Here is a 268,646-nt window from a genome sequence, read left to right on the forward strand (position 1 = left end):
AATAAGGTAAAACTTCAACTTCTATTTTACTTTGGTCACCTCAAAGGGGTCCTGAGATCAAATGGATCTAAGTGATACATGGAGTGGCAACCCAAGGTAAGTGAAGAGGTGGGTACCTGGATATCATGGATAAGTTTAAGATTCCAGAATCAAAACCAGAATCCTGAGGAAGCTTGCAGATACTTGTAATTCAGTAATCTTTGAGAAATCATGGAAGACATCTATGGTGCTAGAGGAGTCTAGTCAAAAGGATATTTTTATACTCCTTTTTGTGAGCATTTAGAAAATAATGTATTGCTTGGCAGGAACCTTAATGGGCTACCAAAAATAAGTCATGCCAGACCAGGGTATTAGAATGGGAATTACTGTTTTGCTTTCCTCAATGTCTCACCTGGGAGCAATACAATTGTCCTATTACTGCAGGCACACAGAATTAAGAAAGAAAAAACAGCTGGCAAGGGCACATAATTTAAGGGATGATTACATAGAAGCACTTGAAAAGCAGTGGCATTCTTCTTTTACTTTGGTGTTGGAGAAGGCTCCTGAGAATACCATGGACGGCCAAGAAAACAAACCAACAGATCATTGAACAAATCAACCCAGAGTTCTCATTTGAGGGACAAATGACCAGGCTCAAATTATCCTACTTCGGACATATTACGTGAGGATGTATCTCTCTAGAGAAGGTTGTGATGCTGGGAAAGGTGATAGGAAAGAATAGAAGAGGATGAACAGCAGCAAGGTGCATGGACCCTTACAATGGTAATGGGTGCACCGTTGGAAAACCTGAAAGACCAGGTGAGGGACATTATCATCATCAACAAAATCTATGTGGTTGCTAAGAGTCAAAACTGACTTGATGGGATATAGTCAGTCAATCAATGATAGAATTTGGTAAACCATGATTTACAAATCACAATAGGTAAGCCAAAATCAAATCCCAAAGACCTAAACTACTCAAAATCTAGCCAGCATGGCCATTGCTGAGAATTTCGGAAACAAGCTACACATTTGAAGAGCACTGGAAAAGGCTGGTTTGGCTGAAACAGGATTAATATGAGCAAGTATAAAATTATATATATTAGGGCAGCAATTCTAAATTTTTTGGGCTAGCAGGCAGGCACATTTGGAATTTTGAGAACATACAAGTGCTCTTACAAAATCAGTCCTAGCAGCTTGCCCATTCATTCACAAAATGGTAGTCATGGGAGATGCAACAAATTAGGAAGCACAAATGTACCAGAGTGCTACCTGTCACCTGATTTTACTGTTGCTTATATTTTTCATTATTCCAGGCACATATCCAAATCCACTGGGCTGCAGCCATTGATTATTTATATTTTTAAAGGATTATTGAACCTACAGTGGGGCAAAAAAGTATTTAGTCAGCCACCAATTGTGGAAGTTCTCCCACTTAAAAAGATGAGAGAGGCCTGTAATTTTCATCGTAGGTATACCTCAACTATGAGAGACAAAATGGGGGGGGAAATCCAGAAAATCACATTGTCTGATTTTTAAAGAATTTATTTGCAAATCATGGTGGAAAATAAGTATTTGGTCAATATCAAAAGTTCATCTCAATACTTTGTTATATATCCTTTGTTGGCAATGACAGAGGTCAAACGTTTTCTGTAAGTCTTCACAAGGTTTTCACACACTGTTGTTGGTATTTTGGCCCATTCCTCCATGCAGATCTCCTCTAGAGCAGTGATGTCTTGGGGCTGTCGCTGGGCAACACGGACTTTCAACTCCCTCCAAAGGTTTTCCATGGGGTTGAGATCTGGAGACTGGCTAGGCCACTCCAGGACCTTGAAATGCTTCTTACGAAGCCACTCCTTCGTTGCCCGGGCAGTGTGTTTGGGATCATTGTCATGCTGAAAGACCCAGCCACGTTTCATCTTCAATGCCCTTGCTGATGGAAGGAGGTGTTCACTCAAAATCTCACGATACATGGCCCCATTCATTCTTTCCTTTACACGGATCAGTCGTCCTGGTCCCTTTGCAGAAAAACAGCCTCAAAGCACAATGTTTCCATCCCCATGCTTCACAGTAGGTATGGTGTTCTTTGGATGCAACTCAGCATTCTCAAACACGACGAGTTGAATTTAGACCAAAACGTTCTACTTTGGTTTCATCTGACCATATGACATTCTCCCAATCCTCTTCTGGATCATCCAAATGCTCTCTAGCAAACTTCAGACGGGCCCAGACATGTACTGGCTTAAGCAGGGGGACACGCCTGGTACTGCAGGATTTGAGTCCCTGGCGGCATAGTGTGTTACTGATGGTAGCCTTTGTTACTTTGGTCCCAGCTCTCTGCAGGTCATTCACTAGGTCCCCCCGTGTGGTTCTGGGATTTTTGCTCACCGCTCTTGTGATCATTTTGACCCCACGGGGTGAGATCTTGCGTGGAGCCCCAGATCGAGGGAGATTATCAGTGGTCTTGTATGTATTCCATTGTCTAATTATTGCTCCCACAGTTGATGTCTTCACACCAAGCTGCTTGCCTATTGCAGATTCAGTCTTCCCAGCCTGGTGCAGGTCTACAATTTTGTTTCTGGTGTCCTTCGACAGCTCTTTGGTCTTGGCCATAGTGGAGTTTGGAGTGTGAATGTTTGAGGTTGTGGACAGGGGTCTTTTATACTGATAACAAGGTCAAACAGGTGCCATTACTACAGGTAACGAGTGGAGGACAGAGGAGCCTCTTAAAGAAGTAGTTACAGGTCTGTGAGAGCCAGACATCTTGCTTGTTTGTAGGTGACCAAATACTTATTTTCCACCATGATTTGCAAATAAATTCTTTAAAAATCAGACAATGTGATTTTCTGGATTTCCCCCCCCGCCCCATTTTGTCTCTCATAGTTGAGGTATACCTATGATGAAAATTACAGGCCTCTCTCATCTTTTTAAGTGGGAGAACTTGCACAATTGGTGGCTGACTAAATACTTTTTTGCCCCACTATGTGAGATGCAGAGCATTCTTAGAAATAAACATTTCTAGATAAAATGCCAGTGTTGTCTTTTTTTAAAAAAACTTTTAAATAAAAACTAGCTGGGTCTAAGAGCCTGTGAGTTCAAAGGGAGAGTCCTGTAGGCACATTATCAAGCAGCATATAATCCTGAGGCTAAATTTATTTTTTTTATTTATTTATTTATTTATTTATTTATTTATTTTCAAATTTGTATGCCGCCATCTTTGATCATTGTGTACTCTCATTTTAATTAACCTGTAATAATTGAATAAAGGGGAAAAAGACAAAAGAAAACAGAAAACCATGATATAAAACTGAGTTTGCACATACTGCATAGGAAACAAGTTTATTATAAAACATTAAACAATTAAAACTAGGTTGTGTCTGATACTAAACAGAAACAGTGAAGTATTCATTTCAAATAAGGGATGATAATATTTTATATTTCTTAATCATCCATTTGGCATAACAGTGCAACTCCTCTCAATATCCAGTGGCTGGGAGTTACCAGACTTGGCAGATTAACTACAGTTATAAAATTTGTAGATGCACCCGTAGACGACAGCATTCCTGATCTTTGAGATGTCTTGTATAATGGACATTCATATAAGAGCAGGCGTTCTTCTTCATAAGAGTGACTTGGGCAAAAGGTAATCTAATAAATAATTATATTAAGTTAATTAAAACATTAATAACTGCAATTTCTACAGGTTAAATAAGTTGTATGCCTAAGGACCAGTAAAGAACAACTTAGGAAGCAATTTACAGTGGTCATCTGGGACCAGCATGCCTTGTTATAATAAAACAAAGGAACAATTTAAGTATATATTGCTCATTGAGAGGTGGGGCTCAAAACATCAAGTCTTTGCAAGAGCTTTTTTCTGGAATGTCGTCAAGCATCTGTAAATTAGTTGATTCTCCATCACAAATATTACATTAAAAAAAAGCAGATGCAGTGCCAAGTAAATTCTTCCAAAACATAGAACAATAGTATGAAACATCACAGTTATGGCTGATACTATGCCCAATGCAGCATGGCATCAAATAGTCATTCACACCTTAGTCATCTCACAAATGGATCATTGTAATGTACTCTACATGGGGCTGTCCTTAAGACCACTCAGAAGCTACAGCTGGTCCAGAATGCCTATGTGACCCCACTCTTCCATGAGATGCAATGGTTATCTGTCAGCTTCTGGGTACAATTCAAAGTGCTGGTTATCATCTATAAAGCTCTTCATGGCATAGCGCCTGTCTCCAGCTGTTTCTTCCATCTGGTGAGAGCTGGCAGAGTAGGGATGTTTCAGGTCCCAATAATGAAGTAATGTAATCTAACAGGGCCCAGGAACTATGCCTTCTCTACCGCAGTGCCTGACCTCAGGAATGATGTCCCCAAGAGATCCAGAAGCTATTGAAGACCTGGATATTCTCCTAGACTGGGATAGGCTGCAGATGAGTTTCTTTGTTTATGTCTGCCTTCAGGCTGCTTATGATTTTTTTTTTCTTCTTTGGCATTGTTCTCACTGGAAGAGGCGCTTCTCTCCTGTGGGCCTGGAAAGCTCTAGATAGCTTTCCTTCTTAGTCAAAGCTGAATTTACTTTTTGGTGTCCCTGAATAAATCTTACACAAACCCAGTACTTTGGAAAAAAAACCCCTGCTTTTGTAAAATTGCTTCAGTAAATTAGGGATCAGGCTCTTCTTGTGCTGATGTTTCAAGCTGAGCCATTTTTACATAGCCATATTATGCTGACCATGCAAAAGAGGAAGAGAGCAACAGCTGAGGTAACCCCCAGTTCAAGTTAACTTGTATTTTATGTGCTTGGGGCTAGTTGAACAGAGATAACAGTGGAAAACTGAAGGCACAGCAGAGCTAATGTGTGATGGGAATATCCACATATTCATGATGAGAATATTAGTGAATGAAATATAGGAAATCTTCAAGAAAAAAGAAGTGGTCAGTGAAATGAAAGGCAGGAAGAAACCAAGAGCTAATCTGACAGAAGGCAACCTACATTCGTTTTATTGGTGCTGTCACAGCAGTCAAAGCCAAGATTATGAAAGGCCAAAAATGTAAGATATTAGAGTCATAAATTCCTTGAGTGATTCTTAATTAGAAAATGTTGGGATCATGACAGATAAATTGTAAAAGATTACACTACACCGATATTCCAGATATTGGTAATAGGCATTTACCCCAGGAATTGAAGATGCTTGACGAAGATGCTTGATACCAGAATATTTTACAATTTAGGAAAGAAGATAGGGTTATCTTTAAGTTATCTGCTCAAAAATAGCTGTCATAAAATATTTATTAAATATTAGATTAGAAAAAGCATAAAAGAAAAACTGATGCTGAGGCTACTTCAGCTTCTGAATCAGACATCTTGGTTGCTTCTGATTTCTGTGCAGTTACTTTATAGAAATGTCTTAGTGACTGGACTATGTGACCACTATGCTATCCTAAACTAATGTTGCAATTTTTTGATATCATTCTAGCCTACATGTAACATATATAAGATCTAGTGAAAGGCACAAAAATTATTTGCCTCAAAGAATGATGTAAAGATACTGTGTCTAAGACCCAAAAGTCAGGTCTCTCAGGGTGTTTGAAGGCATATTTCAAAGACTCCAAAAGTGTCAGGTAAACTATTTGGTAACTGTTGCCTGATTTTGAATATATAGCAGTAGTTTCCAAGTTTCTACCATCAAAAATGATGAAGACAATGGAAATAAGATTATAACAAGGCAGAGGATAGTCTAACACAAAATTGCTCTCTAGAACCTGTATTTTAGGGGTTTTTTTCAGAGCAACTGATTGCTTCAATATTGTGGAGATATATTTAAATAAAGATATATTTAAATAAATTAATAAGGTATTTTAAGATTATAAGACAAAAAAAAGGGAAGAAAAAAAGAAAAGAAAGGTAAAGGTGAGGACTTTGTAATAGCCATAAGCATTTGAAGAACCTGTACTCCAGGTTAGAAAAAAAGAATAAAATAGTAAGCACTATGGAAACCTGGAAGAACCTCTACCTTGCCTGCATATCCCATAATCACATAGTCACCTTTATCTTTCCATGCCAGAATTCAAATGTACATAATATATTTGTGTTGCTGAACAAAGATAACTGTGACATCCTTGGGTGCTGACAGAAATCACTTCTGTACAAAATGTCATTTTTAAATTAAAACAAAAGGGGCAAAATTCCAAAACAGCTGAAAGGAGCATAATTAGCGGTGGCATCATTTGAGCATCTATGGGTAAAGAAAACAGGATGGAGGAAAGAAATGGTAATGAAATATTTTAGAAGAGAAAGTAGCTGGCTGAATATTATTCCAAACAACAACATTCCAGGTTGGTTAATGTGCTGCTCGTTTGAAAATGATAATTTACATCCAAGTATATGCTACATTATAACAATGTAGTGACTTGTAACATTTACTTAAACCTAAATAATCAACATGGGAAAATGTCATACCAAGATAGTGAAACAATACCATAAAAATCTGAACTTCTCATGTCAGATTTTAAATGAAGATTATATATTCATTTAGAGAATTAGCATAATTTGCATTATTATCTACTCTGTACTCCTATAATGTGTTATATTAAAAATCACCTTTTGTGGTAAAAATTGGATGTCTGGTAATGGATAAAATCTTCTGTGAAGTTCAGTTTCATCCAAAGCCTGTGTACTGGGATTCCAGCATGCTCCATCTATGTATAAGCCATACACTTTAATTCCAGGTCCACACCAAGAACTTTCCTAAAAAGATAGATGGTATTTCCACTCAGTATTGTTGTGGATTGCTCCATACATGAGTGGAAGATTTAACAGGAAAATTAAAAACTGGTCTTCTGTCAGAGAGCTAAAAGTGAAGATGGCTGATATAAGTGTCCCCCATCATTTAAGCTCATTATACTGGACCTACAAATCAGAGGCACCTGTAGTTGATGATAGAGGGTGCAAAAAAGTGAAAATGGTGGTCACAGATGCTATATTAACATTTTGCATCCCCCTCCCCCCCGCCACTGCATGGATACCTTTGGTACAGATTTTTTGTTTCTTATTGAATAGCTGAAGACCGCTTGCCCAAGGGTGTTAAAGGTGCTGTATTAGCACAGGCCATACATTGGATTCTGGAAATACGAGGGCAAGCCTGACTAATAGGTCAAAGGTGATGTCAGAAAAATCAGGATAGACACTTTCCCCTTCCTCTGAAGGAAGGGCACAGACATATTAACTCTAGGTGCTTTTTGTGCTTCCACAGAAGTGGAAGATACTCATTGCTTGAGGACTGTCCCTCCCTTTCGTGTAGAAAAATACTTGCAGTTTTGTTTGCTTATTTATTCACTCACTCACTCACTTTATATGGCTGCTATAATTCATCAAAATGACTCTGGGCAGCTAAAATAAAAATAATTAACAATAAAAGAAATAAAACAAAATATATGTTCTGCCCATCAAACACATTGCACAACCTCCTGAGTTGGGCAGTCTAACATCTCTGATCCAAACCCCCAAAGGAAAAAAACAGGTTTTTAGTAAGCTAGCAGAATTGGGGCCAATCAAATCTTGGATGTGGCGGGGGGGGGGGGACACACACTTCCTAGGTCAGGACAGATGACATTGATGCAAAGAGGGGACCTGCAGCATGGCCAGCCTGGAAAAACATAAATCTATTGAGGATTTACTCAATGCAGCTGTTGCATGCCACCCTGCATTGTGTGTTAAGTAGGTGGTCATATAAATTTCAGTAATAAATAAATAAGTACATAAAGTCCATATAGCCCATGTAAGAAGCTTCATACTTTAAGAGACTTGCTTTGCTAGAACAATTCACCTGTTTGCCAGGACAGAACCAGCTGGGGAAGGTTTTCTCTCTGCTCCACTCTCAATACTTAATTTTATCCTTTGCTTACTTCTTTGCTAATTTTTGCTACTGGCTCTTCAAAAATACTAGATATTGTTTGAAACTGACTCCCTAGAAATTAAGAAGCAAAGCCTTGCTTCATAATGTAAGAATTAGCTACTTCCTTCCCAGCTTCAAAAGAAGACTAAATATTCTCTATGCAAGAGAACAGTCAATAAACCACTTCGCTTCATAAGAAGATGATTCACTTTAGAGAAGGGGCATGCTAAATTCATTTCCTATCTGAATTTACCTACCTCTCATTTTTCCCTTGCAATATATCTTCAGCTGATTTCTTCCCACATAGTTACACAAATATATTCCTGATGTTTTTCAATTGTAGCATTTATATACACTTTTGATATGTAGCTGAAATACAGGCATACATGCAACTACCATACATGATAGTTGTATGTACTGTATATCTGAATTTCAGCTACCTATGAAAAGACATTCCATATCTTCAAGCAGCTAAACCAGAACAAAGGTCATGAACAGGCAAAATTGGGAAGTGTGGACTTTGCTCTTTCAAAATGTGAACCTCCTTCACGGGCAAAGGAAAAGCATGAGTTTAGTCATCTGTCAAAAGCTGGTTCCCAAGTAGAGGAGGAGGAAATTTAAATGTTAATCCCCGCATCTCCAGACAAAGCGAGAATATCTGTTTAGCCATCTGATAAACCTCTGTCATCCTGCAAAGGGGGAATGAGTTATGACATATGGATAAAATCATCCAGATGGCCCTACTTTCCAAGACTTTTAACAAACCATCTGGGATGCCTGGACAAGAGTACAAAATCATGATAATCCCAGTCAAACCACAACCTATGGTAAGCTTATGGAAGACCATATATCCCAGTGTAGAGAATAGAAAATGTAAGAGGAAGATGAAGCTAAGGGGAAAAAAAAACCCCCAAACCCCCAAAGTCCTAATAAAGCTGAAGCTGGTTTTAGTCCCATTCTTACCATAAAAGCTTTGTTTAATACGCTTTCCTTTCTACTGCAGCTTAAATCTTTATCTTGAATTAATGGAAGCACTTCATGGGTAAAAGTAAGCGAATCCACTGGTATTTTATTCAGCCGAGCATAATTCTGACACACAGCAATAAGAAATCCTACAAGAAAAAAATATACACATTATAGCCGCTAGCATATGATAGCACATTGGAGGCCACATGTTATATCTGGTTTTGGTCTCAGAACAGTTGCAACATCATCTAAAAGTTGGGGACATGTCCTCTTGTCATAGCTGGATCAATTCCTAATTATTTTGGAGTTGGCTGGTGCCACAGACCTCCACAGGGAGGATGGACCTATGTGATCCATCTGCCCCAGGCGTCTAAAGGAATTGCTCAGCTTCCAGAGGGTGCTTGGGAAGTTTCTGGAGTTGATGGTGACAATTGAGCTGAGTAATTAGCTGCCTGCTATAATAGGGAGGTGGTAACACCCTTGGATTAAATTGTACCTGAATGGCCTCTCCTGGCTTGTCAGTAGGGCTCCTTCATTTACCAATGAACTCTAGGAATGAAATAAATCAAGAGATGCCTACAGCACTGCTGGCATAAAATGAAGAGTGAATCAATCTGAGCATGGGTAAAAGCCCATATCTGGACCCACACTGTGGCCATCAGAGTGGTGATATATCAGTCTCAGTATTTCTTGCATTCATGGATCACCATCTAGCAGCCCTCTTTAAGGTGATCCAGACCATATTCAGGGAAGATGGGCAGAATGAACATTTGCAGGGCAATTATGAAAAATCTTCTAAGCATCCAGAGGATAAAATCCTTCAAATCTGCAGAGAGATTAATACTAGCTGACAAATCTAGAGAGGATGAATGAAACTTTGCCTTGCAAGGTTATCTGGGATGAGGGTTTTTTTTCCCCTTTGAGTCCTGAGGAAGTAGAATTCTCTGCAGCATACACCATTTGTACTCTGTAGACTGGACATAGAACCTCCAAGGAAGTTATGGTGGGGGTTGGGCCATGACGGTTGTAGGTGCATTCTTGAGGGAGTGGATGTTGCCACTTTCCTTGAAGGAGATGGTAATGCACTCCCTCCTCAAGAATTCATAATAACCTGGTTATGCTGGACATTTATCAACTTGCCTTCAACCTGCCCTTTTGGGGAAGACCGTCCTGCACACTGCACCAATTCTGGTACTGATGGATCCAGGAGGAGATGTAAATGAAAATTTAACCAAGGAACAATGGGAGACGAATGTGTTTAAGAACCAGCTCTAGGATGCTATGAAGTTGAATATATCCTCTATGGCTGATATTTGCTGGTAAGCATTGCACTCTGTGGCTCTGTTTATTAGGGATACCCAATTCAAGAGACTCAATAACAAAGCATGTAAGGGAAGGATCGCTTGGCCATACTATACATCCAAGGCAGCACCTGTAAACTGCCAGTTTTGAATTAGGATAAGCAATGAATTTTTGAAGGTTACAGAAAGACTGAGCCAGAAGATATAATATACTATGGTGTATATGCACTAAAAGCTGCTGCTTGTGATAATGTGAGCAGTAGGTATAGTAAGAACCAGATGAATGATGACAGCCCATATCTGGAGTATCTCAACATGAAGATGGGGAGAAATATGAGGGATTAGAATTGTGCAACAGACCCCTTGGATGTTAGCAGCATGCACTGACTACAGATCTCTTCCATTTTTTACCCTCAGATATACCTTTATTGATGGCTTCTTCACTAGATAGGTACAAAAAACATAGGAAATTTCAATTTTGGAACAGATGTTCTTGTACTAGTTATGGTCTTATAAGGATCTCAAAAGCGTGGCCTTTTAAGGTAGTTTAAGCAGATATCAAGCAATTGTGCTCTGTACAAGTTTTAGACCATTTCTCATCTCTTTTGTTCTGATGTTCTGATGTATGGTGTTTAGATTCTTTCTCTGTATATATAGATGGGTTGTGTGCGATTTATGTGAGTTATGTTGTGATAGTGAGAATACAGTACTGTCAATTTTGAGATCAAAGAAATGAATGGTAGCGTCTTTTCTTCAATGCACTTTTGGAACTACTTCCCATAAGCACTGAAACCAGAAGTTCTTGCTTTCACAACACAGAAACGCTAGATGTTTTGTTCCAATTGACTTTTTTTAGAAAAGCCTCCAGCAATGAGAGTAAGAGCTCATTAGAAACAGTGATTATTCATCCAACAAGGTAATTTATGAAAAAAAAAATGCTTTTAAGGCCCTAAGCATGCATCCAACAAGGTATGTTGTTGGTCTGAAGCCTACCAACAATTTGAAATGTTGATGATAGTTGATAACAAAGAAATTAAGAAAATAACAAAACGCAACTCAAAATCACACAAGAATCCTTCAAAGAGAACCTACTTGATTCACAGAGACCATAATGCAGGACAGGAATTGTAGGATAAGAAAGGGGTAAACCCCAATTTTCAAGTGCAGTTTACTTGTTACCACTTTTAAGAATTTAATTAAATTCACTCTTTAATTATGTGCAGATCATTTTATTATTTGCAAAGACTGAATGAGTTCGTTATCTGATATCATTTCTTATTAAGTTAGTCATCAATTTATTAGCACAATGAATCACAAAATGATATGACTTCTCTCATCTTTAATGACAGCCTTCCCCACCTCAGAACAAAGCTGCAGGAACTACGTGGAAAAGCAAACTTGAAGTGGCAGTGAGGGAGAGTAAAAAAAACATGGAAAAAGGAAGCAGTAATATCAACATTATCTGGATATCAGGTTGGGAGAGTGTCAGAGGCAAACCCTAGCCCTACATTGACCAGTTTAGTTGGGACATTCCATATATCTGTCATAGGACATAATCTATGGACTTCTAAGCACACTTAGTACACTTGAAAACAATGTATTTAAACTGGCAAATCTTCTGTGAATTCTCTAGACATTCTTTAGTATTTAATGAAATACAGGTAGTCTTCAGTTAACAATCGTAATTGGGACTGACAACTCCGTTGTTAAGTGAAAAAAGCAAAAAGCAAAAAATCATGTGACTGTGTTATGATGGCAGTTCCAGCAGTTCTGGTTGCAGTTGTTAAGCGTGACATCATGTGATCATGACTTGCGACTTCCTGACAGCTTCCCCATTGACTTTGTTGGAAGCCACCAATGAAGGTTGCAAATAGTGATCACATGACTCTGGAATGCTGCAACCATCATAACTGCACACCCGTTGCCAAGCACCCAAATCGCAATCACATGACTGCGGGGGTGCTACAACAGTTGCAACTTCAAGGACTGGTCATAAGTCTCCTTGTTCAGTACCGTAGTAAGTTTGAACAGTCACTGAATGAGTGGTCGTTAAGCAAGGGCTACCTGTAATAGAAAAGGTACAGCACTATGAACTATTTCAAGCATGTGAAGCACAAAGTAAGGAAAATTAAAATAGATAATGGATAAATGTCTATGAAATTATATACCATGTGGAAAAAAGAAACCTGGAAGCCAAAAGAAACTAGGATGTCCCTGATAACTGTCATGAAAGTCAGGATTTTCACCAATCTGAAATGGTATTTTGCTTTGCCTCTGAAGTATCATTAAATCATTAAACCTGTTGAAAAACATGAATAACTTTAAAAATATTACATTTTTCAGAAGCTAACTGAAATAAGTGTACTACTGTATGTTTCTAAGTAGCTAACTCAAATAATCCATTATTTTGATACAATTCAACAGTATAATTTCTTCTAGCAATTTTTGGCTCTCTAGGGAGACAGTGGAGTTCCCAATCTTACAGAAAGTGACCCTCTCATTTAACTAGGAGGCAACATCAATATGCTAACTAATTCCTATATTACAAAGAGGCTCATAATCTCAAAACCTGGATTGGAAGGATCTTTGATTTCACAGAGAAGATTGCAGGTTGCACATCCTTCCTCTCATTGTGATGGATGAAGGGATGAGGCTGGGGTGTGTGTATGAGAGAGAGAGAGAGAAAGAGAGAAAGAGAATGAATCCCAGGTATGGAGAAGGTAAAGATCCAAGTGACAACCTGCCTATCCATTGAAATCCTCAATACAATCTTCCCAATCCATGCTCCTATTATATGTGTGTATACATTTATTTAGTTCTACTAAATAAATGGAAACCAATTATAAAATTAAATGCAAAATTAATATAATCAATTTAAAAGCATATACAGTAAATTATGTCTACCCATGGATTTTAACATCCAGTATGCTGAGCTGGTCACTAGAGAAAAAGGAATGTTTAAAATGGCAGAACTTGCAACCATCCTATTCCTAGAATATTCTAACACACATGAACAGAAAATTCATTCTGCAAACGCCAATCTTTATTTATTTCACTGTCAGCTTTCTGATGTCATCAACACAGAGCTTCCAACTCTAACTGAAACCATTCCTGGAGACTTTCTCCCCAATAAATGTGTGCATGGGCCATATATATTATGGATATGTGTATATATACTGGCCAGAATCACATTCTAATAAAAGGTAGGTTCAGAAAAAAATCAAATTAATAACTACTGATTAAAATTAATTATCTGTAGAACAGGCCATTCCATGTGTGCAATTCATTGTTCCCTCATTCTATATATATACACACAAACCATCTTCTCTTACACAAAAGCATATAAACTCCCTTTCCCTTCTTCCAGCAAAAAAAGAAAAAGAGTAGGAAAAACTAGGTTGGTGATGGTGCGCCGCACTGAGAAGGGAAGCAGAGAGGGAAAAGAGCAATGATGAGGTCAGGGAATGAAGTGACTGGAAAGGAAAGGAAGTTACTACACATTTTGCTGTTTTTGAAAGATAGCTTCCACTTGAAAGGTATGATGCTCTTCCAGTATGAGGAAAACAAAGGATAACCTTCTCCATTATTGAAAATCAGGCAAGATATTTTCTCAAGGGGAGGAGGGATATACGTGAATGTACGCAAAAAACCTTTGGTGGGTTCTATGGCCTTCTTTTAGTATTTTCACCCCTCCCCAAAACCTGTAAAGTTGCTGACTTTGCCTGAGGGCAAGGATCATAGAAGTAGTCAATAAATACTACCTTATGCTGATTTTAACCTAAATAGGAAAGTCCAAAAGACAGGGTACATTATACTGTCACCTGTCTCATTTGTTGCCATGTTGGCTGGTAACTTTACACAGTGGTAAAGCGTGGATAGAAAGGATATATAAAATAAGAAGAATCATATTTGTGGAAAGAATTCTGCAGACTGCTACTTGCATGAAAGAAAAAAAAAATCTTTATTTAGGATGTGAATGTGTTCAAGTAGATGTCTGGGATGCTTTAATTTGGTTTCCTGCACTGAGTGGGGTTTGGGCTTGAATGGTCTAAATGGCCCCCTCACAATTCTGATTCTGTGCAATTGTTTTTTAGTTAAACTCTTTCCCAAATGGTCAGCATTTGTCCATACAGTCATCAAGGGTTAAACCTGACTCCATGGCACCTAAGAAGCTAATGCTCCTGCGTGTGTGTAAATAAGCACACTTTGCAGATAGGGAAAGGACAATAGCCCCCAATGTTAGAAGGGGAGTAACTGCAATGAGGCAGTAGAGGAGGAGGAGATGTTTCTGTTTCACTTGGAGTAAGGATTCGAGTTTATGGAAAATGAGATTCTGCATCCATGGACTCCCTGAATTTTCTTGGCCCCTCATTGTCACTGTGGAGAAGCTGAAATTTCTCCTTTTCAATAGCCAGTAGATTCTTCTCCCTTTCAGCAATTCTTTGTGTCTATTTGTGTAAGACCATCCCACCCACTTCAAGGTAATAGTTTTGGGGAGAAAAAAATATCTGCATTTTAAGTAAACATAATGCATTGGCACTGATACCCAAAGCTGAGTTTATATGTTGTTTATATTACCTTGATTGCATAAAGGTGATAATTCGATCAGCCCACACAGCAAAGAAATTCACTTGTATAATGAGATCATCAATCCAGGATCCTAAAGATTTATTTGTCTTAAAAGAATGTTTCTGTTATGTAATGAAAGATAAAGTGTAATTACATTTTTAAAAAATACATTAAAATGCAAACATGAAATAGACCAGTAATAGTAAATTGTTCTACTTCAATAAAAAAAAAAGCTTTTAACTGGAATCAGATGACATTGTTAATTTATGGATGATACTCCTGTTAAACTGAGCACAGGAAAACTCTATGGGTTAGAAAAAAATTAGGAAAATGAATTTATTTCATTTGTTTTATTAAATTCATATGGCCGCCCATCTCACCATGTGACTCTTGGCAGCTAACAGCAGTTTAAAAACACAACCAGCAACAGAAATAAAATATACAAATGGCAGCCAAGTTAAAACAACCAACTGAACTGCAATTAAAATAACCATCTCATGAGCTCTAACTGACAATCTGACTGCCAAGGCTGGGAAATTAGCCATGTTTTCAGGGGCTTATGAAAAGCCAACAGGATCAGAGCCAATCTGATCTCCAGGGAAATGATGTTCCACAGGGCAGGCAAAACAACAGAAAAGGCTGTCTTCCTGGGCCCCACCAGACTATATTCCTTAATTGATGGATACTGTATTTTGAACCAGCTGCAGCTTCCAAATGCTTTTCAAGATCAGACCCATGTAGAGCCCATTACAATAGTCTACTTGGAAGGTGAATAAGGCATGTGTGATTGTGAACAGAGCCTCTTGGTCTAGGAAAGGACACAATTGTTCCATAACAAGAAGCTGTGCAAAAGCCCTCATAGCCATTGCTGCCACCTGTTCCTCAAACAGGAGCCACAAGTACAGGAGGACCCCCACATTGCGCACCAGTTCTCTTTGGGGTAATGTCAGCCCATCCAGAACAAGAGATGAAAAGTCTAGAGCCCTAAAACCCAGAGCCACTCAATCTTGCTAGGGGTTGAGCTGAGACCTGTTCTTCCTCATCCAAACCCCCACAGCCTCCAGACACCAAGACAGAACCTCCACAGGATCACTTGGTCAGCCCAGGGCGAATATGTAAACCTGGGTTTCATTAGCATACTGAAAATACCTCATCCTATGCCACTGGATGTCCTGACCCAGCAGCTTCACATAGATGTTTAACAGGGGTGGGAAAGGTTTTGAGCCCTGAGGCACCCTGCAAAGCAGGAGTTGTGGGCTAGACCTCTCCTTCCCATCAACATCACCTGGAACCAGGAAGGAAGTGAACCAGTGCAACATAATGCTGCCCACTCCCAATCCTCAAAGCCAGCCCAGAAGGATACCATGATCAATGGCATCAAAAGCCACTGATAGATCAAGGAGAGGAAAAAGAATGCTCCACTCCTGCAAGTGAAATCAATGCTGTTTCAGTCCTGTCCCCAGGTCTGAAATCCAACTGAAAATGTTCTAGATAATCTGCTTCCTCCAGAATTATCTGAAGCTGCCATGTGACCACCTTCTCAACAACCTTCTCTAAAAATGGAAGGTTGGAAACTGGACAAAAATTGTCCAGTACTGTTGCGTCTAGTGATGACTTCTTGAAGAGGGGCACACTATCCCCTCTCTCAAGGAAGAATTCACCGCTGTTAGAACCCAACTGCATGTCACCTCCCAGAAAGCCTTCATCAGCCAGGAGGGACATGGATCTATTATTTATTTATTTATTTATTTATTTAGTCCCTGCCCATCTTCCCCCAATGGGGGACTCTGGGCAGCTCACAATTCATTAAAAACAATAAATAAATATACAATGAAAAGCCTATATACACAGTTATAAAAGATGAAGGAAAAAGTCCAGGAGGCTGATGGTTCAGGGCAGCAATGCCAGGCCTCTAAGGGGCTAGCCAACCCCACACTTGATGACTTCCCTCCCCACCCGAGGCCAGATGGCAGAGCCAGGTCTTCAGATCCCTCCAAAAGGCCAGGAGTGAGGGAGCCAATCTCACCTCCAGGGGCAAGATATTCCAAAGGGTGGGGGCTACAGCAGAGAAGGCCTGCCTTCTGGACCCTGCTAATCAGAGTTCTTTTGCCGAGGGGGTCCAGAGGATGCCTCTCTGTGTGATTGGGTGGGATGGGTTGAAGTCGTGGGGAAGAGACGGTCCCTCAAGTAACCTGGTCCCATGCCATGTAGGGCTTTAAAGGCAATAATCGACACCTTGAATTGGACCCAGAAGCAAGCCGGTACCCAATGCAGCTCAAGGAGCAACAGTGTTATGTGGGTCCTTCTTTGGGCCGCAAAAATAGCTCGTGTGGCTGCATTCTGGACCAGCTAAAGCTTCCGGATACTCTTCAAGGGTAGCCCCATGTAGAGCACATTGCAGTAGTCTCTCTGGGAGATAACAAGGGCATGAGTGACCAATTGAAGGGCATTCTGATCCAGGAAAGGGCGTAACTGGTGCACAACCCGAAGTTGTGCAAAGGCCCTCCTGGCCATGGCTGCCACCTGCTCTTTGAGCAGGAGCCATGAATCCAGGAGGACCTCCAGATAATGCACTGGGTCTGTCTGGGGCAGTGCTACCCCATCCAGCACCAAAGATGACAAAGTCCCAGATACAGAGGAACCATCAACCCACAGCCACTCTGTCTTACCAGGGTTCAACTGAAGCTCGTTGTTCCCCGTCCAGATCCCTACAACCTCCAGGCACCGTGAGAGGGTGGTCAAGGCATCACTTACTGTGGCCAAGGTAACAGACCGGCCACTTCATTAGAAATAACAAGTTCAAACTCCTTCCAGATAACTAAAGCTAGACTGGGCCTCAGTCACCTCCATGGGACCTGCCTCAAGGCTTGAGTCCAACTTGGAGTGACTCCAAGCAACTTTATTCAACAGATGCCTAGCATATTCCTCACAATGACCCTGCAAGTGAACCTCTGGAGCAGCCCTCCCCAGAAGGTCCATGTTACCTTGAACAAGGCTGCTGCATGGCTATCCACAGACATAAAGCAGGCCTTAACAATGTTCGTAACTTGTGCTTGGTTGGGTCTACTCCATGGTGTTCTCCAGTGGTGCTCTAGGTGACTCTTTTCCTGTTTCAGCTCCTTCAGCTCATCTATAAACAAAGGGGAGCTCTGGGAACCCCAAAAAGAGAGAGGCTGCAAAGGCTCCTGCTGAGCCTTCATTCCAGGCAGTAACCAAAACTTCAATCAGGCTATGCACCAAACCTTCAGGAACAACCCCAAGCTCCCTCTGAAACCCAGTGGAGTTCATTAGTCACCTGGGGCAGACCAATCAAATAGGTTCAGTCTCCCTGTGGTGGGGAGCAGCCCCAGAGAATTCTAGGACAACCAGAGAATGATCTGACTATGACAAGGGAGTGATGGTAGTCTCTCACAACTCAGCCTAAATAAGAGATATTCCACTTTGATTGATGACCTGTGGCAGAGTTGGGATGGTGGTGGTACATCCATCCTTGTGTTCTTTGATTTCTTGGTGACTTTCACTACCATTGACCATGGTATCCTCCTGAGCTGGCTCTATGGGTTGGGGATTGGGGGCACCATCTTACGGTGGCTCTCTTCCTTTCTTCAAGACCAGTTCCAGTTGGAGTTGGTTGGCGGGGAGAGATTGTCCCCTAGGCCTCTCACATGTGGGGTGCTGCAGGATGTCAGAATTCTTGGAAATATTTAATCACGCTAATTGCTGGCTTTTTGCTTGCTTTGGTTCTGCCATTAAAAAGACATGGGGAGTTAGGTTTTGGATTTTGCATCTGCGGATTGAGATGGACCCGGCCAAGGTGAGGGACATCATTGGCTGGGCGGTGCCCAAGACGCAGTGGCAGCTTCAAAGTTTCCTAGGCTTCGCTAATTTTTACCAGCAGTTCATTCCAAACTCCGTACAGGTGGCACTCCCGCTCACAGACTTATTAAAAACTAAGGGCAAGGATAAAGCAAAAGCCTCAAAACCTGGGGCTCCGCTAGCCTGGTTGAGGCATTAAAGCACTTGTTCACGGCCAACACCCCGACCTGGATAAGCCATTTGTCATTCAGCCAGATGCTTCCGATATGGCAGTGGGGGCTGTCCTGTTGCAGAAAGTGGAATCAGGGGAGCTATATCCGTGTGCCTACATTTCGCGGAAGTTCTCAGAGATGGAGAGGCGCTAGCTGGTGTGGGAGAAAGAGGTGTTTGCAGTATGCTGGGCATTAGTTTGCTGGAGGCACCTGTTGGAGGGATTGCCCCACCCATTCGAAATCTGGGCTGATCACAAAAACGTAGAAGACTTGACTGCCCCAAGGAAATTGTCCCCAAAGCAAATGAGGTGGGCTCAGTATTTCCACCAGTTTAACTTCTCCCTAAAGTACATTCCTGGGGAAAGAACTTTCTGGAAGATGCTCTGTCCAGATTGCCCCAACACAACAGCAAATGGGAGGAAGTGATCATGCCTGTCATTCCATGCATCCAACTGGGCTTGAGGGTCGTTACCAGAGTGCAGAGTAGGAAGGCTGGAGAACTACCAGAGGGGGAATTGTTGGGGAAACTGAACAGCCAAATATCAGAGGATGACTGGTTTAAAAAGAATAAAAGCTTTTTGGTGAATAAGCAAGGGGCATGGTGGTGGCAAGACAAACTGCACATACCTGCTGAAGCACGTCAGTGGGTCCTACAAAGAGGCCATGACAGCAAAACAGCTAGGCATTTTGGATTTGTGAAAACTCTGCATTTACTGAGGCACCAGTTTTGGTGGCCAACAATGAGGAAAGATGTGGGGGACTATGTTGCTACCTGCCCCATGTGTGCCATGGCAAAAAAGAGGGAAGGAAAGCCGATGGAGCTTCTGCAGCCGGTGGCAACCCCAGACAGACCTTGGAAGCAAATTGCCATGGACTTTATTGTGGACTTGCCTGAAAGTAACAAAAAGACAGTTATCTTGGTAGTCACCGACCTATTCTCCAAGCAGGCTCATTTTGTGGCCTGCCCCTCCATTCCATCAGCCACTAAACTGGCTAAGTTGTTTATACAGCATGTCTACTGAGCTCATGGGGCCCCAGAAAGAGTGATCAGCGATCGCGGGGTCCAGTTCACTGCAAAGTTTTGGAGAGCATTCCTAAAGCTGATTGGTGCATCCCAGGCACTGAGTTCGAGTCACCACCCCCAGACAGACGGGACTTTGGAACGATTGAACTCTGTGTTAGAACAGTATTTGAGAAGTTTATCAACTACTAACAAGACAATTGGGCTGATCTCTTGCCCTTTGCAGAGGTCGCTCACAGTAACGCAATGCATCAAAGTACTGGGCTTACTCCTTTTAAAATAGCTACGGGGCAAGACTTTGTGCCAATCCCAGAGCTACCTCAGGAGACCATTCAGGTCAGTTCAGCTGATGAGTGGATCCAACAAATGACTCAAGTGTGGCCTAATATTACTGCAGCACTGGAGGAGGCGAGAGCAAAGTACAAGAAATTTGCAGACTGCAAAAGAACTCTGGAAAAGGACTGGAAAGTTGGTGACAAAGTCCTTTTGTCTACCAGGCATTTAAAATCCTTACAACCTTCGAAAAAACTAGGGCCAAAATTTTTTGGGCCATTTGTGATCGAAAAGGTGATCAACCCTGTTTCTGTCTAGTTGCAGATGCCTCCCACGTTCAAAAGGACTCATCCCATTTTCCACTGCGATTTGCTAAAACCCTGCAAAGAATCTTCTCAATGGCACCCCACACAACTGACACCCAAACCCATTATGGTTGAGGAAGAGCAACATTTCGAAGTGAAAGAAATTTTGAACAGTTGGAAACATGGGGGGGGGGGTTGCAGTTCTTAGTTCAATGGAAGCATTTTCCTAGATCTCTAGCGGAGTGGGTGAACAAGAAACATGTGAAGGCTCCAGACTTAATCAAAAAGTTTTACCATGCTTACCCAAACAAGCCTAAGTAACATTGGATTATAACTTTGTATCTATATGGTTTTCTCTTTTTCTTTTTCAGACTGAAGATTACACCGCATCTGAATGAATCTTTTTTCTGAAGGGGCAGCATGTCAGAATCCTCGCAAATATTTAATCACGCGAATTGCTGGCTTTTTGCTTGCTTTGGTTCTGCCATTAAAAAGACATGGGGCGGGGGGGGCTGGAAGGTTATGGAAAGATGGATGGAGGAACTGACCGTCAGAGGCAGATGGGCTCTTATCAGAGACGGTGGAATGCTCAAGGTTGTACCAACGGGAGAATGTGAGAAGAATGGGGAGTTAGGGGGGTGAAGGGGAGGAGAAGGGGGGAAAAAAAGGTAAAAGCAATTTTTGGTGCATGTGGGCTCAGTCTTAGCAATGCTTTGGAACTGTACACTTATTTTTAATAAATGAACTTTCTTCTGAACCATGACTGGTTGCAAGGAGAGTTACTGGAATTGGGAGATGTGAGTGTCAGGTTGTTACAAGGATTCTATTCTCTCTCCCCTCCTTTTCAACTTCTACATGAAACTGCTGGGTGAGGCCATCTAGCCAGTTTTGGGTTTGGTATCATCAGTATACTGATGATACCCATTTATATCTTTTGACTCTGGGCCAGCCAAGTGAGGCTGTCAAGGTTCTGTCCCAGTGCCTGGAGGCTGTGTGGGTTTGGATGGGGAGGAACCATCTCCGACTCAATCCTACAAGATCAGGTGGTTGTGGGTGTTTGGACTGCTCAGATCTGGAGATATTCCAACTTTGACTTGGATGGAATTGCACTTCCCCTTTCAAGGATGGTGCGCAATTTGAGGGTCTTCCTGAACTCACAGTTCCTGCTCAATGAACAGGTGATAGCTGTGGCTAGGGAGGCTTTTGCCCAGCTTCATCTAGTGCACCAATTGTGCCCTTTCCTAGTTCAGGGGGCTCTTCAGACAGTCACTCATGCCCTGGTCACCTCATGGCTTGACTACTGCAATGTGCTCTACATGGGGCTGCTCTTGAAGACCACCTGGAAGCTTCAGCTGGTCCACAATGCAGTGGTGCAGGCAGTGATGGGCATGCCTGAGTATGCCCACATAATACCTCTGCTTTGCAAGCTGCACTGGTTGCCAGTTTGCTTCTGGGTGCAATTCAAGGTGCTGGTTGCTACCTATAAAGCCCTACATCGCATAGGACCTGGTCACTTGAGGTACTGCCTGTCTCCCATAGTATCTGCGTGACTGGTTTGATCTTGCAGGGTTGGTGTGCTCTGGGTTCCATTAATTAAACAATGGAACCTATTTGGACCCTGGTAGTGCATCTTCTCTATAGCAGCTCCTGCCCTCTGGAATGAGACTCCCCCCTGAAATTCGAACGGCTTCCACCCTAGTGGTATTTTGAAGGGCCTTAAAGACTTGCCTCTTCACCCAGGCCTTTGGAGGGGACAATAGATGCTCCTTTCTTCCTTTCTGTTCCCCTCTGGGTTTGTTTGTTTATTTGCCATAATTGTTATTTTGTCTTGTGCTGTTTTTGTGTTTTTTTATATTGTTCATTGTCTTTAAATGTTTTAACAATTGTAAACCGCCCAGAGTCACTGGGAGTTGGGCAGCATCTACATTTAATAAATTATTTTATCCTTTGCTGAGCTGTATCTAAAAGTTGAATTTTTAAGGAAACTTAACATCTTCTGTGAATAACGCAAAACTAGTAGGTGACCGGATGATCATATTTGTGTTGTTTTTTAGCAGCAAAACAAAAGCCACTTGCTGTTATTTTCTTCCAGGATGTTTTTTATCAATTTAGCAATCTAGCTCATGGTCTTGAGTTTTCCTAGTGGTCTCTCATCCATGTTCCAACTAGATCTAATTCTGCTTATGCATTTTGAGATAAGAGTCAGTTAGACACTCCCCATCTTCCCCAAAAGCGTACAAATTTCCTACATTAAATACATTAGAATTCAGATATCTACATGAATATTTCAACATATACATTATTCTTTTGATCTGCAATAATATATCCATAGTAATTATATATAATTTACTAGATCTCATGTATATTTTTGGAGGCGTTTTCTTAAAATTCTTGTTATCTACTGTTATAGAAAACATATTCTACAGAATCTATTTCACATAAACAGAAAGTAAGAAGTCTAGCCAAAAACAATGAAATATATACAGTAATTTGAAGTATAAATTCAAATCCATTCACTCCAAAAAAACAGATAAACATAAAAATATTTTGTATTTGTAATTTTGTAATTCCTTTTTTGTATTTCTATGCTTCATCGTGCTTGCTATCTTTTACCTTTATCCTTTATCCTTTATATTTTATTGATTTTATTGTAATTCCTTTGTTTGACTGTTGTGAGCTGCCCAGAGTCATTGAGAATCAGGCGACATACAAGTTTAATAAACTATTATTATTATTATTATTATTATTATTATTATTATTATCATTATTATTATTCCAAAGTAAAATAAGAGACTGTTCACATACCTCCCACAGATCAGCTACTTTCCCTTTCAATATTGAATTATAAAGCTCTTCTAATCTTGAAGTGAAGATAATCTCTCCTTTGAGTCCTTGTTGAAGTTCATGTAATGACTTAATTATTATATACAGTAAATTATTACATTGGTCAATCTCCTGGCGCAAGACAGCTAGCAAAGGTGAACTGGTAAAAGAATAAAAACCTATGGCGAAAGAAAAAGAGAGAAAGAGAGAGAGAGAGAGAGAACTGGTTATTAGCAAGGCTAAGTTCACAGTGTAGGAATCCCAGCAAACATGCTACTTTCAGATAAAACATCTGTAGACAGGCAATCTATGGCAGCAAAATTACCCATTTTCTCCTGCCTTTCCAATGTAGAGGAGGCTTGCTTCATGGGTGGATGCAGGGCAGTCTATATCTGGTCATTGTTTTAGTAATTGCTCTTCCTTTTATCAATAGGAGAAATAACTCTTGTGCCTTTAAATCTTTACATCATGACAGACCCTCCTGTTAAGTAGAGCAAGGGGTTGTATAAAGCTGAAATTTGGGACACTACAGGTAGTCCTCAGTTAACTATGGTAATTGGGGCTGGAATTTCTGTTGCTAAGTGATGCGGTCGTAAAGCGCAACATCATGTGACCGCATCAGTTAGTGACGACAATCCCAGCAGTCCCCATTGCTGTCGTTAAGTGAGGATCATGGGTTGTTAAGCAAGGACCTCCTTGTGACTTCCTGCTGGCTTCCAACAAGCAAAGTCAATGGGGAAGCCGGCAGGAAGTTGCAAGTCCCGGATGGCTTGCAAGGAGGCCGGCGGGCAGGTAAGTGACTGCTGTGGTGCAGTGCAAGTATGGCTGGGCTGGGGTTAGCTGCTGCCAGGGTAGGAGGGCGCACAAGCATGGAGAACTTAGGGTCTCCAGATATAGCTGAATTACAAATCCAAACAGTCCGAGCAATTTGGGGAAAGGTGAAGGATGCTGGACGTTGTAGATCAGCAATATCCAGAGAATTATAAGTTCGCCACTGTAGGCATAGTGTTTCAACAAACATTATATTTTAATTACTATTTATTGATGCTATTTGTTGTTTTATTCCTCATTATTGTAATAATTGTTAATAGGATACAAGGACACAAATGTGCAAATACACACACATGGACATATATGTATATTTACTATTATTAGCTACCGAAAACAATCCACTGTAAAATGAAGGCCTCGTTGTTGTGGACCTTAATCTATATGCTGGTCCAGTGTGGGTATCTATCTAACAACCTGCATTGTGGCTGGACCTGCAAGGTAGATTATGATCTATAACCTTCAATAAAGAAGCCTTCATTCTGCAGTGGATTGATTTGGGCTGGTAATTATACATACACATGCATGCATGAACACAAAGTGTGTGTCTGTCTGTCTCTCTCTGTGTAAATGTATAATTATTATATAAGTATATATACACAGCAAGCTATCATTTTCTCTCTATCTAGACAAATGATGACATGATATGAAAATTATATGAAATGCAGTTCTGACCTTCTGTAGCTTTCACAAGTGCAGCCCAAACTGGTCCAGACATGAAGCTTCTAAGTGTCACCTTTTCTCTAGACTCATATGTATTTGCAGATGCCTCTTCCATAGTCTCTACAGTCAATGGTAGTGTTATTAGAATATCGGATGCTATTTCCAGTACTATTTCATCCTGACTCTTTCTACCACTAAAAGAATGGGGAAACCAAAAGTAGATTTAAAATTATCTATGGGAAGTAACCAAGTTAATATCCCACTATTTATATATCCTCATTGTTTTTTCTGTTAAAGAGACATTGTTAGACTACCTTCGTGGATTTGTTTACTTGGTATATATGTCACAGCACATATCCACAATTTGAGTAATATAACATTCTGAATGCAGACAAACCCAACTGAATTTTATGAATGAAAATACAATCTTTCCTACTTTGATGTACATAATCAAATGCAAACAATCACATTTAACTGATGGCCAACATGTGGACATTCTATCTCCCCTCCATCTCTCTTTCATGCACACACACTTATCTACAAACACCCAAACATGACCCTTAAGTTTTACATTTGATGGGATCATACCTACAAAATCTCCATACTCATGCATTATACTTATTCCCCAAAAGGTCATTGGGAGAAAGGAAACTTTTCACCCTTTCTTTTCTAGGATTCTGTTGCAGATCATGGGGTGTGCAGCTACTGGTTCTGTCTGCTTTTCCCCATTACCAGAAATTGTTTTCCTTCCTGCCAGCAAACTTATTTAATGTGGTAGTTTCCCACTGCTGTTAGCAGTTGGAAAACAAACATTTATTCCCCACAGTACTGTAAAGCAGATGGTTCCCGTTGCTCTGAAGGTCCAAAAATGTTCAACAACAGTTTTTGTATGTCCTATGACACATATGTAGATATATATGGATACCTTAGGCTTTAAGCAACTATTAATTGTTCCAGACTGTGGGTGTATTCTAGAAGGAGGAGGAGGAGGAGGAGGAAGAAGAAAACTTCAAATAATAACCTGATAGTGTCTGTGCAGTATGCTGGCTGGGTACTGACAATTGAATCAATAAATAATTGTGCCTGAGCTTTTAAATATACTCTTTCAGCACAATGATGCATTCCAAAAGGTTCTGGTGAATCCATTTCTGGAAGAGATCGTAGATAGGCTCTGCAGTCTTTTAAACTATCTAATTCAGATATCGGTCCATACACCTGAAAAATTATTGTTGAATGCTTTATTTTCTTTGGTCATTCAAATACAACATATACTCAACATATATTTTTCCTCTATAAGTTGCTTAGATTATTTTAATAGTGCAATCCTCTTTCCACTTATTCACTTCAAATTAATATTGAAAAGTGATCAGATATACAGTGGTACCTCTAGTTACGAACGCCCCTCTTTACGAATTTTTCGAGATACGACCAGCTCCGGCCCCAAAAATTTACCTCGTGTTGCGAACCACCTCGAGTTACGAACTGGATCCGCGGTCATTTTTTTGCCCGTGCCACGTGGTCCGCGGCCATTTTCCACCCATTCCACGTGGTCTGCGGCCGTTTTTCCGCTCTGCCGCGTGGTCCGCGGCCATTTTTCCGCCCCTGCCGCATGGTCCGCGGCCGTTTTCCCCCCCTGCCGCATGGTCCGCGGCCGTTTTTCCGCCCTGCCGCGTGGTCCGCGGCTGTTTTTCCGCCCTGATGCGTGGTCCGCAGCTGTTTTTCCGCCCCTGACGCATGGTCCGCGGACGCTGGAATGGATTAATGGTAATTACATTTAACCTTATGGGAAAATTTGCCTCGTGTTGCAACCAATTCGAGTTGCAACCAGAGTCACGGAACGGATTAAATTCGTAACTCGAGGTTCCATTGTATTCAAGAATGCAAATCTGCTCATAGCTAACGAATAGGCTCATAATTTAAGGTCAGGTATTTTTCTGAATGCTACTTTTGATATTCCATAGTCCTCAGGAGATTTGAATTTTAGAAGGCAAAGGATTCTAGAAGAAATAGTAGTTTTTATTATCAGCTTCAACTACATTGACCAGGTTTTTCTAATAGTCAGCCCATTTGTGATGGAATGGAATTATGAAGGCCATGGTCAGGGAGATAAGCGTTTTCTTAGTTCACCAAAAGAGCGTGGGAACTACAAGAGGATGAGGCTGGCACCTCCCTGAGGAATTCACAGTGTTGTGGCTGGCTGGCTTGGGAGCTGGGGTTTCAGTCTGGGAAGATTCTTGCTAGAGGTTGTAGCTAATATACATAGCTGAACTGATTTTGCATTGTCTCTTGGAGTTCCTTGGGCTAAACCTGACACCATTGGCCTAATCCAAAATTGGCTCTTCCTATAAATCCCTCCTCCCCACTTTTTGCTATCCACATCTTTCCACTTATCTTTCCCTTTTGAGGTAGAAAGATGTCACATGAGTAAAGCTTCAGCAATAGTTACATTTCAACAAACCTCATTCTTTCCTATTAAGAAAGCAAGACAAGGCATTGTCAAAATAGAGCAGAAGCTAATCCAATAGGCGTAGGCTCTTGCAAGACTAGCTCAGCATCAACAGTATCTGGCCTTCCTTTCTAAGTGAGAAAGGCAGGATATGAATTTGTTCACTGAAGAGCAATCCCATGCTTATATAAGGAAGAGAGTGGATTCTTCCTGCTTGTCTTCCTGAACTGGATGCTGTAAGAGGGCAGAACTCTCAGACCCTCTGAGATTACCTCTGGTACACTCCGGTTTCCTTTGATTAAACAATGGCAGCTATTGGGACCCCAGAAACATGCCTTCTCTGTTACAGCACCTTCCCTCTGGTATGCGGTTCCCCCAGAGATCTGGGTGGCCTCACCCTGCTGGTGTTTTGGAGGATCTTGAAGGTCTGCTCTTTGCCCAGGTATTTGGCTAGGATGGGTGAAACCCCTTTTGAGGAGTGAGTGATGCTGGGTTGGGTTTTTTTGGCCATCTTTTGGTCCTTTTTATGTATTTTTTTTCCTGTATTTTTACTTGCAAACTACCCAGAGTTGTTGGGAGTCAGTGTACAAATTAAATAAATAAATAAATAAATAAATCCTTCAAGCCTAGAGATTAGAGAAATGAGAGTAGATTACACATTACTGATCATATTTGGTCTTCAGTATTGCTGTAGGCAGAGCATGCTCAGAAAATGAGAACATACAATCCATCAGAGAAAATAATAATTGTATCTCTGGCTTGCTTGTTTAAAACAACATTTGCAGAGTATTCATTAGAAGCTTGGCTGAGGGTTCAGAGGAAATGATGTCAATATAGTTTTGAAATGTTTCCTTTGGATATTTGAGGCAGTGTGGTTTCAGATTGGTAAGACCTCTCACTTCATCTCCTGCTTTGTGGTTCCTGGGATTTCCCTTCTATCAGTGAATTGGTTGAGAGAAAGAGAAAGACTGAGAAAGTGGTGGTTAGATGGAGCTGATGAGATGAGATATTTGAAGAACAAAAGGCAATGTATGAATTGGCATATGGATGTGGTGGAAGCAAGACCAGTTTACAAAGCTAGAAAAGTATGCAGAGGTATAGTGAATTGAATTGGCATAAACTATATTTAGTTATATTTACTCTCCTTTCCTCATATTTCTTGCCTTTCTTTTGCTTACTTTTACTTTCTGTACTTTGCATAATATTGCTTACCCTGAAAGAGAATTGTGTGATAGGTATAGCTAAGAACATATGTATGTATACATGTATGTGAAAGCAACTGCACTGAGGAAATGGGAATGGGAATGGGGTGCTGGCTGGAGTGTCAATTTTTTTACACACTGAGTCTTTCATTCTTCTTTCTTTCTCATCCAGCAGAACTGTACCAAGCAGCAATGAGGATATGCACATGACAGTGTGAGACTGCAGCCCAGGGTAAGAAGATGAGCTGGGTGGCTGAGTGGAAGTATCAAGCATCACTTAACTGCAGAGGAAGTAGAACAAGTTACAAAGGCTGTGGGTTTCTGATGGCAAACAGCAGCAATTGCAAGATCAGTTGCAATATTTTTAAATTCAAGTTTTCTACCTGCAAGTTTTTGATACTTCATTCCTGTGCGACTGCTATAGTTAAAAGAAAATTTTGGGGAAGAAAAGTTTTTCTTACTGTGCCTTTGCCAGGTCATCAGTTTTCGAGTCAGTTTTACAATCCAATTATATTGAAGAACCCAATCTATTCTACAGCACAATCTCTTAATCTGTTTATAGTGCCTGTAGAAAATTTATCAGACTGAACTTTCTTGCTTACATAACTAGCATGCTTCTTCAACTGCTAACATGACACCCTTAAAATACACAAATGCCATGATTTCCCCAAAGATCAAAGCAGTCAGGATAAAAGCACTCAGAGGGAAAAAAATAAAGAGCATTAGTAGGATGGCTGGAGTATGTGTCATACGTTTTGTGAGTAAAGTATATGTAGATCTACTTAGAGGTCTCCAAAATCATAGGAAAAACTGCTGGGACCAAATATCTGAGATGTATATAATACTGTTGCTAGTTTGGAGTCCTTGGGGTTCTCTGAGCTTGGTTCTTTTCTTGCAAACATTTCATTACCCAGCTAGGTAACATCTTCAGTGCTAAAATGGGATGGGGTTTGCTCTCTATTTATATACTGTGGCATGCCTTGCCAGTGCTGGTGGGGTTGGGGGTTTTGTTTTGCTCCTCTGATAGTTCCTTGATTAGCATATGTTTACTGCTTGAGTGTGATGATTGCTGGTGAGGTGACAGGCAGAAGACTGGCAGAGTGCATCCACGAGCACCAACTAGCAGTCAGAAGACATGATGAAAACTCCTTAATCTCACAACACATGGACAGACTGAACCATAGTTTTAACTGGGAAACTGTCAGCATTTTAGACCAAGCTAAATCCAAAAATGGAAGAGAATTCTTGGAAGCTTGGTATTCAGACAAGGCAGCAATTAACAGACATATAAACAGCATCTACACACTATTCAAAAGAGACAAAAGACCAGAAGATCGCCTCACCAGCAATCATCACCCAGATAAGCAAAGGTTACCACCAGGCACACAATCAAGCAGTAAACATATGCTAATCAAGGAACTACCAGAGGAGCAAAACAAAACCCCCACCCTTACCAGCACTGGCAAGGCAGGCCACAGCACATAAATAGAGAGCAAACCCCAGCCCATTTTAGCACTGAAGATGTTACCTAGCCGGGTAATGAAAAGTTTGCAAGAAAAGAACCAAGCTAAGAGAACCCCAAGAACTCCACAGTTCAACCCTGAGCTACACATATTCGCCTCTATTGGTACTGTTGCTAGTACTGTACCATTATTTCTAACAGAGGCATCCACAAAGGAGGGGAAAAAAAAATTCAAGATGGTGGGTGCAATTGCACAATTGAAGCCCCACTCCTTTTTAACATGTGTGTGATATGTATGATTCATATTCAAAAGGGGCAGGGCTTCAGTCATGTTGAGCTCACCATCTTGTCTTTTTTTACCCTTCCTGCAGATGCCCTGCTTTTTAACAGTGAGTTGTGGATGAGTTTAAAAGCAGAAGGTAATAAAGTAGGAAGAGATAAAGCGTGGGCTTAGAAAGCACATGTTGCTTATCTACAACTTTATTCTTTGAATGGTCATCTTTTCATTCACAAATACAACTTTCCCTCACCTGCACAGACTTTCCCTGAATACTGTAGAATTGAGCTGCATGTTGGCAACTCCAGATGATGCTCCTTCCACTGCGCCCATCCCAAGGATTTACTATTATTTACCTCCATTAAAACTAGTATAAGCCTCTATGTGAGGGTTTACATGATTCTGACTCTGTGTTTGTGGGTGTGTTAAGTCATAGATGACTACTTAAAAAACAGAGTTACAAATAAATATGATCTTTTTCACTATGTGAAAACAATCTGGGGTTGGGTGGGAGATGATGAAATCAGCATCACACCACTGTAACGCAAGCTCTGCACCTTTTTACACGTGTTGCTTAGAATCATGGGTTACTGATATGGCCAGACTAAAACTATAGATGGAATCACTGAACTCAAAAATGCTTTGGAGATTTTTATTCCAAGCCAATATTCAGGGAAGCTGCAAATTCAGCCTCTTTTTAATTTTATTCAAAGAGCCCTCCTCTCCTGAAACACAATATTCCACTGTTGAAAAATTCAGACTTCCGGGAGGTTTCTTATGATGTTTAGCTGAAAATTGTATCTTCCCAATGTCTACTTTTGATTTGTCCTCTGCACAGCTACTCTACAAACAAGAGTCCGTTTGATGTAGTAGCTAAGACACTGGACCAGGAGACTGTAAGTTCTAGTTCTTCCTTAGGCATGAAAGTCAGCTGGGTTACTTTGGGCCAGTCACTCTCTTAGCTCAACCCACCTCACAAGGTTATGTTTGTGGAAAAATAGGAGGTGGGGGCATTTTACACTGCCCTGAGTTGACAAAAAATAAATGCAGGATAAATCAAATAAATAATACAAATTTTTGAAGATTACTTTCACGACTCTCTTTAACCTTTTCTCCTTCAGAGTAAACCCACCCTTGTAAATTCTGTAAACCCAGAGTTTTAAATTCTGGTTATTAAAACAGCAAAATAATGAAAAATAGTTCTCATACCTCATCAGCAGTATAAACAAAATGTTCTTGCAATACAGAAGGATTATAAAAATTATCCAAAATAGTAAGCAAACATCGATGATCCCAATTATCAGTTACATGGCCTCCATATGTTACTTCTCCAGTCAAATAATGCAATGCTGTCCAAGGAATCTTTTGGTGCTTCTCAAGAAGCATCTCCAGTATTTTGATAGAAATCTGGAAAATAAAATGTTACCATTAGAAAAGATCATTTTTTAAAACCTGGAGGCAAGGTTTGGAATTCAAAGAATCTATAATTTGTTGAATAAGTTGAATAGGGCTTTGGATTTATGGCTCTTGCACAAAACTTTCTTGGATGCTCTGAGAAATCATTTTTGAAACTTAGTAATGCTTCCAAAGCAATTAATAAGTAAAAATGAGAGTGTGATATTTAAACAGGGAAAAAAAATCAAAGTGTATTAAGTATGACTAGACTTGCCCTTCCAAAAAGAAGAGCAGATTATCGGGCAGCATATCTCAAGCACTTAGATAAGAATTCATTAATTAAAAGGAGCCATTTGTTATACTGAACAAATCATGCCAGACTAACTTGATCTTACTTTATGATAGTGTTACTAACCTGGTTGATTGGGGAAATGCTGTAGACATGGTATATCTTGACTTCAGGAAGGCTTTTGACAAAGCCTCCCATAGTATCCTTATTAACAAAATGATCAAATATGGGTTTGACTACTCAACAGTTAGGTGGATCCACACTTGGCTCAAGGATTGTACTTAATGGGTATTTGTGGTATTAAATCTACCTGGAGAGACATCTTCAATGGGGGTGCCACAGGGCTCTGTCCTGGGCCCAGTGCTGTTCAACATTTTTGTAAATGATATGGATGAGGGAATTGAGGAAATGCTTACCAAATCTGCAGATGATATCAAGGTAGGAGGGGCAGCTAATACTTGGGAAGAGAGGGGAAAAAATGCAAAAAGGCTAGAATAGTGGGCAAAAACAAATACATTGAAATTTAACAGGGAGAAATGTAAAGTCATGCATCTAGGTAAGAAAAATGAAAGAAACATGTACAGAATGGGAAAATCTAGCTGAAGAGCAGCACAGAGTGCTCACAAGAGTGAGAAGGACTTGCGTGTACTAGTGGATCACAAGCTGAACATGTCCCAACAGTATAATGCAGCCACAAAGAAGGCCAACAGAATCCTAAAGAGCATCTAAAGGAGCACAGAGTTGAGATCACAGGAAGTAATTGTCTCACTGTACTCTGCTTTGGTCAGGCCTCACTTGCAGCATTGCACTCAGTTTTGCACACCCCCATTTAAAAAAGAGCAAGTCCAGAGAATGGCTATCAAGATGGTGAAAAGACTGGAAACCAAGTCCTACGAGGTATAATTAAAAGAGTTAGGTATGTTTAGCTTGCAGAAGAGAAGGTTGAGAGGGGATGTGATAGCTGTCTTCAAATATCTGAAGGGCTGTCACATTGTAGGGGGTTCAGACTTATTCTAACTTGCTCCAGAGGGTAAGACTAGAACTATGGAATGAAACTTCAAGATTGTAGATACAGATTAGACATGAGGAAAAACTTCTTGACAGTAAGAACTGTCAATCAATGGAATAGGTTACTGCATGGAGTGGCTTCCTCCCTTTCACAGCCTTTTCAAACATAGGCTGGATAGTCACCTATCAGGGATGGGGTAGTGAACCTGCAATGTGCAGGGGATGGACTAGATGACTCTGTGATTCTGTTTTATGTATAACTTGCTGTACTCACAATTCCTGTTATATCTGCATATTAGAAATATTTTCACTTTGTGGGGGGCTGGCTCTCGGAAGGATTCAATCAAATTCAATCACACCAGCCTATAATTAAGTTTTACCCAAAAGTCAGCTTTAGATATTTTGACTCATCACCATAATCTTCCTTTTAAGCTTAATTCATAACTTTTCTTATCAACTTCACATTTGAATCCATTTACACATGTGAGCATGCACACCCAAATGAGTATACTCCTTGGAAAAAATGGAGCCGGGGGTTGAACTAGACCCAGATATAAGTCCATCCCCTATAAATCCATGGGAGGTCACTGGGTGACTTTGGGTAGTCATTTGTTCTCAGTCCCACTACTTCATAGAGTTGCTGTTATTGGGGGAAAAAATGCTGGATATAAATGCCAGGATATAAATCTATCAAATAAATGTAAAAAAAAGTGTGTGTGCGGGGCTACATCTGTGTCAGAGAAGATAACCTATGTATCACACATATCTAGAATGTGATTTCCATATCTATGGCATTGTGGCGGGTAGTGACAGCCTTGTAATCATTGTTACAATTATTTTTATAATTCTATATAATTCTCCTAATTACAAAACTAAAAATAACAAAGATCCTGCCTCCAACCTCATGATTCAAAGTTAAATACAAGGTATATTAAATAGGAAAAGAAAAGTTAATCAGGATAAGCTAATGTGAATTCATTAGAAAAAAACATTTGAATATAGTAACAGGAGAGTCAGTTGAAAGAGCATCAGTCGTAACATAGATTCAGCAAAAATACATTTTAACTTGCAAATATAATTTTATGTGACATTTTCTCTTGCCTCTAGATCTGAAGAGTTAAATTCATATGGAATGTTCCAGCCCAAAACTCCATATTTCTTTCTTTCATGAATGACAGCATTGAAGAAACATAGGCTAAATAACAGTGTTTTCCATGATGGCCCACAGTTGGTCTTATTAAATATAGCTTCTGTTACTATACCAGTGTCACCTAATCCAAAAGTTTGAAGCAGTGTTCCTTTTAGGCCTTGTGGAGTCTCTATTACTATCTTGGGGAAATAAGTAAACAGTTAATGAATAAAAATTCTGCAGGGAATTTATCAGTAAAACAAACAAACACATAGCAATATATATATATGAATCATAGTGTAATCATAAACATATATCACATATATCAGTGTAAGAAAGTGGCAGCCCCACTTGGTAGACCATATCAGGAAATCAACTCTACAGGAAGGCTAAAAGAACTTTTATTGAGATGGGCTATAATAGCAGAATCTTGTTGATTGTCCTCCTTCTTATAGTTCAGTGAATTAGGGAGAGAGCTGCTTCTGAATGCTCTCTCATCTGGACTTTAAAAATGCTTTAGCTCCCTTAGCTTTGGCAACAGTTCCTGCATATCTCTGACTAGGTCACCTTCTTTACTCTCTACACTAAGTTTGCTAAAATCAATTAATTTTCCTCCATGTGGATGCAATTTTGGGTCAGGCACAGACACCCAATTCCACTTAAAGCAACAAGTGTTTGGTTACTTATTTGTCTTTACATTATCAGTTAACTTAGTTACAGTTGCCCAGCTCATAGTAGCTGCTTTTCTTTTGCCTTGGAAAAAGAATGCTCTGAATTAGTAATTATAAAAAGTACTGAATAATTTCTCGGATTATTTGAAATAATCTTACCTTTAGCCCTCTTCTCAAGATAGGTATGGGTAAAGAAGTATCTGGTGTTGAACTTAACCATAGTCTAAACCCTGGGTTTATATTTATGTCAGGTAGCATAAAGCTATGGAAAGAATAATTTTTATAACAATTTTACTACTTGAAACAGGATACAACATTACAGTACCCAATTGTCAATTCTATTTTGCTAAAAATATTAATACTAATGCTGTCTCACAATCATATTTTAGGCATAGATATTTTATTGTCTCTTCATAGTTATTATTTAAGGATATAAAAAGATTTTGTCACAGATCCTGCTGGGTTCAGATGTAGGCTTCTTCTGCCAATGTAACTATGGCAGGATGGAAGGTAGCGGGGACGAAACCCTGTTTGCTCTTACCCAGAAGGAAATCTGATCTCATTTCTGAAAATGAGCAAGAAAGCCACCGCTTTTGCTTTTTTATTTCTTTCCATTTCACAACAAAATGTCTTGTGTACTCATCACAGAGTGTGAAGCACAGTAGAGGGCATGGTCTACTTGCAGCACATTCTGAGGTGCATGGTCATTCTATTAGGAGGAGTCTGGTAGCATCGTTTCTGACAAACTTTTCCCATTTGCCCTACCTAGAATCCAGAGGGGCCTATGCAACAAACAACAGGACAATGATGCTAATATGGAAACCAGACCCTGTAACAAACCCAGGCTTCTACTTGGTCCCCATATCTATACCAATAGCACCATCACAGGCCCCAACAAATACACACACAAGATCAGAGGTGCCTTCACATGCTCTTCCTCTGATGTGATGTATGCCATCATTTACCAGCAATGGCCCTTTGGATTCTATGTAAGACAAATGGGACAAACTTTGCACAAAAGAATTAATGGACACAAATTTAACATCAGAACTCAAAATAAGGATAAAGTAGTAGCAGAGCATTTCAGTCTTTCAGGACACTGCGTAGCAGACCTCAAAACAACTATTTTGGAAAAATGGAACTTTAACTCCATAACAGAGAGAGGCGTTGAACTCGCCTACATCAAAAGGTTCCAGGCAATCTCAGAGAATCTCAACAAACATAGTTTTTAAACATTACAATTGTTAATTGATAAGGTACTGCTAATCTGTTTCACATGTAGCCTGCATCTACATAAGCAATCTGTCTTCCCCTCGCTTCCTCCCCCTGCCCCATCTCACCCCAGTTTAAATCCTACATCAGTCTAGCCACTCTATGCATCTGATGAAGTGAACTGCAGGTCATGAAAGTTTAGAACTTTGAATAAAATGTCCTCAGGCTCTTTCTGATTTTGCCAATGTAGACTAACATGGCTCTCTTTCTACATGGTCATTTTAGAAACTGCTGCAAGGTAGGGGCAGTCTTTCCAGAGTTTACAAGCACACAGGAGATTGTTTAAAAAAAAAAAAAAAGGGGGGGGGGAAGGCATTTTGTACATTTGCAAAGGTAAATCTAACTACAATTGCCTCTAAGCTGATAAGCAAATTTATGTCCAGATACTTTATTTAAAATTTGGAGAGCAGAAATTTTCATGGGTGAAGCTCACAGCAAAATGGATTGGTTTTTCACAAATGCACATGTCTCTGCTACTTAACTCCAAGTCAGTACAGGTGGATTTCATAGTCAGTGGTGTAATACTTAAACTTGGTCTCTTGGGGAGAATTCTCAAAAGCAAATGGCATTAGTTTTCTTAACATAATCATATGGTCAGGTAATAAACTGCCTGGAGAAACTATTATGCAACAGTAATGTTGGTGTCTGTGGCCCCAGCTGCAAAATTATTTCTATATTGGCCAGTGTAAAGTATTAGAATGAGTGCTAATGAGAGTTAGAAGACATTGGAATGTGACAACTACTGGCAGAATATAGCATCCCATGAAAGATGTTATAAAAAGAAATGTCTAAAATATGAGATCTCTCAGTGTCAGCCACTTGAATATTCCCACTCCTTGTTTAGCGACCACAATCCTTTCCCTAGATCAGAAGCGAAATGACTGCTAAGTGAACACGTGACTGAGAAAGAGAGAGAGAAACGCTGCAAAGATCACTGGTTGCTGCTGTCTCATTCAGATAAAGTTCTCTTGTGCAGCAACACCAGGCTTACTCTTACTCTGGTGTGCATTGTTTTTGGGCACACAAAATTTGGTTGTAATTGCACACATTGGTCAGAAAATGATTTTTTAAAATTACTGTCGTATTTGCAAACAGTCACTAAATGAGGTTGCCTCTAAACGAGGAGTGGATGTAATGCTGTTATTTCTTCCCACTATATTCCTTTCTGGAATCCAAGTAGAGAAATTTTTCAGCACATTGTTCTCTGATAATTAAGTGGTTATCAAAATATCCTTTACCACTGATTTAATTTTGTGCAGGTCAACTCAAAAGAATTGGAGGCCAACTATAGAAAACTAGAGACCTTCAAACCTAATAGACGCACAGCAATGACTGTTGAATACAGCTCACTAAAATAGTTACTTTAAACACAGAATAGTTGGATCTCTTTTCATGAAACAGAATGTCTGTGAGGTTTTAGCAAGATTCACCTAACATTTTATTCTCACAGAAAATAATGTGCATTAAGATTACAACAGAAGAGAATACATGTAGCTCAGGGTTGAACTGTTGGGTTCTTGGTGCTCTCTGAGCTTGGTTGTTTTCTTGCAGATGTTTCATTACCAGGCTAAGTAACATCATTGGTCTTTTAGTTTGCTAAGATGTTTTGGAAGGATTTTGTTGTTGTCTTCTAGTTGTAATAGTCTGTTGGTTGTTTCAGAGACTTTTTTATGTACAGGAGCATTATGCTTTCTGCAGATTGTACTGGCAACAACACATTATTCTTCCTAGATATCTTCATCAGTAGAGGAAATGATGGCAAAGGATAATCTCTCCAAAACACCATAAGGAAACCAAAAGACCCAGGAGGAGGAGGAGGAATCATCTATAACATACAACGTAAGGACTGTAACCACCTATATGTTGGATAGACAGAAGACTGGCAAACCACTTCCACGAACATCAACTGGCAGTCAGAAGAGATGACAAAAACTTAACCTTGCAAGACACGGACAGGCTCAGCCCCAATTTCAACTGGGAAGTTGTATCTCCACCAAAACTGGCTGGGCAAGCTACTATATATAAACAGTCAGCGAACCCCACTCTCTCTCACACTGATTATGTTACTTAGTCCGATAATGAAACATCTGCAGAAAGACAACCAAGCTCAGAGAGTGCCAAGAACCCAACAGTACACTAAAATTAGCCTGCTCAGGTTCCTCATCATCTGATAATAAATCACACATACAAATAAATTAAAACAGTGCTTACGAATCAACAATTTTGCACAATCTGGGCATAAAGGAAGCTGCAAGATGACAATTCTGAAGGAACGCCCACTGTTCACTCAGTATTTGTGCTTTATATATCAATTCTTCAGCTTTGCTGCCTTGGCCACGTCCCAGAGATATCATTGTCACATGTTTTGTACTACTTTTTATTTCCTGGGCAAAGCGTAGGACAACTGCTGCAATGTCTATCCCTACATAATATATAAAAGAATACTGATTTATTATTTCATCCAAAAATGCATTTATTTAGAACGTTATTCTGATATACTGTGCCAGTGAAATGATTTATGTATGTGTTATAACGGAATGAGAAAAGGGGTAACATAGTATTCTATGTTAGAAGAGAATCATGTGGAAAGCGAACAGGTTTCCTGCACTTTCACAGTTTTGTGAAAGGAGGAATGTCAACAGGTACAGCGGTTTTCCACTATAGGTATGTCACACCATTCCTACAATACTCCAAAAATCTCTTGATTAAATGATTTTGAAAAGAAAGTAACTGCCATTCTTCTGTATTTATCCAAAAATAAAGGTGTACAGAATAAACTTATGCATAAACAAGTAATTTTAGAAATATTATTTAATCATTATTAAACATTTATTCCCTATAAAATAAAGGAAGATGTATGTATGTTTGTATGTATTTATTAGATTTCTATACCTACCCTATCAAAGTCTCTGGGTAGGGTACTATAATTGCTATTGAATACATTAAAATATACAACTAAATATTTTTAAAAGTCAAGTGGATAAAAATGTGCTTTACAATCTTCTGAAAGGCTACTGTGGATGGCAGTCCCCATATCCCATTGAGGAGTAAATTCCACATACGTCTGTACTAGACATTCCTCCAATGGTTATCTGTGCCTTTCCACAAATGAAGTTGTGTGCCTGTGCAGAGCATTTGGAATATTCTTTAGCTGAGTTTTCCATGGGCAAAAATCCCTTTCCTCCACACTACTGTGAATGATCAAAATTGTGCCTTGCACTACTTCCTCAGTTCTTGAACTCGTGGAGGTAAAAACATAGCCTAGGAAGGACAAGCTTTTGCACAGAAATGGGGGAAGGAGGTGAACGCAAGATGATCACTAAGACATTAAGGTTCATTAAGGTTAGGAAACTGTCCTACTTCTTTTTGTTTTCTGGGCATTATTCAAAAGACCGAGTAAGTAGCTGTATCTAAAGGGAATTTTATTTATTTGTTTTATTTATTTATTTAGCAAATTTATATAGCCACCCATCTCACAGAACATGACTCTGAATGGCATACAAACACAGCAACAATTAAAACAATTTAACAATCTTGAAACACTGAAACATGAATAAAAACATTAAAAAAACAAGTTTGTGGGAGAATAACAATCACCTAACGTTATACAACCACGTTGCAAGCTCCCCATTTTTCCCATGGTTGCTGGGGGAAAAAATGTTTTAGGGCTTTCAGGAAGGCTAACAGGGATGGGGTTAACCTCACCTCGGGGGGAATGATGCTTCAGAGAACAGTAGCCAGAGCAGAAAAGGCATGTCTTCTGGGTCTCGCCAGATGGAATTACTTAGCAGACAGGACCCACAGCATATACCTCCTGCTGGATCTGATGGGATGGGTAGATGTGATGGGGAAGAGGCAGTCCCTCAAATATTCCCCTCACCTGGGAATAGGGCAGTCAGTCTGTGCAGAATGGATAAGAGCACTGCCTGGTGATTTGGCTGCATTGGCTTGAGACCCTGTGTCCTTTCTGTAATGTTGGATGAATATGGAAAGCTGGTACCAAGTGCAATCCAAGGAATACCTGGTAGAGGTAGTCTTCATAAAAAATCTATAGAGGTTGTTAATCCATGGTTGGAATGTGAATGGAACACTTAGGAAAGAACAATCTAGCCAGTTCGTAAACAAGTTATAAAACGAATAAGCAATGCGCTCAGAAAAGATTGACCGTACTTGTTTATTATTTATTTAATACAATTTCTATGCTGCCCCAATCACAAAATTCTGTGCAATTTACACATATAAAACATAATAAAACAATAACAACAACAACAACAACAACAACAACAACAGGAGTTCTGGCCAAAAAGGATTTTCACTTCCTTTACTTTGGAGGAAGGTGTTCCAAAAGTCTAGGGCAGCTACAGAGAAAGCAAGTTTCCTAGTTTCCATCCTCTTAGCTTCATGTGGTAGGTGGGGATACACAGCCTGCCTTCCTGACTTCAATATGCGGGATGGGAAGATTCTGTGCTTCCAGTCAAGATGGAAACACATTGAGCTGCAGTTTGTTCTTCTCTCCCTCCATGAGCCATTGAGAACTACATCTGGACTGCTTGTTAAAAATAATTGGTAAGTCGAAAATTGTATGTTTTATTTTACCAAGCTTATGTGCTGTTTCAGTCATGATTGAATTGCATGCAATTCCAATACAGTAATATGATTAAAAAGTACACAGAAATACACAATCAAAATATACAGGCATTGATGACCAACTAAATCCTGCAAGAGGGTTCACAATCAAACACATCAGACCCTAAAGGGTCATTGAAAATCGCTTTTCAAAGTCTCAAGAAAGTTCGTAGCGATCTGATCTTTGGGGGAATGCTACTCCAGAGAAGGGAGGCGTTGACTGAATAGAGCCTATCCCATGATCTCTGCAGATGACACTCCCAAGTGATAGGGACTCAGAGGGAACTTTCTCTTTCAGAACTTAATGGATGGGCAGAAACCAATGACAGTAGGCATTTCCAGAGATATCCAGGATCTGATCTATGTAGGGCTTTCAAGGTGATAATCAGCATCTTGAATTGTATCCAGAAACAAAATGGAAACTAATGCAGTTCTCAAAGCAGTGATGTTATGAGTATAAACTGACTTGTATCCATACCTTCCTCAGCTGTTGAGATTGATTGAATGACTGGGTGATTGATTACGTGCTATCAAGTCAGTCCCAATTCTTAGTGACTCAGAGATAGATTTTTCTCCATGATGATCTGTCCCTAACTTGATCTTTCAGGTCTTTCAATGGTGCATCATCACCGCAGTAACCTTACTGTTGGTTGTCCTCTTCTTCTCCTCTTTCCTTCCACTTTTCTCAGCAATAGAGCCTTCTCCAGCTGCTGTACTTTCTACTAATTTTGGAATTTAGAGGAGTTAATACATCTTTTAAACATAAGCACAGGCTTCCCTGCCCCATCTATTTTGCCCACTGGAATGGCATTGACACAGAGACAGAAAAATCATTACCAATTGCTGATTATTTCTGTGCTTGAGACTTTAGCTCCATCAGAAGAGCCAATTGTTTTGGTTGACAGTTCAATCAAATACCAAATGGGAGATATGTAGTGGGCAATTTTAACACCTGAGCCACCATCTGGGAATGAGCCACTAATGTTGAGCTGCTTCTGATGATGCATTCTCTAAGAAGTATGACGTACCTGAAGGAAAATTTGATGTTATGCAGAAGGAAACTAATGGGCTTAGGGAAGTAATGCTTGAGTCTGCTGAGAAAAGAATCCAAACACTAAAACATAAGACAGAACCATGAGAAAAGAGTTGGCAGCCTGTCAAGGACAGCTGACACAGATTTAAGATCATATCTGCAGAAAACATTTAATGGTATTAAATCTTCTCTATGTAAAGGATAAGCAACTTCTCCTGGCTGTTATGGAGAAATGTTTCCAGCAGCTGTACAGTCTGAAGGATGTAGAAGATTTACTTAGCGCAGCATATAGAATCCTGTCAAGACTTTAATCTTAGCATGGCCCAAATCCAGTTGTGGTGGAGTTTCTTCAAAGATGGACACATCATAACATCTAGCAGCTTTTTGGGCAAGCTACTTCTTTGGAATATGTTGGGGTGGGAAGAAAGTAAGCTGCCATCTTGGGGTCATCTCCACTGGGAGCTCTTTTAAAAATAATTTGTTTATTATTTGTTCTGGCTATTGTTTTAATTTATTTTATTAAACTTCAAAAATGTTACAATTTATTTTAAAGCCCCTTAATAATTTGTGATATTATATATATAAAACTAAATAGCAATATAACAATATGACTATATTACTATTATTTAAACAACTTCATAGTTTTTAAAAAACAATCTGTTGTTTATAATAAACAAAACAAATCATTGTTGTGGTAATTATCTTGATCTGGGATCATATTGGATCTTTCCAATATAAAATTATATTACTTTAATTTTTCCATAATGTGGTCCTTATTTTTACCTTGGAATGTTAAATGCCTGGAAGATCCATCCAAGAGGATTTTTTGTACACTGAATATATCGAAGCCTGTAGGAGTTTTCCTATAAGAACCTATATTCTTCTGACAAAAAATGTTTACTTGTGAATAATTGGATAGACCAGATTCATATTAGTGGCAATTTGAAAATGTATTTATTTTAAAGTATGTGTATTTATTTGTTAGTTTTATATCCTGTCATTCAAACAGGAGCTCAAGGTGGCATACCCAGTGCTTCCTCTTCCTATTTTTCCCACAATAACCCTGTGAGGTATGTTGGGCTGAGAAAGAGTGATGGCCCAAAGTTTTTGTGACTGAGGGTGGAATAGAATCTGGATCTCATTAATTAAGAAGTCTTCAAATCTTTTATCTGAGGAAAACATTACAGACACTGAATGTTAGTACATAATTTTAGTTCTTATAAATGGTGATAGGCAGCTTTTATTAATATTTATGGTCCACCCACATATACAACAGACATTCTGTATGGTGTTGTTTTGCTAAATGTTTTAGTGAACAGGTAGACTACCTGAGGATTTTAAATTAGTATTGGACCCTTAGGCAACACTGCTTGGATCCACACATATACTACGCCGATACATTACAACATCTTAGGTTCTTGGGAAGAACTCGATGCAAATGAAGGCCAACACCAGCTGTAATTTCACATTGTTGTGTAAATCATCATCATCATCATCATCATCATCATCATCATCATCATCATCATCATCAACTCATATGCTGTCTGACTCTTAATGACTCTGGGTGGCTCACAACAAACAAAAAAATTACAATAAAATCAATAAAATATAAAAAATAAATATAAAAGATGACAAGCTCACTCTCTCTTGCCAAAGGAGATAAAGAAAGTTTGGGTTTACATTGCTAGCAGTACACAATTAGTCTTTTGAAAAAGAGGCTCTTCGTTTATCATTTTATAAGGCATCCGCAACAGCTATTTTGAAAACAGGAAAGGACTTTCACAAATTGTGTGAAATATTGCCTGATATTTTTGTTAAATGCAGATATATAGAACAATTTTGAGTGTAACTTTACTGCATAAGTCCTATCATGATTTGCACAATCTGGTTTTATGAAAATACTCAAAATTTCTGATCTGAATATTTTACTGGTGGATAATCTAACAATTCATTCTGACAATCCTCAAGCTGCTGTAGTAACTTTGTTGGATGCAGGTGGCAGAACATATATATGGATGTTCACTGGATATCCACTAACTTTAATAGATAGGATCCAGTCAATATATTTTACATATTCTATATTTCCCACTCATCTCTGAGGCTATGGTCTGAGGTGCGGGAGGATGGTGGCAAGACTGCCTTGGGTAGGATCCAAGCAATCATAACTCATGACAGTTATCAGGGATTGATTATCTAATTAAACATTATCAGGATAATAAAACTACAGGATTTATTTATTTATTTATTTAATCAATTTATATAGCAGTCATCTGAAGTACATGACTCTGGGTGGCTCACAACACTAAAATAAATAAAAAATATATACAAATACAAAATAAAATGAAAAATAAAACACAAAGCGACTGGAAAAGCATAAAAAGCCCTAAGCAAAGCCAGGGGACAGGCTTCATCACATACCCAGGGCCCTAGGCACACACAGAACCAGGTCTTCAAGGTCTTGTGAAAGACCAGCAGGGTTGGGGCCAACCTAATCTCAGGTGCCACAGCAGAAACGACTCTCTTACAGGGCCCCACCAGCAGATACTCCTTGGCCAATGGTACCTGCAGCATGTCTCTCCTACTAGATTGGATAGGATGGGTGGAAACAATCAGGATGTGCTGATCTTGATTACAAATTAGTAATAAGTAGTTTTAGTTGGATGATCATGTATTGTTAGCACTTATATCAATATAGAGAATAATTTACAAATCAATACATACATACATACATATATATATATATACACACATACACACAGAGGAACACATACACTCTGTAAAATGCTCACCATGGGTATGGATGAGAATTAGTGGAGTTGTAGAATCAGATTCTTCATATATTCTTTTTAAATTAATTCCTCCAGTCTGAAGATACCTAGCCCCTAATTTCTCAGATATAAAGCCTTGTACAGCACTGTTTAACATTTCTGAACGGAGAACTTTTATCTATCAAAAATAAAAATGATAATGATAACCTATTCATGCTTTTTAAAAAGAATCCATCAGATTTTCCCTGGTGTTGTGATGTTTAGTTCTGGGTCTTGCCTAGTGGAGAAATACAAATACGTAATTTTTGCCCCTCCCTTAGCCCTCTTTTCAACCATGAAAACAACTAGCAAAACATCTGAAAAATTCATTTCTTTCCACACTTGAGTTGTGGCAAGTTCACTAACCATGCCCTCACAGCCCTCAGAGAGAGCAGGAGATGAAAGTGTAGACCCAGAGCAAAAATATTTGGCTGACCCAATGCAATACAGTTTCTGAATTTGGTATGCTGATATCATTAACTGCCAGATGTCTTCCAAATCAGCTAGAAGCATGGTCCTTCTAGATGCCAGAAACAGTTTTAACTAATGATACTTGATTACTTGCCAAGGTAAGTCTTTCAAATGGAGAAAGCTTTTCCCAAGGAAAAATTAAAGGTGTACTCTCCTTATCTTCACTTTCTCTTGCTACTTGTGGTTGTGAGTCTGCTAACAGATTAAAATAATTATTGAATAATTACTGAAATTCTGAAATAAGTTAAACAATTATACTATACAAACATTGTAACAAATTAGTACCTTTTCCAGTATTATAAACCTTGTTTAATGTAATTAAACTTCCCAGGTATACTGTGGGAGCAAATAAGATGCCCTTCTCCATTATTTCTAAAGGCCATGTACAAGAAAGCTAAGATAATAAATCAGTGTGCATTCCAGGATGTTCGAGGATAGCAAAGTGACCAATCAGTGTTTTAAAAGACTATATAGGGAACAAAAGGCCTTAGTAGGTGCAAAAATGTAAAGTTTAATTATATCAGGCAAAACCATACATTAAACTAATGAGAATGTTTATTATGCATGTTTGTAAGTTCTGTAACCATCCCATTTTGATATCTGCTCCTGCAGGACAATTGTTGCTGAATAAATTTTTCCCTTTAACTGTTGTTCTGTCACAGAATCATTGTTTCACATCCAATGCAACTTCTGTTTTGGAGCATTTGACATGCTTTATGTGGGAAAGTATATGGTAGTATTTCCTGCCTAAGATTTGGGCCTTTGCCTCAGTACTGCCCTGTAGCAATTCAGCTGACCTCCAGTTTGTCTCATACATTGTTCCAAGTTTATAAGTAAGATATTATAGAGATTCCTTCAAATTTTATTACTTCCTCACCCAAAGCAAACTAAACCCAATAAATACTTCCCACCCTTTTGGCAAGTGGATTGCATATTTTTAATAAGATATAGTTAAAAATAAGTAATCCAAAGAATATTCTTTTATTTTTATATTTTAGCAGTTACCTTGCTTTGCTGATAATGGTCTATAACTTGTACTAATCAAATTATATACATTCTCACTATCCAGAAAAGTTCTCCACTGTTGAGAATATGTTGACAGAGAATTGCACAATAGGCTGAATGCTGACATGTAAGTACTCATGTACTGGCATTCTTTCCACATCATTTCACTTATCCAGGGGAGTGGAGGAGTTTTCTTAAATACACCCAAACCTAAAAAAATATGAAACATTTAATTAGGACACATATTAGTGCTTTTGATTTTCATTCAAGAGATAAATATAACCAAATTCTTAATTTTGATCAAAAACTAAGAAAGTATTTTTTTAATTAGCTATTTGGATTTTATACTACAGGAGAATATTCCATTAATACTATTCCACTTTGATTTTTCTATTTTTCTTTTGTCCAAAAATGTTATCATGGAGAACAAAGACATATTCTATTCAGAATTCCAGTTGAAGGATTCCTTTGGAGGCTTTCAATTCACCATTATATAGGACTAAAGTCACCCTTAGCCATTTAAATATATTTATGGGTTTACAATCTTATATACATTTAGCAAGAATTAAACTCAGGAGTGTGCTGTAAATTTGTTAACAGGTGATTATTGGTAGTAGAGAGGCAAGGAAGGAAGGATATAAGAAAAATATTTATTTGGGGGTCCAGAAAAACAAAGACGTTTCATTTTTCTCACTTTCTCTTTCCTGCTGTTTCCTGAAAGTTCTATTCTAATTGAATTCTGTCCTAATTGTAAAAGTTAAACTGGTGACTACTGAAATGACAAGCACCTTATTTCATACAGAAAGCAATAATTTGTACATTCCCTATAGCTCTCTCTCCTTCCTTGTTACTTCACCTCATTCTTAAAATTAAGTCTGGCCAATCAACTGGGAACAAAGATGATGCCTTTCTGACAAGAGAGAGGAAAATCCTTCTACTTTTTGGCCACCAACACAGCATCTGGCCAGCAGGAGCACTCTACCTTGCCAAAATCTCAGCAACAAGATTGATTTTCCAGTCACAGACAGCAGGTGAGTTGGGGGGGAATTCTCTGCAAGTCAGACAGCCACATTTTTTCTTGGCCCTTGAGCTTATGTGAATCCAGGGCAGCTTGAGCTGCTCAAGGAGAATTTCACCCATGCCATCAGTGAATTATGGCAGCATCAGAGTCAGGGAGAGAAGGGCAGGAGATGCATAGTAGTGGAAAGATAGCCTGATGAGGCATCCAAAAGGGAAAACCTCATGCGGGTTGGAAAGAGACCTGCCAACTAACTTCTGCCTTCCTCCAGTCAGTGTGCCTGAGAGATACACATATTATACACAAAGTAGTTATGCATTTGTACCCCATTGCTTAGAGATGCTTTTTGTATGGATTATTGCTTTCCATTGCCTGATAATGGTACTAATTTCTACTAATTTCTTCAATAATATCATATATTAATGTTTTAACAATACTTATAACTTAATTTTTTTAAAGATATATTACACTTACACTTTGTAGTGTGTTCTGCATGCAGAATTGAGTTGTATCAGGACAACCCAGGAAAAGGGATGCTAATTTGTGACATTAGCACACAATGTTGTTTATCTTTACCAAGGCCAGAAGGGAAAAATCCAGCAAAGCAATTTTGCTCATGTATTCAAGATACCAATCCCTAGAAAATCCTACAAGGAATTAACATTATGATTCCAGTCATAATTTTTCCAGTCCATTCTACATTATTTGGTCAAAACCTCATCTTCAGAACTGCGGGCAGTTCTTGGTACTATACTTTAAGAAGGAGTCAAAGAAACCGGAATAAGTTCAGAAAAAGGCAATGGAGCAGGTAAGAAGAGTAGAAACTAAGTCTTGTGAAGAATGACTGTAGGAGCTGGATATGTTTAGCCTTAGAAAAGGTTACTGAGAGGAGATATGACAGCACTTGTCAAATATCAGAAAGGATGTCACATGGAAGAAGGTCAAGATAGTTCTTTCATTCCAAAGGATAGAACCTGGAATAATGGATTTAAGTTACTGGAAGGCAGATTCCAGTTAAATAGTAGAAAAACTTCCTAAAAGTAAGAACAATCTTACAGTGGAACAATTTACCCAGAGAGTTGTTTCCCTTCATCATTGTACTCAAGCAAAGACTAGTTAGCCACCTGTCTGATATGCGTTAATTAAGTGCCCAGAGTTGTTGGGAGTCAGGTGTTCTTTAAATAGAAAAAAAATAATTTGGATTCCAGCACCTAGCAAGGGGTGGGTCAATCTTGAAAGCCTACATGGCCTTTCCAATGCTATGATTCTATGACTCTGATCCAGAAGATGCCAGAGATCTAATTGAGAATAGACAGCATGTACGCCTGGTTATCTCCACCGTTATAAGAAATGAGAAAATAATAAAGCAACCAGAAGGAAAATAACAGAATTAAGAGGCAAGAGGAAAGGAATTTATATGAGGCCTGTTGGCTGGTGGAGTGGGTCTAGCCAGAAAAGCTAAACTGTTGACATATACCTGCTTATGCTTTGAAGAAACATCTGTAGGAATAGGTATCTGACCTGAGAAATATCACTTTTAGGAGAAGAGAGAAAAATATAAAAGTTTGTTAACCTTTTGCTTAATTATTTTTTGTTTCCCTTTTCCTCTTGTTTTGGATCATGTGACATAGTAGGCCTAAGGCTAGACAGACAGACACCATTTTAGTTTTAAGTCTTTTGTATTTCTAAAGAAAAGCAGGAGTTTATTCCTGAAAAGTAATTCCAACCTGCTCTATAGAACCCTTGTTTGTGTTTTTTCCCCCAAGAGCAGCATTGGGGGAAAATAAATAAATAAATAAACAAACACACACACACACCCTTAAATTTAGAAAATTATACTATTAATCAATACACACAAAATTAGAAAAAATGTATAAAAGTTTTGGAAAATGTTAATTTTTCTCAGTGTTTGCATTTCTTACTTTGATAACTTTAATCCCAATTTATAATAGTTTACAAAAATTCCAGGGACAGCACTATAATATCTAAAAAAAATTGCTTAGCTCAGCGGAAAGATTTTTTTTAAAAAGGGTATATTAGTAACTTAAAATGTTTTCTGTGGCCAATTCTAACTATAATTTATATGCATGATACTTATTTACTCAGGGATGATGAGCATACATCCCTGAGAACACCTTATTATCATTACACATTTATCTACTGAAAATAGGAATTTTTTGTTTACCAGTATAGTCAGATATTGATGATTGGCTGATATTTGCTATCATGCTAGAGTGCAGAAAGAATTTCCACTGGTTCTCTGATATAAATCCAAGCTTATCAGTAAATAAATTTTCACCACAATTATTTTTCATGATTGCTGTGCACAGTAGAAAAGCAAAGCATAGCTTATGTTTACTGAACAGAGCTGAAGAAACTGTCTGCAAAATAAATACATATATATATATATCCCATTAACATTTGCTATTCTTTGCAAATACATATATATACAAGCTCTATTAGCTGAAAATAATTTATGCATTATAATATTTAAGTACCTCGTAGACATGATGTGTTAGTGTCTCCATCATATCATTAATATATATTTTGAAGTGGTCTATATCGTTCTCATTTTCGGATGATGTTTCTCCATTTTGCTTCCTAAATCGACTTATTTTAGTTCTAGAAATAGAATCACTGAGAGAAATGTCACTTTTCTTTACATCATCGGTGGAGTCTACAAAGATCTTATGAAACCAATTCAGTGAAAACTGATACACATGGTTGATGTGTACAAGATCTGATATTACAAAGTAGAGCACAGCACCACGAGTTGCTATAGGAAGATAGGCTTTACGCAATCCTTCTATGGTGACTTCTGTTGCTGCTGAATCTGCAACACGCTGAAAAATCTCTGAGGAGGTAATTTTTGTTTGCTGCAAATTGTCAATGAGGTCTTGGTCATCTAAAAGGTGCCCTGTAATTTTAAAAAAGTTTATTTGAATTGTGGAATAGAATAAATTAAATAAGCATCTTCTAAATTAAATACTCATTTTACAAACCAGAAAGCAGTACAAAGAGGGGGCCTTGTTAGCAAAGTTATGAATCTAGTAAAATATGGGTTTTTTATGACATTACTAAAGGTATGTAGCTATTTGGATCTGAAAAAGTGCTGGGGGGAAAGGTGCTACTTGCTACAGCTGTTGGAACCACCTTAAAAAGGCTGCATCTTTTCCTGGGCTCATACTGGAGCTGCACGGTCCCAGGAAAATAAATATTTTTACTTATGGAGGTGCCAGTTGTTGGGGTTCTTGTAGCTGAGAGTTGCCAGGGGGAATACCCAGGGACAATGACAAACAAGGATTATTTAGAGTTCCAGGGAAAATATGAACACTGTCAGAGCTGAATGTTTCATTTCATGCTTGGGAGAGGGTCTTCTAGTAATGTTGATATATAAGGGGACAGCCTCAAGTGTAAGATAATGAGAGCCAGCCTCAGGAACTGCATATTTTTAAATACAGGATTCCAATTCAGCCTGTGTGTAAAGATATTTTTTTCTACATATGTACTGTATTGCCTATGGTGGATCAAGGTGAATAATAAAATGCAAACCATTTTTTTTTCATACTACACACCACAGGAGTAGATTAGTTGCAATCACATTTAATGTATATCAAATAAATTTCTTTCAAAAGAGTGTTATCCTATAATATTGAGAATGAGGATTAGATAATATAGAATAAAACTAGACAAATTGATTCTTAAATAGGATCTCTATGATCCTATAATATTTTGATAGCAGTTAAATCAATTTGATTCAAATATCCAACATTCTCTGTTTAATTTTATTTATATATTTAATTTGTATAAATTAAATCTCACATTTGTGATTCTGGGTGGCTCACTGTGATGGACTGGAATTGTGGGGGCCAGAATCGGGGAGTAAAGAATGCTCTTTCATCTCCTGAAGTGCGGGGAAGAGATTAGCAGATGAGGCTGGCACCTCCCTGAGGAATTCACTCTGTTTTGACTGGCTGACTTTGGGAACTGAGGTTTCAGTCTGGGAAGATTCTTGATAGAGGTTGCAGCTAATAAACCTTGTTGGATTGAACCTGCATGGTCTCCTGGAGTTCCCTGGGCTAAACCTGACACTCACATACTTAAAAACAACCAAATAACGCATCCAATAAGCAAAATACAGGAAAACAGTAAAAACACAATAACCCTTAAAACCAAATAAAAAACCTAATTAAAATCAACTTTAAAACCAATCAACCAACCAAACATAAAAAGCAGACAAGAGAAGTCATGGATCAATCAGTATAACCATCTAACAAGCTCCAAACCATAACCTGATCCCCAGGCCCATTGATACAACCACATATTTAGAGCCTTTTGAAAGGCAAGTAGGGTCAGGGCAAATCCAACCTCTTGGGGGGGATGATGTTCCAAAAGGTGTGTGCTGTGGCAGAAAAGGCTCTCTTCCTCAGTCCCATCAGATGACACTCCTTAATCAATGGGACCCATAACATGTCCTTTCTGCTAGACCTGATGGGGCAGATAGATGTATCTAGGGAGACGTGGTCCCTGAAATAACCTGGCCCCATGCCATGTAGAGCTTTGTAGATTATTTACAGATTATTAGTAGATTATTAGCAGACTGGCAACCAATGCAGCTTGTGGAACAGAGGTATAATGTGCACTGAATGAGGAGTGCACATAACTGCCTGCACAGCTGCATTCTGCACCAGCTGAGGCTTCCAGATGCTTTTCAGGGGCAGCCTCATGAAGACTGCATTACAGTAATCCATTTGGGAGGTGACCAGGGCATGAGTGACTGAGAGTAATTTCCCAATCCAGGGATGGCACACAACACAAAGCTGTACAAAGGCCCTCCTGGCCATAAATGCCATCTTCTCTTAGAGCTGGAGCCAGGAGTCCAGGAGAACCCCCAGTTTGCAAACCAGGTCTATTTGGGGCAGTGCCATCCAGAACCAAAGATGGTAAGTCCTTGGAACCAGCAGGCCCCAAAACTCGCTAGGGTTGAGCCAAAGCCTGTTGTTCCCCATCCAGACCTCTATAGCCTCCAGACACTGGGACAGGGCCTTAACAGCATCTCTTAATTCACCAGAGGCAGAGATATAAAGCTGGATATCATCAGCATACTGATGATATTTCGCCCCATGGCAATGAATGACCTCATCCAGCAGTTTCATGTAGATGTTAAACAGTAGCAGAGAGAGTACCGAACCCTGTGAGACCCTGCAAAAGAGGGGCTGAGGGCAGGACCTCTTGCTCCTGATCAACACCGACTGGAACTGGCCCTGGAGGAAGGAGGAGAACCAGCACAATACAGTGCCATCCACCCCCAATCCCTGTAGCTGGTCCAGAAGTTTACCATGGTTGATTGTATTGAAGGCTGCCAATACTTCAACAGCAATGATGGATGCACTACCTCCATCCCGCTCATGCCAGAGGGCATCCAAAAACATAACCAATGCTGTCTCCTTCCAACACTCAGGTCTGAAACCTCAGTGGAAGGGGTCCAGATAATCTGTTTAATCCAGGATCTTTGAAGCTGTTGCACAATGACCTTTTCTAAAAAGGGAACATTGAAGACTGGATGAAGATTCTCTAGAATGGTTGGTCTAGCAATGGCTTCTTGAGGAGGCAGCAAACCACCACCTCCTTAAGAGGTGGAGGGACAACTCCCTGTCTCAAGGAAGACACCGCTAACACCCAACCACATGTCACCCCCGGGAGGCCTTTGCCAAACAGGAGGGACATGGATCCAGTAAATCCTAACCCTGCGGCAGCCACCCCAAACCCCACTGTGCTTGTGTCACACTGGCCCCTCACACACCCTCCTGCACCCTGGGACTTGCAACTTCCTGCCGGCTTCCCCACTGACTTTGCTTGTTGGATGCAAGCAGGAAGTTGCAAGGAGGTCCTCGCTTAAAGACCTGCAATCTTCACTTAATGATGGCAATGGGCAGTGCTGGGGTTGCCATTGCTAACTGATGCAGTCACATGACATCATGCTTTACGACCACATCGCTTAGTGATTGAAATTCCAGTCCCAATTACTGTAGTTAATGGAGGATTACCTTTATATCAGAAAGTATGGAGAGTTATAGGAAAGGATTCGGGGATGATCATATAATATTGCAATGAGAATTACTGGAAGAATGTGGTCCTTCAATTATAATTGGAATGATACAGAATTATGTTAATAATAGTTATAGAACACATGAGCCAGCAGGTATTTGCTTTTATGCTGCCACTATCCAAACCAACGTTGTAAACACTTGTACACAGATAATTAAACATTATTTTCAGAAAATGTTGTGGCCTTTGTATCCTATTTAATAACAGAGGTCTGTAGGTTGTGCAAAACTGATGAATAAGATATATGGAGCATTTCAAAGTTTTATTTACCATTAGTTTTTTGTAAAAGTTTAAGTGATTTTTGTTCATATTCACGTAGTGCTGCCAGATCAATTGATATGCTTTCCATCAACTCACAATGCTGTTTTTCAAGCTCAGGTTTTTTCTTATTTACAACAGCAGATAAAAGCTGATCTTGTAAACCATGGAATGTTAAAATGAAGTTTATCACTGTAACAATATTGCATGTTGCTGGCAGAAAATTAGGATTGGCTTTCTGTGTTGTCAGGTATAATCTGAAAGAACCACAAATATCTATAAAGCTTTCCAATACAGCATATCAATCTGTGACATGTATTTTTAATTATAGCTCATATCCTTTAGGGGAAAAAACCCTCTGCACAATTCTAAGAAGCAAATATTACTTCTTAATATATTAATTGTAAATTAATACATGTTCAACCATTGTAATATGACAGAATTTGTATGCTGATTCCAGTACAGAAATAACTTCAATTACTGTATATAAGGCCCGAATGTCACTATGTTATTCAATAATTAGTAATTGTGTGAATGTTATTTTTAAACAAACAACACCCTCAGTGCTCTTCCAATCACAATCACATTTGTAATTTTGTAAATTACAAAAGAAAATCTAGTATCTCCTAACATCCTGAATGTTCTCTTCTAGAGCCAAGTTTTCATTTCTTTTCTTACTTGCATTTAATCTGAAATACTAGCCTATGAAGATCTCAATGTCTTAAAGCCTGGCTATCTACTATAAGAGACTACCACTATAACCCTGCATCGTTGTTAAGATTTGCAGAAGAGGACCTTTGGAAGACTGCCCCACCACCACCTGTCAGAGGACCTTTTTCTGGCATGTGGGAGAGGTCTGTTTGGCTCTTGCACGCTCAGTGTTTTGAAAATCTATAAATTTGCATTATGTTTGTGAGGCCTTTCATTGTAAATTAATTTTAATTTTGTTTATAATTTTTTCTTTTTTTAAAATTTTGAGTAGAACAATGGAATAATTCAATTTGCCAACTTTCCTTATTGAGTTGGAGTGACTAAATCGCTAAGGGCCAAACTAGAAATATTCATGAGAGGGCTGGTTTGAATGTATAGAATTGAAAGACTAAGTCTAACCCCTTCCTCAGTACACAAATCTAAATTAAAGCATCTCTAATAGATTGTATAACTTATGTCATTCAACAGTACGCAAAATAATTGCTATGCATTACAGAAAGGCAGATTCCAGGTGAAATTTAAGAAAAATGTTTTGTTAGAATCGCTTCTTGGCCTTTTGGCTAAGATCAAGTGTAGTGTAGATCATACTTTTTACCTTGTTAGATGTTCCTGAACTATTATTATTATATTATAATAATTATAATAATTATATAAATATCTATAAATATCTAAATATTTATAATTATATAACATAATAATAATATAAAATAATAATAGTTCAAGAACATCTAACAAGGTAAAAAGAATGATGAAACAAAATATTTTTCTTAAATTTCACCTGGAATCTGCCTTTCTGTAACTCATAGCAATTATTTTGCATGCTCTTGGATGACATAATTTGGCTGTATTCTGAGTAACACATCTTCAGGTACTTAAAGTGTGGTATCACCTCCCTTCCCCTGGTTTCTTCTTTCCATTCTATGCATTTTGTATCTCTCAGTCTCCTCACAGGATTTAGTGTCCAGTCCCATGATACTTCTTCCCCAGTGATTAATTATTTATTGTATTCATATGTCCTGCTATAAAACAGGACAGGATTAAAATATATACTTTTGAGTATATGAGACTTGGAAGCAATATCCATCTCTTTCTCTAAATTTCTTTTTCTCTAATGTCTGGAACAAGAGAGTTGACTACTCTGAATTGTGATGTGCAAGGAAAGGGCAGGCTTCTCTTCCACGCTGCAATCTTTTGTACAGTCTAAAAAACCGCCAAAGCCTTCCATTTTATAGGGAAAAAAGGACACATACATATGATAAACATGCCAACTTACGGCTTTGCCTTAAATTTAATGTTAAAGAAAAAAACCCCTGCTTTATATTACTCAAATATAAAAGGGAAGGCCAAGCACCAGAGCCAAGCATCCCAGATATGTGTGCTCAGAGGATTTTATGATATCCATCAACCAATATTTAGTCCTAGCACACAGCAGTATGAACCTAACTAGAGAAGCAATCAATGAGGGCTAGTGAGGTAGCTATCAGGATTGTACAGTGATTCAGACCTGAAGGGGGAAAATGCTTTGGAATGCACAGGAGTGCTCACAATAGCACCGCTTGGTAACCCCTTAAAATAGCTGCATCTTTTCCCAGGGGCATGTACAGTAGCTGCCTTCTGCAACTACTGCATAATCACAGGAAAATATGCATTTGGTTTAGAGAGTTGCTGGTGTCATGAATGCATGCACGTGTGCTCTGAGGCACCTTTTCTCCTAGAATCCAAGGTGCTAGACAGTTCTGGTAGCTCTATCGCTTGTGAATTGCACTAGATTTAATCGTGTATAACTCACTAAGGTATTTGGTATTTGGTGATGCACTGGGCTTTACAAACGTTGATATTGTTTCTTAGATAATTTCAGTCTAGCACTAGCCCATTTCCATATAACTTTCAGCAATACTATATCTACATCTGGTTATAGTAAAAACTGGTCATGGTATTTCTGGTCATGATAGTGCAAATATTTGTACAGTAATATAGTTTTGATCCAGTGGCCATTATATTCTCTTGCTGAGAATTTGCTTGCAAATAATCCACATGAATAAAATCTAACTAATTCTTAAATATATCCCATGACTTGGGAATATTTAGAAATCTTTATAATACTTTCAATTTCTTGTTAGGTTGAATATAAAGTGCAGGCTTAAAGTCATATAATTTATACAAGCAGTTACCGAAAGTCTGAATTGTACTGAATTTCAGAACCTCCTATTCTAATGAATTCTTGCCCTCCTTTTTTGTAGACCTCCTTCTTTAAGATTGGTTTTAAATTTGAATCCAATGTTTCAGGAAAATCCTAAAAAACATAAAAGTATAGTCAATATTACATATACAGTAGGTAATATTCTCCTGCTCTCTGAAAAAGGTACTTCCTACATTACTTTGTTCTTTTCTTGGTGATTGCTTCTGGTGAGGAATCCTTATGAATTGCTGTGGCTCAACAATGCACCAAACATTATAAGCTCATCCCATTCTAAGAAGCATGAATAAACAAGAATTCACATTTTGATTCTCACTATGTCTCTCCCATGTAATTCTTACATAATGTCTGTATGCATGTGTGTGTGTGTGCATGCACATGCAAATATATGCCTTTGAATCAGCCTCAACTTTTGGCAAATGCATAGACCATGTGGATTTCCTTCAAACATGATTTACCATTGCCTTTTTCTGAGGGTGAGAGTAACTGGCCCTAAGTTTCCCAGGTGGCTTTTGTGCCTAAGGCAGGACTAGAACTTGGATTTCCCCACTCCCAGTCCAGCACCTTAACCACTAGGCCAAATTGGTCCTCAACATAATGCTTAATAGTTGAAAATTAGTAGTGTTTTTATCATTCAACTATTGCATTGTTAGGCAGGTGGGCCTCCTTCTCTGTCATGCCTCCTTTATGGAATAGCCTCCCTCCAGAGACACAGATGGCCTTGATCCTATTAGCTTTCCGGAAAGCAGTGAAGACTTGGCTTTCCCCCCATGCACTGAGGCAAGATATTGGTGGAGCTGACATAGAATGGTTGATTTATGGATATGAGTTTTATCAGAACCTAACCTTCTCCCTCCCTCCCTCCCTCCCTCCCTCTCTCTCCCCTCTCTTCCTCCTCCTCCTCCTCCTCCTCTTCCTCCTTTTGCTTTAATTTTATTAAATAATTGTATTGTGTTTTTATTTTTGTTGCCACCTACAGTACCTTTTGGTAGATGGGCAGCCTTATAAATTTGTTAAACAAACACAGATATTCTTCACTGTAGAACCATGGAAAGAAAGGTCTTGACTATCGGATAAAACTACCTTCCCTCTCAGATTCATAACATTTCCATTTTGAAGTCTGGAATTTAATAGTTTTCAGCAGTCTTTTAATTAATATTAATTAGCAAAATCAGCCCTAAAACTTTAAAATTTTACTTTTCAATGAAATTAAATAGGACATTATTTCAAAAATTCCTATGTTATAATATAGAAGCTCATCTTTTGCACTGATTGCTTTATACTTTTCTCCATTTGTACATTGAATGACTAGCCTGTGTTGAAGTTGAGTTACCTGCAATAGGACTGATTCACCAAACTGCAGAGAATATTCAAGTATTTTTAAATAATTGACATCTGTAATGTGGATTTGTCGTAGTTTGCCACCTTCCATTTGACATATCCATTTGTAAGCCTGCCTTTCGGGATCAATTAATAAAGGCCACCGTCGTCCATGTTTAATAAGTATTGCATTTTCTGTGGAGTATTGATCAAGTGGCAAACCTGCATTTTGCCATCTGCGGACCTATAAAATAATGATTTTATAGATTTATAATCTTGCCTGTAATTCTCCCTTCTCCCACATACACACAAATGATAATAATAACGAACAATCCTATAAAATATGAAGTATATTTTCTCAAAGAAATTCTAATAAATAATACAACTATTTATTAACTATTTTAACTGATTAAAATGATAATACTCTGCTACAGAAAGTGTAACATGAGGAAGAAATGTTAATTTCCAGGAAAGTTTTTAGATAAAATTATAAATAAAACAATTTCTTATCTTTTTCTCTATGTACACTACCTCATTCTTGTCTGTCATGCAGTTTACCAATGAGTAATTTGGAGACACTAGAATATTGTTCTCATTGCAGAGTTTCAAACTGTCATTGACTAGCTGCTGACGATACCCCGCTGATAACATTCCACTATAGACAATACTAGCTGCTGATATAAGGGTATCACCTACAATTCCTTGCAATCTTTGATCAAGGTTATTAACAGATTCTTTCCAGCGTTCCTAAGGAAGAAACGTATATAGCTATGTATCATAAATTTGAATATTAGACATGCTAGCTTGCTTAACTTGTAAAGAATTCATAATTAATGAAAAAAAAAAGTCAAGGGAGTTGTGTTGTCAGCTTCTGAAAGGACCATAAATAGGTTCAGAGAGGTTCTGAGACAGTGCATTCTTACTTTATCTAATCAAGAAAACATTAACGGAAGGCAGAAACAAAGAATACCAGGCCATGCTATTAGCTTCTGAAGGGATATCCAATCAACCTAAAGGAATTCCATTCTATTATTTATAACATTGGCTTATTTTGGTTCATTCACCCAACTGTATGTCAAATGGTTGGAAACTTCACATGTCTCCACACAAATGAATAAAAACCATTTATTTAACATAGAAAAACTTGGGAGCCACTGAAATATGAACTAAATCCTAGTATCTGAGGCAGACAGGAGCAAATTTTATTCTTCCAGCTATATTAGGAACAAAGTAACAACTGCCAGCTTTGTAATATTGGATAAGGTCAAAGGCCCATCTCAACTAGGGTTACCAGATATTTGGCAAAAGGAAGACACATCCTCTTTTTCATCATCCTGTCCTCCATCTGGAAGGCACAGCCTTAAAATCAAATATGATTCAGCATTTTGAGTATCTTCTTGTTGTTTTTATTTTGCTTTCACAACAGTATTCATTCAAGCTTTTGTGTACTGTGACCTTGTAAATTGCTTCTTTTCCTCGTCCGTCAACAGACTCAACAGCTTAGATTTATTTTATTTACTTCCTGATTTCAGCAGTTGGCTTCAATCCACCCCCTTCAAATATATGTTCACTGTAGTTTGTAGATCACATGACTTGTCATAAATTTCTGTGGCAAAAATTGAAAAGCGCATTTTTGCTGTAATTTTTGTTGCAGCTGCCAAGAAAATAAAACAGGGTGTCCTCCTTTCCCCTCCATTTGTCCTCCTTTCCAATTGTCCATGTCCTCCTTTGCCTGTTCAGATATCTGGTAACACTAATCTTATCCACCATACAAGCCAAATGTCAACTGGAAGCTTACAAGAAGGCCAGCAACTAGATGTGAATAGAAAGCTCAGAAGCAGTATATCAATTATTTACTGGTGACTGGTATTTTTATCTTAGAGATAGTATGTAGCCATCATAACTAATAGCTACAGTATGTAATACTTTATTCCCCACGAGTGTGACCAAACTCTTTCAGAACTATCCAATTTGATGTCCATCATTACCTCTTGCAATAGCAAATTCTACAATGCTTCATTAAGCACTTTTTTTCTCTTAAATCTACAACATTGAATCATTGGATATTTCTGAGTTCTAGTACAATGAGTGAACATTTGCTACACCATGTATAGTTCTATACATCTCTATCAGGGGCCTCTGTTTAACTTTTTTCCAAACCAAAAATTGTAGCCTTTCTTCACAGGGGAGTGAAAAAGGAGCTTTATAAATCTGCTTATCGTTTTTTGCACATTTTCCAGCTCTACATCTTCTTTCTGAAGCACAATGACCACAGTACCATACAAATTATTCTAAGTATAGTAACACCAACTGTGATCATGAAGGCATTGTAATATTGGATTTTTTGAAAAACAGATGGCTTTCTTGTGTTTTTATTAAGCTATATGTCACTACCTCATGACTATTTGTCTGGTCAATTCCTACTAGCTCAGACAGTATCAGCATATATGTGAAACATCACTTAATGCTTGCTTACACTGAGAAGTCTGCAATAGTAATTAATAACATCATCCAGCTACCACAATGGTGCTGTATCATTAAATAAAGAGAGGTTTCATAGAATCACCCCAATGGCTGGATGGTGCTACTATATATATCATTAGTGAGGAAATGCTGACTGGACCACATTCATCTTTTGGAGAAATACTTTCTGAATTTCTTTGTGATCTCTTATGTCCATGCTAAACTTTTTCAGCAAAATTGGCCATATCAATATTCACTCACAATCAGTATTCATCCAGATTATATATTAATACAATCAAATTATTTAGTTCTAGTTCACTTTGCCTCAATGAAACTTTGATTGAAGTGCCCCTTAGAAGTGCTTCAATGAATGCTTCCAAATGCCAAAGAACAATGGCTGCATTTCTTTGCTTCAGTTAACAAGTGGGATTTCCACACATAGCAGAACTCCTATTTATTGAGTCAAGACAATTGATTAAAGCAGATTTGGTGAGACAGACCAACTTGACACCTCAAAATGAAGTATTCACCCAAATGCAATGGTGCTACTTCATAACCCTTATCAGTTTTTACATAGATCTATGGTCCACCTGCCATTCATATCTCCCCACTATTATAATATCTATTTACATCTACTTTCTGTTCCTTCACCGGTTACCAATTCCAATTCCTCTGTTTAATTAAAATGGAGTTTATCACATTACATATAAAATATGTATCACTGGATCTAATCTTTAGAGGAAAATGCCTCTTTTTTTCTCATTTTACTGGAATTTGATTTTGGAAGTCTAACAAAGACTAACAAGAAAAAAAACTGAGTACAAACTTACAAAGAATAAACTTGAACATGTATGGAAATTTTAACTTCCCTCAGCTGTGTTTGCTTTAAAATTGGACTCCTGACTGACTACTTCATATAGGATTGGGGCAGGTACCATCACATATTATTTGAGTCTGAGTATTGGTATAAAGCTTCTGAGATGACTCTATGTGGTTCCTCTCAATGTGGATTGAGTTGTATGAAATTGAAAAAATTACTTATGGCAGACAAGTTAGACAACTAATTCATTATAAGTAGAATCAGAGGGGACTGTCATGGACAAAACAACCTCGCTAATTTGGTTATGTGTACTATGTCCATAGTTACCTAGAATGGAAAAATGTGCACATTGATATAGCTTTCACCAATTTGTTAGCATTATCTCAAATAGCTGCCAACCAATATTTCAAAATACCTTAAACTTACCAAAAATGTACATTTTGAGTTATGCACAGACGAACACACAATGATGCCTCTGCACCCTAATTCAGAATGAATGTACTGGTATATTAAAAGGGGCTTCCCCATCACCTCCAAAACTTTAGGTATCATGGATTAATATAAGAAGACAGTGCCTCTCCAATAAGGCTAGCTATTATTCTAACTATGGTAGTTCTTTTGTCTATCATCAAACACATTTCTAACAAAAATTGTGGCATATATGATGCTATTGACATTACTTAAACCTTGTATTTATCCTATGCTATATTGCTGTGTTCTACATATAACCCCTTGGTGAACTGAGCATCTATAACCATCTATGTACTGAGAAGTAGAATTCAACCAGGTGGGAAAAAAACCAAGGCGAAACAAATGAGTGATAAAATTGTCTTCAGCACTTGATATTTTTTCCCCAGAGAGTGATTAAATTACTTCAAAACGTATTTACCTCTGAATTAGCATTACAATGGTCACATAGGAATCTCATGCCAAATTTCAGATATGAACAGTGAGGAAAATTGCAATTGTGTATAAAATATAACACAACACCAAAGTATATAATGTGGGAAAGATTCAAAGAGAAAAAGCAATCTAAAAAGTGAAGAATGAAGCTTTAACTTAAGCATTAGAGCTGATTAAAAAGGTAATACCATTTCATCCTTAAGAGCTATGCTTAATATAGATGCACTGTGTAAACGGCGAGTCGTCTGATTTTTTCGAGCTGCTAGTTTTTCCTGTTCAGCAATACTTTCATCATACAATGCTTCTAAATTTTGTTGATGTAGTTCAATCTGGAAAAATTAAAAAATGTTCTAATTCCTAATGAAAAATATCTATTTAAAAAGTCTACTAAGGCAGTATACTTGCTATATTTGCATGGATTTTTAAAGAAATTGTATAATACTTATTATGAGGCTACTACCCAGATTCTGAACAGAACTATGCCCACTTAAACATTATTATGCAAGAGTTTTATGAGAAGATTCAGCAGGTCTGTGTATAAAGACTGGTTGCTTAACTGTAGCTGTACTATTTTTAGTGATCAACTGTATAATTTGAATAGGGATCTAGCTCTAGACATAAGCTGAAGGACTTTTCTACTTCAGCTTTTTATTATCAGTTTCCCCCCCTTTTTAAATCAGTTTTCCCCTTTTTCACTCACTTAAAAGACAGTAAGAAACAATTTCAGCCATGCTTTATCAGAACAGTCAAGCAACTTCATTCTTCCAACTTCACCCTAATGAATTGTTCTGCGTTAATTTGCAAGCAGTTTCCCATTCTAATTGATAACCTAATGCAACCTGTTGCAAATGTACCAAATGAACATTTTTCTATGAACTCCAGCTTCTAGCTCAGAGCCATTTTAAACATGAATTACTTAGCAGGTTGCTACTGGAGCTTAATCTATGTGTGCACCTAGAATATATGTACTCCTCTATGATTCTAACTGTTGGAACTATAAGTAGAATTCAGAAACAGTTTATGCTTATGAAGATTGGTTAATATCTGGCAAAATTTACCTGATAATGAAAGATCCAACAAAAGGGGCAGCACCAGGTAACTACAAGCCAATTACCTGCTTTCCAACAACTTTCAAATTGCTAATTGGTGTGGTAGTTGATGCAGTCCAACAGCATCTAGTTGAAAACAAGCTCTTTCTGTCTGAGCAGAAAGGAAACCGCCCAAACAGCAGAGGGACAAAAATATCAGCTCCTAATTGACAAGATGATTTTGGAAAACTGTAAGAGAAGGAAGACCAACTTGCATGTAGCTTGGATTGATTACAAGAAGGCATTTGACTCCCTGCCACATGATTGGATAAGCAAGTGCTTAGAAATAACAGGAGTCAGTAGAAACATCAGAAGCTTTGTCCAAAGATCAATGGCACAATGGAAGACACAGTTGCTGGTCAACGGTGATAGACTGGGAGAGGTTAATATCAAGAAAAGAATCTTTCAAGGAGACTCACTATCACCACTACTGTTTGTCATTGCATTGGTTCCTCTGTCAACAATACTGAACAAGGCAGGCCGTGGCTATCAAACATCAAAAACATCTGCCAGGTTATCCCACCTCCTTTACATGGATGATCTGAAGCTGTATGGAAAAACACCATCTGTAATGGAATCACTGCTCAACACTGTCCAAATATACAGCCAAGATATTGCAGTGGACTTTGGACTGGACAAATGTGCCACCCTTACCATCAACAGGGGAAAAATAGTAAAACTGAAGGAATAAAGATGTCCAATAGAAATAACATCAAGAGTCTGGATGAAGAAGATCACTACAAATACCTTGGCATCCTTCAGTCTGACAACATCAAACACACTAAAGTCAAGAAGAAGGTTAATAGTGAATACATCAGAAGAGTGAAGAAGATCTTAAAGTCCAAACTCAGTGGCAGAAATACCATCAAGGCAATTAACACCAGGGCAATTCCAGTTATCAGATATGCAGCTGGAATAGTGGACTGGACTCAAACTGAACTAAAAGCCCTGGACAGGAAGACCAGAAAAATAATGACAATGAATCATGCCCTTCATCCACGAAGCAAAGTTGACTGACTCTACTTATCAAGGAGCATAGGTGAGCATGGAATGTTACAAGTACACCAGATAGTTGAAGAAGAAAAAAGGGCATTGGAAGAATATCTGAAGGACAGTGAAGAAGATCCACTGAAGTTAGTACACCATGAAAGGTTACTGAATACCAAAGAAACCAAACTGGCCTATAAGAAAGACCAGTTGAAGAACAGAAAAGAGACATGGCAAAGAAAAGCATTACATGGCCAGTATACAAAAAAACTAGCAGGCAAAGCAGATAACAACAAGACCTGGCAATGGCTAAGAGCAGGAAAGTTGAAGAAAGAGACAGAGGGGCTAATTCTGGCTGCAGAAGACCACGCCTTAAGAACAAATGCATATAAAGCCAGAATTGAGAAGACAGCAACAGACAGCAAATGCCGCCTCTGCAAAGAAGCTGAAGAAACAGTGGACCACCTAGTTAGCTGCAAGAAGATCACACAGACTGACTACAAGCAACAGCATGACAAAGTAGCAACAATGGTGCATTGGAATATCTGCAAGAAATACCATTTGCCCGCAAGCAAGAACTGGTAGGACCACAAATTAGACAGAGTAATAGAAAATGAAGAAGTTAAAGTGATCTGAGACTTTAGAATTCAAACAGACAAATACCTGCCACACAACACCCCAGAGTTAACAACTGTTGATAAGAAAGACAAGAAAGTCTGGATAGTGGACACTGCAACACCTGTAGAGAGCAGAAGAGAAGAGAAAGAACTGGAGAAAATCACAAAATATAAAGACCTGCAAATAGAAGTAGAATGAGTATGGCAAAAGAAAGCAAAGACAGTATCAATAGTAATAGGCACTTGGGTGCAATCCCAAAACATCTGGAGCACCACTTGAACACCATCAGCATTGACCAAATCACCATTAGTCAATTGCAAAAGGCAGCTTTACTTTGAACAGCTTACATCCTGCAATGATACCTTTAACACCATCAAACAATATCTGCCTATCCCAATAAAAGGACTCAATTAGGTGGATATAAATTCCAAATCCAGTCTAAACTTCTGTGCAACCATCAACAATAATAATACTTGCATGCTGTCCGATTCCCAATACCTCTGGGAGGCTCACAAGGATCAAACAAAGAAATTACTATAAAATCAATATAAGATAGCCTGGTAGAGAGTGAAAATAAAGAAATATTATAGTGTTTTATCAACAAAGTGGAGAATAACTTTAAGTGATACATTGGATTAAAAAAAAATCAGCTGAGTCACTTACTAAGGGATTGCTGGTAATAGCAGCACATTGCAGTTGGCTGAAAAATTTGGCATTATATACCATGAAATATCCTAGAACTATAAAAGCCAGTTTTGGGAGATCTATTTTGAAGAATTGATTCATAAACTTAAAAAAAAAGAACATGATATATAAGGAAGAAGCAGATACAAGTGGGGCTAGACTTGTTCATGGTCATAGGATTTGCTAAATATTACAATACATTTTGCACTCACTACCAGTCTCAAGCATAGGGCAGCAACTAAGAATAATATTAATGTGAAGATTCCCAAGGTGACTCTCAGAAACAGCAGGTTCTATGTTCCCTACTGGAATCTTTCGATTAGCATGATTCTAGTCCAAGGGATGCAAGGTTGCTAAACAACAGTGTATTCACTGGGAGAATAATAAGGCAGACTAGATTCTGCTGAATTTTGTCTCAGATTAGGATAAATGAAATCAACATTGCTGAAGGTGAAGAAGGTATGGAAAAATGGAGGTTCCTATGGCAACACTGTATTAAAATCACAGTTCAAGAGGAATCCAGACTCTTGGGACTGTTGGTGTTGAACAAGGAGAAGTAAGGGCCATGAATACAAGTAGAAATATCTCTAAAAAGATGACAGGATGCTCCAAGCAATTCTGCTGCTGTGGCAGCCAAAAGGAAATAGGAGGCACAGTAAAAACCATTCCTTTTGTGCATGTGCAAAGAGAAGGGATTGTCTCCCACCAAAAAGTTCAGCTCTACAGCATTTTCTGAATGAATCTCTATTCAGGTGCAGAATTCATTTAAGTGAAGCACAGAGACCATTGAAAAGAACTATTATAAACTATTCAGGATAGTTTAGAATTCTTAGATAATTCTAGAAACAAACTCTCCATTACTATTACTACACTCTCTCTACTCAGTCTGAACCAGTTTCAAGTACAACGGCGAGAGAAAATGCCATTTAGAGCTATGGTGAGATTAATAAGCAATAGCTATTGAGAGGTAATATTTTATTCTAGCTAATAAAGATGGCTTTATCTTCAACAAAGGATATCTTTATAGTAAAACAATATGTTTCATACTTAGATGGATATACATTTTATATTATTTAACAAATTATATAAATATGATGGCATATGGTAAACACAACTATTTTACCAGGGCTAAAGTTCTTTGTTTTTCAGCTAATTTATTAAGTGCACGATTCAATAATTCCTCTGCTTCTGCTACCTTTGCTTGTTTTGGATCTACAAACTAAAAAACAAGATATATTTACAATTCAATATGAATCTGATAGAATTAATACTTTGGAGAAAGACAGAATATATGTCACAAATAACTTGATATAGACACATTTATTATATATGAAAAAAATAACAAACATACTGATATTACTAACTGCACTTGAGGGATTTTACTGAAAGGGGCATCTCTGTAAGAACTTCTTTCCAGTCTTAACTTTAATTTTCTAACATACTTATTTATATTGTAACATCATTATACTTCATGTTCTCCTGTCCCGACCACTAGCCAGTGATGCATCCCAGAGAAATTCACAATCTGATGACATGACAACATGAGCAAATTGACTGAATAATCATAACTCTCTGTGTTTGCTCTTTATATTTCTCTGCAAATTTGTAATCAAATTATAATGGGTTAATACAGTTTCTGGCACAGGACTTCACTATCCATGAGTCTTAGTAAAAACACAGGTTCTGGTGTGGTTCTGAACAGCAAGATACCTTCAACTGTATTATTATATGTATTATAAACATATAATCTGTCATATAGTTGGTATCCTAATTGTTTTACATTGCTCAGAGCATAATGACTGTTTCTCATCTCAGAGTGGCAATATTCTGAATTAGGAGAAAGTGGGTGCTGTTGAAAACTTGCCTAATAATGAGGAATAATCATGTCAAAAGGATGTTTTTCTGTACAGTAAGCATGTAAATGCAAATAAATAAAGTGTATTTTCTACAATAAATACTTCTTAACCCTGTTCTTATGCTTTTTAGGACATAAATGTCAATAATTCATTTTACTATCTTTTATTCTGTCATGTATTTCACATTAATTAAACTTATGGAACTACACTGGGTGAAAAAATAAACTCTAGAATTTATCAGAAGTGTTACATGGACTATCCAGAATGTAGCTCTTTAATCAAAGTTTGTTTATTCAAGGTTGAGTGATCTATAAGCAATGCTAATTAACAGTGTTCCTTCTCCTTGATCACCAGAAAGGGTAATTACCTTCTTCAGTGAGAAAGCTGGGCTAAAATAACCTTTTTTTCTTTTTTTCTTTTTTTTGCAAAAAGGCTTTTTCACTTGAGCTCTATTTTTCTTTTTTCTTCCCTAGGAACAGGAGGTTACAGAAGGTCTGCCTTGATAGCTGTGCGGATGGCTCTGTAGTATGGCCATGTATGTAGCTTGAATACTGAGGAACTCAACTTGCTGTTGACAGGGATCTTTCACCACTTTTTGCTCATCTGCACAAAGCAGAGCATCCAGAGTGGTTTCATATGGCCAGTGCTCGGCTTTTCCTGTTGGACCTGGGAGCCAAGACTGAATCCAGAAAAGTTCACATCATCTCTGATTATGGAATATGGGGCCAGGAGTGAAGCTGTCCTATTTCATGTAGTCTACAGGGAGGAAACTTTCTCCCCTCTCACATAGGAAATCTGAAGCTGTGATCAGCCATTACTTCATCTACCAACTTGCCCCAGAGGAAGGACTCTGATCACCTTCTAGTGCTAGCCCTAGAAGGTAGACCAGACTAAGAAACAGACACTGTGTAGGCCTAAAGCTACTTTTATTAGAACAGCTATAGGAACAGAATCTTGCAAGTTTGAATGTGCTTCCCTTCCTCTTTTATCTTCATGTGAATTGGGGATGGGGGAGCTATCTGAAGTATTTTCATAAACCTCTTTCTTGGTCTGGGCTCAAGCCTCATTTATCTGATCGTTGCCTTGCTAATGAAACTTCCCTCTGTCCTTTAAAGTCATCTTCTATACTCTCTACACCTAGGTCTCAATGGGATAGGAAGGATAGCTCAGTTTTCCTCCCTTAAACTTAGGAGAGTTTAAACTTTTTTCAGGGTTTTTGAAATGACCTCTGGATGGCAAGCTGGTTAGCAGGTAGGTTTTATGGCTGAGTTTCAAAGAGGAAAGGATGGAGGTTTTCTTCTGAGGGAGAAATGAGCCCTTAGCCTTAGAAATCACCTCCTCCATAACCTTTCTTTCCATCCTCTTCCCCCTTGTCCTTCTCATCACAATCCTGCAGGGACCTGAGAGAAGCAAAGGGAAACTAAACATTGCTCTTATTGCAAGAATAGCAAACAAGCTGAGGAAGGCTGGGAATTTCCTCTCATCCCCTTATCTCTTATGAAGATACCTTACCTTCAGGGCATAACAATTGCTGCTGTCATGGGCTCAGCTTCTGTCTCTACCACTACAATGGCTTTTCCTTATTCCACAATCTTTGTTTGTCAGTAGATCATACCTTATGTGAGTCTGCTAGAGAAAATGCCCCAACCTCTGCAATGGAGAATACAGTCCTTTCATCTTTCTTGGGAAGCTCAGAGAACCATAGAGGATGCAAACAGATGCCAGCCTATTTGCTGGAAATTTACTTTTGGACCATTCAGGATACATGTTTTATGGGCTATCTTCCCCATCTCTTCCCTGTCAATTGGCCAGCATTAACAGCCATCCATCTATCCTTGACCACTCTCTCATTCCAAATCAAGAGGTGCCATGCTCTTGTTTATACAGACAATACCTACATCATGGGCTTCTTAAACACTGCAGTAAATTGGCTGAGCCACTGGATGACTCAGCAACACATTTCTTAGTGAGAGTTAATGGACTCTGGATCTGGATATTTTTCAACAGAATACCACAAAATAGGATCTTCCATTAGTCGTGGATATGAATGATATGTCTACTGCTCTTTTCTCCTATTTTCAGGATAACACAGCATTCAACATATTTATGCCCTCCTTCACAGCCACTCTATGAATTCCTTCTATTCCTGACTCTCTCAAAGGTGATTTGCAAGATAAAATTATTGAAAACCCAGGTTTTTTTTTCTATTGGTTCTACAAGCTGTGATTTTCTGACCTGGTACACTTGAACAGGCACTGTCCATATTACCTTCCAAGATGCCTATGTGTCCTGTCCTAATCCATCTAGACCTGGATTGGCTACATTTCTGAAATTGGAGATGAAACAGGAGCAATGTTTGAACAGAAGACTCTGCTATTGAAACAATTTTCTCAAGATACCTGATCTTTACAAAAAATAACAGCTCACCCAGCAAACCTTTCCAAAATGATGCAAAAAACAGTGAGTGATATGAGAAAATTTCTCTAAGGTTTGGGGCTCCTTCAATTCCAGTTGGACAGTTAGTATCCAATAGCCTATAAAGGCAAACAGCTGTATTAGACTTGGTCTTCTAGACAGTGATAGAACACCTCTTTCTAGTTACCCCATGTATGAATTTTCTTAGGATTTCTATTCTGCTTTTCCTAACGTACCACTGCTTCCCTACTTGGGACCTATATCTAACCCTTCAAGGAAAAATATCTGTATCCTCTTAATCTATCAGACAAGTCTCAGTTAAGATTTTGACATGGAAAAGTGTTTATCTAGTGTTGCTAAATTTCAGTAGGAGAGTGGAAGAACTAAGTTCAGGGGGGACTAATGTGTTTTCCACCATGACAGGGTGGTCTTTTGACCAGAACCCTGCTTCATTACTAAAGTGAAATTGACCTTTTATAAGTAACAAGATATAATGCTACTGAATTTCTGTACTGTTTCATCTTACCCCAAGAAACATACCTGGCACAAGCTGGATATTTAAAAGGTATTTGGGATATATTTTTAACATAGAATTCTCAAGTTAGGTAACCTGTTTGTCTCTTGCAAGCCATGGACTAGAGGATTCTTACTCCATTATTAGCTATTGGATTAAAGAACATATCACAATCTACCACTCCACTAACATCAAACAGTTTCCCAAAGAAATCATGGTCCATTTGGTAAAGGCTAGCTACCTTGGCAACTCTAGATGCAGATGTTTCCCCAGTAGATAGATATCTATAAGGCAGCTACATGAAGCAATGCCTCTATATTTATCAAACATTACAAAATATAAATTTATTCTTTTGATGCAAGTTTCAGCTATTCAGTTCTGCAGAGGCATTGTACAATAGTTCTTATTCACCCTAAGGGATACTGCTATAGTACATCTCTTTCCTACCACCTCCATGTCCCTGGTGATCTAGAATAGTAGTTGGATTTCCAACCTTGTGATCACTGAAGGACAACCCGACAGGCCCTCCTTGGCAATGTGGAGTGGAACTGTTGAAGGGAAATTGAGCCTAGTCAGTAGTGTAGATAGTCAGACCATCTTACTCTTTTCCTTCTCCTGTCTTCCCTTTTCATTCTTTTGATCTATGACTGATATTAACAATTAAACATTTTGAATAGTTGCAATGACATACAACTGAAAGCAGGTTTTGAGACTGACATGTCTGACTCTCTGGGAACAGGAAAAAAGTTGCTTTTAGTCCTATCTTCACAGTGAAGAGATAAGTTAACCCATTTCTTGTCTAAAGTAATCTTCTAGTTACTTTAAACTATCTTCTGGTGATCAGAAAGGGAGACTATGAGCAAAACAATTCACTTAGTTGCTTAATAAAATCTTTATTAAATTAGAGTTGTTGCATATTTCAGAAATTAAAGACATATCTGTTAATTCACAATAATGAGTTAAAAAAACTCCAAATTTCAAGGGCCTCTCTTCAGCATTTAACAAAATATTATGACTAAAATACAGTCTTTCTCCATTTCTAAGATCTAAGTACATGAATGCAGTCAAGCGTAATTTTTATACTAATAACTTCTCTGCTTCTAGTCCTGCATTTACTGAGCTGCCTGAATATAAGTACATTTCTACATTTGGTTATATGATAAAAAGTTAAAATAGCGGAAAAGTGAGTAGAAAAGAAGACAATGTGAGCTGTTTTATATCTCTGTCATAATTCTGGCTAAAATGCCTTTGCAGAAATTGGCGATGTTTTCCAGAATTATGTAGAATTTTTCTCCCTTATAAATACAGTCTGTCAATATGAGAGAACATTTTAAAAACATTTGGAAATAGCATATGTATATATACCTTTTTAACAATGTGATAGTGATCCAAAGCTAAAATCCACTGACATATAGAGCAACAGGCAATAGACACAAGTCCCACTTTCACTGGACTGAAATCAGGCGACCTCACATATTTTTTCAACTGCAGAAAAACCTAAAATGAATGCAAAATAATTAATTGTAATAAAATAGCATGTCTGATAAATGTAGGAGAATTCTTCCATATCTTCAAAGGATAACAAATATCTATCTGTTTTTTTAATAATTTCATTGCACTGAATTAATTAAGAGAAGAAAACTATAAATATGTACAACAGTATTACGAGAATAATATATCTTCAAACATCATCAAAAGAAGAATGGAAGGGAAGGAAAAAAAAAGACTATGAATAATATTTCAATAAATATTAAAATCACAAAAACAAACAATATTTGTTTTGGTATTTAATATTCTAATTAATCAATCAAAGTGAATTTTTAAAAATCAGTTTAAAAGCTATCAGGGGTAGTTCACTAGATACCTTCTTTCCAGATAAAATTCTACAACTGAGGGGCTGCACATAGAAGGCCTTTGTCTCAGACTCCCGCCAACTGAATCTCTACATGGTAATATGAAAAACAGGGCTGTCCTCTGACGAATATCGCAGCAAAAAGCAAGGTTAACAGAGGAGGAGCCAGTTTTTCAAAATATCATTAAGACTGTGAGAGGTCAGACCGAACTCTGTAGAAATGGAGAAAATCTGACTGTAATGTGTTATTCACATCTGTCACATTCAAAAGATCTCTTTACAGTCTGGTGAGGAAAAGATCGTTGGACCATGGTGGCAGTAAAATCCCAGGCCAGACCCCAGAAAATGTGTTTAATTTTTAAAACCTCTTATTTGAAGATTAGGTATAGAAAAGGAGAAAAACATTTAATCTACTTGCCAATGAACTCTTCCTTTACCTTTTCTGGTAAATTATCTATGTCAAGAGTAATCAATTTTTTAAGGAATCCTGGATCTGCAAGTAGTAATTTTGCCGTTGTCCAGTTTGGTTTCTTTTGAAGAAGAACACAAACTGCATTCATAACAGTTAATACAAGTGGAGGCGGATGAGTATATACTCTGAATTATATAGAAAAAGTGCACAAAATATGTTATATTCAAAACCACTTTATTTTTTGCCAGAGAAATCTTTAACAACCATATTAACATTCAGTGATTAAGATACAATAATTTTAGTGGTCAACATGAAAACACTGAACATGCTAGACTGCCCAATGAATGTAATGCATATTTCTAACCTACTAATAAGGAGGAGGTTGCAGTTTAATATAAAAAAGAGAAATAATATGAAACAATCTATGAGCAATCTTCTATTGAGAAGATCAGTTTTTAAGGGAATCTATTGCTTTGGTTATATCTTACTATTCCTGCTAATAATTTCTTATATTAGCAAGGATCAGGATACACCAATGTAAACTAAATATGACTAATGGATGTTACGTGCACTGAATTAATGTCTCTTGATGTGCAGGAAATCCTCAACTTAAAAAACCCTTGAAAATAAGCAACACACTTACCTAATTTCTGCAATGTGATTTTTGTCAAGTGCATCAAGAGCACTCAGGGCTTTCTCCAAAGATGGTAATACAGCATTGAGTTCTTCTGTTGCTTGCTACAGAAATGAAGAAAGGGTAGAGTTTCATTTTTTATTTATAAGATATACATGGACAAATACTATTTTTGTATACTGAAATGCTTTAATACAAACATACACCTTTTTTATATTGGGTTTGAGCAATGTATGTGATAATCTTTAATATTTTTGCTCCAGACCCTCTGCTACTAAAGCTTGTATCTCTAAGTATACCAAAACACTAACAGGGAAATGTAATGGTATGTGGGAATGATCTTGGGAGACAGGAGGAAGAGCCACACCCTAGACAACGGTCTGATAAACAAAATTTGAGTCTAAAGGAGGAAGGGTAGAGAAAGCACCTCAGAAGGGACCGTCCCTAGTTTTTGGGAGAATAAAAGTAAGGGACTGGAGGGTACTTTTTTTCCTGTTAATGTAACCTAACAATAAAGATAGAGCTAGTATTCATTGTTGTGCTTCTTGTCTGGACTATCTCAAAGGGCTAACATCAGTCTTGTACTTCTAAAAGTACCCCTCTCATCCTTTCCTTTTACTCTCCTGAAAACTAGGGAGGGTTCCTTCTGAGATGCTTTCTCACCCCTCCTCTTTTGGACTCAAATTTTGTTTATCAGACTGTTGTCTAAGCTGCAGCTCTTCTTCCTGTTTCCCAAGGTCATTCTCACATACCGTTACAGAAAAAGAAGATACTAACTGCTGAATCCACATCAGCCAATTTATATAAGATTTTTTTGTTGTTGTTCATCCTTGGGACAATACATCTGGCCTGCAAAAATGAAGAGGGAAAATATCAGCAAAGAGATGTAGCAAACTTTAGCCTCTTGCTGCCATCCGGGGTTCCTCCAGATTTTTGAAGCCAGATATGGTAGCCTTCGTTTCTTCTTTCTGGCAGGAAAATTATATTTGATTGGAATAGTTAGCATGCTTGTTATGATGCAATTAAAATGAAAGAAATATTGAAAACTGTGTACCTTAGCATATGCTTCCACAATTTTAGTTTCGACAGCCATAGTTTCTTCATCTTGTTTAACAATAGTTCGAACTTGCTCTACTATTAAAGTATCTTTGTGAAGTTTAGCTACAAGTTCTTCTATTTCCTGATGAGAAAATAATCAAATATTTTTATGGTAATCTCCGAAAAAATCATGAATCTAAAACTTTAGAAACATAAGTTCTGCAAAGTACCCTCCAAGTCCTTCTTTATAAAAATGCATATAAAAACATACGGATTTTCTTACAGATCAGATCAAAAGCCCTTTATTTCAGCCCAATGTTTTCAGCAATGGATAGTTACAAGATCATAGAAAATGTATAATCTTGGTGTAATTGAATAAGCTTTCTACTATCTATCCTTGGACCCTGTTTTATGTATATGTTGCCTATCATGATGAATAAAATAATGAATCTATCATCTACATTTTTAAATGTTATCAAATTAATCTCTATCAGTATATTTTGTGGCAATTATATTCTATGAATTATGCTTTGTATGGGAATCAATAGTTGTAAAGCTATTGCTAATTGGTGCTCTGCTCTACCAACAAACTGATACTGGTATTAATCCAGCATCAGCTTTCCATGTTTCAAACAGACCCTAGAACCTCTATAGTGTGGCAGTTGTGTGGCAGACACAACACAACACAACAACATCGCACTTGGAGCCTGGTACTCTGGCAGTTGGAACACATCTAATTTCACTCTCCATCTAGTAGCCTTAGCTGATTGCAAAAATGATACTATGTATTGTGGTTCATGTTTAATTTCAGAAGAAAAATTAGATACAAAATAATCATTATCTATATAGCTTTCAAAGTGGTCATTCTCAAAATAGACCTCATTTGGAGAAACAAGAAATAATAATATCCATAATTTCTGTCCATTTTGTTTATAATTATATTCTCTATGAGGAAACATTACAGTTGTAGATTTTTAACTAATGCACAATGCAGGGGATGAGGGTGGGGGCTTGATATGTATGAAAAAAGTGGTTCAATAGAAATGAAGCTAAGAGATTCAGGACAGATTAGAGGAAATACATCACACAATGCATAGATAACTGGTGAAATTCACTACCATATTCCACAATAATTGCTAGTAAACTGGGTAGTTCTAAAAGGGCCTGGACAAATTCATGGAGGATATAGCTCTCAGTGACAATGGTCATGATGGTTATTAGAGGTAGTATCAGGAGTAGTATGTCTCTTAACGCCAGTTGCTAGACAACAAATGGGAGGATACTCTTGTGCTTTCCACTGAGTTCTGACTGGCCACTGTAGGAACAAAATGCTGGACCAATAAGGCCTTTGGCCCAGTCTTGCATGGCTCTAAATGAAATCCAAGGCTTACTTAGCTCAAATTAAAAACTCAGAAGCAGGGCATGACAGTATAGTCCAGCCTTCACAACCACCGGATGTGTAGATTAATTCCAAAAATTACATCAATGCTGTCTGCAGGTTTTTTTTTTTTTTTTAAGTCAAGATGGGATTCCATGGTAGCTCCTTAAAGAGGGAATGGAACTTTCTATGGGGAGACTGTTGTCCTTGAATATTCTTAGACAACAGTCAAGAATCCAAGACAGAAAAAACAAATTGGGGGCACCTTAGAATGAGTGAACCTGATGGATTTATAAATCTTCAAGATTTACATCCCTGTCTGCAGATGACCATGGGAAGTGGATTGACATCAGACCACAAAAGGCCACCAAACGAAAACTTACGAGTTTTATTATATCTTATATCAAACTCTTATTACATTCTATTACATCTTCTTAGTAGCATTTAACTTCTTTTTATACTTCATGCCTTTTTCCCAACTTTGGGATTTAGTGGCTTAACATTTACAATTTATGATCTACAGCAGCTTTATTGGCTCTATAAATAGACTTTGTTTATCTTTTCCTCTCCGCTTATTTGACCTTTTACAGTTTAACTCTGTTTATAAAAGTCAACGGATACTTGGAGTGGAAACTATACTGTATATAGCTTGCATTCATGTGGGAGGCCCAAATGAGAAACTAAGACTGGCTAAAAAGAGATTGGACTAACTATTGTAGCTGTAATAATTTCGTTTTCCTGACCTGAGGTTATTTTATTGTGTCTTAGATTTACTCAGATTATATATTAATTATTGTATATGTAACTCCATTTTTTTAGTTGTATATGGATATTACTCATTCTAGATTGCTTTACAGGATCTAAGTTTCTGAACATATTATACTTGTTGCCACAGGAGGGAGCTCCTGTTCCAAAGATACTGCTTCATACAGAAACCAATTGGATTTCTATTGTAGATATATCTTACACATTTGGACTCATCTTAATTTTACTGACATTCTGCATTTTAATTTATTTTTATATATACTTGTCCCCCCTAATTTGTTTGTATTATCCCAAAAGATGACTCATTTTTATTCATTTTTAAGGTACAATTTATGTTCCAATTGATAACAAAACAAAATTGTATGAAAAAAAAATTCACTGTGAAATTGCAGAGTAAGACATCTTGATTCTTGGAAATATAAATGGTTTCTCCCTCCCTTCCCTCTCCAGTTTTGATAAATCTGGGTCATACAAAAGGAATTTCTGTTAACCTTCCCCAAAATGTCATTTTTCTTCCCTTCAGATGCATGGAGATATAAATAGTCTTCAAAGAAAGAATAAGCCTACTATTCTTCCATTCACACCACTAATTCAAGAATGTGTTGGTTGTCTAGCTATTGAATTTATAGACTTATTTACTGGAATTTATAGCATTTATTTATACAGATGATAATCCAATAATTTTAAGATTGCACAGAGGAACCACTAGCTCAAAAAGGTGGAGACTGAATGGATTATTACTATTGCAAAAAATATACTTAACAAAATACAATAAAAATTTATTAAAAAAAAGCTATTCACAGATTTCAAAAAATATAATGGCAGATATCTTAAGATGGAAAAACATAATTATCCTAGTTAGAAGCCAATCAATAGTAAAAATGAATATAATTCCAAGGATCAACTTTCTATTTCAGATTATTCGAATAAGAGTTGAACAAAAGATAATGAATAGCAAAGACAAATACTTAACTTCATTTGCTCAAATAAAAATTTGATTAAATTCAGAATTTTGCCATGTGAAAGAATAAGATGGACTGGTTGTAGCAAATCTCAAACTATATTATATAAGTCTAGACTTATTGCCCCTTATATAACTACTAAATATTTATTCTCATGAAGGCAAATGTACAAATACGTTGATCAGTGGAGAGATAATAATTCATATAGACTACAAGATTTAATGTTTAATACAACAAAGATGAAATCTTTTGAGACTCTCTCCTTGGAATATTCAGAAATGTTTCATTAATTCCAATATCTACAAACTGGTAGGGTAATTCAAAGGGAGTTACAAAATAGGGCGGAACCCTCAGAGAACTGAATAAATTTGAAAACGTACAACATGAAATTCAGAATATCTGCTGGGGCTTACTTGTAAGTTATTACTGAAATATGATTGATAAACTGAATAATTCAAAGATAGTAGAATTAAAGGTATGCGGTATTTAACAGAACTGATATGCAAAAATGAAAACACAAATGAAATATTAAATTTACTGTAAATACTACATTCAGAGAAAATTGGTAAAAATGTCTTTTCACTGGTATATTACTCCAATGTTGATTGCCAAAATAGATAATTCATATTCAAAAAATTACTCATTTTCTTCATTCTTGGTGGCAATGTATGCAATTCAGGAAAATGATTTATTATAGAATGAAACATATTTTAAATATTAACTTCTCTTTCCTGCCAGCTGTTTTTCTGTTATGCATCACTAAGCCTTATATTCCTACAAAATATATGGAATTGCCCTTGTGTATAATAACAGCTCTAAGATACTTTATCTTTTTTAGTGAAAATTACTCATGATTCTTTTTTTAGAATAATGACGAACTAAACTATCGGAGCATGCATCTACAGTATGTTAAAAATAATTTTGTATTTAAAAAATCTGATACCGAATTTAACTTGGAAACCATTTATGGACTATAGTCTACACATGGACTTGTACCACATCTGAAGTTTGAATTTATTCTAACATAAGGCTTTAAAATATTAGATCTTCCCTGATTTGTGATAATAAGGACAGGCTTTCTCAAACTAAATAGAAACTCCTATTAATTATTCATTCTGATTGATGAGTTTTATCTTATTGGCTGCCTCTAATTATTCAATACTGAACTGATTTTAGTAAGTTTTCAAGTTCAAAATTGATATATCATTTCATATACAGTATTAATCTAATATGACTTTGAAAATTCTTATTCATTCATACAGCTTGTAAATATCTTTTCTATTTCCTTTTTGTTCCTTAATTTCTTTTCCCTTTTTTTCATTGGTCGCACTTTAAATACTTGTTAAAATAAAAGGAAAAAAAGACAGCAATTTAACTGTGAAGACCTCTCTCCCTCTTTGAATGTGCATCGATACTGCATGCAAAGACAAGGGGGAAAGCTTCAATCACACAGGCACAACTTCCATCTTTTTGATCGTCTCTCAGTGAATGTCTCTGGGTAATTCCATTTGTGAAATGAAAATCTCACAGGATGCCCTTGTCAAAGAGTTGGTATCATGTAAATTCATTTAAAATCATGTTTTGCATGATTTATGCTGTTATAAATGTAGCCTACAAAAGCTGCCAGCTCAAACACACACAAACACATTCCCAGAGGTTCAGACATACAACCTACATCCTTGGAAAAGAGATACCCTCTGTTATGTACACACAGTCCAGAGTTTATTTCTTTATTTATCAAATTTATATGGCCACCCATTTCACAAGAAGTGATTCTGGGAGATCAGCAAAAAAATATAAAACAATAAACATGTCAAACACAGTCATATTAAGAAGTTTTTTAAAAAGTTAGATTACCTCCAACCCCTCCTCTTGTTAGTGAACTATGTGTGGTTTCAGTTTTTATGGACTATTCAGGCTAGGCATGGATATCTGCTTTATTATAATCTTGTAGTCTGAAATTGCAACATCTTCTGTCTCACAAAGAAAAACACACCATTTGTAGCAAACTCTCCTTTTGAGTTGCCAGCTATAAAACTGATATGAACAGCTTATTATGAATGTGAATCTTATCAGGGCCTCAACATTTTTAATTGTTTAATTTTTTTTTTTTTTTTAGTGTACTGTGTTGTTATTCTGTTCACGGCCCAGAATTCCTTCTGGTAGATGGGTGGCTATATACGTTTCATAAATAAATAGATAAGTAAAAAAATAAAATTTTGGTCTGTCTCCCAAGGAGGGGAGAAAGGGCTGAATCATTTAGTCACATGCTTCTACACTGAAAGCCAGGTGGTTGCACTATTAAAATCATTTTACTTCTTGTGTTTTTTGCATTTTTATCTTTTTAGCACCAGAAAGACAGCATAGATTGTGAGATCGCTATCTTTCTCAAACTATATGGCTAGGGAGAATTTGCCATGCAAGGCACTTCTTAAATGATAGGTGGTAGCTGTAGGATTAGTCAAGCTGATACCTCAGAGCAGGAGGCACAGCCAGCATGTGAAGGTGATGAAGCTGTCTGGGAGAAGACGTTTGGGATCTCCAGCCTTCCACACTATGGGATCAGCTCTTCCACTACATAGATTTATCATGAACGGATTCCAAATGTTCTTTTCTTTTACACCAACTTAGGTTCCTTCAGTCTTCTTTTTGTTCTTCCAATGTATCTGACCCTCCATAAATTGAATTCACATAGTAGTTATACTGTTGTAACTTTTATAAAACAGTTATATCTGTGTCATAAATTTTATAAACTCTAAAGTCTTACTTGAGACTTGATAGGAAACTATTAAGTATTTTGAGGGGGTGGGGAAAACACTTTTGAATTAAATATACCTTTGATTTTGACTCTATTTGAGGTCCAAGGACAAGTAACTCATTTTGCATATCTGTAATCTGTGAAGTTGCATCCAAGATTTTTGTCAGACCAGAATGATAGCATGCTCTAAAATGAAAAATAATTAAAATCTACTTATATCATAGACCTGAGAATCACATAGCATATTAATTAGTGTCAACTTCCTAAGCCAACTGCCTTTTACTAAATGCCAAGTACACATAGATGCCTTTTGGTAAAACTAAATATATGAGCTTCATAAAGTCTGTCATGAAAGAACTATGGTAAGCACTGCACCCAGAATTGTTTCTAATGTTAATTCTTTAGACGCTTGTAGAAAACATTCTATCAAATCTGCAAGTTTTCCATCCTTGCTTTGGTGTAAAATGCCCACACATCTTGACATATGATGCTACATGTATTCTCTAGAAGCTGAAAACAAAAAGAGTGGCCTTTTTAATTACTGTCAAAGCTGCGATATGAGCAATTTCAGATTTCCAGATCAGCTTTAGAAAAAATATCAGAAACAAATAATGTAACATAGGAAGGAAAGCTGAATATTAAAATTCCTATGGTATATTACATATCACATTATATACAGAAACCAAGCAGAAATAATAAAAAAAAACAGATACACGAGCTATCTAACTGTGGAGCTTTGACAGCTAATACAATTTTTATAATTAGCAGTGATTTTCAAGGTATCTTCCAACTGAGATCTTTTTACTGAATGCTAGGAATTGAATCTAAAACTTTACACATGTGAAGCATGAATGTACTTTTGAATTCCTCTTGTTATATAATTGCTGTTAACCTCTGATTGGATTTAAGCTTATCACTATCCACAATCCAAACTATTAGAACTACTTCTGCCAATAAATTAAAGAAACCTCACTTAGAAGTGAACAGCTTCTAAGTATTTGTATCCACATTAGAACTGTGCCTGTAATAGGGTGTATTTATGTGTGTGTTTTGGCTTTTGACAGGAATATCTGAGATAAGCTATAAAATTAGTTTATAAAATATTTTTTCATTGATATTAAGTCCATTGCTTACACGATATCTGACAGCTTAGTCACATTTAGGAGTCACCCTACTGAAATTAATGTGACTTCAATATGACACAGTTAAATTTAACTGATTCCAAATGCCTGGGCTGAGGACTGTGTGCATCTCACAAGGTTGGAGGTAGTTTAGTTTTCCTCTTCTCCCAACAGCCTTTTAGTCCTCCTCCACTTCTTTGAGAGTTGGGCAACCTTGCTAAACAGCATGCATTGTGATACAATGAACTGAGGATATGGGGATGATCTCTAAAATTGTGCACTTTCCAGGATTTGGCAAGTTAACTTACTGGTGTATTAATCTGACTCCAACCCAATGTGCAGATTTTGGAACCATACAAAAGTCATTGATTCAGGAATGGAACATCCTTGAGACCTTTAGAATGTTCTGTTTTCCTCCAGACAATGCCAGACCTCCTCTTGGAATATGCAGTTCTGGGGACAGCCTGGTGATTTCCAGAAATATAGTCTAGAAGGAGGTTTGGTGTGATCTGGAGGGAAATGGCGTGTCTAGTTGAGTTTAAGACTTAGTAAATACAACACAGTTTATTTTCTCATCCTTGCTGCACAGATACATATATATTTATCTCTCTTCCATGAAATCTAGTCTTATTTCACAATAAATGTATTCATCTTTAAGGTGCGAAACACTGCTTGTGCTAAAATGGACTAACATAAATACCTCTCTTGATATTTTTAAGATACAACTTACCTATTCAAATTTTAAAGGCAAATAAAAAAGCAAATGGCTGAGACCAAGATTCATTGGGCAGTCTGTTTCTGGATGATCCTACCAGTTCACTACAATCATTTTCCCTATTTTCCACAATTATTTAAATATTGAGTAACATAAAAATAAAATGACCCTTTCTATTACTTTGCTTCATATGAAAAGTTGAATAATTCTTTTCAAGAGTTGGAAGTGAATTTACTCTCTTCAAATCAGAGTTCTTTTTTATTACTATCAGCTGCTATTTTAAATTCAGAATGTTCCCCAATGAAGCATAATGTGATGATCTCAGTTTTATCATAAAATGTCTTGGAGTACTTTGTATAGTCTTGAAATGACACTGATGTCAATGAAAACTGCAAGTATTAATTGATTAATAGTCAGGTTCAGGGATGAGAAGACAAAATAGATCTGCTATCTTTAATTATCAGTTTGAGGGGCATATTTCTGATCCAGCACATTTTTGTATTGTTTCTTGTACCTTTATATAATTAAAAACCAATAGGAAACAAATGCCAGTCCAGATCTAGGAGCAAATAGCTTACTTCCTATAATGTGCCAACTATGTTGAGGGAGTCTCTTTCAGCTTTGTTTATAATGTGCTGGTTTTTTGAAGACTGACTTCTTGTCCTTTATCACTGCTACTTAGAATGTCAGGATGGTCATATAATATTGCAGCCATTTGGTAAGCCACCCAGAGTCCACTGGAGTGGGCAGCTATATTAAATCTAATAAATAATAATAATCCAAGGCAGTATGGGAAAGAAGATTGTAAAGAATCTAATGCAAAGATAGAATAATCCCTCAACAATAGTATACATTAACCACTGATTAATGTATAATGTATATATTAATCACAGGATGAATGGTAATTGAATTTTACTGTAGCTAATGTTCATCCTGCCATGAATCTGCTGGCAGTTAAATGCTCAGATTTGCTTGCAGAAGGATTCATGGCAAAATTCTCCACTTCCAGGAAAGAGTGCATTAACCCACCCAATGGCTGCAGCTAGCATTTAACAGGACTGCTGCTGTGCTTTGGGAGGTGTTTCTGGATCATGTTAATGACATAACTGAAATGTTAAATGTTTTAATCCACCTAATTGCAGAAATAAAAATATTTCTATAAAATCACATCCTTCCTGACAATTGCTTTGAAGTGCTGTTACCTTTACAAAGTTATGGTATATTACACAACCGAGAGATTACATGTATATTTTTTACCTCTCACTCAGAATTTTCTCTTTTGTGGTCTGCAATATTGTAGAAAAAGTATTTATAAATTGCAAGTAACTTTTGGGAGTGATGTAATAGTGCCTTTTAGTTTCCTTCAAGTACTTCTCAATTATCATAGATACATTCTTGTGAATATTAACAGTCATGTGGATAAGAACATTTCTTAAATTCTGAAAAGACACATGAAAAGACCATGTATTTAAACAATGTACACTTCAGTTTAAGAAGATTTGATTGTAACATTCTCAGTAGTTCTCTATATGATTGGAAGTGATGTGATAAGATACTACTTACTGCTGTTGTGTATGTAAGATCTCTGAATTGTCACTCCTGGGATTTGCACAAATCATGCACACTTTACCAATATGAGGATGCTTCCCCCCCAGCCCCAAAATTGATAAAGTTAAATTGCCCTGCTTCATTCACAGCAATTTAGATGGGTGAATGATTTTATCTTCCACTTGTAATTCTTCCATGTTTCTGCATTGCTTTTGCTATAAAATAATAATTTTAAAATGTGGGGTATAGCTAGATCTAGAAACTTGTATTATCAGGAAGCACCTTAAATATTTCAGTGCCATAACTGTAGGCAGTTCTGCCTCTCCTGCAGCTGATCCTATTCATGCAAGAATGTTTGCTCTTAATTGCTGCATAACTAAGTTAGGCTTTGCTAAACCTACACCGAGTTGTTTCAAGACCAGGCTTCTTTGAAGGGATTGGAAGAGTTCTATAGGCCTGAAGAGAGAAGTCCAGCAGCAGACTGTCCACTGTTTGCTTTCTTACTCTCATCAGTTTTTACTCTGCTGTCTCTCCCTTGTTCCTTTTCTTCCCTCCTTAAGAGCCCTCCTCTCACAGCTTTTAGGTTCATCAGGCCTGAGTCTGAAAATTCCCACTCCTTGGTGATGAGGTTTACTTGCAAGGATGCTGGTGTTTTCCTTTTACCATAGTGTGAACTCACATTTTAGAAATATGTTGGGATTGTCAGTTTTTTTGCATATTATCAACATTCATTCATGAAAAATCTAATCCAGTTTAACGTATCTGTCCTAAAAATAAGTATTGTTACAACTTACAGAAATACTCATAGCCTTATTTGGTGAGGTAAGGAATACTTTTCATCAGAGAAATGAAATTCCTATGGAAGAGGCTATTGCAAATTACCTGCTTACAGGTGTTAGCTGAATATTGAATGAACATTTTAAAAACCTATAGTTAATCACAGACTTTTGCTACTACCACTATCTTCCAGCCAGCCAAATCTAGACAAGTAGCAGCAGAGCCAAAATGTGTAGGTGAAAATGTGTACAAAGCTGAAATAATTTGTGTTTGCTGCAGAGCAAACTTTGATTTCCCCAACATCTTCTATGAGGCCTAGAGCCCCATCCAGATATGATAATTGAAACGTGTTGCAATGTTTTCCCTGAGTTTTTAAAATGGGTTATCATAATTCATGAACAATTTCAGTTGATCAGTCAGCTCATAAGTGAGAATAATAATAACATTATAGTTTCCATTTTGATAAAATATATTTATATCATACCTCATTCCGAAATGTCTCATTCTGGCTAAAGTAACTTTTTGCTACATGGCAAAGGGCCTCTTCAGGCCAATTTTCATACCAGTCTACTGTACAGCAGTTCAAAATGGCAGGATATGTCCGACAATGTTGATGGAAAACCACTCCTGTAGGACTTATTGTCAAAACTATATGAAGATTGTGGCGTACTCTCTGAAAAAAAAAAATTAATCCTGCGTGAAAACTATAGTAAAAGAAGTATTTCTTTGAAAATATGCATGCACTGATATTTAGATTATCATTTATTAGACTGTAATTGTACATACTTACAAGAATAATTTCCACTGAAATAAGAATTGCACTGCAAATTAGTCAGTGGTAGCAGTTATGTAAACGATAATAAGATAACATTTGCCCCAAAATTCAAAAGACAGGTTTTCCCATATGAGCTAATTTGTACAATTATAGATGTAAGTTCTATGACTACACAGAATATATTCTGAAATATTCTAGGGTTGAAAGATTATGTTGGGAGCCTCCACCACTTCCTCAAGGGACATGGTTCCTCTGCTTAGTTTCCAAGATTTACTGTAGCAACAGGAAATGAAAAGTTTTGTAGAAGCAAATAACACTTGCAATTGGAGGAAAGATGAACTGTATGGCTAACAGAGATCTATCTGAAGAAATGCAAATATAGAAAACCAGCTTTCATGATTTGACATACATGGAATCAGGAGTTGAAAATGGAATAAAATTCTTCCCTATAATATCAAACGTTTGTACTTTCTAGTCCACTGTACAGTTGAATTTTTAGTGAGATTCATTTTTGTCCACAACAGTAGAATCTGTGGTCCAATGATAGAAAAGAGAAAAACACCCTTCCTTATGAACCATGTAGAATTTTTCCAATGTCCATGATTAAGGAGATATAGAAGACTTTAATGTGAACTGCTTACAACTTAAGCAACAGAGCATAAGTGGGAGCAATAGGACAGATCTGGGAAATTCTAGATCAACTTTATTACAAAGGGAGAACAAACCTCCCATCCAGTTTTAAAAGTTCTGCTCTATTGCCAGAGAAATGAAATATGAATTGCTTCCGGTATATATGTTTTGACTGCATCCCATTATTCTCAAGTTGTTCATCTTATTTACATTGTTATAAGAAAGAACTCTGTTATTTTGTAAATGCTTTGGGGAGATCATTTGCTTGATTTCTAATATATGGATGCTGTAAATTTAGATCAAAAGCCCTCTCTCTCTCCTCTCCTCTCTCCAGCATTCCAAAAATCTTTAAGGAGGTTAACAATTAAAAATTAAAATAAGGTTACTCTAGGAAAATCTGTACTTGGCAAATCCTTGCTGATTTCTGGAAATTACTGCCTTGCTTTCAAGGTGCTTACAGACTGATCTCTTTATATTCTGCTCAAGAAACTTCCCAGGCATTGATATTAGACTGACCGGTCTGAAGATCCCTGGATCTTCCTCTCCCCTCTTTTTGAATAAAGAGAAAACATTTGCCATCCTCTGTTTTTCTAGCACTTTACCAGTTCTCCAGGGTTTCTCAAATATTATACATAAGGATTCAGCTATTTCCTTCATTACCCTAGGATATTATTAATCTGATTTTTAAGATTTAAACTCATTCAAAGTAAAGAGATTTTCCCCAATCACGTTTCTCTTAGTCTCAAGCATCAATCCTATCCTTTTTGACATGGACCTTTAAAAAGACAATTGTTTGAAATTGATCTTTTAGAATCTCCTTCTTTAAGAACTTCCACCTATCCGTTTCCCATGAGATCTCCTGCCAAGCAATCTTATCATTGCTCTTAATGTATTAAACATTATTTTCTGAAGTCCAAGGCATGCACTTGACCACACGCAGTTGTAGTTTCCCATAAAATCAAAAAGTGGCAGAAGAGACGATACAACTAAAAAGATCACTGGGAGTAAGGAAATTACTAGTATTGAGGTTGCTGGCAGAGCTGACTTTTCTGTCCATATGTATTTATACTTCTTTTGCAAGATAACTCTCATATAAATACAGGAGATATTGAGAAAATTCATTAATGAAGATCAATTTACTCCCATATTTGGTGACATGATGAAATGCATTGAGGCCATGGATTATGAGGCAATACTAAAGTAATGCTAAGATGTGAATCCAAAGAAGGGAAAAATAAAACAGTAACAAGAAAAATATTGCTACCACACTGAAAATCTAGAGAAAACATTAAAATTGTAAAACAAGAGTTTAAGGGAATGGAAGAGAATAACAAAGAAAGATCTCTCAGAATGTTGTTACAATAGCAGACAAAGTAGAACTGATTATGAACAGGGAGACTTGTGCTTCTTAAAGAAGTATAGAGGGATGATATGCTCCTGCCAAAATTTCTCAAATAGGGTTTTAAATTGTAACATATAGAAACATAGAGTTAATTAATTTGAGTACAGACCCAGTGAATAAGACTTTATATCCCATGCCACAATTGTAGAGTCTTTCATCTAGTATATGAATTTTTAGATGGAATTCTGTATTTGTAGTCTACCACCCAGCAATATACTTTCAGACTTTCCTCCCAAATTTTATCTATATATTAAACAAGATGAAAAAGAAGTCTGAACCCTCTATAATTCAATAATCAAAACAATGGTCCTTCTGAATATCTCATCCACTAAGACTAGTATTAGAAATCTTTTATAGCAAGTTCTCAGAACAGGAATGTGGAGAATGTAAACCACTAATAACTGAATGTAAGAAATGAAAGGCAATAATTCTTACATGGGGAGCCAGGAAAAGAAGGTCCCAGGAGGGACTATATGTTTTGTCTTACCTTCAACTTGTTCAATGACTGTCAATTAATAGTAGTGGCCTACATTCCTGAAATACCATACAGATTTAGTCCAAGCCTTAAAGTATTGTTGAAATCTCTGGGGAACTTCAGTCCATGTGAGGCTTGAGGACAACCAGATTCTCTACACCAGTATCACTAAATCTCCTTCTTATAAAATGTTTTAGGCAGTTACATGATTAATAATATCATAAACTTCTGAAAAGTCCAGCACAATCAACATGGATTCATGTGGTTCACCTGTTCAGCTTCCAACATAGATTAGAGAGATATCAGTTATTACCCATAAGGGTGGGATTTAATGATCACTTTTAACCTGAGCTTCTTTCAGACAGATAGTACAGAAACATCCTTGGTGGAGATAATAAAAACTTCCATCATTCATTAAATCAAACTTCTTATGACTGCCTTCTTAAGCCAGAATGGGCAAGGGTCAAACACACATGCATGCCTTCAAAGCTACAAATAACAGCTTGAATTATCTATTAACAACAGGACAATTAGATTTGGTGGGCACAACCTTGGATCCTGCTGTTAATGTGGAGCTCAAGCTGGAATCGATACAGCAATTTCACTGAGAGAGTATTAGCATATTGATCACAGTTAACTGGTACATACCTGTAAGAAGAAAGAATAGATATCATCTATTTTGTTGGAATGATTAGCCATTTCAGCAACTGATGTAAGTGATTCAACAATGTTATCCAACTCATCCTTTTCAAATAGGCTGGGGACTTGTCCTGATTTCAGAATACAACTTAGGTCTTCCAAAAATGACTCCTAAGAAAAATAATATTAATTATCTCCATTGCCTTGTGAAAGCCTAACAGGGTCAGAGCCATCCGGATTTTTGTCATTTTGACATCTGTTTTCTGCAGACACTCTCACTGGAGCTTCAGCTATAGTTAAAGTTACTTTTGTATCAACTATTTAATATTTCCTATTCTAGTAATTTATTAGAACTCTGGCAAAAATGCAAGCAAAGTCAGCTACCCATCATCTTCTAATCTCTGATAACCATCCAGATATATTAAGATTGGGAAAGAAGGGAGAAACAGAGATGGAAAATTCTAACACGTGTTTAATTATCATGATACATATTTAATATGTATACTAATTTATATTCTGGGAAGACTTACTTGAATTATGTCTGAGTTTGTAATGAGAAGAACAGTCCTCTTGCCTTCTGCTCCTGCTTGTTTATAGACATTTTTAATATCCTGTTGAAAATTTGCATAGCTGTAACTGTAGGTAGTAGATAACCTATAGATACTGCATTCAGATACATAACAGGCTAAGGATGCACAGGTTGCTTTTCCATTGCCTTCCAATCCAATCTGTCAATAAATATTTAAAACGTTAGGTAAACATGTAAGAAAAGTTTGATTTACTAAAGTAAAACTTCATTTATTAACATGTTAAAATAACTTCTAGAATGCAGGATAATAACAATTATGGCTTAGTGGCAGGTATTTTAATGACATTTTTAATTAAAATTTTACCTTGATTTAAGGTATGCTAATTTTAAACAAAGACATACCATTGACATCTTATATAAGACATCCAATTATAAGTAAACTTTCTTACCAGTGTCATGTGACCACCTTGTTGTCGAAAAATCCTTGCAGCTCTAGTTATATGCTGTATTGCTTCTTTGAAAAATACCATGGTGCTCTAAGGAAATAGGAAGCATAAATGTAGTGAACAGGGGGAAACCTCCTTCCAAAGGTTTGAGACACAAAAGATTAAAGGAAAAGTAAAATCTAACCCTTTGATCAATGTAGCTGGCACAAACACTCAGAGTCTGGGAAAACTAATGCTAAAGGGCCAATCAAAACAGAGAATATTCCTCTCTCAGGTAGGCTTTTCAAACATAGAACAGCCAGCTCCATTTTAACTGTTTGTTTTTTCTCTCATAGGAACAGCTGCAACATCTTCTGGGCTGGCTCTAAGCCAGGTAAGTAGTATCTCACATCCAAGAGATCTGTAATTGATGATCTAGAAAAGTTTTAGCTACACACAAATTGTGCAAGCTTGATGTGAGTTAGAATTTTGATATTATTTTATGCATGTGAGTTATTTGCCTTTGTCATCCTTGGTCCCATATTGTTCTTGTGTTTTTCTATTTGTGTGTCCCTGGGTGCAAAAGCATCCAGTGAGATAAACCTTGCAGACTCAATTGTTATTTTTTCTTACTTTCCTTTCTCTTTGGGACTTCTGACTCCTCTTTGGTTCTTTAACCTTAGCACACATACCAAAGCCTCCCATTTCTTATTGAATCAGCCCTCCCATTCTGACAAAGAATTGACCCTTTATTATACGCCCCAGCAAACTGATTAAGCAACAGAAAAGGGAAGTCAGAGGTAGGAGGTTTGCCTATTACTCCTTTCAAGTAAACCACAGCAAAACATATTTTTCTCTGGAAATAAGGTAGTTGGTGGCAGTATTTACTAACAAGGCTCTCCCCCAAGAGTTGTGGGAGGGCACAGGAAGATTGTGGTTGGAGGATCAAGAGACCCCATCATAGGACCCAGGAGACCCACTCCCTCTTTGTGCATATGTAAATATTTCAAATATTTTCTTAAACTTCCAAAACCTGTATGGTATTCCACATAAAATTATTGATGGGACAGTTTAATGAAAGGGGAAATAGTTGGAAAAGGACAGGAACTAGAAAAATTATAGGAGTAATGATCTATAAGCAAAAAGTTAATTGTGCTTCTTCCTCTATTTTCAACACTCAACGCCACAATAGGATGAAGAGGAATGGTGCTTGAAAAAGGAGCAATCATTAGTCTTTGTGAATGAGGAATCTCTCACTCAATGCAGAAGAAAAATCAGCAGTTAATCTTGTAGACAGAAATTTGAAATAGGACTTCATTGAAAACCATGTTATAAAAATCCCTGCAGTTATTTCTTTATTGACTTGTATACAGCTGACTGTCCCCAGAGTCAGAGAGCTTATAAGAGTAAAACCACACAGTAAGAAAATAGATGAGCATGAAACTGAGCAAACTCAGGGAGGCAGTGAAGGACAGGAAGGCCTGGCGCAATATGGTTCATGGGGTCACGAAGAGTCGGACACGACTTAACGACTAAACAACAACAAAAGAAAATAGAAATATCCACAATAGAACAATCATCCCACAACCAAAATAAACTAAATGTAGAAAAATAAATACAGATTGTGATTGTATCAATCAATGAAAGCTCTCCAGAAGAACTGTTTTAACCAGCTTTCCAGTTTCCAGACCAGGCCAATATCAAAGGGGCTAGTCTTACTTCCAGAGTAGGCTGTTCTGAAATGTTGGCACCATAACTAAAAAAGTATTTCCTGGCTCCTCACCTCATGAAAATGGGGCACCACCAATAGCTTTTCTGAAGAGGATTGCCTCAGATGGGTCAACCTTGGTTGGAACAGGTAGTTTGGTTGCTAAGCCAAATAGGGCTTTATAAGACAAAGCTGTCTTATAGCACTTTGAATTGCATGCAGAAAGTTACTGGTAGCCAGTGCAAGGCCCACAATATATGTACAATATGATTATGGTGATATTGCCAGTCAATGTGGGCCATCTCATTTTGAACTAACTGCAGTTTCTGGGTGGTCTTCAAATGTTCCTCATATTGAGTACATTGCAGAAGTGCAACCAAGTGATGATAAAGACATGAGCCATTGTAGCCAGGTCTTCCTGTTCCAGGTAGGGTGACAACTGAGATACCAGACCAACAAGAAAAAAATGCCCCAACACTGACAGGGCAAGCTACTGTATATAAACAGAGCAAACCCCACTCTCTTCTGGCACTGAAAATGTTACCTAGCCAGGTATTGAAATGTCTTCAAGAAAACAACTAAATTCAGAGAACCCCAAGGACTCCACAATACCAAACATAACAGAGCAAAAGTCCTTCTAGCCCCAGTCTTCACCTGCACTTCCAGCAATAGCTATGAGGCCCCTCAAGTCAAGTACGTGCTCCTTCAGGGACAGTGCCACCCCCCCCCCCCCGAGAGACAATACTGGAGCTGACAAAGAACTATAGTGAACAAACAACTCCATTTTGTCTGAGTTCAATTTTATTTATCTATCATTCAGGTATATATGACACTTCAATCATAAACTGATTCTAAGCAGCAACCAACCAAACTTTAAATTGCTTCATCACATCCAGAATCCTATAGCCTCCAGACACTGGGACAAGACTTCAACAGCATCTCGAGTTAAAGAATCAAGCTGAATGTCATCTGCATATTGATGATACTGAACCAACAGATGGAAGGAACTACTTACCGCTTATTCATTCTGAGTTATCCATTTTGATTTTCTTTGTTATCTCATCTTTCCTTAGCTTGGACTTGCAGTTTGAGAAGGAATTTATGAAAAATCCATGTGACATTTCTTATCCTACCCACTTAGCCATTCAGATTCACCTACCTATTTCCTGCTATACATAGGGGAAAATAAGAGGAAAGCAGGTTGTCCACTGTGATACGAATTTTCATGAGGGAAATCTAGCACCTAAGACACATGCATACACATCACACAGCAGTTATATAATACAGTAATGTTATACATAATTTCAAAAATTACCTCGGATTCTTTTGTTCGCATTCTCAAATAATATTCTTCTAGTGTCAAAAGAAGATGCTTCTGGCTAGTCACATTTCTATATACTCTCTTATCTAGAGGTGTGGTGGAATCTAGAAAATCTACAAATATAGGAGGCTCCTCCATCAATTTTGCTTTTGTCCAGGAAATCTACAGGAATAATTTTGTAATTTGAAATCTTTTTTAGGACAATGATATTTCTTAAACAAACTAAAAAATCCCAACATATCTGCATTTTGAGATCTATAGATCAGGAAATATGTTAGTACAAACGGGAAAGGGAAAAAACTGAAATAAGGGGTAGAGTCTTAAGATGAAATATAGGAGCAGTCTTTGAACAGGTAGTCCTCAACTTACAACCATTCATTCAGTGACCGTTCAAAGTTACAGCAGCACTGAACGAAGGGACTTATGACCTGTGCCTGAAGTTACAGACATTGCAGCACCCCCACGGTCATATGATTAAAATTTGTGTGCTTGGCAGCCTGCCCACACTTATGACTGCTTCAACTCCCCCCACTCACCTATCTCCTTCCTATCTATGCCCTTTAGGCCCCCTGCTGCCCAGCACTCCACCACCCCAGCTGACCTTCACCATCTTATATTGCTCCCGCTGCTGACAAGGCATTCCTGGCCTGGCTCCTGGGCTGGGCTGGGGCTGAGCTTTGTGCTATTGGGGGGGGGGAGCAAAAAGCAGCCCCAGAGCCATGGCACAAAGGGGCTTTTTGGTGGGCCACAGCCCAGGGGCTACTTTTACTTTTTTTTTTTTTTTGCAGCACGAAGCCCAGCCTGGCCCAGCAGCCAGGCTGGGCATGCCTTGTCAGCAGCAGGAGCAAGAAAATGGTGAAGGTCAGCTGGGGTGGCGGTGAAGCGCAAGGGTGAAGGGGTATTGGAGTGCAGGGTGGCAAGGGTGACTGCAGCTGGGATTGGGCTGGGGCAGCTGCAGCTTCCTGGGGCATGACAAGCAGTTCCAGAGCCACACAGTTCTGGGGCTGCTTGCTGGCCTGCAAGGCAGGATGGCCAAAAGGGCAGAGATGGAGGGGAGACAGGTGGGTGGGAGGAGATGGAGGCAGGTCCTTACCTTATTGAGTTTGCAGGGTGGAGGGGACCAAGCCCAGAATGGTTTGGATTAGGGTGGGTACTCGCTTAACAACCTGTGATTCTCAGTTAACAACAACCAAGACTGGGATTGCTATTGCTAAGCAATGCGATCACATGATGTCTTGCTTTATGACCACATTGCTTAGTGATGGAAATTCATGTCCCAATCATGGTCATAAGTCGAGCACTACCTGCAGTCCATAAAGGCTTTATGAGGAAGTATAAAATATTAATAAAGTTTTTTGGGGGTTGATGTTGCTGGAACAAGATTTAACTTCTATAATACACTTGAGCAGTCATGAAACTTCTTTGTGGCATTAATAAATACTGGTGATGTAGAAGGATTCAGTTCTTGAATTCAGTCTGAATAAGACTTGCAAGATCTCCATACTGATTCACTTTGTCAACTCAACTTGTTGAGTAGCTTTGGATCATTGAAAAAAATTGAGCCAATCAGACTGGGCAAACAAAAAAATTGCTGAATTGTACTCACTTCCTCAACTGACTTGACTTACAGATTTAATTCAGAAATCGAAACTGGATTAAGAATCTGAATTGTATTTTGGCTAGTTTGTATACCCCTCATACGTACAGACATTATTAGGCTAGTTAGCATTCATTCAGATAACTTACATAGCTGCAGATGCCCTCTGTAGTTGTACAATAAAGAATGGGCAAATTCCTGGAATATATAATCTTCCCTTTGGCAATTTCTAGCTTTGTACATCTAGAACCCTTAAAACGTTCCCCAGCCCATTTCCCAAAACATTCCCCAACCCAACTGCCTCAGTCTAATTCTGCTCCTTTACTAACGAACAACTATTATTTAAAAAAACAAAACACAAAAAACAAGAGCTCCTAATAATGGATCTCTCCCTTATGACATTTTTTCTGCTTTCAAATAAGTGCTATGAATGCTACAAAAAAATGAAATCATGTAACTATTTAGTGCCTATAGCTAAGATGACCATCACATACCTTATTCTATTTGATATATGCCATAAGGCATGTCTAACAGTTTACAACAGCTGAAATATACAAAATATTTGGCTAATATTTTAACTAGAAAATATTTCCTATTTATTTAATGCATAAATAATTTTTGAGGCTACAAGATGTGCTGAATTACTCTTGGGGTTAGGGTATATTGTGTATTTTTTTACTTTATACAAAAGTAAAAGCCATATTTTGTACTTTTGGGTGATTTTTAGACGTTTGGTTAACTGCCTAAAACTCTTATTTTAGACAGAAACTATTTGCAAGATGTAATAATGAAATGAATAACCCACATATTAATTTCATGTCACCCTAAAACAATGAGATTCAATCTCTGTCAATCCCCTACCCCCACCCCCACCCCTACCATACATGCAGAATTTCTATATGAATAGCTCATGCCACTACCCAAGCTTTGCTAATGTGTTGTAAAAGACAACTGAATTAATACTGTACTGGGATTTCTTTAACTTAGTTACTGTTCTGACATTGATAATGAATTTTCTGTCTGCTTCAGTGGATGTTTGTTGACAAATTGAACAGCCAGTGGCAAACATTACTGGTTTCCAAGCAGTTCAGTAAATAATTTTCCTTGTTACCTACCAACAGAATCCTTCTCCATCACACCTGAGTATTGGGGCGAGGGGTGTGTGTGAAGTTTGTGAAAGCCTTCCCCTACAAAGATATAAAAAGAACTTGCTGATAGTAGGCCTCTTGCACTGCCTATGGTCTAGCTGTTTGTCTACCATAATCATACAACACATGCACTTAGGTACCTAGCTGGGTTATTGAATGATAGCATCACTGAAGCAATGAGCATGAACTGAGCAAACTCAGGGAGGCAGTGAAGGACAGGAAGGCCTGGCGCGATATGGTTCATGGGGTCACGAAGAGTCAGACACGACTTAACAACTGAACAATAACAAAAGAATGTGGAGGGGGAGAAGGATATACAGTCAAATAAATATCTGAATTAATTAATTATTTGTTACAATTTCAGAGCAAAATCAACCTCCAAGTGGTTATGAATGTTCAGACACTGAATGACATTAGGAACTAGGCATGTTTTAGAGGATAAATTGGACCCACTACAGCATGGAAAGACAGAGGAAGAGTACACAAATATTGGGCTATATATCAGATCATGTTGACTTCACTGATAATTAGCAAATTTTGTGTACATGAAACATTCCATTTGTATGATAAAACAGTCCTCACAAAACATATATATGCATCACATCCGTAAGTGTACTTACTTTAAAATAATTGTTCAGCTCATCTGAAAGAAACTGATAAAATGTCTCTTTTTCTGTGTGATCAACCAGACGGTCATGAAAAACTCGAGTAGATTCATGTATAAAGAACAATGCTGTTGTTTCTTTTGAAACAATGATTGACTTATGGGCTTGAAGTAGTCCTTCAAGTACCTACAGCATTGATTTTAAGAGAGATTAACTTTTTGTACTGAAGCTATATTCACATTTCTATTGAAGTAACTAAAACTTTTAAACTATCTTCTGTATTGATTTAGTTTTACATCATACTATGCTGATCCATTGTTGCTTTAGGTATTTTACAATGGTGCTTAATAACCCTGAAAGGTGGGGTATCCATGTCAGAGGTAAATAAAAGAAACAATGATTTCCATTTTCAGATGACAGAATTATCTTTCAAAAGAAATTTCAATCCAGGAGTATTGACAATATAAATCTAAGCCACATCAATACATTCAGAATAAATCTTAGTGATACCAACACCTTAGTACAAGCAATAAAGTCCAATTATTTTGCCAATTACTATTCAGTGAAAACTATGTCCATTAATGTGTAGAGAGGCATTCCTTATACCTCTCACATAGATGGCACTAAGCCTGAACTTGATTCTCTGGGATAGACAGTATTTGAAATAATCTTAATTTGATAATACTTAGGATATTCCAAAAATAATATCTGTGCAAATGTTATCTGCTTCACTAATATGGATCATATTTTGAATAATTTACAAAATATTCAACAAGATGTTGAATCCAAACTAACCTCTAATCACCACCAACACTAGCTTCCAAAAATGTAAAAAAGACAAAGAAGCAGAATCATGAGCCAAATTTTACATATAACAATGTCCTTAATGAAGGATATATCTACAATAATTTAGAATTAAATCATTCAAAAGTTTGTTTTCCATTAGTCTGCTTATGGAAACAAATTATAAGAGCAACAAAAGGTATTTTCTCCACAGAAGGAAAATCAGTATTTTCCCCAGTTAGTGTACAGATAGTCCTCGACTTATGACCACAATAGGGACCAGAAAATTCATTGCTCAGCAGTGTGGTCATTAAGTGGGGCATCATATGACCACACCCAATTTATATTTTTTGTGGCAATCATTAAGCAAATCACCATGGTCATTAAGTGAATCATGTGGTCATTAAGCGAATCACACAGTCATTAAGTGAATCATGTGGTTTCCCCTTTGACTTTGCTTGTCAGAAGCTGGCTGGGAAGATCGCAAATGGCGATCGCGTGATCCCGGGACACTGCAAACATCATAAGAGTCGTTCAACAAGATAGGTGGTGACAAATTTGATAAATACATGCTGGTTGCCAAATGTCCAAATTTTGCTCATGTGACTGTGGGGATGCTGTGATGGTCATAAGTATGAGGACCAGTTGAAAAGTTACTTTTTTCAGTGCTGTCATAAGTTCGAATGGTCACTAAACGAATGGCCGTAAGTCAAGGACTACCTATAGTTAATAAATAACTACAGCAAAGTTAGCAACATTCAGGGCAAATAAATAAAATCCTACTAAAGCATCAGAATCAGCAGTGATCCCACAGAATTCCTATCTGTATCATGAAAGAGAGCTACATGTCATACAATTTTGCAACTATTTGCTACTTTCTTAGTATTCCCCCCTCAAAAAAAAGTTAAATGATGCAGGAACATTATGCATCAGAGTAAAAATAAGAACTATACAAATAAGTTAGAAGCAAAAAAGAAAATCTTAATACTTTTAAGCAATTCAAGAATCAGACAAACACTCTAATCATCAACCTAGCTGTGAAATATATTTCAGACAACTACAGTAGCTATTTTCCTCAGTTATCGCTCTTGGATAAGGACAGGACTAAAACTTTAGCCACACCATAGACTCAGTTTTCTCTGCTTGTATTGCAATCAATACATATTGGTGCATGTTGACAAATAATTAAGTATTTGTATTCATTCTGTGTTGATATAGTATTATTCATGTTTATTATTCATGCTTTACCGAGTATGGTTATAAACTAATTTTTGACACAGGGTTAATAGTAAGGAAAGTAAAGGGAATTAGAGACACAATAAAGAGAAAAGGAGTGTCTGGTTATTCAATAAAATGGCTGTGAAACAGTAAAATGCATCATCCTGGTTTAAAATCCTCCTCCCTTTATCATATTTTGATAGTTTTAATCATATCCCTTCTATTTATGTATTCATTTTTAAAAAACCTATTTAAAAAGCTTTCTGCTTTCCTATTCTCTAATTTGTGGAATACAGGTAGTCCTCATTTAGCAACCGTTCAGTTACAACAATGATGAAAAAGTAACTTTATGACCAATCCTCACATTTACGGCCTTCGCAGATCTGCAAAGCAAAGGAAACTGAAGTAAGATCAGAAGCACAGTCACAGTTTCACTTAGCGACCACTTTGCTTAATACTGAATTGCTGGTCCCAAAGTGAGGACTACCTGTACTTCACAGATTAACCGTTAACCAACTGAAAACAGACAAGAAATAAATACAAGACAGGTTTAAAATAAGATTCCAAATTTAAACATTTTAACAAACCTTAAAAAGATCTCGTAGGTTAAATGTGTAATGGCGCTTAGCAGGTGTTGGAAGCATTTTATGAAGCATTCTATAGTACAGTGCAATAGAGCAACATGTTAAATTATCCGTACACTTCTGAACTTCAACCAAGAATCTGTTGATGTAAAAGTATGTGCCCAGACGTACCTACACAAAATAAATATTTTACACATTTAAAATATGTATTTTAAAGATTTTTCACATAATATAATTTAATAAAGGTATGTTAAATTATGTATATTATTTTTTTAAACAATTGTATTAACGTAATTATATTAAACCACACTATTTTACATCTTTGCAGATTGAATTGCAAGCATTTTTATATACCAATAAAAACAGGCTCTGTGGAAATAAGCACTTTTTAACAGACTGTCTAAATGTACATTTAAAAAAGCACTCGAGAACATTCAAGCAATCATAACTACCAGTCTATACGCAGAATCAGTTTCTCTATAGGATTATATAGGGCTTCCCAGGGGACTAGCAGTTTAGCATGGCTGATCTCCTTTTCAGTGGGGAACAGTATTATGATAGCATGCTCAGTGCATTTTTTTTCCTGGAAATTTCCTCAGGGCCAAGGTATTATTAAAAACAAAATTAATATATACTTTGGCCCTGAAGAAATTTCCAGGAAAAAAAAAGATAGGTTAGTAACAGCCATAGGGAAACTGGACTTTAAGGAAGGAAGGTTAACCATTTCTTTCCTTATCAAACCCTAATTAATATTGTCTTCTTGAAGCTGTTATTAATTTGAACGGAAGTCTCCATTGGCACCAAATATTTAGTTTTATTAAGGTTCAACATTATTTCCGAAGTAGAATATAATATTGTAAATATAATAAAAGCAAGCATGACCTCAGGTGGCAGCACCAGTTTACAGTTTAATTACATAATAAACTGTTTGTGTAGATTTCTATTTTTTCCACAAGTCACTGGATTTTGTCCTTTATTCTTTATATAAAAATTCAGTGAACTATGTCTTTTCCATGAATTCTTTGAATGCTGATTAGCTGAATCATCCTTCTCTCTCTCTGTCATATAATGGACAAGAGTAAAAGCTCTTCTATGGGATGAGCAGAGAATGTTTGCTAAATGCATAGAATGGGAGTATACAGCCTCCACGCGTACACACATACACACCCAGAGACAAAAGCCAGTTCCATAGAGGAACAAGCTTTTGCTAAGGACATGCTGGATATTAGTGTTTGTCTCAGCTCAGACCAGCCTCTTTCAGGGCCAAGCAAAGTTAAATAATGGCTGATAACCATTAACCAAGGAGGAAGCCTGTCTTCCGGAGAGGACATAAAAGTGTCCCACAAAGTCAGTGAACTCAAAGTATTGCAAAAAAGGTAATGTAATGCAATTTCAAGCAGCAAATATTCTAGTCTTGTCTGTTACGTTTTGGCACCTTTGTTGTTAGAAGGACAATTCAACAATATTCCAGAACAAGAGAAACTTTGCTCTTGCTAGCTGCTAGAAGTAGAAACAGTCCCTCATGCACTTTTGCACTGTCTCTTTCTCTTCTAAATTTTGTGGTGAGCTGACTTAATAATGTCTTTTCTAACCCACTCTCCCACCTGCTCAAAGGAGGATAATTCTCCTCCTCTCAGCTGACAGTAACTGCATATCTTCAAAAAGGTTGCTAAATTGATTGCAAGTATCATCACTATCAGGTATTCTGGCATTCAGCAATTTTGCTAGCTTCAATAAGTTTTTATGTAAAAGTATCTCTATAATTTTCAGTTACATATAATTAGTTTTGTTTTCTGGTAGGTTTGTTTTGCTCTTTGTAAAATTAAATAAATAAAGGACTGTTACCTGGAAAATACGTTGCAAAGACTGTAAGGAAGTTGCAGGCAAAACTAAGATGCAAAAATTGGACAGAAGACGAGCACTAATTTCATTACTTCCTACACTTAGAGGTGTACAGCATGCAACCAAAGCAACATCCTGAACTTGCTGTTAGAAAAATACATAAGAGAGCAATTTAAAAAGACTTATATATCAGATTATTTAAAGTACTGTTTTACTGGCTCAGTATGCTGATGACATTCAGTTTTACATAGTACTGCTGATGCTTCTAAGTGTTGTCCCAATGCCTGGAGGCTGTGAGGATCTGGATGGGAGAGAACAGACTAAAACTGAGGTTCTTTGTCTGCTCCAGTGGTGTCTCTTGATGGGGAGCTATTAGCCCTTAACTAGTAACAGGTCTATAGTGACTCATAGGGCTACTAGCCCTTAACTAGTAACAGGTCTATAGTGACTCATGCCTTCATCATCACCCACTTGGGCTACTGCAACACACTTTACATGGGGCTACCTTCGTAAGTCCACTCAGAAGCTCTAGTGCAGTGTCCCATGTGTTAACTGGCACATCTATGCTGAAGGTTCTGCACTGGTTATTAATATATTCCCAAGTGCAATTTAAAGTGCTGATCTTGACAAAAAGCTCTTTATGGCTTGGCACCAAGTTACCTTTGGAAATGCATTGTCTCAGTAGAATTGGCCCAACCAATTTGATCTTCCCAGGGAAAGCAGCTTGTAATTTGCCACTTTTGGGAGGTGAAGGGGGCCAAGGTTGGAGATGCTGCTTCTCACTAGCATCACTGACCCTCTAGAATGGTGTCCCAGTAGAAATTAGGTTAACTGTCTCCTTAACTGACTTCTGGAAGCAGATGAAAACAGAGCTCTTCTGGAGGATATTTGTGGTTGTGTGGTGGGAGAAGGGTGACACCAAGATTGATGTTTATTTTATATGTTTCTTGTTTTGAATCAGCTGTGGATGTTTTTATTATTTTTATTATTTATTGTACTTCCTGAAAATTACCAAGAACCCTTCAGGAATGCAGCAAGATATAAATAAATAAATAAATTACAAAACTGAACATGTTTTTTTTTCAAGTTTTCTAAGACTCATATGGAAGTTTTAAGATGTTTTAAAAAGAGTTGCATCTTTTGCTATCCAGCCTAATGATCAATAAACAGATCCCTGCTGCAAGTCCATCTTGCTGATTTTAAAAGAATTGGCCCTTACTTGAGGGGGGTGCAGACAGCGGAAATAAGAACACTTTAGACATTTATGGAAATCTGCCATGAGCAAATTTATTAGAAATTTTTCTTCCCTGACTTTTACTCTGAAAACTGGTTAAGAATATCTTAACCACAATACAAACTATAATTCTTTTATTATAATCATTCTGATTGTAATCTGTATTATTATTTTGGAAGGGAATGAGGGAGGAGCTTCTTGCAAACTAGGAATACAGAAAGATTATGGGGGGAAAAAGTTTGAACTTACAAAAAACCTTCTTTAAAAATGATAAAAAATTCATTTCTCTCCTAAACCTATGTGAATAAGAATCTAGAGTACCCAATATGAGAATGTGTTATAACTGATCCAGAACACTATATTTACAAGACAAATTCTTAATGTAAAGGTCTCAGTTCAACAAAAATCAGAAACAAAGGAAACGTAACTCATATTAAGCAATACCTTCCATTCAAGCTGTTTAATGTCATAAAATCCTCTCAGCTCCACAAACTGACGGATGAGCTCTAATGGTGGCTTAGATCCATACTCTTCTGCAATTGGCATGTTCAGATCATCAATAAACAATACTGCCTTGAAATAAGTAGAATAAAAATCACACATGATTATCACATCTTAAGTATATTAACAAAAAACATTTGACACTTAATTTCTATCCATGGCAATTTCATTTTTACATATAATAGCTATGATCCATTGTGCTGAATATGCATATATTCTTGTACTTAGCCATTGAAAAGATGGCATGGAAAAGCCCCCTAAATACCCAGAGAATGAGTAATTGGCTCAAACAAAGAGTTTCTTAATAAATTATCTGAATTAGGATTGTTTGCATTTGATGGGACTACAGGTAGTCCCCCAGTTTAAGAATGAGTTCTGTTCCCTTCTGTCCTTAAGTCAAATTTGTATGTTAGCTGGAACAGTATTATTGTATAATACTGTATAAGTAGTATTGTGTAATTAACTCAAACCATTGTGTATTTACCTCGAATCATTGTGTATTTAATTTGAATTTTGCTACAATAGGCTCCATTTTTAACTACGGTTCATCTGTAAACTGGGCATTCTTAACCAGGGGACTATTTGTATTCTCTGTAATGATGAAAGTTTGTACAGGTAGTTCTTGCTTAATGACCATTTGGGTGTACCAAAGGAGACTTTCTGATGCTGTCAGTAAAGGGGGATGGCTGAAACCGCTGGTACTTTTTTGTGGCTTTCAGTGGCTTTATACATAATCCTTGTTGACTGACTACCTCATTTAGCAACCATTCACAGATATGACGGTGATGAAAAAGTCACTTTATGGCCAATCCTTGCATTTACAACCTTCACAGGTCTGTAAAGCAAAGGAAACTGAAGCAAGGTCATAAGCATAGTCGTGGTTTCACTTAGCAGCTCTTTCACTTAATGATTGAGTTGCTGATCCCAACTGTGGTTTCTAAACAAGGACTACCTGTATAGGGCCTTAAAAATGACAATGGGAGCAGTTCTCCTCCCAGAGGTCTCCCACTACAATTCTTACCAACATAGCCCCAAAAAAACAATTTTAAAAGGTGTCCAAATTGCATTGCTAAAATGTGGCCATTTTGCTACCAAATTCCAGTGGCACAATTTCAGCTGTTTGTGCTGTGATGGGAGATAAGGATGAGAATAGTTCACCTCCAAAAGACCTCAAACTCCCATTTCTTCAATTATTTTTGAAAAAAAAAGAGGGAATTGCACTACTCAAAAATGGCTATTTTATTGCTGAGCTTCAGCAGCATGATCTTAAAGTACCTTGAGAGTTGTTTTGCTGTGGGTTTTTGTCTGCTTTAAAAAAAGAAAAAAATATTTTTTTCATGTACCTTAGCTTCCAGCACATACAGAATATTGAAACTGAAAATTGGGGCAGGTAGAATTAGCTTGTTTTTTTTTCCTCTAAAGTTTTAGTGGCTCCTATGCTTAGCCATCAAACTGAGGGAATGAGAATGCTCATCATTAAAAGACTCCTCTTCTTCCTGTGCTCTATTCATGGAACGTTTAATACAAAGGAAAAGAAAAAGTCACTTTTACTCCAGATCTACTGAATAGTCACCAACGTCACTGGGGGTTAGATCCCAAACAGTGCACTTTAGATCAGCACCCTTTTGAGCAGTGAGCACTTAAAAATAGAATTAAATGAGTCAAGTTTTGTAAGATCATTAGATTTTGCAAGATGTCAGCTGAAATTTTCTGAGATTTGGCAATTTTTTGAAATGTTAAATTTTCCTGTAGAGGCTATAAGTATCTAATTTTACATTAGACTAAGCATTGATCAAGTCAGTTCTTTTTGAAATGCAGACCAAATGAACTGCTTGTCATATATATTTCAGGTAGATTCATTGATAAGCCTTCATTAGTTTCTTACTTGTTTAGATTGTGGAGCACCCATGGTATCTTTACTTTTCAGTATTAATTTCTGGATGATCAAAGCCTTTGTTTGGGCTGCAGTTGTATGAGCACCTAGTTGTAATTTACAAATGATAGGACTTTTTGTACTTTCTGAAGATGGTTCTTCTAGATCACCGTCTTCTCTTATTAGGCTGAGAGCTGAAACTTTAACAAATTGAATCGTCAGAATTTTACATAATTTTTAATCTTTATTAGGGGTATGCAAAATATTTTCTGTTCAAGATATTTCAAGCTAGAAACACCTCTGGTATGTTCAGATGTGACACAAATATTTCAATCTTGGAATGAACCATTTTGACCATGAAAGATTTTAAATTAAAATATTTTGCATATCTCTAATTATTTTACTATATTTATACATTTTAAAAAAATAACAAGGTAAGATCAGCTATAAAATAATTTATACCTGTTACTAAATAACAGCCACAGTAAGATCAGCATCAGGTAGAAAACAAGCATTCCCAGCCAGCAAACTTCACCTGCATTATTATTGTATTTAAGGCAATTTAAGTATTACTGGTATGATTCTCCTGGTTAAAAGTGCAGTGACTTTTGCTGATATAACTATATAGAATTCCTTGTTAGAATATCTCTTATTTATCTCTTGGGTATTATTTTTTCTAAAACCACAGAAGAAAAGCTAAGGAGTTCTTCAGGTTGAGCTCAACTCTTTGTAATGTTAAGAATGATTTAGACAGAAACATATGTATTCAGAACATGCATAGGAAACATATTGTTTCATATGATTATCAAATATCTACAATCTGAAGTGGTAGAAAGGATGGAAAGTGACCAGGCACTTCTGAACAAAGCTATAAAAATAAGTCCCTCTGAACAAAGCAACAGAATATAATCAGTTTAAAATATAATAGATAAATTTTCTCCAGGCCAGCCATAAATCTAGCTCAAGAAAACATTGAGAATCATACCTGGAAAACAGTCATTTTTGGTTCAGGCAGCTGTCTGGCATTACCTATTCTAAGGCAATACATCAACACTTTAAATGACTTGTAAGAAGTTGGTTTTCCCTACTGTATTACTATTATATTATTTTGTTATTATTCTTATAGTATTTATACCACTTAAAGCCTTATGGAGTGAAGCAGTTTATAAATCTTATAAATTAACTGGTACATTAGGCTGAAAGTGAAAGTTACTGATAAGTTCTCTACATGTACTGAAGAAACCCAGATAGATGTTGAGAAATGAAATAAAGTCAAAGGAATAAAATTCTTAACTATTTTATGGAACCATGGTTGACTTTTAATTTTTTTTTTAATTTGGCCACTCTTAATGAAAAAAGAACCCACTGAAGAGATTAAGATTATTTCAGTATTTAATGTTAGGCATTATTTGGACTTTAAAGAGCTTATTTCTATTTAAAAAGAAAATACCATAATTTAAAACAGAAAATCTAATCCTAAAACTTTTTCTTCACTTTTTAAAATCAATGACATACATAGTTCTTTGGTTGAAGAATGTGTCATTTTCCGAGAGCCACGAAATAGATCTGATTTCAACATACTGTAGTTCTTCATCAAGCTAGACAGTAAAACACATAGAATGAAAAAAAAGTATCATCAAACAAAACTTTGGCTGTTGTTATTTCTTTCTAGTATTTTCCAGTACTTTAAATAAATCTAAACCTATTATTATTTTACTACTGATCATTTATTTATATTGATAATTTTAAAGAAAATGCACTGTGTCACATCAGACAGGCATAGCCAACTATGAATTAGCTTTAAACAAGCTAACAGTGATTCCTCCCCCTCAGTGGAAAAGTCAAAAGTCAGAAAAGAAGAAGGAAAAAAACTGGAGACTCAGCCAAGGGTGATGTAGATATGAAGGATTCAAAACCCGTCCAGCCCTCTACCATGTCCCCAACCTGGATCGTATTAAAAAATGACACTGGGAAGAAAAGAGATGTTCTCACTTCTGCTCTGTCATTAAGGCACTGGTTATGCTGGAATCTCTAGGATCAATATACTTGAGAAAAAGTTTAGAATTGCCCTCTAAATTTCTAAGCAGTTACCTTGCTGTTTTATTTTGGTTGTAATGAAAGACCTCTCCTAATATAGTTTTCTTCCTTATATTTAATCCATCTTTTTGAAATCTTCCAAGCATATTATCTATCATAGCAGTCTTCCCACTGCCAGGGTCCCCTAAAAATTATAGAAGAGACTATCAGGCCTCGATAGTAATAATGAAGGAGGTAAAGAAATTAATCTATAAAATTTCTAATTTCAGTAAATAGAAAACATTTAGCTCCTGGTGAATTATCTGTAACTAAGAAAATAAATTTTAAACAAAAGAAACACAAAAATTATTTTAATTGGAAACTATTCTAACAAGAATTAGTAAGGGGAAATTAATACTGTACATACTATAGTTTCATTATATATTTTCAAGTGAACAAAAGATCAAAATATATGCACTAAAAGAATAGTTCAGAAGCAACATGAAGTGTTCAAGATTTCTAGATATTAATATTTGAAAAACAAAGTTGATTCATCTAAGCACTAATTTAATTTCTTGATTGCCAGTTAAAAACTTTTTCTCTATCCTTATTGTGTTCACCGATAACTGCCCAGTGGCCCTGTTAAAAGTGATTTGGGGAGTGGGGGGGCTGGGCCACAGGACGATATGCAGGGCTACAGCAAGGAATATTCATGCTATTTGGTGGATAAAGGTGCTTGGATTTGTTTGAAGCTGGACTCTGACTAGGCAGGTCCAAATAAGTTGCTTGGGGCACAGTCTTGTGAGATTATCTGGGGTGAGTTCAATTTCTCAAGGAAATGGACAAGATCCTCCAATCTGTCAACTCAGCTGTCTGTTTGTTGGATTCTAGCCCTTCCTGGGTTGTCAAGGTGGCCTCGGAGGTGACCAAGGGATGGGTCCATATAATGGTATCATCCTCTTTGAGGAGTGGTCCCTCTGGTTTTGAAGGAGGCAGTGGTACTCCCCCTTCTCAAGTGGCCATGGCTGGGCCTCTCAATTCTGGACAATTACTATCCAGGAAGTAATTCAGTTTCCAGTCTTCCCTTTGGAGGGAAGGTTGTGGAAAAAGTAGTCGGATGGCAGCTGCAGAGGATCTTGGAGGAAATGGATTATCTGGACCTGTTTCAGTCAGATTTCAGACAGGGGTATAGTAAGGAAACAGTGCTGATCATGCTTGAAAATGACCTTTGGCGGGGCCAGGATGGGAGTGGCGCATCCATCCTTGTACTCCTCAATCTTAGTGCCTTTTGATACCATCAACCACAATATCCTTCTGGACTGGCTAAACTAAAAAAGGAGGGGGGGAAGACAATTGGGTTTCTAACTTCCCCCTTTTTGTGCATCTGCTAATTTATAATGTTTATAAATATTTGGGCCAGACTGTAAATGATTACTGTATATTTTCCATGCTGCGTGATGTGTTGTACATATGGGAACCATTCTTGCTTAAATTTGGTTAAACTTCTATTGTGAATATATGCTGTTAATTTTGCCATTGCTACATATTCTCCAACTTTAAGTTCCCAATCAGTTGTCAGAATTATTTCTTTTTTCCAGTATTGGGCAAAATTTATTCTCACTGATGTCAGCATGTATCTCATTAAAATGTGATTTTTTTTCTTGATTTTTTTCTGTAATTACACCTATTAAGAAAAGTTGTGGTTTCATTTCAAATTTAAATTCCAAAATTTTCTGCATTGTATATGTATCTTTCCGATACTTTTGGAGGTTTTTTTTAACATGTGGAGGTTTTTACCACTACATGTGGTAAAACATTTATTACTGTATGATTTGTTTATCTTAGATACTATTGATGGAGTTGCATGCCATCTGTAGAACATATTGTACCAATTTTCTTTTAAGTTGCCTACTTGGCCTAGTTGCTTGAGGGATTGTCTGTCTCCCTTAGCATCTGCCCAGCCAATTTGATCCTGCAGGGTTGGCACACTCCAGGTTGCTTCGATTAAATAATGTCACCTATCAGGACCCCTGAAATGTGCATTCTGTGTAGCAGCATCTGCCCTCTGGAATGAGATTCCCCCCAAAATCTGGAAGGCTCCCACTCTGCTGTTGTTTAGAAGAGCTGTGAAGACCTGGCTGTTCACTCAGGCCTTTGGCAAGGGAGAGCGAGATCCCTCACTTCAGTGTACTTGCCATCTTTTATCTTTATCTTTTATTGATTTTATTGTATTTTTTTACATTGTTGTGAGCTGTCCAGAGTCATTGAGAGTCAGGTGGCATACAAGTTTAATAAACTATTATTGTTGGTCACACAGTCAACCAGAAGTTTAGACTGGAATTTGGCCTGGGAATAATAATAATAATAATAATAATAATAATAATAATAATAATAATAATAATAAGCTCCACCTCTCAAGATCTGGCCAACTTCATTCAGATGCAATACATCCTATCCCTTAGCATACAACATATCTATTTTCTTTCATTTCTTTAATTTAATTTATATTCGTTATCATTTATCCCTCTTATATCCCAAGTTCTTACATCTACCATATGCCATGTTTGTCCCTAAATGGGCCCATAGATGTTGATTTCCACAATCCATTATGGCTTTGGTCAATCAAAGCTTTTTACATAATGTTTTTTAGTAAAATAGAAATGATATAGATGGGGTAACCAATATTTGCACCTGTGCCTTACACAGCATTCCCAGCTAACAATAAGGACACTATTGGTCACCCCAGCAAATTTTGGTCAGTATGCCATGGGTAAAACTAAGTCCCAGTTTATTCTAAGCAAGCTAGGATCTGTAATCTAGAAACGATCTTGAAAGCCAATTTATTGTTGTCTGCAACCTATCATCTCTGAGGTTTATGCAGGATATACTACAGGGCATAGAAAAAGCAAAATGGCCTAATCTCCCAAATCATCTAAATATGATGAAGGATCAGAACAAAGCATCTTTTTTTTTTTTAACTGAAAGCCCAATATAATATATGACTGAGCTTAATGCAGGCAACCATGTATAAGGACTTTCTGGCATATTATAGAATAGTCAAATTTATAATCTGATACAGATTAGAGAGTATTATTTCTCATGTAATTTGGGAAGAACAATATGGGTCAGTGTTTAAAGCAGGTCATCTCAACTGTTAGCCTGATTGTTTACCAGTCTGGCCCTTTGTCACCTCCATTGAAAACAAACAAATTAAAAAAAACCTAAATAGGCAGCTGAAAAAGGGGGAAACAAATAGTGGTGTTTTGATTCTTCCTGAAGTATTTAAATTACACACAGCCCTTTTGCCCCAAAGATTGAGTAATGTAGATACTGGAAGACTAGGGACATATTATTACAGAACCAAAAGTAAGCAAATTGACCTTGCCAATTATTGCATTATTAGTTTGCTGAATTATTTATTTATTTATTTATTAAATTTGTATGCTGCCCATCTCCCCCAGCGGGTGACTCTGGGTGGCTCACAATGAAAGTAAAACCCACAAACAGTTAAAAAATACCCCCGTTAATTAATTAAAATTAATTAATTAATTAATTAAAAAGTCAAGCTACGAAAACAAGCCCTATACATAAAAACTAAAAACATTCAAGATGACAGGGGAGTATGGCAAGTAAACTTTATGCAAGGCACTCTTTAAGTAACTACTGGATTGGCTAGTACACAGAACATTTTGGCATAGGAACAAGCTTACTTTAGAGGTAGGAGTAGAATATACCTTGAATATCCCACAAAGGACATTGTGTGTAGTTATAAGTTTAAAACCAAAGTTAGGTTCTGTCCTTAAAAATAGGTTATGGAAACATTTGGGATAAGAGGCTGTTGCTAATAATTAAAATGTTACCCTTAATACCTCAATATAGATTAAATGCAATTACTTGGGCAGGTTATCAGTCATATTTCAAGCAAGGCTAGATATTGGTTCACCTTATGTTGATTTTTTACATAATACATGGTACATTATATTTCAAAAAAGAATTCCATCTCCCTAAATTACCTGATAACCATATTCTGCATGAGGATTATGTAACAATTCTCTTGACAACACCAATAGACCTAAGAAGAGTGATTCAAGTTCCTGTCATTGGGAAGAGGAAAGTTTCCCAAAAAATCTGGGAGGCACAAACATACAGTAGCTAGTAAATAAATGGAATTTAAATTGAGTGGATTACATCCCTTATAACTGTGTTTCATTCTTACAACTCTTGGATTGTACAGGTCAGATCTGTCACAGAAAACAAGCTAAGGAGGGTTGTGAGTTTGTTTGTTTTTTTGGCAACTTCCTATGCACTGAGAGTAGCAACTACATTCTAGCTACTCTCAAATAATTTAAAGTACCATGTTTTACAGTTCTTAGATTTGTTCTAAATTTTTCAGTAAATCAGTATGGGCATTTTAAATTACCAGTTCAACAGTTCTGTAGTTATGTTTATGACTTGGCTTTCAAATAATAGAATGAAAAGATTATACAAAGAGTAATCCAACATTAATTACAATTATTTTTCAGAAGATAGGGCCTATTTTGTTTTCTAATATTTAAATATGATCTTACCTATAATCAGTACTGGGTGCTTTGTCAATAAAAGAAGACTTGCTAGGAAGCTGTGACGAATTGTATCAATATTGGGAATAAATGCAGAGGGCTCTGTTTTCTTTTCTTGGTTTTCTGACAAGTTATTATCAGAATCTGAAATATCTGATGTCTCTGAAGTTTAAAAGATTAAAATAATTATTTTAAAATATCAAGCTTTAGCTTGCATACTTCGATGTGTTTTCCTAATGAGAGAAAATAAAAAGGAATTGTTGTTGCACTATGTCTTTCATCAAATCCTATGAACCCCTAGGAAGTCCATGCAATATGGTACAGATGATTGCAAGTACATGTAAATAGAAATGGATGGAGAAATTTTAAGGTAAACAAATCTTGGTAGAAAGGTACTAGTTAGAACTAGACAACCCGTGACCCGTTGGGTCATCATTTCAGAGATATTTCCTTATCTAAACAGAGAAACAGAATGACCAAGGGCAAAAAAGCAGCAAGAGTGTGAGCGACTTACAACTTGCTGCTGGCTTCCTCACTGATTTTGCTAGTGGGAAACTGTCAGAAATCTTCCTCCCTCTCTCCCTTCCTCTCTCCCTCCCTCCCCCTCCCTCCCTCCCTTCCTTCCTCCCCCTTCTCTCCCCCCCTTCCTTGCCACATATTATAGGCTTGCACCACTTGCCCTCCCCCCATGACCCTCAGGAGAGTCCCAGTGAAGCTGCCATTGCCTCCTCCACCCCCCCCTCAGCTGACCAGCAGAACTGCCTACCACTTTGCTGGGGGGAGGTGGAACAAAGGGAGCCATGGCCTGTAAGGAAAACTGCACCCCCACTCCCCATTCCGGCGTGTCCCTAAAGGGGACCACCCTTGAGGGAGGAAAAGGGCTCACCAATCAACCACTGGCACCCCCCAGCCAGCCCTATGTTGCTCCCTTCCCTCACAGCCAACTGCCATTAAGAGATTTCAAATTTCTGCCTCGTTTCCTTGCCACCAGACAATTGGGTACAGGGGACAGAGAGAGGCAGGAAAGAGGTCAGGAATATGCCTATGACAATCATGTGACCTGGGCTGATTGCTGCAGTGCAGTGCTGAAGCAGCCACAAATTTCCCAAATTTCAATCCCACAGGAATAATGGATCCTGAAATATGGACACATTCTGTAAGTTAGCCCATTTGATGTACCTTGTTTCAAAAATTCTTGCTCTATGAGTGCTCTACACCACTTCGCCCAGCTGAAAGTTATAGACACAAGAGTTTTAATAGTATATTGATTAGGTAGCGTTGAGCTATTGTGAGGAATGTATGTTTGTTGACATGATAATGGCTGTCTATGAATGGGAAAGACATATATCACAGGTTCTTTTTAGAGATGGTGACAATGACACTTTCAGCTCCTACTGGCAAAAGTGTGTTTTATTACACACACACACACACACACACACATACTTGGTGCTTACATAAACAAGAATGTCATTTCTTATTTTTAACACTCTTAAAGCTCACCTATATTTCTAGGAGTCTATTCTCAATCATATTATGCTTCAATTTATACAGTTAGGCTTCAGCTTCTAGCACTGAATTTATCTCTGGACTTATCAACATTGTTCTCTTCCCAAACACTGAGTGCTTCACTTCATCTCTGAGAAATATGTGTATTTTTGAAATGTTTTCCAGGACTGTTAAAATAATTTAGTAACATGAACAACTACAACTATACTCACCCTTCTGAATAAGAAATTGTGTGCTAGGAACTAAATGTCCCCATGGCTCAAATTCACCTGTTTGTAAATCCACAAAATAATCAAAAACTGTTTTATCTCCAGATGGAAACTGAATATCTGAAAGTTCAAAAAGAGAAAGATGTGTTTTATTACCATATACAGTCTAAAATTATAAAATTATAATTATATTTCTATAAAGGGTATAGCAGAAATGTTTCTGTCATATAACCCCACCCACCCAACCTCTGTTCAGGCATTGGCTTGAATGTGTTGAGAATTCAAAGCAGCGAGGAATGGGACCAAATAAATCTGGATCTTAGATCATGCTAATAGCTGTACTTAAGTCCAAGCAAGCTCAACTACAGCTCCCCTTCAGATTGTTGGAGGGGAACCATTCTCTGTGTGCATGTGAGCATTCCTGAGACCAGGAACCTGACCTGAGCAAGGACTAATAAAACTATTTAGAACATAATACAATTACACAGTGTTATAACAAAAAGGAGATTTATATTTAGGAAATACACAATTGGGATAGACAAAGCTGTTAGGATATTCTCATGGGAAGAAAAGCAAATCACTTATCTCCAAACATTGTTTTGGCTGCAGAAGTCATGCCATCTGCATTTGGTTTCTTAATTCGCACGTATACTATTTACTGCCACCTATTTGCGTCTGTATGCTAGTTACCTAAGGGGAGGTGCATAGTGTCAATAAATTGTGGGTGATTGTATGTCTCACTACTTAGTAGGATTTTAGTCATCATGTAATCAGTTTTATAGGTTATGTAGTAGTAACTAATAACTAAGTAATGTGCCTCTTCTTTGAGAGTTTTTGTTGGCTAGAGACTTTGTTAAACTTGTGTATTGGATAAGTCTTGGATGCCACATAAATGAGAAGTGATTTTTTTCTGTTTTGCATGAAACTTGTATTTTATGTAGTTTTATTTTTCTCAATAAACAGCCAGATGTTTTATACCTTCTGGCTGGATTTCTTTGGAGAACGAGATAAGGACATTACATTCTTTACATCTCTCTAACGCTGGTGTGTATTTTTGGCATGAAATGTGGTTATATCTACACTCTGCCTAACAAAAGCTTAGCATCTAGCTAGCTATATCCTAGCAGGAGAAGAATCTAAGAGCATGTGTGCTGTGCCTGTGGGCCTGGGAAGAAAGGCAGAAAGGAATGTCCTCAGCTTAGCATTCTTTTAGGCAAAAAGCATATAAAGAACAGTAAATTCATAACTCTACATTTGCAACCATGTTTCAAAAATATTCTTTTTTAAAAAAAATCTGATTACATTTATATTGATCAACAGTTCTGTCAGTAATTGGTAGACTTCTTATATGTCCATTCATAATTGTAGTAATACTGAATTAGCTAAATTAGTCTGGGCTGACCAGCAGCAAATTCCCAGGCCCCTCACATAAAGATTTTCCCCTGCTCTATTAATATCTTCATGTAAAAGGAAATTGAATCCCAGGTCCTCCCATATGAAACATCTGACTTTGCCATTGTTCTGCATTCCACCTCCTTCTCAGCTAGTTGATTCAATTGGAATGTCTCCTGTATTCAGAATCTACAATCATATAGATGCTACTTACATACATTCATACACATATTTAGATTTTTCAGATAGTTTTGGAAACAAAACTATATAGTTCAGCTTCATTGAAAATATAAAATTACATCTTTGGCTCTTTCCATTTCCACTAATTTGTTACTTAATATGAGTATTTATTGAGTTAACGCAATTAGAATGTATACAATAACTATCCTGTGAAAGCAGTAGAAGTTTAAAACTTACTAGCAGGTGGTTTTCTTTCAAATAAATCACGAACAAGGTAATTGAAGTCACGTGTTACACGTGCAAGTTCATCTTGGCTAGTGTTTATACCAATGAGAGTTTCACCTTCATGTTCTTCCTCTCGTTTTAAAATTCCTCCAATAGCCCAAGTAAATGCAAATATGAAAATTTTCCCTAATAATATGAACACTTTATTAGGCTCCTTTTCCCAAAACCATGTTGCATCACCCCTGAAATTAATGAGTAAAGAAGTTATTTTAATACAACTTTGTTGCTAAACCTCAAAAAGGATACTGCATTTTTATAATGTGAGTTATACATTTTTAAGGTCCTGAATATTTCATTATTTATGAATGACCTGGCTCTTCACCCAGGCCTTTGGCAAGGGAGATTGAGATCCCATACTTTATTGCACTTGCCATCTTTTATCTTTTATGGTTTACTGATTTTATTGTAATTTGTTTGATTGTTGTGAACTGCCCAGAGTGATTGAGAGTCAGACAGCATACAAGTTCAATAAATTATTGTTGTTGCTGTTATTATTTGGTCTGTTATGATAGTTTAGTATTTTATCGTGATTTTATTGAGGTTGTTCAGCTTAGTTAACTGGTGTCTTTTTGGCAGGAAATTAGCAGGATAGCACTATGTTTTAAAAAAGAATAAAACCTGAATGGGTACAAAAAAGGGAAAACCTCAAATAATTAAGCAAGAATATATAAGGGTAGGATTTAGGGGTTTTAGTTTGGAGAGGAAGCAGGGATGCCAGAAGATAATCGAAATACAGAAAGTCATGCATGGAATGATTTCCCCCTCTTTCATCATGCTAGAATATTGGGTGAGACATTAAAACTAGATGCAGAGAGATTTAGAACATTGGCCAACAAATTGGCCAACGACTGAGATAGTTTAAAAGAAAACTGGGCAAATTTGTGGAGGATCAGTGGGTCCTAGTCTTGATAGTTGGTTACTATCTTCTCAATCATGGGCAATGTTCTGTAAATATCAGATGCCAGATAGCAAATGTGGAAAAGGACCATTGTTCTCCCACCCATATTTGTGAGCTTCCTGAATGCATCTAGCTGATCACTGTGACACAGCATGCTAAACTAGAAGAGCCACTGACCTGATTCAACAGGAATATGTTTATGTGCTTCTGTTCTCACAGTTCACCTACCTTTTCTTCATTATTGATGGGACCCTTCCACTGAATGAACTGAATTCATTTAAAAATTGTGGAGAATCACTCATGGTGTTTGAGAAACTCACTGTGCTACTTTGTCGTCTTTTCTTACCTTTAATATAATGTCTGTAATTATACATTTGCAAGGTATAGCTGAATACATACTACAGTTCAATTATATTCCCCTATATAATTGATTTTATATTTTGATTACAGTAAATACGAACATTTTACTTTGATCCTAATCTGCTTCAAAGAGTAATCATTGTGAAACATCAAAGCTTTGCTGATAATTTAGAAATTAAGTCATGAATTGTAGATACATCTGCAGTATATTCTTTCAGTATTATTTGTATATACTACATATATTACTGTACTTGAACAGGATATCATTTTCCTAATACAGTATATCAGGATTTATACAGGATAGAAAAGACTTTACTATATGATTATTTTGTTCATATTTTTGGCACAATACATCTCCCATTACATATTCAGGAAAATGAAACATAAGACATACAACAGGTTTATTCAGCCCAAAGCAATTAGATATCTGGAAGAGATATTGATTGATGCTACCTGCTGAATAGTAGCGAAGTATGACTAACATTTCCTGCTTTTTGCAGTAGAATCTCATCTCTAAGTTACTTTAATCAAAACAAGGATACATAAGTAACAGCAAGTTCATTAAATTGGTTTCAGTCTTAAGGTGATAGGAGGGACATTCACAAAAGGAAAACTTCCTGTCTCCTCCTCTATTACTTTAGCTACTTGGGCTCCTTGAAAAGCTCTCTTTCCCAAATGAGAAAAATTCCCCCTTCCCTCACACCCAAATTATATTTAAAGAGAGCTAATGAATACATTTTAAAAGTGTGTGCATAAGTGTATGTATGTATTATTATCTATACTTATCTATTGTTATCTATGATTTTTTCTTCTTCCATGTAAATTAAGGGTTCTCAACCTTTTTTGCTCATGGCTTCCTTCTGAGCCTTCTGTGACTGCCCTCATAGTCACTGTTAGCTGGAAAAAAGATACTACTCTGGAATTTTCTATTGAACAATGCCATAGAAATTGATGATGGTTGAGATGTGAACCATTCCTTTACTAACGCATGTACGTTAGGTTATATTATCAAGTGTGGTCAGTGAATTTTCCTAATAGGATAACTATCCTTATTTAAATTACCAATTATGGTTTCTGATTCAATCTTCCCCTGCTTGGAGGACATTCTCCAGATGTGTGGACTTCAAGAATTTCCCAGCCACCATGTCCATTACTGAGAATTCTAGGAGTTCAAAATCAAACATATTCCAAGGTACTTAGCATATATAGAATTATGCCATAAACATTTTTAAAAGTTTACTTACTGCATTGTAATCCTTGACCTAGGTTCATTACATGAATAAATGAACCAATAATTCTGCAAATGTTCACAACTATTCCCATCTGATGTACAGGAAATGCTTGCATTTTCTTATGTTTATTTAGAAAAGCTAACCCTAGCTTTATACTTGAGTGAAACAAACTTTCAAGATATTCAATACTATTTTCTGGTATTATTTCAGAAATGGTTTCCAGCCATGTCTTGACATAAGGCTCCCATCCCAGATCAGTGGGATCCTGCAAATAAAGAAAATACATGAACAGATGTTCAGCAATATATCCATTTAAAGATTTTTTAATTATTATTTGTACCTGAAATGTAATATATACTGTATTTTCATATCTGACAGCTTGATACATATATTAGGAATACATGCACTGTACTTAATTCCTTACATTATATGCATCTGTCTCCTGCAAATACAAATCTCCTCATAGATAAATAATAATTAAAAGTATCCCAATTTGTCACTCACTGTACAGGCATTATTAAATTTATGCAATAAAAGTATATGATCATGTAAGAAATAACATCTGTAAAGCTAAAACCAACAGAAGAAGAATCATTAAAGATTCTAACCAAGCTATGCAAACAAATCTGGAGAATGACATAGTGGCCAACTGATTAGAAGAGATTTATCTATATTCCAATACCAAAACAAGGAAACTTAATAGTGTGTGCAAATTATCATACAATATCCTTAATTTCACATGCTAGCAAAATAATGCTTAGGATCATCCAATACAACTTAGAGCTCTACATGGAAAAGGAGATGCCAGATGTCAAATCTGCCTTTAGAAAAGGCAGAGGAATACAAGACATTATTGCTGATGCATGCTGAATAATTGAGAAAGCCAAAGAATACCATAAATAAATCATTACGTGCTTTATTGATTATTGAAAGGCCTTTGATTGTGTTGATTATGTCAAGCTGTGGAATGTGCTCAGAAAAATGGGAATCCCAGAACATCTCATTGTTCTCATGAGAAACTGCCACAATACAGGCAGAACATGCCAAAACAGACTGGCTCCAGGTTGGCAGAAGAGTGCGACAAAACTGTATACTCTCCCCTTATTTATTCAATCTATATGCTGAATATATATTAAGGAAAATTGAATTGGAAAAATATGAACGTGGTTTTAAAACTGAAGGAAGAAACAACAATAACTTATGCTATGCTAATTATACTACCTGATAGCCAAAAATGCAAAGGATCTGCAAGCCCTAGTACTAAAAGTCAAAGAGCGCAGTGAAAAAATGTGACTAAATTAAATATAAAGAAGACCAAACTAATGTCAACAGGTAGAACAACCAATTTTAGAACTGGCAGTGAAGATATGGAAGTGGTGGAGAGCTTCTGCCTTTTAGGATCAACTGCCAACAGTAAAGGAACACGCAGCCAAGAAATATTTCACAGACTAGCATTTGGTAGAGCAGCCATGAAGGCCTTGGAAAAGATATTCAAATGTCATGATGTCTGTAAACTTACAAAGATTAGAATTGTGCAAGCCGTGGTATTCCCTGTGACACACTATGGAAACAAATGTTGGACTTTGAAGAAGCAGGATAGGAAGAGTATTGATGCCTTTGAACTTTGGTGTTGGAGAAGACTCCTGAGAATACCATAGCCAAGAAAACAAACCAATGGATCATTGAACAAACCCAAAGTTCTCACTCAAGGCACAAATGGCCAGGTTCAAATTATGCAAAGACCTAGTTCTCTGGAAAAGGCTCTAATTCTGGGAAAGGTAGAAGAAAAGAGAAGAGGATGATCAGCTGCAAGGTGGATGGACTCAGTTACAGTGGCAATGAGTGCACCATTAGAAGACCTGAAAGACCAGGTTAGGGATAGACTGTCATGGAGAAAATCTAAGTGGTCATTAGGAGTTGAAAACAACATGATGGCACATAATCAATGAATCAAAGCTAAGAGACTGATATTTAGAAAGGACTTGCAGAGTTTTATCTTACTTTACCAATAGCAATTAGGTGAACATGAAGAGTATTAGACAGAATTGCTTCTTTTATCTTTATTATTCTATCTCTAATAATAAAATATAAGGCTACTTACATAAATTAGTGGTACCAAAATACTGAATTATACTTTAAAAATCAGTCCTCGCGTAACAATCGCAATTGGGACTGGAATCTCAATCATTGAGCAAAGCGGTCATTAAGCAAGACACCCATGTGACTGCTTCGCTCAATGACCATAGTCCGGGCACTCCCAGTTGTGGTCCTTAAGTGATCTCCCAGGTTGTTAAGCTGATAGAGCGAATGAGCTGCCTGCTGAAGGATTTCAGCTCTCAAACATTCCTGCAGCCTACCGAAGGGTTTCAGTCCCCTCCGTACCCGCTGCTTGCAACCTTCCCTGCCAGCTTCCCCATTGACTGGGGAAACTGGCAGAGGATATTGCAAATGGTGATCACATAATTGTGGGGCACTTGCTTTTTCTTTTTCTTTTTAATCTGCGCTCAGTCGTTACCGACTCTGCAGTGACTGCTTGGACGAGTCCTTGCAGTTTTCAAGGCAATTGTTTCAGAAGTGGTTTGCCAGAGCCTCCTTCCTAGGGCAGAGCCCAGCTGGCGAGCACAGGAGGCGGGGTTTCCGTTGCTTCGCGCCCTTTTTGGGCGCGTGCGGTTTTTTGCGCTTACCGGCAACTGCTCCTGACTCCTTTTTTTTTTTTGCAAGGCGCCGCCAGCATTTTTCCTCCCACCGGAGTGAGAGTCCCCATTTATCTACTCACGTGAGTTTTCGAACTGTTGGGTTTACAGGAACTGGGGAGGAAACAGGAGTTCACCCTGCTAACGCGAAGGCTGGACTCAAACCGCTGAAGCGTCGACCATTTCTGGCCGGCAACTTTCAGCGTCATTAAGCCGCTGCACCACCGCGCCCCCCGGGGCACTTGCTAACCAGTTGTAAATGCGAGCTGGTTGCCAAGTGCCCAAAATGGGGCCATGTGATTGTGGGGCGGGGGGCAGTGTGATGTTTTACAATAGTCAGAAGTGCTTTACGGGCCATAAAGCACCATTTCCAAGGCCATCGTAACTTCAAACCATCATTAATGAATGGTTGTTAAGCAAGGACTACCTGTAAAGGCTTCATTCTTCTTGGGATCTTGGTGGGGTGTGAACTCATTAATTTCTAGCTTCTTACACAGGTAGAACAATAAAAAAATCATACTGAAACTGAAATTATGAAATACTTATTATGGGATATATTTATCTAGTTATGTGCACACATTTTACATCTGAAATTCATTAAGTGGGCATTAAACCACCCTTCCCTTTGCAAATATAATTAAAGATTTGTTTACTTGTTTAAAGATGGTACTGTAAATGAAAAATATAGAATATTATGTGAAAGTGTACAATTACTTTTCTTAATGAAACTTACCACGTAAACCATGGCACATCTACTAATTGTGGCTGGGCTGGCTTGAGAGACACTGTCCACTTCAAATATCATTCTGATGCCTGGTGATAGATAAATTCTTTCACTGTTAGCAAGGCATAATGTTCTGCTGTCATCTAGAACAGAATTTAAGTTTTCTATCCAGACTGGATCTACTGGGCCATCCAGGATAATCCACTGCCAGTCAAGAATATTTTCACCTAAAAGAACTAAAAAAAGCTTTAACTTTAAATTTGCCAGTTTACATGCATGTGAAAATCTAAAATAGTTATTTTATAATTATAATGTTCTATTTCTTTTTAAATTATACATTACAATATATTAATTAGCAACAATGGAAAAATCTACTATGGGGTCATTGTGTCCTGGAACTGTCAGAAGAAATTAGTTTTACTATTAGGAGTTGTCATTTTTCTGTCATCATCTCTTTATCCAAGCTCAAGGGCCAGAAAAGTTTGAGACAGTTTATCTCCTGCTTAGGAAGCCATGTCAATAAAGTACTTCCTAAAAGTTATTTTAGGAAGAGAGCCATGTTAGTCTAAAACTTGTTAGTTAGAAAAAGTGCTACCAGATTCCTCCTGATTCCTAAAAGTCAATGTCAAAGCAAAAGTTAAGATGTCTTTTTATCTCTCCAATTTACCTTTGTACAATTCTGGGATTTTTGGTACCAGACTTTTAAAAAATTTCTTATAGAAGACCAGTTTATTCTAATTAAAAACTTACATAAGCAACTGAATTTCTCTAACTGAATAGGGGAAACTTTTTTTTTTTAAGAGATTTTTCCATTGATGGCCTAGTTTATAACAAGAGAAATTTAAAAAAAGAAAAGATCTTAAACTAAAATCTAAGAAGCACCATTCCTCGGTTCATTTCTCTGGACCTTTTTCAGGAGATGTCCAGCAGCTTCTCCTTGAACCTGCAAGTTTTACATAAACTAAGCCATCCTACTTGGTACCTTTAACAATGCAATAAAATCAAATCTTATATCCCACTGCCTTAACAAGCAAAAAAGATGCATACAATTGCACAAAAGTATTATATTTTGTCCCAAACTGCAGTACATGATCTTAAAACTCCTTTTACTCATACTTTTACACAAATTGCTTGAAGCCAACAATTTAAATATATGGGCTTGTATTATCAACAGAGCCATAATCAAAAGAATTTTTACTAGACTCTAATTCAAATCCGATAAAGGTATGCAAGGCTTTTCAGGAAAATTCCCAATGTTTCATTGCTGAGGCCACATTAGTAAGTGTCCAATTTTCTTCCAGAGAAATAGTTCTTTCAAATATTGCTAGACTCAATATATGGCGCAAACACTGGACTGTAAATACTGGTTCCTTACTGAATCTAGCCTTAATTCTTTTTTCCAGCTCTTTCTGTTTGAAGATGAAACTAGACAGATATCCTAGTAGAATTTAAGGACAAATGTAAACCTTCGAGCATCCGTGCACAAACATATATAAACATAAGACTTTCAAACAAACTTGGAATATTTTGTCCCCAAATAACAAAAAATAAAAAAAATAAAAAAAAAATCCCCCCCCCATTCTTCAGACAACAGAACTAGCAGAGTCTCCTGAAACAGAACCAGTAGGATAGCTACACTTTACAGCAGATGCCTTTTTGCTGGAATTCAGTGTCCATGCACTGGCCTTCAGTACCTATAAACCTATTGACCAGTAGAGGCAATAGATGTAAAGATTATGAAGGGATTATCCACTATTATCTCCTTTCTTTGTCTGAAAGATTTAATTCCGCATGCCTCTATGTAACAAACCTCCTATGACTTAGGCTGATATCCTCAAGATTTCCATCATTTTCTACCTCTTTAAGTTCACTTTTCTTTCTCAACTCCAACTCTGATATGTGCAGTTCAGGTTCTTATCTGACTCCTTCTTTCCATAATGGAGGAGAACGGAGGAGAACAAACTAATATTTATTCAATGGAATGTTAATATCCAGATGCATATGGAAAGAAACCCATGGGTGGGGGTTCATCAGGAAGTGGGAGGAGCAAAAGACTATCACATGATTTCTATTGCTGCCTCTTGTTCCTAGGTATGATGCTGAAACGAATTTCAAAAAACTGGCACATAATTACTTAAATATCAAAATGTTGCCTAAGTTGAATCCATAACTAAGAGATACATACAGTAATGATTTGTCATATTTGTTATTACAAGATTATACTAACGTTGAATATTCTCTGCTGATTGTACAGTTTCATCAGTCACAACTGCATCAGCTACATTCACTGTATTCAGCTAAAAAACAGAAATGAGAGTAATTATAAAATTAGATAAACATAATTATAACTTACAATAGATAAGAGCTTGGATTTTCTTAAAATAATCAGGTGGAAAGAAAGTCTGTTACAAAGCCATATACTAAATTAATTTTGTAAGGTATTTTGGGAAACTCCCAATCACAAGCAATCTCAACCTGAAGTCTCTTGAATGTTAGGTAAATAACATTAAAACATAATAAAATCACATTGTGAATTCCATTCCTAGCAAAATTTTATTAGACTGTCTCTCTTTTAAGACTGAAAAAAATTCTAAGACTTAGAGATTTCACTGCATTTTTAATGAAGTTAAAACATTTGACCCTTATTTTTACACTGAATTGTTTCATACTTTAGGTTTTATTATATTTTATTATTTGTAAAGGTGTTTTCCAGTTTATTCTATAAAGAAAAGTGGAGTATATAGCTAACATAAAGAAAAAAGAAGTAAAACATAAGCAGCCTAAGCATCTAATATCTGGTTTATAGGGTGTTAAACTAAAACATGCTTTAATTTTATCTGTGAAATTAAAAAGTTAATTGGGTTTCCAACCTGAATCAAAAATTCCTAAACCTAAAAGGCTATATTTAGGTCCTGCAGACCTCACTCAGTCAGAATGACATGCACAGCATCTGCAGACATCCAGTGCCAGCTCAAGGTAATATGGTACCCTGAGGCCACATTGACTAATGGCACCACCTCCTGCCAATGTGAAAATTTGCATTTTTAGTATTATTTGGAAGGAGGGGTGGTGCTGGTGCCCCCTAAGCTTTGGCACCCTATGCCAATGCCTACTCAGCCTTAGCCTAAAGCCAGCCCTGCATACATCTATTTTAAATTATATGAGATTTCCCTTCTTGAGCTATTTCATACATGAGAAATCTTTCATTCTCTGCACATACACTCCTGTGATAACACATATACATACAGGTAGTCCTCACCTAATGACCACAATTGGGACCAGAACTTCTGTTGCTAAGCAATGTGGTTGTTAGGTGAAATATCATGTGACCACATTGCTCAGCAACTGCAATCCTGGCAGTCCTGGTTGCTGTGGTTAAGTGAGTGCCCTGGTTATTAGGTGAGGCAACTTCCTCAGAACCGCTTGGAATTTCAGCCCCAGAGTGGAGAGGCTTCTGAAGCCTTTCCACTCTAGGGTTGAAAATCCTCCATGGCTGAAAATCCTGCTTGGATTTCAGCCTCTCCACTCTGGGGCTGAAAATCCTCCATGGCTGAAAATCCTGCTTAGATTTCAGCACAAAGCTTTTTCAGGCAGCCCCCAAAGCTGTGTGTGCTAAATGCTCCATGCAGGGGTGTTTAGCGTACGCAGCTTTGGGGGGTGGCTGAAAATGCCCCATGCCAAAATCCTGCTTGAATTTCAGCATAGAGCTTTTTCAGCCAGCCCTCAGAGATGAGAGGCAGTCCTCTTGGCAGACGACGGCAGCTTGTGACTTTTCCCGTTGGCTTCCTGACTGACTTTCTGGGGAAGCTGGCAGGGAAGATTACAAATGGCGATCACATGATTGTGGGGCACGTGGCAACTGGTCATAAGGGTGAACCAATTGCCAAGGGCCCAGACTGCCATAACTTTGGGTACGGTTCATAAGTCCTTTCATTCAGCACTGTCATAACTTTGAATAGTTGTTGAATGAATGGTCGTTAAGAAAGGACTACCTGTATACACTTTCTCTTTACAGATTAATTCACTGGAAGGAAAGGAAGTAAGGCTTCCTTCTTCATCCCAGCAAAGGTGGGGGAAACTGCCATGGTTTTGGTTCAATTAGCAGCAAAAGCAGCGTGATTTTAGGTCCTTTCACTGGAAGGAAAGTGTAAATGAAATGTGAAGGAAAGTCTTACAATGGCCAGCATGAGGTCTTTCTTCCCTTTGTTTTCTCCCCTGGAACCTTAAGAAGCTTGAAGAGCATTACACCACACCTGGCTTCTGATTATAAAAGGAAAATGCCAAAAGCACCAGCATGTATGGGAGAGCAGAAAGGAAGAATATGTAGACTAGGGAGTACAGCAGTTGTCAGCATTACAGACAACTGATGCTAAAGGAGGAACAGGCTTGGATTTCACCAAACCAGCAGCAGACAAACTGAAAGGAGAAGCAGAGCCTAGCAGCTTCACCACTCCACAGCAGCCATGCTGAGAAGCTACAGCCAGTCAGCAGCTGGTAAAGCATCTTCCTTTTCTCATCCCAGCAAAGACTGAGAAACTGCCAATCCAAAACTTCAACAGCAGTTTAGAACAGCAGCTGGCAGCAACAGAAGCCAATTTGAAGGTGGCTAAATGGTGGCTAAAGACTTTGGTGTATGCTCAAGCAACAAAGAATAGACTGGGTAGGAATAAGATATAGGCACAGATGTCAGTATAGGTATAGTTTAAGATAGCATAGGCTATCTTAGTAAATTTGTTATTTTTTTGTAATAAAACTCCCTGGGGAAGTATAAGGAAGATAAAAACATTTTATCTGTTGCTGGTCTGTCCCATTTCCCAAAAGAACCCGCTCATATTTAGTGTCAGTGGTGGGATGGTACAATATCTGAGCAAATCATATAAGAGCCTTGAATGAAAAGGAAAACAGAACCTGCACCCAGGAAAAAGGAGTTTGGCCATAGAGCTGTACAAGAGACTGCCCAATTCTGTCTCTAGACACATATCCAGAAACTATTGCTCACATAATAAGGAGGCTGGAAATGGAGAAAAAGGAGTAATTGGTAGGGACAAAGACAGACCCTAAAACCCAAGTACCAGTAGAAAATAAAGATATTTTCCCTGATGCCTGACTGATCTTCCTTTCTACTGGAAGTTAATAGAAAACAGAAGTCCTCAGAAGTAACTGGAGTCACCACAAGAGCTAAGGCTAAACAGGCAAAACAAGAAGGGAAGCTAGAAAAGGAAGTAGGTTGGAATACGCTTCCGACACATTCAGAACAAATAGGGGATCAGGGATGTCCAAAGAAAGAAAACTGTTCGTGTAACGCTGATAAAAGCAGAGGACACCCAATAGAGAAGTAAACTCTGCCCAGGGATATAAACATAGGAGAGGAGCAACAGAAAGATTCCTCACTAAAGACAGTTGGTAAACAGCAAAAGAAGGATTGGCACTTTTTATTCCCACTAGCCTCAAAAATTCAATTATATTTAACTCTTTTTTGCTGGGAGGAAAATGGAAAGATACAAAAAATGCTAAATTGGTCCTCAATAGGGAAATCACCTTTGAAGAAATTAGCACTATGTAAGAGACCAATATTGGTACAATGAATTTTGCCAAAATATCTGAACAAAGTTTTATTAAAAATGCAAGGTCTGCTCAGACAGTAAAGCTGCATTATATAGTTAACATAACTAGAATAGATGTACTTGCAGTTGTGATTCAAAGTTCACTAATATATTTTTTCAAACAAGCAAAGGAACACATGTAATATTTAATGGGCACAAAACATTAATTTGTAAAATGGAAGCACAGACACCATTTAAAATATCAGATCATCACATACTGTAGTTCCTGATAGGTTCTCAGCATAAAAGCTATTACAGTGTACCTCTGTCTATCCAATTGCTGTGGCAACATGCAGCCATGATTACAGCTATTGAGAAAATGGTGACTGCAAAAGGGTGACATGTTAACGTTTTGGCATCAGAGCTTGCATGAGACTTTAAAGTGTAACAGAGGAATTGTTTCTTTGCAGCTAGGAACCCTGCCCTCATAGGAACTACTCAACAGGATTTTGTAAGTGACCAAATACACACATGTTCAAAAAAAAAAATAGATGGGGAGGACACCAGCAATTATTTTATTTTCCGTTAGTGAGAAGTGGCGATGGAAGGTTAGAATTGTAGTTCCTGGATTTGCATTAATTCCTGGATCAGAGCATTAAGTGAACTTTTTGTTGTTGTTGTTGCACTCATATTGATCAGCTGGTAGGTGAAACCAGTTTATTTATAATGTTCCATGCTTGTTCTCAGCATTCTGAGGTCTTCAGAAGTGAAAAGTTACAAATCCATTTCAAGTTGCTTTGTAATAGATGGGGTTGGGGTGAAAATGATATGCTATGGTTATGCCCTCTGTTCTCTACAGAAATTTTGTGAGGTTATATGCCTATCAGATTCCCTAACTTCCAGTTGAATGGCTGAAATCTACTTCTTATTCTTAACTTAGAACGTTGAAACTTAAAACCCGGAGAATCATACATTTAAAATATTAATGGGTAACCATTTAAACTGAGGATTTTAAAAGCCAAGCACTGATAGATCTCAACCCAGCTAGGAAAATACATCATTTCATCAACCTTTAAATTTTTTTTCAATAAATCGTTTCCATCTTTTGGGGAAGAAACTCCATTTCAAAATATAATTATCTCAATATCTAAATACATTACTGTGTACTCACTGTATATAGGTCCGGCCCATCTGAATTTATACCAATGCTTGGATCTTTTTTTTTAGTTTTTTTAGTTCCAAGTTTGGCAAACCCTCGAACTGCTGATGATAATAGTCCATCTGACCATTCCATTGTACTAGGATTTGTCTGTCCAAAGAGTTCACCAACAGTAATACACTTTGGGTTTATAACAAAAGTATCTACTTTGCTTCTCTTTGAGATATTCTGCGGAAGAAAAAAATCCTTCTGAATGTGCAGTTATTACATTTATTTCCTGCTAATACAAACTTCCATGGAAAAGGGACTAATAAAATTATGCCTATTTTGTGTATTCTGTTACTGCCTGGATTCTAAGCATTAAAGGTAGAGGTATACCAAATACTGTATGACTCAGGAAATTCTCCAAACTTTTAGAAATATTTTGAGTAATTCTACAGCTACTTTTCATTTGATTGATTATGTACCACCAATTCCGTGTTGACTTTTAGAAACCACATACAGTACATAGACTTTTTCCTGGAAGATCTGTCCCCAACGTTCAGGTCTCCTAACAGTGCACCACTGCTGTTGTAATTGAGTCTTTCCACCTTGTTACTGGCCATCCCCTTCTTTTCTTTCCTTTCACCTTGCCCAGTATTATGAACTTCTCAAGATAGTTAGGTCTTCATATAATGTGTGCAAAATATGATAATTTGAGCCTGGTTATTTGTGCCTCATGTCCTTTAATTACTGTTCATTACTAAATACAGATAGTCCTCGCTTACTGGCAGTAATTGGGACCAGGAACTCATCACTAAGCTAAGTGATGCAGCTGTAAGGCACAACATCATGAGACCATGTTGACTTACAACAGCAGTTCCGGCAGCCCTGGTTGCTGTCGTTAGGCATTTGCGACCTCCTGCCAGCTTCCCCATTGACTTTGCTTGTCAAAATTCAGCAGTGAAAGTTGCAAATGGCGATCACATGATCAGGGGAAGCTGCAACATTGTAATTGAGAGTCAGTTGCAGAGCGCCCAAATTGTGATCACATGATTGTAGGGACACTGCGATGATAAGAACTTGTCGTAAGTCCCTGTCATTCAGTGCCATCGTAACTTTGAATGGTCGCTGAACAAGTGGACATTAAGTGAGAACCACCTGTAATACAGTACAGGTAGTCCCCAGGTTAAGAACACCCAGGTTAAAGATGACCCATAGTTAAGAACAGAGGCTTTTGTAGCAAAATTTAATTACACAATATTACTTATACAGTATTATACAATAATACTTTTCTAGCTTAATACAAATTCGGCTTAAGGACAGACCTTGGCAACGGAACTCGTTCTTAAACTGGGGACTACCTGTAGTAAAGTCTCCTTCAAATCAGGTATGATCTCTGGTGGTTTGATGAACACATATAAGTAGTCTTCTGAAAACAATATGGACATGTTTTGCCATTGCCTTCTTCCTGAGTGATTTCTCTATTTTCTGATCCAACATATTGTCCTGGAATTTCTTGGCAGGCTCCCATTCAAGTATTAACCAAACCAATGCCTGCTTGGCTTTCTGGGATTAGTGAAAGTTGACTGAGTACTCCCAACTACTGAGTTAACTGTTTAATAATGAGTAAATATTTAAAATTTCAAAATTCATATAGATTGCTGCTCTGGGAGGTTACAGGAAAAGAGATAAAGTATTAATGCATACCATATGAGTAATTAAAAAAAAAAATCCTTACCTGAAAAATATCAAGTTTTGTACTGCTTTCCATATCAACTAATGGAAGGATTATCAAGGCTTTTTCTAAAATTGTTCTAATGGTAGTCTTTCCTCCACCTGTGGGGCCAACAAGCATCACACCAACACGAGCCTGAAAATATATTTTAAAAGACCAAATCTGGAATGTTCATATTCCTTAAATGATTAATACTTAAATTTTAATAAATACACACTAAAGGACTTACAAAGTATATATTTATGAGCATTTACTGTTTTTTTTTTTTACATTTCAGTTGCTGCAACGTCAATATTTCTGCCATTTACTGAAATGTAATTCCTGTAATGTAAGATCTCACTGCAAAATTTTGAGGAGTATTTGTATAAATATATTTGTATCATATTTATCCTCCATTGCACATTTTACCTGATTAGTATCTCATTGCACTCACCATAATTTGGTTGTATAGTTGTATAACCTTCTCTATTTGATTTTCCCAAGGCTGCAAAGATAAATGCTGTATTGCAAGAGATATTGCACTCTAAAGGTTTTAAAAAGATAGATGGTTAGAAGTTTGATGAACCATCAATAATTTGACAATACATAAAATAACTAAAATTATTAAGAAAAAAATATAGCTATTGTCTCTGGCAACATTAGGAAAGAAATAAGTTAAAGGGACACAATCAGTTTCACTGTCTCTACATTCAGTAGACCTGAATATGCCCATCTTCCCTGAATATCTGTCAGTTTTTCAAGGTAGGCCAGGTCAAGAGACCAACATCACTGTGATTCCAGGAATGCTACTTTATTGTTGTAGGGTATATTAACAGGATCCTTCAAGTCTGTCTAAGTTTCTCTCTGTCCCATCTTATACTAAAAAAAAAATCAAGGCAGGGCTATTTTGAGTTTCTTTCCCACACTTCATCCTATCTCTGCCTTGTCATCTCTTGTCCAAGTCCCTCATTAACGGCTCACTCATACATTTCCCAAGATCAACTTTAAATTCCTTTACAAAATCATTGAAATACTCAGGCCTAATGGATAATAACATTAAAAAATCCTAAATGTCAAAAATATTTTTCTATGGATAATATTTGTGCCAAGAATAACTATGCTTATTTTTATTACCTCTAATCGTTTAGGATTTACTTTTGGAACTTCCATTCCTGTAAAGAGATCTGTGATAATATCTTCAAATATTGGAACATCCTCAGCAATTAACTTTGGTAAATTAACTTCCTTCAGTATGCCAATTGTGATTAGTGTTTCTTCCGTTGCAGAAAACCTTTTCTTTTTATAACTATATCAATTATAAAAGAAAACTAATAATTAGAATTTCATGAGTTATTCTAAGTTTTATAATGTTTTAATTAATCCATCATGCTGCACTTTTAAAAGAGATATTCTTAAATACATGGTTTTGATCATATATTGCTAAATGTGTGCATTTTTATTTTTGCTTTTTTTGCTATTCTTATTGGTCTGTTTCTAGTAAGTTTTAATTTATTAGCTGCTCAAAACTATTGTTGCAAGTTGGGCAGCTTTATAAATTTCTCAAATAAATAAATATGCTCAGATACCAGAGATATTCAGCAATCTATCATTGAATTTTCTTCATGTTCAAAGCAACATAAATTATAAATAAATAAATAACATTTTTGATCCCACAGTGAGAAAGCTAATTTGTGTGGTTTCTAAATAAGCATGGCAACAAGGACACAGAGAAAATAAATTTACCCAAAAATGTATGCAGAGGATTCCCACTAATAGGTATATCAATATGTCTACTCTGAACTAAAAATGGCTAACAAAGAATTATTTTATAAATCCATATATCACTCAATTTTTGCCCCATATGATATTTAACTGCACAATGGCTAATCAACTACCATCAATCAAAGCTCCTTCCTTCCGTCTGTCCATCACTAAATATTTTGTAGGCCTTACAAATTAAACACTATTCTACGGTATGAAAGAACTGTAGTCTGAATGCTGTAGTTTTCAGCAACAAAAACAACTGGTCAAGAAACTTAATTTAATGCACAGTCATCCATTTTTGCTGGTAATGTATGCAGATATTCCTATAGAAATATTTAGAATCTTGGTGATTTAGGTGGCAATTCTATGAGTCATGAAGTCCTTCTGAGTTCAAAAGACTACATTCTAAATAAGCATGCATAAATAAACCTACAGAACATAGTTTTCTTTAAAACAAATACAAATAGGATTCTAATGCATGTCTCTATTGACAGCAGCTATTTCCTCTCCTCAAACTTATCTTTAGATAAAATCTTTAGAACATCACAAATCAAGACATAATAATGTTATATCTATGTATTAATATAAACCACTTTTTAAAAAAGAAAACTTACTGTATTTTCAACTCCTGACGCTTTTGACCAACTCTTATTAACACAGTTTTGATAGCTCTCATACCAAAATCATAGTGATCCTAAAATATAAGATAAAAACATTATTTATTTTTGTGTGCACTGCAAATATCTTCTCTGCAATTACTAGACAGCATGTTTGTCAAAATTATTGTATATTTGATTGGTTTGATTTCCAGCTGAACTGTTCCAGAGCTAATGTGTAATGTGTCTCGAGGCACTGGTGACTGATCTAGAATTATAGTATGTTGTCATCAGTCCCTTGTCATGGACAAGATGTGCCCAGAGAGAACTGCTCCTGTCTGTGCTCCTGCACTCTGAAGATGCCGGTCACAGGTGCTGGCGAAACGTTAGGAAACAAAACTTCAAGAACACGGCCACACAGCCCAGAAGACCCACACCAGCCAAATAGAAGGAATGTTTATAAAATTTGCAGATGATACAGAATTGGGTGGATAGCTAATATAGAAATAAAATACAGTGGTACCTCGGGTTACGAACACCTCTGCTTACGAACTTTTCGGGTTGCGACCAGCTCCGGCCGCAAAAATTTACCTCGGTTTGTGAACTCTGCCTCGGGGTACAAACCGGATCCGCGGCCATTTTCCGCCCGTGCCACGTGGTCCGCGGCCATTTTCCGCCCGTGCCACGTGGTCTGTGGCCATTTTCTGCCCGTGCCACATGGTCCGCGGCCATTTTTCCGCCCTGCCGCGCGGTCCACGGCCGTTTTTCTGCCCGTGCCGCATGGTCCGTGGCCATTTTTCCGCCCTTGACGCGTGGTCCGCGGACGCCAGAACGGATTAACGGTAATTACATTGAACTTTATGGGAAAATTTGCTTCGGGTTGTGAACAAATCGGGTTGCGACCAGAGTCACGGAACAGATTAAATTCGTAACCCGAGGTACCACTGTAGCTTGGTGAAATGAGCATAAAGTAACAAAACTAAATGTAATAAGATAAGTACAACTTTTTTTATTTAGGAAATAAAAATCAAATGCCACAAATTGAGATGATCTATTCTGTTCTGCTTGCTTTCTAAAGTTTCTGGCAATATGGACAATGAGTATTCAACTTGATATCATATACTGAGGCACCCAGTATAACTGTCCATTGGGGAATTTGCTCCTACATCTCAAAAACTAGTGCAAGGGCGTCTGCCCAACCACAGCCCCAGTGTCTTTACAGGAAGACACAAACTCTCACTTACTTTCTGAAGCTTTCTTTTAAAAATAAGAATCCACAAATTAAAGATGATGACCAGAAAAGATAATCCTGACAAGAAATTGAGATTTTTTTCCCCAGTAACTGCTGAAAATAATCTCTCTCTTGTCTAAGGCAATCCACTTGCCAGTGACTTTGGGCAGCTGACACTGCTACAGCACTTGAAAAGAAATCAAGACGAAAGGTAGGAATTGGATTCAGGAGCACATTCACTGGAAGGTGCATTTCCTGTTGAAAAATTATATTTAGTCCTAGAAAATTCTGATGGGGTCTTCTACACAGGTGCATCTCCACTTTGTACAATACATAGAGACCACAAACAAAGCCAAAGCCCAGAAACAGTGTTGAGTCATAGAACATATTCTGTTTCTGAGAACACCTGAAGTACAGACCTGAAATAAATACAAAACTCACATTGTTTGGATTGAGATTTTACAGGTGAGAGTCAGAACAAAAACAATTGAGCAACTTAACAACAACATTAAGACACAGAGAAGATAATAATTTTGACATCCTCTGTATCTTCTGAGAGCAGTGTGACCCATCAATTTATCAGCCATACTTCCTACCCTTTATTTTACTTTCCTCTTAGCAACAATCTCAGATAGATGCTAATGTGTGAAGACACATTAGGTGTTAAAAGCTAAGAGTTGTGTGTGGCTTTTGGTCCATCTTGTACCTCCTCAATTAGTTTGCTGGCATTGTTTATGTATGTATTTTATTTATTTATTATTAAACTTATATGTCGCCCATCAACCCAGAGGATGACTCTGGGCAGCTAACAATTAAAAACCAAGATAGTAACAACAATAAAAATATAAATACCCCCAGATTAAAACACAAATAACAAATCTATAAAAGCAATATACAAATCAAGAAGATGGGGGAAGCAGTATCAATCATTCCATGAGCCAGTTCCAGCAATGCAAGCCCCCAGGCCATCTGGCATAGCCATGTATTATGAGCAGTAGGCCACACTGTTCCATTCAATTTCACAGTGGAGATTCTATACACTTATTTCGAGCTCCATTCCAGAAGAAAATTAGGATATAAAAAGGATAAAATAAAAATAAAAAGGTAGTCTTTATATTTTACCTGCTGTGATAGTCTTTTGCTAGAAAGTTGGTAAAGATTTACTATCTTCCCTGAGAGTAATTTTGCTGATTTGAAACCTTCTGAAAACAACATTATTTCAGTAATGAGTTCATAATCTGGTATCACCATTGACATAGGACGAAATAATGATTTTAAGTTGTCTGGAAGTTCTACACGTCCTTTGTATCTTAAAAGGAAAGGTAATATCATCACATTCATTAAAAACACTTCAATATGTTAGCACAGTACAAATACAAATTCCTTTCAACAAAGGTACAGTATTAGCCTAAAAAAAGTAGAGTTTACTATAGTTTAGAAAATAATTATATGATCATTATTATAATAGCAGATCTATGGTAAGGAAAATAAGTGATGTTTAAATGCAAGTGAAAAATTATCTAACTTTCTGAAAATGATTATTCAGGTAGATACAGAATAAAAAAATAGTGGTAATTTAAAACCACAACATTTGGAAAATGGGAATGCAATTCAGTGGCAGTGCATATTCCTTGCATTAAGAAGATCCCATGATCAATCCCTGGAATCAACAAGTTGGGCTAAGAAATATTATTTTCTGAAATCTTGAAATCTGCAAAGCTATGGACATTGTTGAGCTAATTGTATCAAAACTACCATTTCATACAACACAGCTTCATGTATTTATAAAAAAACCAACAAAAACTTTCCTGTTCTAATATTATGGAACAATGATAGCTACAGTTATCACTTACCCAGGATTCATGGTAATAAAAATTGCACATTGTTGTTTCAGACGGATTTCTTTTCCTTCCAGTATAAATCTGTGTTAAATGTTATATTACTTATTTTTGAAATATTTAAAATAAACAAAATTGCAGTTATTTTTGTATGCTATCCTAGTCCGTCTGTCTGTTCATTCATTCATTCATTCATTCATTCATTCATTCATTCATTCATTCATTCATTCATTCAGCTTCAGGCTTCCTACAGCCAAAGCTCTCAAAATGATAACCAAAATAATTCAGTTAAATATATGGAATGTTTACAAAGATACTTTTTAAACTTAAATTTAAAATATCAAAAGCAAAAAAATATTTTGAAATTCCCAGGAAAAAAAACAGCTCTAACATAACAGTTTTAAGATACAACTAGGCAATAAGTAGGACAACAAATTATGAAACCAGAGAGGATGATAAAAGGTTTTGCCTTGTACAAAAAACAGCAGGAGGTAAATACTGTGGCCCTAAGCTGCAAAGGAACTTACATAGCACCTCGAATTAAGCCTAGAAAGTTAGATACCAATGAAGATGGTACAATATTAGCATGTTGATAATTAATATTTATGTATGCATTCACACATAAGGGGTTTGCATGTGCATAGACCACTATTAGGAACTTTCCTCCACACGGCCTTGTAGGTAAACCACTGAGTCCCCCTTGCCAAGGAGGGCTTGGGTCACCTTAAACAGGGTCACCAGATGGCTATCCACAAATGCAATAAGTGCAGAGAAGTACTGACATTTCACTGCCCTAATCATTACAAGGTAGGTCTTTATAGCAGCTCTTACCTGTATTCAGTCAAGTTTGCTCTTCATCGACCTCCAGCAGCATTCTAGGCATCTTTTCACCCGCCTCAACTCCCTCAGCTCCTCCATAAACCAGGGGGAGCTGTGGGATCAGTAGGTGGAGAAAGGCTGCATAGGCATGATCTGATCCAAGGCAGCTGCTGCTGCCCTTACATTCCAAGTAGCAGTTAAGGGCTCAACTGGACTGTGGAGCAGACCATCAAGGATAACACCAATCTCCCTCTGGAAGCCCTTGGGATCCATTCGTCACCTGGGGTGGATCGATCAAATAGGTCCCACCTCCCTGCAGCAGGGGGTAGTGCCAGAGAATTCCATCATTAGCAGGGAGGGATCGGACCATGACAGAGGAGGGACTGAAACTCTCCCCAGTTCCAGATCACATTGCCACTGCTCTGACAGAAAAGCTAGATCACATGTACAACCCCTGTCCTGTGCCCTAGATGATTTTGGATAGGCCCAAATCTTCAACTGAAACAGCTCTTAAATATTCTTAGCATGATAAATGAAACACGTGTTCAATATACAGTATATAAATATTTCAAATTTGACTTTAAAAGTTTTAAAACACAACAGGTATTGTCTTAGACAATTCCTGGATTACACAAGCAGTACAAATGTCATTTGTGGTCTTGCCTTTTTAGTTCATCAGAAGACATCCATCCACCTCCAGGCAAGAATTCTAAAGATCAAATCTTCCACAACTCCTTTACATTAATGATACAACATGGAGCAAAGTTACACATGTCTTTGACTATAAAGTATTATTACTGACAAAATCTCACAGCAATTTCAAATAAATACCTGACACTGAAGCTATCTTTAGCTGCTTTGATTGCTTGAAGATGTGAAGCAATTGCAGAGAGGACTTCTATATCAATCCGATTGAATTCATCAAAACAACACCACACTCCAGACTGAACAAGCCCAAAGAACAACTTTCCCATCATCTTAAATAGAACGATTTATTAAGCATGACAAGTGGGGAATAAGGTCCCATGCAATTTATCACCTAGCCCATTACTCAAAAGTAAAACAGTCACATCTGCCTTTGTTTAGTTATTTAAGAGTAAAATAGTTACTCTACATGCACTTATGGAAGAGTTCTCTATAAGTTCTGTTTAAAAGCCTGCTTTGTTGTCCAGTATTGCTCATTCCACTGTCTCTAAGGTTGTGCTCAGAATCTGAGTAGCTTTTGGCCTGTTTCATATATCACTGGGCCTTTGGTTCTGTCCCAAATTGACATGATCTCTGCCAGCATCTAACCTTGCCTTGGTTAGCTGCTCTACAACTGTCCTCACCTGATGGTCTGTTGGGCCTTCTGTGGCTTGATTGCTTCAGCCTTGATGCTCAAGATATTAGTCCTCTCAACACCACTAAGCCATCTCTCACTGGCCTTTATGGGTAGGTTGCCAGGGTGAAGGAGGATGGGATTATTAAAAGGGAAAAAGCCAGAGACCATGCCAAGAAAGTGCCCGTGGCACATACGACAGCCATAGTGGTCATATTGGACTCAAATAGTAAATGAATGCTTTAGGCATTCTTAAAGAATTTAAACAGTGGGTGGCTACAGTCTGGTGCTTTGTTTGGAACTTCCTTCTACCATCTAAAAGATAAAGATAAAGATAAGCTAGTATGGTAGAAAGCATCTTGAAAAACTGAGGAGTGGAAGATAAACATCTCACTAGTTTGCTGTTGGAATAAAAGGATGCTTTGTGATGGGCCAAGCCCACGATGGCATCCAAAATGTGAGAATGTCTACAACATGCTCTAAAAATTCCAGATGTGCTAATCGTCCCAAAGGTTTGCCTACTCATGTTCTACATAATATCTTAAAATAAAACTGTTTTTCATACCTTATCATCCAAACCTTCAGAACAATTGTATGAAAGACAGAATTTTCCCAAAGCCTAGAGGTAAAAAAGTACAATATTGAGCAGAAGCAGTTTCATTTATTTAACTAAAAATTCTGATTAAGTATTAAATATTAAATAAGATCATATGCTTTCAGTTCAGATTTATCACACACATTTTATTATTTTACACCTTTCCTAGAGGGAGAGCTATGTTTTCAAACTTGAAAATGCAAATGTAATTTTGAAAAAAAAGAAAAGAAAGCTATTAAAGAAATAGGATATATGTATAAATGAAAGGGATGCCTTAACAAAGAAAAAGAATCTCTGGTAATTCAGAATGTCTGCTAGCATGAGCAAAGTATCTTTTCACCTTTAGATACACATGAGTTTTGTGGTATATTATAAATTTTTGGTACTTTGGTACATAAGCTTATGTCAAAAAGCTATTAAATTCTTTGGTAATGTTAATGTTACATATAGCTACTTTTCTAAGACAGTCACATTTAAATTGTTTGTATATTTTGAAGGTTCAAAAGAAATCACATTCTAAATGCAGGATTTAAAATAAACATTAGCCTGACTGCTTGAGGATCAGAGAAAGTACATTTAACTAACTTGCAATGAGACAATGAGGTCTGCCTGCCATCACTATAGTATTAACTGTGGATTCAAGCTAATCCCTAATCTAAACACAGTACATGACAGAACATCACATTTATTTTTCATAGCTTCATAATTCCTCCAAAGCAAAACAAGAAAGTATTATTCACTAGCAGTCAACAGTCAATGCACTGACAATATACAGTAAAGAATGAGAGCAATTTCATTTCATTTCCAAACAGGTGGATTCAGTTTAGCCTATGTAAACTGATATTAATATTGAACAGAAAAAGTTAAACTCCACTATCTTAGTGATTAACAAAGTAAAATTGCTGATCTCCTCAAACAGCTGTTTAAAAGTTAATTCTATTTGGCCCAAAGATGTAAAATTTATATTCAAGGTCACCTGTAATGAAAAGGTAGATATTATTTATTTAAATAAATTATTTATTTAAAGGTAGACATTATTTATTTAAATAAATTATTTATTTAAAGCAGTTTTACCTCATTCTTAAGCACTTCCTAAAGTGGCTTACAAAGTTTGATGTTCATCTTTAACATGTTAAGTATTGAGACTTAGGTATGTAATAAAAATAAGAATCTTTATGCCAAAAAAAAAAAAAGTTACAGCCAGCATCAATATAAGAAAAGAGAGCAAAGGCACCATTATTGAAAGTGAGAAAGGCACATCCATATTTTATCGGATACTTGACATATCAAGATGAAAGGGGGATAAGAAGTGTACACCAGATGAATGAGGGCTGGAGGGTTCTGGCAGTCCCTTAAGACCTGCCTCTGTTCCCTGGCTTGAGATTAGTGTGTCTGTAAAAGCCCTGTCGAGTCTTTTTTCTGAATGTTGAGAGTGCTATTTTAATCCAAGCAGTCATGTTGCTCTAGTTGTGTTTTTTTAACTTATGTATTGGATAATTAAAGAGAGGTTTTTGGGAGTTAAGTAGCCTTAACAAATCTAATAAATAAATAAATACCTAAGTGGCAGCTTGTAAATCAGGCTTGTGCAAGGCAACTTAGCACCCAACAGATTATAAAAGATCTGAAATAAAAGACCTCAGTGTAGCCTCCCTGAGCAGTTAGAGAATCCTCATGCTCTTGGACTAGATGCTTGGCAAGCTCTGGTTGCAAGAGTTAGGTGAGTGAATGGAAGAATGAATGTAAGAGTGAAAGTGAGGGCAGTGAGTATTCTATTTCAGTAAAGATTAGTAACACATGGAAGTTTGTGCTCATAACTCACTAAAAGATCCTAAGCTGCTTCTCTAATTAGCACTTAGGGAAACTAGGGAAAGGAATCCCACTGAGTGCTGTGTGTATGTTTTTTCTAAATAAATTCCCTTCCCCTCTTTAGATAGCTGTGCAAGATTCATTCCATCAAGAGGATCAATCACAGTCACTTGTGGACTGCTGATTAAAGCAAGGGAGAGGAGCTAGAGCACATGCTAAAAGAAGAGTGCCAGAACTGTGTTGTCCTGAAATACGTATTTGCTCTTAATTGTGTACAAAGCATACCATTACACCTTTTATAAAATGCATATTTTGAATAGAACACAGCACTTACTTTTGACAGATCTTTAACAGTCTCCGATTTTCCTGTACCAGCTGGACCAGCAAGACAACATCCTAGATTTAATTGTAGAGCTCCAGTAATGGATAACCAACATCGATCAGTAAGAGGAGTGATAACCAATCGTGGAGAGCAGCCTAAGTATTCATAACCATATTCAAAGGAAGCATAACCTTGAATAACTGTGCACAGGTTGTGTTCATGCCATTTGTAATGCAATTGCCTAAATGAAACATGTTTGTGTAGCAGTTAATGACTAGTAAAGATTATCAAATATTATAGCTATCAGATTATACAGGCATAAAAAGCCATAGTGTGGTAAGAAATTGAACTTTTCAGTATTACAAAAATCAAAAATCTATTAAGTACAAAGTTATGTTAAAAGGTTAGGAAAATGAGGTGTCTGAAAGCCAGTGTGGTATAGTGGTTAAAATACAAGACTAGGAATGGGGACTCCCAGGTTATAGTCCTTCCTCAGGCATGGAAGCTAGCTGGATGATCTTGGGCCACTCATTCCCTCTTACTCTTAAATAGTATCAGGCTTTGCAAACAGTGTCTGAAGAAGAAAATGTGTCACATCATGCACTGATGGTTTTGCCATATGAACTACATGAGCACAGTGGAAAACAAGTGAGGACAAACTCTAAGAAAAGTGGAAAATGAAGTATCTAAAATCAAGATTTTATTTTAGTGAGAGGAACATGAACAAGCTGTTCAAGCATGAACATACTGCATTGGCATGAGTTTCACCTCAAGATAAAAGGAAGCTTTTATGCATAATATACAACTCCAAATGTCTTATTTATGTGAAACATTTTTCTGAAATTCACATTCAAATGTCAAGATAAGCCAGATTTCTAAAAAAAGTCCTGGTTCATTGGAAAAAGCAGTGTAATTGTATGCTGCGCAATTGCTCTTTGCCTTTTCCAACCAGTGAAAGATACCACCCTTTCCTGCCAGTGGTTTATGGTAAGTTATAGTTATGCTAAACATAATAAGAAAATAACTGGTTCCTGTTCTTAGTACTTTCAGAGAAGGAGGAAAAAAGTCTTCATTTCCACTTGCTCCATACCAGATGCATCTGTTCCCAAGGACTGGAAAATAGCCAATGTGACCACAATTTTTTTAAAAGGATCAAAGAGCAATAAATGAAACTATAGGCTAGTTAGCTTGACATCAGATATGGAGAAAACATCTGAAAGCATCATTAAATATGCAAAAACATAGATCCCGCCTCACTGAAGAGAAATCAACACAGCTTCTACAAAGGTACTGTATTTGTCCGACTACTGTATAAGACGATACTTTTTTCTAAAATCCTTATGCTAAAAATTGAAGGGCATCTTATGCAAGGAAGTAAGCTGAGGAGAGAACTGCGTGGTTGCAAAACTGCCCATACTTTGTCTCTGCAAACAGGCTTCCTCCTATTGCTAGCCTCCAATCACGAGTGAAATAGCTTGTCTCTGCAAACAGGCTTCCTCCAATCACGAGCCTCCAATCACAAGTGAAACTGCCCATACTGTCTCTGCAAACAGACTTCCTCCAATCACGAGCCTTATGTAACTGACGTCAGCTGATGCTGAACAAACCAATTGGAGGAAGTCTGTTTGCAGAGACAAGCTAGCGGCAGTTTCACTCATGATTGAATGTAATCAGTTATGCAGAAGAGCATGGAAACAGAGCTGCAGAGAGACAGTTTGGACCTCGTCCCACCGAGTGTATCAGGTAAATGTTACCTAATTACTAAATAAAAATGTGTTCTACACTATCTTTAAAATATTGATTTCTTAATTTTGGGTTGGAAAAGTGGGGATCGTCTTGTACATGGGGGCGTCTTATTGATGGAAAAATACAGTAAATCTTGTCTAACTAAATTCTATACTTTTTAAAGGGTAAGATCCCAGCATGGAGAACAGAAATAGAAACAGCACACAATTGTACCTTCCGAGTGGTTTTCAAGAGTAGCTGCATGTAGAGAATGTTACAGTAATTCAGCCGAGAGGTGACTAAGGCACAAGTGATGGTGAGCAGGGCCTCCCAGTCCAGGAAAGGGCACAATTGGTGCACAAAATGAACCTGTGCAAAGACACCCCCAGCCACAGATGCCCAACTGCTCCTGAAGTAGGAGCTACAAATCCATGAGGATCTCCCAAATTGCGTACCAACTCTGGGGGAGTGCTACTCCATTAAGAGTCAAGAATGACAATTCACCAGACCCTGGAAGACCAAAACCTCAAAGCCACCGTCTTGCCAGAGCTGAGTCTAAGCCGGTTCCTCCCCATACAGGCCCTCCCAGAACATCCCACTGGCCTCATGAGAAACTTGTATATAGATCAGGAAGCCACAGTACAGACAGAACATGGTAAAACAGATTGGCTCCAGGTTGGCAAGGAGTGAGATACAGCCTCTCCCATATTTATTCAAGAGAAGCTGGATTTGAGGAAGATGAGCGTGGTTTTAAAACTGGAGGAATAAACATCAATAACCTGCGCTATACTGATGACAGTACCCTGATAGCCAAAAATGGAAAGGATTTGAAAGCTCTATTATAAAAGTTAAAGAGCAAAGGGAAAAAGTGAGACTAAAATTAAATATAAAGAGGACCAATCTAATGACAACAGGTAGAACAACCAGCCTTAGAACTGGCAGAGAAGATATGGAAGTGGTGGATAGTTTCTACTTTTTAGAATCAACCATCAACAGTAAAGGAACAAGCAGTCAAGAAATACACTGTAGACTAGCACTTGGTAGAGCAGCCATGAAGGCCTGGGAAAAGATATTCAAATGCTGTAAGGTCTTTACACCTACAAAGATCAGAATCATGCAAGCCATGATGTTCCCTGTGACACTTTATAGAAGCAAAAACTGGACTTTGAAGAAGCAGGATAGGAAGAGTATTGACACTTTTGAACTATGGTGTTGGAGAAGACTCCTGAGAATACCATGATAGCCAAGAAAACAAACAAGTGGATTATCATACAAATAAACCCAGAGTTCTCACTCAAAGCACAAATGACCAAGCTCAAATTGTCCTACTTTGGACACATTATGCAAAGACCTAGTTCTCTGGAAAAGGCTCTAATGCTGGGAAAGATGGAAGGAAAGAGAAGAGGACAACCAGCAGCAAGATGGATAGACACAGTTACAGTGGCAATGAGTGCACCATTGGAAGATCTGAAAGACCATGTTAGGGACAGATTGTCATCGAGAAAATCTATATAGTTACTAGGAGTCAAAAACAACTTGATAGTACATAATCAGTTGAAGCTTTCTTTACTTGGAGCAACAATATTGCTAATAATTTTCTGAAATTGAAGATTTATTCCTTGAATGTGTACAGCTGGAATGGGCAGACTTCTTGCCTGAAACTTCCTGAGGCAGAGTGAATTCTTCCCCTGAGTAACATGCACAAAGTCAATATATGAACATACATAAAGAAGGGAATAAGATTGCATCCAAAATTAAATAATATCTGTTTTGCATACTACATTCACATTTTAGTTTATTTAAAATACAGTAGAGTCTTGCTTATCTGACATAAACGGGCCGGCAGAACGTTGGATAAACAAAAATGTCGGATAACACACAGTAACAATTGAGTGCGGTAAAAAAAACAACCCCCCCCCCCATCTGCTGCGCCTGTTGCAATCGACTTTTGTGTTGTGGCGCCACCGTCAGAAGCAACAAGAAAGTACACTCATGCTCGCAAACAAGCGGCACACTTTTCTTGTCGCCAATTTATGCGTGTTGTTTTTTTTAGGGTTGTCGGATAAGACGGAATGTCGGATAAGCGAAGGTCGGTTAAACAAGACTCTACTGTACTTATTCTTAAATATATGTTAGCATTTAGGGTAATGTTTTAAACTATACCTTGTCCATTCAAAATCTTTAATGTCATTAATCTCTTGATCTATCAGTATAGATAATATATCTCTGTTATGGATGTACAAAGAAGCCAAAGCTTCTAATGTGCTTTGTTTGTGATAGGAAAGAACATCTGATGCTATCTCTGTAAGTTGCTCTAGAAGGTTGATCAGATCATCCCGGTCTTCTATCATCTCCTTTTTTGAATTAGAACTTGATAGGGCTGCTTCACATTTCTGAGTAAACTTTATGTGACTCTAAAAGTGAAAACACTATATTAGTAATGATAATAACATTTTAAATTATTTACTATACAATGTAATTCTTGAGACAGGAGTATATTCAAACATCCTTCAAAGAATCCCCATCAGACTAAGCCAAGTCACATTAAGATGAATTTCCCTTATTCCCCAAACCAGACTTGTGTAAGGGGAAAGAAATCAAATTTAAGCCAAAGAACAGAAGAAAGAAACAGAAAAATATTACAGATGTGGTACAACATAGGATAAGAAGAAACAAGTTGAATCCTAACAAGACAGAGGGACTGTCTGTCCCCAAAGCATCTGGTTCTTTGTCAGCTCCTATGCTTATTCTGGACAGGACTGTACTTCTCCTGAAACAGCAGGTCCACAACTTGGAGTTGTGGCTGGTGCACCAGTTGCAACCCTGTTTAAAATGGGAGGCCCTAGCAGCAGTAATTCATATCCTCATCATCTTGAATTTGGACTATGCAATACACTTTACATGGGCTGCCTATGTAGACTACTCAGGAACTTCAATTGGTGCAAACTGCAGTGGCTCACATCTATGTGGGTGACAGCCGCTACAACCATGCAATACCAGTTCAGTTGGGGCTGCACTGGCTACCAATAGGTTTCTGAGTACAAAGTGCTGGTTATAACTTATAAAGCCTCTCACGGCTTGGTTCTGAAGCATCTCCAGGACCACTTTCCTCAAACTGAATCTGCCTACATTGAAGATATGACAGTCTAAGGGATGCTTTAGTTCTCTGCTGTCTGAAAAGTTAGGGAGGAAGAGGCAGTTCTTTTCAATAGCAGCCCTCATTCTATGAAATATTCTTTACCCTGAAGTACTGATGACCCCCACCCTGCTGTCCTTTAGGAAAGAGGTAAAAACAGTACTGTTGTACAATTGGGTATTGATTTTCATCACCTTTATGAGAAAAGATTCATAGGTATTAGCTGTTTTTATTAAGGAATTGTGTTTTTATTGTTTTAGGTAATTATTGAAGGATTTTGTTTGTGATTTTACAGCTCTTATTTTGCAATTATATTTGATGGGTTACAGTATTTTGCAATGTCATGGGAGTGTTCTGGAATTTGGTGTCATACAAAAATTGTAATAAAATAAATACATCTAATATTTGCTGCAAATCTTTTGGAATCTTAGCCAACAAGATGGCATCAATTTCATATCCAGGTAGATTCATCTCCATAACCATCACAGTTCCAGTGTCACCATAAACTTTTCTTATATATTTATCCATAAACATTAAAGAATTAAGGGGACATCACATATCTGTTTTTCTCCCTGCTCAATATTGAACCATTTGCTAAGCTTTTCATTTATTCTCATGTGTATTTGACTTCCATCATCATCACCTCCTGTTGTATTTAGCAACCTATATTTGTGTGGGGGGGGTTGTTTTTGTTTTTTGTGCCTTCACGTCAGTGTTGACTCCTGGTGACTGCCTGGACAAGCCCTTGCAGTTGTATTTGTTGCATCATGTACTTTCTCTAAATCAACAAATATGGATAATCTTTCTCACATTCATACATTTCTCAATAACCTGCTAAAGAGCAAAAATCTGCTCTGCACACTCTGTACCCAACATAAAACCACACTGCCCTTCTGAAATATTGTGCACTGTCACCTTTCCAAGCACACTTAACAAACTAATCTGTTAGCAATTTTTGCATTCATTCTTGCTATTTCTCCCTTTGTATAGAGGAATAATATCAGCATTCTTCCAACTGTTAGGCACAGATGCAGTTTTCACTCACGTGTCAAACAAGTCATACAGCCACTCCCTAAGCAGTCCACATGCATATTTTATTATCTCTCCAGTTACAACATCTACACTTACAGCCTTAGTTTTCAAAATATTCTCACAGACTTTATAACTTCCTTTTCTTCCAATGTTTCATGGACATTGTTATGGTTTTCTCTAACTCCAAGCTGAGGCCCATAGTCCATCAAGTTGTCAGCCTCACAAGCCACAGACAATCAATTATTTGAGGCTGACCAGGCAGACAATCAGCAAGAGCAGGTGATGGTGGTTTCAGATGCTGAGGGGCTAGATCCTGGAAGACATCTAGACATTTGCTAAAATTGTCTAGTTTTAATCTATAGAAGAAGGTACTTGCTCTGAAATCTGGTCCTAAAGATGAATATCTATATAAGCATTTAGTCCATTTTCCCTTAGCACCCAATGCAATCCAACTGAAGGAAAAAATAATTAAGTATGTGTATAGTTAATATAGTTAAATAATATTATATTTTGCTTACCACAACTAATATCACCTGTCCTGGGTGGGTAAAAAACCATTCTTTAAATTCCATTTGATTCCATTCTTTAATTCCAACGTCTATAAACCTTAAAGTATATTATATAGAAAAACATGAAATCTTTGTAAAATTATCTTTTCCAAGTTACTAAGCTATCTCCCAGGTTACCTTAAAGGAAGGTTTCTGATAATAGAATTAGATTTTCAAGAGACACAGATATATTGCTCATAATATATAATTTCCCTTATAACAATATCAATATTTAGCATTCTACATGCTATACTAATGACAAAGAATTGCCACCAATAGCGCAAAGTGCAAAGATCCCATTAATATATTCTGGTCCCTGGTTCTTTTGTTTCTTTTCTCTTTTTCTTGTTTTCTGCACTTTAGATCTCTATTATTTCTTTTTTCTAATTTCTTCTTTTTTTCTCTTTTTTTCTCTTTTAATATTACTTCTTGTTAGTTTTTACTGTGTTTCTTTTAAAATTTAATAAAGTTATTATTATTTATATATAGTAATATAATCCCATCAATCTATTCTAGTCCCTGAGAGGGGACTTGGAAAATTATGCAGCCCTTCAGCTGGATTTGGTCCTTCATCTGAATGACCATGATTGCTCCCAATTGCCAATATGTATTTTAAAGATGTATTTGGTCTGAACAAACTGCATCTATTTACCCTTAAAAAAAAAAAAAAGGATGACTTGCTTTTTTGTAGTTAAAAAGTAAAAGATCAGCTGTGTTAGTCACTTTTCATATGATATAACATATACTTACTTTCTTACCATATTGTACATGGTACTCTCAACATTTCTAAGCCATTGTTCCACAGGACCTCTAATACGAATACCCCTATGAAACAGAATTTTAAAATTCATTTTTTAGGAATAAAGATGTATTTTAATGTCTATGTTTCATATTCATATAAATTAGTAAAAATATATCCTCCAACAGCAAGAATGGCCTATTTGAAAATAAAAATATAGTTTTGGAATACAACTTTATTTTCTCCAATAGAAGTGAATATGCATAGCTCAGGGTTGAACTGTGGAGTCCTTCTCTGAGCTTGGTTCTCTGAGCTTGGTTGTTTTCTTGCAAACGTTTCGTTACCCAGCTAGGTAACATCTTCAGTGCTAAAATTATTTTCTCCTGAAACCAAACCAACTTCTTAAGAACAATTAACAATTAACTACAGACCTGTGCCTGAGCCTGGGGAGTGTGGGACGGAGCCCATTTTTTAGCTATGTTGAGGGTTTTATATGATTCTCTAGCTGCTGTGTATTTATTTCTTGTTTTATTTTAATATCCGTATATATTTTATTTGTTTTTAATGTTGGGTTATGTACCTGAGATGGATGGCTATATTAATTAATTAATTAAATTTCATCCCGAGATTCCCCCCCCCTCCCCAGCTTTGTGGGGAGCACTATCTGCATGGCTGGAGATTCACCTTAAAGGTTAGCACATGCAGCATGTAAAAGCCAGCTTTTTTTCCCCCTCTTTCATCATGTGTCCTTCTCTCATTTCTCTTTGGATAGGTGGTCTGTTTCCTTTTTCTGCTGTTCTGGGTTGCTGCAGTACATTGCCGCAGTGCGTTTGCACTCATTTGAATAACCAATAACATTATTCAAACAAGTGCAAATGGACTGCAGCAACGCACTGCAGCAACCCAGAACAGCAGAAAAAGGAAACAGACCACCTATACAACATCTTCCAACAAAATGGATATCCATGCAACTTTATCAAAAAGTGCCTGTCCACTCAACCTACCACAACACAACCAACACAAGCCATGAAAAGTATAACAGAAATGTCTCAGAAACAACCAACAGGCTATTACACCACATGGCATCTCTGTAGCACACAAATCAACTAAAGCCCTCCAAAACATCCTAAGCAAACCAAAAGACCCAGTAGCCCAAGTAGAAAAAACAGGAGTCATCTACAACATACAGTGTAAGGACTGTAACAACCACTGTGTAGGACAGACAGGGAGAAGACTAGCAGAGCGCATCCATGAACACCGACTAGCAGTCAGAAGACACGAAGAGAACTCCTTAATCTCACTACACATGAACAGACTTAACCATAGTTTCAACTGGGAAACTGTCAGCATCTTAAACCAAGCTAAATCCAAAAATGTGAGGGAGTTCTTGGAAGCTTGGTATTCAGACAAGGCAGCCATCAACAGGCACACAGAGATAAACAACTTCTACACACTATTCAAAAGAGGCAATAAAAAGGAAACAAAAGACCAGAACATCTCCTCACCAGCAATCATCACCCAGATAAGCAGAGATTAACACCAAGATTATCACCAGACATATGATCAGCAGTAAACAATAACCTAATCAAGGAACTACCAGGGGGAAAAAATAAAACAAAACAAAACCCCCACCCCCACCAAAACTGTCAGGGCAAGCCACTGTATATAAACAGAGAGCAAACCCCATCCCATTCTAGCACTGAAGATGTTACCTAGCCAGGTAATGAAACGTTTGCAAGAAAACAACCAAGCTCAGAGAACCCCAAGGACTCCATAGTTCAATCCTGAGCTACACATATTCTCTTCTCTTGGTACATACACAGAAGCTTAAAAAGAGTTGTTACTTAACTGAATTATCTTACAGAGTTTCTTTCCATATCACCTATTTATAACACAATGTTAATAAAATGTCAACTAGGAATCTGTTCATTGATTTACAAATGAACTTGGAACCAAAAATATACTGTAGAACTGAAAAATGTTTGACTGTCTATGGAAACTGTTCCTTCCTGCATCTGATTTATATTTGATAAATTTAAAGTAACAGCATACTGTACTTTGGTACTAGAAGAATCTCTCCTTCAGCAGATCTAAACATTAAAACCACTGGAGGTCTCTGCGGTTGCGTCCGTATATATAATTTCTTCATATTTGAAAAACACTTCATAAGATGAGGCTGTATTACAGATATGAGGCAAATATTATTTATTTGATCGGTGAATTAAAAAGCAATGATAAAAATTATCTGTTTACTTTACAAACTAAAATATTACAAAAACAATAAAATGTAATAGTAATTAGCACAAGACATTAAAAAAGGTATGATTACATTAAAATGGTTAAACTGACAAAAGCTTAGCATTTACATGTACAAATTTGTAGATCTGATATTGAACATTACCTGCACAGCATCAGGATTTTTACTTTCAGCTACTATGTCAAGGAGTTCCACATTGCTGAGAAAATAAAATCTTGGGAAAATCATACGTTTAACTTCAAGATACTCCTGACAGAAAATTGGAAAGTAGACATTGTATTAAAAATAATAAAGTGAAATGAAATTATAAACTCTATAATGAGCTTGCTTTTCACTGGCTTCAGTTTTCTCAGAACCACCTAAGTGCAATCTTTAGCTCAAAAGACTGTGCAGCTAATGGGATCCATTTTTGTCTATAAGGTCAGTGGGACAAGATGTCACATACTCAGTAGTGTCCTGGCAAATGTTTAACAATCAGCTCTCCAGGTCCACTGCTGCCGCTGCCACGCCATACCACCAGTCATCAAAAAATGATCAGTGTGTCAGCCATTGTAGTTCAACTCTGCTCTCAAACAGTTCACAAAATTCCAGGAAGTGTAACAATCGACTCTCATGAGCCAATATGAACCAGCTCCAGCACACCACTGCATGTAATGCAGATACGTACATGTTTTATACATACCAGTATAAAACCTGTATCTGCAGTACATGACATCTTCACCCACTAACAATTCCTTGGTTAACAAAATGAAAAAGAACTTTTTGTATAAACTGTTGCTCATCTACTAGTTGTTACCTTTCTCATAGCAATGTAAAAAAAATGAATAGGATCATTATTTATTTTGGGAACAATGAAATGCTTTAAAAACCTAATATCTGTGAAATCCAGAATATAAAGCGGATTTGACCCATATCACCTTTATGAATGTGTGAAATAGAGCTTAATATTTCTTTGAATTTGACGGATGGCTGAATTTTATGCTATTCTTTCTATAAAGGTACTAAAATGCAACTTGGAATAAGCAATTTCAACATAAAATACAATCAAAAACTAATTTAGGTTAGAGTAAACAGATTAATTCTTCTCGCAGGCATTTAATATTTAATATGCTAACAATTATTTCAGTATTGTGTTTTTATTTGTGTTTTTTGCTTATATATTACTCTGAAAGCAATTGCCAACATAGAGAGACAGGCAGACAGATAAATGTGTTTGTGTATATGTGTGTGTGTGTGATAAATTTGTCTATGGGCATGACTTAAGGAAAAGAGGCCTCACTACATCTTAAAAGCTGCACTCCAGATCCTACTCATTTCTCCTACAACAACAACAAAATGCTATGTATAGGCAGTAGGTTGAGCATGAAACTGAGCAAACTGAGGGAGGCAGTGAAGGACAGGAAGGCCTGGCGCAATATGGTTCATGGGGTCACAAAGAGTCGGACACGACTTAATGACTAAACAACAACAAAAGGCAGTAGGTAGTCTATGTTTTCCTGCTCACAAAATTTTATTCATTGTGATTTAGGGAGTGCTGGTTCCTTAACAGTCATTCACCGTACTTTGACTTACCTCAAGAGCCTTCTGTATTTTTTCCAGTGATGCATTGTTGCTCTGCAGTATTTCAAAAATTCCACTAGTTGTAGTTGCCTTAAGAGCATTTGGAGTCTCTCCTACAAATTTCATGATTTCTTTCCATTTGTTATCAACTACAGAGAAGAGACTGGCTTCTTCTGGAAGCTGTCTGTTATTAAATCATATGTATATGTATATGATACCCATACATACATATATCATATCTATATATAATGTGTAAAGAACATCTAATCCTCCAAATTTAGATTTAGCAAATTCTTATGTATTAATATAATGTTAAGCCATGTGCTTAGATAAAGAAGCAAAATTTTTATGCTGGTTTTCCACAGCCAAAGATGACTTACAAAGAAAAAACATACAATATCACACCTGGAATTACAAGAATACAAAATAATCAAAGAATATATGGCATAGCTAATTACCCTAGAGCAGGATTTTCAAACTTTTCCAAGTCATTTAAAAAATAAATTTCCTGGAATTCCTGGTGTAAAGGTAAAGCCACTGGGGGAGATGGGCAGCATACAAATTAATTAATTAATTAATAAAGCTAAGCGATAGAAAACTGTCTGTGCTTTTTGCCCTTTTTTTGCCATTAGTCTTTCATGGAGCCGCATCAAGTTCTTGTGTTCTATGGAACACAGTTTTAAAAAACCTGCCCTATTTCTATTGTGGCAAATTCTATCCTTTGAGGAAATGAATTAGAAGTACTTGCCCTTAGTCTCGTTTGGAAAAGCATCAGAGAGACCAAGGGTACCAGCAGTATACTGTGGATCTCCATCATCAATGCTCTGAATTCCCTTGATTTTATCATGGTCCATATAGGGAGAACTAACACTTTTCCATGTATCCCAAAACATGTGCATACGCATTCCCCTCTTGCAAGAAGTAGCAGCAGCACAACACTCAGGTATAGTTCCTGAGCACCAGGGCCCAGTGGGATACCCCCTGGGAAAAGCTGCTACTGGAAGAGAGGGAAAGGGGGCTTTGATCCTTTCTTATTTGCCTTGGATGGTGCTCAAGAGCGGGCTTGTATTGTTGCAAGAACCTGTTGCCGTGAGTTAAAAGGGCATTGAAGGAGGGCTCGATACAGGTAGCTCAGCAAAAGCAGGAGTGAGGGTGATCCCACTTCCACAAATATACTCATGACCCACCGTTTATGATCTCTGGTATTATTTTTATATTTAAATGGTTTTAATGTTTTAAGTAACTCCATAACATCTCCAGAAAACTTTGGTTATTGGGCAGATTACAGATATAATAAATAAATGCTACTAGAGGTAGTTTATGTATAACAACATTGTTCATCTAAGTACTATTTAAATGTTTTAAAATTCAAAATCATTATTACTGAAATATGTATTGGTACATATTAATGATGTACAAACCATTTTGAATTCAAAGCAGCTGTTTCAAGGTCAAAATGGGCTATTCCAACTTTACCAGAAGGTCACTGAATTTGACACTACTCCAGTAAAGTCAAAATAGCCCATTGCAAACAAATCTGCTTTGAATTCAAAATGGTTTGTACATCTCTAGCACAGTAAACATCTTTTCATCTGTCAAGTACACAGGCTAATCTGTTCAACCTATTTCCAGGAGAGTTTTCAGAAACATGACCACTAGTGGTGCATATCAGAAAACATCATTTGACAAAAATGCAGATTAGCTTATGCCTTCTCTATGGTGTATGTGTGTGTGTGTGTGTGTGTGTATTTGTACATTGTTTTATAAACTGTATTATTATCCCTTCCATTTTAATCTTTGTGCATCATCTAGAATACGTTAGTGAGATGAGCAGCTATATAAATTATATTAAATAAATGAGGAAATACGTGTAATGCAACTTATTGTATTCCAAGCAGTGCCTACAGCACAACAATCTATAGCAGTGGTTTTCAAGCTTTTTAATCTCAGGGCACAGTGACATGATGCTAACTTGCAGAGTCACACATCTCATAGGGACTTCCATATCACGAAACCGGAAATCCTATGACATCACAGGTTACTAGGACTCAAGGGGAGAAATGGAGGCAACCCACCCCTGGTGATGCCACTGAAGCAGGGTTCTAGCTGCGTAGGTGTGCAGCACTTCCTGTCATTTACTTGTGGCTCACTGATGCGGCACACCTGCAGACCTTTCGCAGCACAGTTGAAAACTGCTGATCTATAGCATAAGATATAGCTAGTATGTAACATTTAGTTAATTTGTATTTTATTTTGGCTATAACATGCAAGTTTAATTACAGTTGGCAGTATTAAAGCACTTAAGCATACCTTTTTATTTCTGAAGCATGAAAGATTGGCTCAAGATATATCCAGTGCCTCTGACAAGTTAACCATTCCTCCAAAGTACAAGAAATGAGGTTTATCTTATGATCCCAAGCATAAACAAGATTCTATCAGAAAAAAGCAGAATAATTATCATCTGAGGCAGGCAGAAATCCTCTCTTTAGGTAGAAATGGGGACAGTTTTTTTTAATATTTTAAATTTGAACAATTTAAAATATTCACTAGCCACTATCATAGGCAAAGCAGGTCTGGAAAATTTAAACTCTACTGATTTAAAGAGCAAGGTCTTTCTGGTTTCTCTCAGACATTCCAAATCGGAACCAATCACTTGTAATGATTGAACATCTCAATATTCAAACTGTTTCAGAACATCCCCAAAGAAAGATTACCTTAATTGGCTCAACAAAACAAGAACTTTTAATGGTTGACATTGTCATCAGAGATTCTTCTAACAGAGTAATTATGTCTTCCACAGATGAAATAATACAAGTACTCGATGATTCAGTGTGATAGGGACATAAATGAAAATCAGTTTTATGCCAAAGAGCAATGATTTTTTTCAACATTTCTTCAAGAGTTGTTTCTCTGGTAGCTCTTATGGATATATCATTAATATCTTTTCCATACTGAAACATCTAGAGGAAGAAATTAGGAGATTTACTAATGTATGCTGGTAAACAAAAAATATATATAAATAATTAAGATGCACATTCAGCTAATGTGAATTTTAGGAATAATGTGAAAAAAACAACAACAAGGCCCCCCTCATATGTGACTTGATCACCGAGGAGGGGGCAGGCCTGGCATGCATTACTGAGACCTGGCTGGGGCCCGAGGGGGGGTGCCCCTCTCGGAAATGTGCCCAGTTGGGTTCTCGGTGTGGCACCAGCCAAGAGGCCAGGGCAGGGGAGGAGGGGTGGCTGTTGTGATCGGGGAATCTCTAGTGGCCTTCAGGGGCATTGCTCCACAAGTTTCTGGCTGTGAGACACTGTTTATTAGGTTGGGCGCCCGTGAACAGTTGGGAGTTCTGCTATTGTACCAGCCTTCCTGCTGCGTGGCAGCCTCCCTGCCTGAGCTGCTGGAGGCCATCTCGGGGCTGGTGGTGGAGTTCCCCAGGCTTATGGTTCTGGGGGACTTCAACCTACCATCCCTGGGGTGGTCCTCGGAGGCGCCTCGGGAGTTCATGGCTACCATGGCAGCCATGGGCCTGTCTCAAATTGTGCAGGACCCAACCTGAGACAGTGGCCACATGCCAGATTTGGTTTTCTTGTTGGAGCAATGGCAAAGTGATCTGAGGGGAGATCTACAGCTTTCCCCGTTGTCATGGTCAGATCACATCCTGGTGACCTTGAGTTTCTCCTATACCACCCCCCTCTGCAGGGAGGCCAGACCCATGCGATTGATCCACCCCTGGTGCCTGATGGACCCGTCAGGGTTTCAGAAGGAGCTGGGGGATATTCCCACGGATCTGCTGCACGGTCCAGCAGAGGCCTTGGCTGCTGCCTGGAATAGGGAAGTGGCCGGGGACTTGGACAGGATCGCGCCTATGCGACCTCTCTTGCCACATCGGCCCTAACACTCCCTGTGGTTCACAGAGGAGTTGAGGGTGCTGAAGAGGGTTAAGAGACATCTAGAGCACTGCTGGAGGAAAACAAAGACCGAATCGGACCGAACACAGGTTAGAGGTGCTATCAAGGCCTACCTTGTGGCAATAAGAGCAGCGAAGTGCCTCTACTTCTCCGCCCTTATCGCGTCCGCAGAATGCTGCCCGGCAGCCTTGTTTAGGATCACTAGGTCCCTCCTTGGTAAGGGGGATGTGTGGGTTCATTTGCAGGGCCGTGCAGAGGAATTTTCAGAGCATCTGCAGGACAAAGTCACTCGGATTCGTTCCAAGTTAGACTCTGAGCGTGGGGCAGGGTCTGGGGAGACACTGAGGGACTCTTCTTACCCAGTTATCTGGGAACGGTTTGATCCTGTTGCTCCTGAGGAAATGGACAGGATCCTGGGGACTGTGAAGGCCACCACTTGCCATCTTGACCCATGCCCCTCCTGGCTGGTGAAAGCAGCTCGGGAGGTGACATGTGGTTGGATCCAGGCGATGGGTACTACATCCTTGCAGGAGGGAGTGTTTCCAGCTGCTTTTAAGGAGGCATTGGTGCACCCCCTCCTCAAGAAATCCTCCCTGGATCCTACTGTGCTGGACAATTTTCATCCAGTCTCCCACCTCCCCTTTTTGGGGAAGGTGGTTGAGAAAGTGGTGGCTTCGCAGCTCCAAAGGGTTCTGGAGGAAACGGATTATCTGGATCCCTTCCAGTCAGGTTTCAGGCCCGGATATGGAAATGGCATTGGTCGCACTTATGGATGACCTCTGGCGGGAGCAGGATGGTGGAAGTGCAACCATCCTTGCTCTCCTTGATCTCTCAGCGGCTTTCAATACCGTCAATTGTATCCTGTTGGGACGGCTCAGGGAATTGGGGGTGGGCGGCACGGTCTTGTGCTGGTTCGCCTCCTTTCTCCAGGGCCAATCCCAATCGGTGGTGATAGGGAGTGAGAGGTCCCATCCTCGGCCCCTCCTTTGTGGGGTGCTGCAGGGTTCAGTTCTCTCTCCGCTCCTTTTCAACATCTACATGAAACCGCTGGGCGAGATCATCCGTCATCATGGGGTGAGGTATCATCAGTATGCTGATGATACGCAGCTATACGTCTCCATCCCTGGTGAAGTAAATGATGCCGTGGCCACCCTTTTGCGGTGCCTGGAGGCTGTAAGGGTCTGGATGGGGAACAACAGGCTTCAGCTGAACCCTGGTAAGACAGAGTGGCTGCGGGTTAATGGCTCCTCTGTATCCGGGATTTTGTCATCTTTGGTGCTGGATGGGGTGGCACTGCCCCAGAGAGACCCAGTGCATAATCTGGGGGTCCTCCTAGACTCACGGCTCCTGCTTGAAGAGCAGGTGGCAGCCATGGCAAGGAGGGCCTTTGCACAACTTTAGGTTGTGCATCAGTTACTCCCTTTCCTGGATCGGGATGCCCTTCGAACAGTCACTCACACCCTTGTTATCTCCCAGATAGACTACTGCAATACGCTCTACATGGGGCTACCCTTGAAGAGTATCTGGAAGCTACAGCTGGTCCAGAATGCAGCCGTGCGGGCTACTGTTGGAGCCCCAAGGAGGGCCCATGTAACGCCTCTGCTCCGTGAGCTGCATTGGGTGCCCGTTTGCTTCCGGGTCCAATTCAAGGTGTTGGTTATCACCTTTAAAGCCCTACATGGCATGGGACCAGGTTATCTAAGGGACCGCCTCTCCCCTATGACTTCACCTGTCCCATCTGATCACACAGAGGGCATGCTTCGGACCCCCTCAGTGAAAGAACTTCGACTGGCGGGGTCCAGAAGGCGGGCCTTCCCTGTGGTAACCCCTGCTCTTTGGAACATTCTGCCCCTGGAGGTGCGATTAGCCCCCACACTCCTGGCCTTCCGTAAGGCTTTGAAGACCTGGTTCTGCCACCTGGCCTGGGGTGGGGTGGGAATACCTCAAGCATGGGGATGGCTAGCCCCATAGAGGCCTTCTGCCTCCAGCCTCAGATTTTTCATCCTCTTGGTCTTTCCTTCTTTTTTTTAGTAATGTTTTTAATTAAGGTTTTATGTATTTATATATTTTATGTTTTTAATGTTTGTTGTGAATCGCCCAGAGTTCCCCCATTGGGGGGAGATGGGTGGTTGAAAAATTTAATAAATAAATAAATAAAAAATGCAAAACCAGCTATTGTATACATTAATCACATCTTGCAGAGAAGAAGCACACAATCACTACTTACTTTGCCATTGCTCTCTGTCATGCTCTTTAAAAGAACTGTGCACACTCTTAATTCAAAGGCAAAAAGGTGCCTTGAAATGCATGGAGGCACCAACATAGCAACTATCTGCAACTCAATGCAGCCACCTCTTTTGCAAGGGTCATGCAGCTAACCCTCCAGAACTGCCATTTGATCCCAGGAAAATACGTATTCATTTTCAGGAGTAGTAGATGCATGCTACATTTACACCTCTGTGCAATCCAAAGAACTTTTGCCTTCTGATCCAAGGCATTGCACAGCCTGACTCATGCAGATATTTTGTACAGGAATGTAAAAGATCAAAGGCCACACATTTCAGTGAGAGCAAATTTATAAATTTTATCAAAAGCATTTCTACCACAGCACAGAGAAAAGCACTGGAGGAAGCTTGCTAGTTTCCATTCTTCTCTGGTAACAGAAATCTATATGAAAATATTTGTGAGAGCAGTGTTTAAAAAGATGTCATAATCTTAAACTCTTTTTGAGGGGGGTAGGGACACTATCCTAAGAATATGGAAAAGGGAACCTGGAAATCCCCCAAGACCTAATTGAGATTATGCATAATATCCAAAAAAGCGTATAGAAGTCTGATAAGATATACATATTCCCCACATATAGGACAACATGCATGCCATTTTGGATAATGGCCAGAGTTCACTCAAAGCTCAAATTAAGATGAAAATTAATAAAACATGGGAAAAGTGCATTAAATGGAAAATCTAAGAAAATGTTCAGTTCAGATTACAAAACATAGGATGTGAGCCAAATAGCAAAAATAAGCAAATTATTTTTAAAGTGGTATTTCTAAATTATAAATAATAAAATTACATTGAGTTCCAGAATCTTCTCCAAAGTAAGTCTTTTATCCCAAGAAAGTGGTTGTCCAACAATATTCTGTATTGTTTCCCAATGCCTTCGTTGAAGACTAGGATTCCTTAAAGATATGATTATAGGCAAGGATTCCTTAAAATCCATCAATGATCTTTTCATAGCTGGTAAAATAGTATTTTCCGGCAAGCCTTCAAATAAGAAAAAGTTACATCATAACACTTTTCATAAAATGTTTGAAATCTATCTGAGCTTTTGTTGATCTTTCCTTACATTACGTTGTTCTGAGTTTTTGACATACTTAGACATATCCTTGAAATCATAGATTCACATAATGTCAGAGTGCAAAGAAACCTTGGAGATCAACTAGTCTAAGCCACTGCTCAGTGTGAGAATCCAGTAGTACAACACGCCCAACAAAAGGTCATCCAGATTCTGTTTATATATTTCCAGAGATGGAAAGCCCATCACCTCCTGAGATGGCCCTCATGTCCAACCAAATCTACTTGTAATTTAAACCCATTGTTTCTTGACCAGTCTTCTGGAAATTTCTTGTCAGTTCTGCCAATTTTCTACAAGACAGCCCTTTAGATGGTTGAAGAAAGGGATCGTGTCTCTTTACAGTCTCATTTTCTCCCAGCTAAATATACCTAACAACCGAAACCATTCTTGATACTGCTGTCTAGGTTACAGTTTGTTCCCCCTCCCCCTCCCCACCCCCAACACACACACATCATTCACTGTGCAATTGATTGATTCAAATTGTTTTTGTCTTCCTATTATTTTTAGTACTAAAAATATTATTATATTACTATAGATTACAGAAATTTCCTTTTATAGTGAGCTCCCTTAAAAAGCAGTCCTGAATATCTTTCCCACCCTTCCTTTGAGTGCCCTGATTCAGGGCTTTCGGTGTCATTGTTATTCCAATGATATTCAGGTCTATAAATCTTTTGTAGTCCTTGATGACACTGTGTGTTCAGTCATGAAGGAATGTTTGATTGCATTTTGTCTGGAGTTTCTCCCATCACATCAAGTTAATATGAGTAAGATTGAGATAGTTATTTTGGTTTGATCATTCTTCCTATCCTTGCAGTATGCCTTTGTTTATCTTCCAGAACTCATAGCTTATCTCCATTTCCTTTGTTCCAGCCTCAGGATTTTGACTGATGATCAACTGACTCTGTGCCCAGTTTCTGATCTTACAGCAATGGTCCCTAATTTTCATTTGATGAATTTTCATAGGATCCTTGGATTTATGACAGAAGAGACTGCAGCTTTATTGATATATGCCTTGGTTGTTTCACACCTGGATTACTGCAATAGTCTTCTGGCATGTGTTCCCTATTTCTATCTCCATCTCTTGATCCTAGTCTAGAACAGTACTGTTCAGGCTGTTCTGAGCTTTCCATACTATTCTCATGCTTCATTGCAGTGCATGGCTCTTCACTGGCTCCCTGTTCAAACCAGAGCCCACTGTTTTTCATATTTAGAGTACTCTGATCACAAACATCTCAGTATCTGCCTGCCCTTATTTCTTCCCACAATCTTGCTCATTCCTTACATTCTTTTGGGCAGGGCTTCCAGTCATGGCTTCCAGGTTCCAGGTTTCTGGGGACCTGACCTTGTGACTCTAGGAGTGATGTCAAGCTGAGCAAATTATAGTTACCTGAGCTCTCTTTTTTCCCCAGTTGCTCTTCTCTAATCCTCTGGCACTATCCCTGTTGTCCAGGATTTGTTTAAGATCACAGAAAATGATACCACTCCAAGATTATATCCATAGGCTCCTTCAAGATTCTTGGATGTAATTGGTTTGGTCCTGGTGACTTAAATATAATGGCCAGATACTCCCTGACAACCCCTTTACTTACCTTGGGTTGCCACTCCCTCCTTATATCGATCATACCGCTTTGGTCCATTTAAACACAATTCTCTCATGAAAGAAGACCGAAGCACAGTAAGACTTCTGCTTTTTCTCTCTCAATTACCTGTTACTATCCTATCATCTTTTTCAACCAGTGGGCCAATTCCTTCCTTTTTTCCCATTTACAACTCATGCAGCGAAAACCCTTTTTATCTATTTAGCTTCCTTTGTAAGCCTAACCTTTTTTTGTGTGTGATTTAGCCTTTCTGACTTCCTTTCTGCAGATATTGATCACTTGCTAGTATGCTTCTTTGGTGGTTACACATAGCTTCCATTTCTTATTAATGTCCCTTTTAATTCTTAGCCCAGTAAAAAGCTCTTATGCATCAACAAGTTTCCTAAACTATCCTCTATCTTTTTCTCATTGACATGTTGTGCAATTTAACTTCCAGTATCTAATTTTTGAGATGTTCCCAACCCTCCTATGTTCTGTTTAACCTGTTAATTTCTATCCATAAGATCCTGCCTAGTACATCTCTAAACTTGTTGAAACTGGTTCTCCTGAAACCTAATGTACATATATGGCTGTGCTCTAATTTCTCTTTCTATACTATCTTGAACCCCCTCTGACACCAATCCACTGTCGACTTTATATTAAAGCTATTTTACTATCCCTAATTATGATCTTAGTTATAATAATTAATAACAATTAATTATTGTAACTAGCAAGTGAATATTTACTAATACTCCACATAACTACAATCCAAACATGTAAAAGTTTCAACACAAAATGGTTAATCCTTGAAGTTTAAAAAGTATTTTTATACAATAAGTCAATGAAAAAGGAAAAAAATTGTAAAAGCATGACTTGTATGCTCTTTGTATAAATATTGCTTTGTTATCAATGCATCAAGTCAAAATGAACTTTAAAAAAACAGAAAAGATAGACTTCCTTTGATAACACTTCACCATTTGGCTAAAACAAAACTAGTTATTATTTAACTTAAAAAATGATTTATAAAATATTATAATGAATTCATAATTATTGCAATTATCATGCATTTTACCTTTTTCAAGGATATGAATTATCTGCATGAATCTGTTAACATCCCTTTGAATTATATCTACATCAAGATTCCAAAAGATCGTGTGTTTCCACTTAAATACAAGTTTTGTCCATTCTTCATGAGAATCCCATAATAATTTGCGCAATGCTAGTTCACTTTGAATTTCCGAGAGTTCAGCATTCACCCTCTGAGAATCTCCAGCCTGACTTCTGTGTGACAGCTTTTCCACAGACACCGATTTCATGTCAGTAATGGAACTGTCAAGCACATTCTGGTAATTTGCATACTTTAAAATGTTCTCACTGATAACTGCTGCTTCTTCAATAAGGTTTTCAATCATCTCTTTAGCTGTTTTAGGCAAAGTTTCGATAAGGAGAAGGACAGGGTTTCTCACCTAAACAGCAAAATGAATAAAAAATTAATGACAAAAGCAAATAATTATTTTTGGGCAAAAATAGGGAAAATACTGACACTGAACAAAGTTGCGTATATTCCTCCTCCACTAACAAATACAGTGGTACCTCTACTTACGAACGCCCCTACATACGAAAATTTCGAGATACGACCAGCTCCGGCACCAAAAATTTACCTCTACTTACGAACTCGCCTTGACTTATGAACCGGATCCGCGGCCATTTTCCCTGCTGCCACGCGGTCGCGGCTTCCTGTGGGCGAGATCGCGGTAGCAAGGAGACGTTTGGTGAGGCTTGTGGTGTGTTTTGTGGCGTTTTGGAAGGTTTTGGAACGTGCTTGGTGTGCTTGTCAGCATGGCTCCAAAGAAAATGCAGAGCAGGCTTGGCAAGAATAAGGCTTTGAAGAAAAAAGTGACGATCAAACTTAAGAAGGACATTATAGAAAAGCACGATCGTGGTATTCGTGTGACTGATCTGGAGTACAAGATGGCGAAGTCAACCATCTCGACTATTCTGAAGAATAAAGATGCCATCAGAGGAGCTGATGTGGCAAAAGGAGTGACAATCTTAACGAGGAAGAGGACACAAGTGGTAGAAGAGGTGGAAAAGCTGTTGTTGGTGTGGCTGAATGAGAAACAGCTGGCAGGTGATAGCGTGAGTGAAGCTATCATCTGTGAAAAAGCCAGGAAGCTGCACAGTGATTTACTGTGGGAAAACCCCTCTACCAGCGCAGCAAGTGAGGAATTTAAAGCCAGCAGAGGCTGGTTTGAGAAATTCTGAAAGAGAAGTGGCATCCACAGTGTGGCAAGACATGGTGAGGCTTCCAGTTCTGACAAGGCTGCTGCAGAAGCCTACCAGAAAGACTTTGAGGACTTCATGAAGGCGGAAGGATACGTTGCTCAGCAAGTGTTCAACTGCGACGAGACAGGGCTCTTCTGGAAGAAGATGCCAAACAGAACTTACATCACGTGGGAGGAAAAGGCACTGCTAGGGCACAAGCCCATGAAGGACAGATTGACCCTTTTGCTGTGTGCGAACGCAAGTGGCGACCTGAAGATTAAGCCGCTGCTCGTGTACCATTCCCAGACCCCTCGTGCGTTCAGGGACCACAATGTGAACAAGGCCAGACTGCGTGTCATGTGGAGGGCCAATGCGAGAGCGTGGGTCACAAGGCAGTTGTTCATGGAATGGCTGCACGAGGTGCTCGCACCCAGCATTAAAAAATACCTGCCTGAGAACCAGCTGCCTGAAAGGTGCCTTCTCCTGATGAACAATGCCCCGGCACACCCTCCAGCCTTGGTGGATGACATGGATGCCGAGTACGACTTCATAAAGGTCAAGTTCCTCCCCCCCAACACGACACCTCTTCTGCAGCCCATGGACCAGCAAGTGATCTGCAACTTTAAGAAGTTGTACACAAAGGCGCTCTTCACCAGGTGTTTCAATGTCGCCAAAGAAACATCCTTGACTCGCAAAGAGTTTGGGAAAAAACATTTCAATGTCCTCCACTGCATCAGCCTCATTGACAAAGCCTGGGGAGATGTCACCTGCCGGACCTTAAACTCAGCCTGAAGGAAACTGTGGCCAGAATGTGTCGCTGAACGTGAGTTTGAAGGGTCTGATGCAGAGGTAGTGGAGGAGATTGTGTCCATGGACAAGAGCATGGGTCTGGTTGTAGATGATGCGGACATAGAGGAGCTTGTTGAGGACCATAAAGAGGAGCTGACCACAGAAGAACTTGCTCAGCTCCAGAGTGAGCAACAGAAAGTGCTTGGCGAGGAGCATTCCACTGAGGAAGAGGAGGAGGGGGAGGAGGTGAGCAGTGATACGATAAAATCCATCATGCAGAAATGGAATGAGTGCCAGGATTTCATTGAGAAGCACCACCCCAACAGAACTGTGACAACCAGAGCGTTGAACATGATGAACGACAACGTGTTCTCTCATTTCCGGAGGGTTATGCAGCGCAGGAAAAAACAACTGACTTTAGACAGGTTTTTCCCCAGAACTGAGCTTGCAGCTAAGAGGCAAAGAAGAGAGGAAACCCGTGAAGGAGATCTCCCCGATTTCCTTTTGGAGGGGGACTCTCCCTCCAAACAATAACTGCCTCCCCACCCCATTCTCCCTCTTCATACTGTGCTTTTTTCATGTTTTTGTGGTTTAAAAATAAAATGCATATGTTTCAGAACTGTTTAACCGTATGTATTTACATTGAACCTTATGGGGGAAATGTGCCTCGACTTGCAACCAAATTCGAAGGGCGGGTTAGCTGTATTTACATTGAACCTTACGGGGATATTTGCCTCGTGGTGCGACCAAATTCAGAGGGTGGAACGGATTAAGTGTATTTACATTGAACCTTATGGGAAAATTTACCTCGACTTGCGACCAACTCGACTTGCGATCAGAGTCACAGAACGGATTAAGTTCGTAAGTAGAGGTACCACTGTACATTCTCTCCTTTTTCAGAGAAGGATGGGCAAACCTTTATGGCATAATTGGGTGTGACAGGATTTCATAAAGCCCATAGTTTGGCCACTGCTGCTTTAAATTTATAATAGCGGTACTACATGGACAAGGGAGGGGTCTTCCCCTTGCTGCACTACTACCATTGTAAACAAATTAAAATAAATACAAAGGACTTCAAAGAATTATCATCCCCACAGTGTACTGCATTCAGTTTCCCAATTAGCAAACGTAGCAAGACAATAGATGGAAGAGGAGAAGATTAAATCCTCCTACTCTTCTGCCTTTCACACACCATTGCTACTGCTTGCACTATTGGTTTAAAGGCAGAGAAGGAATTCAATGGAAGGAAGGATGGGAGTAACTCGGAGGAATAGAGGGAGGACAATTGAGATACACAGGAGAAAAGAAGCAGGAATTCTTCATTACTGATAAACAGTATGAATTAGAGTCAGTTTTTGCCTACTGCAGGTTGAAGTGGATCTCAGTGAGTGCTTGAAAAACTTATTTCTAAGCCTAGACCAGGATAACATCAGCATCTCTATTCTGTGTGAATCTGCAATCTAAATAATTTATAAATGACATTTTCTTTTTAAAAAATCGGAAAAACTCTGATGTCATAACATAACAGAGTAATTGCATGTATCTTTGCTTTGGGTTTTTTACCCTGTTACAACCAAGCAGATGCAAATTTATTTGTTATTACCATAGTAACTTACTTTGTTTTTATATTCTTTCATTTCAGCCTGTAAATTGTCAATATATTCTCCCAAGCTTTCATTAAATTTTATGACATAATCATCCTTCATTTTTTCACAGATAAGGATAGTTGATTGAAGATTCTGGAGTGTACGCACAACAGTTTGATAGAGAGCAAGTTGCTGAAGTGGAAGAAAGATGCTAAAATCATTTGCAATGAAGTAGAGCTCACAAAGATACCGATATTCAACCTGTATGTTTGGTAGTTGTGAGGAAATTTCCTGAAGATATAGCAAATGTTCAATGAATCCATCCACTGTTACTAGTTCTTTGCTCAACCTTGCTACTGCTGACCGAGTGACCTAAAAGCAATGAAATATTAAACATTTAAATGTGTATCCAAAGATGTGTAAAATACATATCCAAAGATGTATAATTATTCCCACTATGATAGTATCCCAACTGTTGGGAAAACCTTCTGGGGCTTGAGATCACAGTTGAGACACAGTTTAATTATTTGTTTACTTACTTACTAGCTAACCTACTTACTAACTACTCCAACTGTTGTAGATTCTAAGAGGTGTACATACCAAACATCCATAAATCAAGTTAAAACAGTAGCAATAATTACAATAATAACATTAAAACAATGACATTGACAATGGCATAGAGTATGATAGCACCTATACTACACTTACACACTAGGGAACACATTAAACAGATACTCCATCAGCAGAAAGAACATGACTACATTTCAGCCCCCAAGACCTGCTGGAATAACGAGGTTTTTGTGGCTTTCCTGAATTTCAGTAGGGTTGGGACCATATGAATTGCTGGGAAATGTTAGAGGTTAGAGGTATGTAAGAATTCTTCAAAGAAAGAAGGAAGTTGCAATATACAGAACAAAAGATACTTTCCTATCAGCATCACAGTTTTAGCACTGCATTTACTAAAATTAATAGCTAATCATATGAGACACAGAGAACTTTGTTGACCCTTTGTTCTGACATATTATGAACACCCCAAGATATAAAACTCCTTTTTTTTGTACTGACAATTGTAAGTCCAAACTATTTTAAATAAGACTTGTTTATGTTCATACAAAAAAGGGAGAAAAACTAAATCACTAAAACATCAACATTACTAAAACTTCAACATCAATATAATTATACATATATCTCTGATAAAACCATTTCAAAATCAACAATGCTTACTGATACCTAAAAGTATTAAATCATGAAACTGCTTCTTGAGATCTCAAGAGACAATAAGCACTGAGCAGAATGGTTAACAGCAATATGTGGAAAATCAAACAGGGACTGAAACGCCTAGAAGAATAAAAAAAATCTTGGCCTGGCCCTGGTAGTGAAATGATGAAAAAGTTAATATCATGCATATGTCACTGGGGATGGCATTCCAGAGACTATGAGCTAGCACTGAAAAGGTCCACTCCTGGATTGCTGCTAACCATACCTCAACATAGGGGGGTACTTGGAGCAGAGCTTCTGAAGATGAACTCATAGTCCAAATAGGAACTTACAAGAAGTATTTTTTCAAGTACTGTGGTCCCAAGTCTGGGAATTACTATCAGCACCTTACAAATTACAACAATCTGGAAGCTGTCTAGAACTCTGTGTAAGTGCTTTTAGCTATCTCATTTCAGCAACAATATAACCAAACAAAATTGTGATCTTCAATATGGATAATGATATCTTCCATATAATGCATTTTGACCTAAACATTTGCAGTGGAAAGATGGAATAGAAATTTAATAAATTAATCATAAGTACAAATTTTATACTTACTTCAACAAGATGTACATTCTTTGCATTAATTGCTGTATAAAACTGTAAATGAATTGCATTAAGCAGACCCTCCAAATATGGCAGGCAGTCTGTCTGAAAGTTCAAACTGTTGACTGTAAACATAGAGATGCGTTTTTCAATAATCATACATACAATCTCCCTTACATCAGCTGTATAGTTTTCTAGAATCTTTCTAAAATCCTGTGTAGTCATCTCTCTTTGTAGTGCTGATATTTTGTCAGTTGTATATTTTGCTTTATCTACCATACTGCAATATTCCATAAAGTTTCTGCTGTAAGATTCTACTTGTGCCAGCGAAGAACTCTGAAGAGAAAGAAGGTCCAGAATCTGAAAAATTAAAATGGAAACAATATATTTATATATATATATATATATATAAAAGAAATAAACTAAAAATTGTGCTAATCATGTATATATAGATACACACACACTAAAAATCAAAGGCACATAGGTGTAATCCTATAATGGTGCCAGCCTCCCTTACAGTCTTCCAAAATTGTAATTAAACAGAAGCGACAGCATTCTCATTAGAATGGTGGAAACGTCCTCTGTATATCTGTTAGTTTCAGAAGAACTATATTCTTAGCAGATGCAACTTATTAACCCTTAATTTTAACCCTATGTAATCAAGTTGTACAAATAACATTTCCTGCTAACTTAGCCTCAGAGCTAGCAGAGTTCTGCCAGACTTTATAACCTGAATCAAAAGCCAAGGACAGGAAACTTGTGCACAAGATTAAAGAGATCTACATGCTCTTGAACCTTAAGTTCAATTCTTGCAAGGTTTATACAAGTCCAAAGTGCATTATTATGAACGGGGGAAACAAAATCTCAAACATAAATAGCTATAACTGGGTCTCAGTTAATGGGGCTCAGGAGATGGGTGCTATTTTAGTGCTTGTTCTTGTCCTTGGCTGCTACTACACGTATATTTATTGCTATTGTTATTGGTGTTTTATTGAGTTTTAACTTTGTTAGCTGCCCAGAGTTGCTTTGCAAGACAAGTTGTCATATAATTGATTAAAATAGATAAAAATAATAAATATGTGATGATTTTCAGTGTCAAAGCAGGAATGGACAAGGGACTTTAACTTCACTGATGCCAACACAGGATTTCCTTCCAATACAAACAGCATCATAGGATAATAAATTTTCCTCAGGTCTGCAGCAAAGAATTAAATTCCTGTTTCCTCCTGCTGAGATCCTGTTAATCCCCCCACCAATACCATTTGCATTTTTAAACATGAGCACTAAAAGAAAGTACTAAATGAACAAAGCATAAAAGTCAAGAGGAATGGAGTATACTGGCTTGAACCCAAAACAGAAACATCATCTGATATATTAACATTTTTAAAAGCAAGAACAGTGAAAAATTAAGCTGTATTTCTTTTGGTGATAACACTAAGAGGTTTTTAAAAAAAACACCTTGAAATCTCATCAAAGTTAAAATGAGTATTAAAAGTAGATCATACTCAAAAGACCTGGCTGAAGAAGAGTAGGCAACCATTTAGTAACCATGGGCCACATTTTCAGATTTTCTTTTCTTTTTCTTATTTTTGAAACTGAAGGCCACAGCAGGAAATGTGCCAACACCACATGTCATGCAAGTGGAAAGACACAGGATTTCTGGGGTGATTTTTTGTGTGAATTTGAAGGGATTGGAGTTTGGAGGATAGTTTAGAGGTATGAATCAGGCATCTAGAAACAGCCTAAAGGAAGCAGTTAATCCCAAGACAAATCTCTTAGAGCTCTGATAGGTAAGATTTAAAAGAAGGAGGTTAAAGTATTAATACAAGATTTCTAGTGAGTACTCTAATGAAAAACCTATATGTAAGGAAATAAGGGCAGTGAATATTTCTTGTGCTCTTTTGATGTAAAGAGAGTGAAATTTGAGTCTTTTGTGAGGAAGGGCAGGCTGTACCCATTGATTGCTTTAGAAATGACTCCTTATCAATTTCTTACACTAGGCAAATATGCATGCTTATTTTTTCATGTTTTCTGCCAGCCTTAGAAATTTTGTACTGCCAAATTTTGGTAGCTTGAGTTCTAGGAGGCTGTAACAAAAGGATTTCAAAGACTGGATGTAGCCCATGGTCCATGATTTGCATCAATATAAAGGTTAGGAAAAAAAAATCAGAAATATATTTTAGCACCAAACTGTTACCCTTAGTACAACTATGGAAACATACTTTGCTTTGGTAATCTGGATCTGTCCCAAGAATGAGATCACAGTTTGGCCATGCTGACTGATAATGTCCTGGTTCAAAATCTGTGTGATCTTCATATGGCTGCATTATTTTATGTAAAGACTGATCAATGAAGATTGAAAGCTGAGAATCTTGAGAAAATGGTACAGTTTGATCTAATGGAAAATAATTTAAAATATTTACAAAATTAGAAATTCACTGTAAAACAATTTTTTTTAAAATTCAAAATTGATGGGTAAGCATCAGGGATGAGTAAGTACCCTCCGGACTTTTAACTATTTTAATTGAAAATGTAAATGTAACAGAAATATCAATTCAGTTTACTCCAATAATTCCCATATGTTTGAAGGCCCATATTTGGTAACACACTAGAGTATTCAAAGATATTGACTGCATTATAACTAGGGGAAAAAAATCTGTGGTGCCCCCTTCTCTTAGGGTCCTAAGCATGTGCTTACTGTATTTTGCTTAATGATTAATCCAGGGCTGAATCTTGACAAACTCCTGTAAGTGATTATACTGTATGCAGGCTTTAAGAGATATGAAGCGTTTAAAAATAAAAATTATTACATTTAATATAACACTGATCAGAATATTTTTGGAACAGAGATTTTTAAATAAAACTTTCAGACAGATTTTCATCTGGATTTTAAATATGAGAACTATAATTTTCTGTTAAAGACTATGAACTACATTACCAAACTGAAGCACAGTTCCATGCACAGTCATATGTTTTAAATTAAGACAGTAACCCTATGCACAGTTACTTAAAATAAAACTCAACTGAACATAAAAGAACTTGCTTTTAAATAAATATGCATATGGTTATGTTCCAGAATTGGTAAGATTTAAACTTATTTTAACTTTCCGCTGTTGCTGGTTCCAAGATAGGATCCATATTTAAGTTTATCTTTACTATTAGAGTGTATATTCTAGCTCAAACGAAAATAAGTCAATACTATTAACACAGCAAGTAATACTTAAATGTGGGAGCAGCACTAATGCTTGAAGAATCTTTTAAAGGTCACAAGGTAAGAGAAACCTGAGATTAGTTTTGTACAGCAATAGTCCCAGTATATGAGTACAGGAGGTCCTGGCTTAACGACCACTCATTTAGTGATCATTGAAACTTGCAATGGTGCTAAATGAGTGGTAGTTACAACCAGTCTTTGGAGTGCCAGCCATTGCAACATCTCTGCAGTCACGTGGTCACCATTTGCAACTTTCTTTGTCTGCTTCTGACAAGCAAAACCAATGAGGAAGCCAGCAGGAGGTCACAAATGGCAACCATGTGATGTCCTCACTTAATGACCCACGCAATCCTTGTTTAACAACAGCAACCAGGACTTCCGGAATTGCTATCGCTAAGCGGTGCAGTCACATGACATCATGCTTTATGACCGTATGTCTTAGCAACGGTAATTCCAGCCCCAATTGCTTTTGTAAACTGAGGACTACCTGTATGATTGCTTCATAGACTTAGGAGTTAAATCAACAATTGTAATTAAATTAAGCAACCAAGAGTTCTGATTAGGCTCAGGATCTCTCTTTTATCAAAAAAAGAATGAAAAGAAAAAATAGAAGGTGCAGAAAAAATAGAAAAAAAATAGAAAAGAAAGGAAAAATAAGAATGTAGTAATAAAAAGAAAAGAAATATATAAAGAAATTACTTTGCCCTTTATCACAAGTATAAACAGTTTTACTACCTTATCACCTTCTCTTAAAATACAACAAATGATCTCTTCTTCCTATATCCCATCTCTTATATATAAACAAATCCTTAAAGCTTCGTCGTTTCAGTCCTGATCAGCAAAAGTCCATTAAGGGTTACCAGAGATAACGTATCTATTTTAACCTTGATCAAGTACACCAACTTTATATTCCTTCCTTTTACCAATCTTGATCTTTACTTCCTTCAAATAATGTCCTAGAACTTGATTTCTTTTAATTTTTCTTTGTCCCTTCTCACAAAATTCTTCAGTTTTAACAAGCCTCTTTTGTAAATCCAGTATAGGAAAATTATCCAGGTCACTCTTTTGGTTGTTATTTATATATCCCTTTTTTTAAAAAAAGAACTTTATTAAATTTCAGCGTAAGATACAAAGACAAGAAGAAAAAAGAAAATAGCAAAGGGAAAAAATACACAGAAGAAAAAAGAATAAAGAAAGTAACTTCTAACTTTCTTTGGTACAGATATAAGTATAAAATACATTCACCTCTTACTCTAATATTTAAAAGACTACAATACACATCTATATCAACAAATAATATAAAACAGATTAATACAAAGCATCTCTCTAATTATAAAATAAATCAGTCATCAACCCCCAAAATCAATATTTCATTTTTTTGAGTCTCAAGTAAAAAGTCCAAGAGTGGTTTCCAAATAGAAACAAAGCTAGACAATGTATTTGTATATCCCTTTTAATTACTAAGACATCAACCAGTTTCTTTTGTATGTCCAGGGTAGCATCTTTTTCCATATCATTCTTGTAACCTGTCATTTTTAAATCCACTTTCAGATCAGTCTCAATCTTGTCACATAAAACTCGTTCCTCTTCCATAATATCTTTTAAACACAGTCTATCTATAGAGGCAGACACTTTTAAAATTAATTTCTGGGTCCATTGTTCAAAAAATATCCTCCAATATGTCAAATATCAAATATTTTGCTAGAGGAATATGCCAAATTCTTCCTTTCTACATCTCCTGGGTGGAGACTAAGACCTAGTCAGATTCGAAGGGTACAAAGAAAATTGCATCTACAACCTGGTGCTGATTGAGGCTCCTCATATCATGAACTTCTTTGCCTCTAGATCAAATGGGAAGAACAAGGGATTCTTGAAGAAAATTGCAGAAATCAAAGGAACATTTTATGCAAAATGGGCAAAGTAAGACAAAAAAGGTAAAGATATATTACAGAAAGAAGATAAAGGCAAAATGATATGAATTCACAGAAGAACTGTAGAAAATAGATCTCAAAATGGATGATACATATACAGATATTGAGATCACTGAACTAGTTATGTATTTATTTGTTAGATTTATATCCCACTTTTTCTTCAGAAGCTAAAAGTGGTATACAGAGTGCTTCCTCCTCTTACTTTTCCCCAGAACAAAAACACTGCAAGGTAAGTTAGGCTGAGATAGAGTAACTGGTTCAAACTCACCTAGTAACTTTTCATAGGATTAAAATTTTAGATTAGACAAAAATTTAATAACTACATTTTGGAAAAAGATGTTAAATGGGCCCTAGAAAATACTGCTAACCACAAAGCTGCAGCAGCTGATAAAAAACCAGAATTACATAAAATCTTACATGATGAAATAGTTATTATGTGATGCATGTCATTTGTAAGCAGGTATAGAAAACACGGCAGTAGCCAAGTGTAATGGTATGTGGAAATGACCTTGGGAGATGAGGGGAAGAGATGCTGCCTAGGAAACAATGAGATAAGGGTGGGGGGAACCCACAGCTATATAACAGGCAGAGAAAGAAACTCAGAAAGGATCCTCCCTAACTTATCAGGCTGTAAAAAGAGATGGCAGGAGATTTGTACTTTCAGACTTGCAAGATTCTGTTAATATAGCCTTACAATAAAGTAGATTTAGCTCATCTGGTTGTGTTTCCTGTCTGGTCTACCTGGGAAGGCTGACACCAAGAGACTGGAAGATCAATTTTTAATCCACTACCAAAAATGGGCATTGCTAAAGAATGCTCAAATTACCAAACAGTTGCACTTATCTTACAGAATAAAATAATGCTCAAGAGTTTGCAATCTAGTTTACATGGAATGAGAATTAACAGATATACGAAGTAGATTCAAACGAGGCATGAACTCCCAAAATCACACTGTTAAAATCTGTTGCATAAAGGAAAAGGCAAGGGTATTCCAAAAAAGACATCTTATTTTTGTTTTATTGATTATACTAAAGCTTTCAACTGTGGAGTCCACAATAAACTGTGGATTGCCTTTTAAAACATATGTATCAGGTCACAAGAGTCCTCAACAATAATCTTTTGTTGAAATGGAAAGAGAATGTAAAAGCCAGTGTGCTGTTTCATGTATTTTAAAAAATAAGATTATGGCAACAGGCAGTGCCAAACCAATGCAAATCAGTAGAGAAGTTGACTTTACAGTAGTTACTGACTTTATCTTAAGCTCAAAAATTCACAGAGATGGTTTTTACAAAGAGATGTTTGTTACTTTCAAGAAAGACTTGAACAGGTCTAGTAAAATATTAAAGTGCAGACACATCATACTGACAATAAAATTGTATTTTGTCAAGTCATTGTAAACATATGGCTGTGAAAGCTGGACCATCAGCAAGGGTAAAGGAAGAAAATCTGATATCTTTCAGTGGGTTGCTGGAAAAAATTGCTGAAAATACTCTTGATTACAATAAAAACAAATAAGTCAATACTACAGGTACATGAAATAAAACCAGACTGCTCACTAGAAGTATTAATAAAAAGCTAAAGCTTAAATATTTTTGATACATAATGCAATGGAGAAGACCAAGATGCTTAGAAAAATCAAAGACAGTTGAAAAAGAAGTAGAAGGCAAAGTGGCTACACGCTAACACTGATGAGAGAAACATGAGTTTACAAGAACTCAAAGAGTTACTTTGGGTTACTGACAGTTACTGACAGACAACCCTGGTAAAATTACATTTGGTAGGTCACAAACAGCCAGAAGCAACTGCATGACTGAACAACATCAACCGCTTAGTTGATGCTTTAGGTATACTGTAGAGATGTATGCAACCTATGAATACTCAAGAAGAATTACTAATTTGCCTATGCCTTAAGATTAAGTCAAAATTCATTTATTGTATGTTATTCATTTTTCTCATTTATACCAGATTCCCATTGGTTTACAATAAGAGCATAAAACAAGAGCAATGTGTATTAAAACAACCATAGTAGAAGCTAAAAATAACTCCTAAAAACCATAAAAACATAATAGGTGAGCATCGATGAATCATGGGAATTACACTGTTTACCTATAAGCCCTTGACAATAGTTTTTAGGAATTTCCAGAAGTAACTACGTGGGGGCAGCATGATTTCTAAGGAGAGCTATTCCATAATAAAGGTGTTACTACTGAAAAGCAGAGTATGAGCCTCAGCAGTTCATAACTTTGCAGAAATGGGGAATTATCAGTCTTTGACAGTATATTGGAATCAAATTCTTATTTATTTAATTTCTGTTACTTAAATCATATCAGTTCTGCCTTTCTGCAACAAAGTTTAGTGTTCTTGGTATCAAATTTAGTGGAAAATAGACACTTTCAAAGCTTTTCCCAGCTTTTCATCCAAATAGTGAAACCTAACTATGAGGGGCGTGAAAAACATCAAAAGCATGCTTTGATTTAAGAAAGCTTCAACTGAATCACTCCACTGAAATGGTTTGTTTCAAACCTGCTTTGAAGCAACAAATCAAACCTGGTAGCTTCAGTGCACATGGAGCTTTGTTGTTCTATGCTTATTTAGAGAATGATACTTCATTTTTTCACAAAGTCCATCTTTATATAAAGATCGTGTTATTTTCCTTCATTTATCTTTTTATTCTGTCTTGCTGTCAACAGCCTCTCTCCTCTTCCCATCCCTTTTTCTTACTCTGCCCCCCCCCCGCTTTTCTTTCTGCCCAACCTACCTTATAAGGAAATGCTAGTTAATTGTTTACTTTAGTATAATGCAAGTAATGTACCATTTCATCACACCATCCACAAGAGAATGTTTTGCTGAAACCATAGCCCAATACATGCAGAGAAATAAGGTTAAACCATTGGTCTTTAAGCAGAGAAGAAGCCAAAGAACTAGTGAAAGATGGAAATTAACAGAATCAAGCCTCTACTACCAAAAAAAAAAAAAAAGTATTACTTTTATGGATATAGAACAACTGTGTAGATTGTTTCCTGTAACATGGAGAATATCTATTAAGCTCCTTGGGAATGTCTACATAAGAGAAAAAACATGATTGGATCGAGGAAACATAGGCCCAGATTATCTATTATGTCAATGTTTTCAAAGATATCTTTGTTCAATACAAAGGGTACAGATGCGGAAGAATGGAAAATCAAGGTTGATGCATAATGTTAAGACATATAGAAGATGGTGAAAAACCATGCAAACAAGGGACTGGAAGGAATGGATAAAGCATGTCTTCCCCCCAAAGGTAGATGAACACACCTTCTAGAGTTCTTGTTTATCCCCACTCTTTAAGGAGAATTGAGGCATTGCTTCCTAATCACCACTGTGAACAGATTAAGCATTGTGCATCTCAGTGACAGAAAAGAATATAGACAAGCAACTTCAACATGGAACATTCATTCATGGGAAACAAATGTATTTGTGCTCACCAAGTCTGTTTAACAACTGTTTGCTCTGTTAAGATGGACCACTACAAGGAATATGTAGACATAGACAAAGGATCAAATGTAGTAAGATGTAATGAGTCCTGCCCTGTTTATAGTCTATTTGTGTTATTTATACTATATGGTTCCAAAAGACTAGCTCAAAAGTATGAAGAGATTTAATGATAGCAAGAAGCTTCAAATGGAAATGGGACTGATCACCAACCTTTGGGATTAGAAAATTTCTGAAGTTAGATGCAGTATGTTCTCTGCAGTGGCCAAGAGACTATAGCTGAAAATTCACAGGCAATTTAATAAAAAATGCAGTTTTCTTTTGACTTGGAATAGAGGTATGAGTAGAGCCAGTTTGGTGCAGTAGTTAAGGCACCAGCTAGAAACTTGGAAACCGAGAGTTCTAATCCTGCCTTAGGCATGAAGCCAGCTGGGTGACCTTGCGCCCGTCACTCTCTCTAGGAAGAAGGCAGTGGTAAACCACCTCTCCAAATCTTGCCAAGAAAACTGCAGGGACTACTCCAGGCAATTGCCAGGAGTCAACACTGACTCAAAGGTCCGCGCGTGCACACACACACAAACACACGCATTCAGAAAGAGGTAAAACAAAGTGTGCTTACTCATATTCTGCTTGGGGGCTTCCCATAGACCTCTTGTAGGCCATGCAAGAAATAAAATGTTCAAGTAGAAGGGTTTGTTAATCTAATCCAACACAACTCCTCTTGTGTTTTAATATCTAATATTTTTTCTCCTTGGACAAGTGACAGCCAAAAAATGAAGTAAGGACAGAAATGTTAGCACAATATCGCATAATGCATCTTATTACATTTTATTGAGAAAAGATATGGGTGAACTATAGCTACATATCTCATGACATTAGGTAAAATAAAAATGTTAATTTAACATTTAGTTCTTGGAATTGTGAATAGCGTACATAAAACTATTGAAGATAGATAGATAGATAGATAGATAGATAGATAGATAGATAGATAGATAGATAGATAGATAGATAATCCATGTCTTTCCCTAGCTAGGAACAAGAACCTTTTATGGAGCTGGCTTTTAAAATATAATGTCACTTTCAGTATGTAATATTTCAATCCAATTTCTATGGAAATATTGTTTTGTAAAAATAAAATAACTTTTTTATTGAATAATCAATATATCAAAAAGAAGATAAATGATTTTTTTCTTCTTTACTCCTATGACCCCATTGTGCAACAAAAAGGAACATTTTAAATGTTGCAAGACTATATGTAGATATAGTAAATAGCTCTCACACAAAGTTTTAATCTTCTAAACTGCTTCAACCCAGTTGAAATTTTCTTAGTGAGATTTGACATAACTTCTAGCAATTAGATCTTTATTTTGGTTTCTTGAATGGATAGTAAATAATCTATATTACATCAAACCTTTTTCCAATGGGCACCAGTAGCATCCACCATGTCCATACATTACTTACCAATGATATTTTCTAATCCATCTATAATCCCTTGTAGTTGTACTGAAAATGTTCTTCTGTTAGGAACCAGATATACATCTGTAGAGAACTGAAGAGATCTAGAAAATAAAATATTGCATTTTTATTGGCAAAAGTCATTCAGAAAACTTGTGGCAGTCTAAGGACCAAATCCTGAATCTTAAAATAATTATAACGCAGTTCACAGAAAGTTCTTATTTTCCTTCTTCCCCAAACTCAAAAATGTCTCTCTGGAAGATTGAGTGACCTCCTAAATAACCTGGAATGGGCCAACAGATGAGAGCTGGGAAGAAGAGTAACTCAGGCATGTATCCTAAGTTAAGGACATTCAGAGAAAATTTGTCACCCCTGTACTGTTTCTTACACTTGGAAGAGGCTTATTGAGTACTGCAAGTATTTTCAGGACTGTGAAAGAGATAAAATGTCTCTTTATAAGAACTTCATTTAAGTTAGTTTATCCCAGATGGATTAGCTGTTTTCCTTGAAGATGATGGCAGAGGAGGTAGGGGAGGAGTAGAATAAACTAAAAATTCTGCAAATCATTCATATATAGATACACACACACACACACACACACACACACACACAAAGGCCTAGCGGAAAGAGTTCTTTCTTTTTCTTTCTTTCTTTCTTTCTTTCTTTCTTTCTTTCTTTCTTTCTTTCTTTCTTTCTTTCTTTCTTTCTTTCTTTCTTTCTTTCTAGCAAAAGGTCAGGAAGTAAGAGTACACTGTTGTTTGCATGGCATCAGATACTACTTGGGACAGATCCTTGGTTGCCATTGTCAACATGAAATCCTTTGAACAACTTCAGTCTAGATATTGGAATCACCAATCTATCATGACCCTCGAAATCTATCATGACCCTGAAAGTTGCCCTGCTAGTTCAAGAAGGCAGACTTTTAACAGCAGAAGATATGAACAAAACCTCTAAACTATCCAAATCAGGTTTAAAATTTCTACTACTATCAGTAATCCATTAAGAATAACTATTAAAGACAAAAACAGATTATCAGTTCATAAAACCATTATCAATGAGGGTTTGTGCAGTAGTGAGTTAATATGTTGGTTCTTCTTACATATTTACTGAATAAGTCACTTCAAATTCAACAATGTGTTGAACTTGTTGATGTGTCCCAGTTTTAACATTTATTTTTTTTTGGTAAAGTCTTTTTGGTGAAGCTTTAACAGTGGAAACTTACTTATCACCAATAAAAAAAAATCACCTGTCACCAAGAAGGAGCAGAGTCAGGGGCTAAGTCAGCACATTTCCAGCCAATGTGACAGGAGAGCTACCTCTTTTACAACTGGCTTCTTGTGGTCTAGTATCTAGTACTAGAGACCAGAGTTTGGTGTAAAGGCATGAGGCTGGAAACCAGGAGACTATGAGTTCTAGTCCTACCTTAGGCATAAAGCCAGCTGGGTGAGAGTAACTGGCCCAAGTTATTGTGCCCTAGAAAGAAGGCAGTGGCAAGCCACTTCCAAAAATGTTGCCAAAAAAGCTGCATGGACTTGTACAGATGGTCATCAGTAGTCAAGACTGATTTGAAGGCATGCGCACACATACAACAATCTAGTACGAAGTGTGTGCTTGACAATGTACTTTTGTGTAGAGAAAGTGACATTTCTCCATATCTGCCATATTCTAGAGAAAAACAGCAGCAAATCAGATAGGGGAATTGGGACAATCTCTGTTTGGAAAAGGTTGTCTAAATAAAAGAAAGACTGCTATGGGAAGTCTAAGTTTATAATTTTTAAGTCATTTGGTTTTTTGTACTGTTCTTGTAAATATATTGAGGTCAAGATGGTTAGGTCTACTTTCTCATTTGTGCTACATGTGTTTGTGTGTGATTGTCAACAGAGAACAATTCTACATGCATTTGATTGTTGGAAGATCTACTTCTTTTTCTTCTTTCTACCCCTTCTTTGCATGCCTTCTCTAGTACCACCTGGCACACTTCTGATTGGTTAGACCAGCCTTTCTCAACTGGGGTTCTGCGGAACATTAGGGTAGCGGGAGAGGCTGCTAGGGGTTCTGCAAGAGATCGTGATTGACAAAAAAAAAATATCATTTTTTGAACTTTGGGCACCACACAATACTAGCACTCACTGTGGTGGGAATTTTTACCCACTACTATTTTCAGCTGCCAGCCTGCCACTTTGTTGTTGTCATAAACATTGTAAAACATGGATTGGGTTAGAAGTGAATTGTATTGTGAAGTTTTTGTATTTTTTTGCAATTTTTATGCAGAGGTTCCCTGAGACCTGAAAAGTATTTCAAGAGTTCTTCCAGAGTAAAAAGATTGAGAAAGGCTGGGTTAGTCTGTTCCCAAGGCTGTCATAACTTTTGGTTCATGCTTATTTGCACAATTCCACTTTCTCTCCTTTAATAATGCAGAAGACACTATTCCAGGCTTCTTGTAGTCTAGCAAACTACATCACTATTCACTTTTTACATAAAATACAATTAGATCAATATTTAGACTTTTTATATAAGTGTAATTTCCTACTAGAGTGTTTTTGTATCAAAAATAAGCACTAGAAATCTTTCTGTGAATTGCTCCATTATTTTTATTTCTCTCTGCATATATATTCTGCTGCATAAAGCTACTCCCATGCTGATGATAAGGGTGAAAGCATATTATGTTACAAAGTATTTGCATTTAAAATACTCTTGCTACACAGATAAAACGTGATAAGCTACTAAAATAAATATGTATTTCTTTTAAAATGTTAAAAGCAAAGTATGTTCTTAATAATGCATACCTCTCATATGTGAGTGGTTGTTTATTTGAATCAGAGGTGGCCTCTTTTCCTTGAAAAGAAAGAAAAAAGCAATCCTTGAAAAACTAATAATTCAAACATGTTAAACTGAGTCCTTCTCATGACTAGCAGAAAGACAGTAAACCAGCTCATTTTCCTTGGGGTCAAATTTACAATTCCCTTTACATTTCCAGAAACTGGGAATAGCACTATGGCAGCTTTTTTCCCCTGTTTTTTCTGTTAGCAGTTCCACCTCAATAACATTGAGATGAAGCATTTTGTTTGGACAGTTCTCCAGAAAAGACAAGACGATTGCCAAACAGTTGTCACAGAGAAGGGTTCTACCTGCCTTTGGCAACAGAAGCCGAAGTAAGGGGAGAAGTCCAATAAGCCACTGCTCTTGGCAAAGAGTAAGCTTTCAGAACTTTTAAAATAATTTTTGCCTGTTTTAAAATTGCCCCTATAAAAATAGAACAAAATCAGAATATGGATATTAGAGGAAGGAATATCAAAACCTTTACTCTAAACCTTGTATCGTTTTCCTTCTTAAAGTTGCTACTCCTCTGTGAGGGAAAATAGTAAGTTACCTTAATAATAAATACAATTTCATCTGTATTTATAAACTCTGGTTTCAGTTGTAAAGATATGGTAATCCTAATATTAATCTGTTAAAAATATTGTATAATCTCCATTGGCAAATCTATATCTATATCTATCTATATCTATCTATCTCTATCTCTATATCTGACAGAAAATAGCTTTTTCCCAGTAGTAATTCTTCCTGCATTCTCACAAATTTGGTATTGGAATGGAGCAAACTCTATACAAGCAGAGACTGTGCCCCGATATCTGTATTCCTACCTACTGCATGCCTCTCTCTCAGACCCCCTCCTTGGCATCAGTAGGAACATTGCCACTCATCCTCTGATCAGCTTGCTGGCCTGTTACCCTATACATGAATTTGAAGCATTGTCATAATGCACCACATCAACCTCACAATGCACTGCAATGAGGATCTCTCAGCAATGGATACAGAGCTGATGTCCAGGGTGACAAAGCTGCTTTGAAGAACCTGCCTCTAAATTGTAATGAGACAAAAGTTCCAAGATCAAGAAGGTAGTTAGTTAGGTTCAAATCTGTCACCTATTTGTCCACTGCCCAAAGTGGCTGCTTCATTCTATGTAATAATAGAGTTGGCCCTGCCTCATGATCAAAATTGTGGACCCAAGAAGCAACTGTAAAACATGAGCACTGCTGTTGGTTCATCTCTTTGATGACCATTACAAAGTCTTATATGTAGTAGGAAAGATGAGTACAATCTTATCTCTATCCCTCTGATATGAGACCTTATACATTCTGAGAAAACACACGAAGAAGACAAAAGGAATGCTGCAGCATGGCACTCTAGTTTTGTTATTATTTTATTTGCAAAATACAGAAGAGGAAAGGAAAACACAGATACCAGCATAACAATAACCATACTTAGTTCCAAGAACAAAAAGGGAAAATCACTATTTAAAATAATTCTATTTCAGTTTTCATTAAGAGAGTATAAATTTAAAAAAACAATTCAGTACAACTATACAACATTCAAATGGCTATTAGGATCAATGGCTATGGAAGTGTGACTGCCTTTGAAGGCCATCTACTGGGAGACTAGTGGGCTTCCTTGTGCAGTTGTTTGGCCACTGTTAGAACAGACTGCTGGAATAGATTGGCCTGGTCTAATCCAGCAGGGCACTGCTTATGTTCTTATGTTAAAACCACAGAAAATTATAAAAAATAAACCATATTGAATGTACAGTCATTCAATATGGTTTAATTTTATAATTTTCTGTGGGGGAAAGTACTGACTCAGCAAAGCCATGATAGGCAGTAAAGGTCATTATCTATAGGCCCATCTGGTGATGATCACAGCACATGAATGATTGTGATATTGTAATGGTATGTGAGAATGACCTTGGGAGACAGGAGGAAGGTACCTCCAAAGGGTATCTCAGCCCACAGAAGGAAAAGGGACATGGGAAGCATCTCAGAAGGAACCCTCCCTAGTTTTCTGGAAAGTAAAAGTAAAGGAGGGGAGAAGTGCTTTCAGACTTCCAAGATTCTGTTACTGTAACCTTACAATAAAGGTAATACAGTGGTACCTCGGGTCACGAACTTAATTCGTTCCGCGACTCTGGTTGCGACCCAAATTGGTTGCCACCCAAATCAAATTTTCCCATAAGGTTCAATGTAAATACGGTTAATCCGTTCTGACCCCTACGAATTTGGTCGCCAACCGATTTTGGTCACGTCCCAAATCAAATTTTCCCATAAGGTTCAATGTAATTACGGTTAATCCGTTCTGAACCATATGTATTTTTTTTTTAAACCACAAAAATATGAAACAAAATACAGTACAGTGCAGTACGAAGAAAGAGAACGCTAACCTTGCTTGAGACGACTTCTGGCGTGGAGGACAGGAAGGCGGGTGGGGAGGCGGTTATTGCTTGGAGGGAGAGTCCCCCTCCCTACAGGAAGCCACGACCACGTGTCATGGCAGGGAAAATGGCCACAGATCCTGTTCGTCACCTGATGCGGAGTTCGCGGACGGAAGCAAAATTTTGCGAACGGCGCTGTTCGTGACCCGAATTGGTCGTGAACAGAAGCGTTCGTGACCCAGGGTACCACTGTATTAGTACTCATGGCTTGTGCTTCTTGTCTGGACTACCTTGAAGGGCTGACAGATATCAAATAGTAGTAATTAATAAAAAGCAAGAATTAAATGTGATGTGCCTTCAGTACAGAGTCCAGGACTCACATCCATATAGAAGAGAAGGGATAACCACAGCTCTGTAGACTTTCAGCTTTGTGGAGATATGGATGTTGTGTTGATTGAGCACTCTAGTATGCAGCCGCCCCAGTGCCTGGTTGGCCTTGCTGATCCTGGAGTCATTTTCTTTGTCCAAAGGCCCATTGCTCAAGATGATGCTTCCCAAGTATTTGAAGCTGTTTACGTTTGTCAGCTGGGTGTCAACAGTGATTTTTGGTTCTACAAGGTTGGTATTTGGCATGGGCTGGTAAAGTACTTCAGTCTTGTTCAGGCTGATAGGCCGAAGAACATTGCAGCATCTGAGAATTTATTCAGCATCAACTGTAGATCACTCTCTTTGTGCACCAAGAATGCAGAGTCATCAGCAAAGAGGGTTTCTTGGATGACTGTATGAAGGGACTTAGTCTGTACATTCAAGTGGCAAAGGTCAAAGAGAGAGCCATCTGATCAGTACCTGATGTACACTCCCTCCTTCAGACCCTGGACAGCAAGTGACAACATGCAAGTGAAGAACAGATTGAAAAGGACTGGGGCTAGCACACAATCCTGTTTTACCCCATTGGAAATGGCAAATGTAGTTGATTTATCTCCGTTGTAAAGAACATGTTCTATCATTCCATCGTGGAGTAGCTGAATCTTCACAAAGTTCCTCAGGCATCCAAAACGTCTCAGGATGACCCTGAGAGCCTCCCTGTTTACAGTGTCAAATGCCTTTGTCAGGTCAATGAAGACAGAACAAAAATGCTTGTTCTGCTCGATGCACTTCTCCTGGACTTGCCTCACAGCAAATATCATGTCTGCTATACTCCATTCTAACTGAAAGTCACACTGTGCCTCTGGGAGGTTCTTTTCCAAGACAGTGGCAAATCTGTTCAGGAGAATATGGGCAAAGAGCTTGCCTGCAGTGGACAGCAGTGAGATATCCCTGTAGTTTCTGCCGTCTGATTTGCTTCCCTTATTTTTGTAGAGAGCCACAATGAGGGCATCATGGAAGTCATCAGGCATCTCCTCTGTGGACCAAATATCTTCCAAGACGTCTTGGAAGGCCTGTAAGGCATTTGGGTCTGGTGCTTTGTAGATCTCAGCAGGAATGCCATCCTGCACTGTTGCTTTATTTGAGTTCATCTGCGAGATTGCTTTCTTGAACTCATCAGTAGAGGGAGGCAGGTCTACAGCATCCAAGACTGACAGATGAGGAATCTGCTGTAAGTCATCATGATCAACTGTGGACAGCCTATTGAGTAGGCTGGAAAAGTGTTCAGCCCAGTGATTTTCAGTCCTTCCTGGTCTTTGATCAGGCTTAACCCATCAGCAGGGGGGAGCATCCTGATTTACATGGACTGTAAATTGACTTTATGGTGCTGAAGAACTCTCTCATGCCATGCATGACTGCATAGTGTTCCACTTGCTCAGCCTTTCTCTGCCACCACTCAGCCTACATTTCTTGCAATTCGGCCTGTACTTTCGACTGCAGGTGTTTAAACTTGTCTTTGAGAAAAATGATGGATCATTCAGCGATTCTGCATAGGCCTTGTTCTTGGCCTGGAGGACTGCTGAAATGGTCTCATGTTTTTCATCAAACCAGTCTTGATGCACCCGGGTTTTCAGTCCAAGTACAGTTGTTGTAGTTTGCATGATAACATCTTTAAACTGTGTCCACTTTTCAGAACAGGTCCCTACAAGGAGTAAATTGGGTTTGACTTGGCCCTGGTCTTGCAATCTGCCAGTCTGTTGAATGACTTTCTGACAGTCCTTGGTTGCTTACAATGTAAAGGGGCTATGTGCAGGTTGAGGACCAACCGGACCAGACTTGATCTGTCCAGCACTCAGCACCTTACATGGCTCAGGTGATGGTGAAATCTTAAAGTCGCACTGATATACTATGACATAGTCAAGTCAGTGTTTGGACCTGGGATACATCCAGGTAGTGTTGTACTTGTTTGCAAGTCTGAACATCATGTTAGTGATGCACAGGTTGTGCTTGGCACATTTGTGCTCAGAAGCAGCAGGCAATTGCTATTTAGTTTTCCCACCCCATGTCTCCTGAAGACTCCATACCAGTTGTCACTGCCTGTCCTACCCTAGTGTTGAAGTTACCTGGAATGATGAGTTTGTTGCTGGCAGGGGTTGTTTGAATAATCTGGTCCAGGTCCTCGTAGAAACCTTCCTTGTCTTCATCTGGACTCGTGAGAGTTGGTGCACAGGCACTGAAAATGGTGATATACCAGGACTTGCTGAGAGGAAAGCGGAACTTCATAATGAATTCATTTATTCCAGTGGGTAGAGATATTCTTCAGCAGAGCAGTTTTAATTGCAAAATCTACTTTGTGAGTCCTGTTGCCAGTCTGTGGTTTCCCTTCCCAAAAGAACATATATCTACTCACTGCTTCCTGTAATGAACCCTCGTCTCCAGTCTGGTCTCACTGAGTGCAGCAATGTCAATGCTATAACAGTGAAGTTTGGCTGCTATGAGTGCTGTTCGTCTTTCAGGCCTTGACACCTTATCTTTATCCAGCAAGGTGCGGATGTTCCAAGCTCTGAAAATGAGTTTTCTTTGATTTGTTTTTCTTGATGCTTGACTGCTAAGGGGATGATCTACCAGCCATAGTTAGCTAGCCAGATGTTGTGGGGCAGGCAATGTTTAGGGTATCTTTTCTGACCTCCTCCTTCATGCAAGGGTGGGCAGTGCTAGCCTAGAAGGGTTGCCCAGTCACCCTGGATACTGCCAGACATCTCTGCTGCCCCGGGTACTGAGATGAACGACCACTGATCCAAGGACCGCCCACATACACGTTTGTGGCTACAACTGCCAGTGGTCATCTCCACCTGTTGCTTTGCCACTCTCCCATTGCTATGAGGCTCAACAAATTAGGCTTGGACTGAGATGATTTGCAGATGAGTTGTAGATGAAAATGAATTGCACAATAGAGACCTGTGCATGATGGAGTTTTAAGTGGAACAGATGTTCCACAGGGTCAGTCCCACTCTCTCGGCATAAGAGACCGGATCCAGTGGCACAGAGGACCATTATGGCTGGAGGTCTCTCCTGCTGCAATGGATGACTAGGACATCTAAGTGTCTTGTCATGCTCTTAGCATTCCACAATGCCTGCTAGGCTTGCATTCCTGACCATAGGACTATTGATTAGTCATCAGTCTCCTTTGCTCAATCTGCCAGGGCCAGACTTTACACGCTGGGATAGACAAATCCCCATCTCATTGTAAGACCCGTCGGCTACCCTCACCTGATTTGACTCGTCTGCTGAGATGGTTTACTGGGATGTGGCTGCTGCATGTTACAGCTATAGGTGAGAGCTGAGTGTTTGGTGGGGACCAAGGTGAATGAGCAGCCCTAGAAAGGGCATGGCAGGCCCCTCCACCAGAGGTGCTACTACTCCCTGGACACCCCATATATCTATGCCGAAAACAGATTTAAAATTTAAAATAGTAGTTTAATCTATTAGTGCTTGTTAAACATAATATTTTGATGGAGTGGGGAGACAGCGAGAGTAATGAGTCAGAGACTAACAGATCTGTCCTCAAACAAGAGAATACATGAAGGAAGTAGGTCAGGCAGTCAAGGTTCAAAGCACAAAAGTGCAAGGGCACCTGTAGGTAAGATCAAAAGAGTTAAAATGGTGGCCATGGCAACATGATCCAACCCCTACCCCTTTTATGTGTGTCTCACACACATAATATGCATTAAAAAGGAGTGGAGCTCTGATTATGCAGTGGTGGACCTTTTTACCCACTTCCCCATGAGTAGCAAATTGCACAGGCTTGCAAGAAATATATTTTCCAGTTAGAAACTGCTCTCATAGATCTCTATATGAGAAGCTGTAGTTTCTCAATTTTAGCTTAATTAGTGCTCATCAACTAAGTTTGACTACAAGACCATACGGGTATACAAATAACTTTATTTCCAAGGCACCCTCCCTTGTAATAAAGTACTTTCTGGGTATCTTCTGATATTCAGTCTGGAATTTTCATGGACAGATTTCTCAATGGCTGATGGCTATACCAATGGAATCTGGATCTGAGACCTGAGTAGAGGGTGATGAACTAGTGGAGACTCATTCTGGCCTGGCACATCTGATGCAGTGGTCTTGGCAGGATCTCCTAACCTACCTTCCTCAAAGGACAAGCATGCTGAATTCTCAAAACTATATAGCATATGGAACTTCATGAAGAATTCTGAAAAGACAGCCTCTAACTAGTTAAAATTAGTCACACTGTCCCATTCCATGAGTTTGGATTTCACATCAAGTCAGACTAGTAATTAGGATATAATTCAGTGCTGTTGAACCTTAAATCCAAAGTGTTGCTATTAACTGCTGAGCAATTTGTTGAGGTTTGGTGAGCAATTCAGAATACCTTTTGGCAGCCAAGACTCTAAGCCTTTAAATATTTATGCCTCAGCTTTTGTATGTAAAACAAAAGATTGGGTGGGTGGGGGGAGAGACAGAGTGAGAAATGAAACTACGATTAATATGCTTATAATAGACTGTTTTAGGATTCATGTTCAAAACAAAATATTTCCTTATACTGTGACACCACTGTGCCTATTAGCTTGACATATGAAATAATTTATCCTACAGAAATAGCAACTATGCCTGCAAATATCATGTAATTCTGTCCCAAAACTATGTAATTACTTACATAATGCTTTCTGTCAATTTTGTCTATTTTAAACTAATTAGAATTTAAAGGAGCTTTCTTCTAAAGAGCATCTGTAAAATGTCTGCTGTTTTTGTAAACGTCGCTTCCCAACAATGTGAAAGATTACGTACTTCTCCAAATTTGTAAATGTTCCTGTTGCACAAACTTTGTTTGAATCTGAGTACGTATGATACTTACAGAAGGAACAACTGCACTTACAGATGCTATTGAATTCTAAACAACATTAGGAAAGTTGCATACATTTCCTTTAAAAAAAAATATCACAATTTAAAAGAGCCTAGATCTAAAACCCAGTAGCCATTTGTCTCAAATGGAGAGTCTATTTCCTCAGAAGTGCTTACTGTGCCTAAACAATTCTGCTAAACCAAAAGAATTACAGCTACTTGTGACTGTCCCTTTCTAGTCAATAGGAGATATCAATCTTGCCTTGGTTTCAGATCAGACTCCTGATTCAATCCAAGTTAAATTATCTACATTTCTGAAGCATCCTATTGGACTCAATATTCTGATCAGTATTCATTCTTAGAATTAATAATGGAATTAAGGAATAAGTCAAAGGAAGAAGAAATAACATGTCAAGCAATTTGGCTATAACACAGTGTCAAAGAGCAGTATCATGATAGTACCAAATGAACTGACAGAATAATGATGCATATAATGAAGCTCTGAGCCATGACTCTGGGCTTTTTATAGTGTCAAACATAGCCTTATTTTCAAAGAACTGTATTAATCTTACTCAACAGCTTCCTTTTTTCTTCATTCCTGAAGGTACCCAAATCTTCTGTAGTATTTTCTGTTTGTTCTTCATATTTATTTTTGCTATCATGTTCAGATGAGCTTTTCAAAACTTCATTATATTCCCTTGTTTCTTTCAAAGATTCTAATGAAGATTCTGTAATGTGATCATTACCATTCTGGTAATCGTTTCTATAATACTTCTTTTCATAAGGAATTCTCAGACAAATATTTACTTCAAATATTGGAGAATATTCTTCTTCTCTTTTTAGTTCCTTTTTCACTTCTTCTAGTGTCTAAATTCATATGAAAATATAAGAAAAATGGATTTAAAAAATCATAATGCAAATGAAAACTAGAGACAGTGGAAAATAACTATTGAAAATAAAAGATTTTTTTGTTTTATAAAACAAAATAAATAAAAGATTCTTTGTTTTAAAGAACAAATAAAAGCAGAAGATGAAGAAAGGAGATCCATTATTATTGACTTGATACTAATCAATAGAGAAGACTATGAATGATAATGTGCTTTTGAATCTGTTGTAAAGCATGGAGAGACTTTTGAAAAATATTGGTAAATGTATTTAATTTTCATAAGTTCTTTTCATAAGGAACCATGAAATGATTTTGTCTCTGAAGGCAAGATATGTATAACAATGAATCACCTTCAGCATATATTTAAATTCCATCATTAATATACATAAATATGAATTGTCTGATAATCAGCATCTGTTGTAAGATACCTTTATTTAGAAATCAATTCACCTTGGCTATATCACTGACGGTAACAATTTCACGTTGTGTTTCAGATTCCTTTGAACGGTGCAATTTCTGAGTATCTTCAAAATACTCACTTTCATTTACCCACAGGCTTCTACTTTCTGTTAATATGCAAAGTGCTCTCTCAATTGTGTCTTTATATGTTCTGCGTATGTGAAAAAATAGGAAAAATCCTAATTTATATTTTAAATAGCATAATTAATTTTAACAATTGACTTAACATCTCAAGGTTATTTAATACATCATGGACTTCATTGCCAATTTTTTTTTTCACTATTTATGATACTAAAAAAAAGTCACTAATAAGGATAATATAAAGGTAAATTATCACTACAGTAGAACATTTTCACATTGCCACTTTCTGCTCTCCAGTCCCTCAAAAGCAGTTTAAAGATCCATGACATTCACTACTATGTTGGCTATTAACTAGCTGCTTTAGTCTTGTTTGGGCTAACCAGTTGTCAAATTTTTTGTAAGGACTCCAGCCAGCTGAAAATGAAACATATGCAGGTCCATTTACGTTCAGTTGCCCATGTACCTCTGGGCAGTCATCACCCATGACAGAGAGAAAAGTGGCAGGTCTTTACACAGCTTGGGGAACCCCCATAGCCCTTGCTGCTGGACTGGCTGTTCCCACTGCAGCCAGCATCTTCTTCTTCTTCTTCTTCCTCCTCCTCCTCATCTTGTGGTTTTCCTCTAACAGCTGTCATTGAGAGACTTGGCATAGGCTCTTCACTGGTGGGCAGTGACAGCTGCTGGCCTCCTTGTTTTTCTCACAGCCTTGTTGTAATGCTGCTCCCCACAAGCCTCTAGCTGCCACTAACACCACAATTGGCTCCTCGGGTGTAAGCTGCCTCTGCTCTCCAAGCAGCCCAGCCATGCTGCTGTAGAAGGCAAAATGGCTATAGCTTTGGCTACCGCTGCCCCATGCACTCAAAGAACTGCCATTGCTGCCATCTTTCTTCCTCTTGCTCAGCTCAGCCTCTTGGGGGACAACGGGTCAGGAAGTGAAATAGTTGTTGCCTAATTTAGATAATATCCCTGCTGCTATGACCTTGCAACTCTGAGTACAAGGAATAAAGAAGTGCTGCCCCATCTTAAGCTAGCAAATGTTCTGGAGAAATAAAAATGCCTTCACTCCACCCCACAAATAAAATAAATAAAATAAATTGCTTGGATACACACCCTCCTGATTGTGGTCCTTATTTCATGCTGTATGCACTTGTCTTACCATACAAAATCAATCTGAGTGGTTCCTATGGAGAAGTCATTACAAAGCCATTCAGCCAACCTTTCTTTGAAAGACCTGCCAGAATGGCTGGATTCCAAAAGCTGGGTGATAGGATGGGACAAGGTTCCTGCAACTGTGGAACTGGACTATCCATACGCTTCAAAAAGTCCCAACATTTCAAAGAAAATGTTAGTTTTATGCAGTTCCAAATACAACTATAGCTGGAGAAAGATTAAAGCAATATGCCAGCTGGCAGGGCCCAGGAGAAGAGCCTTCTCTGCTGTTGCCCTGCCCTGTGGAATATTCTCCCTCCAGAGGTGCAGCAGGCCCCTACCCTCCCAGCTTTCCAGAAAGGATTAAAGACCTGGCTCTGCCAGCTTGTGTGGGGTGACAACAATCTTACCCAATCCTGAGAGTGACTGGTCCCTTGATGATGTTCCTTGAGTGACTGCCAATTTTATATCTATCCTTGGATCTACTTATTTTCTATTTATTAAGATTATTGTATATTGTAATTTTAATTGATTTTAACTGTTTTGTAAACCGCCCAGAGTTGTTTCAACAAGATGGGGGGTGACAAATTTGATATATAAATAAAAATATTGTTATTCTCTACTACAGACCATGCAACCAATAAAAATATATGGATGACATTTTCTAAAAGCAAACTGAAAAAGCTGTGTGTCACAACATTCCAGAACTTTTTAAGCAATGCAGAAAACAATTGTAAAAAATGTTAAAACCTGATCAATCTTGGGCAGGCAAAGCAGGAAATCTATCAGAACTCATTCCAGGCTTTGCTGTCTGCATTGTCTGCCAAAACCAGCAGCAGTATTTCAGAGAAAAAGTGAAAATATCATCAAAATTTATTTGGGGGTTTGTTCTCCAGTTCACCTCTAGAATGTTGCAGTGGGTAGTTGCAATATTGCAAAATTTGAGAACCCCTATGATACATAGATGGAAATGTAATTATTACAAGTATCTTGCCTAACCCCGATCCCAATTAAAATCATTAGAATGGTAACACTACAGTAATTCATTTGTCATTTTAAAGAGTCATGGTACCTCAAAGTTTGAAAACACCTGAGTTAAATAATGGATTGGGAGTCAATCCAGGGGATCTCATTAGGTGATTTTGGGCCAGTTACTTATTATTATTTATTTCTTCAATTATTATTTCAGTGTGGGATGCCCACACATCATGTAATTCTGGTGGCTAACAGAGGGGGAAAATACAACAGAAATCATTAAAAATACATTGCACTGACGGCATTCACACTCTTAATGTGAAAAATAGGCTAATGTACTACCTTGGCCTAGGGGGAAGAACTAGATTTTCAAAGCCTTTTTAAAGGTTGGGAGGATTGGGACTGTCCAAATTTCAGAAGGAATGTTATTCCATAGGGCAAGCACAACAGCAAAGAAGGCATGCCTCCTGGGCCCCATAAAATGACACTGCTTAATAGATAGGATGTGGAGCATGCCAACCCTGGCAAATCATGTTGGATGAGCAGAAATAATGGGAGACAGACAGTCCTGCAAATATCCAGATCCTGTATCATGAAGGGCTAAATAGCTGCCACCTATCATGCCCCAAGCAGCAGAAGTAGCCTCCAAGGAGGAGGAGATACTGACAGTTGCAGTGGATACTGTGTGTCCTGTGCCTCCCTTGTTTAAATGGTGGCATTGCCAGTATCATTCTCTGCCAGTATGAATGCCTCATAACAGACATGAATGTGGTTGAACAAATTATTAAGAGTATGCCATGGATATCATATACCTTTTTGCTTAACCTTCATTGCCTTTGAAAAAGCCTTTGATTCTATATCAGACCCCTGAAATCAATATACAGAAATGCCACATCTATCATCCACATAAATGAAAAGACTACCAATATACAGAAAGGTGTTTAACAAGGTGATCCAAAGCTATTCTCAGCAAGCCTAGAAGAAATATTCAGATGGCTGAACTGGTCCAAAGTAAGAGCAAATTTAACAGTAAATACCTTAACTGTATACATTTGCCAATGACATTGTTCTTTTCTCCAACAATGCTGAACACTTTCAAAGATGAACAACAGAAGTAAATGACAGTATAAAGCTGAAAATCATGAACCACAGAAGGTCAACAGCTACATCTACTTAGGTCAAACATAATTAAGTCAATAGCCTCACAAAGTGGCAATGGATTGGCCATACTGCAAAATGAGCAGCTCAACACTGGACAACCATCTTCTATTGGATACCAAATGACCTTAAAAAGCCAGAAAATATAAAAGTATTGCTGGGCAGATAATGTAATTCAGTTCAAAGGTGTTAACCAGAAATGGCTAAGGAATATTGAAGCATTTGGAAAGAAGCTGAAGACTTCATTCTGCATTGGACTGATTAGGCTGATAATGAATGAATGAATGAATGGTTACATATGTAGGTGTTCTGTGTGTGAGATTTGCCCCGTTCGACAGAGAAACTCTCGTGACACGTGTGGTTCACAAAGAAGGTTTACTCATGCGTAACGTAGTAGTCACAAGCAAAGTCAGGACTGGCTTGGTACAATTGCATCACTTGTTATATTCCCCCCTTCCCGCGCTTTTTCCCGCCTCGTGATCGCGTTGCAGCTGTGGACTATTGGGCCCCCCAATGTCCCCCTTGATTGTTCATGATGGCAGGGTCAGTCAGAGTCCATTGTCCTTGATTGCCAGTCCCCCTCCGGCTGGGTTGGTCCCTCCCTGCTACGTGCAGACCCGTGGGTTCTGTGCTGCGTTGCGATCTTGTTTCGCTGCCCTGCGGCCCCGTTCCTTGCTTGCTCGCGCCGTTATCAGTTCATAGTTAAAAGCTTCCGCTGTGGTTTTCCTGTTTAGCTGGCCGCAGGTGGCTCGTTAATTAGCGGCGCTTTCGGTTCCTCTTTTCCCCGCTAGCTACCGCCGGTGGATTCCGCGTGGTCTGGTTGCGAGCTTCCCTGCAGCCCCGTGCTTCCCTGAAGCCTCGTGCTGACCGAACCTGACACTGTGTACTTTTCCTTGTACTTTATATTCATCAAAATGTACTGTATGTCACAGTGCTAGTCTATAAACAATATAATAAAAACTCCCCTTTAATTTAACAACATAAATAATGCAGTAGAATTAATTACCACTGTGTCTGCAGTGATTGGATAATACCACATTTTAAACTGTAATTTCAATTTAGGAATTGGAAGGCATGTTTTTGAAAATTTAGCTTGTCGCTTCCCAATAAACATGTAGCTATGTTAAAATTGATTTGGTATAACTGAATAATTCTAAATGTGTATATCCATTGGAGGCTACCAATACCAGGCAAAGCCCAATGGATACTTCTGCTTGGGCCCTCCTATCCTACTCCAGCCAATGAATATTTTACTAAGACCACATTATAAAAACAGAGGCTGCATATATTGCAGTTCTTTGAGTGAAATGTATCCATATAAATTTGTTCTGGACTTGTGCAGAGCTGCATCTGCTATAAATAAAGTACTCACATCTATAGTGAACTTGTCTTTCTTCATGGTTTCTTTGCAATTACAGTAGAATAGCAAGCCTACTTTTAGAGGTGTGGCAATGAACTAAGCATAGCCCTTCTATAGGAAGTACATCTGAGTCCAAACTTCCAGGTTGTAATAGCAAGGATAAGTTGTGGATTAAAATTCCATCCAGCATATGTTAGCCATCTATACTTTGCCAAAGGTTGGAATTAAGTACATCTTACCTTCTCTTGGACTGGGAATTTTACCAGCTTTTAATACAGGTCAACAATTAAAGATACCCAAGGCAAGAAGTACTGAGTAGAAATTACTGATACTTTTTTGAGAGGATCCTTGAAAGAGATAATAGCCTTGTATTCTGCACAAACTTCCTAGTAATGCCCAGGTAGTAAGCAAAGTTTTGAAAACACCCCAAGATTAATGAAGACATTCGGGAGCTTAATGTCCTAACCAAGGCAAAAGGTGCCAAAGCCAAAATATCTATTCTGATGACTATTTACTCCTTAGTGTCAGGTTCGGTCAGCACGGGGCTTCAGGGAAGCTCTCAGCCACACCACGCGAACTCCACCGGCGGCAGCTAGCGAGGGAAAGAGGAACTGAAAGCGCCGCTAATTAATGGGCCACCTGCGCCCAGCCAAACAGGAAAACCGCAGCGGAAGTTTTAATTCTACACTGATAACGGCGCGAGCCAACAATGAACTGGGCCGCAGGCAGTGAAACAAGAGCGCCGCGCAACGCAGAAGCCTCGGGCTTGCACGTAACGGGGGGGAACCAACCCAAGCCGGGGGGGGGGACTGTCAATCAAGGACAATGGACCCTGACCGAACCTGCCATCATGGACAATTAAGAGGGATTATTGGGGGGCCGATAATCCGCAGCGGTAACGCGATCGCAGGGCGGAAAAAGCGCGGGAAGGGGGGAATATAACAAATGATGCAATTGTACCAACCCAGTCCTGGCTTTGCTTGTGACTGCTACGTTACGCATGAGTAAACCTCTTTTGTGAACCACACGTGTCACAGGAGTTTCTCTGTCGAACGGGGCAAACCTTACACTTAGCATGAGTAAAAATAAAATTTTGTTTATTTTCTAACAGTTGTGAGAGTAAACAGAAATAGAACTTTCCAGGACAAAAGCTAAAGAGAGCATACTTGGCCATAAATAAATAGGCAGGAAATAGTGATGATGATGATGATGATGATGATGATGATGGATAGGAAGACCAGAAAAATAATGACAATGAATTATGCCCTTCATCCACACAGCGATGTTAACAGACTCTACTTACCAAGGAGCATAGGTGGATGTGGAACATTATAAGTACACCAGACAATTGAAGAAGAAGAAGAAAGGTCATTGGAAGAATATCTGAAGGACAGTGAAGAAGACGAACTGAAGCTAGTACACCATGAAGGGTTACTGAATACCAACGAGACCAAACTGGCCTACAACAAAGACCAAATGAAGAATTTTAGAAAAGAGACATGGCAAGGAAAAGTATTACATGGCCAGTACACACACACACACACACACACACAAACTATCAGGCAAAGCAAATAACATCAAGACTTGGCAATGGCTAAGAGCAGGAAAGTTGAAGAAAGAGACAGAGGGGCTAATTTTGGCTGCACAAGACCAAGCCTTAAGAACAAATGCAGATAAAGCCAGAATTGAGAAGACAGCAACAGACAGCAAATGCCGCCTCTGCAAAGAAGCTGAAGAAACAGTGGACCACCTAGTTAGCTGCTGCAAGAAGATCACACAGACTGACTACAAACAACGGCATGACAAAGTAGCAACAATGGCGCATTGGAATATCTGCAAGAAATACCATTTGCCCGCAAGCAAGAACTGGTGGGACCACAAAACAGACAAAGTAATAGGAAATGAAGAAACTAAAGTGCTCTGGGACTTTAGAATTCGAACAGGCAAGCACCTGCCACACAACACCCCAGACATAACAACTGTTGATAAGAAAGACAAAAAAGTCTGGATGGTGGACACTGCAATACCTAGAGACAGCAGAATAGAAGAGAAAGAACTGGAGAAAATCACAAAATATAAAGACCTGCAAATAGAAGTGGAACAACTATGGCAAAAGAAGGCAAAGATAGTACCAATAGTAATAGGAGCCCTAGGTGCAATCCCAAAATGTCTGGAGCACCACTTGAAGACCATCAGCATTGACAAAATCATCATCAGTCAATTGCAAAAGGCAGCCTTACTTGGAACAGCTTACATCCTGCGACAATACCTTTAACACCATCAAACAACAATATCTGCCTATCCCAGATCCCTGGGAAGGGTTTGATATGTGGATAAAAATGCCAAATCCAGTCTAAACAACTGGCTGACTGTGCAACCAGCAGTAATAATAACACTAAGGCAAGTGGTTCAAAAGGGTAGTTTGGCTAAAATGAAAGAAAAACCACAGTAAGGCGTAGTTAACTGGCTGCAACAGGAAGATGCAAGCTATACAACCACCTTTCAAAAAGCTTTTAGTTGACAATCAATGTGGCTGTAACTTGTAAACTTAAACTAAGTAGTTGAACTATTAGTTATTATTAATTAATTTATTAAACCAATTTATATAGCCGCCCATCTCACCACAGGGAACTCTGGGTGGCATACAACAAAGGTAAAAATAGTCAATAAATATACTAAAAATATAAAAAAACAAAAGAAAACAGAGAATTAAAGGATGTTAAATAAAAAGGCTGTTAAAAATAAGGGAGCTACCTCACTATCATTTTGATGGTAGATAAGGTTGAAAAAAAATACAGTACCAATAGAAGAGAATATATGTAGCTCAGGGTTGAGCTGTGAAGTCCTTGGTGTTCTCTGAGCTTGCTTGTTTTCTTGCAGATGTTTTGTTACCCAACTAGGTAACATCTTCAGTGCTAGAAGGTTGTTGATGGCTAACTTGTCTGAATACCAAGTTTCTAGGAATTCTCTCGCGTTTTTGGATTTAGCTTGGTCTAAGATGCTGACAGTATAACAGTCACTATGTTAACAGCCACTATGTAGGACAGACAGGCACAAGACTAGCAGAGCGCATCCATGAACACCAACTAGCAGTCAGAAGACATGATGAAAACTCCTTAATCTCACAACACATGGACAGACTCAATCATAGTTTCAACTGGGAAACTGTCAGCATCTTAGACCAAGCTAAATCCAAAAGCATGAAGGAATTCCTAGAAGCTTGGTATTCAGACAAGTCAGCCATCAACAGGCACATAGAGGTAAGCAACATTTACACTCCATTCAGAAGAGACAATAAAAAGCTAAAAAGGGAAACAAAAAAAACAGAACACCTCCTCACCAGCAATCAACACCCAGATAAGCAGGGAGTAACACCAGGATTAACACCAGACAAACAATCAAGCAGTAAATAATACCCTAATCAAGGAAGTACCAACTCAGACAAACAATCAAATAGTAAACAACAGCCTAATCAAGGAACTACCAAGGAGAAAACAACACTCACACCAACACCGACAGGGCAAGCTACTGTATATAAAGAGAGAGCAAACCCCACTCCCTTCTAGTACTGAAGATGTCAGGAAACAAAACATTTGCAAGAAAACAAGCTCGGAGAACATCAAGGACTCCAAAAAATACAGTATTTATCTCATATGCAGGAGTCACATTTCCCAACTGGGAGCCCTCAAGATTTACAGACAACTCCCAGAATTCCCCAGTTAGAAGGGACTCACAAATAGTGAAGGCAGAGGTGATGACCATCTTTGACCATGGACACATAGGAGAGGCAGGCTACCCTTGTCTCATTCCTTCAATCTTAAAAAAAAAATGTGGTGCCCCAGTAGCAGCTATAACAAAGGAACAGTGCAGAAGAAAGAAGGGAACAAATTGGGAAGAGCTGCTGCAGCTGCCAAACTACCCTTTCCTCCAATGCCACCACCAGTTTTCACATATTTCTTTCCTTAGTTGGAGAAGGAATATTTCATAGGGAATGAGGACATAAGGGTAGGCTGTACCAGCAGCAAGAAAGAAGCAGTGTGTGAGTGGCCCCCTCCCTTTTTTTACCCATCCTCAGTTGCTGCAGTTATGAGAGTGCTTAATACCTTAGCTTTGCCTTGGTGCCCAGGGACATCTACATACGCTTTTTCCAGACAACTGGTTAATGCTGGGAATTTGGGGAGTCAAAATCTCAATACTGGAGAAGACTGCAGTAAAGCCTGTATATTTTATCTGAAGCTACTCCAACGTACCTTTTTAATGTATGATTAGATGGCTGGTATATACAGTACATCCCTACCAATATTAGCTTAGTTATAGGTATTTCCTTTGTACAGGAATAAAGCTAGCATGTATAACTCAGAGACAAAAAGGAGTAATAAATTCTTGTTCAGTTACTTAATTATGCTGAATACCAATTTTAATTTAAACATAGATATTTTTGGCTCCTCACTTGTACTTCAAAGTAAGCATTTACTCCAAGGAATTCTTTTATAATTTTTATAATAAGTAACCCAAGCTTAAAAATAAAGGAATCTAACAGGAAATTTTATAAACAATATTATTAAATAAGACATTTAGAGTCAGTATTTTAATCATGAAATAGACAAAACTAACCTCATAAGGCTTTCATTTGTCTTCGTTTTTGAAATGGTCATATTACTGGAACCTTTAAATGTCTTCAAAAGAGTATTTATGGCATTGTTTACCAATCTGCGAAGAAATTCTTGAAAGATTCTATCTACAAGCTGAAGAAACTTAGAAAAACGTTCCATAACGTGCCGCCATCCAGCTATCTCAAAGTATTTTGGTTTCTCTTTGTCATCATATAGTGAATGCTGAAAAAGGTTTTCTGTTCCTTTCATTTCTGCCACCTACAGCATTATGAAATAATACATTTGGGAAAGCAATAAGTATATAAAGTATTTTCATCAAGCAGACATGTTGCATTACTTACTTTTCATTATTAGGATTGTTTTCAATGAGGAAAACAGAATGGAAGTACATTTAAAATTTATTTTCTTAACAGAAATATTTATCAGGTGAGTTATATTCTTTGGCCAGGAGGGCACTTCAGAGCTGATTAGATCTCACCCTCAAGAACATGGAGGCAGGGCTGAAGAAACCATATTTCACACATAAGTATTTCTTACCACAATGGCTAAGAAGCGAAGGGTGGCAGTAACAGCGGTGATGGTGAACAACAACTGCTACTATAGCCTGACTACCAAGACAGAATATTAAGAAATAGAAACTGTCAGCTTACAAATATTGAAAAGGAGAACAGCTGCTCACTAGATAAGAATTTTGATTTTTCCTTTCATGCTGTATGGGCAGCATACAGGGAGCAATTAAAATTGTGAAAATTTTACAAATTTTGACTATGACAAAATATGACAAAAATTGACTATGTTTGACCACAACACCACATATCTATAAAACTCTTACGGAAGACAAATGGGAAACCTTGACTGAAAAACAATCTCACTTTGAAAAAGAATCCAGAACCTCTAAGAAACAGGAACTTCTAACAAACCTCCCACAAACCAAGAGAGCCAAATAAAGAATGTTATGGTGGAAATCATACTTCACAATCCATTCACTTGGAAAAACGACAGTATTGTCATCTGTTGTGCATGAAATCATCAAGTTGAAGAGCAGAAGATCTGTCACATTTCAGATCTCCTCATGTAATTACAGCACACAGATCAAAATATTGGGATATGCAGGAACTCATATCAACTGAAGATGAGATACCCAGGATTTTTAAAAAGAAAGGGACTAATGATAAGATTAATAATTCATATCAAACTTCCAGAAATCTCAGGAAACAGCAATGGGAGAGATGAAATGAGATGTGAAAATAAACTTCTTTTAGATCTGTGCTATATTTTTTTAACAGATAAGAAGGGAACAGAATCTTTATAAATTGAAGGCCTTTCATATAACTTTGTGTTGCAATGTTTTCTTACTAAAAGAGCTAGCAGGTTTTGCTGTGGCTGCTCCGTGGAAGAGGACTGGAATGGGAAAGAGAAATACTACAGGGATATCATTGGCCATGTAAATAGTATGCACATTTTATTTAACAGATATAACTGAGACCTAATCAGGACTCACAAGATTAGAATATGTTAATCACAGGATGCAAGTTATTCAAATGCAAAAGAAGCATCAGAAGGAGACAAAAGTTCAAGTGTATATTAAAAGTATGATGGCACATCCAGGTTTCTTGAGCCATTGAAATGTGTGAATGTACACTGATGAAGGGTGGCAGTCAACTGCAGTTACTCAAAAGTATGAGCAGCCATGTTCATATCATGTTCTGATGGGAGGCAGTATCAGTGAAATAGACACCATATACACAAGCAACACGGAACAGGTGAAAACTCATAATTAAATCTTGAGCAGAGTGAACATAGGTTGGAGACACAGAACATCTTGTTAGATGATCCTGATCTTATTGTTGAAGACTCTGTAAGGGAAGCAGGTGCTTCAACAATTCCTCTACTACAACAGAATCACCCATATGTGTGTGACATCTCGTGGGAAATGTGTCATTTTACCAGCATGACTATGGGTTTATATTCTTTCAGAAATGACTATGCACATTGGTGGGCTAAGTACTGGTGACCTCTGGCCCCATCAAGGCCTTGTTATAATGTTGTATTTTAAATTTGTTTTATATGTTTCTATATATATGTATGATTGCTTTTAATTTTATTAAAGGGAGATGTAGAGAGATGCAGAGAGGCTTAATGGTCATTGGTCACAGATGCTGAAGTACTGGATTCCTGCACTAGGTAGGTAGCTGAACAAGATGATGTTTATGGTCCCTTCCAATCCTTTTATTCTACAATTTGATTAAAACCCTTCTTTGATGTGTGGTACAGAAAAACATGCAGAGATTTATGTGGACCTCCTACCTCCAGAAAAATAGGGTTTTTAATTACTTCAGAACCAAAGCTAGAACTAATCCATTAGAAATACCTCCCATTCTCAGAGGCAGAAAATATTGAATACTGAATAGTTTATGTAATCATCTAACTTCAAAGTCATACATTAGTCTGCCAAGAATGTTAAAAGGAGTATAGGATAGTTGTGAACAAATAAAAGTAAAATGCCTTATTTACCACCTACTTCCTTTATCAGATTAGAAAAAAATAAGTATTATACTTACTGAAAATTAAAAGTTTTATCGATATAAATTGTTATATCAGCAAATTGTTTAAGTATATTGGAAATATATTCAAGAACGAATGGACTCAAGATAAAAATGCAAAAATAAAAAATATAAGAATTTAATAATTACCTTTAAGAAGCAGGCCTGAATTACTTTGATTACTTTATCTTTAAAAGCTTGGAGTTGAGATAGAGCATGTTGACTCTGTTGATATTGTTTCTCACAAAATTCATCCAATGTGTATGTATAAGATGTATTTATCTAAGAACAAAAGAAAAAATATATCAATAACTACAATTTACCTGAAACAGATTAAAATTTTATGTATTTTTTTCATTCATCTGTTCAGGAATAAATGTCAGCACATCGACACTAAAATGCAAAAAGTGAATGATACACACACATGCACACATATTTACTAACACATCAGAGTTAAAAACAGTAAATTTTGCTGCTCATTGATCTTTCCATGCTGCTAAAGGTAAATATTTTATTGCATTCATGGGCAGTCAAAACTAGAGATGCAAAATTTGGGAAATTTTTAAAGCCAGGGAGCAAGTAGAAAGAAAATTTTCAAGTTAGTTTTTCCCCTCTCTGCCTCCAGTTTATCTTTACTTTGTAATTATATTTAAATAAAAGGTGACTGGCTCAGAGTGATTTAGTGATTAAATGGGGATTTGAATGTGAATTTTCCCAATCCTACACCAATACCTCTTAATCCATTCTGAGAAGTAAAGTTTATTTCCAGGAATAAATACATATATACATCTTTTAAAGGTTCAAAGGTACAAATTTGTTTTTATATAAAAGCAACATATAGAATATCTCTAATATATGGAAGCACACTTACTTCTTAGTGTTGTGAATTTGGAATTTGGAGGGGGTGGGGAATACTTCTACAATGGCTTAAGTGAAGGGAAGGGAGGCAAATTGAGAAGGAGAAGACTTTTAAAAAAAAAGGCAAGCAATATATTCATTTATCTCAGAAATGTTGCTGGTACAGGATAAAAAGGGGAGAGTTCTTTGGCACTGTGTGTGTGCCTGCCTCATGCTACTTCCAAGCACCATTAAGATATTACATAACACTGAATGTGGCCCTAAACCCAAAAGTGTTGTCCATCTGTATGAATTTATTTAGCATTAGACTTAGTCACTTGGTGACACCTCAGATGTGGAACTCATTAATACAAAGTTTGATGCCTCCAGATATCTGGTATGCCCAAATGTGTGCGTCTGTGTGTGTGTGTGTGTGTGCAGAGAGAGGGGGGAGAAAGAAATCGAGTGGTTGTCATACCTTGTAAATAGTATTAATTTTAGTATAAAGATTATAATTAACAATTGATTGAGTATATGTCATTTCCTAATAAGGATTGTAGTGGGAGTGCCACAATGAATATTTCCATAATAGAACATAACCATGAGGTGAAAAGTTTAGACATTTAATTTCTTTTAACGTTTTCCAGTTTCTCATACAATCTGTAAACTTGTATGTAACCATATAGTATTAAAGTATTCTTAGGATCATATATCCAGTTCCTATGCACACATACACTGAACCAACAGACTAGCGTGAACCTGAATCAAACTAAAAATTTAGTTAATAACTGAACAGAACAAAACCTGTCTTCTCATACTAACAGTTCACAATCATATTGGAGATTAGAAACAGAACAAGAAAAAAGAACAGTACATTATTACATTCAAGTTATATCTTTCTTAGATCTCATAATACATTACTTCTATATATTTTTTATTTGTGCCTTCAAGTCAGTGTTGACTCTTGGCGACTGCTTGGGCAAGTCCCTGCAGTTTTCTTGGCAAGATTTTGGAAGTGGTTTGCCATTGCCTGCTTCCTAGGGCTGAGAGAGAGTGACTGGCCCAAAGTCACCCAGCTGGCTTTTGTGCCTAATGGGGGACTAGAACTCACAGTCTCCCAGTTTCTAGCCTGATGCCTTAACCACTACACCAAACTGGCTTTCTTATTTCTGTATTAGTAATTATTACAGTTGTATAATTAGGTTGATTTACATTATTTTTCTAGATATTTAAAATATTTGCTCTCACCTTTATGAAATGTATAGTTGTGTTTTCAGATGATCTGGGCTTCTCTGGGTTACTCACATCCACACACAAGGCATGGAGATACAGCAAACAACTTTGCAATATCTCATCAGCAAAAAATAGTTGTTTATACAATACCATTCTGCAAACAAAATAACATATCAACTTTTTAAAATACTATAAGTTCTCAGTTTATGATAATAAATATAGGCAGACACATATGTCTTGGACTTCAGTGATTCATCTTGAAAGTCATTGTCTGTAATGTAAACACTTGAGCTGCTTTCCAGAATAAAAGTGGAGGAAGAAAATAGAATTTTTAATGATCCTGTGCTCCCTGCCTTTCCTGGATGATAGGAAGAGTGAACTCATTGTGTGAATACCTCCTCACATCAAACTGAGAAATCATTTTAAAAGTTTTCCAACATCCAATGAAACCACATTAAAAATCACTGAATCACAAAACGGATTAGTTAGAAGAGCTTTATATAACATGCAGGAATCTACTTAACCATCCCTGATAGATGGCCATCCACTTCTTCAATGCAGAATGTTCTACTGTTTAAGAGCTCCTATCATCAGAAAATTCTACCAGTTCTTGCCTGCCCACAGTTTCAAGAGTTTAACAGGTCCAACCTCTCTTATAAGTGACAGCCCTTAAACATTTGTTGATTGCTATCACATCTTCCCTTGTCTTTTCTTTTGCAAACGAAACATTCCCAGCAATTTGAATTGTACCTCATAGGACTTAGGTTCCAGGTCTCTTATCATGCTTATAGATCTTCTCTGAATTTGTTCTACAGTCTCCATAGTTAAAGTGTGGCACCCAGAACTGGCCACAGTATTTCAAATGTAGTCTCACCAGTGCAGAGTACAATGGAACTACTACCTCTCATGGAGCAGGCCTCTACTTCATTGGCCTTTTAAACTGATACATTACACTGTTTACTCATGTTCATATTAGGGATCTAAAACTCTTATATCAACATATGCACAATTATCAAGCCATGTATCCTCAATACGGTAGCTATGCATTTGGTTTTTCCTGTTCTGTCTTGCGTTGTCTTACACTTGTTAATTTTTAAAATGTGCATCCCAGCTGAAGAAGGGTACTCAACCCACTCAATACTAATATCTAGTCTGCATACTTACTGGTTTCTCTTTGTTTTTGAACTCTTAACGTTATTTTTCCATTGGATAAAATATTTCTTTTTTCTGAGAAGAGAAGAGAAGAGAAGAGAAGAGAAGAGAAGAGAAGAGAAGAGAAGAGAAGAGAAGAGAAGAGAAGAGAAGAGAAGAGAAATATTTTTTGAAAAAGACAGAAACAGACTTGATTGTATATTCAAGGATTATTGAGCCACTGATATGTAATTTAATGTATATAACTATCAACGACCATTAAATTTTCAACATAATCTCATGTGACTAAAACTTAATAATTATTTTAACAGAATATGAGCCAAAAATATGGAGTACTTACATCTCCAGCAGTGGATAATGGATATCTTGAGTAAGTTGTTCTGATAAGTAAGAATATGCAAATGAAACTAGAAATGCTCTACCTGGGAGCAACCTTGGAACTGTTAGATGTCACACACAGAGAGATACACACAACATACACCCTACAACAGTAACTCATGTCTTCATCACCACACAGACTATTGCAACACATTCTACATGAGACATGAGATGAAGACAACTCAAAAACTAGTTGGTCCAAAATGCAATGGCCAGAATGCTAACAAAAACAAATTTTGCAATGTAACACCTGTACTCCCATTGCTGCACTAGCCAACTTTGGCTGAGAAAGGCACCAGACACCTAGCTTTGCACAGCTTATTTTTATGGGGTGGGGGTGGAACATTGGACATGGGAATATTGTTATCATAGAAAATTAAATGTAGTTCTTCCATGTCCAGACAAAAAAAAACCCAAATAAAAAGTATTCAATGGACAAAGGAAGTTAAGTGGTAGACTAAGAGCAACTGATATGCATGCTGAGAGAGGCTGCTGAGTGCTTATTCACTTCTGATCACTTTGCATCTGGGGTGGGGGAAGGAGAAGGCATGGCTAGAAAGGCCAATCTCATGTTTCTTCCAGTCACCATTTGGCAGGTCATAAAGTATGCTTATGGAGATAGCAGCATCACACTATCACCCTTTGACCAGCAAAAGTCCCCCTTCCCCCCATTGTTGTTCCCCATGAGGGAGCATAGTGCACACTGCTACTTCTTGGCTCAGGTTTCCTCCTCCAGATACCTTTGGCAGAATCCCATGTTGTAAATAAGCCTCCAGCTGTCCTTAAGGGCAAAAATCACCTATCTGGAGTTCTCATGAGCAAATGCCACTGAAATACAATGAATGTTCCTTGTCTCTGTATAGCTTTACCTCATTTCTTTCATAGAACCAAGATACTGGCACAAAAGGAGAAACTCCCCTTGAACCTTAACAAGTGCTTTAGACCATCTATATACTTGTGATAGGGACACTGATTGAACTGACTTCCATGGAAATAACTTTCATGGTTGATAAAGATCTATGAGGGGATATTTTTTTCTTGGTGGGACTGTTGACAGATATATCTGATATAATTGTGGCTGATTAGCCAGCAAAGTGTATGAGGGGCCCCACCCATCACATAGTCAGAAGAGCAACTGGTAGTTGTTTTCCAACCACTAAGACAAAGGAAAGGACATCCAAATCCACAAAGCACAGCCTGTCAGTCCTTCAGGGTAGACCAGATCAGGAAAAAACTAGAATTTATCAGATAGGCTATAATAACAAAATCCTGATTGTGCTTTACCTCCCCTCCCGCTATTATCCCAATGAATCAGGGAAGAGCCTCCCTGACTCTTTTCTGAATACAGTCTTGTTTCCTGAGACTTAAGGAATGTTTCAACCCTTTTTGCTTATATAATGGTTTCCCTCAAGGTCACTCCTGATTCTTTGCACAGCCCTGAAATTGCCCCACAATAAAACCTGTAAGAAGACAGCTACATTGCCAGGTGCAGTAAAGTTCAACCACGGTGGTAGTGCAATTTAGGCTACTGTATGGATGAGCCCTTTGTCATAGTGGAATATGATTGTCCACACAGGGATTGTTTCAATACATGTGCTTTTATACCTGTGGTAAACTGCTTTGAGACTTGGAAGTGAGCAGAATATAAACAGCTATGTAAATAAATGCACACATACACTTATATAAGTTATTGACTATTATCACAGAGTATGTAACCTTTGAAATTAAAATAAATTTGGAGAAAACATGAAAAAAGTAAACAAAAGAATAACAACATAAGTATATAATAAAAGTGTGTGTTGTGCGCACAGACATGTGCACACTCCTTCAAATCACTGTTTACTCCTGGTGATTGCCTGGATAGTCCCTGAAGTTTTCTTGGCAAGATGCATATTCTTTCCAGCAGTGAGATCTTGGGGTATGAGTAGTGTAAGGCTTAAGATCCAGGGAGATCCACATTCAATTCTATACTTGATCACACTTACTGGGTACCTTTGGACTAGTCACTACCTATTAGCCATCTACCTCACAGGAGTTATTGTGAGAATAATACTGGAGGAAGCAATACTATATATTCTGCCTTCAGCTAAATAAATAACATCTAGTTTAGTTTTTAAGTCTCACTGCATGTGCTTTTAATGAAGATGCTCAGTTCAGCAGAAAGCTAGCTTTGTATTAAGGTGCAAGGACAAATATCTGGGGGGGATCTAGCTGTGTTGCTATTTGTGCATACGAAGACTGTCTTGTCCTATCTCAAATGCTGAAATAACAAGAGTGCTATAAATTGGTTCCACCCAATGTGGCTGTGACTTTTGTTCTGTTGAAAGCAAACCTCTGGGAAAAATTCCCGCCACAGTGAATCGTTTGAATACTGTTGACTATGAATCTTCTATCATGTGATTTAACTATCAACACTATTAAAATTTTGCTGAACACTTCTGATAAGCACAAAAAAAGCACAAAAGCTAGAGCTTTGAGCTAGGGCTTTTGAGCTAGGGCTTTTGAGAGAAAAGCTAGGGCTTTTGAGAGAAAAGCACAAAAGCTAGGGCTTTGAGCTGGTAATAATCTTCTGATGCATAACATATGTAGTATATGTATTGATGAGCAAGGTGAATGAATATGTGGAAATAAACTTCCATAGAAAATTTCTATACTGTAGGCTGTTGAAAATGCTACAGAGTTCCATCCTGAACATTCAAAATATCCTACTATAGCTTGAGCAAATAACTGCACACATATCTTTTGTTCCATAAATACCTCTTACCTGAAATTAAAATATAAATCCATGTTATGTAACACATTATAAAGTTGCCTTTCATATAACCATTCCATTACTGGAGTTATTTCCATTTCTTGTTTTCCACACTTTGAAGTGAACTAGAAAATGAGGCAAAAGCTAATTTCAAGATATTTAACTGCATTTCAGTACTTATGATTTTACATTTCATCATCATAAAATATTTTACATCAAAATAATGTAAAATCTGCTTGTACAGATTTATAGCACTTTCCCACAAAAATCCTGCCAATGAAAGCCACAATAACATTTGTATAAAGCAAGGGTGAGTAATGTGTGGCCCAAGACTACATACAGCTCCATCTGTATCTCAGCACGCCAAATTTATACCCAAATTTGGTAGAAAAATGGCTGATTTTCAGCAGTACATTTTTTTCTTTTCAAAATTAAGGGTGGGGATAGAAGCTGGAGCCTCTGGGAGCTCCAACTAAAACCACCTCAATTTCCATCTTTACCACCACCCAAAAAACAAAAGAAAAAAAATCTGCTTCAAAATTATGCTGTCAAAATTCAGCACCAAAAATTAACAACTTAATTTTGACTTTGTAAAGAAGCCATTTTTCAGGACAGAAGCCATTTGGATACAAGCAGCCTCCTGCTCCCATTACCATCCTTACCCCCCCCCCATCCCCCCCCCAATCAGAAACAATTCAGTACCATCCCTTCTCTTGCAGCCCTCTAGTCTGGGAGGCTAAATTTTGACCACTAACCCCTCAAATATTACCTACTCCTCAAAGATAAATAGGTATCAGTAACAGGAAACTGCAACTGACAGAAATCCGTTCTGCTGTGTTGTACTGTAATGTTTCTTTATTTTTACCCTTAGAGGGTGCTGGTGAATTACAAAAGTAGTGATGCAGCTATCATTCCTCACCGTTGTCTTATTAAGGACAAGAAAAAAAGAATACCGTGCACAAAACATCTATGTTGCCTGTAAACCTACCCATAAGTTTTTATTCAAAAAGATCAGTTCACAATTATCAGTTTTCCTTGAAAAATACTTAATGTTTGCTCTTGAAGGTAATTTTCAGAGAGAGGAAAATCATCCTAGTGTCCCAGTGGTATACAGTTATGTATGCCCCCATCAGATGGGGACCAGCCATCTTTAACAGTCTCTACAAGACAGCTGGCGGGGTAGGGTCACTTGGCATTTTTTGAGAAAAACTCTTTTGAGAAAAAAAAATTACAGTAGCTCAACTGGACTTGATACCCCAGTGGCACATGTGGGGGGATTTTATCCACTCTTCCTTGTTTCTTCCAATATTTCATGTTGGGAGGGGGAGTAAAATGAGCAGGGTTGAGATTTTCAGAATATTACCATTTGTACTGTTTTCTTTGTTAGAGTTTACACCACAGTTTTTCACTGTTTGACCTACAATTCAGAAGCACAGTCGGAAGAAGGTCAAAACTGGTCTGACAGTGCTTACCATTGTGTACTTGCACAAGTTATCCTTCTGAAAAAAATCTAAGGAGGACAAGTGTGAATTAATATTTTTCATCTGCTTGTCTGTTTTGTTGTTATATCTTTCCTCAGAAAATGTAGAGAAAGTTCTTATTTATTTAATTTTATTTGATCTTATTTAATGCCTTAATCCAATTGGATTCTAAGGCATGCATCTACTGCACAAGGACCTTACACTTCTGCAAAAGTGTAGGAAAAAACCTGGAAACGAAATAATTGGGGAACAGTAATTTGCTATTTCTGGACTGTGAAAAGGGATTTGTTACCTTGGATACATATGAGGCAGTAATAGTCCAATATTCTTTACTTTGTCTAGCCATATTTGCAGAGACTACTTGAAGATCATATGGATTGTAGGCTGCTTTAGGGTCATCCCTACTTCTTATAAGACAATATACATACTCTCCATCATCTTTCTTTAATGAATCATCCTGAAAACAGTAATCAAGTTGTAAAAATGTGGATTGTTTATAAATATTAAAATAGTTACTATTTTATTCATTTATAAATTATATAATTATATTCAGTTATTCATTTTGTTAAATTATATAGGATACTTAAAATGAATTGATGTAAAACAGAATGTATTTTTACATATTAGAGGTAATATTCAGAAAAATTAAGACAGGTTCAGAGAATGGCATCTAGGATGATTAGTAACTAGAAATCATAAAGTGAAATTGGAAGAGCTAAGTGTTTTTGCTTTGAGAAAAAATGACTGCAAAGTGTGATAGTGCTCTTCAAGTACCTGAAATTGGTCTGCTCCAGTTATGATTCTATATAATTATTAAGTAGAATGAATAAAAGATCAATGAAAACCATAAATGACTGTTAGCATACTTAAGTCCTACTTAGGAAGTAGGAAGGAATTAGTCATTGTGGAAGCTTCACTATCAACAATTTTAGAAAGTGGTTTCAAACCGTACCCTCTCATTCAGCTATCAGTATAATAAAATAAAATTTCCATCAGAATTCAAATTCTCCTCCACAGTGTATAAAAACATTTGAAACCTTGTTGTAAAAAATGTCCTTATTTGAGTTAAGCAGAGATCTTAACCAAAATTTTGAGATGGCTTTAAAAATAATTGCTGTCTCTGTAATGGTTCTGCAATCAACTAGTTATTGACTGAGTCACAGGAATCATGAAATATTGTAATACATTGGCTGTTCTAGCAACATCAGATACAGTAATTAAAGAAAAGCTAAATTATTTCTCATGCAGAATATAGTGAAATCTTGATTAATCTAAATGTTTGGATAAACTCTGTAAGCACCTATTAGCATTTCATGAGGGAAGGTACCTGGTCATTTGGTTAATCAATAACCTGAGCTTTAATAAATCTAGTATCCACCATTAATAATTTAATCATGGAAGGGCCAGTTAACATCCCAACTAATAGTTTCCCTTTTGGTTGTTCCTCCCACTCTCACTCCTTCTTGAGCAGTATGTTCTTTAATATTTCTTTAATTAAGCCACTCAAATGTGATCCAGCTATTGTATTCCTTAAGTGGGAGAGCATAACCATTTTTGCTTGGACACTGTGTTTGGACTAACCTCATGCTGACAGCCAACCTAGAAAATGTATAGTTGGCCAGGGTATCTTAAGTTTTTCTATTTCTTTGAACCTTTCCAGAAAGAAAGAGTCAAGATTCTTTTGGCCTAGAGAAAACACAGAAATGCTATTGCCAAGGGAGCAATAGCCACCAAGAGAACAGGAGTTGTGGCCTCAGGGAGGAATCCCTATTTTTCCTAGTAAGCCAAAAGTGTTGCCTATTTAGTTGTCTTTTATTGAATAGCCAAACTAGCACATTCCATACAGGAAACAGGTAGTGAAAATCCAGAAAGCAGAGTCCTTCAAACATCCAGAACTGCAATACAAGACATGCTTAAAATTCTAAACTCAGTCATCTGTCAGTGAAGGGTGGAAAAATAATCCAAGAACTGCATGCTAAAACATCCTTTTAGTGGTACAGAATGACCCACTAAGGCTTCCCCTGCACTGGAGTCCTAGATGCTTTAATAGACAAGGATTTCAGTTCTAATGACCTTCCTAAGATATGTGTGAGAGACAGCATTTTTCTTTTATTCTTTTACTGGTAAGAGGTGAGGCCAGGCCAGGCCAGGCCAGGGAATGTAGCCCTTCCCTGATAAACTAAAGAGAAGATTCAGAGCCATAGATGATTATGATGATGATTTCCATCATTGCCTTTCTTTCCTCATGCTCTTTTAGTTATATCTTCTGGAAGAGAAATGAATACAATGAATCACATCACAGCTATTTTAGAAAAGCCTCAAGCATTTGTTCGGAGATTGTTTGCTCCTAAAACTTTGCCTCCTTATTTTGACTATGTCACTGATCCCCTACCCATTTCTTTTGCAGTCATGATTATGTCTCTTTCAGGTTAAAATACCGCAAGAGACAAAATTCAGAGTCTCCAAAGTCATCCTCTTCTCCCAAAAGTCCCCTCTGATACCTTTTTCTTCCTCCTACCTCTATTTTTAGGCAACTCAATTTGCTAAACTTAATCTTCTCTAACAATCCCCATATAGCCTGAAGCCAGACAATTTGAATAGCTCCAGCCTAGATGCTGTCTTTACTATTTGAGATTCATATTGCTTACATCTATTTTGAGTTTAATTTAATCTATATTTTATTTTTATTCTGCACAAATATTTTCATATTAGAATCTGACTGCTATTTCCTCAACTAATAGCATTAGAATGTACTGTATTTTTCTATTTCCCACATAAATTATCTGAATACTTTATGTGGTTTTTTTTGAGGGTATGTCAGTAAAGCTTATCAGTTGGAATAGACTGCATAGTAACTAAGTAAATTCATCTACTGTTCTCTAAATACAGTGGTACCTCGGTTCACGAACGCTTCTGTTCACGAACAATTCGGTTCACGAACAGCTCTGGTCGCAACATTTTGCCTCCGTTCGCGAACTCCGCATCGGGTGACGAACAGGATCCGTGGCCATTTTCCCTGCCGTGACACGTGGTCACGGCTTCCTGTAGGGAGGGGGACTCTCCCTCCAAGCAGTAACTGCCTCCCCACCTGCCTTCCTGTCCTCCACGCCAGAAGCTGCATCGAGCAAGGTTAGCTTTCTCTCTCTTCGTACTGTACTTTGTGTAATATTTTTGCGGTTTAAAAAAACAACAACATATGGTTCAGAACGGATTAACCGTAATTACATTGAACCTTATGGGGAAATTTGATTCGGGACGCGATCAAAAATCGGGTCGCGACCAAATTCGGAGGGGTCAGAACGATTAACCATATTTACATTGAACCTTATGGGAAAATTTGATTTGGTTCACAACCAATTCGGTTCGCCACCAGAGTCGCAGAACGAATTAAGTTCGTGAACCAAGGTACCACTGTACATCTTTGTACATGTGCTTCAAGACATGGTGTCAGTTTAAAAACCTGCTCCTTAGCAGATGAAGCAACTTTCAGGATAATTATGTTATATCAGATCTGAAATGGCTTGTTATTGCTAACTATGCCATTTGGCCCTGTAGTATAAGTCATACTGCATATTTTGAGGAAAAATAAACTCACAACAGTCTCTGATCAATGCTAGATCTCATAAAATCAAGAATGGAAGACCAAATTGGAGTTAAAGAATCAACAATTCCAATATCGTGACAAATTAAGAAGACCAGATAAATTTTCAAAAGCATAGCCAAGGAGCAGACTAAAATTCCAGAATTCAGGTAACTGAGGATTGCAACATGACAACATTGATCTTAGCAATTATATATACAGTAAAAACATCTATAATCAGCCTTTTTCTGGGGTCACTCCTCCATCCCAGCTGTCTCTCATTCAGGTTAAAGAGCCTTGGAGTTTTTTCAAGAAAATCTATTTTCACTCTTTTGTTATGAAAATGGAGGCTGTGATGCTGTTTTGTCTTCCAAAGATCTCAGGAAAACCTGAATTCTTTCCCTGAGCTGGCATTACACTGCTCAGTGTTGGTTATTCTCAAATTAGATATAGCCAGTGATGCTTCCTAAGCCCTTTTCTCCTTATTTTGAAGAATCATCATCATCTAACAATTGATAGCCAGGAAAGGACAGAATACAGTACTGATAGGCAGCAAGTAAAATGTAGGATTCAGAATCATGAATGTAAGCATTTTGATCAAGAGTAAATGAAACTAAGTAGCCAGGCTGACTGCAGCACTTGGTATAGGAGAACAAACAAAAGATTTCTCAAGGCATCTCTTTGTGTATTTTTTCTACCTTGTTCTTAGTTTTTCCAATTTCACACTTATATATGAAATATAAATTCCTTAAATGAATTTTTGGCAAGTTTTCAAATGACCTAATTCTGGAAATGCTCACATTTAATTGCTAATTACATATTCAGGTTCTTGCAGATATAATCCATTGTTATTTGATTATCCTTGATTTTGATTTTGATTGTAAATTCAAGCTTTGTAGAAAATGGTTGGCTTTCCATTTTGAGAAAAAATTTTCTGTAAGTGCTGGAAGTACTTTTTCTGGAAGTAATTGCTTGCCTTGTAAGTAACTTGAACTCTATTCAGTTTCATTCATGTACAGTATTTGCAGCGCTGTTCTATTCATTAATATCCACTGTTTGTTTCTTATACAAGTATTATAATTGCTATTCTTTTAAAATTTAATATGGAGTTAATACTGATTTCTAGTGAACTAAGAAATTCTGTGGGGTATTTTATTTGCTTACTAATTGTTGATTGCTCCATTCACATGGTAATAGTCAATTTTTATAACATTGGTGTGGTTATTTATGACAGTGTCAATTTCTCGGAAGCCAAGATCACACATGTTAACTGCAGAATTCTTATGCAGAGCATGAACCTTGCTTGCTCCCCCCTTCCTGTATCCTTTTTCTGCAACAGATCTCTCATTCTTCTTTCCATTAAGTTTCAAAGCTACTGGTTGTTACTTATTGTTGGATGCCAGGAGGAGGAGAATCTTTAGTCAGAACTTTCCTGTCAGCATTCTTTGACTGTTCGTATGTTTATGGAAGAGATGCTATTTGTTCCATATGTGAGGCCCATGCCCACAAAACTACTATCTTAAATATGTAGTTCAATATATCTGTCAGCCTGACCAGGTAGACCACACAGGAAGCACGACTAGATAAGCTAACTCTATTTTACTGTAAAGCTACATTAACAGAATCTTGCAAGTCTGAAAGTACAATTCTCCTGCCATCTCCTTTACAGCCCAAGGAACTAGGGAGGGTCCCTTCTGAGCCTCTTGCCCCTCCCACTATCCAGCTGCTGGCTATGCTGTCTCTTATCTGACCATTCCCTAGGCAGCATCTCTTTGCCCCATCTCCCAAGGTCTTTCCCACATACCATTACAATATCCAAATTTGCAGTTCAGTATATCTAAATGCTTCCATGCCATTAATGGTCATCTGTAGAAGCTCTGCATGCCGTCCTATAAGGTTGTGCAAAATATTTCATCATGGAATATTCTGGAGCCAAAATGGACTACTCCACTTTCAGAATAGATCATTCTAGAGCCAAGTTTTTAAAGCTCGTTTAAAAGCAGGTAGGGTGAGGTGATATAAATCTCTGGAGGAATGCTGTTCCAGAGGGCAAATGCGGCAACAGTCTCATTTCTTGGGTCCTAGGAATCTCTTTTTACCCAAGGCTTTCATCCTGAGCCCCTTTTCCTATTAGTTTCTTCTGCCATGAAATGCTACTTATAACTACTCTGTATAAAAATCAATTTTTGTAAAGTTTAATAGAGATGTTCAGTTATACTTTAATTTTCTTTTTAACATCAAGAATTCCAGCATTACATGATGATTATTCCTACTATTTTCACTTCATTGACTAACTTTTCCATGTTAAGAGTCTGTTAAGAGTCAAATCAAGGATTTAAGATCTTTTTCTGACAGAACATTGTATTCATTTTAATCCACATGTCCTCTACAATATCATCCAATTCATTCCCTCAGATTTCTGAATAGGTATGGATACAGTTAAATATAGTTCCTTTTTTTTCCTATTGTTTCTATTCTTTCTGAATATGCTTCAACCAATGTATTGTGATCATGGGAGTCACTCCACCAAGTATACTTTGAATTTTATTTACATAAGTCTATACAAATATGATATGACATATGATATTATTGAATAAGGACATCAGAATATAAGCAGTGTCCTGCTGAAGAGGATCCCATCCATGTAGTCAGCAGCCTGTTCTCACAGTGGCCAACCAACTGCACAAGGAAACCCACTAGTCTCCCATCAAGGCTAATGGATGGATGGATGGATGGATGGATGGATGGATGGATGGATGGATGGAGAGAGAGAGAGAGAGAGAGAGAGAATTCCCTTCCTGTACTAGAAGTTCAAGTTCATCTTATTTATATCCCATACCCAGAGCATTTATCTACAGATAACAAAAGGCATGAACTTTACAAGCAAATGTTCTTTTTGGTTTTACATAATTGCATTATAGGTCCCCTTAAAACAACACTTTCACTTCCTTTTGCAATGCAGAAGCCTTTTTCTGAAGTTCATACTTGGGGATTTTCATATCCAACCTCCAAAGAACTGAAGCTCATCAGGCTTTTGCCAAATGTAATTTCACTAGCTCTTGTGAGATGTAACCCATTTTATGCCAGCAGTCCATCACTGAGATAACTAGAAGCCAAAATCTTTCTCAGCAATACCATTTCTGAAACCAGTTGTTTACTTGTAATATTCTCTTTTCTGTTTCCATTTTTTCCATGATCTGGAAAGGTAGACGAGCCCCCATATTCTTGAGGTTCCTTCCTAGAATTTTAAAGTCCACAGTGATACAGCTGTAGTTGCTCTTGGCGATATTATTGTTACCACATGGATTAGCAGACAGGTTAATTGTTAGTGGAGTTCTTATGTCTTGGAAATTATACTGTTATCTTCTTAATCTATGTTCCTTCCATTTCATGGGTCTCATAAGAACCTGTACTTTCTATTGCTTGTAGAGCTGATCTACCATCTCTTCTCTTTGTTGTTTTGCTTTTATATTTTGACACATTGCAGCTGCATTCCTTCAACTCTTCAGGGATATATCTTCTTGTCCCCTATTCAGCAACATTCCTTTCCCTTGAAGAATCAGAGCTTATTCCTGAATTAGTGTCTTCAGAAAAAGTTTTATTCTCTTTTTCCAAATCAAAAATGCCATTTGTATACCACTCATTAATTTTTATTAATGGTAACGCTAGAGGGAAAAAAAATAAAAGAATGTATTGCTAACACTTTTTAAAAAAATTAATATTTTACTGAGAAACATAACCAATGTTATTATCCACAAGAAGTCCCATCCACAAAATACTACTTTTAATTAATGGTTTGTCCTAGATACTAATCATTCCCAAGGGAACAGATACAGCATTTTTATGAGATTATTTAATTAGAATAGTTATATTTAAAATATCAAGGTGGATAATCTTTATTCTAGTTGCTATTAGTCTAAAATGGACTACCAATATAAGAACAGGAATCAGATCTACTATTTTCCAAAGACACACATAATAGCTCCAACCTCTACAGTGGGAAAATGTCATTAATACAACTTATTCACTTTATTTCTTCTACAGCAGAAGTGGACATCCAAATGCCCTTACACTGCATGCAGCCTCCCTGCACTCCTAGATTGTGCCACCAAAATTCAGCAGCAAAACAGCTGGTTTTGATGTGCTTTCTTCTCAGAAAAAATGATGAAAAAGTTGTTGAAGGCCCCTGAGAGGAAAACCACACCAATTCCCACCCTTAAAACAACCAAGCCCTCTAAAATGGTCCAAAATCACATCATTCAAAATAGGCAGTTCTACTACTGAATGTCATTGGTTTGATATCAGGCTACTTGGGAGGCAATTAGGAGCTTTCTAAGGGGTGGAAATGAGAATAATTTGCTTTGCAGAGACTTTCTGCTCTAATTTCCTCCCTTAAAATGTGAAATCTTAAAAACTCTCAGTCCAGTCCCCTTCCCTTTACCAACACTCTTCTGATGTCACTTGTGGCCTTCAACTTGTCATGAGAGCAAATTGTAGCTTTTGTTCTTAGAAAAGTCAGTCTATCCCTATTATGGTTGTTGTCGCAGCCCAAGTCTGGGTCCAGTCCCGGTGTGCTAAACGCCCAACACACCAAGGTGGAAATTGAAGTGAAACTTTATTCTGCGCAGAAAAAAAGACACAAGGAGATCTCTCCCATAGCTTGTGCAACCACCTTGTTGTTCAGTGGTCTTTTATATTTCTTTTACCACAAACCTAGCTCATTGTGATCACGGTTTGACCTTTCCCTTAGATGATGATCTCTACCTGCTGTTTCTGGTATTTCTTATACAATATTTTATAGTAATCAGCAATATTTGACATATTTAAGATTACATGAACATTTCTAACGCCTCTAATCTATATTTACGATATTGCGACAGTAGCTGCTCTCTGCTAGCACTGATTCCAATCACAGCTTCTCATTTCATGTTTCCTGTCTACTAGCCTTTTGCCTTGTCACATGATACATTTGGGGTTACCTTCAGCAGGCTTAACTTTTGCACTGCTTTTCTAAGTTTTACCCTCAAGCTTCTAATTTCCATGATTTGATTGTTTCTATAAGCATCCTTATGAATGTTAGCAATTTGTGGGGTACCTCACTCTTGTTCATCATGGTCAATACTTACTTCAGAATATTGACTTAAGAGATAGTACAGAACATGTAAGAAGTAACAAAAAAAAATAAAGAAAATAGTGTTGTAGTACAAAATATCTGGAGGAAACTATATCAGAGAAAAAGGTTGACATAATACATAAAAGTTGTCCAGATACAAAATGAATAATCCTCCTCTATGCTGACCACAATAGTTGCACGTAACAATTCAAACCTATAGCCAGAAAACTTGGGGGAGGGGGGAATCTATGGAATTACCACAATACAGAACCCTTACAGTCAATGGAAATGTATAATCAAATTACACAAATGTATATACAAATAGTAGCCTGAGTCTTAAATAAATAAAATAAATAGACATGAGCCACAAAGAAAAATACCGGTAATGGGATCTTCCGAAATTTAGTCACATCTTCTGATTTAACAAATTCACAAGGTGGTAATGATGTCTGCCACCTAAGTTTATCTCTGAGTCTCAAAATATGTAAGACCACATCATCATTAATGGGATCTAGAACAGAACATAAACCAATCAGCATATAAGCATGACCCTAACATAACTCCCTAAAGTTATTCTTAAATTCCATGGATGTTAACTGATGAACTATTTCAACAAATTAGGATGTCATGGTAAGTTACCATACAACACAGATGATTCTAGCTTTCTCCAGAGTTCATGTTCTTATCCCTCCCTCAAAACAAAACATGTTTTCTAAGATAATTCTTTTTAAAAAATTGTAATATGTATTAATCTCTTTTCCTTATTTGGAAAACACAGAAAGCATCAGTTAACTAAAAGCAGAAACAAGTGCTTCTAGCTCTGATAATGAAGAGGTAAGGGAGTCTGCATGAATTTGTGAAGTGGTTGGGCTCAGTTGTATCACATGACTTAGCATAACATCTGAAAGTAACCATTAGGTTATGTCAATATAGGAAGATGGTATGGTGATTTCTGGTCTTCAGATATATGTTTAAAGATCAAAGTGTATATATTTGTGCATATCATCATAGTGAAATTATTAAGAATGAGCCACTTTTGAAGTAATCCATTATTTATCTATGCGTAAGGAAAATATCTCCATCCTTAGTCATTCAGGAGATGTGGTGGAGGTCTTGATCCAATGTCTGGAGGTTGTGAGGATTTGAAAGGGATGAAACAGACTTGGAATGAATCCTAGCAAGACAGAATTTCTATTCATTCAGGAACCTTCTGGTACCAAGATAATTCAATATTTAGCTCTGGATGGGGCAGCATTCCATCTCAAGGAGCTGGTGCACAATCTCCTGGACTCCCAGCTCCTGCTAAGCAGCAGATAATCTGACCCTTTGGCCAGCTTCAGCTGATTCACCAGTTGTGAATTTTCCTAGACCAGAAGACTCTAGTTAGTGACTCATGCCCTTGTCATCTACCAATTAGACTACTGCAATTCACTTTACATGGGAGTGCCTTAAAGATGATTCAGAAACCAGAATTGGTACACTGCTCATTCACTCACCAGTATTGTGGGAGCTGCACCATAGCGGTTGCTGGTTGGCTTCCCAGCCCAGCTCAAGGTGCTGATTACTGCTTATAAAGTTTATGGTTTGGGCCCTTGTTAACTTTTGAAACTATTTACACCAGATAGAATATGCCTGCTCAATACAAGCAGGCTGAGAGTGCACACTGCAGGAGGTAATGAGAATGTTGACCATTCACATCTCCCTCATCCTGGAACATTCAGGACATTCAGGAAAGTAACAAAGACTGAGCTTTCCACAGTCTTTGGGAAGGAGAGTGCAACACAATGTTGAAAGCATCTATAATGAGCTGGCTGATGGGTTGACCAACATGAGGTGGTTACTATTTTATTATTGTGGCTTTGTGTATTTTAAAATCCTCTTACAACTCTAAGTGCACTTATATGAAATAGGCAGCATACATTTAGATATCTATACAGAGAGAGTCAGGTTTTTTTTTAGACTTTTTATCCTGTCTTTATTATTTTTATAAATAACTTAAGGCAGCAAATATGCCTAATACTCCTTTTTCCTCACAACAACCCTGCGGGTGGCTGGGCTGAGAAAAAGTGACTGGCCCAAAGTCACCCAGTCGGTTTTCATGCTTATGGTGGGACTACAACTCCAGTCTCCTGGTTTCTAGGCCAGCACCTTAACTATTACATCAAACTGATATAGAGCCAGTTTGATCTAGTGGTTAAGGCACCAGGCTAGAAACCAGGAGACTGTGAGTTCTAGTCCCACCTTAGGATGAAAACCAGCTGGGTGACTTAGGCCAGTCAATCTCTCTCAGCCCAGCCCACATAATAGGGTTGTTGTTGTGGGGAAAACAGGAGACAGGAGTTTAGGTATGTTTGCCACCTTGAATTGACCAATATATAAAAAGTTGGGATAAAATAATAATAATAACAACCACACAAGGAGGATATCTGAAAAGAATGCACTAGAGTTGAAGGAATCAAGATGCCCTATGGAAATAACATCAAGAGTCTGGATGAAGATCACTACAAATACCTTGGCATCCTTCAGGCTGACAACATCAATCACACTGAAGTTAAAAAGGTTAGTAGTGAATACAGCATGAGAGTGAAGAAGATCTTAACGTCCAAACTCAGTGGAGGAAATACCATCAAGGCAATTAACACCTGGGCAATTCCAGTCATTAGATACACAGCTGGAACAGTGGACTGAACTCAAGCAGAACTAGAAGCCCTGGATAGGAAGACCAGAAAAATAATGACAACAAACCATGCCCTTCATCCACACAGTGATGTTGACAGACTCTACTTACCAAAGAGCATAGGTGGATGTGGAATGTTACAAGTACACCAGACAGTTGAAGAAGAAGAAAAAAGGGCATTGGAAGAATATCTGAAGGACAGTGAAGAAGATGCACTGAAGCTAGTACACCATGAAGGGTTACTGAATACCAAAGAGACCAAGCTGGCCTATAAGAAAGACCAAATGAAGAATAGAAAAGAGACATGGCAAGGAAAAGCATTACATGGCCAGCACACAAATAAACTAGTAGGCAAAACAGATAACAACAGGACTTGGCAGTGGCTAAGAGCAGGAAAGTTGAAGAAAGAGACAGAAGGGCTAATTCTGGCTGCACAAGACCAAGTCTTAAGAACAAATGCATATAAAGCCAGAATGGAGAAGACAGCAACAGACAGCAAACGCCGCCTCTGCAAAGAAGCTGAAGAAACAGTGGACCACCTAGTTAGCTGCTGCAAGAAGATCACACAGACTGACTACAAACAACGGCATGACAAAGTAGCAACAATGGCGCATTGGAATATCTGCAAGAAATACCATTTGCCCGCAAGCAAGAACTGGTGGGACCACAAAACAGACAAAGTAATAGAAAATGAAGAAACTAAAGTGCTCTGAGACTTTAGAATTCAAACAGACAAGCACCTGCCACATAACACCCCAGAGTTAACGATTGTTGATAAGAAAGACAAAAAAGTCTGGATAGTGGACATTGCAACACCTGGAGAAAGCAGAATAGAAGAGAAAGAACTGGAGAAAATCACAAAATACAAAGACGTAGAAATGTGAGGATGACTGAAGCCTTCTTTTAACCTAGGTTGGTTTATTTCATTTCTACTCATCCAGTTTGTTATCCTGACTTAACAATTGTTGATAAGAAAGACAAAAAAGTCTGGATAGTGGACATTGCAATACCTGTGGAGACAGCAGAATAGAAGAGAAAGAACTGGAGAAAATAAAATATAAAGACCTGCAAATAGAAGTAGAACGACTATGGCAAAAGAAAGCAAAGATAGTACCAATGGTAATAGGCACCTTAGGTGCAATTCCAAAACATCTGGAGTACCACTTGAAGACCATCAGCATTGACAAAATCACCACCAGTCAACTGCAAAAGGCAGCTTTACTTGGAACAGCTTACATCCTGCAATGATACCTTTAACACCGTCAAACAACATCTGCCTACTCCAGGTCCTTGGGAAGGACTCGATAGATAAAAATGCCAAATCCAGTCTAAACATCTGGCTGACGGTGCAACATTTTTTTGTTTGTGTACCATCAAGTAGTTTTCGACTTATGACCACATAAATGTGATTGAACAGCAAAGGAGAAAAACTAGAATACTGTGTGTCTCTCATAGGTGATATTTTTAATTACACACTGCTGGCTTCAATAATGTAAGTGATATATTTGGCTTTTGATGTACATACCAGTTTTATCATATGAAGGAGTCATTTTCCCCTTGAAAGGTTTGTGACCACCTCCAGACTGAAATTTCATGCAAGTCCTTGCATGGCAACTTAACTGTGCTGAAGTAGTTTGAATGTCTGTCTTTTCATTATCATCTGTAACAGAAAGCCAATATAATTATATAACCATTGTGCTAAGCCAAAGCCTAGAAGACATTTGTTATCTAAAATTGTTATCAATCTTACATTCAATATTCTCTATATTATATGGGGTAGAATCCAATATTATTATCTTTTAGCATAAAACTACCATCTTTCTGCAAACAGAGGTTGTTCCACTGGCTTATGAATAAGTTGTTTGATACAGTTGTTGTATAAAGTGAGCCATAAGCCATTTCATAAGCAGTTTCTCAGATAGCTACAGCAGTGGTTTTACAATCTGTTTCAGAAGCCCTTGCACAATTCATTCCAACCTGAGTGTTGCTTCCGCCAATTTTAATAGCTGTTCTTCTGTTATGTCATGGCCCCCTGAGACAAATCCTCAACACAAATCCCAAACAGCCAAATCCAGAACAAAATTTGTGACAGAATAATTCCAAACACCTCCCATTCTGTAGTTGTGGACAAAACTGTCCACTCTCTGATGCACTTTACATTGGGCTGCCCTTGAAGAGCATTTGGAAGCTTCATGTGGTTCAAAATGCAGCAGTGGGGGCAGTTTTGTGTGCTCCTCAATCGGCGCATATTACACCACTGCTCCATGAGCTGTATTAGTTGCCAGTGTGCTTCCAGCCTCAATTCAAGATACTGGCAGTTACCTATAAAACCATACATGGGCTTAGCAATCTACCTCTCCCTGAGTGTCACACCCCATCAATCTGGCATAGGAGTCATGTTATGGGTTTGCCCATTAAAGAGTGCCATCTGGCAGGATCCCAAAAACCTTTCCTGTCCCCACGCCTGCCCTGAGGAACATCATCCCCCCCAGAATCAAATTGGCCTCAACCCTGTTGGCCTTTCGTAAAGCCTTGAAGACTTGGTTCTGTCACCAGGCATTGGGGCTGGGATGCATGGCAGAGCCCATGGGATGATTGTGTTGATGGCTGCAGTGGTTTTTACCTCAGGTGCCAATTTGTATTTCCTTGCAATGTTGTGATATTGTATTCTTAACAGTTGTTAGCTACCCAAATTTATGTGGGCGGCCAGTCAATTGAAATAAATAAATAAATAAATAAAATAAAGTTGAGATGGATGGCCATATAAATTGAAATAAATAAATAAAATCACTAGACATGCAGCAGGTTGATAGACAAAGGATAAAGAGACAGAGGAATGCCAGACTTTAAAAAAGGGTGCCAATGGAATAATGACCTACTTGTGGAAAAGTCATTCCTCCTAAATAACTTGTGTCCTGCATCAGGATAATTAGCACTGTCTGTGCTTGGAGGCAAGAGTGAAGCATTAGGATGCTTACCTTTAAAAGCCTCTGCCTCTCAGGTGCTGGAACAGCAGCAAAACATCTTGTCCAACAGTCAAAGCTATGGCTCAACTCTTTGACCTTGCTAATTGCATTATGGTTGAGTTTTCGGTATCATTGTACTGCCATCTAGTGGCCATCTAGATTTTTTCAGCCCAAACAAATAGCCCTAAATTCAGTCTACTGTAAATGGGGTGAAGGAGGCACTTCACTTTAGCCTTTTTATTTGGACTAAAACAAAAGTCCATCCTATGGAAGATTATCAGTTTTGTTTAGAATACTGTTAACACTCAGTAGGGCTTCCATGCACTGTTTAACAGAACAGCTTAAGTTCTTGAGGCACCTACTGTTTCAGTTACACTCAATGGAATAAGAATTTTTGGTTTGTTTAGCAATCTCAGAGGTATGGGCTTCTGATTTAGTAGGATTCTTATTGATTATAATTATTAAAGCTACAGGATGGCATGAAATTTTCTGTCTCTCTGCTGCCCTTTACTGGTTAATTTGTCTTTTGCAGCCCAGATCTGGTGCTCCTATAATTTATGCCTTGAAACAGTTATTGTGATATATCATCTTAAAATTTGTCAGAACTGGAAGTGTGGTTGATAACATATGATTGCAATTGTCCTGGACAAATATAATGTAATATAATATAATAGTTATTATGTGATATCATATTATAATGTATTATATAAGACTATATTATATAATGTAATGTAATATATAATTATTATTTATATGCTGTATTATCATCTCGTACAGTCTAGAACAATGAAATTATATTTAAATTATAATATTTTGTTTTTATGGTTCGAATCTAGATTTTCCAAAACACCCAAGAATAAATAAATATCTTTATAAAAAAACAGCAGTCGTTTTGTTTTCCTTACAATTCCCCACCTCTAAAATCATAGGTGTTTATATAATTGAAGCTTCAGAGTATAATTAATGCATCTAAGGATTTAGATTGTACTCCATGAAGGTTTATGCCATAATAATTTTGTTAGTTCTTAAGAGGCCATAAGCCCCTTTATATTAGCCATTTAATAATGTTTTTGCTATACCACCCAAACTAAATTATCTGTTATACTTCCCTTCATTTTCAACAGAAGTATCACTAATAATATAACCAGATCTTTCATGAGAAGAAATGATAGGAAGTTTTTCTCTGCTCATTGTTTTCAACTTAAAATCTTCCAAACTCCTGCACGGAGGCCACAGCATCATTTCAGCATGTTGATCAACGACTAATTTTGCTCTGTCCTTATGTATTTTTGAGAAACTAAAAATGAAAAGAAGCAAAACATCTGAAGATTATTCTATGCTTTATCAATAAGGTAAACATGTGATTTTGAACACTTAGTTTTCTTATAATGCAAATGGGTAAGAGAAACCCTTCTCCATCAAGTAACCTCCTTTACCTATCCCACATCATTTTTTGTGAGTGAACCAGACTCAAAACAAAAATACAGGTAGTCCTTGGGTTACGATAGCAACTAGAACCAGGATTGCCATTGCTAAGTGATGCGGTTGTAAAGTGTGATGTCACGCGACTGCATTACTTAGCATCAGCAATCCCAGCAGTCCTGGTTGTCGTCATAACCCCAGGACCACATGGGTCTTTAAGCAGGAAGAGTCAGGAGTCCCAGACAAGGAACACAGGGGTACCGTAGGGGGGTCGGGGAGGCCGGGGGAGGCCTTGGGAGGGTCAGAGTAGGCTGCAGACAGAAGAAAAAGTGGTGGAAGCGACCTACCAGAGCAACTTGCAACCTTCCCTACCAGCTTCCCCATTGACTTTGCTTGTGGGAAGCTGGCAGGGAAGGTCACAAATGGCAATCACATGACCACAGCTCACTGTGATGTCATAATCGCAAGCCAGGCACTCAAGCACCCAGATTGCAATTACGTGACTGCAGGGATGCTGCGACAGCCAGAATTTCGAGGACCGGCCATATGTCCATTTTTTCAGCACCACTGTAACTTTGAACGGTCACTAAATGAATGGACATAAGCTGAGGACTACCTTTAATATCAGCTAAAGAAGAAAACAGCTGAATTGGGGAACATTTGTAGACAGTGGTATCTGCAGGGAGAGGGATCAAAAAAGTCAAGTTGGCAGTTGTGACTGTGCAATCAAAGCTCCCCCTTTGTACCTGCATGGAATGCTGCTACACATACAGAAGAGGTGGACTTTAATCATATGATCATGACTGCCATCTTGACTTTTTTTTATCTCTCCCCCTGCAAATACTGCTGCTTGCAGGGAAGAATGATCAAGAAGAGAAAGAATTAGCAGATTTCCTCTCATGGGTACTGTATACATGGTGGGTGAAATGGTAACATGTGCATGATGCTATAATGACAGAAATGCTGCAATTTATGCATTTGTATTCCACAGCCTGTGAGAAGTACATAATAATATCATCATATGCATGTCATCATCTTAGCGTCTTTGTGATTTGCTATGGATACCATTGCTGCTTATAATTTCATGCTGTAATTGAATCCTCCTGCCACATTCATGTTAGATTGCTAAATGAACATTTGGCATAAGTCATTTTCTGAGCTAGCTTTGAATCTTATGCTAATATTACTAAAATTGGGGTGGGGGCAACCTATAGCCCTTGAGTCCTCTTTCTGTCTCTCAGAAACATTTCTGGTCATGATTGCATAGTTTCCTGCCATTTTGCAGTTGGGTACAGATATAAAATAGAATGTGAGCTTGAAAAAAGGAACATCACAGTTTTGTTTTGTTTTTTTAAACAAAAGAAAATCTACCAAATTCCCTCCAAAACCCACTCTGGCCCATGTGTATGATGTGACCTTACTCATGTTGCAGGCTGCCACCTGTTCTATCCCTTGACCACTAAAGGGTTGCCAATTTCTGACTGAGATAAATGCATCTGTGTCTCTTAAGCAGTACTTTCACTTATGCATCGGCTAAGTAAATGGATTGTTAAAGTTATTTTTAAACAGAGCTGACCTAACTTGAGAAAGAGTTATGAAACTGAGTACTTAATGCAATATAAACATAAATTAAACCTAAAAGTAGTTACTAGAGTGTGATAAATGAACAATTCACTATTTAGGCTCATCCTGTTTAATCATCCTCCCGCCTAAGCCAGAAAAAGAAACAGGATGGAGAGATAGGGAGGGAAGGAGGAAGATGAAACATGGCAGAGAAGAATTACATAGAAGAAAAAACAGCAGACTAAATCTCAGGCAAAAGTTGCTTAACTAAAAATGCCTTATGACCAATTCATTCATATTTTAACACTTCACTTCCACTGCATAACTTTTAAAATTAGAAAATAAAACTACCCAAAGGACAGCAAAGGTTAGAAAGAAGTTGCCACTGGAGCATCTGAAAAATCAACAAATCACTCAGGGTGTCCTTCAACAGGAAAGAAAGGTAAGATCATCAGAAAAATACTATTACTATACACATTAACATTCAGCAGACAAAAGAAGGACCAGAGCTGCCCTTCTTTGCCACCAAGCATCCCCATTCCCAGAAACACTAGATAGTGGAGACCTCTCAAGTCTGAAACCCATTTCTTAGCTTTTCCTATATCAAGATTTGTATCCACAACAAGGATTGACCTGAATCCCTTGGGCTTCCAAGAATTAATACCGCCTGCTTCCTGCCATGCCACTTGCAAAGAGCCCAGCGGTAAAACTGTATAATTCCTTCAAAAGAGGTTTTTCAAACCTCATACAAAGCTCCTCGTTTAAACTGCTAAATCAGCCATGCCTTTTTCAAGACTTACACAGCTGCTCTGGAAGCTGCTCCTGGCTGCCTCTTCAAGTGAAACAGAGAACTAGGAAACATCCCTCCTGAGGCTGAGCAGCACTGGAAATAATACAATTATGGGAACTGGCAGTATGCTGAAGACTTTAAAATATTTCTGGGTAATCCAGCTTCCTATAGTTTGTCATTTAGATGAAATAATTCAACATATTAAAGCAATTTTCCCCAATCTGGCGCCAGATGTGTTACACCAATTCCCACAATGACCATCCTGAGTGTGTTTATTGGAGTCTATTCAACCTAACTGAAGGACGCGAGAGGAAAGATCCATTAGACATATTCATATATTTAAGTGATATCTAATGCTATAGGGAAAAATCTTGTATTGTACCCAGAAAGATTTTTGAAGCCCTCAACTTCCCAAATCATCTCAAGTCCCCTAAAATCCAAAGTAGATGTTAAAGAGTGAGCAGAAAGCTGCAGATAGGAGAAGTACCCAGTCTTGGTTCGCCTGTCCTAGATGCATCAGTACAAAGCACTGGATTTCAGCTTATGCTTTTAACCTTTACAAAATAAAACAGAAGTTATATAAAATTCACGTACGTATATTCAAAACCCATTTTTCCTTCTGTTTTTATTTTGTGCTTTCTTGCAGTATCTGCTCTGTAAACAGCTGTGCGAAGATCAGAGGCAAATTTACCTGGGAATGCCTGGAAGAGAAAACCCACTAAGAATTTATTATGTTAAAACTGGAATACTTTGGGGATGATTAGGTCAGTCCAAGCACCTTTGGCAGTATAACTGACTTGCACCCATGTTAGATTATAGCAGAGATGGGCAACGTTTGAAGGTCTGGAGGCTGCAATTGTGCCTCCTAACTTTCTGCAGATCACAAAAGGTTCTACTGATACCACTGGTATGGTAACTATTGGGGCACACTTTTTCAGGGCATTTGGAGGGGCTGTACTAAGTATATGAATAGAAAAACAACAATTCCCTTGGAAGCAAATTGCTTCCATTCCCATCACAACCAACCTCCAAAATTGGGGAGTAAAATCTCGATTCTCCAGACCTCCATTCAGTAGACTTCAAATACAACAGAAAAAAAATTACTTCATACGTCACAAACAATAGCAATCCAGACTGCTTCAGACTGTCTCTGAAGCAGCCTGGACAGGCTTGATGGTACATAATCACTCACTGCCATTTGCATCAATTTTACCTCATTAATAAGGTAAAATTGATGCAAATGCATAAAAAGTCAATTATGTAGTTATACAGATAATAAATTGGCACATTTAATGGATACTACCTGGATTTAATGGACACCTTTCCCCCCCAATGGTGTATTAGACTGAAGTATTATTATAATGAAAAAACCTGTGCCACTGAAAATCTGCCATTTTATCGTTGAATTTTAGGGCACAATTTAAGGGTGCTGAGGGCACATATGTGGAGCACAGGCTGCAGTTTACTATCCCCAGATTTTAAGCAAGCCTGCTTAAACAAGATATGTAAAAATAAGAAGCATCAGAAAATATTTAATTATTATAATTTCAAATACTCTGCAATAGCAAAGGCCAAATATTTATTTTAAAAAATCAAAGCAGTCATTCTCAGGGTATTGTAGAGTCTTTATGTTCTATTAAGTAGTCATAGAAATGTGGGCTATGAATTGATTACCTGCATTTTGCCTTTTGGAGGATGGAATTTTTCTACAAATCAGAAATCTTTAAATGGTATAAAGAACAAGGGAACCAAGATTGGTCTTTTCTTCAACATGTGTAACTGAAGCAAAAGTCTGCATTTGGGACCAAATAAATTTTTCAGACCACCTCCAAGAGCCACTTCACATCCAGTCTATTATATATTGTACAATCTAATAACTGAAACCAAATCCATTTTCTCTACAACGATTAGCTGTAAAATTAATTTAAAGTAAAATAAAATTATAGCAAGAGATTAGGAGGAATTTTACTGAGCAGTTAAAAATTCATTGGCTACTATATTATAAATACTAGCGTCTCGCTAATTCTAATATAATCTTATATTTACTTACTAGCAGAATATGTTATATATTTATTATAATTATTTAGCTTTTAATGAGACCATTAATGGCATGTACTAAAGTTTAACAACAAACTGCTCAGTATAAATCCTCAAATTTTTAAGTTCTCACTGGTGGGTTCTCATTTTCTTCAGTACTAGAAGCTTGTTCAGGCTTGATAAATTTTCCTTTCTCCATATGTGGTATTTTGGTGTCTTTTGGTCCATGTTGGAGACGGGAAATCAGAGGTTCTTGTTGAATTCTTGTTTTCTCATCCATCTTGGCCTGGTATTTTTGATTCTAATGTTGAGAGAATTAACAAAAAAATTATCAAACCATGGCAAACTATTTTCAGATATTTTTTATCAGTTATAAGATGAATAGCATTCATGCTCCCTATTTAGAAGAACAACTTTAAAAAGAAGGGCTTTTAGTAGTATAAGTGTATACCAAATTTCTATGGGAGATAGCCCCCCTGCGGAAAAGAGTGGGCCGGAAGTGACGTCATGGCCACGCCCCTCCCAGAATCCCTTGCGCGGGCGTAACCGGAAGTGACGTCATTGTCCCTCCTCCTGGCATGCCTTGTGCGCCGCCCGGAAGTGTCCCTCTTCCCGTCATGCCTCGCGCGGGCGGAACCGGAAGTGCTGCCATTTCCCCGTCCTCCCGCCATGCCTCACGCGGTCTGCGCCGGAAGCGGCCGTCCTCCCGGCATGTGCCTCGGTGTTTTCCAGGAAGCGCCGGGGTTTTTTAAAAAACTACAAACCGTTTTAGGCGAGCGGTTCAGTGTCGAAAAAAACGACAAAAGCACGCGGGTTTGCAAACGGGGAAGCCCCTCAAGTGCGCCGAGCCCCAAAGCTCCGCCGCCCCGCCGTCTCTCCTGTGCAATAAAGTCAGCCGGCAGCTGCCCGCCCTGAGCCCCAAAGCTAGTTTCTCGCTGCCCGCCGCCCCCGCCGTCTCCCCCGTGCAATAAAGCCAGCCGGCAGCCGCCCACCCTGAGCCCCAAAGCCAGTCTCTCGCCGCCCCCGCCCGCCCCGCCGACTCTCCCATGCAATAAAGGCTATCGCCCGCCATCCCGGGGCCCCGAGCCTTTCTCCTCCCCCCCGCCGGGGTTTTCCGAAGGCAGGAGGGGACCGCCAGGGTGGGGGGGGCATGTCCGGGCATGTTCCAGACATGCCCGGGGAAGAGTCGCGCCGAGGCCAATGGGGAGCCGCGGGCGGGACACGTGTGGTGGAAGGCGTGGCCGTGAGAGAATTTGGAGCCGGGTACGTCTGTCTCGAAAACAGAATGCCGTGTTTTTAAGATGGCAAGTACGCCGGATTCCTCGTTCACCGGGACCACAGAGCCCCCGAAAAGAAAACCCCGCCCCAGGAAAAAACCCGCCAGATTGGCGCCGTTTGAAAGCGGCTGGGACAAACTGGCCGCTGTATCAGCTGTTGAAAACTTGCAAGCTGAGACCGTAGTTCCTTGTAACTGCAAATTCTGCAGCACAGATGGTGGGTGGCTTTGTAATCTTTAGAAAGCAGAGTTTTTAGTATTTGAAACCCATCGTTTAAACCAATCTTATTTCCTTTTTTTTTTTTTTTAAAGAAATATCCTATCCCTACCATGCCACGGTGATTAAAATTCTAAAGGCCTGTGTGATCAAAATATTACTTCATTGCTCTGCGGGGTGCCTGCAAGACGATGGAGACCAAACGGATGGGTCACCAGCCAGCGAAGAAGAAATGATGAAATCCCTATGTTCCAGAATCTCAAGGCCTGAGACTCTCTGGGTCATTATGACCATTGCCGCGAAACTGGACAAATTCTATGTCTCATGTGACACCCTTGATGAGCTTATGGAATTCATACAATGTATTGAGAAAAACCCCAGCCCCATGGGTGTCATGACAAAAATAGGGTCTGAATTACTGGTGGCTCTAAAGAGGCTTATATGTCAGAATGTGACAGGGGTTGACTACAAGAAACTGCTAACCAAAGCCTGACAATAAAATATTACCGAGACCCTGTTGAACGGAATAATAAAATGTTTTTCAAAAGAAAGCAATGTCTGTGTCTCTTTTGCTAACATCAGCTTGACCAGTTGTGGGGAGGGGGTCAAAAGTGTGATGCCAACAGGGGTGGGCGAGGCACCTTAAGTGTGCAGGCAACACCTTAGCTAGACCCCACAGCCCAACCCCTCCGCCTGCAAAGAGTGGGCAGCCTGGCCAAAATTGGGTCTGACTTACCGGTGGCTCTAAAGAGGCTAATATGTCAGAATGTGTTAGGAATTAATTACAAGAAACTGCTAACCAAGGCCTGCCAAGAAACTGTTAATGAAAGCCTGTGGAATGGCATAATAAAATATTTTGCAAATAAAGCAAAGTCTGTGTCTCTTTTGCTAACATCAGCTTGACCGGTTGTGGGGAGGGGGTCAAAAGTGTGATGCAAACAGGGGTGGGCGAGGCGCCTGCAGTGTCTGGCCGATGCCTTATCTAGATCCCACAGACCAAGCAGACACCCTGCAAAGAGGGACAGATCGGACCCTGCAAATGTAAGTACAGGATGAAAATCTTGAGGCAGAGGGGGGGTGCATGGCAGGGGACTGTTTAGCAGTTATAACTTTTATTTCGTTGTTTTATTTTGGGTAGGTGGTCTAGACACTTTACCATGCTTCTCCGGGCACTGAGAGCAGGGTCTTATGTCTCTTTTTGATTTTAGAATGGGAAGAGGATCAGCTGTTTGCAGACTTTACACTCCCCACAGATCCCCAGGGGTCTCTGCACAGTGGAGACCTAGCAGTTATAACTTTTATTTCATTGTTTTATTTTGGCTTAGGAGGACCCCAGTGATTCGCAGTGCATGAGAGCGCTTTTGGGTAGGTGGTCTAGACACTTTACCATGCTTTTCCAGGCACTGAAAGCAGGGGTCTTACGTCTCTTTTTGATTTTAGAATGGGAAGAGGATCAGCTGTTTGCAGCCTTTACGCTCCCCACAGATCCCCAGGGGTCTCTGCATAGAGGAGAGCATCAGAAGTCTCAGGAAGGTAATTTTTTTTTCTTTTTGGTCTTAGAATGGGAAGAGGATCAACTGTTTGCTACTTTTATGCTCCCCACAGACCCCCAGGGTTCTCTGTATAGAGGAGAGCATCAGAAGTCTCAGGAAGGTAATTCTTTTTCTTTTTGGTTTTAGAATGGGAAGAGGATCAACTGTTTGCTACTTTTATGCTCCCCACAGACCCCCAGGGTTCTCTGCATAGAGGAGAGCATCAGAAGTCTCAGGAAGGTAATTCTTTTTCTTTTTGGTTTTAGAATGGGAAGAGGATCAACTGTTTGCTACTTTTATGCTCCCCACAGACCCCCAGGGTTCTCTGGACAGGGGAGAGCATCAGAAGTCTCAGGAAGGTAATTCTTTTTTCTTTTTGGTTTTAGAATGGGAAGAGGATCAACTGTTTGCTACTTTTACGCTCCCCACAGACCCCCAGGGTTCTCTGGACAGGGGAGAGCATCAGAAGTCTCAGGAAGGTAATTCTTTTTCTTTTTGGTTTTAGAATGGGAAGAGGATCAACTGTTTGCTACTTTTACGCTCCCCACAGACCCCCAGGGTTCTCTGGACAGGGGAGAGCATCAGAAGTCTCAGGAAGGTAATTCTTTTTTCTTTTTGGTTTTAGAATGGGAAGAGGATCAACTGTTTGCTACTTTTACGCTCCCCACAGACCCCCAGGGTTCTCTGGACAGGGGAAAGCATCAGAAGTCTCAGGAAGGTATGGCTTTAGCCTGTTTACAACCACCCTCTGCAGGCAAGGATTGTTAGCTTCTGCAGGAGTAAACTATGGTGTGTTTCTTTCCTTTTTTTTTTTTTTTTGGCTTCAGAATGGGGAACCGACCAAGGATTTGCCTCTTTCCCGATGCCATCGCCTGACATGGGGGGTGACAGCGTGAGTTCTACACCACAGCCGTGTACAAGCCATGCAACACAAATGCTGCTAGAAGGTGAAATGGCCTGCTGTTTTATCCAGACGCAGACTGCTTTTAGAATGTAAGGAGGGTCATGACATTACTACGATCACCTCTCCTTTGTTTTTAATCCAGGGCCGCCTGGAAAAAAACAAAAGAAGTCTGAAGGGAAGAACCCCACACCCCCAGCAAACATGTCTATGTCAGAATCTCAACCAGAAGAGGAGATAGAGGGTTCTGTGTCGCAGCTACAGACCCCTGACTCTGTAAACTCTGGGAATGTGCGTATGGAGCTGGTGCAGTCGTGGGAGAGGCCCATCCGTCATTATGCGGCTGTAGAGCACTATCGGCGGTATAGGTTTGCTAATCTTGACAACGTATGCTCCTTTGTAGAGGCGGTTGATGCCGTCCATAATGTCATACAGACCTTTTTGAATGAAGCCTCTAGGGATGTAGGTCAAAATGATTTTGCGCAGCTCCGTTTAGAAGCGGACGGTCTGCAGAGACCTTTGTTTTCTGTTAGGAGGCATATGGAGGATTTAAATGCCGATGATTTCCTAACACATGTAGAAAATCTTCTGCAGAGCAAAGCAGAGCTGGTGTGGGCGGGCAATTTACAATTAGTGTTCACCGTCGTGAGGAACAGGGAAGGGGGAGGCCACAGAAAGTTAAGCACGGTCATTTTCACCAGGGTCCTGCAGACAAAAAGGCAGCACCTGATTGATTTCAATGTGGAAGGTGAATTTCTGTGTTTTGCTGGGTGTCTGCTGAGCTTGTTAGATAGCAGGGGTGGCGTGAGACGTGAAGACGTTACTAGAGCGGCCAGGGACATTCACGCCCGCCTGGGCATTTCCACAGAATACAGGGTTGGCTTTTCACAGATACACCTCTTCGAAGAGCATTTAGGGGTCATGATAAAAATTTTGTTTTATACCCACTGCGGTTGGAGGTTTTTTGTCACCGGCAGACAACACCAAGAAAAACCGGTGTTTATATTGCTGCATGACAAACATTACTACGGAATCAAAAACATCAAGGGCTTCCTGGGCGAGCGTTACTTCAGTGAATTCTGTCACACGGGCTACCACCACAAATTTAGCCATGGCTGCCAATACCACTGCAGGGCGTGCCTGAACCAAGACTGTCAGGAGGCGCTGGGGGAGAAGCCAAGATGCTGTAGGTGCAAGCTGGTTTGCCGCTCTAACGCATGTCTTGAAAGACACACGCGGCTGGCGGGGGAAGGAAAGGTTGTCTGTAAGGCCAAGGTGTTTTCTGAGATGTGTGGTGTTTACGTTCTCACACCCCACAATAAATGCAAGAAGACAGTGTGTGGGCAGTGCTCCGAGAAGGTTGAAAGCCTGGATGGGCACCTGTGTTTTATGAAGGGGGTGGATCGCCTGCAAAACGGAGAAAGATACGTTTACGATTTTGAATGTCGCCAAGAGACAGGTTTGCACATCCCGAATTTTGTGTATGCGATGGACATGCTGGAGCCCGGCGATGGCAAAAAGATAATGAGGTGGAATCGTTATGGAGAGGACTGTCTGGAGCAGTTTGTGAAGAAATTTATAGACCTCACATTTAAAGGATGCACCTTTATAGCCCACAACACCAAAGGATACGACGGGTACCTAGTGTTGAGACAGCTGATCCGTGAAAAAGTGCGCGTTGACTTGATAAGCCAGGGCGGCAAATTGCTGAGTATCACCCTCCCGGATTATAAGATCCGGTTTATCGATAGCCTCTCCTTTTTGCCACTTAAATTAAGCAAACTTCCGAAAGCCATGGGGTTTCAGGGGTGCAAAGGGTACTTCCCCCACTTGTTCAATACAACGGATAATCAAGACTACGAGGGGCCTCTCCCCAAAGCCAGGTATTACAGCCCCGAGACCATGATGCCCGGCGAGAGAGAAGCCTTCCTGAAGTGGCACGCCACTAATGCAGGCACCGTGTTTAAACTAAAGAAGGAGTTGGCTTACTACTGCAGACAAGATGTGGAGATACTGAGGGAGGCTTGTCTTCGGTTTAGGGCACAGGTGATGGAAATGACAGACCGCGAGTGCCTCACAGGTCGCGGTGGGGATATTGTTGAGGAGGTAGAGATTCGCTGCATTGACCCCTTCCAATACATAACCCTTGCCTCGGTCTGCATGGCCCAGTACCTGTTCATGTATTTGAAGAGTAAAACCATTGCTTTAGCCCCCTTGGACTCCTATCAGAGGGCAGAGAAAAGGTATTCGACCCTGGGTATCCAATGGCTGATGTATATAGAACACACTGAGAATATCCGCATTCAACACGCTCTGCAGGGGTGCGAAAAGCAAGTAGGCAAATATTCTTTGGACGGCTTCGCTGTAATAAACGGGGTCCCCACCGCTTTTGAATTTAACGGCTGTTTTTTTCACGGGTGTCCCGTCTGCTACTCTGAAAAAGACTTCAACAAATTACTTGATTCAACCTACGGAGGGCTGCACAGCTGTACTCTGGCCAAAGAAGAGTACCTCAGGGGTCGGGGTTACACCATGCGCAGCATCTGGGAACACGAGTGGCGGGGCATGCTGGAGACAGAACCCACGTTGAAGCAGTTTCTAGTTGAGAAGAAGCTCCCAACCCCTTTGAACCCGCGAGATGCTTTTTTTGGGGGTAGAACAAACGCCACATGTCTGTACTACAAACCAAAGCCCGGCGAAGAAATCCTATATTATGATTTTACCAGTTTGTATCCGTTTGTGAACAAGAACAAGGAATACCCGGTTGGTCACCCTCAAATCGTCTATCAAAACTATGGGGACATCAGCCAGTATTTCGGGATAGCCAAAGTCAAGGTGTACCCCCCAAGGAACCTCTATTTCCCGGTCCTACCCCACAAAACAAGGGGCAAACTAATGTTTAGCTTGTGCTCGGCCTGCACAGAAAAGCCACAAGCCACCCCCTGCACGCACACTGATGAAGAAAGAGAACTGACCGGGACGTGGTGCACCATTGAATTGAAAGTGGCTGTAGAAAAGGGGTACAGAATTGCTGAAATCTACGAGGTCTGGCATTTTGACAAGAAATCAGACGAGCTGTTTTCAGGCTATATGAATACACATCTCAGGCAAAAACAGGAGGCCAGCGGCTATCCGGCTTGGTGAAAACAGAACAGGATAAAGAGCGGTATATCCGGGATTATGAAAAGATGGAAGGCGTCTGCTTACGGCGTGAGCACATTGAGGTCAACCCCGCTAAAAGGCAGATAGCCAAACTCTTTCTAAACTCTCTGTGGGGTAAGTTTGGCCAGAGCACCAATCACCTGACGACGTCTGTGGTGACAAAGCCTGAGGAATTATTCAAATATCTTTTTGTGCCCTATTACGACGTTTCTTCCTGCGAGTTTGTGGATGACGAGACAGCTGTCGTGATGTGGAAAATGGCCAAGAACCACCCCACCAAAGCCACTTGTACCAATGTTTTCATCGCCAGCTTTACCACGGCTTACACCTGGCTGGAACTCTACAAGCTCCTGGACAGGCTGGGCGATAGATGTCTGTACCATGACACCGATTCGGTCATTTTTGTAAGTAGAGAGGGAGCGTGGACGCCTCCATTGGGCGACTATTTAGGTCAGCTGACGAGCGAGATCCCTCCAAACACCATGATCACCAAGTTTGTGGCGGCCAGCCCCAAAACATACGCTTACGCCTTGTCCAACGGGGAAGCGGTGCTGAAGGTGAAGGGGGTTATGCTAAACAGCGGAAATTGTGAGAAGATCAATTTTGACAGCTTGAAAGACCTGGTGGACGATTACTGCCTGCCCGGCGCGGAGAGAAAAAAAGAAATCAGGGTAGAACAGCCCGGGATCATCAGAGTTAAGAAACAGTGGGCCCTAGAAATGAGGGTCCTCAGAAAGACCCTCAAGGTGGTGTATAATAAAAGAGCTCTAAAGAGCGAGGATTACTGCACGATGCCGTACAGCTATTAAGTGTTATGGAAAATAGCGCGCAGTTTGTACACCCTTCCTCTTGTATTATAAGCGGGCCGTCCAATTCCGGCAAATCTTATTTTATCAAACAAATGTTAGAAAACGGCCCTGCCGTGATGTCTCAAATGCCTCAAAATATTGTATGGTTTTATAGCTGCTGGCAACCTCTCTACAAAGAACTGCTTAATAAAATCCCCTATATTAAATTTATGGAGGGCCTTCCGGCTTCCTTTGAAGATGATGATTTGTTCCCGCCAAACCAAACCAATCTAGCCATGGTGGACGATCTTATGGCCTCGGCCGGCGACAACGACCAAATACAGAAGGCTTTTACGCAGTACGTTCATCACAGGAACCTGAGCATTATTCTCATACTTCAAAATCTGTTTTTTCAAGGTAAAAAAATGCGCACAATAGCTCTGAATTCAAAATACCTAGTTTTATTCTGCAGCCCGCATGACCAGGTGCAAATTGTCATGTTGGCCCGACAGATGTACCCCACTAACATCCGTTACTTTTTAGAAGTGTTCCAAGACGCCAAGAGCAGGCCCTACGGCTATCTTTTGGTCGATTTGGCCGCCACTACAGCGTAGGACTACAGACTGCGAACCAGTATCTTTCCACCTGATTGGCTGGCCGTTTACACTATGAAAAAGAAGAATAAAAGAGCGTAAGCTCGAACGTCTTGGTGTTAGTATGTACAGGATGTCGGAGAGGGTGCGCAGAAATTGGGGGATCTTAAAAATCTTAGTAAGGGCCAGTCCAAGACACAGAAAAGCCATCTTGTGCAGTGCAAATAATGACCTAGTGGGGGCGATAGCCGAAATAGCGCTGAACACCTTAAAAGGCAACCTCCCGCTGAAACCCTCACAATATAAAGTTTTAAAGAGAAAGAAAGGCGCCATCAAAACATTGAGTGATAGAAAGGTGTCGCTCAAAAAGAAGAGGCTGCTCATCCGCTAGTCGGGGGGCTTCGTTGGATCGTTACTGGGGGCGGCTATACCACTACTGGCCAGTCTGTTCGCCCGTTAACCCATGGAACATGCGGAGAAAATGTTTTTGGTGTCGCGCCGGCAGATGGAGCAGCTACAGGCCAGACCACCAACAATGGGGGTTGTGGCTGCTAACCGTTTGGATGATGAGATACGGACTATTCTTCAGAGACCTGATCTGCGGGAGGAAGAAAAGATTAAACTCTATAATTCCATGCTGCAGAGGTTTCTCAGACTGAACAGACAAAACGATTCTAAAAAAGACAGCCTGGCTCTCATTTACGCCTCAGAAGAGATCCGCCAGCCTCAACCCCCACAGACGTCCCCCCAGGACACGGCGCTACATGACATCCTAAGCGGCGTGAGCACGCATTACAGGAAAAATGCAGAACTTTTGCTTAACAAAATGAAACAGCACCGGGACATCTCGTCCTGGGATGACTGTGGCACCTTTTTGTACAAGGGCGTACCTATCCCCGGCACTAACATTTTAGATCTGGTGAAAGGGGCCGCGTAACATCGCTCCCTTACTGAGAAGCGGAAACCTAAAGGTTGGGGCGAATTTATGAACGCTATGGCCGACACAAATGTTCCAACCTCCTTGTTGGAGTCTATGGCGGTTAAAGAAGAATTAGAAAGGTTGAAAGATCCCCCGTCCGCTAAGGACGAAAGGGCTATTAGCCCCGATTCTGCCACAACGGGGCAAACAGCTCCTCTGGTTACCGATTCGTCCTCTAGATCCTGGTTGCTAAGTCCTAGAAGTAGACCCGGGTTTGGTGACTGGCTAAATTTGTAGAAAACGATGTATGCCATGTGTTGTAAATAAATACGCTGTGAAACCAGTAAATCTGTTTAAGTCTTTCTCTTTATTTTACAGAAAGCCATGCATGATTGCATACATTGGTGATGGATACAGGTCCCAGGCCCCCTTCCCCCCTTTATGTTTTTAACATGCCGCCGGACCATTTGATCATTTTTAATATTGACATCGCCGTACATCTTTAAAATATCCTCATAGACTACGCCTTTGAACTGGTTCTGTAGAAAAAACACACAATGTTGCCCGCAGGTCGTGGCTCCGGGGTGTTGCAGCCACCGCCGATGAAACGTGTGCGTCTTAGACTGCCGCTCTAAGAACCTCGCTATGGCTCTGGGAAAGTCCGGGCTGCCTGGAGGTCTTCCATAAGAATTAAAAAATTCCCCGTGTCTGGGAGCCGGGAAGTAGAGGGATAACCAGTGTTCTCCGGGTAAACTCTGAGGGTGGATGTTTACGATTAATCCGAAAGGTCTTTTGGAGATCGGCATCTTGGGTAGCAGATCGCAGGGGTAAACCCCTAAAAAATCAGGGTTACCAGAGAAGAGACGTAGGATCTGTAGGGTGTCCATTCTCACATATAATCAAAAAGCACGTTCCTGGTGTGGCTTATTTCAATAACGTTTTCAAAGATGGCGTAGAGTATCATGTTGACGGTGTGGGCCAGGGGCTGTGCGAATCTAATTTCCGCTCTGAGGTTGCCATTTCTGATCAAAGAATAGTGCTCGGCACACCCGTCATCGGGGCAAAGATCAAAACAATACAAGTTATACCCTGTCTTAAATTCTCCCCGGTTGATCAAGAGAGGTCTGTCTTTCATACCCTTACCGGTCATCTGCACCATCTGCATGTATTCTCTCACATAAAGGTCGTGTTCATAATCAGGCTGAAGAGGCTTAGTGGGGATCTGTTCGCCGTCGCAATACAGGGCACAAAAATTGACACTGAAGTTCTTAAAATTGAACAGGTTACTGTCATATTCGCCACTGAAAGACGCGTTGTCCACAAAACCAATCACTAGTTGTTTAGGTAGCTGGCCCAGAAAAAGGTTTTCCTGATTACACACAAGGCTGCCTGCCAGAATGCTGTAAACCTTCATCCCCACTCGATCAACAGGGTACTTGGCATTGCTGGTCAGCAAAGCTTCCGTGTGGCCCAAACGCACTCCGGCTGATATTTTTACACGTTTCACAAAAAGAGAGGCCAACACCAGCTGCATTTTGTAATTCTCGTTGCCGTCCCTCATTAGACAAAATTCATTTCTGCTTCTTGCGAGTTTGATTTTCACATCAACACCGTTAATTAACAGCTTGTCTTGAAAAAAAAGATCGCTATGCAACAGTCCGATTAGGTCCCATTTACGGCTCCTGGCTGTATGTCTCGCTCTCACCATGAACCCGGCATTGCCGGCCTGTGACAGTAAAGTGTTCTCCATGCGGCTTGACATGTCTTTGTAAAACCCCCCGGCTGTAAATTGCGTTCCTAGAGTATCAGCGCCGTAATTCAAAATCAGTTCGATCATGGCCCTATAAGGATAGCAGTGATGGCTCTGCGTAATGAGACGATCTCCCAGGGTCACATCCAGTTGGTTAAACAGCGATGCTATAAGATAGTTGACCAGGGCTACCTGTGCGTCGTCGGCGATGCCTGTGCCATCCGCATTTACAATCTTGCAAGTCACGTGCAGCAATGTGTTGTTTAAATCTGTGTAATGATTGCCGTGTTCCGTGACAAAAAATTCCAGGGGGGCGTTGGGCGTTAGCGCAGATAAAGGAGGTATCTCGACATACATGCTGTTTTCAACACTGGTTTGTGTAGGTGGCAGTTGAAAAAGATCCAGTTCCGACTTCATACACTCCTGTGAAGCCTCGTGGATAAAAGACATTTTGTATTAGAATATATCTCGGCTGTCATAGCTCTTCCTCTTCTGTGCCCGCTTCCTCTTTGTATGAGCGCGTTTTTTCACAACTCTTCTCTTTTTAAAGGGGGTAGGCGGTCCCGAACCCTCTTGGCCTCTCCCTATAACGCGGGATACAATCTGACCAGCCACGTCTTTGACAATGTTCTTGGCTGCGGTTTTCACATGCGGCTTGACGATTTCTAACCCTTTCTTTAGAAGAGGCATGGCTTTTCGAAAAAGACCCCGAAACAATCTTCCCAAACCTGTCCCATACATGACGGGGGTTCTGCGAAAGCCCGTAAGACCGCTACCCGCTTGATCCCGATAGTAGGCTACGTAGTCTTGAGGTCTCCCGTACTCCTTGATCACAATCATCCTTCGCTTTTCTGCAGTCTGAAATGAAGCTTGACGATGACCTTCCCGTGGTTAAAATGGACGTATTCTGATCTCTTTTGATTTTGACCGTGATGTTAGGGATGAAATGTTTGCAGACCGGGACATAATGGGGGTTATCATAGGTTACCGTTATGAATTCTTTGTCTTGTCCCCTCACAGGCACACAGCGCAGTAATGGAACATAAAAGTCACCAACTACCTGAGGTTCCACAATGTCTGTATAAATATATAACGTGTTGAATCCTCCGGTCACATCCGTGGCAAAGGGGAATTTTTTGGTGCGGAAACCCGGGAACAAACCTAATATATGTGCAAGTTGGTCACCGGCAAGAACGGCATGCGTCCCGTCTCCGCTAAGATTAATTTTTTGAACCACAGGGTCGTACTGCAGGGTCGTCTCAGGACCATCCTCGATGGCCGTCATCTACTTGTTCATTATCTCTATCAGCTGCTCGATGCTGGCATAGTAGCCGGCTCCCAAGCGAAAATGCCACCTCCGTTCCCCGGCACGGATTTCAAAATATACATCTGAAGTTAATGTGTCCCAGCTGTGCGGGTACTGTATCTCTACTAGACCGACTTCCCACGGTCCTGGAAGATCCAGCGCCCTTGCTAATTGATTAGTAAAATTACAGCTTTTGTTTTTGGGAAAAGTCGCAGTCGACGCATTGCTGGGCAGGGTGATGTAAAAGCCTGCCATGTCAAAGACGGCGTGCTTCGCTCTCCCTAGCCCAACTGTTGAATTTCTCCGGCCACCCCAACCATTTGACAAGAATCTCTCGGTGTTTTCCCCGCCCGCTTTTTCTGATCATGTTCCCAATTCTGTATACGCGCTGTTGGTCATCTGGTACCTTCTGGAGCTCCTCAAGGTAAAAAGACCCCTTGACAGGCTCGTCGGCGTAATCTTTTAATCTATACACCGTTCTCTCGCCCCTCGAACACAGTTCGGTGATGATGAATATTTCATCTGTATAGGTTTCCTGATAGCCTTTTTCAAATTTCCCTTTCACTCTGGATACCCGAACGTGGTCCCCAACCTTGAGACGTTTTTCCTTTCTTTTATTTTTTAACATGTGTCCATACAGTCTTAACCATACATCCCTCCCGTTTGACAAGTCTACAGCGTTAGGAGCGGTCCGTATGCTACGGTGGTAAGTACCGTTGTACCCCCAAAGAACGGCTGGCAAAATGTCCACGTACCGGCGGGTGTTTCTAGCCGTAAAATACCGCCAGAGTTTGTACTTTAGGGTGCGGTTGAACCTCTCTATAACGGCCGCTTTAGTGTCACTATGGGTTACAAAATGTTGAATACCGTAATGCTCTAAAAGTTTCTTCAACGGCCTATTTAAGAACTCTTTACCGGCATCCGTCTGTATTTTCCGGGGTGCTCAGCCTGTTTCGAAGATTCTCTGGAAGGCCGCAGCAACCTCTCTCCCCGTCTTGTCATCCAACGGGCATGCCCAGGCATATTTAGACAATACGTCTATAACTGTTAAAACAAACTTTTTTCCATCGTTTTCCTTATAAAATTTGGAGACATCTATGAGATCCGCCTGCCACTGTTGATCTATGCCCGACACCACTGTTTTATTTCTACGAAAATTAATTCTTGCCGGTTTATGTAGCGTGTAAGTCTCTTGCCCCAAGAGCCACGTCTTGACCTGCTTCAAGCTCAGGTCCTTATCATGTTTTCTCCCCTCCTGAAAAAGCACGTTCACCCCCCCATAACTGCCTGTCCTCCCCGGCGTGTAATAAATGTCCCTTAGAACCTTTTCATACCGCATGCTGACTGGTTCTAACCCCGAATAATGACGCTTTTGTCTTTTATTACAACTTTTTTATTGATCATCTGTGTCATTGGAGAAATAACCCACATCATCATCATCAGTATCACCAGCAGCCTCTTCAGCAGGTAAACCGACGTCCCCATCTGATTCGTCTATACCCTCCGAGCTACTCCAGCTACCACCGGTAAATACCACGTCATAAACGGGGAAGGGAATGTCGCTGTCCGAGTCAGATGACAGGCAGGCTGATGTCGAGTTCTGCCAAGGGCTTTCTTCTACATCTTTGCCCATTAGCCGGCTCCAGGTCAGGTACTGCAAAAATACACGGTACCCTGTTAGAAAGCGATACGCGGCCCGCCCGTTGTTTACGCTGTGAAAAATATATGCCTATTTACTTACCGTCTACGTTCGTTTTGAGGGGTGTAGATGTATCGCTCACCATTTCGCAGGTTGCCTGGTAAGTATCGCAACCTCCTCCTCCTCCTCCTCCTTCTCCTCCTCCTCCTGTTTTGCTCGTTGCTTCGCCGTTAAGATGGCAACAAGTGTTACGGCAACCAAATAAAATGGGTCTGAATAAAAAGTCTTCTTTGTCAAAACCCCGGCAACAGAGTTTGGTGCAATCTTCCGGCAACGGCCTTGACATAGCCCACGCGCTGCTGGAGGCCCCTTTAAAATCTTCTGTAGTCATGTTCCTCTCTCTCGGGCTTGTCAGATGTGTCCAAATATAAACCGTGCAAAAGTCAGAGTCCATATACCTAACTCGGCTGAACATGCCTGGACACTCCCGCCCCCGCGCATGCGCTCGTCTCTACATGTTCCCTAACCCCGCCCCCGTCCTAGGAGGTTTTTGAATAAATAACCAGGCACAAGATGTAGGTATTTTTCCTTTTTTTAATTATTATTATCATTAAACAGTTTCTTGTAATTAAACCCCATCGCGTCCCCCCCTGACGATTTTTTTCAGAGGTTCCGGTAACTCGGCCTCAATTCTCGCCATGACTGACTGCGGATCAGAGGCCATCTCAATACTTTTTATCAAAGACCAAAGGTTGACTAGGGTGTCTCGTGAAAAATACAGGGCGCCTAGTTTACTGGAAAGACTGCTTATAATTTTGTCCATTTCCGGCAGTGAATCGGTGCCCTCGACACATTCTCTAAAATCCTCAAGCTGATCCACGGCTTGCTGTGCGAAAAGTAGTTTGTCCAACCTGATGGACATGTTAATAAGGTTCCAAAGACCCTCAGATCCGGTTAGGAAGGTGCACACTTTTTGGATGATCTCTGTCTCGCTGCCTTCTTGCTGACTGACCGCTAACCCTCCGTGTAAAAATTTTAGGATGCAGACTTTCAGAACAGGCACAACACCATCAGGCCCTCTCATTTCTGTGACAAAAGGAAAAAAGAACATAAAACTACCCTCCCTGTGAACCGTAGCCGTCGGTTATTCAAAAGCTTGATGGTTGCTTACCCTGTGCAGTCCTGCATTGTGTGCAACGACACGCCACGGCCAGCTTGTCCTGGCCGCTTTCATACGGCCCCGGTCTGATGGCTAGTTTCCTGGGGCGGGGTTTTCTTTTCGGGGGCTCTGTGGTCCCGGTGAACGAGGAATCCGGCGTACTTGCCATCTTAAAAACACTGCGTTCTGTTTTCGAGAAAGACGTACCCGGCTCCAAATTCTCTCACGGCCGCGCCTTCCACCACACGTGCCCCGCCCGCGGCTCCCCATTGGCTTCGGCGCGACTCTGCCCCGGGCGTGTCTGGAACATGCCCGGACATGCCCCCCCCATCCCGGCGGTCCCCTCCTGCCTTCGGAAAACCCCAGCGGGGGGGAGGGGAAAGGCTCGGGGCCCCGGAATGGCGGGCAATAGCCTTTATTGCACGGGAGAGTCGGCGGGGTGGGTGGGGGTGACGAGAGACTGGCTTTGGGGCTCAGGGCGGGCGGTTGCCAGCTGGCTTTATTGCGCGGGGGAGACGGAGGGGGTGGCGGGCGGTGAGAGATTAGCTTTGGGGCTCGGGGGGGGCGGCTGCCGGCTGGCTTTATTGCATGGGAGAGTCGGCGGGGCGGCGGGAGACTGGCTTTGGGGCTCAGGGCGGGCGGCTGCCAGCTGACTTTATTGCACGGGAGAGACGGCGGGGCGGTGGAGCTTTGGGGCTCAGCGCACTTGAGGGGCTTCCCCGTTTGCAAACACGCGTGCTTTTGTCGTTTTTTCGACACTGAACCGCTCGCCTAAAACGGTTTGTCGTTTTTAAAACCCCCCCGGTGCTTCCTGGAAAACACCGCGGCGCATGCCGGGAGGACGGCCGCTTCTGGCACAGACCGCGCGAGGCATGACGGGAAGAGGGACACTTCCGGGCGGCGCGCAAGGCATGCCAGGAGGAGGGACAATGACGTCACTTCTGGTTATGCCCACGCAAGGGATTCTGGGAGGGGCGTGGCCATGACGTCACTTCCAGCCCACTCTTTTCCGCAGGGGGGCTACCTCCCATAGAAATTTGGTATACACTTATACTACTGCTTTTGTTTCTCAGAATTTTCAATTAAAAACATATCAGACAGACATCAGGTTTTTTTATAAGACACTTTCCAAAAAAAAAAAAAATAGACTTCTATTTATATAGACAATAATTTACAGAAATGTGAAATCAGATTTTTTTCCCCTTCTTTTCTTCCGGCCCTAAATTTCTTGCACAGTGGAACCTAACAAAATTCCACTGCCCTTACTTTATTGAAATAAGAAAATAAAGAAGAGGAAAAATATTCCATCTTTTAACAAAAAGCTTTTTTTTACCCCTACTTATTCCATGTTCAAACTTCTAGACCTGTTTGGAACCCCAATATCAATATGTTAAAGAAAATATGTCAAAGTGACTCAGTGTTATCCGATAACTGATGTCTACCCATTCTAATTGCTGAAAATACCATCTCTAATTACAGTTATATTTTTTTCTACTGGTTTGTTGTTTTAATCAGAAGTGTTTTCAAGTCAAGCTCTGGATGCTGCTATGGCATAACATAAGGAGGGATAACAGGAGGCAGCAGGTTCTGTAAGATTCCTACTTGTAATAATGACTATTTGGAATTTTCAGCTGCCAGAAGCATAAATGAAAGTGAACTATAACCTTCATGACCTGCTTCTGGGCTTCCCAAAGTCATATTATTTACTACTGTTGGAAGCACAATATGGAACTGGTTTGATCCTATGGCATTAATATGTTCACGGTCTCTGAAAAATGGCCATTATGGGGCTAATTTCTCATCTGGGGTGATGTGGGAGGAAATACATAATGAGTGGGCACGGGAATACTGCTAAAAAGAACATCCCTATAAGAATGTCTTCGCTGTTAGATCACTCACTCCGATTTACACAGCAATGCTGGGAAACTACAAGAAATCTCTTTATAAAAACAGAAATACTAATAAGAACAAGTGGTATTAGAGTAGCATGCCCATAAAATCTACCATTCCCATTATAGTTATGAACTGAGAATTGTTGAGGTGGTTCACTTGCATCAGGAGCCTACTGTGCTATTCTCAAAATATTCCTGCTCCGAGTGGAATGGGCTCGGTAGTATAAATGGTTCTTCCAATTCTATGATTCAGTGTAAATAAGAAACAAAACACTTCTGCTGGCCCTGAATTTGCTGCACAGTGGAACATGACAAAATTCTACTGCCTTGCCTTTTCTGAAATAAGACGACAAAGAAGAGGGAAGAAAAGATACATTCTGGTGAAAACATTGTCTTCATGTTGTGCCACAAGGGCAAAGTTAACTAAAGACCATGGGGAAAGATATGTTTTTCAAAATGAATAATTATAAACTAGACTGCAGTCAGAGCATCTTTGTAGTCTGTCCACATAAAGGGAGATACTGGGTCTGCATTCACCACCACAAAGGCAGCCAAGGCAACACAGCTCCCTGGAAATGATATCATACCGGACTTATCTCTCATCCACCATTTATGAGTATTCAGTATTTCCTGGATGTCCTGGCTTTTCTTTAATATGGAAGTATCTTTTGGGCAATCTATTCTGCATGCCTTCTCCTGTCTTCACTTCTAAGCATAGTTACAATATTGCTTCTTCACCAATCACAGCAGATTGAACAGACCCTAAGATGAAGGTCCTCTTGCCCTTCTTTGCTACCCAGAGAGAAAGAGACAGTACAGTACACAAATAATGAGCCATAGGATAAAAATTAAGAACATAAATTGTGCCAGATAAAATAAAGGCCTATATAGCCCTGCATTCTATTCCCAAAGCAACCATCCAGATTTTTATAAGTCCACATACAGGCTAGGAATTTAATTTTGTCTTTTTCTGCAACTAGTACAGGAAGGGACCATGCCTCTAGTACTGGACCAACCTGATTAGTGGGCAATGTCATTATTCTTCATACATGTATTTAATTATCCAATTAAATCAAAGCAAGGAATAGTCATTATTAAATTTTATGGTAGAGAATTTCATTTTTTATCTACACATTTATAGACAAAATATTTGTAATGTGGATGCTGAATCTCTCACACTTTGGTTTCATTATATGAGTTCTAGTATTATGAAGAAGCAAAATTCAACTGAATCCATCAATCAATCAACTACTTGTCTACAATTCTGCAGATAGTCACAGAAATTAAGTTCCAAAATTAGCTGTAATCAGTTCTCACTTGCAGTAATACATGTGCTATCTTCCATTTCCTCCTACGCACAGCCAGATATGAATTGCATGACAAATTCCATAATTTCCCTTTAAGCATGCCTAGACATTTTCACCTGGGAATAGTTATTCTCTAGACCACTGTTTCCCAACCTTGGTATTTTTGAGATGCGTGGATTTCAATGCTCAGAAGTTTTAGCAATGGCCATGCTGGCTGAGAATTCTGCAGGTTGAAATCCACACATCTCAAAATTATCCAGGCTGGGAAACACTGCTCAGAGGTATATAAACTGATGGATCTGTGATGTGATGACTCACTGTGTGCAGACAGATTTGAACTGTGATTTGTCAGTTTTACTTGGATACCATATCCAGATTTTTGTACCATGGTGAAGCCTGACTTGGTTAGTTCCATAAAATTATATGAATCCATCAAACAATAGAGCCTAGCTATGAGTATAGATGGCAATATAGACATGATGGTAACATGTAATGGTGCATTCATGTGCTTCCTATGTAAATGGTCATATAAAATCAGGAGGATCCACGTTTGAATAAAATGAGCCAAATTTTACCTATATTCCCTTCATCCTGAGCTAAAAGTTCCAAATGAGATTATATTTTTCAGCAATGTTTCATCATTTTGTTGGCCTTTTTCCCACTGCAGCAGAAAACTACTAATCTGGAAGAGGGGGGGAGGAGGATGTACTGAACCCATGAGTTAAATCCATATGTGTAAATACATATATTTTGTAACATATACTGTACATGTTTAAAGTTATATTAAAATCTAGCTCTGTCTTCAAACCATATTAAAATTGTCAGTTTTGCTTTTTTTTGTTTCCTAATTTCCTTAGCTTTCCAACAATTGCAAAATAAGTAAAAGTTCAACAGGTGGTAGTTCTCCACAAATCTCGTATTTCCTACTCTGCATACTAAACATACGACCTGAGCGATATCTCACTCCTCCTCCGCCTCATCTTCTTGTCTTCGCTTCTTCCCAATTCTGGTCTATAAAACTGTGCTGGTTCTCCCCAGGCTCTATCCCACTCGAAATAGGGAAAAAGGCTCACCATGCTCTCCGCCAGTGCCACCTGCTTCACTGCCGCCGCCGCGGGCGAGGGAGACTGTTATTCCCACAGCAGAAAAGCGCAGAAAGCCGTTATTCCAACAGCAGAAAAGAGGTCCGCGCGGCGGGGCCGGGGGGCGGGGCGGAGGCGTTCTGGAGCAAGAGCTCGACGGGGCTTAGAGCGCTCGGCCTCTCGAGGAAGGTCTTCAGGTGCGCCTCCATTTCTAAGAACTAAGATGTTAAAACGAGTTGAACGTTATTGCGCTTTTGTTTGAACACCATCCCGGGGGGGGTAAGGGGGGGAGAGAATCACGAGTGGCGCGATGATAACAAGAATAATAACAAACTGTTGTTATTTCTTTCCAATTCTCCGGAAATGGAAAATAACCAAATCTCTTCCGTGCTTGTATAATGAGAATGAAATATTTGTTACCCAAGTGGCAATGTGACAGTCTTTAATAGTGCTTCAAACCTGCTTCCTGAAGCAGCGCTCCCGTTTGGCCGCACTGTGTATTATTCTACCGTTTTTATGCTTGCTTTGAAAGGTACATTATACATTCCTAAAACATTTCACTGTCTTCTGTAGAATATTCATTAGCTTCATTAATTAGGGAATCTTCTTTCACTTGTTTTGTTTTGATCTGGTTTTGATTACTTTGCTCTTCCAGTCTTTTATTTTTTTATATGTCCTTTTATATATTTTGGTTCTTAGTTGTAAGCTACAAAGTCATATGGGAGTCAGGCAGCCTATTAATTAATTAATGTGTTTATCATATGGAGCTGGCCTGATCTATCCATATAATAATTTAAATTCCATTTAGTTCAATGAGAATTTCTCCCAAGTTTGCATAGTATTGCATCTATAGTTTTCATTCTCTTATCCATGCTCAATAATGTCATAATATTTTCTGCCCTTCTATTTGAGAAGCGATCTGTAACTTTGAAGAACTCTTGGAAGAAGAATGAGTACAAGATGGAAGCTCTAACATCTTTTTTCTTAAATTTTAAATATTGTTTTATTATATTATTATAAGACACATTATATTATTTGGATGCAGTTGTATTTGTTCAGTATTAACTAGAAGTTAGGAACGTGATAATGATTTAGGTAACTTAAACCTTTAAAGAGGAGAAATAGGAGGCTAGAAACCAGGAGACCATAAGTTCTAGTCCTGCCTTAGGCACAAAGCTGACCGGGTGACCTTGGGCCAGTCACTCTCTCTCAGCCCTAGGAAGGAGGCAATGGCAAACCGCTTCTGAAATCTTGCCAGGAAAACAGCAGGGACTTGTCCAGGCAGTTGCCAGGAGTCATCACTGACTCGAAGGCACCAAAAGAAAAAAAAACTTTAAAGATAAGGGGGGAAAGTTTGTATCAATATTAACTTTAATTTGTAAAATGTTAATATTAATAAACACAAGTATTATTTATTAATTATAATTAATGATATATTAATAATAAACAAGGTTGTTTAAATTGCACATCTAGAGCTGAGTGTAGCATTGCAAAGTGCACTAAATTATTTGTTATATAATAAAAGTTTCTATAAGCTCAATAATACTAAGGTCTCTAACAGGTAGTCCTCAGATTATGATGGCAATTGGGACCAGAATTTCCATTGCTAAGTGATGTGGTCATCAAGCACAACATCACATGACCGCATCACTTAGCAATGGCAATCCCGGCAGTCCCAGTTGCCGTCATAACCCCAGGACCGCATGGGTTGTTAAGCAAGGACCTCACATGATCACAACGTGGGAAGAGGTGAGAGTCCCAGGCAAGCAAGCCAGCGGACGATAGCTATGGGCAAGTGGGCAGGTGTTGTGGGCAGGTGCTCCCGAGCATGGGCAGGTGGGTGGGTGCTGTGAGCAGGCACTACAGAATGTGGGCTGGTGAGCAGGTGCTGCAGGAGCGCAGGCAGGCAGAGGGTGGGTGAAAAAGTGGCAGGACTGACTTGCAACCTCCTGCTGGCTTCCGCATTGATTTTGGTTGTGGGAAGCCAACAGAGAAGGTCACAAATGGCGATCAAATGACTGGGGGACACTGCAGCCGTCATAATTGTAAGCCAGTTGCCAGGCGCTCAAATCATGATCACATGACCATGGGAATACTCCGATGACCGGAATTTTGAGGACCGGTTGTAAGTCCCCCTTGTTCAGCACCATCATAACTTTGAATGGTTACTGAAAAAACAGTCATAACCTGAGGATGACCTGTACTGTATTGTTACTTGTTGTTTATGCATATTAGAAAAGAAAAAAAAACAAAACGAAACGAAACGAAAAGAAAAGAAAAGAAAAGAAAAGAAAAGAAAAGAAAAAAGTTGAAGCTGCTCAAAAAAAATACATAGGTTTGGTTTCTAACTCCCTCCTTCATTATACCTCGACCAATTTACAGGGTTTATAAACATTTAGGCTCCCTTAGAAACCATACTGTGTTTATATTTCCTTTGCTACATAACATATTGTATATATGGGAACCATTCTTGCCTGAATTTGGTTAAACTTTTGTGAATATATGCTGTTAATTTTGCTACTGTTGCACATCCTCCAAGTTTTAAGTTTTAATGTTGTTGGATTTTTTTCTTTCTTCCAATGTTGGGCAAAATTTATTCTCACTGCCGTGAGCATTAAATTATGATATTTCTTGTTGATATATACTGGAATTATACCTAGTTAAAAGAAAAAATGTGATTTCATTTTGAATTTAATTTCCAATTTTTTAAAATAAATTACATATATCTTTCTATACTTTTGAGTTTTTTTACATCTCCACCACATATGATAAAATGCTCCTTCTGTTCTATGGTATTTCCAACTTGTATTACTGTATGATTTACCAATCCTGGAGATTATTGACAACGTTGTCTACCTTCTGTAAAACATTTTGTACCAATTTTCTTTTACATTGTAGCTTGGAGTGAATTTTATGGATTTGGTCCATAATTCTTCCCATATTTGTGTTGCGATTGTTTCTTTAAAGTTTTGCATCTATTTTATCATGCAGTTTTTTATTTGTTTTCTCTCTGTGTCATATCTACATAGGAGATGGTATATGCACTCAATAGATGGTATTGGTTTTGTATGGCATTTCAAATTCTGACACTTTTTTAATGTCCCTCCCTTATTCTTAAATTCAGATTTTATCCTTGTGATGAGTTATCCACATTTAAAGGTAAGCAAAGAAGGGTAGGAGGAGGTGTGACAAAGTCTTAAGAACTGGGAAAGGAGGAAATGAAAGCAGCTCATTCTTAAAAGAAAAGAAATTGCACACTGAGATGTCTTTATTTTTAAAGATTGACAGAAACCATTTTGCTGAAACATGCCCTGCTCCAACCTATTTGCACAGAACTTATGAAGAAAGGGTATATGCATTTTTAATATTACTATCTTAGACATTCCTTCATTGTAAAATTGTGAAGGAATTACTTACATTATAAAAATAAAGCATAGGAAATAGTTATTGTATTGCCATAGGAATACAGAGGATGTATGTGCACTGACATGGTTTAAACTATACAAGAGAACAAAGATGTATCTTCATTGCTTTCCTTTAATATGAACTGTACTTTACTATAAAACTATTCTCTAATTGGCACTGCTGTTACATCCAATATTTCCACTGGCCACTCCATAACTAAATTCCATAGCTAAATTCGGGTTAATCAGTTATATAATGTGTACCATATTTGTTGATAAAGAGCTGTTAGCATTTTAACTGCCTCTTCTCCTGCAGCTATAAATAGTTCCATGGGCATTTCTTCTGCACCTGGTGCTTTTCTATTTGACAGCTGGTTTATTGCCTCTCATGCCTTATTTTCTAGTGGAGTTAGTTTCTAAATATATTCACTCTCTGTCAATTTTTCTGTCATTCCATGACCCTGTTTGTAAAGAGTTTGGGTATAGATTTCCATATTCCTTTACTTAATTTGCCCCTCTTAGATCTCTAATTCAGGCATTTTGGCTGTGTTGATGAAGTAACTACTGTAGCTGTAGATTTTCTTGTGATTTCTCTGTAAAACTACATTCCCACACAAATACAGGAGAAGTTAAAGGAGGATTTAGTCAAGTGGAGAGCCAGGTAAATGTCAGCTGTTCAAGGGAGAGAAAGAATGACTGCTGCTAGGAGTCTTGATTTTAGTAATACTGAATACCTGCTGATACATAACATCCATACACCATCACCAGGCACTGTGATGGGTGAGCCTGGTGCAGCCCAATCGATACTGGGAAAGAGGCTGTTCTTCCAGTACAACCCAGAGCTGAAGGCAGCATCAACAGAAGTAATTTACAAACCCTAGAAAGTAATAATTCCATTCTATTCTGCATTGACCAGACCCCATCACAAGTACTGTGACCAGTACTGAGAACCACACTTAAAAAAGTATTCAGACAAAGTAATTGTAGAACAAGGTTAAAGAAAGGCCTTAACAACAAATAAGGATTAGAAACTGGACTTGTGACAAGACATAAAAGGAACTGGGAAGGTTTAATCTTGGGAAAGTAAGACTGAGTGGGCAGGGTGGATATGATACCACTCTGCAGATACCTGAAAGGATGTCTCCCAGAAGATGGTCAAGACTTATTTCCTGTGCTGGTGTAGTAAGAAATTTGAAGGCTCTTTGATTCACATGATTTCATCATGACCAATTACAGCTATCTTTTGATGTCAAATTAGAATAAATGTTATTATAATCTTAGGGGAAAATGTAGTAGTTAAAGATGTAAATATAATGTTGAATTATACTCCTAAAATTTGAAATTTGACATTTTAGGAAAAATGTTAGCTTTATCAAGTCTGGGGCTTAGCAAAGTGAATTATTTTATGTAGGTGAAAGAAATCGGCACTCCTGATGTTAATGGGCTCAATATATGTGTTCTTTATCAATTTTTCCAATGTCTTTAAAACTGAAAACATGGAGCAATATGTTTCTATATGATCTAGATTTAACAATAAGTTTAAGTATTGAATTAATTTCATATTGATACCATATGGATTCTTTTTTCTTTAGTTTGTTTTCCCCTTTATGTTTATTTTATTCATTATAATGTGCGTGGCTTCTTACTGTACTATCACTAATGTATTTGTGTGTATAGTTCACTAATTTTAAAAAGACATGTTTCCTATTATTCAAGCAGAGGATAGAGGGTGCTTTAATTTGGATTCCTGCAACAAGCAGGGGATTGGACTCAATGATTTAAATGATCTCTTCCAACTGTATGATTCTGTGCCTAATGATAAAATCTTTAGCCATTTATTAAAAGAGTCTTCCTTTAATTGCATGCTGTGTTACATAATAATAAACTGCTTATGGCAGTTGTTCTTTATACACAATTTATGGAATCATTAATACCGCTTCCTGTTATATAAGCCATCGGCTTAACAGAGTACATAAATAGCCACAAATTAAATTTCTGGAAACAGTGAATACATAGAAGCATTTTTGTATAAAGTCTTTCCTACTTTTGAGCTGACTACAGGTAGCTCAATGTTGCTAGGAGACTTAATCATAATAAGTATTGCATTAATGTTTGATTTCAAATTTTAAAAAGATTGAGGAGCAACAGACAAGATAATGAATACATAATAAGTAAAAATGTCAGAGTTACATAATTTAAAAACCTTGAACATTTTGTGTTAAATGTCACTGCACAGTAAGTTATTCTTTAAAAACATAGACTTGACTGCAGGGATTGTTAATTAATTAGAAATATGGAAATAAACAAGTATAGACATCTGGTAGAAATCACAGTGATGTTACACGTGTCATGGCATCATTGCACAAATGATGCACACATCATTATGACGCACACTGTGTCACTTCCCCCTGCCTATATGAATGTGGATGTCATCGTTTTGAGAAAAGGCATGGATGCCAAGTTAAAAGTATAGTGCAGCTTTTTTAGCTTGCTGAGAATTGAACAGATATTTGTTTTGAGAAATCATTGTAGAAAAGAATTTTGGCTGGTTCTGTCTGTTTGTTATAGCATAACACTACAAAAGTGATCTGTCACATTTTAGTTTTTTCAGATTGTTACTATGCTTAAAGCTCTTAGAAGCGATGCAATGCTATCTCTTTCCCCACAATCCTGAAACATTTTTTTAAAAAAGATGTTACACTGCCCACTCTTATGTTGATTGGAATAAATCTGATTATAGATAAAATTAGCCAAGTTCCAAATTAAAATACAGGTGGGGGTCTTATACATCTGGAGGCTATAAAGGATTGGATGGGAAAAATAGGCTCAGTCCAGGCAAGATGGAGCAGCTGTTGAGTCAGAGACTGATTCTGGAATGGTACCAACTATAGGTCCAAAGGGGTTCATTGCTCCTTGGAAAGAGCAAAACTGCAATCTTTGAATTCTCCTAGACTTGTGGCCAGTGGTGTATGGGGGCTGGGGGTAGCAGGAGAGTGGTCCACCCTGGGTGCAGACAATAAGTGGGGTGCTGCTGAAGACACAAGGAGGTTAGCAGTGAGTGTGGAGTCAGGTTGTTGCCGTCCACACACAGCCCAGCTTTTTGGTGGTCAGCGGTGGCATAGCAATGATGGAGGAAAAAATGTGCCTTTGAGTCAGTTTGGACTTCTGACAACTACCCCCTGCTGTTATCTTGACAGTTCTTTTTTGGAAGTGGCTTGCCAATTCCTTCTTCTCCAGGCTGAGAGAAGTGACTGGTCCAAAGTTACCCACTTGCTTTGTGACTAAGTCGGGACTAGAACTCACAGTCTCTTGGTTTTTAGCCTGATGCCTTAACCATTATACCAAATTGGCTCTCAACAATGAAGGAGGGAAATATTAAAAAATGATCCCCTCCAGGTATTAAATATGCTAGGCACACCACTGTTTCTGGCTCCTGCTCAAAGAGCAAGTGAAAGTTATAGCCAAGACAGCCTTTGCCCAGTTTCAGCTGATGTGCCAGTTGCAGCCTTTCTTGGAATAGAAGGCAGACACAACAGTCATTCATGTCCTTATCACCTCACATCTGGACTACAGTAATTTGTTCTCTCTGGGGTTGCTTTTCAATATCACCCAGATGTTCAGCTGGTACAGAACCCTTCCTGCTGGCATTTGCTGCTTTTAACCATCAGCCTCCTGGACTCTTTCCTTCTTTTTTAGTAATTGTCTGTATAGGTTTTTAACTGTATATTTATTGTTTTTAAAAAGTTGTGAACCGCCCAGAGTCCCCCACTGGGGGGAGATGGGTGGGGATAAATTTGATAAATAAATATTACATTATTACTATAGGAGCTGCATCAGTTGCAATTGTAAGTTATAACCTATAAAGCTCTATATGGTTTGAGGCCTAGTTCTCTTCAGGACCACCTAATTGAAGTAGAATTTGCCTGCCCAAAATTGTGAGCACAGAATGCATGCTAAAAATCCCACAAGTTACCTTGAGATGTGGTGGAAGAGAAGGCTCCTCTTATGTTAAGCAGCATTTTCCCTTTCTCCCAAAGATAAGAAGAGTTTTCCTCTTCTTAATATTCTGGAAAATAATAAAGGCTTGATTGGTCTACTGAGCTTCTGGGGGCTCAGGAACTGAGGAGAATTCTCAGTACGCTTACCATGGGATGAATGATGGGTACTATTTTATTAGAAGTTTATTTCTTCCAGTCTTTCTAACACTGTAGATCAAAATACAGTTAAGATTTCACTGATAGATGGCTGGCACCTGGGGTACTCATAAAACTTGAGAGTTCTATTATAAATGTATTTTTATATATGATTATTTATAGCCTGCCTATTTCCCAAAAGAAATAGTTTACAATGCCATCTAAAAGTTAAAACCATCAATAATCTAACTAGTTAAAGTAGCCCACTACAATCAGCATGAAAACAGTCTGTGTAATAAGAAAGATTTTAAGAACATAAAAAATAGAGAGTTAGGGACATTCCTTATCTTGGGAAGCAGAATATTCCAGAGGGCAGAGACAGCAACTGAGAAGGTACATTGTCAGGCTGTTACTCCCTTCACCTCCTATGGGTAGGAATTCTCGGTATTCCTTCCGTTATAGATCACATGGGACAGACTAAATCTGAGTGGAGATGGTACCACCTCAAGTGTTTTCCTAAGCCAACATGGCTATCATTCAAGACCAGGAGAAGTTCCAGCTCATTTAAGAAGCTGCTGAGCAGTATAGTGAGGATGCCCATACTAGATCCAAAGACTTTATTCTTTCAGATAAGAATAATGCACAACTCTATAGATCATAAAGAAACTGATCTGTAAACATGTTGAAAACAATGCACTCATTTCCAGAAACGGTTTGGTTCAGTATTTGAAATGGACTTGCTAAAAACAACTCCTGCCAAACTGAACTTTATCATATCATTTCCCAATACAGTATGAAAATTTTATAGAAATAATATGCTTGATTTCAGTAAAATATTTGAAAAATGCCTACAACATTCTAATTAACAAGCCAGTTAAGCATTGATGGGTGGCATGACAATTCAATGGGTTCATAGCTAGTTTGAGAGTCATACCCAAGGAGTGCTCATTCAACTGAAGTGAGGCACTGAGTGCCACAAAGTTTAGTTTTTTATAGCCTAGATAGCCCCTTCTAACTCTGTGATTCTGTGACAATATGTTAAGGCACGGCTTACTTAACCATGGTTTGTGGAAATGACAAGCTGTAAACCATGTACAATGCACATCACAATGAATCCATAATGGATTCACAGAACATAAGTTAAAACGAGAAAAGGCATTACAGGTTTCTCAGTATCTAAACCCAGTCCTTGATTTCATAAAAAGAAAAAAGATAGTTGCGTTATGGAGTCCTTGGTGCTCTCTGAGCTTGACTGTTTGCAGATGTTTCATTACGCAACTAGGTAACATCATGATGTTGCTTCATGATGTTACCTAGTCGAGTAATGAAACGTCTGCAAACAACCAAGCTCAGAGAGCACCAAGGACTCCACAGTTCAACCCTGAGCTACTGTCAGGTTCAGCCCAAAGAACTCCACGAGACAGTACAGGTCTAGTTCGATAGCTTTTATTAGCATCCAACCACAAGACAGAGTCTTGTGTCCACTGGAGAAGGAAATGGCAACCCACTCCAGTATCCTTGCCAAGAAAACCCCATGGACAATTTTAAAAGGCTAAAAGATATGACGCCGGAAGATGAGCCCCTCAGGTCGGAAGGTTTCCAATATGCTACTGGGGAAGAGCGAAGGGCAGTTCCAAGTAGCTCCAGAAAGAGTGAAGCGGCTGGGCCAAAGCCGAAAGGACGTTCAGCTGTGGATGTATCTGGAAGCGAAAAGAAGGTCCGATGCTGTAAAGAACAATATTGTATAGGTACCTGGAATGTAAGATCTATGAACCAAGGCAAGCTGGATGTGGTCAAACATGAGATGACAAGATTGAACGTCGACATCTTGGGAATCAGCGAACTGAAATGGACGGGAATGGGTGAATTTAATTCGGGTGACCATTATATCTACTACTGTGGGCAAGAAACCCTTAGAAGAAATGGAGTTGCACTCATAGTCAATAAGAGAGTGGGAAAGGCAGTAATGGGGTACAACCTCAAAAACGACAGAATGATCTCAGTGCGTATCCAAGGCAAACCATTCAATATCACAGTCATCCAAGTCTATGCCCCAACCACTGATGCTGAAGAAGCTGAAGTTGACCGCTTCTATGAAGACCTACAACATCTTCTAGAACTAGCACCAAAAAAAGATGTCCTTTTCATCATAGGGGATTGGAATGCTAAAGTAGGAAGTCAAGGAATAATTGGAATAACAGGCAAGTTTGGCCTTGGAGTACAAAATGAAGCAGGGCAAAGGCTAATAGAGTTCTGTCAAGAGACAAGCTAGTCATAGCAAACACTCTTTTCCAACAACACAAGAGACGACTCTACACATGGACATCACCAGATGGTCAATACCGAAACCAGATTGATTATATACTTTGCAGCCAAAGATGGAGAAGCTCTATACAGACAGCAAAAACAAGACCAGGAGCTGACTGTGGCTCAGATCATGAGCTTCTTACTGCAAAATTTAGGCTTAAATTGAAGAATGTAGGGAAAACCACTAGACCACTCAGGTATGACTTAGATCATATTCCTTGTGAGTACACAGTGAAGGTGATGAATAGATTTAGAGGATTAGATTTGGTAGACAGAGTGCCTGAAGAACTATGGACGGAGGTCCGTAACATTGTACAGGAGACAGCAACTAAAACCATCCCAAAGAAAAAGAAATGCAAGAAAGCAAAATGGCTGTCTGATGAGGCTTTACAAATAGCTGTGGAAAGAAGGAATGCGAAAAGCAAAGGTGAAAGGGAAAGATATAAGCAACTGAATGCAGATTTCCAGAGAATAGCGAGGAGAGATAAGAAGGCCTTCTTAAATGAACAATGCAAAGAAATCGAGGAAAACAATAGAATGGGGAAGACTAGAGATCTCTTCAAGAAAATTGGAGATATGAAAGGAACGTTTAGTGCAAAGATGGGCATAATAAAGGACAAAAAAGGCAGGGACCTAACAGAAGCAGAAGAGATTAAGAACAGGTGGCAAGAATACACAGAAGAACTATACAAGAAAGATCTTAATGTCCCTGATGTCCACGCTGGTGTGATCACTGACCTTGAGCCAGACATCCTAGAGAGTGAAGTCAAGTGGGCCTTAGGAAGCATTGCTAACAACAAAGCTAGTGGAGATGACAGTATTCCAGCTGAGTTATTTAAAATACTAAAAGATGATGGTGTTAAAGTGCTGCACTCAATATGCCAGCAAGTTTGGAAAACGCAACAGTGGCCACGGGATTGGAAAAGGTCAGTTTATGTTCCAATTCCAAAGAAGGGCAATGCCAAAGAATGCTCAAACTATCGCACAATTGCACTCATTTCACATGCTAGCAAGGTTATGCTCAAAATCCTACAAGCTAGGCTTCAGCAATACATGAACCGAGAACTACCGGATGTACAAGCTGGGTTTCGAAGAGGCAGAGGAACTAGAGATCAAATCGCCAACATTCGCTGGATCATGGAGAAAGCACGAGAGTTCCAGAAAAATATCTACTTCTGCTTCATTGACTATGCAAAAGCCTTTGATTGTGTGGATCACAACAAACTGTGGCAAATTCTTAAAGAGATGGGAGTACCAGACCACCTTACCTGTCTCCTGAGAAATCTGTATGTGGGCCAAGAAGCAACAGTTAGAACCGGTCATGGAACAACCGATTGGTTCAAAATAGGGAAAGGTGTATGACAAGGCTGTATACTGTCACCCTGCTTATTTAACCTATATGCAGAGTACATCATGAGAAATGCCAGGCTGGAAGAATCACAAGCCGGAATTAAGATTGCAGGGAGAATCATCAACAACCTCAGATATGCAGACGATACCACCCTAATGGTAGAAAGTGAAGAAGAACTAAAGAGCCTCTTGATGAGGGTGAAAGAGGAGAGTGCAAAAGCTGGCTTGAAACTCAACATTAAAAAAACTAAGATCATGGCATCTGGCCCCATCAATTCCTGGCAAATAGAAGGGGTAGAAATGGAAGCAGTAACAGACTTCATTTATTTGGGCTCCAAGATCACCGCAGAGGGAGACTGCAGCCACGAAATTAAAAGACGCTTGCTCCTTGGGAGGAAAGTTATGGCAAGCCTAGGTAGCATATTAAAAAGCAGAGACGTCACCTTGCCGACAAAGATCCGCATAGTCAAAGCTATGGTTTTTCCAGTGGTAATGTATGGCTGTGAGAGCTGGACCATAAAGAAGGCTGAGCCTTTGAATTGTGGTGCTGGAGAAGACTCTTGAGAGTCCCCTGGACTGCTAGGAGGTCAAACCAGTCAATCTTAAAGGAAATCAACCCTGATTGTTCATTGGAAGGATCGATAATGAAGCTCAAGCTCAGATACTTTGGTCACCTAATGCGAAGAGAGATCTCTTTGGAGAAGACCCTGATGCTGGGAAAGATTGAAGGCAAAAGGAGAAGAGGACGGCAGAGGATGAGATGGTTAGATAGCATCACTGAAGCAATGAGCATGAAACTGAGCAAACTCAGGGAGGCAGTGAAGGGCAGGAAGGCCTGGCGCAATATGGTTCATGGGGTCACGAAGAGTCGGACACGACTTAACAACTAAACAACAACAACACAAGACAGAATCCTGCCAGACTGAATCTAAACTTCTCAAGCCAGCAAACAAACACCGTGAATTCCTTAGGGTGGTGCCAGTCTCATCTTCTTAACCTTCCCACGCTCCTGCTGGGGGCTAAGGAAATGCTTATCTCCCCGAGTGCGGCCTTCACCAAACCATTCCATCACAGCTATATATATTCTCTTCTATTGAAATAGTTGCATTAATTTAAGACATAATCAAAATCCACAGTTGGATAGTTGACTGTACCATCTATTCTCTTCTCTTCTATCTTCTCCCATCCATTGCTTTCTGTACTGCCCATTTTGAAAGAGTTTTAAAGACCTGAAAAGCTCAAACATCTCAATGAGCTGAAAAAGCCTTTTATGCATAAATGGAGAATTGATTTAATAATGTTGCAAATGTGAACATTTGCATGCTGTTAACCAAATAGAAGCCATACATTTCTACCTTATTAAACAACTGTCTCCAATTTAGGCAATTTCATTTTTATCTCATGATGATGAAACAACTTAATTTGCCAACAGTACTTGCTTCAAAATCTCAATCACAAGCATTTCATTTTTGCTTGCTACTTTGTTTCTGTGAATATTTATGTCAAGGTAGGATGACATAATCATGCAGCCTGCAGATTCCAAGGTGAGCCTTACCCAGAGGCATTCATAAGTACAAAGGAGAGGGCTTTGATCACACAGTCACATCCACCATCTTGGCTTTTTGACACCCTTGATCTTTACCATTAAGTGAATCAGCTACCTGGAGTGGCAACTTGGTAGTAAGTTGGAACAAGGTCCCAGAAGTTGCCTTCCCCATACATCATCAAGAGCAGCTGCTTCGTGCATAAAGCACTTGTCTCTTCAGAATGGCTTGCCACTTCAGCTACTCTATTGGCAATGATTGAAGGGATCTTCACAACAATAAATTGAGAATTTAGCCATGAAGCTGCTTATTCAGAAGGTTACCATATCTATCTCATAACATGTCATTCTGAGAACCCCTCCAGAGCCACACTTGGATGGTGGGCAAGTAGAAGAACTACTGCCACTGAAGAAGGTGTTCACACAATGGCTAAGAATTAATCCATTATGTAAATAATATTCAATTTAGTTGCAAATTAACACAATTCAGGCAGCAGTCTTATCCATTTTTCTTGTGAGATGACTATTGAACTAAATGAGACATAATTCTGAGCACATATACATTTATTGAATAAATTTTCATTGTTAGTGGTCAGATTTCCATTTCTGTTTATGTAAGGGAAGAAAGAGATTCTTAGTCACACTGATTTAAATCAGTCCACTCCATTTAGAATAATGGCTGTGTTGTAAAGAATCTTTATTTTAAGTTTCAGTTGTACTTATATCACTCACCGGTTTCATCCTCCACCAACCATCTATAATATTGATGGGTATTGGCCAGTGTTTACGCTAACAATTTTTGAAGAATCTCATTCCCAGAAAACTGTTTCTGGGGATCTAGCATGGGGACAGCAAGAAGGTGACACACATTTATGAGAAATAAAATTTCCTAGCAATAAAAACCAAAGGAAGTGTTCATGTTTCGTAAGACTTAACATTTAATTATTTATCATGTTCATAATTAGCAGTGGGTAATGCTATAGTTTATGTTCCACTCTTATATATATTTCCTCAAAAAAAATCAATAGAATATACTTTATCTCCAAATGCAAATAGATATCAAACTCTTATTGAAATCTTAGCTGTTGATCTAGGGATATGAAATGCCATACCACCACTATATTTTTTCAGGGATTATATCATGATGTACTATTGTACAGCATTTTAAGTTTTCAAAGATATGTATAACTCCATGGCAACAGGATTTAATAACTATAGATTGATCCCCCCAAAACAAAAGCAAAAAAGAATTTTAAAATGTAATATAAAAATTGTAGGAGTGATTTATTATTTAGGATTGGTTTATTTTGAAATTATTTTCTTTGGATTTGTGGGTTATCTTGAGAGAGAGAGTGAGAGGTATTTAAATGGCTTACATCCCTATCAACATCATTTGTAAGAAGACTACTGTGGTTTACTAGAATGCTGTGTAAGAGGCAAAGGCTCCGTTAACACAAAGGCTCTGGCTTTCCCCATCTGCCTTGCAATTCACTTTAAACCAACTCCCCTGATGCTGTGCCTCCACTGTCCTGGATGTGCTAATAGATTAACTCCCTCCCCCTTTTGGAAAATCCTAAGCAATGAAATCCTCAGTTGTGGACAGTTTTACTACTATTAATAAGAGCAACAATTATCCAGATGCATACATGACTAATAGTGTCACACAGATATAAGAACTTTAAGCACTATGCTATTGAACTCAGCGGGATGAATCCCCTTGTGTGCTACTGAGAAATTTATGGTGAGAGCTGGTAGTCCATCCTCTCTCTCATCTACATGGGGCAGACTAAGCAGTCTTAAAGGTACAATATATATTAAAGCACAGTCAATATTAAACCAAATTCCCCTTTCCTCCCTGTGGCATGCAGCAATTTTCCTACTCTCCTCTTATTCCTCCCTGGTTGCAACTCTCCTCCTCAGGCCTGCTTGATACAGGCTGCTTATTTTGTTTTCCTGGTGTTCCTCTTGGCCCTTCCTTCCCCAGTCAATCTACTGGGTGCTTTCCACTGGTAGGATCCTGCCACACCCTCTTGTCTCTTGTTGACTGAAAGGTTGCCACCCAGGACTCCTAATTTACCCCTCTGCTGCTTGCTCTCTTCCTTTTCTCCTTGTTTACTCATGAAGTATCTTTCATTCCCTCCTCTTTCAAAGACAGAAAATATTGCCCAATATTGTTCCTTATCTCTTCAGACAGCTTCTTAAGCTACATTTATCTCTTTTTTTCCCTTGCCATGATACCATTTGTCAAGCTAGACACTTTTCTCTCCTCATTCCCCAGTACATCTTTCTTTTGCACCCATGGATTACCTTATTTTATATCATCCTACATCTAAATTTCCTTTCTGCCTCTTTATTCCTTGGAAAAGATCCCCTCCTGTTCTGTGCCCTCTAATTCTGACTCCATGATGTCTACAGCAAGCAGTTGATCTCTTCTTTTAATCTGTAACCTCTATTTACTCTGCACCAAACTCTGGAAATTCCTATTTCCCTTCCAGCCTCAACAAGCAGCAGCAGCTTTCTAGCAGCCTCTGGTTACAGACCTTTGTGATCAAATTTTAACTCTATTGCTTACCTCTGGCAAACTCCCAACGACTTGCATCTCACTTTTTGTCTCTAGCCTATGCTAATATCCCCCTTCCTGATAATGTGCCTCAAACAGCCCCAAACAGGAGGTTTTAAGAATAACACAAAGCCATATGTCACAATCCCTGCTGTGAGTTAAAAAAAAAAAAATTAGCCTACATTATACAGTAGTGAAGACCAAAGGCTTCTCTTACCTCCTTTTGCTTTTCTGAAAAAAAGAAAAATAGTTAACTTGTAGTGTTCATCTATCAGGATTTTGGTTTTTCTATGAATGCTTTTGATACAGCATTTCAGGTAATCTTTCTCCTGTTTCCACAAATCTTAGAACATCATGAGTTTAAACAAATTTGACTAACAGAATGTTCAGAACACCTTGATCTATACCCTGAATGCTTATAAGTTCATTTGAAAGACAAGGTAGAATTGGTATTTTATTATCAAATAACAAAAATACTGGATTTTGTAGTGAGAATACAAAGTTTAGGGAGGATTAGAAGTAAGGTTGCCCTCCAGTGTTTTATATTATATATACTCTTTTACCAGGGGCACCTGTATTTCAGATTATCATGAGATGGGGAGGGAAAAAACTATAAATAGGGTTTTCTTCAAATGCAGTGGATTTTCATAACCTCACGTTGAAGATGTATTATATTGAAGATATCCAAGTACAGATTTTTGGACTTGTAACTCTTGCCCAGCCCTCAAATCTGAGGCATATATACTTAGGAATGCATATTTTGTGAAGTAGAAGCTGAGAGATAATCTTCATGTTTTAGTGATAAACAGGGCTGGCATACTCAACACTATTCTCATGAATTTGATGAGGTCACTTATTACTGAGATAAAGGACTCATCGCTTTTTAATGCTCTTTCTTAGATAATTTTAAGTAAGAGTTGAAGCAGTATTTGTTTTCAAGAATTCTTCAGTCAGTTACAGGTTTGTAATTAAAACTTTCAATTAAATAATTTAAGATAAATGGAAAAGGTGGAAAACTGCACAAAAGGTCCAAACTAATTCATGTCTAATACAGATAACTGCTGGAGTCTCTATGTGTCTTGTTTTGACAGGGAATAGAAGAAATTCCCTAGGGAAACTTAAGTCTTTCCACATATAGGCATTTTGCTGATCTGGGAGCAGGAAATGCTGCAGAGAGAGAATTGCAGTGTTTCTTCTAGAGTTTGGGGTAGGCAGTTTCCTGCTGATGGAAACACTTTTCTTTTTCTGTCTTCTGGCTCCTCGAATTCCAACCCTTATTGCAGGAGTCAGAAAGCCCTGTTGTGCCATGCCACTACTTCCCTATGAATTTCGATCAAGAAGAGGGGCAGTTCTACTACACACACCAACTCACACCATGCAGTGCAGTCCTTTTTTTCCTAAAAATAGGTACAGTTAGGTAAAAACAAGGAAGGGGTAGTGGTGAGCCACTGTCTGGCTGCTGATTTTTACACCCTGCCATTGATCAGTTGAAGGAAGCACAGATCAATTCATGGAGAACTGACATAGAACTGCATGAGACAGCTTCAAAGGATTTGGAGGAGTGTGTAAGTGTCCAAAGATGGAGAAAAAGAGAATATATTCTATTTTTAACTAGTATTGGGGAGGCCTGTAATAGACAAGAGTAAAACTACAGCTTTCTGGGACTTAATCAGTGTTTGAACCATGGTTACAATCTTCCTTCCTTCCTTCCTTCCTTCCTTCCTTCCTTCCTTCCTTCCTTCCTTCCTTCCTTCCTTCCTTCCTTCCTTCCTTCCTTCCTTCCTTCCTTCCTTCCCCACCAGAATCTCACAAGTGGGTTGAAAGAGTTGAACTTTTCTTAAATGTCCAAAGGCAATGAGAGACCTCTTTAAAGTATGATTAAATTTAAAAAGCTGGCATGATGATAATGCTGGGTTCTATGCATACAACCTTCACTTCTCTGGAACTATCTGGAAAAGCCATGCAACCAAGTAATGTTGCTTCTTCACATGGTCAGTCCAGGAAATAGTTGAAAAAAAAAAGAAACTTCTTATATTCCATATACATAAAGAAGGACATTCATAAAATACATATTATGGGCTAGATCTACTGTTTTTATTCCACCAGCACTTAGTTCCATCCACAGAGAGTTTTTATTGGATTTAACTATAAGACTGGTTGGGGCTGGCTTAGCCAAGAATATGGAAGGGAGCAATATGACTTTTATTTGTAGGTATGAATTATGAATCCCCCTGTCCTATGTAATGGAGAGTCAAATATGGACTATTCTCAGAGCTTCTTCCCAAACCACATTAAACAAACCCAGTTCTTCAGAGAAGTACATTTGGTACAGTATTCATATAAAGCTATATTGCAAGTAATATCTTGAGACAGAGCTCTATAGATGATTGGTTTTTCAGTGATACGATAATATATTCATGGTTCACTAACTTTTAACAAAAATATGCAACACTATTACTAGGAATTCTCAATAAAGGAAAAAATTAAAACCTACATTTAAAAGCTCTAAACATTTATTTAGAAAAGCCAATTCAGTAGTCCAAGCTGTTAAAAAGGGATGCACAATATAAAAGGCTACTGTTTTCCAGTGGTACAAATCTCCATATCCTTTTAGTGCAATTTTCATTTAAAAGGAATAAACAGAATGACATGTTCATCTTCTAAAATGGAATTGTGTCTAATTATTTAGTAGAGACTTGATTTGTTAATCACTCCATAAAAACAAATACTTGAAGAAAAATTGCTCCTTTTCATTTTAAAGTCCTCCAGACTGAAAGTCTTCTTGTTCCTAATGGCACTTTAATAGCTCTTTCTTCTAAGAGGTCTGTTTTTGAACAATAGGAGAATGTAAAGATTTGGATTCCCTGATCCATTTACATAAAGTCAGATTCAATAACATTATACTGGAAGCTCAGTATAAAAGAAGCCACAGGATATTCCTGAGCAGCAATGAAAGCAGCAGGGAAACAAAGCCATTCCCACGACTGCATTGGCCTACTCATCAATTAATTCATTACTGGAGCCAAACTATCAACCAGATGCAACAGTGAAATACAAAATGCAAAGCTAAAAATGCAGCAGAACTTTTTCTGAAGGAAAAAATCATCTATAGGAGTAAATTGCATGGTAATATTTTTCCTTGCACAGACCTGAAATAAGTTATTTTAAAAGCCACTTTTAAAGCCTTTAAGAACTAGACAGAGTCATTAACAGTAACAAGAACTGGCAGAGTCATTAACAGACTGTATGGTCAAGTCAATGTAATAGGAACATCTACACAAAAAAGCAATTGGATTACATGTGCCTCTTCTTGGACCTTTTAATTAATCTACTTGTTGAATTACTGAAGTGTGGAGTTTACCACCTCATTGTTAAAAGCAGTAATGAAATTTATAGGAGTTGCTAAAGCCCCTAGCTGTTGCTTTTAAGTCTGTTTATTGACAATTAATCTAATTCTGTGACAAATTTAATATTCAAATATTCTATTTGCAGTATAAAGCATTATGAAGCTTCTGCTATGCAACCTATTAGTTGGCCCATTTTCCTTTAATATATGAGTGACACAATTACTTGTGATACCTAGTAGACTTTGGGGCTTGGGGATATCAACCATTCATCCAGTTTTTTCTCACAATTCTAAAGGCTCCCTTTTGTTTGCCTCTTTCATCACTATTTCTGTTCTGAAAATACTTACATTCTTCTATATCAAGTAAGGTATCTTTTCATATCAGAAAAGGCCTGTACTTCGTGGCCATGGAGATCGTGATCAAATATTTGATTTCATACAGCCAGCCCTGTCATTAGACTGAGCGAACTAGCCAGAGTGTTGGGTGACAGAATTATGTGTACCACACATCCATCTGTACTCTGTAATCACCAGGGAGATTTGGACATAATTGGAGAATATTGTCCTCTCACCAGCATTGAACTTGGTTTCAGTTGCTGGTCTTGTTTGGTTTGTATATGGAAGGGGACATGCTATCTTTGTCTTTTGTTCAGCAAAATACTTTGGTAAAACCATGGCTAATGTCATACCCTATATCAGAATCAAAAGCACAGGCAATGATTTGCCATTTCAATATTGACATGTACTTCCAAACTACATAAAATCTATATATGTCTATATATATATTTGTGTGTGAGAAGAAAAAAAATCAAAAAGCCAAACATAACATGCCTTAAATGCCTCTTTTCATTCAGCCTATACTTTGTAAAGTATTAATTTTAACTTTGGGAAACTGAAAATTATCAAGATTATTGTAGATGGGAGGGAAAATTTAATCCTATCCTTTCCTACTGCAGTTCTTATTAAAATCATATCACTGGTACTTGCACAAACATGGACATACAAATGAGCTCAGCAAATCTCATGCAAGTTGTTTCTTCCCATCTTGGAGCAATTCCTTGTTACTTAAGCATCACCCTAAACTTCAAACCATACTGTGTAGGACAGACCTCTTTCTGCTCCAGGGGTAAATAGAGAATGAGAATATAGACAGCTGAAATTAAAAAAAAAAAAAAAACAGATAGGAAACTCTCTTCATGTGCTGTCTTCCATACATCTGAGGATTAGCGCTACAGTTCTATTCATGTTAAGATTTAGCTTTCAAAAGGTTATGGTAAAGTTTTGAGCAGATGTGTATTGAGGGGAAAGATCAAAACATCCTCATCTGAACAGAGTTATTGATTGCTTATTACAAACATTTCTGTCCCACCCCATAGAGAATCTGGGTAGCTCATTAGAACCGCAGAATCACACAATCCAATGTGAGAATAGTAAAAATCAATAAAATCAATGTTTTAAAAATTAAATCCATGTAATTAAAATAAAATTAAAACAAGTCTTAAAAATTGATAGCAGCCTAGTAATTTCATATGAAAGAGCACTATTTGTAAAACCTTCCTAAAAATTAGCAATATAGGGGATATCCATGCTTTGGGGGCAAATTCTCCCATATGGCCAAGACTGTCCCCAAAAAGTTCTGCTTTCAGGATGCCACATGCCTAACATCCTGGGTGGTGATCTGAAGCATCCCTTCTCAGATTGAAAGCACAGAATAAATAGATTCTGTTTGGGGGTCTGCCTGGTAACAACCTAAGCCATAAATGGCCTTATGGGTCAAAATCAGCACTTTGAACTGGGCCCAATTTAAACATATTGGCAACCAAAGTAGAACCCACAGTACAGGTATTACTATCAATTAAAGCAGCAGTTTGCTGCAATCTGCATCAAATAGACGTTTGGTCTAATCTTCAAAGACCACCTCAAGTAGAGTACATAGCAATAATCCAATCTTGAGGTGAGGAAGGATGACTGGTACCAGGGACTTCTTCAAAAAGTTCCACAACTGGTGCACCAGCTGCAGTTGGACAAAATTTTCCCTGGACACAGATTCCACTTGTTGCTCAAGCAGAAGACGTGAACTCAGGAGAACTCTCCTGTAATGGTTCGGCCCCTTCAGGGGGAATATGACCCCATCTAGAGTTAGGAGCTGGATAGTTTCTGAACTAACAGCAACTCTATCTTGCTAGGATTCAGGTTCAGCCAATTTTATCTCACCCAGTCCCCCATAGTCTCCAAAAACTGGGTAAAGACATCCATTGCATCTCCTGCATGGCCTGGGATGGAGATATAAAAGTGAGTGTCATCCCCATGCTAAAAATATCTCCTCCCAAGTCAATGGATGACCCTCCCAGCAACATGAAAGAAAACTGAGCCCTGTGATAACTCAGAAAGAAGTGGCTAGGGGCTGAATTGTTCATCTGTGATCACTACTGATTAGACCATCTACTGAAGCACTATAAAACAGATCACTAACTCCTAACCCTTGCAAATTGTCCACAAAGATACCATCGTGAAAGCTATCAAATGTATCTGAGAAGCAGGCTCCTGAACAGTTCTTGAGGAATTCAGCACTTGATCTTATCACTCCTTTCAACACTGCTGAGTATCTTCTCTTCCAGTTAATATTTTGGCTTCCAAATGGGTCTCGCTATTTAAATGGGACTACTCACTTGTATATATGCGCAATTAAGAATTGCACTCCAGTCATAAATGATTTCATCCTGGAAACTCCCTAGCTGTAGAAATCTAACCAAACCCTATTGTTGCCTTGTTCATTGGAATGGATAAACAGCAGCAGAATAAGGCCATATTTGCCATCAGTACATTATTTATAGTACGACAAAGTCACAGTAGTTTACTTATTCAAAGAAGTCAAGACATTTACCAACAGAGAAGCATTCAGTGTTTGAGAAACATCACATTTTCTCTATTATCAAATTTGCAATGTAATATAATAGAACAAACAAGATGCTTCTGAACTAGATGGCCAATGCACTTTGGAATATCTAAAGTGATTTTTAGATACCGTAAAAACCTTGGAGCTCATCCAAAAGTTCTATTAATTTAAATAAAACTTATTTTTAGGCAAGAACGCTTACATTTATACCATGAAAAATGGTTTGTGTATATGTGAATGGATCATCCTATCAAAAACACTCCAGATCCAGTTCTTGTCATCTCCAGATAAAAATATTGGACCAGGTGATGAAGATCTTGAAGAGCCCATCACAGTAGAAAATGTTGGTCTAAAATGAAGAAATCATTTGATCTCATTTAAAGAATATTCCTGATTCTTAGTACACAGGCAGTAAATGAAGATAAATTGACTTATGTACAGGAAATGTAAAAATTAGTCCTCTATCTTGTTGAGTCATGTACCTACTTCATGCTTTATTTGTGTCCACAAAACAAGGACTCAAAGGCATATAAACTTTGAAAGACGATTGAAGAAAATGTATACACTCATTCACACTATACTGAGATAAGAGTACTAAACCTTCATTTTTCACCTTTGCTATATGCAATGACAACTTATATTACATAACATTGCAGAACGTTAGATAACTTCAGTATTATTTCCTCTTTGTTCTGAACATGAAGGTAAAAGCTGATGGGAAAAAAACCTCCAACCATATATTCTTGCTTTAGAAATAAAATTATAGAACACCTTCCTTTATAGCCCAATTTGAGAAAATTATTGACAGCTGTGGATAAAGAGCCAAGCATGGGGGAGGCATAGGCAATGTAAAATCAAACTGCATTAACAGAACCCATTTCACTCTTTCTGAGACACAAACAAAAATGAAGTGCAGACACCAAACCAAAAGGATTTCCCATCCTTTAGATCTTGTTTTCTTTCCAATAAGGAATCTAATGCAGAACATATGACATAAAGAGATATTTTGCCTTGGAATGATAGAAACCTTAAAAAATTGGGTGATTATTTTGATTTGGTTCTTCTTATATGTTTCAAAGGAAACTCAGCGTCAGATATCACAATCCAGTGAATTATCACAATCCAGGGCATTATGACAGTTTGCCAGCATTAGAATCATGGGCGTGATCACATGAATACCAGCTGCTGGGACCAACAGCCAAGAAGGGCTATCCTCCTGTCCATCTTGTGAGCTTTTGGAATGCATCTGATTACCAGTAGTCTCCAGTTTAAGAACAAGTTCCCAAAGTCTGTCTTTAAATCGAATTTGTATCTAAGCCGGACCAGTATTATTGTATAATACTGCATAAGTAGTATTGTGTAATGAACTTGAACCATTGTGTATTTAACTCAACTTCTGCTACAGTAGGCTCCGTTCTTAACTATGGGTCATCTGTAACCTGGGTGTTCTTAACCCGGCGACTGCCTGTAGTCACTATGTGAAATAGATTGCTGGATTAATTGAGAGGTTTTCTGTTCTTCAGTTTACTGAACTCAAAGGAAGCTTAATTTTCAAAGTTCGTGTCCAGTGAGCAGGGTCTCCCAGTCAAAGAATAGGTGCAACTGGCACACTAGACAAATCCATGAAAAGGGGCCCCCTGGCCATGGCTGCCACCTGTTCTTTGAGCAGGAGCCATGAGTTCAGGAGGAAGCCAGATTGTGCACTAACTCTATCTGGGGGAGTGCTCTCCCATCAGTTAAAGATGAAAAAACACCAGATCCAGGAGATCCAAGAACCCAGGGCCACTTGGTCTTGGCACAGTGGAGCCGCAACCTGTTCTTATCCATCCAGACCTTCACGGTCTCCAAGCACTGGGTAAGAACCTCAACAGAATCACA

At 38.4% G+C, this 268,646-nt stretch overlaps 2 protein-coding genes across 2 annotated transcripts; both read right to left on the reverse strand.

Moving 5' to 3' along the window:
• Positions 1–3,196: 3,196 nt before the first annotated feature.
• DNAH14 (dynein axonemal heavy chain 14) lies at positions 3,197–219,266 on the reverse strand. The gene is given in 83 exon segments (XM_088132171.1): positions 3,197–3,627; positions 6,593–6,739; positions 8,850–8,998; positions 12,322–12,452; positions 14,732–14,844; positions 23,155–23,351; positions 24,676–24,857; positions 25,685–25,878; positions 31,260–31,457; positions 33,844–34,071; positions 34,702–34,804; positions 38,026–38,236; positions 44,263–44,419; positions 44,846–44,943; positions 45,757–45,966; positions 48,960–49,691; positions 53,153–53,397; positions 56,023–56,144; positions 57,382–57,612; positions 57,900–58,115; positions 61,743–61,883; positions 66,055–66,150; positions 71,082–71,213; positions 72,006–72,165; positions 72,624–72,718; positions 73,669–73,794; positions 79,593–79,701; positions 82,609–82,790; positions 84,161–84,349; positions 87,607–87,768; positions 88,128–88,325; positions 88,576–88,662; positions 91,575–91,742; positions 94,946–95,116; positions 97,519–97,686; positions 99,361–99,501; positions 101,036–101,164; positions 102,978–103,159; positions 104,481–104,563; positions 105,057–105,186; positions 109,550–109,702; positions 111,259–111,375; positions 113,065–113,294; positions 114,239–114,356; positions 115,615–115,867; positions 119,029–119,246; positions 121,247–121,316; positions 125,734–125,949; positions 127,442–127,573; positions 127,872–127,961; positions 128,552–128,723; positions 129,796–129,875; positions 132,131–132,317; positions 132,862–132,930; positions 134,497–134,642; positions 135,549–135,602; positions 137,719–137,947; positions 141,595–141,845; positions 144,118–144,205; positions 144,898–144,972; positions 146,944–147,062; positions 147,288–147,392; positions 148,716–148,887; positions 151,014–151,135; positions 151,418–151,663; positions 155,691–155,881; positions 158,622–159,015; positions 162,220–162,561; positions 164,005–164,352; positions 166,215–166,387; positions 174,067–174,164; positions 176,847–176,895; positions 185,074–185,368; positions 185,838–185,997; positions 195,184–195,440; positions 197,876–198,007; positions 199,811–199,949; positions 200,960–201,022; positions 204,090–204,202; positions 205,851–206,015; positions 214,632–214,762; positions 218,454–218,588; positions 219,251–219,266. Coding segments are annotated over 83 exon segments (13,833 nt in total). The 3' UTR covers positions 3,197–3,420.
• Positions 219,267–235,983: 16,717 nt separating this feature from the next.
• On the reverse strand, positions 235,984–237,294 carry LOC107326540 (uncharacterized protein F54H12.2-like). The gene has a single exon (XM_015890710.2). It carries the CDS (start codon positions 237,292–237,294, stop codon positions 235,984–235,986), a length of 1,311 nt encoding a protein of 436 aa, XP_015746196.2.
• Between the last annotated feature and the right edge of the window lie 31,352 nt (positions 237,295–268,646).

This window comes from Python bivittatus, unplaced genomic scaffold (assembly GCF_059951505.1).
Source record: "Python bivittatus isolate LINGU-HERP-01145 unplaced genomic scaffold, Pbiv_v1 ctg000020_np1212, whole genome shotgun sequence".
NCBI lineage: Eukaryota > Metazoa > Chordata > Lepidosauria > Squamata > Pythonidae > Python > Python bivittatus.

What these genes read in the sequence shown, in the direction of transcription:
- LOC107326540 (XM_015890710.2), bottom strand. Translation starts at nt 237,294, where the DNA reads ATGTCTTTTATCCACGAGGCTTCACAGGAGTGTATGAAGTCGGAACTG.